Source organism: Lampris incognitus, chromosome 21, assembly GCF_029633865.1.
Source record: "Lampris incognitus isolate fLamInc1 chromosome 21, fLamInc1.hap2, whole genome shotgun sequence".
NCBI lineage: Eukaryota > Metazoa > Chordata > Actinopteri > Lampriformes > Lampridae > Lampris > Lampris incognitus.
The window spans coordinates 13,220,260-13,473,764 of record NC_079231.1 but is presented as its reverse complement, the minus strand read 5'-3'; the positions used below and the strand labels follow the sequence as shown (position 1 = coordinate 13,473,764).

The window sequence follows — 253,505 nt, the reverse complement described above, 5'->3', positions numbered from 1 at the left end:
TGTGAGACCAGCTATGTTATATGGTTTGGAGACAGTGGCACTGATGAGAAGACAGGAGGCGGAGCTGGAGGTGGCAGAGTTGTAGATGCTAAGATTTTCATTGGGAGTGACGAAGAAGGACAGGATGAGGAGCAAGTATATTAGAGGGACCGCTCAGGTTGGACGGTTTGGAGACAAAGCAAGAGAGGCAAGATTGAGATGGTTTGGACATGTGTGCAGGAGAGATGCTGGGTATATTGGGAGAAGGATGCTGAATATGGAGCTGCCAGGGAAAAGAGGAAGGCCAAAGAGGAGGTTCATGGGTGTGGTGAGGGAGGACATGAAGGTGGCTGGTGTGACAGAGGAAGATGCAGAGGACAGGAAGAGATGGAAACGGATGATCCACAGTGGCGACCCCTAAAGGGAGCAGCTGGAATTAGTAGTAGTTGTAGTAGTAGATTAGCATTTTTGTATTTTTGAAGGTTAGTTAATCAAAATATTCTTCTCTGAATTTATTCTTTTATTCACATCCTTTTTTTAAAAAATCTATCAAATGAACTGGCTCCCCAGCTAGAACTGTCTATTTTTCTTGCCCAGCAACTCTTCGGCTTATTTGCACTCATCTCTTTAACCTTTTTTTAAATCTAAATTATAAGTCACCCTTGTTGGAAAACATGAAGCTGTTAGTATCTTTTAATGCACGTTTCTTTGACTGACTTGCATATCAACATTATAGGACGGATCAGTTTGCGTTCCCTCTCCATTTCCAGGGTTGTTGGTGGAAGGACACTTGTGTATTTTCCCCCTTGAAAGCCTGCGGGTGTGCAAGGAAGTACCTGTTCTCCCAGTAAAAGCACACAAACCTCAGGGGATTTATCATTGGGAGGAAGTTGTAGATAGACTGACGATCAAAAGTCATACAACAACATTTCATACCATTTCATTTGGCAAAATACCTGATATTATGAATTTTCAAAACGATCTCATTCATATGCTTAGAAATGTACACACACAATTATAAGCCATGAATATATTGGGCTTGCTTTGGGCTGTGTAATAAGACTTAATGATATCATTTAATCCCCAACCGTGTTGAAACAGGATCTTCATTTCTTTTACAAGTTGGTAGGGAATCAAAAGTTCTCATAAACTCTGTATAGGTTTTTAAATAACTTACAACATCAGTCCAACTTAAAAATAGTTGCTAAGGGAAATACGTACCAGTGCTCTCAACCAATTAGCTTTTAGTTTACGATGATTTCATCTAATTTTTTTTTCTATTTTCATGTCAAAGCGTAACACAAGTAGCACAATTACAACAACAGCAACAACCACTTAGTTTTGTATAGCGCAATTACATGCAAGATAATCCTATATGCCTCTGTTTTCCAAATAAAAGTGACAAAGGCCCACGTACTTTGCAGGCTTTCATTGCAATCAATGTTTGATTTGTGCAGAATTATTTTTACTGTATTGCAATTCCAGCTGCTAACCGACAGGTGGCAGTATAGACTCGTCATTTCGAGACTTCTCACCTGCTGACATGTTGATTGTCGAAATGATTTTTTTTGTAAAACGATTGTTTTTTTCGTCATATTAATAAAACTGTTGACGAAAGAAAGTTTTCCTGTAGATAACCAACAAGAGAAACATTAGAGAGGAGGAAGGATGCCACTGTTAAATAAGGCTCTACTATAATTAAACAAAAAAGGATAAAATTAGATGAGATTATATTAGATTAGATTAGATTATTGCACTTTAGTGGAATCAGTGCACAGGAAATCAAGCATTCACAAAATAAGATGAAAATAGGAACATTTGTGGGGGAAAACAAGAGAGAAGGAAAGGAAAGTACAAATAAAAGTGGGAAGGAAGGCTCTGAGATGGATTGACAACCTGGATGGATTTCCCCCCAGTCTTCTGTATGTACTGCCCTTCCCGGCCTCAGCATCGCTGGAGGAAACACCGGCCCCAAAAACCAAGAGATGGGTTAGCAACTGTGCATACTGAATAAATAACAATAACATTAAAAATAATATTCAAATTTAATTTGCATTAAACATTAGCATTTTGCATTTTTGAGGGTTACTTAATGAAGACATTCTTAAAATCTCTGAATTTATTCTCTTACTTTTTCTTTCTTTTTTTTTAATCTATCAAATGGACTCGCTCCCCAGCTAGAACTGTCTGTTCTTGCACAGCAACTCTTGGGTTTATTTGCACCCAACCCTGCACTTTATCTAGTTGTATTTAAAGCCCAGTTTGCTGCATCTCAAAAAATGAAATATCCTATATAAATTAATAAACCATAGTTATCGTGCGGTCCGACTGCCCCACACAGGCGACACTTACAGGTGAATGTGTTGTGTTATATTTTTGCTGGAATGTGTGTGTTGTCTGTCTGTACTAGTCCATCTACAACAGGAAGGAGCATGGGAAAAGGAAGCCAGCTTCACACATTATAGAATTCAAATTCAGTACGTAAACAAAATGTATATATATTGCAAACATACTTGCATGGGATTCCAAAAAAGCCTCGGCCAACACTAAAAGGCAAATAATTGAATTTTATCAGATCAACTCTCTTTTCATTGATAACCAAACTCTAAGCACAGAAATGTAGAAATGCTTCTTAGCAGAATATGTCGATATATTGATGCACTATTTGATGCACTACAAATGAACATGGTATTCATATGCATCCCTCTGTAAAAAGCTATCTAATCATGCAGGTTTGGAAAGCACTGACTAATTTTATTCAAACTGTACCAAAAAGAACTTAATTTCTACTCAACAATATAGAATATTTATTGAAAAAAAAAGTTAAAAATGAATAATGTTAGACCTTTAAAAAAATATGATGCATTCTGATTGAAAATGTTGACAATGTTTGGTCCCATCGACAAACTCCAAGAAAACAGAGCAGAGATTAGAAACAGAAAGTGCACTTACACACAATAGCGGTTAGCGCCAAAGAGAACATGTCCGCTCTGCAAGGAGTTGTAGATAGGCTGATAATCAAAAGTCATCCAACAACATTTTATAGCATTTCAGTTGGCAAAATACCCAATATGATGATTTCTCAAAATGATCTCATTTATATACTTAGAAATGTACACACACAATTAGAAACCTTGTTTATATTGGGCTTGCTTTGGGCTATGTAATGAGGCTTTATGATATAATTTAATCCCAACTGTGTTGAATCAGGATAATTAATTATTAATCAAATCTTGATCTCTTTTACGAGTTGGTAGGGCATCAGAAGTTCTCAGAAACCCTGTATAGCTTTTTAAATGACTTACAATATAAGTAAAATTTAAAAGTCAAACACAAAGTCAAACACGTTTTCGGTGAGTGTCGGAGTCCACCAAGGTTGTCCCTTGTCTCCAATTCTGTTTGTGATATTCATGGACAGGATCTCAAGGTGCAGCCAAGATGAGGAGTGTGTCCGTTTTGGGAACCTCAGAATTGCACCTCTGCTCTTCGCAGATGATGTGGTTTTGTTGGCTTCATCAGAATGTGACCTCCAGCATGCACTGGGGCGGTTTACAGCTGAGTGTGAAATGGCTGGGATGAGAGTCAGCACCTCCAAGTCTGAGGCCATGGTTCTCTACCGGAAAATGGTGGTCGCTCCCTCTGGGTTGGGGATGAGTTGTTGCCCCAAGTGAATGAGTTCAAGTATCTCGGGGTCTTGGTCACGAGTGAGGGTAGGATGGAGCGGGAGATTGACAGATGGATTGGTGCACTATCAGCAGTAATGCGGACGTTGTACCAGACCGTTTAGCGAAGAAGGAGCTGAGCCGGGAGGCAAAGCTCTCAATTTACCAGTCAATCTTCATTCCAGTCCTCACCTATGGTCATCAGCTTTGGGTAGTGATTGAAAGGGTGAGATCACGGATCCAAGCGGCTGAAATGAGTTTCCTCCATAGGGTGTCTGGGCTCAGCCTTAGAGATAGGGTGAGGAGCTCAGACATCCGAAGGGAGCTTGGAGTAGAGCCGCTGCTCCTTCGCATCGAAAGGAGCCAGTCGAGATGGTTCGGGCATCTGATTAGGATGCCTCCTGGGTGCCTTCCTTTGGAGGTTTACTGGGCATGGCCAACTGGGAGGAGACCCCGGGGTAGACCCAGAACTTGCTGGAGGGACTACATGTCCAATCTGGCCTGGGAACGCCTTGGGATCCCCCAGGAGCTGGAGGGCATTGCTGGGGAGAGTAGCGTCTGGAGTGCCCTACTTAGCTTGCTGCCACCGCGACCTGACCCCTGAAAAGCGGCTGAAGATGAGATAAAACTTTTTAAAAAAAAACAGTTGCTAAATACGATGATTTCATAATTTTTATTTTTTTATTTTTATGTCAACACATAATACAAGTAGCACAGTTACATGCAAAAGAATCCTATATGCCAGCGGCCTGTCCAGGGTGCCTGGCGGCCTGTCCAGGGTGTCTCCCCGCCTGCCGCCCAATGACTGCTGGAACAGGCTCCAGCATCCCTGCGACCCTGAGAGCAGGATAAGCGGTTAAGATAACGGATAGATGGATGCCAGTATTTTCAACAAAAAAAACTGACAACCGCTAGATGGCAGTGTAGACAGTTGTCCTTTCGAGCCTGTTCTCGCCTACAGACACGTTGACCGGTTTCTCAGTATTTAAGCTTTTCGCTCAGTAGAGACGAGCAGAGCAAAGGAAAGACGAGAAGAGAAGAGAATAGAGAAGAAGAAGTAATGCAGTGGGGATATTAAAAGGGTGAAGCAGAGGATTGGACCCAAATGCAAAAGTGAAATATCTTCTTCCGCTTTCATTTTTTTTTTATGTACTGTCAGTGTCTGCACAACCAATAAGATTTGCTCTCATCGCGTTTCACTTGTCACTCCATAAGCTAATGTAAACTACTAATAAGACACGTTAGCCCCTGGCTAACGGGTCTGACCCTTTAGCCGAGCGGTTCGTGATGGCGGCTTGTGGTGCAGTACACCTTGTATCGAATCCCGCACGGGGCAAGAAAATAACCCGGTTACACTAATAACAGCAATCATAAAAGTTTTTTTTCATTTTAACCAAATTTATACACAATTTTCTTTTTTTTAAATGCTGACAAAAGAAAATACGAATCGTTGTGTGCGTTTCTATCGTCTCCAAAATAAACCGACTAAATCCGGATCTCTCTTTTTTGTTGTTGCCATCAGCGCAAATGAACAGGGTGTTCGTGTGCTGTTCTCTGCCATTACTACAAAATACTGTCAATACTATTTTTGCCTGTATAATGAGGTGTATAGGCTATAACAGCGTAGTCAAACCTGTATAATCAGGCTGGCGTATTGCTGCCAAAATGTTAGCGGCTATATCGAGTTATGCTAAGCTAACAATTGCTAGCGGGTTAATGATTCAAGACTGATCAACATCCAACTCAAACAATTAAGAAACGTATAAGATGGCAGTTGGCAAAAGGAATAGTCAATATTGGCGAAGTGTGTACTTCTTTTCATTTTTGCCTTGGGCTGAAAAAAGGTTTTGAACCAGGAATCCCTTGATTAGCAAGTTGTGACATCACTAAACTTTTGTGGTTGCTCAGCAACAGCTAGCGCTGTTGAAAGACACTTAAGAACACAATTAGTGGTGTCACTGTCCCATCTTCTAGCTGTCCCTGGTCCTCATTATCTAACGATATACAGTGGAAGACAGCATGGACAATCTGTGATAAATACTGTGTCAATAACGAGTTTAAGGGAGTGTCTTTCAAGATGTTGCGTAGCATTTATCCGATAAAGCGTGTGTTAGAAAGATCCAAACTTGATATTGATTATAAGTGTGATTTTTGTGGACTAGGAAAAAGAGAGTATTACCCATCTATTCTTCCAGTGTGTATACGTATATACAAGAATGTTCTGGATTGATGAAGCCAACTTTCTAAAAAAGAGACTTAAGATGAATATTGAAATAGATATGTTTGACGTGATGCTATATTTTAGTAAAGATAAGATTGGAAATAGCATGCTGTATGTCGTACAACTAGTTATTATTTTTGGAAAATTCCATATTCATAAGAAAAAATGGTCAGGAACCAAGCCATATTTCCTGCTCTATATTAATGAATTTAAACAATATTGCACCATTTTATTTAATCTTAAAAACAGTTTACTAAGGGTGTAGACATTTCTGTATTTTTGGGTAGATAGACTCTTGTGAATGTTATTTATTTATTTATTTATTTTTACTTTTATGGTGTGTTTTGGGGTGAACGCCCCACCAAGGCAAATTCCCACATTACATGCAAACATTAAACTCGAAGTTAAAACTGGACTATATAACCACCACAATGCCACCCAGCCCCCTATCTAGTAAGAATAACACCCAATAAATTTGACTTTTTTTAAAAATCCATATTATAACAGTCCTTCTTGTCCGAAAACATGAAGCTCTTGGTATCGTTTAAGGCAGGTTACTTTGACTGACTTGCATATCAACGTTATCGGAGAGCTCCGTTTGCGTTCCCTCTCCATTGCCACATTTATTAATGGAAGGACACTTTTGTATTTTTCTCCCCCGAAAGCCTGTGGGTGTGCCAGGAAGTGTATTTGCAGACAGTAAAGAGATAAGACTGTCTGTTCGCACAGCTACAAGCACACAAACCTCAGGGGATTTGTTCTTGGTAAACTACTTTTAGCCACGAAATGTGGCACCTGTTAAAATGTTATCATTATTTTTATCTGAAGAACGAATGTACGTTAATTTGGAGGCGGGGTAATTCTGTGAAGGGAAGAAGTGTAGATGCTGTAGCGTTCACCACTATCACACTTCAAGATCACACTTGCAGACTTTACAACCGAAGCAGTGCTAGTACGCTGCAAGATCACACTTGCAGAATTTACAATGGAACGACAACTTTATACTTGGCTGCTGCTGACCACAGCCACACCGTACAGGTCGCCATTAACTCAACAACCACAACGAAAAACAATAAGTAACCAGTGGGCCAGGTGGGCCAGCCCCCCCACCTCCCCAGATAGCATCTGGATGTGGGCCACTTCAGGCAATGATGCGGCACTGATGGCCTTCTTCTGGCCCTGACAAAATGGATGTGAGCCTGAAGTGGCCCACATGTATAATAGCACATATGGCCCAAATATGCCAAATCAAGTGTGGGCCTTTCTTGGCAAAGATGCGGTACTCTCGGCAACATGTAATCTAGATGTGACCCTGAAGCGGCCTGTGTGGTAAATGGTGAATATGGGCCAAATGTCCCAAATCAAATATGGGCCACTTTTGGCAAATATATGGCACATGTGGCATTGCTGTGGCTTGGTTCTGGCCCAGATCTGGCAAACAAGCGCGGACCACCCAGGTGCCATCATTCCATGTGGTATGTGGGCCGGATGAAAATGTCGGTGTGGGACGGGTCCGGGCCACAGCAATTTTGTTATCTGGGCCTCTACACCACCAACCACAGGCACGCACACTGACTGATATAACATGCACTCCCGCGGTTGGCAGAGAGCAGGGGGCCGATAGACTGACTCCGCCAATCAGCACTCCCAACAGTACGGGGTCGCTACAGTATTGTAGAGCAAACTCGTGGGTACGAGGAAGCCGTGATGCGTAGCAAGGCTGTAGGGTCAGTGAATAAACTGGGTACGTGATGAGAGGAAAAAAATGCGTCTTTAGAAAGCTGTGGGGTATCGGTTCTAACCAGACGAGACGCATTATAGGCACTAGATATGTTGATATCTTATCGATTTACCGTGCGCATGTAGAAAGAGGATCACTGTAATCGCTTATCAGATGTTGATCTCTTTTGTAACCGTCTTCAATTGCCTTCAGTGTTTGCGACCTACGTGCGTGAGTGGGTCCTATAAAGCAGCTTTAAGGCCCGTGTGTTTGCAGATTTGCAGACTAACCAGCACGGGTGTCAGTTCGTTTTGAGAAGTGCTGGGGACAAGGACGGTTTGACGTGTTCTCATCTTTTTCCCCCGGGCCTTAAACTGCCGATAGATGTAAACGGCAACCCTTTGAGGACCATCTTTAGAAGCTGCTTGTGGTATTTATGTGTTATGATGCTATAATGTTAACCTGCTTTGCACTGCATTTACTTTTTTTGCTGATAAAGTCTGCTGCTGCAAACTGCAACTTTTCTACAGGGATTTATGCATTTGATCTTATCTCATTTCTCATGGCAAACGCTCCGCCGGCTAATAACAGTAATTACAAGACTTTCAGTAATGGGGCATTATGTACTGAAATAAGGTGGTGTAGCATTCAGTTGGGTTGAAAAAGTGCTTGCCCTTGGGTCTCCATTAACATGTTTCGATCCAAATGAATTTAAGCAAAAAATTTTTGAAAAGTCAACAAAAGGAAATGCAAATCAATGTGGGTTTCAAACAGCTGGTGTTATGCGAATAAAAAGTCTCTTTGTGTGCGGGGTGCACCAAAACTACATCATCGAAACAGCAGCAACAATGGATGCTCAGCAAAATCAGCTAATAAGCTAGTTATCTCTGTAAGTTCATGTCAACTGTACTGTGCGTATTTCATGCTGTCCATCACAGACAAGCAAATGCAAGGGACAACGTTATAATGGCTGTTGACTTTACCCTCAATGTCAACATTTATTCAAATATTCCTTTTTTTCCATCGTTCTTTAGCACATCTCTTTATTGATGCTGACCTTTCCCCTCAAAAAAGCAGAAAAAACATTAACCCATGTATTTCTATTTATATATATACAGATATATATGAGAGCGACAGAGAGAAATACACACACACACACACACACACACACACACACACACACACACACACACACACACACACACACACACACACACACACACACACACCTTTCAACACATTAGCAGTGATGTAAGTGATGTAACCTGGGGTCATTGGATGTTTTGGGTCTTCCAACCCAACATCAGGCACCCTTGCCCAGGTGACCCGTCTGGGCGTGATTAGGCCCTGGCTTGTGTCTAAGTAGCTTGTGTGGTCCACAAATCACCCTACTGGATCAGCAGCCATCTTGATGCCTTCTCTGAGGCATCTGTGATTTTACTGATGGCTTTCCTGCTGTGCAGTCCTGCAATTCCCAGATGCTTGAGTGCCCTGTAGAGAGCCCATGAAGCCTCTGCAGCTGACCCTGATGGGGTTGCATTGGGTGCTCCATCCACTGCTTGGGCATTCACCTACCAGCCCCTTGTACTTGGCCCTCTTCCTCTCAGTGGCCTCCTCCATCCAGATGCCACTGTTCCCACCAGCACACTGAGCTGCAGCCATGAATCAGCCTGTTCGACTGCCTCCTGTGCCCTCCACTTCCTCCCAGTTCTCACTACAATGCCCACCAGGGAGACTGTGAAGTCATTGGAGCCTCTGTACAGCAGCACCTGTCTTGCCCAGGTAACCATAAACTCCTCCACCAGGCTACTGAAAGGGTGTTGCAGCTTGTTCTTGCGATGCTGCTTAGGCTTTTTGGTGGGCCCTACCACATGCACAGAAAGTGGCTTATCCTCCTTTCGAAACCCTCAATGGTGGTCAGCTGAACTTCATAGACCAGCAGCTGCCAGAAGAGTAGTGGCAAGATGGCCGTGTTGGTAGATCCAAGCTTTGAACATGTCTGGAAGCCCCGACTTGTCCACCACTGTAAGCCATGTTCCCAACTCGCTGCTGGTTGCCTGGAGTGACGGAGTGTCCCTTAGGGTGCAGTCAAAGACTTTACCCAGACACTCGACTGGCTTCCCTAAGAGAAATGGGTTCTGGACACCATTACTTTCTCCTTTTTCACAGTCATGGACTTGGCTGGCTTGAAGTCCATCCAGGCCCAGCTGATGAGTTGCTCAAGGCCTTGGAGGATCCATGTACAGCCCGCTACAGACCATCAGATCATCCATAAATGCTCTGATGGGGGGCTGTCGGACACCTGACTTGGTGAGGGGGCTTCTGCACTCCGACCTCTGCTGACTTGACCAGCATGTTCTTGGCCAAGGTGAGCAAGATCACTGAATAGTACAGTGCAAAGCCTTCGTCTACCCAAAAAAAAAGAAGTTTTCTTCACTTTGTGGTGAAAAAATGTCTTGCAGCTAAGGCCTTCCTGACCACCAGATGGCAGCATCACACCATAGCCGAATCGGTGTTTTTAAAACTGCCGAAAGAAAAGGCCATGGGGCTGTTTGCAGGTGGTCCCCAAATGAGGATATGGAGGTGAACCTGCATCCTGCAGTTATTTGATGTGAACAACATTGATAACTTCGTGTGGCTGAGAACTTAGTTAGGGCACCTTCATATTTCTATTCAGCGCAAGAAAGTTACAACACCGAAGACAATGTGTTACTGGATAGACAATATTAACAGTTCTTCTCCCAACACGAAACAGTTCTGTGATGCATCTTTGGTATACTTTAGCAGGATTATTATGTAACATGGAATATTAATGTCCATGTAGAGCATTAAACACAACGCCCCATGAGGAACATTGGTCCACAGGTGGTAAAGGATGAAAATAAAATTATCATCTACCCCAGTTTATACTTTAAAGTGATGTATTAATAAATTCTTGCAGGGCTCCTTTATCTCTTTCAAAGCAAAAAGGAAAGGAAAAAAAAGTTAAAAAAGATGAGTGTTGTGTAAAAGTGGTGAAATGGGAAATTAAAGCGAGCCCACTTGTGAAATCAGGAGATCCTGCCAACTTTCATCAAAATCAAAGTAAAAGTTTTGGCAGAGATGTCCGATTCCACCCTTGACCGGTGGGGGATATAGTGACAAAGACAAACCGGTTTGGGGTTGGCGTCCGACAGTTGTGGGAAGCACTCAGTCCTGTCTGTGTTCTTGAAACACCCTTTTTATAGCATCTTCCCATCACACGCACACCCGCTCTCCCTCCTTCTCTTTCCGTCTTATCTCCTTTGTTCCCCCCACTCTCTCTCTCTCACACACACACACACACACACACACAGATAACATAAGACAGTGTTATCAACCAAAATATGTGTGTGTGTGTGTGTGTGTGTGTGTGTGTGTGTGTGTGTGTGTGTGTGTTTGTGTGTGTGTGTGTGTGTGTGTGTGGCGCAGGCACATGGCAGTCTGTGAAATGTGACCTATCCATCGTGGCGCAGCTGTCATGTCCTAGCGGGGTGGGGGTATGGGGATGGGGACACGGAGGGAGGATGGGGGTTTGGAATCGGGGGCTTGTCACCCACACAGTACCGGGTAGGGGGGGGATCTGTCAGGGGCAAAGGCAGAACAGAGGAGCTAGAGAACAAGAAAAGGATGTTACATGCTGAGAAGAGAAAGAGTGTACACTAGAGGAGCTCCCCACTAGGTTTACGTATCTCTCGGACCTGTCGACAAACCCTTTATTCGCCCGCCGGGAGAAAGGAAATAACACACAGACAGACAAAAAACCGTGTTTTCCTGTTAGCACCAGAGTCGATGAGAAATATGAGGGGGAAAAGTTGTTAATATGTAGTGCTCAAGCTAAAATAATGTACCTAATAATGTTTTGCCTGTTTTGCACCAAGGAGGCTGCACATCCACAGCAGCCTGTGGATGTGCAGCCTCCTTGGTGGACCTTCGCTTGAACGTGACCAAGTCTGACATGAAATGATCAGGCTATCTTCATTTCAAAGCCCTCATTAAAAGTGTGTTAAAATGTGTTAAACCACAACTGATTTCACGATATAAAATGACTGAAGGTGAGTGGCTTCTCTGCTGATTGACTTTCATTCATAAAACAGCGGTGAGAAAACACAGCTCAGCCACGGGAGATGTTTTACTGTAGCTGCTGAGATGATTTCTAGCTGTGACAGTGATTAATCCTACTCTTGAAATTGTATTTTTGTAGCGGAGTTTTAAGACTGGAGACTGGCACTTCCGCCTGGCGGCGAGGTGAATTAGGCGAATTATTTTGGGTTCCTCCAGTGTTCCTCCAGTTCTCCTGTGCTGAGATCAGCAGTGGAGGATCCTGCAAAATATGTCGACTTCTTTACATTCAAGACTCATACCCAAATACTAAGCGACTTTGAGTATTAGAAAAGCGCTATATAAGTTTAATTCATTCATTCATTTTAGTTATAATGTTTTGGTTCTGACACTGTTGCCGCTACCCGATCTGAGTCAACTGTAGAAGTGAGTCGCGCATGCGCACGGTTGACTCAGATCGGGTAGCGGCGGAGAGCAGCGTTGGTCGGGCGAGCTAGAGAGCGAATGAGGGGAGGGAGCGGCGATAGTGAGTACAAGCATTTTCCGAGGGTTTATAATCACCACAACCACGAGAGGTTCTTCATCATACATTCACACCTGTGCAGAATTTTTTTTTTGGATGATACTCCTGTAGTTTGCGAGATTAGCCGCGGACACACACACACACACACACACACACACACACACACACACACACGCACACAATTTCCTCTAGGCCACCGCCTGGCGGAGATAAAAAATGGACAGAGGGCCTCAATGGTTTTGACGTTGGAGTGCCCAATGCAAGAAATTTGAGCCTGGATCTCTCTCTCTCTCTCCCTCTCTCCCTGCCTCTCTCTCTGCCTCTCTCTCGCTCTCCCTCTCCCTCTCTCTCTCCCATATCTGACCCCTTTTCAGTAGGGCGTAAGTCGAGCCCGGACCCCTTTTGAAAGGGGCTCTAGCGGTGGCTGCTAATTCTACATGATCCGGGGCGGACTTACACCTATAGCCCGAGCTCACCAGACAATCGACGGAGACGAAGGCTTTCATAATTGATTTGAGATGAAATATTTTGCTTTGCGGATCTCGTTACCTTAACTGGGACTTTGCGAGGATGTCAGAGGGGATCCCGTTTCAGATGTCAGGGCAAAGTGAAGTAAGTTGCATTTCTGTCTGTTCAAAAGCAAGTTCTATTTTGGGCAGCCCTTCACATAAGTGTTGTTGGTAAGCTGCCATGGTATCATTTTATGTGTAAAGCGCAGTTGAGACTGGTTTTCTTTTCTTTCTCTATATATCAGAATGACTTCCAAACTGCAATCAGGGAAAGAATACATGTCACCTAAGTAATTTTTTGTTGCATTATTTTTTGTTTGTTCCCAGTGTGAAATATTTCTGAGTTCTCTAAGGTTTACTGAAATTTAAAGGTACATTCCTAAAATTTAGCTTGCTAACACCTATGGCGATACTAGTAATTGCATTGCTATTTGACCACACTAAATCATAGAGCTCTATTTGCATTGAGAGAGAATTACAAGTGTTGATATGTCAACACCCTTACCTATGTTGCACAAAAAAAAAAAAACATGGTTGAATCTTGAGTTGCACTTATTGATGTTGTAGTGTTTATTGGTTTGAGCATGGCCTGCCACAGCTTTCTTTGCTGCGATTGCTTCCCTTCTTTCTCAAAGTCACCTCTTCCTGCCTAATTCCCCTGCCTTCGGCTGCTGGTGAACATGTTAGATGCTATGTGCTGTACAGTCTGTCCCTGGGAAGGTCCTACAAGACAGCATCCATTTATCTAAGCAACCGCATAAGCGTTTGTGATTTGTATAGTCATTTGCTTGTGTGTAAAAGTTGCCGACTAGGAAATGCTATTGACTCTCAAATAATGATAACGCCTACAGTAAAAATGGAGCGTGTCAAAACATGATATTGATTTCAATCTGATTATGCTAATCTGCTCCACACAGTCCCGAGATGTTTCAGACCAGACTAAAACGAAGTCCTCTGTGCTCCCTGTGAGCCCAGGAGTACCTAAACCGATGGAGGATTTCAGAAGAGACATCAAGTACCTGCAGTATACCCCGACAGGGCCCTTGTTTTGAGACATCCAGCGATCACTTGGCAAAAACCATGAGCACAGCCCAATCCTCAAACCTGAAAAAGATGGCAGAAGTTACAGGAACCCGCCCTAGTCCCGACATCCCCTCCAAGAGGGCCAAAGTCTGTCAGGACCAAGTGTCTCCAGGCACTGGGCTTTCATCAGAGGAACCGACGCCGCCAGTCTTCATTCGTAAACTCCGCAAGGCGGCGGTGGGCACAGGGTGTGATATTCGCCTCAGGGTGTCGTTGGCAGGTTATCCGAAGCCTTCGGTGAGCTGGTACCACAACGATGAGCTGATTCCTCCGTCAGAGGCCCAAGACTCGGGGGGCCTCTGGATCAGGGACTGCCATACCAGTGACGCCGGCCTGTATACCTGCATAGCCACCAATGAGATGGGGGAGGCCAGCAGCAGTGCTGTCTTGGCCATTATGGACCTTGGTGAAGGTAATTATGTTCAACAGAAACATACTCTTTCTTGAGCAGGAAGTCAAAAAAAATTAGGCAAAGGAACTGAACATGAATCTTTAGTTTGAAAATAATGCCTTTTTATAATGCAGCAGCAGGTTGCAGCAACAATAATTATCAATTCAAACAATCAAACAAGTTGGTGCTTAATCTCACTTGAGTGCTTAGAATGAGGGATTTCCGGCCTGGTGCTCGAGGACACCGCTCATACATTTGCACCTGGGGATGAGGCACTTTAGCTGGGGACACGTATATTATAGCGCGCTCATATCACATCATATACTGATAGCAAATACCATACTTTAAGCTCCCCTTCATGCATAATATAAAGTTTATTTTGCAATCACTATAATGGTATAAAAGTTTAGTTTAATATATCTCATAACCAAATTTCAAATCTACGAGCAATGCAGTGTGCTTTCAACAGAGTGCCATGAAATGGTCGGTTTATACACCCCCCCCCTTCCATCATTCATGCAGAAATCTGTAAATCAACCAATTCAACGACAATTTACCCAGACAAAGTTAACACTCATGTCCTCTCTGTGTTTGAAATTAGTAGTACTATTTTCCCATGCCCGCCAGAGGTAGGTTAAAATTAGTCAGTGGATGTAAATAGACCCACATTAGGGTTGGGGCTCGTGGGAGCACCGTCACCTGCTATTGCTTTCAATTAGTCCCGCAGCTGAACGGGTACCCGTTTCAGGCCGCTGGGTGATTGTTGTTGTGTTTGTTAAGCCAAGGAAGTGGTTAGTATTAAGCCATTATTGGTATTAAGTCGCTTTCAACATCAGTCCTAACAAGAGCCACTTCCAGCTAACGTACTTGGCAAGTCCAAGCGCCCTCTCTCAAACTGATGAGAGTTGATAGCCATCGGCTTCATATATATATACGTATATGTATATATATTTCTATGGACAAAGGTAATGCTAGGGAATAGGATATAGATCTGTGCTATAAAATTTGAAAGGAAGTTTGTTACACAGCTAATTTTTCCTCGATAGCTAGCTGGGTTTACTTTCGGGGGTGTGAATGATGACAATATGGCACCAAAAGGCCTGTTTTGGAAGGGTTTTAAATGGCGGAAAAATGGCGCCCATTTGTTTCAGAGAATGTACGATATATACATTCATCCTTTTCATATATAACTAAATCTAATAACTGCGATGGCCAATAACAGATCACATAAGTACTATTGGGCCACATGTAATACATAAATGTACACGTGGCGTCTGGATGGTAAAATTTGCGAAATTTGTTTGTTTGTTTGTTTGTTTATTTATTTATATTGCTGCTCTTTGTATGGGAAAGTACTCAATATGTATTGTGTATATGTTGTGCGGAGGACGAGGGCACAGCACTGCAAATCTCTGTTTCAGAGTTTGTTTTTGTTTTGTTCTTCAGTTTATCCCACAACCTTTGGCTTAACAAGCACGTGCGAGTGCGTTAACACGCCGACGACAACCGTTTAGATGTGGAAGAAGAGTGGGAATTTTTACGGGTAATAATCAGATGGCGCCCACATTTGAAGTCGGTTCAGCAGCTTACCGTCTGTGTCCTGTAACACGTCTAAGAATAGAAGGCTCCGGTGGGCTAGCTATGCTGAGGCTGATGGCTGTGTCGGGTGTGCGTTCACACAGCAGAGACGGGGGCCATGCTGGACGAGGACGTCAGCTAAATACCAAATGAAAGACGGCTGCAGGGGGAAGAAACGAGGCTTGGTGGTAGTCCGTCTGGCATTTTGGCCTTCCCCTGCGAACGGACCTGTCCCTCAACCCCATGAGTAGTTTGGCTTCATCCACACCTACTCTTTCACTTGTATGTTGAAGATGTGACAACTCCTCGTGAAATCTTTTGGTCTCTCACTTCGTATCCTCTTGTTTTGTGCCATGCACCACCCACAAGGGACATAAGGGGGTCTATGTTAGTGTCATCAAAAATCAAAACTTAAGATTTTGACATATATGTCGTATAGTCATGTCTCTGCCAGATGGAAGTAGGTCGATGTTGTCTTCATAATAGGCAGAATTTAACATATTTTACATCACTAATTTTGACACATCATTGGTTTAATTTGTTCTGTCCCGTTGATCCAGCTTTCTGCCTCTAGGCCTTGAGATGATGAAGAAAAAAAAATTCGTGAGATAATTAAAAGGCTCATTCGATCAGTAGTACAGAGATAACCTATAATATAGCATATTAATACCTGATGATGCAATCCAGTGGTCCATTGGCTAATGAGCAGACTTGAATTTGGAAGCCATTCCAACAACTGTCACATACTGAAACACTGAGTTACGACATTTATCAAGAAAAACATCACTTTGAGTAGTTAGGTGTTGTTTTTATTTCTGTTTGTGAAGTCTGTGCCCGGTGAGCATGCAGGTGCATGCCAGTAAGCGTTTACTCATTAAGTTGCTCACATTACCACCTTGCAGACGATACAGCTGCAGACTGCGACTGTTTGTGAGCTTGCAGCTCCCAACACCTGGTCGGTGTAATAACATGCACAGGTACATACATACATTACATTACATTACATTACATTACATTACATAACACGCATGCATGCATGCAAAATAACATATGGTGCATTCCCGGGAGGAGGCAGTTGACGGTTAAGCTGATATGTCACCAGCTCTCGCACCACAACCAGACAAGCTTCATCCAGCTGTCATATCACTCAGCACCTCTCTCTCTCTCTTTCTCTCTCCCTCTCCCTCCCTCTCTCTCTGTAGCTCTCTCTTGCTCTCTCTCTCTTGCACTCTCTCTCTCTCTTGCTCGCTCTCTCGCTCTCTCTGTAGCTCTCTCTCTTGTTCTCTTTCTCTCTCGCTCTCTCTCTTGCTCGCTCTCTGACTCTGTCTCTCTCTGTAGCTCTCTCTCCGTCTTGCTCTTCCTCTCTCTCGCTCACTCTGTCACTCTGTCTCTGTAGCTCTCTCTCCCTCTCACTCCCTCTCTCCTTCTCTCTCTCCCTCTCTCTCTCTCGCTCTCTCTCTCTTCTCTCTCTACCTCCCACTATCTCCTCTCTCGCTGCCAGTTTGTTCATAATACACTTGTCTATGCAATGAAGCACTGCAAGTCTCTATGCCTTTCTGTCTGTCCGTTCTGGAGGTTTTCCTGTTTTATTTGTTTTCTGCCCCGGGTCACCCTCTGAGGCCGTGTTACAAATGTCCACTTTGTTATGGAGGAGGTGCTGCCTCAGTGGCCGTTGGGGCTGGAAATAAAGACGGCTATGCGTTCCCATACTGACTCTTTATTGTCAGGGTTTATGGGAGTTTGCTAAGAGCTACTGCTAACTCTTACGCCAGTGCGTTCTCGTTTTTCATACTGGCTATAATTTCTTCTGGCAGTCGGACGCCTGGGTAGCATTAAACCACAATTTTCCTTCCTTGTGATTTGTCGGCCCACAAAAAGCGCAGTAAATGTCAAGAGTTCTCCTCTGAAGATGCGAACATTTCAACTTCAGATAGTGTTCGACTCTGCACTTTGCATAATAAGACGCTGGTTTGAGTGCAGTTTTTAAAGAGACTACTCGCCGTTGGCCTTTATGTGGAAATGTTGGCGGCGTTTTCTTCAGAAAAAAGGGGTAATGCCGCCGTAAACAAAACAACACTGTAAGCCTCTCTAACTCTGTCTTGCTCCCTTGACTGTGTTCCTTTTATGGCTCTTCTCTTCTTTCTTTTTCTCCATCCCCATTATTCCTCTGTTATCATCCCTTCTCAGTCTTTCTCTCCCTCATCCTCATCGCTCTTTGATCTCTGTCTCTCTTCTTCCTCTATTCTTTCCTCTCTCTCTCTCTCTCTCTCTCTCTCTCTCTCTTGCTCTCTCTCGCTCGCTCCCTTGACTGTGTCCCTTTAATGTCTATGCTGTTCTTTCTCTCTCTCTATCCCCATTATTCCTCTGTTATCATCCTTTCTCAGTCTTTCTCTCCCTCATCACTCTTTGATCTCTGGCTCTCTTCTAACGCCCTCTCTCTGTATTCGTCCCTCGCTCTATCTGTCCCTGTCGCCCTCGTTCTCTCTCGCTCTCCCTCTTATGTCTGTCTATCCCCCCTCCCCAGACCCCCAGAACTCCTCTCAATGACCTTTGTCTGCCTCTTATCTCCGTCTCTGTCTCTTTCTATCTCTGTCTCGCTCTCTCTCTCTCTCTCTGTCTCTCTATCTCTGTCTCTCGCTCTCTCTCTCTGGCGTTGGTCTCCCTCTTATGTCTGTCTACCCCCCCCCCCCAGACCCCCAGAACTCTTCTCAATGACCTTTGTCTGCCTCTTATCTCCGTCTCTGTCTCTCTCTCTTTCTATCTCTCTCTCTCCCTGTCCGTGTCTCGCTCTCCCAGTGGTTATTTATAGCGTGGTATGTGTAGACTGAGGGGGCTGGCACTCTGCTGATGTGTGGATGCCGGCAGCCCCCTTCTCCTGTTGCACCAGCCGACATCACAGATAATTATAGCATCACTGTGGTCAAGACACCACACTGTCGCACTCAATCATCATCATCATGATGAAAGAGAGGCGGGGGGGGGCACGTTGTGTGTGTGTGTGTGTGTGTGTGTGTGTGTGTGTGGCTGGCTGTTTGTGAGCATGTGTATGTTGCTGTTTGTGAGTGTGTGTCCGTTGCTGTTTGTGAGTGTGCGTCTGTGTCCATTTCATTGCCAGGGTCATCTGTGTCTGCAAATATTCCTGTGAATGACTGTGTGTCTATGGGCGTGTGTACGTTTTTCTTGTGTGTGTGTGTGTGTGTGTGTGTGTGTGCGTGTGCGTGTGCGTGTGCGTGGACCAAGGTGTGATGTCGTTTAAGAGACACCATCCTCAAGCGCAATGGGCTGTGACCAATTTATTCAGCTTTGATCAGTGAGTCAGACCCTCAAATGTGTGGGTGTGTGTGTGTCTCTTTAAGAGCTCAGCCTGAGCGACCGGACCAATCAGAGGCTGGAATGGAGCCGCGTCACAGTTTTAGGCCACGTTATTGACGTCACCCTCTGGCATTTAGCTTTCCATTAACGTAGTATCACACGCCAGCGCGCAGACTCAACAGTTTGACGAGCAGTTTGCCTCTCATTTCAAGATCGCAGATCATTTCTGTAGGATGACAGCAGTGCTATATTTGTACTTGTACACTTTTTGCAGAAGTGTGTGTTGCATGTGTCATTTTGAGACTCCCTTGGAGGCAACATCATTATTTAAAAGATGAAATATGTCAAAAATGTTGTATTCATGCCTGGGCTTATTTAATTATTTCCACCACCACCCTTTTTTTCTCCCCAATTGTATCCGGCCAATTACCCCACTCTTCCGAGCCATCCTAATCGCTGCTCCACCCCCCTCTGCCGATCCGGGGAGGGCTGCAGACTACCACACGCCTCCTATGATACACGGGGAATCGCCAGCTGCTTCTTTTCACCTGACAGTGAGGAGTTTCACCAGGGGGACGTAGCGCGTGGGAGGATCATGCTATTCCCCCCAGTCCCCCCCCCAAACAGGTGCCCCGACCGACCAGAGGAGGCGCTAGTGCAGTGACCGGGACACATACCTGTAGCGAATTCAGGGGCAGCCGGGAAGCAAACCCGGGTCGCCCGCACCACTGGCGACTGCGCTGACCAGTCAACTAAAGGGTCCGTTAGCCAAGGGCTAGCGAGTCTAGTCATTCGTGGTCGTTACACTACCCCCCCTCCTTCGGTCCACATCCGGCTTCCCACCCGCAGACACGGCCAATTGTGTCTGTGGGGACTCCCGACCAAGCCGGGGGTAACACGGGGATTCGAACCGGCGATCCCTGTGTTGGTAGGCAACGGAATAGACCGCTACGCTACCCGGCCACCAAAAAGTTTGTTTTTCTGAAGTAGCTGCAGAAGTCTGACGCGTGTATTATGTCTGTAAGAAACTAGCAAAATTGTATCCTTGGCTCCACTATCCATGCAGTCCGGATATTAACCAGTGCTGCACAAAGTGAAAATAATCAGAAGACTCCTGCACTGTCCTCCGTCATTACCTTTTCTAAATATAATGCAAATTGTACCGTGCTATATCCTGCCCAAGTTAGATAAGATGCTGCTTTGTTTTGGCTCTTGAATCCGGGGTCACATATTGACCCAGGGATGGTATCAAAGAGTAAGAATAGAGTTTTAGTGGGTTGTTGGCAATGATATGAGTTCATGATAAAAATAATCCGTGGTCGGTTTGGCAGAGTGATTTTTTGAGAGTAATGTTCCTGTATGAGATAAACAACCTTGGAGAATGTCGGTTGTCAGTACTTGTTGCCCATATGTTCAACACAGAGGATTTCAGCTGCAGCGGTCTATAGTATTCACAATTGTTTATAGTGGGGCATCCGGGTAGCGTAGTGGTCTATTCCGTTGCCTGTCAACATGGGGATCGCCTGTTTGAATCCCCGTGTTACCTCCGGTTTGGTCGGGCGTCCCTAACAGACACAATTGGCCGTGTCTGCACATGGGGAGCCGGATGTGGGTATGCATCCTGGCCGCTGTACTAGCGCCTCCTCTGGTCGGTCGGGGCGCCTGTTCAGGGGGGAGGGGGAACTGGGGGGAATAGCGTGATCCTCCCATGCGCTACGTCCCCCTGGTGAAACTCCTCACTGTCAGGTGAAAAGAAGCAGCTGGCGACTCCACATGTATCGGAGGAGGCATGTGGTAGTCTGCAGCCCTCCCCGGATCAGCAGAGGGGGTGGAGCAGCGACCGGGACTGCTCGGAATGGGGTAATTGGCCAAGTACAATTGGGGCAAAAAAAAAAGGGGGGGGATTGTTTATGGAGTAATCAGGGTTACAAACACTCGCTCAAAACACGGACCTCATGTATTTTGAACTTTCCTTTCAACTCCTCCCTCAGGGTTTGTGGCCTTCTGGCGGTCTGAAATAGTTCAGTAGTTCAGCAGTTTAATCACAGTTCCCCCCAAAATAACACGGTCCTGTCCTGTGTGTGTACTTATAATGCAACTTTTGATGCTCTTAACAAAAATAAAATGTCTTCCTTCCTTTGCAGTAGCCGATAGCCTCTCTGCCCAGACACACACACACACACACACACAGGACGGAGAAGGTCGTTCAGTTTGAGTGTGTGTGTGTGTGGGGGGGGGGAGTGCGTGTGTGAATATGTGGGTGTAATCTCCAGCTATAACCGGGGGGCCCGGTCCTCTGTAGGGGCTTACATGCAGGGAGGTACAGTACAACAGGAGGGGGCGTGCTGTGCCCCACTCGAAATAGACCGCCGAGCTTGGCAGTCAAAGTTGAGGGCAGATGGGAGAGAGGGAAGAAAGGGGGGGGGGCAGATAGAGGAGATGACAAGACACTGAAACATGGGCTGAGAAGGGCAGAAGGTAAGGCGAGGGAAGCGTAAGGTATAAGGAGCCATCGTAGACTGCACATCCTCAGCCACGTTCATGACAGGTGACGAGGGGGGTGGGGGTATATAAGTTATTTCATGGACCTCACCTCAGGGGTAAGATGAAACGGGGGGCAGTAGCAGCTGTGTTGGTGAAAGCAGACCTGGGATAAGAAGCCCCTTTTGAGGAAGTTGTGTTCTTCTTCTTCGAGAGCCTTCGAGGAGGGCGCGCAATCTGAGTGGCGAGTGGTTCGGGGGGGGGGTTTGAACATGAACCCCACAGAGAGCCGCCATCGGGGATCAGACGCCATCTAACGGGGCTTTGAAGGAGCATACGAGGGAGACGCGCCAAGCCAAGCCAAGCCAAGCCAAGCCAAGCCAAGCCAAGCCAAGCCAAGCCAAGCCAAGCCAAAGGCAGCAGCCATGATACGGAAGGAGCCGCTGGATGCACGGAGGGCTTTGAGGAGTGTGAGGGACGGCGCGAGTGGGCCGAGAAGAAAGAAGCAAAGAGGTGAGTGGGAGCTGCCGCTCCGAGCACAGCGTTTCGTGCAGTCCCACACCACGTTTGTAGTGATGGCTGGTTCTCGGTGCAGGTGGTGGACTGTGGGGGCTTGGTGCGAAGCAGCATTTTATGGCCGACATCCTGCTTGGTAAGAACATGACTAAGACGTGATTTTACACGGCTGTAGTCGGTCTACTGAACGGGCTGGGTCTTCTTTTTTCCTCAAAAAAGTGGACCTTTTTATTCCCAGTACAGGATACCTTATGCAATCTGGCCTTTGACCCTACTATGGCTACAAATACACTATACTTCCTTTTATACCTAAACTTGTAGTTTAGTGGGAAGGGTTGCCAAGTAAGGGATATTTCAGGCTCAACAATAACAAATAGTGGTGACTGCCTATGGTAACTGCTGCTTGGTTTGAATGCACTTTTTGGACATTTTGTTTTTTGGGGAAGGTCAAATGACCCATCCGACACCCCTCCCCCTCCGACCCACCCCGCCAACCCGCTGCTGCCCTTGACTAACCCCGTGATTTATAGCATATAATTTTTCAGAACTGATGAAATTTGTCAAAGAAGAGTGAGGAGGAGTGAAATATCTCCCATCTGCCCTCGCTGACCTGTGTGTGTCCCGACTATTTCTGCCCCGTGGCTTCAGTGTCACGGCGTAAAGGCACACTGATACATACACAACCATACCACGGGGATTTGTGCTGCTACAGCAGTGTATGAGAGATGAGGGTGCATCATTAATGTGGCAGATATTTATCCTGAAACTGCAGTCGGCTAAGCTGTGTGTGGCTCCAATGGCAGTCCAAACGCAGTAGCGCCCTTAAGGTGGCTAACTTCATCAGTTTGATCTTGTCTGTTTCTTCTTCTATAAACTGTCTATTAGCGGATAGTCTCCTTAAAGCAATGTGTGTGGCCTTGTTTCTGGGGGTTAAAGGTGCTATGTGTAATATTTTGGTTTTCCTGAAGGATGACATAACTATGACAAATACACTTCCATTATCATTATTATTATTATTATGACTTTTACATATTAGCAGGAGTCGCTAATTAGCACTGATTGTACACACACACACACACACACACACACACACACACACACACACACACACACACACACACACACACCACCAACAACAACAACAACAACACACCTGATTTCTGCACTCACAAATATGGGAGTTCTTGTTGTTGTTTGATGCCCTTGTTGGTATCATTCTACAATTCAACAATAATTATTCATTTTTTTTATTCAATTTTTATGTATTTGTTTTATTTTGCAAAATGATTTCAATCTCCTCCACTGAGGTATGAAATAAACTTGGAATACGAGATATCATTACAAGCTAGTTAGGAAAGCTAAATACCAAAACATGAATTTCCACAAGCAATTACAGGTAATTTAGTGTCGTTTCCAGTCCTGAAATTATATTTTTCTATGAACGCATGAAGCAAATCTATCTGGGCTGCAGTTTTGCTTGGTTTTGAATACAAATCCACCGGTTTGCATTTCATTATCCTGAGTCAGCTGACGTTAGCTTATTAGTAAAGTGCATTATGATTATGACTGAGGTCATGTTGCTTGTTTTTTAAAAAGAGAATCTCAAAACAAGTAAAATCACAAGAAACCGGTGAAACCGTCTCCTCCCATCTCAAGGGAAAGGAAACTCAGTGATAAGGAAAGCATTTGTAGTCATTACTAGATGACGTGTTAACATGGGACTTTTTTTCTTTTTGGTTGCTTTTTTGCAGTGCAGTTGCCCTTAAACATTTCAACCACCTTTTCCGGTTCTGCTGAGTTACAAACCGATCCCTTTATACTTCCTGGAGCATTTTGGAGGCGATGACGTAACCCCATCCTTTCACTGCGTTGAGTGGGGGCCGCTAGATGCAAACAGGTGCCCGGTCTAAAGAGCTATCCTGATGGCCCACTAACGAGCAAGCGATCCACACAGTATCCCTAAAGATGACCCATAAATAACTACACCGATCAGCCAAAACATTAAAACCACCTGCCTCATACTGTGTAGGACCCCCACGAGCCACCAAAACAGCTCTGACCCGTTGAGGCATGGACTCCACAAGACCTCTGAAGGTGTCCTCTGGTATTTGGCCCCAAGGTGTTGGCAGCAGATCCTTGAAGTCCTGTAAGTTGCGACGGGGGGGCTCCATGGATCGGACTTGTTTTTCCAGCACATCCCACAGATGCTTGATCGGATTGAGATCTGGGGAATTTGGAGGCCAAGGCAACACCCTGAACTCTTTGTCATGTTCCTCAAACCATTTCTGAACAATGTGGCAGGGTGCATTATCCTGCTGAAAGAGGCCTCTGCCATCAGGGGGTACCATTGCCATGAAGGGGTGTACTTGGTCTGTAACAATGCTTAAGTAGGTGGTACGTGCCATAGTAGCATCCACATGAAGGGCAGGACCCGAGGTTTCCCAGCAGAACATTACCCAGAGCATCCCGCTGCCTCTGATGGCTTGCCTTTTTCCCATAGTGCATCCTGGTGCCATCTCTTCCCCAAGTAAACCATGCACACACACCCGGCCGTCCACATGATGTAAAAGAAAACATGATTAAGCACACCAGGCCACCTTCTTCCCCTGCTCCTTGGTCCCGTTCTGACACTCACATGCCCATTGCAGGTGCTTTCAGCGGTGGACAGGGATCATCATGGACACTGACAGGTCTGTGGCTACGCAGTCCCATATGCAGCAGGCTGTGATGCCCTGTGTTCTGACACCTGTCTATCATAGCCAGTCCCTTTTTCAGCAATTTGAGCTACAGTAGCTCTTCTGTGGGATCGGACCAGACAGGCTAGCTTTCATTCCTCACACACATCAGTGAGCATTGGGCGCCCATGACCCTGTCGCCGGTTCACCGGTTGTCCTTCCTTGGACCACTTTTGGCAGGTACTGACCACTGCATAGCGGGAACATCCCACAAGACCTGCCATTTTGGAGATGTTCTGACTCAGTCGTCTAGCCATCACATATTTGGCCCTTATCAAAGTCGCTCAGATCCTTACGCTTGCCCATTTTTCTTGCTCCCAACACATCAACTCCAAGAACTGACGCTTCACTTGCTGCCTAATACATCCCACCCCTTGACAGGTGCCACTGTAACGAGATAATGTTATTCCCTTATCTGTCAGTGGTTTAAATGTTTTGGCTGATCGGTGTAAATTCACATGAAATAAAATCATACAGGAATAAACCAACGAAGTGTAACTTTTAGTCTCTATGTTGCTTCCATACTACATCACATTTGACCAAAAGCATCCGAATGAGGCAAAATTTGTTGTCATGGTCAAAATCCTACATTAAGGATGCCCATAGGACTCCATGTTTTTTTGGAACAGATGCCCCACATTTTGGCTTTTCCAAACCACAGGTGGTTTGCACATCGAGCCTGTCTGTCTTGCTTAGACGCTGTGATCACATGCCGGATGACTAATATAGTCCGTAGACACAGAACAGCATTCCTGTTCTCACCATTTCATATTGAGGCCGTCCTGTCAGGACCACGAGTGGCCTAAACCAGACACACGAGGGCAGAGATAAGCTCTCGCCGTCCAATAACTTCACATTGCAGGAATGTTCAGCTCGTCCCGGGCACAGAAAAACAATTAATGAAGGCCGTCTCATTCTGAAGCAGCGTTTTAGGGTGGGACCAACGCAGCGTCCTCGGTCAGTGTTTGGTCTGGCACGAGGAGTGTTAGTGTTCAATAATCTCACTGGCCCTCAATCACAGAGACCGGTTGGCATTTGCTCGGGATTAGGTGATAGTATCAGGTTGCAGATTGACCGTTGATGCTGCCCACCGCCTTACAGGATTTCCAAGCCAAACCCTCAAGCCCTCCATGTGAAGTGAGTCAACAAGTTGCTGCTCACATTTGTCTCCAAGCGGCCTCGTATAACACACGAAGGGGATTTCATTGAGACTGAACTGGTTAGTTTGCGTCGATGTGGGTGGTTGTTGGTACTCCATGGAGGAAAATCAGAATCAGATCAGAATACTTTATTCATCCCTGAGGGGAAATTGGGTATACAGGTTAGGATGGCGTGTCAATTTTGCGGTATTATTTGCAAGCCATTTCAAGCAACATTGCATTAAAAGTCCATCTCGAGTCATTTCTTTAAAGGGGTGAGGGGTAATTTCATTCGCTTTGAATGCCGTCCACGATAATGTCACTTGATGCCGGCAGCCAGACCAACATGTACCCTGGCTCTGCCAAATGGCAGAAGCTAAGCAGTATGGGCTCGGCTAGTACTTGGATAGGAGACCTTCCGGGGAAACCGAGTTGCTGCCGGAAGTGGTGTTGGTGGGCCAGTAGGGGGCAGTCTTCCCTCTGGTCCTAATAAAAACAACAAATATCAAATCCCAATGCCCCAGTGCAGGGACGGGGACACTGTGCTGTAGGAGATGCCGTCCTTCGGATGAGACTTTAAACCAAGGTCCTGACGCACTGTGGTCATTGAAGATCCCATGGCACTTATCACTTATCAATGAGAACATTCACAGACATTATCACAAAGAGTAGGGGTTTCCCCGGTGTGCTGGCAAAATTCCCCAACCCGGCTGTCTCCATCTAGCCAGCTAATCATCCCCCATGTAATTGGCTCGATGAGTCCTCCCTCTCCACCTCAAGGTGATGTGTGGTGAGCGTTCTGGAGCAAAATGGCTGCCGTGCATCACCCAGGTGGTGCTACACATTGGTGGTGGTTGAGGTGAGTCACCCTTCAATGTGAAGCACTTTGGATGTCTAGAAAAGGGCTATATAAATGTAATGATGATGACGATGACGATGATTATTATTATGAAAGTGATTGGAACAAGTTAATTTGCACCTGAATCAAACGAGGTACTCTGGTGCCGGTGGGGGGTAGTTCAGGTGTCTGGAGGGAATGTAGCGTATCGAAAACAAGTTTGCGTTCTTCATTTATTGTCCTGAGGAAGTACACTTGAGGTGCGTGGGTGCCACAGTGGACGTTAAGGAGATGATGAAAGAAACCCACACGCCGACTCCAAAAGGAACTCATCCAAAGCAGCCTTACCGATGCAAAAATAGAAAAAAAATATTTGTTGATGGTGCAACATGTCATAGGTCAAATACCTTATCTATCACAGAAGTGTGCTTATTGTTTGAGGATTGAAGATGGTGTGAACCGATTTTTTTTTCCTGCACTGTAGCACCTTTTTTGTCAAATATTAAAATTAGAAAAATTAAAGTTTCCTTTATTAATCCCCTCGGGGCGATTCAGTTACTGCAAATTAACCCATCCTAGCTGTGATCTGTGTAGCTCGGAGCAGTGGGCTGCTGCCTTCCCACTGCACCCGGGGACCAACCCCACTTCCTCTTTCCATTGCCTCAGTCAGGGGCACAGACAGGAGTATTAACCCTACCCTGTATGTCTTTTTAATGGTGGAGGGGGGGGGGGGCGGAGCACCCGGAGAAAACCCCACCACAGACACGGGGGGAACATGCAAACTCCACACAGAGGATGACCCCCAAGGTTGGGCTCGAACCCCAGCACCTTCTTGCTGTGAGGCGACAGCGCTACGAGGCCACCGTGCCGCCCAAATATATTTCTATTATTGCATCAGTAAACCTTTCTCGACTTGGTTCCTTTGAGTCAGCATGTCTGTTTCCTTCCGTCGTTTCTCACATTTGTTTAGAGGATTCGAGGACGCCGGACCAGACTCGACATCTATAGAGGAGGACACGCAGCTGGCCGGCCCTGAGGTGTCAAAGCGGGGCTTCCGCTATTAGCTGAGCCAGCCACTTTCCACACATGTAGCGAGCATTAAAATGCTTGTTTAGCTTCTCCAAACATTTGCAAATCAGCCCCCGAAAGGCGTCGCCCAAGTTATCTCGTCAGCCAGGCCCCGTTCCCAGAGGCGTCACATACATTTTTAACAACGTCGTTTATTTCCTGTGACACCCGGGGTGATTGCAATATACAAGCTGGAACAAATACCGAGTTGGAGCTCGCCAAGTCTCGGCCAAAACGAGCCAAATAAATAAATAAATAAACACGGCCGTCGTGTGATGAAGATACGCCAGCGCCGCCGTTTCTTTGCCACCTCGGCAAGATTATGCCGGGCGAGCTGCTGATGAAGCTGTGGGCGTGCGGCCATCCGTCAGGGCCGCTCCACAGAAATCTGACCCCCGTCACAAAATCAATGGCGTTCCGCGAGGCCTGCATGCTTTCTCGGTATTTTAAGCTAATTAGAAACGACGGAGCACTCCGAGCCGAACCGGCGCGGCTGCAACTGATTCTCGCTGCCGACCAGCGAACTAGGTCAGTTCGCTGCAGCTGGGCCTGGGGTGCAGCGGTGACTATTATTGCCTCTCATGGACAGTGGCGTTCAAAAGTGGAGCGTTGAGCACCGGGCGGCGTTCCTATTATGAAATGGACGTAACGAAAGTAATAAGGGACGGTAAGGAACCGCTCTCCTCATACGTTTTTAAACTGAGTGATGCTCCTGCTTTGCCCAGTTTGGGCTGGCCTTTACAGATGTCCCACAGAGGAGCCACAGGGCAGGTCTGCATGATGGAGGCTCACTTATAGGGAGGAATTGCAAGTTTGACTGAGGACACGAGCTCGCTGCTGCCGAGAGCGGTAGTGAGGTTAGAAATTACACAACGTAACGTTGTGAAATACGTCTGGTCCTCAGATACAGACACATGCAAGTGTAGATGAGGAGAGAAAACATCTGGGCAGTTCATCATTTGTGTGTGTGTGTGTGTGTGTGAGAGAGAGAGAGAGAGCGCGCGAGAGAGAGAGACCTTTGACCTTTAACCAAGCCTTTAATGGTCCAATTTTCCATTCACATTTAAAGAACATTAATATTAACACAGATACTCATACACATATAGAAACACAACAATCCCCGCACACAGCAAAGAGTCAATACCCAGGCCTTCCCTTTCTCAGACATGGAGGAGAAGAAGTAGTTGGTGTTCTACCGTGCACAGAACAACATCTCCATGTCCCCAAACAGAAGCAAATTCTCCCAAGTTTGAAATCATTTTGAAAAACGTGAACTCAATTTTCAGCCGAGCAGCCACAAGACCCTGAACAACTGTGGACCCCGTGCCTTTCATTTGTTTCTTCTGTGTGTGTGTGTGTGTGTGAGAGAGAGAGAGAGAGAGAGAGAGAGAGAGAGAGAGAGAGACGGAGAGAGAGAGAGAGAGAGTGTGTGAGGGGGTGTATATGAGAGAGAGGGGGGGTGTGTGGGTGTGTATGAGAGAGAGACAGAGAGAGAGATAGACTGTGTGTGAGGGGGTGTGTGGGTGTGTATGAGAGAGAGGGGGGGTGTGGGTGCGTATGAAAGAGAGAGAGAGAGAGAGAGAGAGAGTGTGTGAGGGGGTGTATATGAGAGAGAGGGGGGGGTGTGGGTGTGTATGAGAGAGAGACAGAGAGAGAGATAGACTGTGTGTGAGGGGGTGTGTGGGTGTGTATGAGAGAGAGGGGGGGTGTGGGTGCGTATGAAAGAGAGACAGAGAGAGAGCTAGAGAGACCGTGTGTGTGTGGGTGGGTGTGTATGAGAGAGAGTGAGAGAGAAAGGGAAGCGAGATTGACTGAGAGAGAGAGGGAGAGATAGAGAGACCGTGTGGGTGGGTGTGTATGAGAGAGAGTGAGAGAGAAAGGGAGAGAGATGGGCTGAGAGAGGGAGTGAGAGAGTGTGTGTGTGTGTGTGAGATCATTGTTGTTGCTGTTATTATAATCGTTGTATTGTGTTGTTGTTGCTGTTATTATAATTGTTGCATTGTTTTACATGCTTTGGCAATATGTACACAAACGTATGTCATGCCAATAAAGCACATATTGAATTGATTTGAATTGAGAGTGTGTGTGTGAGAGAGAGAGAAGGAGAAAGAGGGAGAGAGAGGGAGAGAGAGAGAAGGAGAAAGAGGGGGAGAGAGAGAGAGAGAGTGGGTTGACTCATGCTGAAAGCACCAAAGCCAGAGTAACAAACAGCACCTTCCTTCTTTTTAGGTAGGAACGATATGATGCATAAATAAATAAACAAATAAGCTCGGTATGGTAGAAGACATGTTCCTTGTGTGTCTTATTGTCACAGGTCTGGTAGGATTGTGTGTGTGTGGGTCAATACATGGGTGACGGATTTGTTGGATTCAGGGCCGCTTCCAGTGCCAGTGTGGTTCCCCTGCACCATCTGGCTCAAAAGGCCCCGAAAGTGCCCAAAGTGAGATGAATGGCTTGCCTTCTTCCTCGCTAAATCAAGTTACCCGCAGCCTAATCATTCTAGGTGTGCCACCGCGAGCTTGTCTGACTCTCAAGGAGGCATAAAACAGACCCATCACGCCGCAGTTGTTTCCCCAGATGCCTCGAGTGAAACTCTTAGTCATCTCAGCCGGCTCCTCGTTCCAAGAAGGCTTCTGTTATGATGGCTTTATTGATCCGGGTGGCTTGAGCTGTTACTTAGAGGGTGTATCCCATGTCACGTATAAAGCATCGGTATCGATCACTCGACCCTCTGCTAGACCGGATCCCATCTCGCTGGCGGTGGATGGCGAAAGGGAGCCGGGTGGGGGGAGGGTGTGGAGACGGAGGTGCAATACAGGGGATAAACCATACATACACTGAGGCTGTTGGTGTGATGTGTTTTTGAGGAAAAGACAAATGACCACCGTCATCATTTTCGCTCTTAAATTGGACAGAGGGCGCCATTTAAAGAGCAAACCATCAGATCCACGAACTGCACCCACTAGCTGTCACTGATCCACAGTCAGTAAAAACTTAGAGATATTGACGGAAGAAGACCTTCTTCAGGCATCCATCCACATTTTTCATGATGCCTGAAGGTCTATGTGGCCAAAACGTTGCATTAAATATTAAATATTTTTTGCCGTTCCTTGAATTTTACTATGCAGCACCTGAACCCTCACTGGGCCGGATATGCACACATATCCCATGTACTGATTATCTGTTTCCAAAGGCCACATATGGCGGTGTATCTCAGTAATGCTTGTTAAACATGAAAGCCAGCAGTGGGTGAGAGGCAGCAGTGTTGCTAGGCAGGGTCCTGGATGCTGAGCTCTAAGTTACTAGGCAAGGTCCTGGATGCTGAGCTCTAAGGTACTAGGCAGGGTCCTGTATGCTGAGCTCTAAATTACTAGGCAAGGTCCTGGATGCTGAGCTCTAAATTACTAGGCAGGGTCCTGGATGCTGAGCTCTAAGGTACTAGGCAGGGTCCTGTATGCTGAGCTCTAAGGTACTAGGCAGGGTCCTGGATGCTGAGCTCTAAGGTACTAGGCAGGGTCCTGGATGCTGAGCTCTAAATTACTAGGCAGGGTCCTGGATGCTGAGCTCTAAATTACTAGGCAGGGTCCTGGATGCTGAGCTCTAAGGTACTAGGCAGGGTCCTGTATGCTGAGCTCTAAGGTACTAGGCAGGGTCCTGTATGCTGAGCTCTAAGTTACTAGGCAGGTCCTGGATGCTGAGCTCTAAGGTACTAGGCAGGGTCCTGGATGCTGAGCTCTAAGGTACTAGGCAGGGTCCTGGATGCTGAGCTTTAACTTGGACCCGCTTCTGCTTGGGATTATTGTTAAATGCATCTGATAGATGAGGTGTGAGGGAGACAGATGTGTCTGAAAGAGCAATTCATTCTGTGTGTGTGTGTGTGCGTGTGTGTGTGAGAGAGAGAGAGAAAGAGAGAGAGTGAGTTTGTGTGTGTGTGTGTGAAGAGCGGGAGAGAGGGAGTGTTTTTGTGTGTATGTGTGAGAGAGAGAGTGTGTGTGTGTGTTTGTGTGAAGAGAGGGAGAGGGAGTGTTTTGTGTGTGTGTGAGAGAGAGAGGGAGTAAGTGTGTGTGTGTGTGTGTGTGTGTGTGTGTGTGTGTGTGTGTGAAGAGAGGGAGTGTTTTGTGTGTGTGTGCGTGTGTGTGTGCGTGTGTGTGTGAGAGAGAGAGAGATGGAGAGAGGGAGTGTGTGTGTGAGGGCGGCAGAGAGTGTGTGTGTCTGAGAGAGAGAGAGAGTGAGTGAACGTTTGTGTGTGTGTTTGTGTGAGAGAGAGAGAGTGTGAATGTGTGTGTTTGTGTGTGAGAGGGTGAGAGAGAGAGAGCGAGTGTGTGTGTGAGAGAGGGGGAGTGTGTGTGTGTGTGAGAGAGAGAGAGAGAGCAAGAGAGAGGGAGGGAGAGCCAGTGTGTGAGAGAGGGGGAGTGTGTGTGTGTGTGTGTGTGTGTGTGTGTGTGTGTGTGTGTGTGTGTGTGTGTGTGTGTGAGAGAGAGCGAGAGCAAGAGAGAGGGAGGGAGAGCCAGTGTGTGTGAGAGAGCGGGAGAAAGGGAGTGTGTGTGCGTGTGCGTGTGCGCCCCCCCCCGCGCGAGAGAGACAATTAGAGGGGAGATGTGTGACTTTAGGGGGGAGGTTACAGGGCGTCGGTGAATATTCTAGTCATGCTTCCCTTGATCTGGACAAATAAGACAGGCTAGCTGGGGGAATACGATCAGTATTTCGAAAGCATCCCTCTGTTTGACCCACGTATACACACACACACGCGCACACACACACACACACACACACACACACGAGAGAGAGATGAAAGTAAGTCAGTGTATCAGGTCTGGCTTGTGTGCATGAAAATAGTCCATACTGTTCCTGCAACTTGTGCTTGCTCCAGTAAAACTACCATCGAACTTTTAGCAGCTACAGCCTTCACAACAGCGTCTGGTGACAGTCGCCATAGTGACCAGTGTTTCAAAAATAAGTACTAGGGTCAGATTTTAGCGACTTAGTGCCTTAAAATGAGTTACTCGCTCACAAACTGACGTTCAAGAATCAGTTTGCTTAGCTTCAAAAAAACATGCATGACTCGAGGCCGGTGCAGTGGCATCTGTTTGTGCCATGCCAGTGACGAGCGTCCGGTCAGGATATGACGTAAATGATATTTGACGTTATAGACGTTCAACTGAAAACGTGCAGCCAGCACCAGATCTACTTCCAGCAGCGTCCCCCCTGCGGATGTGCTTCACTGTTTGTTCACCTGTACATTGTGACAGGCAGTAAGGTCGCCAGTGAGTTTGCCCCCCCCCACACACACACACGCATGCAATGTTATTTATAACCGTTTCAGTCAGCCCCGGGTCGTTTATAATCGTGGGAGCCGACCCCGACCCTACGCAGGAGCTGTGAGGGTGGCAGGCGTTGAATATGGATGCATAATTCTCGGCTTATGGGGGGAGCGGGCTCTTGCGGCTGCGTTGACATCCCCTCTGCCCGGCGGAAGCGAGGGAGTCGGAGGAGGACGCGGAGAGGAGAAGCAGGTGATGAGGAGGAAAGGAGGCGGAGAAGGAGGAGAGGAGTGGCTTGGGGGCTGAACAGACTTTACAGAATCACAGGAGGCAGTGTGGGGGCACTATATCCCATTTTGTGACGCAAAACAACACCAGAGAGATCCTTCATGCGCTCTCTCCAGCTCTCTCCAGCTCTCTGTCACCCTCTCACGTCTAGCCATCTCCCCCCCTCCCCTTCCCTCTCTGATCTGTGTTGTATACTCCACACGCCCTCCCTGCCCTCCATCTTTTCTCTTTGTCTCTCTGCCTCCTCTCTCTCTCTCGCTCTCTCTCTCTCTCTCTCCTGGTTCTGGGGAAAGGGATAATTCTCAGATGAACCATTTTCTACTCTTCTCCATGCCCATCACCACACACGCACACACCTCCATCAGCTTCGCCTCTCTCGCTGTGAGTAGGCTCTCAGCTGTGGTAGGGAGGAAGGGGAAGGAGAGCTAAGGAGTGGAGAGTTGCCTCTCCCCCGGGCAGCCCCTACGTCAGAGAGAGAGACACACACACTGTTCACCTCATCAGATACACACACACACTGTTCACCTCATCAGATACACACACACACTGTTCACATCAGCAGATACACAGACACAAAGACACCTGGTACTGGCTTATTTGCATCCTCGTAGGAGCTCTTGCGCTCTCCCTTCTCTCTCTCTCTCTCTCTCTCTCTCTCTCTCTCTCTCTCTCTCTCTCTCTCTCTCTCTCTCTCTCTCTCTCTCTCTCTCTCTCTCTCTCTCTCTCTCTCTCTCTCCTTCTCTCTTCGCCTCTCTCGCCGCGAAAGTAACGCCCCCGCACCAGATGAGATTCGGGTGCCGAATCTGGTTGTGAAAGAGAATTTGGACGCCACACCCTGGCTCGTGTGCGGACGGGTGGCAGGCGTGCCTCTGTGACGGCTCGCCGCACGGTTTCTCTTTGGATGCACGGGGAAAGCTGCTGCTTACTGAGATGAAGAAAATCTGGTCAAAGAAGAGATTTCAGGTAAGTTTCATTTTTTCCCCCTCCCAACCTCAGAATAAGAAAAAAAAAAATTCTGCAATAAAAATACAACTTTCAAGCTAGGTCAATATTGTAATTCCACCGATTCTACTTTTCCTCTGATAGCAGGCTTTGACGTAGCACGCCACACCCTTTGTATTCTGATGATAACAATAATGACTACTTTTTTTTAAATTACCTGACCAACCTCAAATTCCAGATCAGCCCCCCCCCCCCGAGATAAATCATCACTCCATCGCACTGCTTTTACCATGCGTTCCGCTCCCGGGGAGGAAGGCTTAACAGACGCGGGTAGGGTCGCTGTGTGTTTGTTGTGTAACACTCCGCCGCCGCACAGCGCAGGGAACGGTACCGTGGCGTGTCACCCCGAGGCACCTTGGCCGTGCGCAGACGCCCGGTGTCAAAAGGTGGCGGGGTGAAAGCGGCGGTAAAATCCTCACTTGGGGGGGGGGGCGTAAGCCTTCCGTTGAAATGCTGAACAGGCACGCTGCCCAGGGTTCGGCGGGACACTCGGGCGGACATCGCCAAACGCTCCAAATCTCTGTTGTGACCCCCCCTCCCCTCCCCTCCGCCCCCCGCGGCGTTACCACTATGTGCGCTCGCCAACGTCACGTACGTGAGCCTTTAGCAAGTTGTGAGTGTTTACCGCAGAGTAAAGTCGCCCGTGTTATGGTTTGTACAGACTTGAGGAGGGACGGGAAGGGTGTCGGTGGACTGCCGCCTGTCGAGCCGTGAGGAGCGGGTCCGTGAGCGTGGCGAGGACGGAGCTGCTAGCAAACGCGCACGCGTGGCTACCCGTCACTCGGCTGAGCCGCCTCGTATTGCGCCAAGCTGCGGGCCTCGTGGAGGAGCCGGATTCAAAACAAAAAAAAAAAATCCCCCACCAAAAAACAAAACAACAAACCCAGAATGCTGGTAGGATTTGGATTAAGGCTGCTGAATGTGTGTGAAACGTGTGCCAGGCTCTTTGGCTGCTCGAAGTGAGGCTGTTCGTGGCTGGTGCTCGCTGATATGATTGCCTTGGAGGCCATAACAATAGAGATCAGCGCGCGCATGGAAGCTTCCGGTGGGTGCTGTCACACGCCAACCAGCAGGCGACGCTTAAATCTGTCTGCCGGGCGAAAGACGTGAACCGCTCGGAGGGATGCGCTTGATGGCTGTGTGTGTTGGGGGGGGGGGTGTGACAATGAAATGAGTCATTTCTACTTTGATGTGTTTCTACTTTTGTTTGTCGTCCTATCCACTGCAAGGCAATGACTCATTGTTTTGGAGCCCCTCGGGCCCTCCACAGACAGCCGCGCTTCTCAGCCGTGTGCCATCCGGGGCCAAGGGTGCCCCGGGTGGCACACTTCAACCAAACACCACTCGGGCCAATTTGACTGATTACTCTGATAACCCCAGCCCCCGGACCCTGTGTGGGGGGGAGCACGTGTATCGACCGAATCCAAGGAAAACCTCCATTTCCGTGGCCGTCCGTGGCACACGGTTGACGGCAGTCGTTTTGGAGTTTCCAACACTTGGGCCTGCTGCAGGACATGCGACTGACAGAGCGACCCACTTGTTTGAAGTCATGGGAACTCCAAGTGCACATGCATGCCCCATAAGCACACCGTGAAGTTATTTCAGCCTGTACGAACGGTCCCTCCGTGAAAAAGTGGTTTTAACCTGCGCTTCAGTGCGTGACGTATTGCTAGTGGCTGGACCCTTCCCTCGAGTGTTATGTTCATCCATAATGATCATAATTATAATTAGGACTCATAGTATTCTTGCAACCTGCATCCAAGGCCTTAAAATGCTCCACATATCCCGGTGCACAATACCGCTCAGTATGCCTGCCAGCTGTGCAGGAGGGAAGCTACGATGCCTAAGTAGTGGTGATATCTGGTTCACATCCAGTCTTTCGTAAGTCTTAAGCTTGTCATCACTCATTCTGTCCATTGGCAGCAAAAAATAAGGTGAGCGCAGCTGATTTGCTTGGGGTGAATAGGAAGCCATGCTTTACCGCTGTACCCCCAACTCCTGTTTTGTTGTGAACCTGACAACAGGGCTGCGTACTCTTTTGAATAATACAATGTGTTTTGCATCTTGTTTCAGAGAACTGGGAATTCCACACGGACATTTGGCAGATTTACCCATGGTGTGTTGTCAGGATGAGCTTCCTGCATCTATTCTAACCTATTCTATTCTATGTATTCTATTCTATTCTATTCTATTCTATTCTATTCTATCAAAAGTCAGTGTTACGATAACTGGAACATATGCTTTGTCATTTTAATTTTATTTTTGTACTGGTATGTTTCTTAGGTTATCATCTTTGTTTCAGTTTTCATGTTAGCTTTAAACAGCATGCACAGCACTTTTGAGACCTTTTCCTAATTATTGCTCTATATATCTATTTCTAAAGCGAAGTTGGCGTTGCAGAGCATCCAATTCGCTGTAGTGTATTTCACTTCAATGCTTGATTGCTCGCCGGGAGAATCAATTTGTTTTTATTTCTGTCACAAACCCCACAAAGCAATACTTGCTGTGTTATGTTGCACCTCTGCATAACGTCTCTTGAGTGAGTAATGTTGTGCCTCTGTGGTTTATAGCATAATGTCTGGCGTCTTAGCCGAAGCTGCAGCTTACATAAGACTACAAATCATGTTTTCTGCAAGCCACAAACCCTAATTCAATACTGTATATACTGTAATTCTATGCTGTATATCCCTTCGAGACACTTTGAAATATACTCTCTCATAATTACATTGCTGAGTTGATTTCCCTTGCCTGTTGTGCAAGCTTTAGCTCTGTTTTGATTCAGGCAGGCCAGACACACACACACACACACACACACATTCTGCTAATGCTGAGATGATGTTGATTGCTGATGTTACACCGGCTCCCTTGTCATCAGGCAGGCTTTCTTCTGCAATTATCTTAAAAGAAGTCGAAATTGACGGGGAGGTGCAACGAGGCGCAACCCATTTTGTGGTTGTCGTCCTGCTCCTTCTTGAGACCTCTAACCAGTAAACATATCTGTCAGCCACCCGGCAGTTTGGCTGGTGACTTTAGACTCTAATGGGTACGAAGAAGATTGGTCGTGTGGGTGAGAGAGATGCTGGTTTCCATAGTAACGGTGCTCTCCCGTCTGCCCTCTCTTGCTGCCACTATGGAAGCGAAGTTTTCCGCTCCTGCCGAAAGCAAAGCTATGGTAAACATGCCTCGCCTCGCCTCGCCTCGCCTCGCCTCGTCTCACCTCACCTCACCTCACCTCGCCCCCCACCCCCCTCCATATCCACTCCCACCATCTTTTAACTTTGTTTGTCTGCTCCCTTATGTGTTCTGATCTTGGCTGTGGCCCCGAACCATTCACAGAAATCTGCTTTTCCGGACAATTTCATTTCGTTTGTGTCCTTGTGATCCGTTTCCCTCATCCTGTTATCTAATTTGATTTTGCGGGGACCGTTGACTTGAGTCTTCAAGGGGTCTGTTCTCCTTGAGGAATCAGCAAGGAAAGACCCAGCATTATGTTTATATGACACACGTGACATGTACACTGCACGCAGCTCATGAGCGCTGATCGTTTCCAGACCGGGGATGACGAAGAGTGAGTCCCCGTCCTTCCTTTTGTGCGCACAGATTTCATTTTCATGGCCGTGTTTTAGTTTTCACAGAAAACCATCTCTCGCTTCTATCACGTTGTGTCACCCTCTCTAAATAGTGCACATTCTCTGCTTCGCTTGCTTTACACGTGGCTTCTGTGCAACAGTCCCATTGTGAAAAGGTCACCCGTGAATCATCATTTTTCACGCTTACTGTCATCTTCAGTCGTCTTCTGTATGAAAAGGCCAGAGTGTCCCGCAGAACAAGCCGTGTTAGGGGCTGGCACAGCTGTCACATTATGAAATCTTTGAATCTCGGGGGCTTTGTTAAAACGTCTTGCTATTGGGGCGTCCGGGTGGCATGGCGGTCTATTCCGTTGCCTGCCAACATGGGGATCGCCGGTTCGAATCCCCTTGTTACCTTTGGCTTGGTCGGGCGTCCGTACGGGCATAATTGGCCGTGTCTGCGGGTGGGAAGCCAGATGTGGGTATGTGTCCTGGTCGCTCCTCCTCTGGTCGGTTGGGGTGCCTATTCAGGGAGGGGGGACTGGAGGGAATAGCGTGATCCTCCCAAGTGCTTCGTCCCCCTGGTGAAACTCCTCACTGTCAGGTGAAAAGAAGTGGCTGGCGACTCCACATGTATCGGAGGAGGCATGTGGTAGTACTGCAGCCCTCCCCAGATCGGCAGAGGGGGTGGAGCAGCGACCGGGACGGCTCAGAGAGCAGGGTGATTGGCCGGGTACAATTGAGGAGAAAAGGGGGGGGGGGGTCTTGCTATTTTCCAAGTGTTGTGTTGGCATTACTGAGAGAAAAGGTGTCTGGGGTGAGTGAGACGAAAGGTTTGAGAAGACACGGCATCTCAGACACTTGGGGTCAATTATTTTTCAGTGAGTAGGATTAATAATTTTTTTGGAGATGAAAGGAAAAGAAATCTGGGTCGCTGAAGGGACTAGAAGAAGTAGATTAGCATCGCTCAGCTTGAGCCCTCGTTCTCGCAAACACGAATAGCGTGTGTACGAGTGTCTAGAGAGCGAATTAGTTCAGGGAAAAAGGAAGAATTGAGGGGGAATTGTTTCTCGAACCCTCCTGTCACTTGTGTTATTTACACCGGTACGGACCCAAGGGAGCAGCCTCTGTAGATATAACTACTGTCTTTTTCTTTTTTTTCCTTTTTTAATAAGCCACAGCTCAGAGCTGACCTTGTGTCTTGGCTTTGCTTCAACTCATTTATTTTGTCTTGGTGGGGTTAAGGGTGGCTGGGTGGGTGCGGAGGAGCAGAGGGGGGGGCGGCTAGCCAAGGTCATATTAAAGGCCACGTCTGGATCTCCACCACTAAGTCGATGTGAAATGTTGTTTGGGTTTGCCATCTTCTCCTCCGATCTCAGCCGTCTCTCCTTTGTTGCAGACTCTGAGACCACAGAGGATGAGGCCACCGAACCTCAAGTACCGATGGAAGCCAAGGAGGGGCTCGGGAGGCACCAAGACAGAGTTGACCACAGAGGTCCTGCAGGTACTAACTCCGTTTATACTGTTTTTTTTTGTTGATTTTTTGCCCCCCCCCCCTCTTTTTCTCCCCAACAGTACTTGGCCAATTACCCCACTCTTCCGAGCCGTCCCGGTCGCTGCTCCACCCCCTCTGCTGATCCGGGGAGGGCTGCAGACTACCACATGCCTCCTCCCATACATGTGGAGTCGCCCCCCGCTTCTTTTCACCTGACGGTGGGGAGTTTTGCCAGGGGGACATAGCACGTGGGTGGATCACGCTATTCCCCCCAGTTGCCCCTCCCCCCTGAACAGGCGCCCCAACCGACCAGAGGAGGCGCTAGTGCAGCAACCAGGACACATACCCACATCTGGCTTCCCACCCGCAGACACGGCCAATTGTGTCTGTAGGGACGCCCGACCAAGCCGGGGGTAACACGGGGATTCAAACTGGCGATCCCCATGTTGGTAGACAACAGAATAGACCGCTACACTACCTTGACGCCCCTACCCTGTCTATTTGTGGCATGATCACTGCTTCCAAGAGATAGAAAACCTTATTTTTTAAAACTTTTTTGGGCTGAAAACATGTTTGTATGGACCTTGGCTAGTAGAACTGCACTCATGACAATTTCAACAAAAATCCGTGCTTTTGTGTGTGTGTGTGGGGGGGGGGGGGCACATTGAGCTCAACCACCTCTGAATCCCACGTGTCATATGGGGGCATCAAAGACGCTGAGATCCACGTGACGTAGGCGACACATTGTGGGGTCCAGTATGTTCGATCGATAAAATACGAGGCGAGTAGAAAGGAGACAGTGCTTGCGTTAGCCAGCTAACCTCCCTGGATCGACTTGAGAGGAGCTGGGGCCTTCAGCCTCCCCCACACCACCATCACCGTCTTCTTCATCTACACCTTTTTCTATCATTTTTCTAAATGCGAGTAGGCGGAGACAGCTTAAAAGTGGGTGCTTGTACTCTTTTACGGGAGATTTCACGCTTTGTGCCACATGCTCTTATATCAAACTCAGAATTGGATACGACTTGCCTGCTGGGGTGTCAGTTTGTCATCAGCCTTTAATTTCATCAGCAGTTTTTACTGATGATTGAAAGCGGATCAAATTATTACTCGGAAAGAAATGATGCAGAACCTAGAGAAATCAATAAATAAATGCTCTCTGCAGCTGTAAATGGTGACCCCGTTCGTTCGGTCCGTAATATTTTCGGTTGGAGGCCAAAACGCTTCGCTCCGTTACTTATTAGGCTCGGGTGAGCTTTGTTTACGAGCCGTCCTCCTCTGTGATTTACTCCAGCGCCGTCGGCACTGCCAAAAACACATCGCCGCAAAACTATGATTGAAAGCAGATTGATAGATTTTATGGATGGTTGCTATCAGGTTGGCCAGAGACGGGCACCGGATGAAATTTTATATGGCAGGGTGCTTTAATCCCTCACGGTGGTGATGAAACCGTGTGACACACTGACCTAGTTTCCATTGGGTACCTGTCTCACGCCTGTATCTGGCGATGTGGCTCCGCAGGGAACATGCAGCCTAAAAACCTGCAAGTGGTTCATCTGGAGAAAATGGGTTGATGGTGATGGGACAATTTACTTTGGATTACTGTGCACTTGCACTGTGACTGCTCTGCTGCTTGTGCGGAGAATAAATATGGCTTTTTAGCAATAATAGAGCATCTATATCCTGTTGAGCCGCCAGCAGAGAGCAAAAATGCACTCTGGTTTATGTATTCCTCATATATTTGTCCTGGAGGCCCTGTAAGGCAGGACAGATCGGAGACGATGACCCGCACGCTCAGAAGGTTTTGTTCTCAGTACATAATGTTGCTTTCAAGCCAGCGGATGGTAATTGCCGCAAGAGACCCTTCACAAATGGCGAAATTACAAAGTGGTTATTGATTCCTCACAAAATGTTCACTTGCTGCCTTGTCAAGTACCCTTGCATGTGGGTAATAATCGTCTGGCAGGCGGGCGTCCAGGTAGAGTAGCGGTCTATTCCGTTGCCTACCAACACGGGGATCGCCGGTTCGAATCCCCATGTTATTTCCAGCTTGGTAGGGCATCCCTACAGGCACAATTAGCCGTGTCTGCAGGTGGGAAGCCGGATGTAGGGGGAGGGGGGGGTAGTGTGACGACCATGAATGACTAGACTCACTAGCCCTTGGCTAACGGACCCTTTAGTTGACTGGTTAGCGCAGTCGCCGGTGGTGCGGGCGACCCGGGTTTGCTTCCCAGCTGCCCTTGAATTTGCTACAGGTATGTGTCCTGGTCACTGCACTAGCGCCTTCTCTGGTTGGTCAGGGTGCCTGTTTGGGGGGGAGAGGGAACTGGGGGGAAATAGCGTGATCCTCCCACACGCTACGTCCCCCCGGTGAAACTCCTCACTATCAGGTGAAAAGAAGCGGCTGGCGACTCCACACGTATCGGAGGAGGCATGTGGTAGTCTGCAGCCCTCCCCCCGGATTGGCAGAGGGGGTGGGTGGTGCAATGACCGGGACGGCTTGGAAGAGTTGGGGTAATTGGCTAGATACAATTGGGGAGAAAAGAGGGGGAAGCAACAACATAAATAAATAAATAATCATCTTGAAGGCTTGTTGTCAGAATTGTAAGGACAAAGAATACTGGAGCGTAGCGGCGTCCGTCCATTGTTGACACTAAACTTGATGATGAGCTTCACTAACCTTTGCAAAGTAGGTCAACAGGATATGTGACTCGACATGACGAATATTGGCACCCTTTTCTTTGGGCACAAATTAGCCGCGCTGCTCTGTGCTTATATAGACAGACTGCGCTTTCTGAGGTTTCGTGTTGACAAGGTTTGCATGGCGTCAACGCTTGCCCCCGAAGATGAGTGAACAAACAGAAAGATGCAGAAGAGAAAAGCGAGACAGAACGAGGCGGCGAATATATTCACTGTTTGACCTCTTCACTTTCAAAGTGGGCTCCAAGGAGTAAACCCGATGTGTCTGTCTCACCTGCAAACACAACATGGCAGCCATTATAAAAAAAAAAAAAAAAAATCACACGCCTGTTTTCACTTTGTTGGGCCATTTCTCAAGAGCATGTAGGTAGCCGGCACATCGATATTCTAACTTTTAATTGCTCTTGATAATGACATTTAAGTAATGCAATAAAAGATTAAAGACAAATTTACCTTATGTGAAAGGCAAAATCTAGGAAAATAAGATCCAGTGTGTGTGTGTGTGTGTGTGTGTGTGTGTGTGTATATGGATAGACTCCAGCAACCCTGAGAGCAGGATAAGCGGTTCAGATGATATATATATATATATATATATATATAGTAACACTTTACATTAAGTGCTTGTAACAAGTGTTAGTTAATAGGTAATAACGCCATTGTAAGTCCTTATAAAAATGCTTAGTAGCATTATTATGTCTTAATAGGCCTAATAAGCATTAGCTAATAGGTAATAGGTCCTTCCTTATAAGTCATAACTTTTGCATTTTGTGGACTATCAAAATATGTCCTTAGATGCTACGTGCAAAGCGCAAAGTTTTATGCACTTTGGACTTACAACCTGAGACAAGTGTGGAAAAGTAGGTTCTGCGTATTTTGCAAGTGTCACCTAGTGGCCGAAAACGTGTTTATGACGCTTTTATTAACACATATACACTACCGTTCAAAAGTTTGGGATCACATTGAAATGTCCATATTTTTGAAGGAAAAGCACTGTACTTTTCAATGAAGATAACTTTAAACTAGTCTTAACTTTAAAGAAATACACTCTATACATTGCTAATGTGGTAAATGACTATTCTAGCTGCAAATGTCTGGTTTTTGGTGCAATATCTACATAGGTGTATAGAGGCCCATTTCAAGCAACTATCACTCCAGTGTTCTAATGGTACAATGTGTTTGCTCATTGGCTCAGAAGGCTAATTGATGATTAGAAAACCCTTGTGCAATCATGTTCACACATCTGAAAACAGTTTAGCTCGTTACAGAAGCTACAAAACTGACCTTCCTTTGAGCAGATTGAGTTTCTGGAGCATCACATTTGTGGGGTCAATTAAACGCTCAAAATGGCCAGAAAAAGAGAACTTTCATCTGAAACTCGACAGTCTATTCTTGTTCTTAGAAATGAAGGCTATTCCATGCGAGAAATTGCTAAGAAATTGAAGATTTCCTACACCGGTGTGTACTACTCCCTTCAGAGGACAGCACAAACAGGCTCTAACCAGAGTAGAAAAAGAAGTGGGAGGCCGCGTTGCACAACTGAGCAAGAAGATAAGTACATTAGAGTCTCTAGTTTGAGAAACAGACGCCTCACAGGTCCCCAACTGGCATCTTCATTAAATAGTACCTGTTAGAGCCTGTTTGTGCTGTCCTCTGAAGGGAGTAGTACACACCGGTGTAGGAAATCTTCAATTTCTTAGCAATTTCTTGCATGGAATAGCCTTCATTTCTAAGAACAAGAATAGACTGTCGAGTTTCAGATGAAAGTTCTCTTTTTCTGGCCATTTTGAGCGTTTAATTGACCCCACAAATGTGATGCTCCAGAAACTCAATCTGCTCAAAGAAGTGCCCATCCAACCAATCCAACTTGTGGGAGCTGCTTCTGGAAGCGTGGGGTGCAATTTCTCCAGATTACCTCAACAAATTAACAGCTAGAATGCCAAAGGTCTGCAATGCTGTAATTGCTGCAAATGGAGGATTCTTTGACGAAAGCAAAGTTTGATGTAAAAAAAATCTTATTTCAAATACAAATCATTATTTCTAACCTTGTCAATGTCTTGACTCTATTTTCTATTCATTTCACAACATATGGTGGTGAATAAGTGTGACTTTTCATGGAAAACACGAAATTGTTTGGGTGATCCCAAACTTTTGAACGGTAGTGTATAGTCTTATAAACACACAGTAATGTTAATGAGCATTTTATAAGGTCTTATAAGGGCCTTATTACCTATTAATGAACACTTATTACATGCACTTGATGTAAGCGAGCGTACAAGTGCTTTATTCGATCCTGCTGGGACCATTAAAGACATGCTGATGTCAGACACAAGGCTGCTGGTGTGAATAATGTCCTCCATTTAGCTTGAAAGCAGGCGGGTGAAAAGCATTTTTCCTTGCCATATCTGCCCTAAACTGCAGTTTGCCCCTCAGTGAGATGGAAGCCTGCTGACAAAGGGAAAGTCTCTGGGCTATAAAAGGAGATGTTTAAAGCCCACTATGTCAGGATTTTAAAGTATGAAACGTCCTTCTCGGCGGCGTCGTGGACAAGATCTGTCATTTTATTTAGGGTCCTTTTGAATCTGGAGTGATGTGGTTAGTTTCCAGACGGTGGCGGGTGTCATGAGTCAGTAGCGTTTGTGTTTGCCAGTCTGTCATCTCACATCCCCTCCCTCCATTCCTGTTAGACGGTTTAGGTCGTCAATGCAAGATGCTGACTGTTCTTTCCTTTTGCTGCCAAAGCGTTCTTGTCTCCCTTACTCATCACAAAAATGTCAATCTTCACCTGATTTGCAACGGGGGAGGATCCGTTTTAGCCGGCGTGTGCGGTCTCTCTGACGCATCATCGCGTCACTTTTGGCTTCTTCTGTCAGTCATTCTCAACTTCAGATTTAGCCTGTTCATACTTGTTGGTACAGAACATTGGTTTGTCCACCCACTAAATGCCAGCGTCCACTTTTCTACTTTCCTCTGCTGTCCTCTTCTCTGTACGGTTCACCCGTTGAAGAGCCGTATCTTTTTTAATGTTTCTCGCTCTCTGTCTCTCTCTGTCTCCATCTGTCTGTCTGTCTCTCTCTGTGTCTCTGTCTCTCTTTTTCTCTCTCTCTGTCTGTCTTTCTCCATCTGTCTCTCTGTCTCTCTCTCCGTCTGTCTCTCGCTCTGTCTCTTTTTCTCTGTCTGTCTCTGTCTTGTCTTTTTTTCTCTCTCTTTTTCTGTCTCTTAATTGATATGTGAATTGGTTCTGTGATGGAGAGTTAAGTCTTTATTGGACAGGTTAATGTGAGGGAGTAATTTTTGTTTATATTTTTAAAAAGATGGAAAGTCTGTTTTTGTTAAAGAATTTTTGTTTAATAAAGACTTGTTTTAAAAGTCAAGGTCTGTCTCTCTCTCTCTCTCTCTCTCAAGGTGAAGGAAGACGGATGATGGACATTAACCCAGACGGCTCAGATCGCAGGGCCACCCTTCCCGGCGGTTACGACCCTGTGGTGGAGCGAGAGCTGAGAGCCCTGGGTTCACGCCCTCCGGGGTCCCACCCAGACCCCTCAAACCCCGCCAGGCAAGCTCTCGGCGGGGGGGCCACCGACGGGTGCCCCCCTGTCCGTCACCTTGGTGTGGAACCCCTGATCCGGGCGTCTCATGCTAACCTGAACCGCCCCGTTCAAGGATCAGAGGAAAGTGTGTCCGTAGGCAGCGACTACTATGGAAGCATGTTCAGCCTCTACCGAGGGAGAACATTTTCTATGCCACTATAGCTAATGCCGTCTTATTCTGAGGATTCAGCTGAAAAACACAAAGACTGGCCACACAAATCCCAATTTGCAAAGACAACTAACTCATTAGGATCAAACAACACAGCTCGCGTAGACCCAGCTTTCAGAAAATTGCATTACGCACAAAGTATTTAGATTTATGATTTTCTGTTCTAGGATTATATTATGCCATCTTTGCTTAATGTTACCATCCTTTTCGATTTCGACACTTTCCTTTGACTCCATGCTGTTAATGCGGCCGCCTTTGCTCCTTTGTTTATATTGCTCTGGGTGTGGTTTGAGTTTCACTTGATTCTGATAACCAGTAACACAACTGTTGTTTCCTACACACGTCATTTACACGTCTTTCCTGTAGCCATTAGAGCTCCGAGTTTGTTGTCGAAGTACTTTTTTGAATACTGTGATTGACGGTCCCGACCCGATGCATGATTTCTAAAGTAACCCATCACTTCTGGATTAACGCTATCTACAAATGTTTGCTCTGGCATGCATGGGTTGCTGGTTTCGTTCCAAGCTAATGTTTGCATGAATTTCCTCACAATGTTCCTCCCAACGAGTAGAGTGATTCTGTTTTTCTGGCTCTTTTCAGGCACGCATTTTTTTGTGTGTAGCCACAACCAGTCTTAAGTCTTTTAAGTCTCCTCATTTCTTTTGTAGGAATTTATGTCTGATCAGAGAAATGTAATTATTTCACCTTCCTTTGTCACGTTAACATGCCAGTGACCGACAATTCATGTAAACTGATGTGGAGTTAGGGCTACTACACTATTACTCTGCAAAAAAAAAAAATGTACATGGCCCAAATTCAGTTATCTCTTTTTTGATATCCATTTTGTTTCATGTTGTTGTGTTTCTCTCTGAAAAATGAGATACAGACAACACAGACAGAGATACAAAGGACAGAAACACAGCACTCACCTGTGAATATATAAAGAAAAGAAAAACTGCAGATGGAAGAACAGTGTGAAAGACTAACTCAGATGAACATTCACAGGCTTGGGTGTTTTAGTATTACTCCTCCGTAAGTGTCGTCATCCCTACCGCTCTGCAACTCAAACCTAACCCTCTATTTGCCCTCGATCCGCACCTCTTTAGGACTCAAACTGCTGACGAATCAAAGAGGCTCTCCTCCCACAGCTCCTCGCCATCTTTGCCTCCACAAACTGACCCTGCTCCCTCCGCGTCCCACCAGACATCTCCCGGTGCACACAAAAATGGTGTCGACGCACCCACACAAGACCGATCCCTTGGAGGTTTGGTGGCCGAACCCAAACTCACAGTTGCCCATCCCCAATCATCTAGGACAGACCAACCGTCCAACTCAAATGTTAACAGCGGCGTGATGACACCCAAACTGGCCCGCGCAGGGCCCAAGATCTTTGATAGGGTCCGTTCTTTCGAGGAGCGGAGGGGAAGCGTGGATTTACCGGGGCCAAGTGGGTTTGGACGGGCAGCTTCTTGTGATTCGGATGACAGCGGTCATCTAACGGCAGGAGGCCCCACCAAGGAGGAGGCACGGGTCCTGCAGGACGCCGCCCAGAGGCGTTCAGCATTCAAACAGCGGGCCTCCTCCTTGGAAGACAAGACCAGCTATGCTCAGAGGGTCCAGAGCTTCCAGAGCAAGTTTACCGAAGAGCTGCAGAGGATCAAGAAGTTGGTGGGGAAACCCAACCTGAAGAAGGCGTACTCCACAGAGCAGATTACCCAGAGAGACAGACCGTCCCTGGGAAAGATAGAGCCCATCCCTCTGCAGGTGGTTAAAAAGCTGGAGGCGAGGGAGCGGGCGCTGGAGGAAAAGATGGAAGCGAGGAGACGAGGTGATGGGTTGCTGCACACTAAAGATGAAGGCCCGGGAGATCACGTGGGTGAGTCTCAGAAGAGGAGGGTGATGCAGCCAGATTCGCTGGAGAAGCCAGCAGACAGCCCATCACCACAAAGCACTGGGAAAATCTCTGTTACCATGGAGACAGCACCAGTTCACCAGTTACCAGGGCGACCATTGCCAACAGTCGCAAGGAGAAGCCCAACCAGGTTAGAGAAGATTATCTATATCAGTGATTGTGTTTGTGTGGGGGGGTTTTTTAGGGGGAAAAAAAAGTGAATATATAATGCTTTTTTGAATGCATTGGTGGACTTGGACTCCACCAACACAACATGAATAATTGTTTCTTTCATTGCCATGTCATTTCAAATGCAAATTCTGCTCCGTACTCATCTGCATTACGTAGACATGGGCAGTATTTCAATTTGATCATTTATTGGCTTTCAACAGTATTATATCAAAATGACATTTGGATAATATCACATCATCATGCAGAATTTTATTGTTTGAATTACTTATAATGAGTGTTTTTTTGAAAACTACTTTTGGTTATGATGTTATACTTTACTGAACAGTTCAATGTGACGAAGGTCAGTTAGATTCTTAAGCATGGTATTTTTGCATATTTAAGCAGGTATTATGATATAACGTCGATACTGTGTAAAACTCTCTATGATTATTGGGATAATGTTTTCATATTGGTCAGTGCTAGCATTATCCAACAGTTGGATTTTCACACACAGGGAAACCCTCCAGGGTTCTCCAGCTGCAACACCCTCCCTCGTGGCAGACAAGGAGCCTCTTGTTGCTGTGGCCCCAAAGTCTTCGTCCTCTTTCAGTGACCAGAGGTGTCCCAATATTAAGCCAGATTCAAAGAGGGGCGTAGACAGCGTGGCAGAGCGCCAGTCACCTAGTCCAACTGGGACGAAAACATTCCCGGTCGCCGTCAGGGAAGCGGGCTCCCAGTACCCCTCCAAGCCCCCACGGCTCAGTTCATCCCCGACACCTCCTAACATCAGTCCTCTCCTGAAAAGGAGGAAGGCAGAGCTGGGGCGGTCCTCTCCCACTTCGAAGGTGACCATCCCTACAATCCTGTTGGAGGATGAACCCATGGAGGAGGAGGAGGAGGAGGAGGGTGCTGTTGGGATATATGAAGACGGGAACACCAGCAAGGCTGCGAGGAGGGGGATGTCGAGTCACAAGACAAAGAGAAGCATCTCCGGTCGACCCGTGTCTGCAGGGAAAGGTAAACACTTCTACAAGTGGGAGAACTGAATGATATGAATTCAAGTTCAAGGGGGCGTCCAGGTAGCGTAGTGTTCTATTCCGTTACCTACCAACAGGGGGATCGCCAGTTCAAATCCCTATGTTACCTCCGGCTTGGTCGGGTGTCCCTACAGACACAGTTGGCCTTGTCTGCGGGTTGGAAGCCGGTTGTGGGTATGTGTCCTAGTCGCTGCACTAACGCCTCCTTTTGTCGGTCGGGGCGCCTGTTCGGGGGGGGGGGGGACTGGGAGGGAATAGCGTGATCCTCCCACGCGCTATGTCCCCCTGATGAAACTCCTCACTGTCAGGTGAAAAGAAGCGGCTGGTCTGCAGCCCTCCTCGGATTGGAGCAGCGACCGGGATGGCTCGGAAGAGTGTAGTAATTGGACGGGTACAATTGGGGAGAAAAAATCCCCCCAAAAATAAATAAATAAAAGGAATTCAAGTTCCTTCCAAGTGAAGGCATTAGCGCTTGGTTTGAAATAGGGCTGAACAATAAATATGTTGTTTCAGAATCAACGTCACAGTATTGCAAGAGCCACATTGCAATGCATGGCAAATTGGGCCCATCAGTCATCAGGCTTAACGTCTTATTGCTCGATAGAAAAAAATAAATCTAGCAAGCTTCACTTTTTTATGAGCGCTCTTGAAAAATATTCCAGCGCATATGACAAATAGTATAATTTAGTCTAATGGAATGACGTCTTGGACAACCGCCTTATTTTCCCCTCTAAAATCACCCTAATCATTAGCTGGGTGATAAAGCCTTTGCAAAAGGAGCTTTGAACGTTAAAAGCTGCATTTATCTGGTGATATTATGAAACTCCTGATTTTTTTTTTAATATTGCAACACATTTTGAAAATGATAAATTGCATTGCGGTGTCGTTCAGGTCTAGTCTGAAATCCACTGTAAACAAGACCAATGGGGGCTGTTGTTGAAAGCATGTGAGGTAAAAATCCAATTGTATTTCCCTGTGGTTGCCTACATGCTATGAGGAAACATGCTTAACGTAGCAGTGATGCATGGATTCGCAAACCTTGAACACAGGACCCAGATTCAGTACATATACTCTGATGTGGCATCTGGATTTACTGATGCATGGCAGAACTGACATTATGTGAGGCTGTGCAGAGGTCTGTGACATTATGGAACATTATGGGAAGGGGAAATAGCATGTGACTCAATATGGGGCCCTGACATCTTAAGAAACCAGGAAGCACCGATATGTGATGTATGATCTTGACCATTTAATTTCAGAGGGTTTATCCATTGACTCCTGTATGTCTGCAGATGAAGGGCAAGCCGAGGCCCCGCGTTTTGAGAAGCCCCTGGTGGACATCATGACACAGGCCGGTTTTGAGGTCACTCTCAAGTGCGTCATCAACGGCAGACCCTCCCCAACAGGTACTGTTAAAACCACAGGCTGAGGCGTCTGGGTAGCATAGTGGTCTATTCCGTTGCCTACCAGTACGGGACTCGCCGGTTCAGATCTCCGCGTTACCTCCGGTTTGGTCGGGTGTCCGTCCCTACAGACACAATTGGCCGTGTCTGCGGGTGGGAAGCCAGATGTGGGTCTGTGTCCTGGTCGCCGCACTAGCGCCTCCTGTGGCCAGTCGGGGCGCCTGTTCAGGGGGGAGGGGGAACTGGGAGGAATAACGTGATCTTCCCACACGCTACGTCCCCCTGGCGAAACTCCGAACTGTCAGGTGAAAAGAAGCGGCTGGCGACTCCACATGTGTCAGAGGAGGCATGTGGTAGTCTGCAGCCCTCCCTGGATCGGCAGAGGGGCTGACCGGGATGGCTCGGGAGAGTGGGGTAATTGGATGGGTACAATTGACAATTGGGGAAAAAAAGGGGGGGGGGGGAATCAAAAAAACAAAAACAAACCACAGGCTGGAAATAAAGAGTATTTTGATACAGACATTGTATATTAGTTTTAGTTAAAATGCATTGAATTTTAGTGAGTCTGTGTGACTTACATGTGTGTCTGTGTGAAAGCTTATGTGTTTTTTTGTGCCATCCATTCTCCTTTCTTATCAGTGGTGTGGAGGAAGAGTGACTTGACAATCAGGAGTGATGCGTCCTACGTGGTGAAGGCCGAGGGGCAGAGGCACAGCCTGGTGATAAAGCGGATGAGGTCGAACGATGCAGGGACGTACAGCATCACCGCCATAAACGCCGCTGGCCGGGTGTCCTGCAGCGCCACGCTCTACATCCAATCAGGTGAGGTGTGGTCGTTGTGGCAGAGATCTCACATGCTGTCAGGAGAGATTAATGAGCATGTGGGGGTTGGAGGGAGGACCTGGCATGGCACCATGGAGCGTGTATCGCACGCAACGCTTGATTTAGATTAAGATGGAGATTGCAAGATTGAACGGAGGCGTGCAAGTGTTATGCTCTACTTGAAAAACATAAACACAGTGACACACACACCTACGCGCACACACACACACACACACACACACACACACACACACACACACACACAAACAGTCATAAATTTGCTTTAATCCACTGCCACCCCTCCTCTATTTAACATTCGGTCTTAATTACCACAGAGGACCGTTGCCACACAGCATCCCAGGGCTCTTCATAGTGATGGTCGCCATGGTAACCCATCAATTCTTAAAGGCACTCCACTTCCCCCGGTGGAAATTCAAAATGCAGCCTCGCCCCATCACACAAAAGCCCCCCCCCCCCTGAATCCCAAAGGTGCACCTGGTATTCAAAACCAGGAATAAAAAAAAAAAACAAACAGAATTTTCTGCTGTTAAACAACCTGCAAGTGCTGTACGCTGTGGTTATTCATGATTATATAATCTATGCTATTGTGTCATGCATCTCTAGTGCGTTGTGTGTGGGCGTGTTTGATTTTTCAGTGTCTGCTTTTTGAGTGTCATTTCTCCATATGTTTATTTATTTATGTGTGGTGTGTATTATGCACATGCACACAGGCGAACACGCATGGAAGATCATGACATGTGTTTTGCAGATTGTTGATTTAGACCCATGGTGAGTGCAACCTGCACTTTGCCAGTGCTGTCAACATTGTGTGTGCGCGCTGTGGTAGCTCACTGCTAGCAACAAGCCTGCCTTGCCATATTAGGCCGGTGGAGTCTAACTTAACAGGGGTATTTTTAGCCGCCCCCTTGTTCTCTCTAGTAATTGCAGTCTGCTTTATTTCGCAGTCTGAGATTAGTGTCACCATCGAGGGACTTTTTTTTTTTTAAATCTCAGTAGATTTCATGCTGCAGGGCTCGGAGTCAGGAACTGTCAAAATGTTGTGGGAGATTATGTGAGTCATTTTAGCCGCTTGGAAGCAGAGCAGATTTTTGGCTCTGTAATCCAAAGTATGGGGAGAGGAAGGTGTAAATTCCTGCAAGGACATTTCAGACATTGTTATGGTAAAGAAGCTCAACACCTCATGCAAATATTCTGGAAATGTTCTCAACTAGCCATCAAAATGAATGGGAATTCCTGACTGATTCCACCCCCCCCCCCACCCCCACAGTATTCATATATTTCCATCCTCGTTTGAGCTTTTTTGACCTTGGGTTGGTGGAATCACAAGTTGATCTCGAGTGGGCGAATCAAATAATCGCCACAATTTTCACGAAGCAGCACCTCAAGGCATTGTAATGGAACCTTTCCATATTTCAGGATGAGCACAATAAAAGGAGTGGGGGGGTTGGGGTGGGGTGGAAATCACAATGACTTGCAAAGTGAAAGGGAACCAAAAAAAAAAAAAGTGAGACGGCATGAGCATGATGGAAGAGGAAGATTAGCCGGCTAGCTCAGCACAGCGGTTGTGTAAGAGCTGGCAGGTTCATGTAAATACTCCCAGGAGTAAAAGCCCCTTGGTACACACACACAGACACTGCACAGAGATGTGACTCTAGGTAGGTCTTTTATTTCGTATCATTCTTTCGATTTTAAAGCCAATCTGTTGGACGAATCAAGAGACTAATCCCGCATGAGCGTACTTTTTTTTTCTTTTAGCTGTAAAGTTACGATTTTAACCACAGCAAGTTGCTTCTCGGACATACTGCACAGTATTCACGTGTCAGCAGGGGGATTTATTTTTAATTCTTCTGTATTTTGGTTGCAGCGTTCAGCAGTTGAGTGTAACTCCTTTTTATTTATTTATTTATTTATTACTGTTGTGTTAGTCCAAGGGTAATGCTACGATGTCTGTTTTCATAGTATGGCTTGAAAGCTGGGGGGGAAAAACGAGATAGGTTTTGGCGTCTAACGTTTATCTTGTCTTACCAAACAAGAGGGAATCTGCTCATTGTGCTCCATTTACACATTTTAGTGGTTCGGCCGACTCTAGTGGTGTTATCTGCCAATGGGAGTTGGGATTTTTGAGTATTTACTTGGAGAAAAAGCTGGAGAGAGACATATATAAAAGGTGACTGAGAGAGACATAGAGGGAGAGACGGACAAAGATGGAGAGCGATGTAGAGAAATAGAATCAGAGGGAGAGAGAGGGAGACTTAGACGGGAGGCGAGGGAGACATATAGTCTTGGAAAGGGGCAGGGTGGAGGTGTTTTAAAGTCCTCTCTCCGGCGGTAAATTAATTTGAACTCAAACAGCTCCAGACATGCTGTCTGCTCCGGTACTCCATGGGAATAAGCGAATGATTGGGTCAGGGATTAAGGGATTAATTCATTATCTGTTCAGTTACGGTCACTTCAGAGGCATCCCTGAGCTCTCTGCGTGTGTGTACTTATGTGTGTGTTCATATATGTGTGTGTGTGTCTGTGCGCATATTCCACTCATTCTCAAACTCATAGCTCTCGTAAGTCCCGTCTTTGCCAAAGGCTCATCTTGGCAAAGACGCTCATCAACGGAGACAAATGTACATAAACAGCAGAGCGCCAACAGATTGTTTCCACGACTTTAATAAGCCCCCGTAATGCTGCGCAAACCGTATTTTGTCTAAATTCCATCTTGACGAGACAAAATTAATAACGTGACGCAAATTTCAAATGACTCAATGAAAACAGTTTTTTTGGGGAATTCTTGTAAAAATGAATCGGGGGGGCGGGTGAGGGGGGAAAGCTGTTGTACAATTGTAATGCAGGTTATGCATCAAACCCTCACCACATCCATCATCCTCTCTACTAGAGCCAGCCCACGTGCATTGTGGGAAACAGACCTTGCCCCTGGAGGCCAGCAGCCCCGTGCAGACGGACGAAGAGTGCCTCGGCCCCCAGGAGGAGGCCATGGAGCTCGGACACTCATCTATTCTGAGTAAAGAAGTCCACTTCAGAGAGCCTCCCTTCTTTCAGGTGGAACACACTTACATGGTCCCCTAAATCAGAAAACAGAATAATCTTAATATTTGTGCTTTGTACACTTATATTATGTTGTGATTCATGTAAAGGTGGCACTCGGTGATCAAGTGGTGATCGAAGGCCAAGAGGTCGTCCTGGCAATGAAAGCAAAGGGGCAACCCAAACCCATGGTTTACTGGTAAGGGGCTGGAAAACGGTGACCTCCTTCCTACTGCTAGGCGTACATCTAATGCAATGTAAAACAAGAAACCCAGGTCCCAGTGTCAATAACCGTGTGTGCCGAGCTGCCCCAGCCTCAGCCGTCTGGACATAAATGATTGTCACTGCCGCTTTATATCGATCCAGGTTCAAGGACAGAGTCGCAGTGAAGACCTCCGGGAACATCACCCTGTGCGAGACAGAAGACGGCAACAGCCAAATGAGAATCTCCTCAGCCCAGAGGTCCAACGCGGGGCTTTACGTCTGCAAGATTATTAATGAGCACGGATCAGAGCAGTGTGACTGCAGACTGGAGGTCAAAGGTAGGATGAAGATGAAATATAATGTGTGTAAAATAACTGTCCTACAGGAGGATGACCTACTGTCGTCATACAATGTGGGTACGGTATGCTGCTTTGTGACCTTTCCTAGTTAAAAAAAATAGTTTCAGACTAGAAACACGGCCAAGATGTGACGTACAAACAGATAAACTAAAGGCTTTTCAACCTTTTTCCACTAACGTCATATTGGATGTTTTTATTCGGGTTACTATCATCGGATGTGGGATACTGTTTAGAAAAATTGGATGATAGTTAATGAAATGATGTAGGGGTGATGCAAGCCAGATTACTGGTTACCCTTGATCACAGTTTTTTTAAGCTCTACACCAAGAAAGGAAACTGTTATTTTTTTTATTGTTTCGATTTTTTTCCAGTGTCTTCTGTACAGACATCTCTGACCATCACTAAAGAGGTGCAGAACGTGGCAGTGCGGGCTGGTGAATCAGCCCTGTTTGAATGTCGTATGATGGGGCCTGTGGATGTGGACGTGGACTGGCTGTCCAACGGGAAGCTGATCCAGCCGGCGTTGCTCAACTGCAAGATGCACTTCGATGGGAAAAGGTCGATTTGCAGAAAGCCCGTTATCCTCTCACACCCTCACATTCTTATCTGCATTACAGACCGATGGCGACATTGGTGCAAAACAGTCGTGCGGATTTATCAGCCTTAGTTCATTATACAAATTTGTAAATTATCTGTCTGCACTGCCAGGTTAAGGGACTAGTCTCAGCAAATGGTACTCTTTTCAGAAAAAAGTAAATTGTATCAAGGTTTGGGCATCCGGGTAGCATAGCGGTCCAGGTAGCATAGCGGTCTGAGTAGCGGTAGCGTACCATTGCCTACCAACACAGGGATTGCCACTTCGAATCCCTGTGTTACCTCCGGCTCGATCGAGCGTCCCTGCAGACACAATTGGCCGTGTCTGGGAAGCCGGATGTGGGTATAGCGCCTCCTCTGGTCCGTCGGGGCGCCTGTTCAGGGGGGAGGGGGGACCGGGGGGAATAGCGTGATCCTCACGTGCTACGTCTCCCTGGCAAAACTCCTCACGGTCAGGTGAAAAGAAGCGGCTGGCGACTCCACATGTATTGGAGGAGGCGTGTGGTAGTTTGCGGTAATTGGCCGGACACAACTGGGGAGAAAAACGGGTGAAAAAAAAAAATCCAAAAAAAAAATATTATATCAGGGTTGATTTTTATTGTTTCGTGGTTGTGGTCAAAAGCCGCTTTTTGACACGAACCAAATTGATCAACATCAGCAAAGTCGGCTCTCTGTGTGGAAATATCACCGAGGATATGACAGTAATTTTGGTAGAGTAAATCTCGGGGTCTTTTTTCCAAGCAAGGGTTTTGACTGTAATACCCACTGTCATTTTGTGGCGTTTCGAAATGGCGGCTGTCGAAGACTGACTTCAGAAAGCATCGCAGCCCAAGTTATTGGCTTTGATGGGGTAAAAAGCATTTCTGTTTTATCTTCTAGGTGCCGACTCTTATTAAATTCGGTGCATGAGGACGACAGCGGCACATACACCTGCAAGCTTAGCACTGCCAAAGGTGAGCGAGACTTCCCTCCTTTATAATACTATTACTTTTATGCCTCCGAGAAAAGAAATTAATTGACAGACGAATGCAATTGTTCCGTTTGTGGAAATGGGTGTTGGACGTTCCTGTATCGCTATCCCTCTCAGGGGGGAAGAAAAGCAATATTTGATTTTCACTTGCCTCGATAAGGTTTAATAGTAGAGCTCATTATTCTGTTTCCGTTATTTTACTTTGTGCTTTTCATAATCCCATTCTGAACTGCATGGTCCATGCCAGGTGGCTAAAACTGATGCGGTCCCTTAGAAAAATCCACCTGTAAAGACGTTTATAACTGCCCCTTACAGAGGAGGTGATCTCCAGCGCCAGCCTCAAGGTCGCCCCCTCCAAGGAGCCTCTGTTCACACGCAGACTGGACATCCTGGAGGTCATTGAAGGTCGCACTGCCCGATTTGACTGTAAGGTCAGCGGGTCGCCTGCCCCCCGCGTCACCTGGATGCACTTTGGTAAGAATACTTTAAGTTAAAGGCCAGTCATTACTCTGAAACAACTAAATAATATGCAATTAAAATATACTGAGTTATATATGAATAAAAGAGGGGCTTTTGGGGTGTCCGGGTAGCGGAATGATCTATTCCGTTGCCTACCAACAAGGGGATCGCCAGTTTGAATCTCCGTGTTACCTCCAGCTTGGTTGGGTGTGCCTACACACACAATTGGCCATGTCTGCGGGTGGGAAGCAAGATGTGGGTATGTGTCCTGGTCGCCATACTAGCGCCTCCTCTGGCCGATCGGGGCACCTGTTCAGGGGGGAGGGGGGAACTGGGGGGAATAGCGTGATCCTTCCACGCGCTACGTCCCCCTGGCGAAACTTCTCACTGTCAGGTGAAAAGAAGCAGCTGGCGACTCCACATGTATCGGAGGAGGCATGTGGTAGTCTGCAGCCCTCCCCGGACCGGCAGAGGGGGTGGAGCAGCAACCGGAACAGCTCGGAAGAGCGGGGTAATTGGCCATATACAATTGGGAAGAAAAGGGGGGGGATTAATCTACGTCAAACACTGTATGGGATGAGTCAGACCCTTTAGTAGACTGGTTAATGTAGCCGCCCGTGGTGCGGGGGACACGGCTTCGCGTCCCGGCTGTGGCGGTTCCCGGGCTGCCCCCCAAATTCACTACAGTATCACTAAAAAAAACACTGTATGGGATAAATTCACAAATCACATCGTGCCAAACACAAATTATTTGAATCCGTGAATGTCCTGCTGAGTAACTTCATCATAGTCAAGATAGCACGACATTCGATTATATTTAACAGCTCATTATAGTGACAGGGGAGCAAACTACGGTAGAGAAATAGAAAAGCTTGTAGGAGGTGTTCTCCTACAGCACTGCCATCCTCAGTCTGAACCACACCCCCCCCTTTTCTTAAATCCTTTTAATCTATGTGAGTAGACGGAGACGGGCTAAATGTGAGTGCTGACTTGCTCTTTAACTCGCTTTCAGAGACGCCGGTGGAGGAGAATGACAACATGCGCATCCTTCAGGAGGGCGGACGGCACTCGCTGGTCATCGCCCACGTCAGCAGTAGCACGGAAGGCTTCTACACGGCCGTCGCGCAGAACATCCACGGGAAGTCCGAATGCACGGCAGAGCTCTACATGCAAGAACCTCGAGCTGCCATCTCTTCTCATATGTGAGAAAGTCACAGAGATCTCTGAGAACCAGAATGGGCTTCATTAGCCATGTTTTACACATACCGGGAATTGGACTAGCGGGTTTCTCTCATGGTACACACAGGACACAACATGGCTTTATAAAACTGGTATAAGTAGTTCACACAGACTTTTCCCTCTTACGCACTTTAAGGGTTATGCAAAGACTGATGTAAGGGAATTACATTGCACATAGTCAACAATGGTTTTCAGAGGGGCAATTTGTGGTTGTCCTCAACTGTTTAAAGGAGTGTGTATTGAAAAAAAATGGAAACAGTTAAAGGTGAAAGAAACAAAAGTTTATTTTTTATTTTATCTTTTTTGGATTTATCCCCCTCTTTCTCCCCAATTGTATCTGGTGAATTACCCCACTCTTCCGAGCTGTCCCGGTCTCTGCTCCAGCCCCTCTGCCAGTCCGGGTAGGGCTGCAGACTACCACATGCCTCCTCCGATACATGTGGAGTCGCCAGCCGCTTCGTTTCACCTGACAGTGAGGAGTTTCACCAGGGAGATGTAGCGCGTGGGAGGATCACACTATTCCCCCTCCCCCCTGAACAGACGCCATGACCGACCAGAGGAGGTGCTAGCGCGGCGACCAGGACACATACCCACATCTGGCTTCCCACCTGCAGACACGGCCAATTGTGTCTGTAGGGACACCCGACCAAGCCGGAGGTAACACAGGGATTCGAACTGGCGATCCCCATGTTCGTAGGCAAGGGAGTAGACTGCTACGCTACCCGGACGCCCAGGAACAAAAGTTTCTTTCACTTTTAACTAAAAGACAAAAGGACTCTGACACCAAACACACACACACACACAAACACACACACACGCACACAAACACACACACACACACACATGCTCGCACATATAAATCAACCTCACTGGGTTCCATTCATCACAGTCAGAATGACTATTTATCAGTAGTTTCTGAAAATTTGACAACCAAACTTCCATGAGATGCTCTTACTCTCTATCCTTTCACTCTTTGGCTGGCTCACGTGTGTTCTCTCCATTTTTAAATGTCGCACTGTTTCTCTCGCCATTCTTCCTCCAGGGCGAAGCTGGAGAAGATGCCATCCATCCCCGAGGAGCCTGAGGTCCTGGAGAGCGAGACGGAGAGGAGGACTATGCCAGACTTTGTCCAGCCTCTGGCCGATGTGGAAGTGATCGAGGGGAAAGAGGCTGTGCTGAAATGCAAGGTGGCGGGGCTGCCCTACCCAACCATCGCCTGGTACCATAACAGCAAGCAGATTGTCAGCAGTGAGGAGCGAAAGATGATCCAGTGTAAGCAAGCACCCCAAAACCACACAACAATAAACCAATAAAGCTACGGTGTTCTTTCAGTTACAATACACAGAGGCCATGGATATGGTTAGTGTTGCCTTTTTTGCACAGATTTGGGTTTGCAAATGAAATGTATAATAAGTATGTAGCAGTATGTGCTGCAGAGAATGCAAACACAGTGAAAAATGGCTGCACGATCTTTTAGTAAGCAAATCCCATCTAACTCCGTGTCTCTGTTCTCCAGACAGGGATGTCCACAGTCTGGTGATTCGGAGCGCGTGTCACGCCCACGGGGGCGTCTACAAGAGTGTCATCTCTAACAAAGCAGGAAAAGCGGCCTGCTATGCACACTTTTATGTCACAGGTAGGGACCTTAGTCCTAACGTCTAATACCCAATTATAGATTGATATGAAGTCAGCAGTCGCTTTTTTTTGTTGCGTTTATTCAACTTTTTTTTGTTGATTTGTGTTTGAACAGATATTATTCCCGACCCGCCTGATGGCCCACCGGTGGTAGAGGCCATAACAGGAAAAACTATAACCCTTAGCTGGAGGAGACCAAAGAGGCTTGATCCGTCTTTAGGTATTAGCAAGAGATGCCCGCTTCTTTAATTCCTTGCTTATCTACTTCTTAAATCATCCCCCAAATTATAAATTAATGTCCATCAGTTCCTGCTCTTTCTTCGTCATATCAGAGTGGATCAGTTGATGGGGAAAATAAATTATAGCATCTTGTTCATTTGCTTCATTTGTTTTTTAGGGTGAGATGTTTTCACATATACACCCACTAGGACTCATTATCCTATTTGCACAGAAAATGTATCATGTTCAAACACTTTAGCCCCATGTTCGTCTCTCCTCAAACAAACAAACTGAATGTGGTTTGCAGACTCCAGCTCTTTGCTGTATGCCATCCAGCAGCAACCTCTGGGCTCTATTCAGTGGTCCATAATTGCCTCGAATCTGAAGGAGACCAGCTACACCGTCACCTCCCTGTCTAAGGGGGTCCGCTATGCCTTCAGGGTCCTCACAACCACTGGCAAGACATTCAGCAAACCTTCACCCTCCACTGACCTGGTCCAGCTCATAGACAGAGGTATCAAGGCCTTCAAGTCAGTTGGAGGGAATGTTGTCTGTTGAGAAAATACTACTAACTATGTTTACAGTCTAAATAATGATACTACTGCTACTGCTACTTCTGTTGCTGCTACTCCGTACCACTGGTAAAACAGCAAGCACTACCACTATAACTACTTCTACTACAACTGCTCCTAACAACACAACAATAATAGCAATAATATTGAGAGTGATAACGATCTTTGTACTTGCGCTACAAAAGTAAAGTTCTTCAAGTTTGAAATAACAAAATGAATATGTGAAGTAATGATCACTTATGATAATGAGTGGACTTGCATTGCTGGGTTCATTAAGGCCCATTGCTGGTTAATGCCAGGGAAAATAATGCTTTGTTGATGGCTCTGTGCTGCAATAACCAGACAGAAAACATACAAATATAGGTTATAATGATCTGAGTCTTTCTGGGGATATTGGAGGTCATTTATTAAATTTCTTACTGCTAAAGGTCCTTACTTGAGAAAAGTGCCAATCATCATGGACAAACCTGATATTGTGTACATGGTGGAGAACCAGCCTGTGAGCATCACCATCACACTCAACCATGTGCATGCAGTGGTCACCTGGAAAAGGTTGGTTCCTCTCAGTGAAACAATATAGACTGATGTTTAAATGTCCCTTGAATAACTTTAAAAAAAATAAAATAAACCAGATGCTTTTTTTTTTATTATGTACATGTTCCACATTCCTGTCCTCACTATGAGTCACATTTTTTGAACTGGGACAAACTGTTAGGCTTCAATTCATTACTCTGTCGCTTGTTTCCCCAGGAGAGGGGTAGCGTTGGCCAGTAAACCAGGGATGTATGAGATGAGCATGCCAGATGACGACCAGCACACCCTCAAACTACAACGGGTCAAGACAACGGACGTCGGACAGTTGGTGGTGATGGCCAACAACCAGTTCGGGAGTGACCTCTGCACCCTTCAGCTGGCCATGGCAGGTCAGCTCACAGTCAACAGCTAAAGTATCAGGATACGATACCCGACTCTGATTCAACTTCCCTTTCCTCTACTCACACCGAAAAGCTTCACTATCTCTTTCCTTATATCTCTCTCTTTTACTGCCTCTCCAGGCAGGTCTCTCCCCTACTTGGTCTTTCAATGGTTGTGGGAAAGTTGTCCTCTTTCAGTTTCAGTAATCGATTGCTCACATTGATGTCCAGTTGTGATGTTTAATTCATGATCATGAAATACTTTAAGCATGGCAGGTGTTTGCAGGTATACAGGCCCAATGGCTGCTCATTTTTTTTATGTTCCTTTTTCCTTGGTAGTGGCACCTAAGTTTGAATCCATCATGGAGGATTTAGATGTGGATGTTGGAGAAACGCCACATTTGGCTGTGGTAGTTGAGGGCAAACCAGACCCAGATATCCTGTGGTATAAGGTACTGTTTCAGAGAATTTATTTTAAGGAAAACAACTTTTCGAGACAAAGAAACTCAATGCACATCCTTGCGATCGATTTACAAATATAATTCCTTTTATTAATGAAATATTTTGCACTTAGGCTGAATATTAACAGCTGATTGCTCAATTTCAGGATGATGCCCTTCTGTCGGAGAGCAGCCATTTTACATTTGTCTACGATGACCCAGAATATTCCCTTGTGGTCCTGAATGCCCGTCCAGAAGACTCGGGCATTTACACGTGCACAGCGAAGAACCTGGCTGGGGCCGTCTCCTGCAAGGCTGAGCTCACTGTTCACACAGGTCAGCAATCCAACATGAGACGAACGACACTGTCTACCCGTACCACCATTCAATGGAGAGTACGGTCATCTCAAAATATACAGACAACTCTGCCCTGTTGAAAAATTGAATACGGGCAGCATCAGGGAGACAAGGATGGGTTGTCAGTTGTGTGATGCGTCATTCTCCACGACAAAATACTGAAATTGAAATACGCAAAGATGCGTGAAGCATGGTCTCCATCATGCTTCGGTCTTATGTTGGAAGAAAAGAAATACAGCACCTCCACAGAGATGCTCTAAACAACACACAGATTTAGCAGAAGTCATCGGTGACAGATGATATTATGCCAATAGGCTTTAGATTAGATCAGTTTGCTCGCATAATGTTTAATATTTTAAGCTGGCTGTAGCTGAAAATTACACCTCCAAATGTGCTACATATGGACGGGACCACAAGGTGTTCCAAAACCATCTGTCACTCTCTCTCTCTTTGTCTCTCTCGCTCTCTCGCTCTCTCACACAGACACACACACAGAATGGTTTTTATTATTATTAAATTGCTCATGTTCACGGTCTCTACAGAGCAAAAGAAAGTGGCGGAGCCAATGGAGGACGAGGGGACCATTCTGAGAAAGATGAGACGTTTGACAGATTATTACGACGTGCACAAAGAGATAGGGAGGTGAGTGTGTGTGTGTGTGTATGTGTGCACGCGTGCGTGCGTGCGTGTGTGCATGTGTGTTTACATCAGTTTGTTTATACACATGGGGAAAGATGCCTGTCTGGCCAAATGCATAATGCAAGACAGCTCCTACTCACATAGACAAGCAATTTATGTTAATGGCTGTGTGAGCGCCCCGGGTGCCTGGTGTTAGGTAGTAAGGAGGAGAGGCTCACCTTGACAGTAACTGCTTGACAAAAGTAGACAGAAAAATAGGGGTTGAGTCATCAGCTTGAGTGAAGCAAATACATTAGTGATGAGATGATGATTTATTTTTGTCTGACCTGTTGCAAACAATTACTTTCCTGAAAAGCACAAGCAGTGGCGGAAGTTAGCCTGGGAAGACAAGCGAAAGGCAAATCCGTTTTTTAAACGAGGAAGTGTCGCTTATGTTGGTTAGCGAGATTTGCCTACATATAGATATTAGATGACACTTTGATAAAACATGAGCACTTGTTGAATGTGGATTTGTCGCTTCTGTTTGGGACTGCTATTTAGAAGAAAGGTTCAAGGGGCATCCGGGTGGCATGGTGGTCTATTCCATTGCCTACCAACACCGGGATCGCCAGTTCGAATCCCCGTGTTACCTCCGGCTTGGTCGGGCGTCCCTACAGACACAATTGGCCGTGTCTGCGGGTGGGAAGCCGGATGTGTGTACGTGTCCTGGTCGCTGCACTAGCGCCTCCTCTAGTCGGTTAGGGTGCCTGTTTGGGGGGGAGGGGCAACTGGGGGGGGTAGCGTGATCCTCCCACGCGCTACGTCCCCCCGGTGAAACTCCTCACTGTCAGGTGAAAAGAAGCGGCTGGCGACTCCACATGTATCGGAGGAGGCATCTGGTAGTCTGCAGCCCTCCCCGGATCGGCAGAGGGGGCGGAGCAGCAACCGGGACGGCTCGGGAGAGTGGGGTAATTGGCCAGATACAATTGGGGAGAAAAGGGGTTGGGGCGATTCTAAACGATCCCTGATAAAAAAGCTAATTATTAACAAACAGGCTGTCCTTGTGCTAAACCCCTCATGGTGTCTTCGTCGTGTTGATCCAGGGGAGCGTTTTGCTATGTGAAGAGGGTGACTCAGAAGAAAGGGAAGGATGAGTTTGCCGCCAAGTTCATTTCGGCACGAGGCAAAAGGAAAACCTTGGCTCTCAGAGAGATGGGTTTGCTGTCGGACCTGGACCACGAGAAAATCCTCTACTTCCATGATGCTTTTGAGAAGAAAAATGTGGTCGTGCTCATCACAGAACTGTATCCTTTTCAACACCAGTGCAAATCGCCCATTTTGGATGTGCAGTTTTATTCTTAATGGTCCTTTCTCATCATTTATAACATGGATATTCTATCATACATGTAACAGTAATTCATATTTTGAAAACCGGCATACATACGGTACGGGAATTATCACAAGTGCCTCACGCTATTGTTAAATAAACAAAGCAAGGTCATTCCTCCCCCTAGTTGGGAACACATAAGTCATGAAGCCACATTTTCAGACTTAAAGCTGCACAAGTTGAAGCCAAAAATGCATATCTCTCCCTCCGAAAGACACAGAAGACTCGCACCATAAATCCTAATGTCTTCTGCAGTATACCCCCGGAGGCATGAATGAACTGAAACCCCGGCTTTTTCTCTCTGACTCATCGCAGATCAGTGGAATAAGCAAGAGACTGGGTGTGTGGGAGTGTCGCTCATTTATAATTCATCTCTCATTCGCCTACGACTTGGACTGAGCACTTGGGTGAGAGCGAGCTTTCCCTTTCTCCTGTCTCTCCCTTAACTTTTGTGTGAAGATGTCACGAAGAATTGCTGGAAAGAATGGCAAAGAAAACAACAGTCATGGAAGCTGAGGTTTGTTTACTGCATTGCGCTAGGCATTACATAATATTACTTACGTTTCACTTTATTTTGTGCCCCCTGGCCCGTGTACTTTGTCTTCTGGAAGAATTCTTTTGCCTTGCAGATTCGGTCCAGTGTTCAGCAGGTTTTGGAAGGCCTCTGTTATCTTCACCACAAAGCTATTGTTCACCTCGATGTTAAGGTACATCTGTCCAACCCAACAACAGTAACATACAGCACCTCGTGCATTAATTTGGCATTGTGAAGACAGTTGCACTGATCAACAAGATATGATGATAACATCTAATTAGTGAAATTTTATTTTTTTTGTAATAGGTGGACCTATACTGGATGATGAATGTTGAAAGGATGACTTGATGCTAATCGTATAAATGAAATATCCAGTTTCCTCCTGTTTAAGGATGATAATATTTATTTATATACAACTCCCTAAAGTAAAGTGTGCTGTGTGATTTACAGGAAAATAATCTGTGAAATGTATATAAAGGAGATCTCTTCTCATGCGTGCATCCCTTCCTAGCCGGAAAACATTTTACTGGCACATCCCGGCAGTGACAAGATCCGCATCTGTGACTTTGGCAATGCCATGAAACTGCAGACGTCTGAGGAGTACTACTGCAAGCATGGCACCCCAGAATACGTCGCGCCGGAGATTGTTAACCAAACTCCCATCTCCACGGCAACGGACATCTGGTGAGCCGCCTGTTCCCTGAGGGGAAGTTGCAGGCTGTTGCCGCTGTTGTTTCACATGCAACAACATGGAAATCTCGTCCCTTTATGTGCTTTAACAGCCGTCTCTCGTGTCTCTTCCTTTCTCCTGCTCCATGACAGGCCTGTTGCTGTTATCACTTACCTCTGGTATGGATATCTTTCATATACTTTTAGACCTACACTACCGTTCAAAAGTTTGGGATCACCCAAACAATTTCGTGTTTTCCATGAAAAGTCACACTTATTCACCACCATATGTTGTGAAATGAATAGAAAATAGAGTCAAGACATTGACAAGGTTAGAAATAATGATTTTTATTTGAAATAAGATTTTTTTTACATCAAACTTTGCTTTCGTTAAAGAATCCTCCATTTGCAGCAATTACAGCATTGCAGACCTTTGGCATTCTAGCTGTTAATTTGTTGAGGTAATCTGGAGAAATTGCACCCCACGCTTCCAGAAGCAGCTCCCACAAGTTGGATTGGTTGGATGGGCACTTCTTTGAGCAGATTGAGTTTCTGGAGCATCACATTTGTGGGGTCAATTAAACGCTCAAAATGGCCAGAAAAAGAGAACTTTCATCTGAAACTCGACAGTCTATTCTTGTTCTTAGAAATGAAGGCTATTCCATGCGAGAAATTGCTAAGAAATTGAAGATTTCCTACACCGGTGTGTACTACTCCCTTCAGAGGACAGCACAAACAGGCTCTAACAGGTACTATTTAATGAAGATGCCAGTTGGGGACCTGTGAGGCGTCTGTTTCTCAAACTAGAGACTCTAATGTACTTATCTTCTTGCTCAGTTGTGCAACGCGGCCTCCCACTTCTTTTTCTACTCTGGTTAGAGCCTGTTTGTGCTGTCCTCTGAAGGGAGTAGTACACACCGGTGTAGGAAATCTTCAATTTCTTAGCAATTTCTCGCATGGAATAGCCTTCATTTCTAAGAACAAGAATAGACTGTCGAGTTTCAGATGAAAGTTCTCTTTTTCTGGCCATTTTGAGCGTTTAATTGACCCCACAAATGTGATGCTCCAGAAACTCAATCTGCTCAAAGAAGTGCCCATCCAACCAATCCAACTTGTGGGAGCTGCTTCTGGAAGCGTGGGGTGCAATTTCTCCAGATTACCTCAACAAATTAACAGCTAGAATGCCAAAGGTCTGCAATGCTGTAATTGCTGCAAATGGAGGATTCTTTGACGAAAGCAAAGTTTGATGTAAAAAAAATCTTATTTCAAATACAAATCATTATTTCTAACCTTGTCAATGTCTTGACTCTATTTTCTATTCATTTCACAACATATGGTGGTGAATAAGTGTGACTTTTCATGGAAAACACAAAATTGTTTGGGTGATCCCAAACTTTTGAACGGTAGTGTATCTGCCATGCATTAGTTATGAGTTGAGGAATTTACGTTTAAAAATACATAATCAGGGGCGTGCGGGTGGCTTGGCGGTCTATTGTGTAGCCTACCAACACGGGGATCGCCAGTTCGAATCCCCGTGTTACCTCCAGCTTGGTAGAGTGTCCCTGCAGACACAATTGGCCGTGTTTGCGGGTGGGAAGCTGGATGTGGGTATGTGTCCTGGTCGCCACACTAGCCCCTCCTCTGGTTGGTCTGGGGCCCTGTTCGGGGGGGAGGGGGAACTGGGGGGAATAGCATGATCCTTCCATGTGCTACGTCTCCCTGGCAAAACTCCTCACTGTCAGGTTAAAAGAAGCGTCTGGCAACTCCACATGTATTGGCGGAGTCATGTGGCAGTCTGCAGCCCTCCTCGGCTCGGCAAAGGGGGTGGAGCAGCGACCGGGACAGCTCGGAAGAGTGGGGTAGTTGGGCAAAAAATTCGATTGAGGAGGGGGGGGGGGAGAGAAACACACAATCATTCTCTTTAGATTTTTTTTATAGTATTTTTACATTTCTGGCCTCAGCATCTAAGGTCAAAGGAAACTATGGCTTTGGACAACAGCTTGACTAAAGTAAAAGTCAACAAATATGTTTCTAATGACGATTTTTTTTGCTTTTCAGCTTAACTGGTGTTTCTCCTTTTGCTGGTGAAAATGACAGAGCCACTGCCTTAAATATTAGAAACTACAACGTGGCTTTTGAGGAGAGCATGTTCTCTGACCTTTGTAAAGAAGCCAAGGGGTTTGTCATCAAGCTTTTAGTGGTGGACCATCTGTGAGTATCCTGCTTCTGAGATCTAAATGTGTCCTTTACCACCGTACTTCCCTTTTATTTGCTCATCTCACAGCCCAATGCTTATATATTATTTCAGTAAAAAATTAATGAACAAACAAACATTTCATATGCATGTTGTTTCCTGCTCCTAGGAGGCCCAGTGCAGTTGAGTGCCTTCGTCATCCTTGGTTTAAGGTAAACTATAACTCAAAGGAGACACTAGACTGTATTGGACCACCCATCACTGAATAAGAACTTGTATGACAAAGAGTACCAGGGAAATTTGGACCTCTCCCTTGTTTTGTGTTGCAGTCATCATCCAGCAAAAGCATCAACACGGCATTACTGAAGCAAGTTTTGTCGAGAAGGCGATGGCAGGTATGGCACTCTGGAACACAATCATCTATAATGTGGTCAGTATTATGGACAATAATAGTAATCATCACATTATAATGATAGTAATGATTATCATGTTCACATAGTAAAGAAGAGAATCTGACACTCTTAGATTGCTAATCTTCCCAGTAGATACTGTCTCAATCATAATTCTTTAGACATTGTATGTTATACATGCAATAACAAATAGAGCTACTAGATGTGGTATAGTACACATACCAGAAATACCTGATGTGTACTATGTTTACAACTCACACTCTCCATCCACCCTCTTGTCTGTTCACTTTCTTGACCGCAGCGTTCCTTGATCAGCTACAAATCTAAAATGGTGATGCGGACCATCCCAGAGCTCCTTAACGACTCTTCCAGTCACATCTCAATTGCTGTGGCCCGCCATCTGAAAGAAGGCTCCCCACCGCCCTCCTCATCCTCTGACTCAGATGAAGATGTGGATGAACTACCTTTCATTCCCATGCCACTGTCCATGGTCTTCTCTGGTTCCCGGGTTTCCCTTAATGAGATCCCCGGGGATGAAGATGGTGTCGGACGGCTCAATGGGACCACTAGAAAGGACAAAGAAATGGCAGGTGGAAGGGGAGGGACCAATAAGAGAGTAACAGATGAAGATGAGTCCCTAGATGATGAGAAAGGAGTGACAACAAAACGAGTCCCCCTTAAAAAGGGATCCAGTGTGGAGATGGAGGATTCACAGATAAAAGCCAAGCGGGCTACGATGAGGAGGGGCAGTTCTGCTGACTCAGCCCTGCTGCTGCACATCGATCCAGAGGAAGGAGACAGCAGCGGTGACTCAGAGGCGAACAAAAAGAGTCTTAAAAAGGCTGTTTCTATGGAATTACCCAATCGCAGCCCGAACCCCGGGGTGACAAAATTAAACCAGGAGGATTATGCCCTAAAACTGGAACTGATGAGACAACGGCTGCTTAGGGGAGGAAGTGTTGACAAGAAGATGAGTGGGTTGCGAGGCCCTCTCTTTGAAACCCTGGGTATAGATGATGAAAGGCGAACAGGGTCACTTGATCGAAACTTGAGGAGATCACGTGTGGCACCGCCAACACTAGCAAGAGCTGCGTCTTCGGAGAGTGCTGGAGAAGATACACCAAAGACCAAAGTTTTCCGGAAAAGCGCCTCCTTCACTCAGGGGGATTCTGAACCCATGCCCCTTCACAGAAGGTTTGGAGCCCCCTTAGAGATCCCATCACAGAGCCATGGAAGCATACAGGGAAAGAAACTCCAAGAGGCAACGTCAATGTCTGCATTAACTGAGCAAACAATGCTCGAGTTTGCTCCTTCCTCTCCCACGGAAGCCACTTCCTTTACACTACCTACCCCAAAAAGAATGGACCAAGAGGAAAAGTATGAAAATATTAAAGAACTGGAAGAGAAGCAAAACGTAGATGGGAAGAATATGAAGGGAGATGAGATAACAGAGAGATGGACCAAAGACCACTCAGCGAAGGTAGATAACTTGGAATCAATAAGTTTGCATTCACAAGGAGCATCACCCTCTGTGCTAGCTCCTATAATTGTCATAGAGGCAGATGATAAAGAAGAAAAACCAAAAGAAATCCAGGAGTTCAATGCAAACAGAGAGGAGGCAAAAACAGTCACGGATTCTCCTGCACTTACACCTAAAAATGGAAAACCATCATCTGCATATGCAAGTGTTATGCAAACCATTGTGGTAAATTCTGTAACATCTGATAGTAATGGAGAGAAAAAATCCACAGATGCCCCCACATTACCAGAACATCCAGCAGTATTTGCCAAAGTGGCAACCACACACCGTCAAGCTGATGCCATCCCTGATCGTCCCACCACTCCTCGCCAGCTGGTTCTCAGAACAGATATCAAGGACATTGACTCAGAGGAAGTCTTTGAAGCCAGGTTTAAGAAGCGGGAGTCGTCATTGACCCGCGGCCTTCGGAAGCTTACCAGGAACAAATCTGAGGAGAAATCCCCTGTGCTGGGCCGGAGAGCGGTAGAGGGGGGTGAAGAGGTTTACAGACCAGGGCCGAGGGGGGCTCCTCTTGAAATGGTATCCAAGGGACTGCAGGAGAAATCCAAATCCGTTCAAGATTTGAGAGAAGTGGAAAAGGGGTCAGGTCTGGGTCTTATCGGGAGATTCTCCATGCGGACCAAAAGGTCATCATCTGTTGATAAGCAATATGAGAAACCAAAAGAAGAGCGAATAAAGGAGGAAAAGCCTCAGGAGACATCGGAAGTATCTGCTAGCAAACGGAGAGTGACTTGGGCCATTGGGCGCAGCAGATCCCTTGATACAAAAGTGCTGGACAGCACAGGGGCGCAGAAGAATTTAAACGAGAAGGAAAAAAGAAATGTTGAAGAATCGTCAGTTTTTGCTATGCGACGCATGTTTGAATCCAAAGTTGCTGGAATTTCTGCCAAAATAAGGACAAAGTCGGAGGAGAGGAAGGAGAAAGACGCCAAAACGCGTGCTGAGGAGGTGATTCGGAAAGATCTGGAGCAAAAGGATCCCAAGAAAGTGGCAGATTCTCCTGTCCTGGCGATGCGACAGAAGTTTGAAAACAAGGTGGCAGGAATATCCACGAAAATCCGCAGTCAGTCTGAGGAGAGGAGAGGTGAAACAGCGTCAGAAGGAAAGCAAACCCCCCTGTTTAGCCGGCATCGTCATTCCCAGTCGGAGGGACGAGGACTCAAAGAAATGGGTATCCCTGAAAACCAGCTAGCAAAGCAGACGGGCATCGGCGCATCAAAGGACTCTGTTGAATCCAATTCTAGCATTCCTTCGGAGAAAGTCTCCCACACGGTGGAGAGTGACAGGCGGTCACGCTGGGATAGGTGGGGTTTAACGAGAAGCAAAAGAGACAAGACACCATCCAAATCTGACCTCCCTTCATCAGGACCCAAAGAGGAGGATCCTTCAAACCGGCAACAGCTAGCATGCACCGTTTCCGATTTCCCTCCTGTGTTCCACATCAAGCTGAAAGATCAAGTCTTATTGGTGGGAGACCCTGTCACTCTCAGTTGCCTTCCAGCTGGTAGTCCACATCCGAAGATCACATGGATGAAAGGTGGGTTGTAAAATCAGTTTTTCAAAAGCCTTGTTTGTATCCCTACACTTGGTGTAATCCTTGCATAGATTGTCCAGAGCCTCCCTCTTTTATATTGTAGATCAGAGAAGGGGTCCTGGGGGTTTAACCTTGGAGCTGCTACTGACTCATCTTTTTTGCAAAGATGTTTTGATTGGGATTGCACAGTGTGTAATAAGATTTGCAGGTTCATAGTGCACTGGTAATATTTGTGTATTTCTTTTGCTTTTTAACAACAAACATTAAAAAGAAAAGCAAAAAGAGCCCTGCCCCCACCCTTCTCACCCCTCTCCCTCGTATAGTACGGATATTTACATCACTCACATTTATGTCAGAGCCTTTGGAAAAAAGTCTAGGAAAATTAGTGCAAAATACATTGAAATCAATCGTTAGGATTTTTTAAAGCGTAACATGTCAAAGAAACTGACAGTCTTTGACCAGATTAGTACCAAGGTTAAAGGTTTGTTCCAGACATTATACAGAAATTCCTCAGGCCTACAATAAGATGCAAGTCTGTTTATTCAGCTCCTCTGTGACAGATTTTTCAGGTTTCAAATTTGTTAAAGTCTGGGGCGTCCGGGTAGCATAACGGTCCATTCTGTTGCCAACTAACACGGGGATCGCCGGTTCGAATCCCTGTGTTACCTCCGGCTTGGTCGGGCGTCCCTACAGACACAATTGGCCGTGTCTGCGGGTGGGAAGGCGGATGTGGGTATGTGTCCTGGTCGCTGCACTAGCACCTCCTCTGGTCGGTCGGGGCACCTGTTCGGGGGGGGGGGAACTGGGGGGGAATAGCGCGATCCTCCCACGCGCTACGTCCCCCTGGCGAAACTCCTAACTGTCACGTGAAAAGAAGCGGCTGGCAACTCCACATGTATCTGCAGCCCTCCCCAGATCGGCAGAGGAAGTGGAGCAACGACCGGGATGGCTCGGAAGAGTGGGGTAATTGACTGGATACAGTTGGGAAGAAAAAGGAGGGGGGGGGGTGTTTGTTAAAGTCTCTTTTACTGACTTACCTTGATGTGTGCATTCCAGACAGGAAACAACTGGAGGTGGATGACAGAATCAACCTGATCGCCCACCCAGATGGCAGACAGCTCGTTACGATCATGAAGACCTGCCATAGGGATGCTGGACTCTATGAATGTGTGGCTACCAACCCCCTAGCCACTATCACCAGCTCCTGCACATTGTCTCTAGCTTGTAAGTAGCTCGTCACTGTGTTCATTTAAGATTATTTCATTAAAATACCTTTTTTTTTGCAACTACCCATCGATCACAAATGTGTCGTTTGATATTCGATATATTTTTTATGAAGAGGTCGTAAGGTTAGCACTTTGCATTTGTATTTAGTTGAGGCAAGTCATTCTTCCAGATAAAATGAATGGGTGAGGCTACATGGAGTGAGCCATCCTAAGAGGGGAACCACCTCTTTTTCTGCACAAAAATATTTAATATTCATAATGTGATGTATCACTGAGGATTTTACATAATTGAATTCAAATTAGAGAGTGGTTAGAGTGAATATTAATGCCAAGGATATGAATATTAATCTGACTTCACAGACGATTAACTTAATGGCTTTTTGCCTGCTCCCATATTCATCACTAATGTAAATGAATGGTGCTCACTGCAATTAGCGAGATGGTTGGCTCTTGTAATTGACTGTGGCAGGTCATACTCCACGACCCATCCACGGCCTTGTTCAAACAACGACGCACCATAAATAACGACGGCGCTGAACGATTGCCAAGACTACTCGTAAAAGTGACAGGGACGAGGTGAATTTCAGGGCTCCGGTGGCAAATGTGTTTCTCAGATGTCGAGTACAATAACACAGCGTTTTAACTTTGTCCGGCATTGCTTTGGACATGGGGAATTGCTCAGCTCAGCCAAGATGCAATTTGTCTCCCCCTGATTATCTCTCAGCGGTGTGAAAAATCCCTCTGACGGCTCATCGTGTCTGAGTCGCTAGCCCAATCGTCCACACCGGTGGGCCGGCATCACGGAGAGCACATCGTGAAATGAGGGGATAATGCTATTAGTGTCAGATTTGCTTTGGTTGAACCTCAGATACCGAGGTAATACCTGCTGCTGTTTTTTTTTACCTTGGGCCCTCAAAAATGAAAATTTCTACAAGCACATGGATCAGAGTTTTGGTGTTATATAGAGGGCATTATATGTGTGGTGACAGCTTGAGATGGCAGTAGCATGTTCTGCTGTTTAAATAAAATCAGAAGGAGGTGAAGATACCACCAACATGTGTTCAGTTTGAACTCAGTGATTTGCTTCTCTCCATCCCACCTCCTACTTATCCATCTTTCTGTCTATAACTTCCTCCTTCTCCAAATTCCGGTATACCCAAACACCTCTCCTCAAGGTATCCCCAAGCGGCCAGGGACCCCTGAGATCCCCCAAGTTTATAACAATACAGCCCTGGTTCTCTGGAGACCAGCGGACATCAAGTCCCCCTGTACCTACACCCTGGAGCGGAAGACAGAAGGTGAGCGACCATTGACCTGAAACCCAGGGAGGTTTCCATGAACTGTATTTTTCCATGAAAATCCATACAACTGTTCAACACCCCCATCCATTTCTTCTTTTTTTTTTTTTACCCCAAATTAGGTCTTGTTTTCTGCCTTTGAAATTGGCAGCATGATGGCCCAGTGGTTAGCACTGTTGCCTCACAGCAAGAAGGTCCTGGGTTTGAACCCCAGAGCTGTCCAACCAGGTCGTCCTGTGTGGAGTTTGCATGTTCTCCCCCGTGTCTGCGGTGGGTTTTCTCCAGGTGCTCCGGTTTCCTCCCACCATCAAAAAGACAACCATCCTCCCACCATCAAAATGTTAGGGTTACTACTCCTGCCAGTGCCCCTGACCAAGGCAATGGGAAAAGAACTGGAGTTGGTCCCCGGGTGCTGCACGGCGGCTGCCCACTGCTCCTGGCTACACAACTAGCATGGATTAAATGCAGAGAGGAATTTCCCCACGGGGATTAATATAGTATATCAAAATTTTAAAAAAATTGATAGAAAATAATCCAAAACCGATGTTCAGGGGCTTGTGAAAGGTTTGCAGTGTTGCAGGTCATTTTCAGGTGGCTCGCAGGGACAGCAAACCAATTTTAGATGCAAGAAAGGCCACCAGATGTTCGAAAATGTCCTTTAACCAGAGAGACAAGGTGCCCTTGATCAACACAGTAAATTACTATCAGCCAAAGGGGCACTTCACATTAGCTCTGGATTTAACCAGCGGGTTGATCACGATGTCAAGTGATTTGCTACTATAAATAAAATCCTGTACTATTGCGCTCGTACCATTTTTAGCGAGCTGTCATATCAGGCATGGCTGTGCCGGGTCAGTGCACTCCTACTCAGGGGTTCGGATTCAAAGAAAAGAGCAATTTTAAAAAAGACCGAAAGGTCTTTACACCTCACTTTACTGTGGGACTGTGTGTTTGTGTGTGCCTAACAGCAAGGGGCAGCACGATGGCGCGGTGGTTAGCGCAGTCGCCTCACAGCAAGAAGGTCCTGGGTTCGAACCCTTGGGTTGTCCATGTAGGTCAGGTGAATCGGCCATACTAAATCGTCCCTAGGTGTGAATGTGTCGGCCCCGTGACGGGACTGGCGGCCTGTCCAGGATGTCTCCTCGCCTGCCGCCCAGTGACTGCTGGGATAGGCTCCAGCATCCCGCGACCCTAATTAGGAAAAGCGGTTTGGATAATGGATGGATGGATGGATGAAAGATCTTTAATGAGTTGTAGGTTTGGATGAGTAGATGGAAACTGCTTTGGGAGCAGAGCGACTCGGTGCACAAGTGCATGGTCACTATGTTAACACTGCTACTCGCAAAGCCTTTGTGGGCATCAACAGTGAGTCATCACACAGTCATCTCATAATATTTTAAATGAAAATAAGGTGACTCACATTTAGACTGAAAGATTTTTGGCAGATGTTATATTTGCATTTATTTGGTGTTTTGGCCTAATGGATTTGTAAAGCAATGTGTTCTTTTAATCTACCTCCAGCCCTTTTTTTAAAACGATTTTTATGATCCGCCGGTTTGCGTCCCCATTAAGAGGAGAATGTGCCAATATCTAATTTACATTTGAACGCACTTTTTTTCTCTTTTCATCATGCCTGCACCGGGACTAAAACCTAATCATTTTGCTGAATGGTTTCTCAGCAGACCGTCTGAGTCGTAAACTGTTTGTGTATGCCTAAATATTTTGCAGTGAGGATTAACAAGATTTTGTGTTGGGTCACATCAGTGATGAACTCCTTTTCCAGCTTCACCATTCCCCCCACAACAGTAGTGTTAAGTGTGTCAACATGAAGCAATTATTCGCATCGCACACTGAAAACACTGGTAATGTGAAGTGACTGCTGCTGTCACTCACAGTAAGCTGGCTTTCTTTTTTTTCTTCTTTTTTTTTATTCTTCAGCTCTTTTTCTTTAGATTGCATCTTTTAGGACTAAATTACCTTCTGAGACTCAGATCTCGTACTCTTGCAAATCTAAAATGTGATATTGTGAATGGTTTCATCCAAACTGCCTTGCGCCGACCGTGCCGAACAACATTTTATTTTCTTAAACCAGAGGTGTTTTGCACATGGCTGAATACATGGATAATGAAATCAGCTGGTGTTTGGTTGGAAAGAAAACCCGCCTACGCCCACAGCATATGGTTGAATACCACTTGGCTCTACAATAACATCACATATCAATTTTAGTGCGGTCGGCCCTGGTGGAAATTAAACCGGCACTCTTGCAGTTGCCATGCCAAGCTCCACCAGCTAAAGCCCTGAAACCAAATTAAATCCAACTCCTCCTCTTGTTTGCTGTTCCTCCCCTCCTCCTTGCAGGAGATACTAACTGGCTGATCGTAGCCAGTGGAGTGGTAGACTGCTACTACAATGTCACAGACCTGCCAGCAGGGGGCGTCTTTAGGTTTCGGGTGGCCTGCGTCAACAAGGCCGGACAGGGGCCTCACAGCAACTGGTCTGCTAAGGTCAGCCTGGACTCCTCAGGTAACGCCAGCATCACCTTCATAACACGTGACCATGGTGTGTTTTTCTGAGTTGCTCTGCAGTGTAGGGCAAAACACCACTGTATTTGTTTTGGCTTTAGCTTAAATTAGCAACGCACTGCATTCATATTGTGTAAAGCTTGAAATAGAAAACAAAGCATGCATGTGATGAGGGTGTAATTCAGAGTTATTCCATAGGATGTGGAACAAAGAACTGGACCAGGTGGTCTTCAGTTTCATTTCTAATGTGGAAGACTAAGCGTTACAAACCCCATAGAGTCTGAAAGTGGTGACTGATATCTAGCGTAGTTTGGCGGCTTACTATATTTAATAATCCCATGTGTACAACATACTTTTGGTACCAGCCAGCTTGCTGTGAACTGAAGAAATCACAAAGCTGAAGTTCACCTATATTCCATGTAAACTGGCCTGTTTGCTTTCATAGGGGGTGGGACATCTCCTGCCGTGGCCATAGTAAAGACAGTCCCAGCTCCTCCGGCACCCACGGGGACCTCCTCTATGATCTCCCCTTCACTCAAACCGGTCCACACCAGCTCTCCCAGTAAACCCGTCCCCTCAGCCGCCTCCCATGAAGAGGCGGGCGCCCCTGCTCCCCTCCCTCCTCCAGGCACCTCCAGCCCAACAACGCTCGCATCGCCTGCCAGCCCCGTCACGCAGGAGCCTCACGGCACAAACTTAAATCTGCCCTCTACGCCCGCAGTCAAGCCTCCCCCACCCTTTGTCCTCCCGAAACCCCAGAGTCCCATCAACGTGGTGCCGCCCATGACCCAGACCCCGTCTGTATCCCCACCGCCCCAGCACCACTCCCCTCTTTCCACCCCAACCAAACCCGTCATGGCTGCAGTGCCCACCTACGTCCCGGCTGCCACTGCCCGCGTCGTCCCCACACCCATACCGGCTCCCTCGTTCTCCCCCCAAGTGCTCCAGGTGTCCAGCCTGAGCCCCATCGGTGAGAGCGATAGCGCCTCCGCCAGAGTGACCCCGACAGGACATGGCGGGCCCTCCACTGCCCTGCGACAGGGGGTTCCCCAAAAACCCTACACCTTCCTTGAAGAGAAAGGCAGGTGAGAAAAGCTGTGGTATCCAGTGAGTCTGGGAACTTGGAGGGTTTTTTTTGCACAGGTTTTTGGCAATAATAAGCAGTGAATATGTACTGACATAGGCTGTTACTATTGTGCCCATACTTACTTAGATACCATTACTATTGGTGGCTATTGAGCCCTTTTCTACTTGCACTTGACAGCATGATTGGCCTGTTTTCCTTACTTCTACTTTGTACTGAAATTCCCCTATTCCCCACTTCTTGATGCTCTAAGGCGCACTTGCACGAGATTATATGATAACTGTATAGCACTCGATAGTGCCTGTTCTCTTGTGAGTCCCTCTGGATAAAAGCGTTTTCGTAATAAGTAAATGTTAATGTAATGTAAAATGGATCATCTCACACTACTATTATTTAGTGAAGGTGTCGGTCTTCCTATTACCAGGGGTCGATTCGGAGTCATTCGGGAATGCCGTGAAAACTCGACTGGCAAAGTCTACATGGCAAAGATCATTCCTTACAACCAGGAAAACAAGCCAGCGGTGTTGAAGGAGTACGAGATCCTCAAATCCCTGCACAACGATAGGATCATGGCGCTGCACGAAGCCTATGTCACGCCGCGTTACCTGGTGCTGGTGGTAGAGTACTGCACGGGCAAAGAGCTGCTCTACAGTCTCGTAGACAGGTAGGACCCGTCTCTCTGCATCTGGACTACCTGTCTCCTTTCTCTCACAAACACACATTTGCACACAGACCCAGACACTTAGACACAGGTACAATTCAAGTGGTGAGGATTTTCACCTGCCAGCCAGACAGCAATTTCTTTTCTTACCCGAACAGAGTAAAATTCTTCATTGATTTGAGCTGTTTGACAACAAAAGGCTGTGGTTGTGTATGCTCAGTCAAATTCCCTTTGATGGATGGATGGATGGATGGATGGATGGATGGATGGATGGATGGATGGATGGATGGATGGATGGATATGTACACGCATAAACTTACTAGCCCAATATAATTACTTATTTGCATACATAGTGAATGTATGCACGTACAAATAAAGATACATAGAGTTTTTATGTAAATGTACATCTCCCTGTATAGTATTTGTTCTTATATTGCCACTAAAACAATTCAAAGCAATAGCATAAACATAACATTTCACAACATAACATGACAAGATGACAGACACGTTCAAGTTTTAATCCCATCCACCCTGCGCTAGGTTTCGCTACTCGGAGGACGACGTGGTGGGCTACCTGGTGCAGACCCTGCAGGGCATGGAGTACCTCCACAACCGCCGCGTCCTCCACCTGGACCTCAAGCCGGACAACATCATGGTGACCAACCTGAACGTCATCAAGATCGTTGACTTCGGGAGTGCCCAGAGCTTCAACCCCCTCAGTTTCAAACAGCAGGACTCAGACGCCGGGACGCTGGAGTACATGGGTGAGGACTAGCACTTGAAGGGGTGGTGGCGGCGGGGTGTTTGGGGGTTATTGGTAAAGGTAGTACATGGTAGATGGCGTGGCTGCAAGATTGCTCGGACCAGCTAACTTGAATGATTTACTGGAATTTCCTTTTCATACATTTTCTCTGACGAATTCTTATTCATTTTTTTTGTATTTACTGTAAACGAAGGATTAAATTAAATGTTGATGATGTAAACATGTCCTGTCTGCATAAATAGTGTGGCTTGATATTGCTGACTATTAACATTTTTTGCAAATGCCCCCCCCCCACATGAACCTTTACCCACATGCGACCCAAGCTCCTGAGATGGTGAAAGGAGAGGCGCTGGGTCCTCCTGCTGATGTGTGGAGTTTGGGGGTTGTCACCTACATTATGTGAGTGTGTATTATCTTTGTACCTCCCACCATGTCCCGAAATGTTTATTTTCATTCCAAAATAATATGTACGTATGTATGCATTTTTATGGGGATAGGGTTTGCTGAAACTCATTAATTAATATTTTCATCAGATTAATGATACAAACTTATCAATTAGCTACTTGTTGGTATAAATGGCTCAACGTAGCTAAAAACTTAATTCGTACCCAGTAGTGAGTTGCATTTTCACGTCAGCAACCATTTGACCACCGCAGGTGCCATGTTTTTTCAAATCCTGACTATTTTTAAATAAAGGTCTTGGTGGACACTGTTTGTCTTGGACACTCATCAGTCACCTGTCTGTGTGTCGTCTGTGTGACCAGGCTTAGCGGGAGGCTGCCTTTCCAACATGAAGACCCTCAACAGACAGAATCCAAAATCCAGATGGCGAAGTTTGACCCGACAAAACTGTACCCCAACGTGTCCCAAAGTGCCTCTGCCTTTCTGAAGAAGATGCTGAGCAGTTACCCTTGGTGAGTGCTGCTCCACACACACACACACACGCACGCGCACGCACGCACACACACATACACACACACACACACACAGCTCGTCCCCCACAATTAAGTACACTGTGAGTTAAATTTTAATTTCAAGTGCATGAAACTAACCAATGTGCATGTAAAGCAGGAATAAATTCACACAATGATCTTATTGTATGCCTTCTTTCATTAATCTTCAGTAAAACTTGACAAAGCTGCACTCTCAGGGAAAAGAAGTTTTAAACCCCTTTTGATACACCATTCCAATGTGTATTAAGAATGAGCAGTATACATGTGCATTTACAAAGAAAATGCACATGTATCTGATCACGTTTTGTAAGCATGAACTATGCACATAAAAAAATAAATAGGATAAAAGGCTTCTGATGTGAGAAATCATTTTTTCCAAAATTGCAAAATGTTCAGTGCATTTCAGAGTAACATCTCAAGTCAAGCTAGTGTATTCAGTGAGGCACTGTTTTCCATGGCACGCTTTAGACCCAAACACCTGTAACCACTGAGCAAAGATGTCAAGTTAGGCCAAGTGAGTTTCAGTTTCATGCTCCTCAGTTTTAGATACACAAGGTCGTTGTCCTCAGTTGTTTTAAGCAAGCCCTGTGCTTGATTTACCATTTGAATATGATCTGACAGGGCTCGTCCAACTACCAAGGACTGCTTCACCCATGCCTGGCTGCAGGACTCCTACCTGATGAAACTGAGGAGGCAGACTCTCACGTTCACTACCAGCCGGCTCAAAGAGTTCCTGGTGGAACAACAAGGCCGTCGAACAGAGGCTGCCACCAAGCACAAGGTCCTCCTGCGCACCTACCAGAGCGCATCCCAATCCCCAACCTCTGGGACCACCCCACACGTCCCTAGCTCAAAGTGAGATATCTGGGTGGGAAACGTCTTTTGTTATTCGGAGATACTGCACAGGACAGTGTGCTGAGTTGGACATGCCCAAAATAGACTACGAGAACATCCTTTTTGTTTTTTGCATCTTATATTCTGTTATAGCCCCCTAACTCCCCCGTAGACCACTGGCGAGCTGCAAAAATGTCAGCCTCGTCCATGAATACCAAGGCGATAAGCCAACAGCTGGGTAGCCAAAGGCTCCTCAGGGGAGAGTGTAGTCCACTAATTATTTCAACAGAATTTATTACAACACTAATATGATTCTGCAAATAAACAACAAAAAAAAAACCCCAAAAAGAAACATACCCTAAGAGCATGAAAGTAGACTGCCCTCTAATTTAAGTATCAGATTTAATGAGTTTTGCTAGGGAAACAATTATCCGCTGAAAGGACACAGGATGTTTTTGGGGTTTTCTTTGATTGGTAGCACGGTATAATCAAAACGTTTTCAGGCAAAGTGTGTTTTACTTTTTTTTGAATTCTGCCATGTTGTCGAATTCTGAAATTGCATATTGCTGTTTGGTTTAGTTAACGCATCGGTCTCCACTCTGCACGATGAGCCTGCAATATGTTTTATCTGTTTTTAGAGCACAGTTTAGTTTATATCACCAAATTTAACAGAATACTGCTCATGTGAATGTACAATGATTTAAGCTGCTAATTTATTTTGCATTTACTCATAACTGTAAAACCCAAAGCCAAAAATATTTTTATTTGAAATCGTTTACTTTTTCATGTTAATTTATTTGCATGTGTTGTGTGCAAGCGTTTTTGTTTCATTCTCCAAAATATGTGAACAAAACAAGGTTTAAAAACAGAGTGTCTTTGTGATTGATGTTTATAGGATTCTCACAAGTACAAATGACTATCTTAGAGTAACCTTGCAATTTGTGGTACAACTTATTGTTCTGTGGTTAAACTTGAAGTTATCTGTAACACAGCTGTGTACAAAACAGTCGATGTAGATAACATTTTACTTGGAAGTCATACACACTGTTAGATTGCTGTGGTTTCTCAGTATTACCTAATGGCTGATCGGCTTGCTCCAGGCATGATCGCCCAGTTAGTGCCTAAATTGGATCAATATCCAAAATATTTATCTTGTACATCTGTTGTCATTGCTTCTAATTCACAGTAGATAAGTAACTTCTTTGATTTAAGTGAAGCAGATTTTTTTGACTATTAGACCAATTTCATGACGACAGACAAACATATGGGTTTGTGTGTACGTATGTACATACGTAGTTGAATAAGGACATAAATACATGCAGAAATGCATATATGCATACACACACAATAAATGCAAGTCCTTGTAATAATAGAAAGTCTTGTGTATTGCTCTATCACAGTGTTCCTTTTTGTATGAATTTGAACGGTTGGAGATTTGTAAATGTACCAATTTGCGGTGTTTATATGTGGGAAATGTTTAAAATGTTTTTAAGAGATTGTACGTAATAAAGTATTCATAAAATTTAAATTCGCCTGTCTTTTGGCTGCCCGCAACAGCGGAACGTCGTACCTTGTGCGACACTCCCTTGTTCGAGGCGGTTTCAAGGGAGCCCGCACTGGGCGTTCCTCCGCGGCAATTCCTGCAAAGTTTTGTTTTTCCGACTAAACGCCTTCCGGGCACATTTGAACGTCCGGCCGTCGCTAAGGTGCATGCGGTACACACCTACAGATTAGTTATCTCACACTGGGAGCCCACATGAGAATATGGCGTTACGTTTGGAAACTCGAGTCGAGACATAATGAAAAGGGCGGAATATGTGCAAATCGTGTCAACGGAGTACGGGACTAACCCCCCCCCCCTGTCCATTTTGTGGGGTTAATCTTGAAAACGGGATTAAAGTGAATAACAACAACGTGAAACTAGCGACAGATATCTGTTGCGATACTTGGGAGGGCAATTTGTGGTTCCGGCGTAACTTGGGCACTTTAAGGGACCGTCGTCAAGTTCGTCGACGGATCGCTTTGCAGGCTGTTCCGCCGGGGAGCGTCGGCTTAAGTCGCTGCGCTTTAAATGAAACGGGGGAGCCTTGAAACCCCCCCCCCCATGTTTGTATCTCGAAAGTGGGAGCGGAGCGCCGAACTCCATATTGAATCAGAGTCGCCAACTCCTTTGCCAAATGTTTTCACTACTTTCAAACTTGGTTTTCGGAGAGGGAGCTTAGCGAAACCCCGCCGACGCCATCCGATGGACGCCGTGTACGCGTCGTGCGGTTTCCCGGGGATCTCCGCTCTGCGCCGGGGGTGCGCGCCGCTGGCCCGCTGAAGGCGTCCGGACGGGCAGTTTTGCGGGGAAAGAGAAAGAGAGAAGAAGAAGAAGAAGAGAAGGACTTTGAAGTGTGCGTCAAACTTCAGGATCAAACGCCGATGTGATGGACAATCCGTCCTCAGTCATCACGCAAGTCAGTCGCGACGAAGACGCAAACAAAGCAACAAGAGAGAGGGGTGAGTTCGGAACAACAAAAAAATCCAGCAAAACAAACAAACAAACAAACAAACAGAGACAACTTGGAGCGCCGTCACGTGACGGCGTGGGTCCGTCCTGCACACTTGTCAAAACTTCGCATGTCGCTCACAGCGGCGCTGTGCTTGGTGGTCCTCGGATCAAACTTGGGACTGTTGCTCAAATAAAAGGCGTTTAAACAAGTCTGCTTTGTTAAAATGCTGTTCTGGCTCCTTAAACGTTAACTTAAAAAAAAAAGTAGTGTTTTGAAACGTAGCGGAAAGGCGAGCGCGGTAGCTTAGCTTAGCACCGAGGAGTTGAGGAGCCGAACCAGAACGTGTGGAGCGCGCAAGGCGAGGCGCTTTGCCTTTAGTTGGGAAACTCATGGGAAGAAGGGAACACACGGGAGATATAATAAATGGAAATAACACGTTAAACTTTTAATAGAGTGGGGGAGATATAAAATAATAAAATATCCTATGAATCGGATGAGAGGATACAGAAACCGCTATCGATCACTTTTCATTACTATTTTGGGCCGTTCTGATGATTTATCCCACCTTGTCCTAACGTCCCGTAGCGCCAATTTATAACGACCCCCGAGCCGCGCATGCGCAGTAACACTGTCGTGCCGCTGCAGGACCTACATAGCTAGAATGAAATGTTAGACCACCCGTCCTCGTCTGTGGTTAAAACCACTCGTTAATTGGCGATATTGAATTTTCAACAAGCTGTTGTCTTTGACACACTCGATATTTTTTCTTGCTAGTCTGTTTTTGTGCAGTTCACGCTGAGAATGACACAAGAATGTTATTCCATGTCTTGATCTTGCTTGCATTTTCTGTGGAAGACTACAAATCAGTCTTGGATGCAGCTCTGCAGGCATTATCCAACAAATAGTTGGTCCACGTGATTTCACCCTCCGAAGTTTTAGCGTGTTACATATTAACTTAAGTAATAGTAAAACGATTAATATCGAATTTTCAACAAGCTCTTGTCGTGGACCCCGTCATTATTTTTTTCCATCGTCTTTCTATTTTGTGCCATTCACATAGAGAATGGCCCAAGTGTGTAACGTGTTATTCCATGTCTTAATCTTGTTTGCATTTTCTATGGAAGACTACAAATCAGTCTTGGCTGCAGCTCTGCAGGCATTATCATAGTAGACTTGTTGGTTCATGTGATTTCCACCTCCCTAAGTTTTAACATATCGCATATGCAGCCTCAATTTAAGTAATGGCATTTACAATGATTTGCGTGAAGTGCCACTTTCCCCAACATATTGTAAGTGCATAACAAAGGTATGACAATACCACATGGTTAAAAAAAAAACCCCACTGCGACAAGACAGTGTAAATACAGTTTTACAATGCAATGCTGCATGACTGCAAAAGGTGGTTAGTATAACAGCATTCCTTATCAGGCAGGTCTATTGTCAGTCATCCGTAAAATAACAAGTGCTTTATATTCTGTTTGTAATCAGCGTACTATCATAGGTGTAGTCCTGTTGTCACTTCAGACTACTTACACAGTATTACTTGCATTAAGCTGTAGCATGCCCCTTTTTGTATTAGAAGAAAAAACACCATTAAACTCTTGAGCTTTAATAAAGTGGATGCAACTAACACGAATAATTGAATCGTGGGCATAATTAGCATTTAATAATTAGACGAGTGCCGCAAAACGTTTAGCTAATTTCGACACAAATCCTTGTCTAGACATGATGAAATCCAACGAGGAAGAAAGGAAACGCTTTGGGTTGAGGTATTTATCCAAGCAGAACACTCAAAACTTTGTGTAAGCTTGGACATTTAAGATAAGACATAATTCGAGGATTGGAGGTGCTTTGAAATGTGACGTGGTGGCGTTCTTGTGAGCATGCAGTGGCCTTATCAGTTGCATAACTTGTCTGCACAAGTTTGCTCTTGTTTACCTACTGAAAACACACAGTTACTGTCCCCCCACTGACAAACATCGATTTTTTTCCCCTTTCCCACCAACGAACAGATATTTCTCAGATTGTGAAAGGCAACTTAAAAAAATATCCTTGTGAGCATCATTAGTATCTATATGTTTTAATGTATTGCTGATCTCCTTTCACTCTTGCCTTATTTTTAGAGGAGTTTTTGCTACTAGTAGTCCAATGTCCTTAATTCACCGTCGCAAATGTGGGTTTATCTGTTAAATTTCTGTGTTAAGATGCAACACAGCCGGATTTCAGCGTCCGAACAAGTTGCTTATGTGTCTCTGGATGGTGTGAATCTCCACTAATGTCACCTTTATGTACAGCAGCTTCGTTGAGAATGGTGTGGAGAACGTGGGCCAAATGACCGCTGCCGTAGGCAAGAAAATGCAGTCCGGGTGGCGTGGTGGTCTATTCCATTGCCTACCAACATGGGGATCGCCGGTTTGAATCCCCATGTTACTTCTGGCTTGGTCGGCGTCCCTACAGACACAATTGGCTGTGTCTGCGGATGGGAGGCCTGATGTGGGTATGTGTCCTGGTCGCTGCACTAGCGCCTCCTCTGATCAGTCGGGGCGCCTGTTCGGGGGTAAATAGCGTGGTCCTTCCATGCGCTACGTCTCCCTGGTGAAACTCCTCACTGTCAGGTGAAAGGAAGCGGCTGGCGACTCCACGTGTATAGGAGGAGGCATGTGGTAGTCTGCAGCCCTCCCCGGATTGGCAGAGGGAGTGGCGCAGCGACCAGGACGGCTTGGAAGAGTGGGGTAATTGGCTGGATACAACTGGGGAGAAAAAGAGGGCAAAAAAACTGATGGAGTCCCACGTAGCATGTTGCTCATCCTGAATGGAGCAGCTCCAAAATGTCCACTAGTTTTCACTTTACAAGAGGGGTAATCACGCTTTTACATCAGTCGCCACCCACTTTTGCTATTTTACCAGTCGGTTTTATCACAAACACGGAAACTCTAAACTGGTGCTGGTTACCTTCGGTCATGGTTAGTAGAGTAGACAAAATGATACCCTTTTCACACCAAACTTTTTTTTTTCAGTATCCCGGTGCTCATATACTAGATAGACATGTTTTGTTGCACACATCAAGTGAAACATGCATCATGTGCAAATGCGTCTCCGTTGCATATTGCATGCATGTGCAAAGATGGCTTTATATTCTAACGGCAAAATGTTTGCTTGGCTGCAATGTGGAGCTGATGTAATATCAGCGCGGCAGAAAGCAACTGTATGTTGTAAAAGTACCGGCGTTATATGAAAAATAGTAACACTGTGGAATAATCTAATCCACCTGCCCCCCCCCCCCAAGATCTATGTTAACAAAATACAGGTTTTTGCTGGCTGTATATGAAAGGGGGCTTTCCAGGAAAAAAGACGTCATCGACTTGGCGTGAGAAAGAGGGGCTGATCAACAATTCCAGGGTTTGTAACCCAGTAGAAGAAAAAAAAAGATTTTGGTGTGAAAGAGGCTTTGCTTTGCTTACCATAGAGAAAGTCATTTAAATCGCGGTCAAAATGTACCAGTACAAGGGGCTGGTGATATTTTTCCTCCCCTTGTTGAGCTGTAAATAAGTTATTTTTCCATGTGATTTTCTGATATCATGCACCACCAATTACAGTGGTGTGGTTGAGAAACGGACTAAAAGCGAGGTAGCCTCAAGTGGAGGGAGATGCGGTCACTGGGCTTATACCCCTCCTCCGAAGAGGAAGTACGCTCGCCGGTCGCCTTATCTTTGGGATAGCACCGGCCGCAGAGAATAGCCAGATTACCATCTGACCGAGAATCCAGCCGTCAGGTCGGCACAGATTGTTTAAGGAGATTTTTTGCACAAATGCCCCGGGCCCCTGCAGAAATGATTTTCCTTCATATTAGACGCCGGCCTCCTCTCCCGCGAGCTCCACGGTAGATGGAGAAAGAGGAGACGAGGCTGCTGGTCTTAGAAGTGGATACCGGGCTCGGGGGGGGGGCCAACCAGGCCAGCTTCATGATCCGGGGTATGTGGAGAGTTTAATAACTACAAACAGCGGTCAAATGCAAATTGAAGGGCAGTACTTATTCTACGGAGTCACCTGTGGTGTGAAATGGTACAGGAAGTAACTTGATGAAGATGAGAAGGGGGGAAAGACAAAAAGTTCTTTAATATGCAGGGGATGTGAGATAGGTCAGCGTTTAGGTAACGGGCTTTGCTGTGTGAGGAGAGAATGGCATTTTGCTAAAGGGGAAACAATCCCAATTTTCAACATTACCTCTATGAATGTTGTTTGGGGTAACACCCCATTAGCAGCCATAATGCTGAGCAGTTGCGTGTCTCTGCAACGCCACGGAAATTGTGCAGAGAAGTGTGCACCAGTGATGTCAGTGGAGGATGATCCATGAATGTTAAAAACTCTTTACTTCCTGGTTTTGCTGCAACCTACGGCGGGCTCCTTTGTATAAGAAAATGTGCAAAACAACGCTGCATGCAGCTCTTGTGGCTGAATATGGCGTAAAGACGGCAATTCACGGATCCGGTGGTCACCTCTCTGTATAATTCTGGTGACATTTCAGAGAAAACTGCACTGTTATGGCTGTTAATGGAGTGTTTCACATACGACATGTGCAAGGGCATTTCGACCGGAGCACATTCCTCATGTGGTCATTGAACCCAGGACCGTCCAGTAACGGGGCCCGTCTGCCTAACCACAAGGCGAGCCCGCTGCCCATCAGATCCGTGGTCGCCCATTATTTGACTTCATAGGGTTTCATTATTTCTGTTTGTGTCGTGTCAGTGACAGCAAACGTGAAACTGAATAGGAGGGGGGGGGATTTACATTAGCCTTTATATTGCACTCCCATTTCCTTCTGTTTTCTCACACTTGTTATTTTCCAGCTTTATTGTAGGTGTAAAATTGTTCATAAACAGACTCGTAGTTCTTGGGGTGTAGAGCTTAAGGTGGATTTGAGTGCAGATTCGACTTGTTTACATGCTTTTTAAATCCAGAAACGGTTAACCTACTGCACATTTCACTCGGGTAAACTGAGCCTGTCCATGGCTGGGCATCACGGAGTTTCATTGATACCAACAATGGTCCCCGTACTTTGGTGCCAATACTACTTCTATCGTAGTATTTTTTTACTGCCTCCAATGAAAGCAAGTTTAACCGTGCCATGTAAAAATGTATTTGTTCATGCAATCCAATCTCTTGAGAAAATCAGCTTGTGGTCAGTTGGTTTCATTTCAATGAAATTGCTGCCAGGCCTTTAGAAGCCCAGTTGCAGTGCACTGTAGGACCCTAACATTCTGAAGCTTTTTAAACCCCATTTTGATGACTCAAAAGTTTGTGGTACTGATAAAAAAAAAACCTTTTCTGTATATATCGTCTAGTCGGCCAAAGTCGGGAGTCTTTGGGGGCCCGTTATTCAAATGTATGCCGGCGTCGAGTCGGTTGAAGCAGCCCCGAGTCCGCCCGCATTCTCGGTGAAAGGGTTTAATTCTGATTTTTCTCAGAAAAGGACATCCAGTCTCAGTCTCAGGGTTTTTTTCTTCTCTCTCACACAACTGCGTAGTGTTAGTGCTTGCAGACACTCGGGTGGCGTGCAGTGACGGCCACCCTGATACTATCCCTGGCCCCCCCGCTGGCCCCCCCAGCCACGAGTCGTATATGCAGAATATGCTTCTGATTATGCATAATATGCTTCTATCTGATATTTTATATTAGGTGCTGTTCATTTAAAATCAATAATGTAGGGTCCGCGGTGGCGTAGCGGTCTAAGCGTCGGCTTGGTGTCGATGCAGTTGCCCACTGGGGACCGGGGTTCGCGCCCCGGTCTCGTCAGATCCGACTATGGCCGGACTCGATGAAGCAGCAATCATTGGCAACGCTGTCTTCGGGAGGGGGGCGGAGTCGGCTTGTGTTCATCATGTGAATGCGTCTCTGTGTGTGTCGGAAAAACAGTGGTTCGGCTTGGATTCGCCTTGTCACGAAAGTGGGGAGGCGCTTTCCTTCGAGACTGCCGGCCGGAGAGATGCAGTTGGCGAACGCATGCAATACGAGGGTGGGTGTTTGAATTAAAATAGGGATCAATTGGCCACTAAATTGGGAGAAAAAAGGGGAAAATCAGAAATAAATTTAAAAAAAATAAAATAAAATCAATAATGTATATTTTTCTTAACTCTCATATTGACAGTTTTCAACTAGCCTATACAGTACACTACAACAGCATCATAGAATTCCCGAAATTCAGTCACGGCTTTTGGTTTTGGTGTGCCACCCCAAGATTTTAGTGGCCCCATTTGGCCCCCCCTACGAAAAATTTCTGGGGGCGCCACTGGTGGCGTGGCGGACTGATTTCCCCTGCATCCCAGTAGCGCTGAGGTTCACGGTGCGGGGTCCTGCAGCGCCACTGGGCCCCGCTGCAGGACGCTCGCTCCTTTTGTCAGTGGCCTTGTAGAAAACCGCCTGCTAGTCTTGGGCGCGTTACATCCTGCAAACTTGCAAGTTTTTTGGTTGTTTCCCCTGATAACTGCAAAAGATGAGGTAATGTATCCCGTCTTGTGTTGGTTTTAACACCAAGCTGGCCCTCTCTTATCAGATTTGCACATTGCATTATTAAGGGCAGAGGAGGTGCGATAAGGACACAATTGTCTGTCTTTTAGATTGGAAATCACCCTATTGGTACCTTAATGTCGCTGAAATTGAAAAGAGCTGGGCTCTTGCGCACTCCCATTTTAACAATGAAATGAGAGACTCGGCACGGGGGCAAACTTGGTGTTAAGGAAAACTCATTACGACAAAAGAAACGGCGTGCGGGTCCAGCACTCCTGCAAACCAGCGCTACTCCGTGTGACGCCAAGGCGCGATGGCAGCCCGCTTCCTCCTCTGATACCCTTCTGTTTCCTCTTCCTGTTTTGGTCCGACCGCGGCAGAATCTAGCCTCCAGGGTCACGTGGGGTTCAACTCCACAAATGGAGCGGGGGAGGATTGCGTGGGAGGTGGACGGACAACAGAGATTTGTGTGTTGGTAACACAGTCACGTCCAGCTCTGTGAGAAGAGAGAGAGAGGGAACAAGAGAAAGAAAGGGGGGGGGGACAAAGAGGCAGGAACAAAGTGTGTAATCTAAGATGAAAAAGTGAGAAAGATGTTAATTAGGGCTTTATTGAAGACGAAACCATCCATCGCAAACGAGGCCAAACGGGAGTTAAATCGTTTTTATTCCTTATTGGGGGGTGGGGGGGGCTCATTGAAAATCCCAGTCGTATATTTCAAACGGCTCGCCACCTGACAGGAGGAAAGCACCGAGCGGTGTCATATGAGCGTACATATATAGCATGGATGGCCAAAATAGCAGCTTAACACCTAATCCTGGCAGTGTTGGTGCCATGCTTTACCTCTTGAGCTATGCAGAACCACAACCCCTACTTGGCACGTATCACGTGAAAGTGATATGACAAGGTGACCACGTCCACCGGCCGGGTTTGACTCCCACACCAGCCGCTAACGATTGACAAGGCTACACTGACTTGTGTGCATTTCCTTTTATTTCTTTACTTTTTCCCTCGTGACCTTGTCAGATGTGCGTTCGTTGTTTCATTTCCAGCCATGACTTAAATGGACCCTAGAGGACGAGCCTGATGCCTGTGTGTTGGCTAATGGTCCAGACCAGTGTAGGAACCGCAGCTGGATTCTTAAACGGGGTATTTGCATATTTAAGCATACATCAAGTAAAATAAGATGATCTTGATAATATTTTCCATATCGCCGAGCACTACTTGCAGCATTTCCAGTCAGTATGTTAGGCATCAGATAACTCCTGCACAGGGGTGTCCAGGTGGCATGGCGGTTTATTCCGTTGCCTACCAACACGAGGATCGGTGGTTCGAATCCCTGTGTTACTTCCGTCTTGGTTGGGTGTCCCTTCATACACAATTGGCCGTGTCTGCGGGTGGGTAGCCGGATGTGGGTATGTGTCCTAGTCGCTGCACTAGCGCCTCCTCTGGTCGGTCGGGGCGCCTGTTTGGGGGGGAGGGGGAACTGGGGGGGAATAGCGTGATCCTCCCACGTGCTACATCCCCCCTGGCGAAACTCCTCGCTGTCAGGTGAAAAGAAGCGGCTGGCGACTCCACATGTATCGGAGGAGACGTGGTAGTCTGCAGCCCTCCCTGGTTCGGCAGAGGGGGTGGAGCAGTGACGGGATGGCTCAGAAGAGTGGGGTAATTGGCCAAGTACAATTGGGGAGAAAAACGGGAGGGGGGGGGGCATAACTCCTGCAAACGCACATTCATCTCTGCATTGATTCATTAAAAACCCAACACTTTGGCTGCAAGACTTTGAACGTGGACTTAACGTTCAGGGTTTGATTCTCTGCACAGAATCCACACAGCATCGTGCAAGTTATTTGCCCCCCCTCAGCACATCCATTAACAGCCATGTGCTCTGCCATAGTCCCCTTGAGCGGGTGTCAAGTTGCTCCGGATTAAAGCATCAGCCAGACGGCTGAAAATCTAAACATAAAAGTGTGAGCCGGTGCACCAGAAAGGTCCACCATCCCGAGTCTGATGCTGTGATATTTACCCGCGGTCAGCTTTACTACCCCCCTTCATACAACTTAAGGAGGACTCTTGCATATCGTTCCCTGCCGTTTTTAAACTGCCTGCTCATATCTGTCAGCCTCAGGGCCAATTCCTTTCCCATACACTCACCGGTGATAGTGTCTGTTATTTGCAGATAGTCCAGGGGCGCCTTGCCCAAAACATCTGTGCACTCGGATGGCATGGACTGCCAGCTCGTCCCGTCTTCTCTGATTTTATGCAACGTTCATTGGAGGGTTCGCCTCTCCACTTAGTCGAGTAAAGCGTGTCGGGACTTGATCTGCACACGACGGCACCGAACCTGCGGTCAAACCGTTGAGTGTTCCCATCTTCAGCTCGACAGTATGGCCAGCAAAAACAACAATTTTTAATCCGCAGTCAAATTTGTCACCTTTATGTATATATGTTATAACGGTTAGTGTTACTCGAAATGGTCGTAAATGATGAACTCTACTGTAATTTGGTTGTGTTGGTTGCAGCTGTTTCCACTCATCTGTAGGAAATGGCGCGGTAGTTAAGTTGTGTCACATTGGCAGAGGTATTTATGTCTATGCAGCCTTGCTTTTGGTGCACAAGTCAGCGTGAGCCGGCGTTACACCTTATAACCACAAAGACTGCAAACCACGCGAGTGCAACACCTCACGTCAATCCACACACACCACAAGTCTGTTTTGACCGTGTTGCAAGATCGCACACACCTATACAGCCGCGGTGTGGACTGTTTTAAAAGCATGACCCGGATCGGATCGTGTCTCCTGTGTCCTAAACGCATGCAGACCTGCCGGCGAAGGGCTTACGCCGCTCTGTGCAAGCTTTATGTGAAAAAGTTTGAAGTGTTGTGGGACGTTCGTCGGCAAGGCAAGCCCCTCGGTGGAATGTTTACCACTAACATCAGACTTCTGGTTACGCAAGAGCTCCTGCGAGGCACGTGTGTCTCCGGTCCGCTTTTCCATGCACACAGAGTATATATGGCATGTTGCTATGTGTACCGACTACCCTCTTCTCTTAAGTAACCTGCTAGAGTCATTACTTATGCAGGTACGAAACACTTCAACCTGTTTTTTGAGCTGTAAACTAAATGATATGACTGGACGGTGATGAAACACGTCAGTGCTGGTGTTGATATTGCTGTTTCTTGCCAAATTTATAAAATTCAAATTTCATGGGTTGAAAATGGCTCAACATCAGCTACGGTTTTAAATCAACCCCGAACCTTGCAGGCCAATGCTGACATAGAGGAGACCAGTTGGGACTTAACTACGTCATGAAAAAAAAAATCTACCCCCTCTAATCAGAGGTGGGCAGTCCACCTCCCCCTTCCATCTGTGGCGCATCAGCGTCAGGGCGTCTTCGTGGAGTGGTGAATGACTCCGTGCTGGAAGGCGGGCTGGTGGAGTGGTCGACAGGGGTGTGTGGCAGCGACTCTGGATGCATGCCAGGTCCTTCTTGCGGCTCTCCCCAGCTACTCCTGCCCCCCCCCCCCCCCCCCCATCAGCCCCTTGCCCACTTTTTAGGATTTTATTGTGCACTGGGTAGACTTAGGCTCAGACCTGGGGGAGAAGTTGCACGTTAAGTGACTTTGTTAAGGCACTGGGCTTACACTGATGAGCCTAAACATTAGGACCACCTGCCTAATATGCTGCCGGTCTGCCGTGTGCCGCCAACCCGCCAAGGCATGGACTCCACAAAACCCCCGAAGTGTTCTATGGTATCACGCACTAAACCATGAGCAACAACTCCTTCAAGTCCTATAAGTTGTGAGGTGGGGCCGCCATCGATTGGACTTGTTTGTCCAGCACATCCTACAGATGGTCAATCAGATTGAGATCTGGAGAATTTGGAGGTCAGGGCAACACCTTTAACACTGCATCATGTTCCTCAAACCATTCCCAAACAGTATGTGCAGTGTCACAGGGCGCATTATCCTGCTGAAAGAGGCCACCGCCATCAGGGAACACCATTGCCATGAGGAAGTGCACCCGGTCTGGAATGATGTTTAGGAAGGTGGAACGTGTCAAATTGACGCCCACATGAATGGCCGGACCCAGGGTTTCCCAGCAGAACCATTTCCCTGAGCATCACACTCCCTCAACCAGCTTGTCATCTTCCCACAGTGCATCCTGGTTGTCATCACTTCCCCAGGTAAATGGTGCATATGTACATGGCCATCAACATGATCTAAAAGAAAACGAAACTCATCAGACCAGGTGACCTTCTTCCACTGCGTCAAAGTCCAGTTCCAAAACTCATGTGCCCACTGTAGGCGTTTTCGATGATGGACAGGGGTCATCATGGGCACTCTGCGGCTACGCAGCCCATACAAAGCAACTGTGTGCTGTTACACAGTCCTCCCATAACCATCATTAAAATGTTCTGTTACTTGTGTCGAACCTTCTGTCGGTTTGGGCCAGACGTTGCCCTTGTGCATTGATGAGCCTTGGGCACCCAACAACCTGTCGCCGGTTTGTGGTTTGCCCCTCCTGGGACCACTGTCAGTAGGTACATACTACTGCTGACCAGAAGCACCCCACAAGCCTTGCTGTTTCAGAAATGCTCTGACCCAGTCTCCTAGCCATAACAACCTGGCCCTTGTCAAAGTCTTTCTTACTCCTGCCCATTTCTCCTGCATCCAACACATTGACCACGAGAACTGATTGTTCAATACCATCTAATCTACCCAGATCTTGACATGTGCCCTTGTTTGGAGATGATCGTTATTCAGTTCACCTGTGAGTGGTCATAATATTTTGGCTCATCAAGGTATTAACTGCCCTAGGGGGTGGAATTATAAAAGTTATGAAAGGAGTAAACTTTTTTTTTTTAGGCAAATATGAAAAGATTTGTGTGTTTCCAAATGGAAGTCTCAGTGATTTTTGTCTTTGGAGAAGTGTGTGTGTATAGAAGATTGTCTTGTCTTTATTTAAAAATGTGGTCAGTCCATATTTATTATTTGTTCATCAAGATGTCTTGATGCATTAAGATGTCTTCTTTGACTGTTCATCAAGAGTTTCCAGAATGAGAGCGAGATATATAAAATGGTTGATGAAATTATCTCACTAGTAAATTGTCTCCTGTTTTTAGATATATTTATGATTTGATGGATTTTTTTTTGCTGATAGACGGGCAGCAGTTTACAACAGAATGTTTTGCATGGGACTGTGGGCTTGTGGGGCTCCTTGCAAATAACCATGCATCGTGCGTCAGACCGCACTCGTCTGACAGGCGTCCGTCCTCCTGTCTCCAGGTTCACTGGCTTCCCCGTCCTCCAAGAAACCCAGAAGTCGCGGCTTTCTCTCCAGCCTGCTCTGCTGCCTTCGCCGGGACCAGGCCGAGCCCCCGCCGGTCAACAATAACGCCCCTCTGCTGGTGGAGGAAAATGGCACATTACCCAAGGTGTGTTTGTCTGTCTCTCATTGGATTTACTAAGCGTCTTTATTTTTTCCCTTTCAGTTTTGAAAACAATGGTCTGCGTTACCTAAGTGACTAAAGAAGGCTAAGTAGGGTAGGTTCACCCTGTGTGTGTGTGTGTGTGTGTGTGTGTGTGTGTGTGTGTGTGTGTGTGTGTGTGTGTGTGTCTGTCTGTCTGTCGCTCTCTCTTTCTCTCTCTCCCTCTTTCTCTCTCTCTCTCTCTCGCTCTCTCTCGCTTTTTCATCTGCCAAATGTTAGTCTTGTGAGTTTTCCAAGTTACCAGTGTTTGGTGTGTAATGTCGAGTCATTCAGTTTTTATGATCACATACGAGGGATTAGACGTTGCTCTCAGTTACACATTACACAGCCGGGGTAAGAAAAGTGTCGTTTAAAGGAAAACAATCCCGATTTCCAACACTATGTTGTAGGAATAACACTCCCGTAAACACCCATAATACCACGCGGTCTTCTGTATCTCTTGAACGCCACCAAAATTGTTTGCAAAAACCTACTTCCTGGTTTGCCCATAGGCTGTAAATGCAGGTATGAGTGATGTTAGAGGCGTAAGAGGATAGGTGTATGCCGTAAGTATGATAGGATAAGACCGGTTACCGGGGAACATGAAGAATGTAGTATTGCATCTAGTCACCTGTTGTTTTGGGACGGGTCCAGTAAACGTCATTTGGCTTCATCTAGATTCAGGCCAAGCCACTGCTGCCCCCAGCAAAGTCGAAAGACTCTGGAAAGATCTGCGTGGTCATAGATCTGGACGAGACCTTGGTTCACAGCTCTTTCAAGGTAAGAGAAGAGGAGAATGCTGAGTAAATAGAGCCATGATGCAGCTTCCACAAAGTGGCCACGTTGGACAGGATGGTCCTGAGTATGTGTACCGGCTGAAATGTTTACCTTTTTATTTATTGATGTCACTTGGGGGCATACACACACAAACACAAGCGTTTGCCGAAAGCTGTCTTTTTATGGAAATAACTGTTGTCCCTTGTGTGAGCACACTTACATCATCAGATAGTTATGGGTAATTGTAAGAAGCACTCTAAGGTCTAGATTTTCTTCTTCTGGTTGTTGTTGGCTCTGACGGGGACATTTCTGTCATTGCTGGCAGATGCCAAACCTCGACTAGCTGGTTTCTGAACCCAGACAGACACACACACACACACACACTCCAGTGCATCTGTCTCGTATTATTCCTGCAGACAGTTCTCTTCTGTTTTCCTTGTGCGGTCGAGCCAAATTAGTTTATTGTAAAGACTCGCCTAGGCAACTTGTTAAAAGATGGTTAGTTACATTTTGCGACAGCCGAAAGAAACACAACAGTTTTACATCCAACAATTGATCCGAATGGAGCCAAAATGTTGCTGTCGTTTAGCGATTGTGCATTTAACCGTGGAGCTTATCCGTTTTGTTGTGTTATTTGTCTGTCTTTTGTGATCCAAACAGCCAGTGAACAACGCAGACTTCATCATTCCAGTGGAAATTGATGGAACGGTACACCAGGTACGATCGTCTTTACTGATTACGTACCCGTTTTCTCACAAGAAACCAACCGAAAAAGCACGACAAATGAAAAAATATCGCATATTTTCTGCAGTCCGACACGATAAATCAAGGTGTACATTTTCTCGATTTGTCTAGCGGACCACACCTTACATTCAATGTTGTATGTTGCCATCCGGTGTCTTATAATGACACGTCACCCATAATGACACGTCACCCTCTTCCTGGTTGTGAGAGTACCGTGTTCTTTACTAAATGTCAAGTTTTTTGGGATGTGAAGATGGACGTCCGAAGACTAACGACCCCTGGGATGAGTTGAGTGGACGAGTCCAGGTACGGGCCCGATTCAAGTAATCCAGGATAGGTTTGTTCAGACAAGCACAGCCTATTCTGGATGACTTGGTTCAGGAACGCTGCCCTCAGTCAGCCGCCGTATCATGCAGAGACGGAACAGGAAAGAGCCAAATGTTTGTCATTGATCCAGGTCAACATTTCTTTACTGATTTTGTTTTTTGTTTTTGTTTTTCGGTTTGGAGAAACACGTCCGTACATATAAGCCATTGTCATCTGGAAAATAATCTTAAAATATTGTCATGTAGGGCATCCGGGTAGTGTGGCGGTCTATTCCGTTGCCTACCAACACGGGGATCGGTGGTTCGAATCCCCGTGTTACCTCCAGCTTGGTTGGGTGTCCCTACAGATACAATTGGCTGTGTCTGCAGGCAGGAAGCCGGATATGGGTATGTGTCCTAGTCGCTGCGCTAGCGCCTCCTCTGGTCAGTCGGGGTGCCTGTTGGGGGGAGGTGAGGGGGAACTGGGGGGGAATAGCGTGATCCTCCCACGCGCTGTGTCCCCCTGGTGAAACTTCACTGTCAGGCGAAAAGAAGTGGCTGGTGACTCCATATGTATTGGAGGAGGCATGTGGTAGTCTGCAGCCCTCCCCAGATCGGCAGAGGGGGTGGAGCAGCGACCAGGAAGGCTCAGAAGGGTGGGGTAATTGGCCAAGTACAGTTGGGGGGGGGGGGGTCCAAAAAAGAAAGAAAAATATTGTCATGTATCCAAGTAGACATCAGTATTAACATGCATCTACCCAACAGTCCAGCATCATAGAGAATGAATTTGTTGAATTTGTGTGTTGTACGGATATGCTGTAGATATCACAGCCCTGCCCAGTATACACTTAACATTGGTTCTTCTCCACCTATATAACCCCTGTGTCGTCCCGAATGGGTTGTGGATTATTTTAGGTGTATGTGCTAAAGAGGCCGCATGTAGACGAGTTCCTGAAGAGGATGGGGGAGCTGTTTGAATGTGTCCTGTTCACTGCCAGCTTAGCCAAGGTGAGAGAATCCTACAGTGTGCCACAACCTGCCTGGAGACTAAAAATAACTGTACCATTGGCATAGTGGTTAACAGTAACACATAAATCAGCACGGAGGGCACAACTACAAGAAGACAGTAACTTTGCACGACTCACAGCTGATGCACCAAATCTTATTGTATCATATTCAACAGTTCTGAAAACTGTTGAATATGATACAACTTAGAGTCGTAATTATGTCAGATGGAATAGTGGTACTTAAAATGATAAATGTTTGACTGTGTCACATAACTCAGCTTGGACTCGAGCACTTTTACGTCGTTAAGGGAAAAAAGACAAATAGAAGTAGTTAAATGGACAATAAGAGCACCATATTGTTCTTAGCCATATGTAGTTGTGCTGTTATTTTCTGTGCCGCTCTCTATTCTTCTCCTATTCTGCTCTGGGTTACTCTTTTCTCTTCTGTGTCCCCCCCGTTGCCAGTATGCAGACCCTGTATCTGATCTGCTGGACAAGTGGGGTGCCTTCAGATGCCGCCTGTTTCGAGAGTCGTGTGTCTTCCACCGAGGGAACTACGTCAAGGACCTGAGTCGTCTGGGGCGCGACCTCAACAAAGTCATCATCGTCGACAACTCCCCCGCCTCCTACATCTTCCACCCGGATAACGCAGTAAGTGGGGGGGGGGGTGTCTGTAACCTTGGTGCGCGGTATCTGCCACGGCGTACAGCTGCTGGTGTTGATATACATCTTGATTGACGCGTTGAAAGGCGGGGAATTCCTGCGGCTTGGCCAGTGAGAACATGTAGCTCTAGGCTCAGAGCCAACCACAGCACCCTTGGCTTGGGTCCAGTTAGTACACCTGTGTTACTTGTCCTCGCCTTTTTCTGACTCTTCCACTGTCCCGTTAAAGCGAACACACAAAAAACTGCCACAAAAAAACTGAAAAATCCGCCCAAAAGGTGTCAGAAAGTTGAATCCTTGTATGAAGAGCTCTAAAGTTCACTCGTCACTGTGATTGTGTTATTTTTCCTGAGATAACAATTTGATATGTTTCTGACTATGCACAAGAATATCACAGAGAATACATATTGAAATATAATGTGTTTAAGGAAAATCAACACACGGTAAAATAGGAAGATTATGATATAAACTAACAATTCATGCAAGTGACTGAAAATGTACAACTCAATACAACAAGAAAAAAAATATGTCCATCTCTGAAATTCAGTTTTCATCAATGACAGTTTCTTGGATGCTGCCATTGAAACTGTTAATTATTTGGAGAAATCCTTCAGATCACTTGGGAAACGCTCGGACATCACGTTGGCTCAGCACACAGCGAGTATGACTTGAAGCATTGGGAATGCAGGTCATCATATCAACTGCAACTATTTTGTGTGCCATTTTGTTGCATTGCGGGTCATGGTTAGCTTTATCTGTGTTCGCTGCCTTCTGAGTCATTTTCTGCCATTTTGTTTGCAGAAATTGATTTCAGCCTCCGCAATTTATCTCTTCTGTATTGAACATTGACACCAGTGGAGTTTCTCAGCACTGACGGCAAACAGCATTTGCGCCACCTAGTGGCGGTAGAACAGCGTTACAAAAACAACTTAGTCATCGTTCAAACATGGCTGAATCTTTTCTTATAGGCTGTCAGTATTACAGGCTACCGACCGATGCATGTGTTAACGTTACGTTTTTGAGTCGCTTTAAATAAAAACTCTTGTGCTTGTGTCTAGGTGCCTGTGGCCTCGTGGTTTGATGATATGTCCGACACGGAGCTGCTTGATCTCATCCCCTTCTTTGAGAGGCTGAGTAAAGTAGATAACATCTACACGGTCCTCAAGCACCAGGAGACCGCAAGCTAGCAGTGTCACTGTGCATCTCGGTGCGGAACAAAAATGATTACAGGTATCAGTACGTCAGTTCGGCATCAGCCCGGCCAGCATACGCCATCCATCAAACCCAAACCGACAGCTCAAACGCTGACAAGGCCATTCCCCTCAGCACCGTTACTGCCCCCCACCTCCCTCATGGTAAAACGGACAACTGCCCGACATTTGTGTCATAACTTCCCCTTTCCAGCAATCTCTCCCTATTGTGAATGGACAGATATGAATGAGTAGATGGATGGATGGATGTGATGGATAAGGAGTTCATATTCAGCACCTTTTGATGACATCTCATTGAACTTGTGGTAAAAGTACAATATTGCAGCAGCCTCTGCACAGAAGCTGGGTACTGGAAACTGAATTGTATTATCGAGGATGCAATACGATCCAATCTAAAGAAAGAAAAACAAGCAGAAATGGTAAGCTCATTTACAATGGAAGCTATTTTGGACAGTTTTTTTTTTGTGTGTGTGTGTGCAAACAAGCTGAATCTTGCTAATGAAAAAGCCAATTGGACATTTAGATCAAACATTTGTAACGGCATTATTTTTGACACACATCCTTATCTGTAGTGGGGTTTTTTTTACACTACTTTTTATTTTTTACCTCTTTTTCTCAAGTATGGAGACCCATTTGATGATCTCCCTTGTCTACAACAGAACACATGTGATCTGCCGGTGTCATATACCATCATTTTAGCATCTTCAGGATCTGAGATGCGATCGCTTCTCTGGATTTGATCAGGAGAGAGTTTGTTTTGTTTTTTTTTTGAAAAATAATTTTCATCTCTAATCAAAACCCAAGTGGAGTTGTTTTCTAATGATCATTTAACACAACCATAACAAAAATTAATCCAAGACTGTACTGCACTTTACATGGTGACCTGCAGGATTGGCTTCGTTGCCAACCGGGTTTAGACGTTGATTTCTGTAGAGCAGCAGTTGTGTTTGAAACCAGTTTTGATGCCAAAAGTAAAGAACAGGATCAGCCAACTGCGTTTGGCAAAGGGACGGCCTTTTCTGAGAATGTCTATCCGCTCCATTTGACGCATTAAACATGCACCTAAACCTGACACTAATCTGCATATTGAACAAGTTGCAAATGGGCGTTAAAAGTGCAGCTATGATGCTTACAGGACGTGCAGCTCCGGGGGACTTTGCAAGAGACCGCTTCATGACGCACAGCGGTAGACCAGTATCTGTAAGAGGACCAGGATGTACTTGATGGATGTGTGCAAAAAAAAAAAGAAGAAGAAAGTATTTCTGCAATCCTGCAAACACTGCCTGATCGGCCTTCGTTGCCTCGATGTCTGATGTTTGGTTTCGGGGCTCGGTCTCTTTTTGTAACCATCGACAAAACTTGAACTCTCGGTAAGAATTTAAGGAATGCAGCTGAACTCCGAATAAAAAAAAGCTTCAGTACAAAGTCGGTACATATTGGCGGGGGGGGGGGGACGGGGACGCTTTTGTTGTTTTGTAGCGTAACTTCTGAGGAGGGAAGGTGCCAAGAACAAGGGCACACAAGAGGCGTTGTGTGCGGCGGTGGCAGGCGCGCCTCCCCGAGTCCCCTCAGCAAACCCTTCGATCCGGTCTCGACGTGAAGCCCCTTCACCAGGCCGGCGATAACTGGAGCTCCACGCCAGATTCACGTGCCGCACACTTCCAGCTTCCGTCTCACCGACTTTGACTTTTCCACTTTTCTCCACAGCATGTCGATCACGGACGTTTAGAGGACACTACTCTGGCTTAGTATGGACAGACGCGATGGTGGACTTGACTAAGAGCCTTGGCTAGCTGGCTCGTGAGACTTGGAGAGGTGACGTTGGAAAAAAATAAATAAATTGGGCGAGGTCGGCACGGAAAATCCTCTCAAGAAATATTACACTATTTTTCTATGTTTAACAAATTACTGTCAATCAAATTTAGAATTTTTTTTTTAATGATAACAGATTTTATTCCAGATTTCTTTTAGTGGAAGAGTCGTCTTCTTCCGGCGCTCTTTTTTTTTTTTCCAAAGGGGAAACGTTGTTCGTGTAATTGTAATGCAGGACATGGTTACCTCACATGTCAATAGGAAATGTATGGATAAGAGGAAAAACCAGCAAGTGTGTAAAAAAATAAAATAAATAGTATCTACCGTTGTAGGCACATAACAGGGTAATTATTTTTGAAACGTGTCTTTCGTGTAAGCCATCGTTGTGTATGTCAATTTAGATGCAATTCTGTGTTTTTTGTAAATCAGGATTTGGAAGAGAGGCTCGTTGATGGGAATTATGACGTCCGACGCTTGTTTTTTAAACTAAGTGCTCAATCACTACAGGGCCCATTTCCCTGTTACTGTACTTCTTACACATTCAATAGGTATGTATATTTTGTTTTGCACAGTAATAAAGCAAACAAATGACCTTAATATATGGAATATTCATGTTACTGTACTCAAGATTGAATAGATGTAACCTAGTTTATGGCCCGTCTTTTTATCATACCAAATTGTATTGAACTGTATGTAATAATGACCTTTTTATTTCCATAAATGCTAAATGAAAAATGACCCAAGTGTACTTTTGTTGATTATGCCTTCTTTTTTCCCCCACCCCCAAAACCAAACTTGCAATATTGAGTTCCTGCACTCAAAAAAAAGAAAGGAAGTGTTTTTGCCACCTGGCAAAGTCGAGAAAGAAGGAAGAAACGGGGGAGAAAATAGCTTCTCTTCCTTCCCGTCAGGGATGCATTAAGATCTCATTCGTCTCAGCCGTAATGAGCACGTCCGGTTGTCGTCCGAGAGCGTTGGTGCAGAAAATTCAGACCGATAATCAAAATTATAGATGGTAAAGGTTTTGTCCGTCCATCCATTATCCGAACCGCTTATCCTGCTGTCAGGGTCGCGGGGATGCTGGAGCCTATCCCAGCAGTCATTGGGCGGCAGGCGGGGAGACACCCTGGACAGGCTGTCAGGCCATCACACAGGGCGCACACACACACACACACACTCTCTCATTCACACCTAGGGGCAATTTAGTATGGCCGATTCACCTGACCTACATGTCTTTGGACTGTGGGAGGAAACCGGGTCCCCCGCAGGAAACCCACGCAGACACGGGGAGAACATGCAAACTCCACACAGAGGATGACCTGGAACGACCCCCAAGGTAGGACTACCCCGGGGCTCGAACCCAGAACCTTCTTGCTGTGAGGCGACCACGCTATGACAATATCGCTTTGATAGCTGCCACGGTCAGGAGTGTCTTACTGTGCGTCCCTTATGCCTGCTGTGTGAAATGTCCCAATGAGATAAAACCCTTTCTTTAACAAACTATGTCATAAGAACAGCAATACAACTACCATCGTTGGATGCGTCTTATTTCCATGATAACACGTTCAGATTTCATGGCAATTGGATATAGTGTAAAAATCACTAAAATTGATTTTATTTGTATAATGTGTAGGAACCCTGATCATTGCAAATATATATATATATATATATCTTTTGGTCATTGTCTATGTCACTGGCCTCTATATAAATTACTTCCACTGTACTCACTGTGTGTTCAGACAGTATGAAGGTCTGAATACGCAACCTGTTTCACGACCAACACAGAGTGTATGTAAAACTTCACCACATTATTAGATAAAACCTCACACATTAAATGTCTCATGTAGTCTACTACTACTGCTACTGCTACTACTACTACTACTGCTACTGCTACTTGCGGCTGCTGCCGTTAGGGGTCGCCACAGCGGATCATCCGCTTCCATTTCTTCCTGTCTCATGTAGTCTACCTATGGTGTAAACACAGCCGCCTTAGAGCCCTGCACAAAAGCCTAAACACTACTTTGACATTTTTCTTTGGATTTCATCTTTTCTGAATAAGTTCAGACTACTCAAAAAACGGGGTCCTTCAAACGCCACCGAAACAACCAAAACACATAAAACTCGTGCATTTCACAGAATAACCTACTGTTGCTTTATTTGAATAGGGACATGGTTATCAATCAGTATCCTCGTTAATGTCGACCAGGAATCTATTGGGGGGGGGCAACTTTCACTGTAGAAAAGGGAATAACCGACATATTTTGACTTACTAAAGCTCCGGGTGTCTAACCTCGCCAACCCTCAGTGTGAATTCAGCCGAGCGTGGACAAACCAAGTACACTGTAATGCAGTGACCGCCTGTAGAAAAGGGGTAAGGGATCACACACTGCGACAACTCTTCAAAATTTTCCATTTTCAAAGTCACTTCCTGTTACTCTCAGAGTCACGTTTCTTCACATCCGTCTACTTTCCCATCACGCACAGGGCGGCGCTGCTCTTGGCCTTTCCCATGGTGAACTTGACCGTGCCGCTCATGTCCACGTTGGTGTTTTTCAAGGTGAGTTTGTGGACCGTCCCGTGGTTCTCCAGGCGAACCGAGGGGTCGGCCCGAAGGGTCTCCCCGTTCAGAGTCCACACGGGCGGCTTGCTGATGTCCACGGACACCTCGCACTGGAAACACGCCTGCTCGGGCTCCGTCACCGCCACGTCCTCCAACTCCTTCACCATTACAAGGGCCTGGGCTAAGGAGGGAGACAACCGGTACAGGGTTAGATTAGGCATGTGGTCCTCAATCAGGTCCTCAGTATCACCTGCACTACTGTTCTTCTATTCTGCCAGGTAGTTCATTACATTCACCTGCCGTGTCTGGTATCCAAGCCCACAGTCAAGCAGGTTTAGCCCTGGAGCAACGGGTCACTCACTACAGGTAAATCACTATGTAAATTATTCTGCACTACATGTTTAAATTAGAGCTGGGAAACGCGACCATGCCTTTAAATATGACAAACGTTAATGGAGTAATGTTGCCACCTAGCGGTAATTGGTGAGATGACATGAATATAAGAGCGAATGGTTTATAGCGACAAGCCAAATAATTAAATCAAGTGGACGCACAGCGGAAGTTGGACGAGATTGTGTGTGAATTTGAGTATTTTAGTATATTTGGTAGGAATAACAGATTTATGAAATGACAGGGTGTTTTCGTGAATGTGCACGAGTTTTTTTTAGGGTGAAATTCACAACCAAACGCCGAGTAATGGATAGCTTACCTTGGAGACATCAAACCGTAAGTCATTCAAATGACCTTAATGTTAAAAGAGGGTGTCTATTGCTAGCTAAAGCCACCCCCCCCTTTTGTCATTACCTTCTTTTCATCTGTGCTCTTTCCCGTGATTTAAAGCGAACTGCGTCGCATGTTAACGGCACGTGCTGTAAAGTTTGGTTTATTTGATTGACAGACGTGATGACGACCACATCTCGGCAAGCTTCAGGCCTTTCGGTTGTTGTGCGCATGTTGTGGCGCGCAGCATCGTAACAACACGAATAAGAAAATAAATTTCAGCGTAGTTTAGCCTTATTTCTCCAGCAGCTATGTTTCTTCATTCCAATGCAAGTTATCTTTGCAGCCTTGAAAAAAATTCATAACTTTAATGAGAGACAGCATACGTAGCAGTCCACTGGTACGGGTGGTACGGGGTCTTGGTGGAAAAGGGGGGTACATATATAAGTCTTCATGCCACCGAGACACTTAACCCCAAACGCTTCAGATACTGGACCTGGAAAGACTTTTATCTCTAGTAACAATCAGGAACACTTTGTCATGCGTTTGCGTACATGACATGAAATGAAATGCCGTTTCCCACAGCAGTACAACGCAAAGACAAAAACACGTCCAAAAACTACACGAACACACATATCCAAACTAACACGTATATTTAAAAAATAACATAAAAAAATAACTGTCCAAGGGAACGAACGCCAGCCAGGATGTCTGTCAGAACCGCCGGTCTGCATGGGCTAGCAGTTAGCTTAGCCCGCCCCGCTTCCGCGTCGTGTCAGACTGCCCTCGGCGTTTCCTCCTCGGGCACAGCTCCAGGCAGGGGCCGTGGTCCCCGGGCCCACCAGACGAAGCAGACCGAGCTCTCCGAGCCGATCCAGCGCCAGCTCTCCCAGACAGACACCCTCGACACGCCTCCCCGTGCTCCACACGACGACATCAAAACACCACAGTCAACGCCAGGCGAGGCCGTCGCCAGACCTCCCTCGGTTATGTCGGAACTGCCGGTCTGCATGGGCTAGCAGTTAGCTTAGCCCGCCCCGCTCGCCCAGCGCAGCCATCTTCCCACACCGGAAGCGGATCAACAAATGTATATCAACAGACCAATGTAGCCCTGTGTATGCGATCCATTTAACCTTTATTTTACTAGGCACGGATCCCTTTTGGCTGATCGACGAAGGAAAAGTCAGGGCAGTAAAACAGGCAGTCAGTAAAAATGACAAACAAAACAAAAAGACATACCACAATCACAGTAAAACAAGTGTAACCGGTTATTTTGTTGCCCGGTGCGGGATTCGAACGGGATGTACTGCACCACAAGGCGACATGGGCTACTGTGTCTTATTAGTAGTTTACACAAGATTTTAGCTGGTGGCGGCTTCCTCCTTCGTGCTTAAAAGCATGACTTACTGTAAAGGACATTTGCAAATGTGTATTGACCTGAGATTTGTGATCGTGTACTGATGTTTTCAAACGTGTCCACGTTTGCAAATTCGTTCTAAAACTTGCAGATGCGTGCTGATATTTCTGAATGGGTATTCAGATTTGCTCGTGTGCCAGTAGTTGCGTACGTGTGAGGCAACTCCGTTTCCATGTTCCTTACATGTTCTCCCATCAGCCTCCAGCTAGTGGGGAACTTGGGCCATCCTTCATGCAAAACCCCGTCTTCCCAACCTACCTTCCACTAACAGCTTGGCGCTGGACGTGTGCTCCCCGACCTGGATGCTGTAGGTGCCCTCATCCGTCACAGCCACCTCCCGGATCACCAGTTTATGGGAGCAGCCGTCGGCCAGCATCTCCAGCCGATCGGAGGGGACCAGCTCCTCCGTGCCCCGGTACCAGGAGGCGTCGCAGCGCGGCGTGGACACGGTGCACTCCAGGATCACGCGGTGTTTCTCCAGGGCCGTTCGGTCACGCAGAGGCTTCACGATGGAGACCGGGAGCTCTGAGGTACATGAAAAATAAAGTTAAAAAAAGATGGGAGATCAACAAGTTAACAGGTTAGGAAATACACTCTAGAGATCTCTTCAGGTCAAACCAGGGCTGGGCAGTGATTCAGTATTACCTTTTGTCTTCTTTCATCAGCTATTATATTGGAATGAAATTTAAATGGCGTTTTATTATTAATATATTATTGCCTAAAATTTGTTTTTTTTACAGTAGTTTTTGAAAACTAGTTTTGGTTTGATAGTACCAGACAGCTTAATGTGATGAACCTCAGTTGGATTCATAAACATGGTATTTTTGCACATGTCAGCAAATATTGTGTAAAATTCCCTATGACTATTGTGATGTTTTCCATATCGCCAACCACTAGGTCAATCTGAAATTAAAAGAGGATGCCTTTTTTCGTTTCTTTTTTTTTGTATAGGCAAGCAATAGTATTTTAGTAACGAGTAAAGATGTTATTCAGACAGGATTTGCTGCAATATTTGCAAGATTTGATTCTGAAGCAAAAACGAAACATTGCCAGGTAATTTTATTTTTTCCATTGGCATGATGGCACAAGTAGACAAGTTGCACCGTGTGTGTGTGTGTGTGTGTGTGTGTGTGTGTGTGTGTGTGTGTGTGTGTGTGTGTGTGTGTGTGTGTGTGTGCGTGCGTGCGTGCGTGCGTGCGTGCGTGCGTGCGTGCGTGCGTGCGTGCGTGTGCGTGTGTTAAAGACGCATTAAGCTAAGACTATGCACTTTGTTGGACATTGTTTCATCTCAGTCATCAAATCCTGTGAAAGTGACACCACATTGCAGTGAATAGATACATAACTCCTGCCTTTTTAGGGGCATCATTTCTTCTTTGGTTACACAGGTATCGTGATGTATCGTAGATGATTGTCTTGCAGTGTGTTGAGTATCGCAGAATCGGTGTATTGCGATACCGTCGTTATCATGGGCAATGTATTGTGATAGTATCATGAGTTACTCTGTAATTCCCACACCTAGTATGTATACATTTCAAACTGGTACTTTCGTCAAATCCACCAGTAATTATCTATTATATTGGAAGAGTGGTTGTCACAGTAATAGAAATAATCGTGGCTATCGTCTCATTTTGTAACATTACTCTAATAGTAGTGGTGATAATAGTGGTCTCCTCTGGTTGAAGGAAAATATCTTTAACACCAGCCGGTAAATGTTCTGCTTAATTACATCCAGAGAAATGGATGAATGAAGTATTCGGCAGGAAAACAAACTCACCTTCGACCTCGAGGTAGGCCGTGGACTCGACGTCTTTAGCAGCGAAGCGGATCTCCCCGGCGTCCTCCGCTTTGACATTACACATCAGCAGAAAGTGCTTGGTCCCTGGAAGAGAGATTAAAGTTATGATTTAAATACAGAGAAAACAATACTATATCACTTGCATGCTGCTTTATATTTGTTTTTATTAGGAAAAATAGCATCTGTATAACGCGTAAGGGACTGTTTATTGGTAGTGGTCTGGTTTGACATTTGAAATCCACTTTTCGCAACAAATGTGGGAAGTACTTTAACCATTAAAAGAAGTGTATTCTCCAAAAATTAAAACAGGTAAAACAACAGAATAGTCTCAGAAGATTATAATGGGTAAAAATAAAACAGGATAGGAGACGTTGCACAAAAGTGAGCCTGTTAAAATTAAGTTTTTAATGATGATTTAAGCTGCAGAGGAAGTAGTTGACCGCTCATGTCCATCGTTTAGCTTCTCCTGACCTTCCGTGCGGATCTTGATGGTGCTGGTGGGCCGTATCTTATGGCCATCCTTGTACCAGTCGCCCGCCACATCCGCCAGGGACACCTCACACATGAAAACAGCGTTCTGGTCCTCCTGGACGTAGAGGTCCTCCAGGTCCTGCACCACCTTCAACTCATGCTCTGCAAAGTTGTTAGAGAGGTTTGGGTCAGGGATAATGGATGCCACTCACAGTGAATCAGAGCTATACTGATTATTTAAAGTAGTATGGATCTACAGTAATGCCTCCCAAGATGCCAGGAGCACTGTTCCGAGATGCCGTTTCTCAAAGATAAATGTCTCTTGGAGGGGGGGGGGGGATCCAATGACTCTTCTGAATAATTATATCATTAACCTTTTAAATAGTCATTTGTTCTAGCCAGTCAAGTCTCCATCTTTCCAGAGTCATTTACACGTTTGATGGTTTGAAGGCACCACTTCCTCCTTACAGCCTCTTGGTGATGCTGTGACATCATCTAACATGTCAGTAGTTCACACATTAAAATTACTGTCATCTGATTTTCCTAGACTCTTTCTAAATCCGTTGAAATATCAGTAATTAGCTTCAGTGTCACAAACATTATGCATAAAATTTAGAATTATTTATTGAAATGTAGATGATTTAACAGCATAGTTAAACAACATAGTTTCTTTAAGGTCCTTAAAAAACAGGTGGTAGAGCTGGGCAATATATCGGTATTATACTGATATCGTGATATAAGACTAGGTATCATCTGGGATTTCTGATATTGTAATATCGTGATATGAGACTACAGTAAAGACATGCAATTTTCTGAACTTATTAGACTGGACATCATATCCACATTATTAATGAGTGTTAATCAAAAATGTCATCATGTTAATATTTTGTGAGAGCACCAATAGTCATCTCTACAATATTGTCAAACTATCGATATCGAAATATTCAGTCAAAAATATCGTGATATTTGCTTTTGTCCATATCGCCCAGCCCTAACTGTTGGGCTTCTTCTCCAATGCACCTCTGCTACCCGATTCTTAAAGTTGAGCATAGTTTTAACCATGAAACCCACCATAAATTTCCACTGAACAGGAAGTGCGTAGTTCTCCGGTGTCACATGTGTAGGTGCCGGAGTCGGCCATCGTGCACTGCAGGATCTGGCAGAAGCGTTTCCTTCCCATGGAGTAGATCCGGTGATTTTTCCCCGGCTTCAGCTCGACCCCGTTCTAGTTTGGACAAGAAACAAGACTGAAACATACAATTTCAGACATCTGAACGTTTGCCCTATTTCTGCAGCATAACCAATCGACAAAGGGTGCAGTTAGCCCATTTGTTTTATACGTTTTTGATTAATCAATCAATCAATCAATCTTGATTTCTATTGCAAATTTTGTACATTGAAATGCAATGCACTTTGCATTAAATGAAAGTGCACTTGTAAAAAGATGGTTGTGTGCACAAGTTCATTGTGATCAGTGACCAACAGCTCCAGTGAGGCGTCGGCTCACTCGGCCATAAGGCTCGGTTTGATTTAGCTTGTGTTAGTCTAATTGCTCTACCTTCAGCCACTTGACTTCCACATTTTGCCTGGAGAATTCACACTCCAGGGTGGCGGGAAAGTCCTCCTCAACTCGAACATCCGACAGGTTTTTCAGGATGGACACTGGCGTTTCTGTCAATCGGTCAACAGTCTGTCAGTCAGCACATCAACACAGTCTGTCTGTCTACAGATGTACTGAGAACGTCAACAGCCCACCAGCATGTTTCCCCTAATTTCCACAGGGGGCTGAAACCCTCCCAAAGGTGAAATCTGTGAGTGCATTACATCAAGCCATTTGGGGGGGCCTCATTTTGTCATGAGAAATCGTCCCCAATACAGTCGTGAAAAGCTTGGAACACCAATATATTCAATTTGGTGTTCGATTTTTAGAGATTCAATTTAATGTTGTTACCTTTGACAGTGAGCCTCGCGGTTGTGCGCACCCCCTCGGCAGAGAAGATGATGGTGCCTGTGTCCTCCAGGGTGAGGTTGGACAGGGTGAGGCCATGGACCAGCCCATTGGTGCTTACCCGCCACTGGTTGTTGGGTTTGACCCGGATGCCGTCCTTCTGCCACACCCCCTCCACGTCCGCGTGGGAGACCTCCACCTCGAAAGAGGCGGTCTCCCGTTCAAAGGTCTCCTGGTCGCTGAGACCCTTACGGATGGAGATTTTGCGAGCTGCAGGAAGGGAGATGCCGAGGGGTTATTGGAAAATAGGGCTGCAGACTACCACATGCCTCCTCCAATACATGTGGGAGTCGCCAGCTGCTTCTTTTCACCTGACAGTGAGGAGTTTTGCCAGGGGGACGCAGTGCGTGGGAGGATCACGCTCTTCCCCCCAGTTCCCCCTCCCCCCTGAACAGGCGCCCCGACCGACCAGAGGAGGTGCTAGTGCAACGACTAGGACACATACCCACATCGGGGCTTCCCACCCGCAGACACAGCCAGTTGTGTCTGTAGGGATGCCCGACCAAGCTGGAGGTAACACGGGGATTCAAACCGGCGATCCCTGTGTTGGTAGGCAACGGAATAGACCACTACGCTTCACGGACACCCACTGGCTTTCTAACTGGTTCTCAGGTACCGGCAGTACTGCTGGTTCCTGGAAAAATCTGTCAATTTGATAATATAATTTCCAGGTCCCAGGAAAGTGATGGAAAAATTTTGACTCTGGATTTTTTTCAGAGTTGTCGTCAGATTTAAACAGTATTTATCATAATGCGTCCTGAGTGAATGCAGAAATTAAACTGTAGTTAAACCAGATTATAAAAGGCACTGTCTAAATCCAAGGTGGTCCTCTGTACATTAAAACTTTTCTTGGGAGGTGACTTAGTGACGTTGCCAACATGCCAGTCGACGCACTTCTTCACAGCGTACTTCTGTTACTGTAGATTGAGGCAGCAGTGTGGCTATCGACTCAGTTACAAGGGTAACCAGAGGACATTCAAGTATAGTCAAGGCACAGCTGAGGTTAACATGTGACAAGGAAAAAACACCACACCTTGGTCCTGGATCCATTTTAGTCACAGGATCACTCAATACGCTATTGTGTGACTGCATTGCAGCACTTTGCAAGCCTTCGGGTCCCACCGGGGACCCTGGACTTTGGTAGCTATTCTTAGTATCTGGTGGCAAGGGGCTAAACTGCAATTGTATGAGCTGGTCAGGATAGTAAGTCGGTGATTAAAGCTGCTAGGAGGAGTTTGTCGACTTCATGCTGTCCTGTTGACTAAAGCGATAGTGTTTCATGGAAGAACTACCTAATTTTGCACTTTACATAAGCATTGCCGCTAGTTAGAAAGATCTCCATTCACCCTTTACCACCTTGTGCATTTGTTGTGAAGTGATGAGAGGAGAGTATAGTCTTTCTTTGTTATTTGAGAGAAAGATGTAGTGATGCCAGGGGATGGATTTCTCGAATTGTGGCTGTGTATCACACATCTGTGTGCCGTAAATCGTTTTCATCAGATTTCCCGGGAAGTCCAACCTGGAGGCAAACATCCATCTATCACTTCATTATCCAAGCTGCTTATCCCAACCGGGGTCAGGGGATGCTGGAGCCTATCCCAGCAGTCATTGGGCGGCAGGCAGGGAGACACCCTGGACAGGCCGCCAGTCCATCACAGGGCCGACACACCGACATTCACACCTAGGGACAATTTAGTACGGCCCATTCACCTGACTTACGTGTCTTTGGACTGTGGGAGGAAACCAGAGCACCCAGAGGAAACCCACGCAGACATGGGGAGAACATGCAAACTCCACACAGAGGATGACCCGGGATGACCCCCAAGGTTGGACTACCCCGGGGCTCGAACCCAGGACCTTCTTGCTGTGAGGCGACTGCACTAACCACTCCGCCACCGTGCCACCCAGAGACAAACATTTGGAATCATAATATCGCAATACCTGATCTTCTCGCTGATGGTCCCATTTGGTTATGTCGGTCATAGAGAGGCATTACAATCAACTAGAGATGGGTAATCAGTGAAAAAGTCCTCATTGCAGCTTTAAAGTGCCATAACCATAGTCCACCCTCTAACTTCATGCTAAACAATTCAAACAAGATAAGGTTGAGGATCAAAACCAAAGTAGTGCAATTGATTTTCAAATGATTCAAAACTTGAAACTTGACCCTCACAGGACGTCTGAAGAGAGGCCTTAAACATGTAATTGTCCCCCACATAAACCCCGTACTTACGCTCTACGTTAAGCTTGACCTGCGTTCGGTCATGCAGGGTCTCGCAGCGGTAGGTCCCGCGGTCAGACAGGGTCAGGTCACGGATGATCAGCTTGCGTCTGCAGCCGTCCTGCGCCAGCGTGTGCCGTGGCCCCGGCTGGATGACCACCCCCTGCCTCATCCACTGGACCTCGCCCGTCTCCAGACTGACCTCCGTCTCCAAGGTGGCGTCGCCGAACTCCTCCGCCATGACAGCCTCCATCCTCTTGGTGAACATGATCTGTGCCTCTGACCACAAACAGAGAGGGGTGCAGACAGGTGGGGGTGACATTTCTCTCCACAGAGAAACTACCAAGACTCACGGTGAAGTCATAAAGTTTTGTGTAGATGGTCTTAAACTGTAGAATAGCCTCCCATTGAAAATGTGAAGATACTTCAACTGCTTTTATGATTTCACCATAAGGTGACATATTCTATTTGTACATATTGGCTCTTAATCTGCCATTGGTGGATGGGTTTTATCTTCTTGAATTTAATTATTTTCATTCATTCATTCATTCATTCATTCATCTTCAGCCGCTTCTCCAGGGTCAGGTCGCGGTGGCAGCAAGCTAAGTAGGGCACTCCAGATGTCCCTCTCCCCAAGTAAGACCCTCCAGCTCCTCCTGGGGGATCCCAAGGTGTTCCCAGGCCAGATTGGACATGTAGTCCCTCCAGTGTGTTCTGGGTCTACCCCGGGGTCTCCTCCCAGTTGGCCTTGCCCAGAAAACCTCCAAAGGAAGACGCCTAGGAGGCATCCTAATCAGATGCCCGAACCATCTCAACCAGCTCCTTTCGACGCGAAGGAGCAGCAGCTCTACTCCGAGCTCCCTCCGGATGTCTGAGCTCCTCATCCTATCTCTAAGGCTGAGCCCAGACACCCTACAGGGGAAACTCATTTCAGCTGCTTGTATCCATGATCTCACCCTTTCGGTCACTACCCAAAGCTCATGACCATAGGTGAGGGTTGGAAGGAAGATTGACTGGTAAATTGAGAGCTTTGCCTCCCAGCTCAGCTCCCTCTTCACCACAACGGTCCGGTACAACGTCCACATTACTGCTGATGCTGCACCAATCCGCCTGTCAATCTCCTGAGCCATCCTACCCTTACTCGTGAACAAGACCCCGAGATATTTGAACTCCTTCACTTGAGGCAACAACTCATCCCCAATCTGGAGGGAGCAATCCACCATTTTCCAGTAGAGAAACATGGCCTCAGACTTGGAGGTGCTGACTCTCATCCCAGCCATCTCGCACTCAGCTGCAAACCACCCCAGTGCGTGCCGGAGGTTGCATTCTGATGAAGCCAACAGACTTACTTTTGGTTAATTAATTTCAGTTTGATTCATATTCTATTTTATGACTCGTTTATTTTTTCATCAGTCTATTATCATGCACCTTCACTTAATGTAAAGCTCATTGCATTGCTTGTTTTTTCTTTTTTTGGACCCCCCCCCCCCTTTTTCCCCTCCATCGTACCCTGCCAATTACGCCACTCTTCCGAGCCATCCTGATCTCTACTCCACCCCCTCTGACGATCTGAGGAGGGCTGCAGACTACCACATGCCTCCTCCGATAGTGGCCAGCTGCTTCTTTTCACTTGGCACTGAGGAGTTTCGCCAGGGGGACGTAGAGGAGGCACTAGTGCAGCAACCAGGACACATACCCACATCCGGCTTCCCCCCCGCAGACACGGCCAATTTTTTCTGTAGGTACACCCGACCAAGCCAGAGGGAATACCGGGATTCGAACTGGCGATCCCCCTGTTGGTAGGCAATGGAATAGACCACCACGCCACCTGGATGGCCCTCGAACTGCATTTTAATCTCCAAAATGTGCTACGTATACAGATAAAGATTGATAAAGCAATCGATCGATTGATTGATTGATTGATTGACTGACATGAAACAATCAGATGAAAGATGCCGATGGTTTAATAATCCCTGTAGGAAAACATAACAGCACCCATACTTTCACTCAGGGCACTGGGGCAAAAAGGCAAAATTATTGTTAGTCTAGGAAATTCACTTTCAAGAATAGCAGATATTATAAATAACAACACACTGAAAATTTCAATATTCTACTCCAGTGTTGTTTGCTTTACTGATCCCAGAGCTCTTTTAGCTTGTCAATATCGCCCAACGCTGACTCACCCTGTACTTTAAGGCAGGCTTTGCTGATCTTCCCCTCCACCTCGGCGGTGATCTTGGAGCTGTCCAACATCTGGCACTTGCTGATCATCAGCGTGTGGCACAGGCCGTTGTGCGTCGCCTGAAAACGGCCGCCAATGGCAATGGCTTCGTTGTCCATGAGCCAGACCAACTGGACATCCTCGGGTGAGACCACACACTTGAAGGTGGCATTTTCGCCTTCCAGCACGGTGGTGTTGTGGAGCTCAGTGAGGAACTCCACCACGCGCGGCACTGAGGCGACAAAAGAGAGAGATGGGAAGAACGGGTAGAGGAGGAGAGAAAGAAGTGAGAGAGGACATGAGGAGGAAAGGAAAGAGAGCAGTGTTTGTGAAATGAAGAGAGCGTGTGGTTCCCACATGGTTGTGGCTTAGTGTTTATCTTGGCACACAAACTTTAAAAAAAAAGTTTCTTCCTTTTTTTCCCCAATTGTACCCAGCCAATTACCCCACTCTTCCAAGCCGTCCCGGTCGCCGCCGCCGCCGCCGATCCAGGTAGGGCTGCAGACTACCACATGCGTCCTCCGATACATGTGGAGTCGCCAGCCGCTTCTTTTCACCTGACAGGAGTTTCACCAGGGGGACGTAGTGCATGGGAGGATCACGCTATTCCCCCCAGTTCCCCCTCCCCCCTGAACAGGTGCCCCGACCGACCAGAGGAGGCGCTAGTGCAGCGACCAGGACACATACCCACATCCAGCTTCCCACCCGCAGACACGGCCAATTGTGTCTGTAGGGACACCCGACCAAGCCGGAGGTAACACAGGGATTCGAACCGGCGATCCCCGTGTTGGTAGACAACAGAATAGATGACTACGCTACCCGGACGCCCCCTTGGTACACAAACTTAAACTTCTCAACTTCTCTTAGTCTATATCTCTGACATGCAAAAGGTAAAATGTTGACCGTCATCATAAATCCAAACAGATGCACTTAAAGAGCGACTCCACACTTTTTATTTTCTTCTCTCTGTTCTATATTTTGTTGTAGTGCTGTTCACTTGGAAAATACATTGATGCTGTCCATATTGTCAGCAGTTAAACACAAATATGCCGGTTCTGCTATTTTCTCACAAACTCTGAAATGAGCAGGAGGTGTTCACTTGGAGATGCTCACGTGTACAACAGCAGTTGTACAAAGATCTACATCATTGTTTGCCACAGAATAAAGGATTATTCATGCGTTACACTTTACAGAGTCTGCTGACTCACACGGGACAGATACAGATCGCACTCTGACTTACTCTCGACTGTCAGCGTTGCCGCCGTTCTGTCGTCTTTAGACTCGCAGGTGTATCCCCCAGCGTCCTCCTTGGTTAACCGGTGGATGGTCAAGCTCCGCTCCACTCCATCGGCCCGGATGGAAAACCGCCGGCTGGGAACCACCTCAATCCCATTCCTCAGCCACTGGACGTCCGCTTTGGGCTTGGACACCTCGCAGCGAAGGGTCACCATGCCGTCGGCGTGGGCCACCGTATCTCGAAGCGGCACCGTGAACTTGATCCTCATTTCTACGGCGTAAAATCATCGACGTTAACTTGGTGTTTGTATCCAAAGGCATTATTAGTAAATATGGTCTTTTGCTGGCAGGCTAGCATGGTGGCTAATGATGCAAAGTAGATGGTAGGCTAGGCCAGTGGTTTTCAAGCTATGGGTCGTTACCCACAAATGGGTCGCAGCAGGGGGCCAGGCGGGCCACGGGGTGTCACAATAAACACATTTTGTTTGGGGACAGAGAGGAAAAAACACAACTGCACTGCCACAAAAATACTTTCAAGTCAATAAAAACAATACAATGATTCAAGTGTATTCCAAAATCTCACTTAAATAAGGTTTAATGTTGACATGCTGTGTCTGTTTCATTCGATCATTAGTAGGCCTTAAATGAAGACTGAAAAGGGTAATACTGCATTTTTTTTTACACGTAATGAGAATTTATTGCTTATTTTAATGCATTAAATATTTGCAGGGTCCCGGGCCAAAAAGCATCTCCACAGGTGGGTCACGGCTTTAAAAAGTTAAGGAACCCCTAGGCTCTCCAAAAATGGTCCGCTGCAGAAGGTGGTTACCCATTATATGTACTGTTTAGGGACAGCAAGGTTGTTATAAGTAGTGTAATTGCGCTTAAAATCTACATTTCAGATATTTCAAACTGTTGCAACATGGGGGAAAAAAACAATAGAGGTGTTCACTTGACCTCCCCAAAATCTCTACCTTCCCCAAAGACAGCCAACAGTCTGGCTAGTCCTGAATCCTTACCCAGCTAAAACACAGAGACACTCTGCAGGAAGTAAGTACTGGGAAAAATGGGGGAAAATACTCCATTGCAAAGCGTATTAGCAAAACCTCAACTGGCCCAAAATAAATAAATAAAATAGGATGGATTTGACCTTTGACCAACAGGCTGAAATGGATCTGATCGGTATTGACGTCACAGGTGTACTCTCCGGCATCGGAGCGCCGCAGCGGGTCGATGGTGAGGGTGCGCGAGTGGCCGTCCATGCGGGTTTTGAAGCGTTCGCCATCCACGGGTGTCCAGTCTCTCAGCCAGCGCACGAGAGCGCTCTCCTTGGACACCACGCCTGTCAGGGTCACGCTCTCCGCCTCGTAACCCATCACCACCATGTGCTCCTCCTTGTTGATGAAAGTGACCGGCAGCTCTTTGGAGAAAAGGGAAAGAGGTGTCTCAACATCTACATTCTTTATGGCGACTCTTGATTTTATCAAGGACTCGTGTTGCTGTTTAAAAAGTCGACATGATCAAAACCTGAAATGTACCACTCATCTGTTGTGTCTCTTTAACATGTCATATCAAGGGCTGGGCAATAATTCAGTATTATATTTATCATCTTTCAGTGGAATTGCATATGGATGAAATTTGGATGTTATAGTGATGCACAGTTTTGTCTAAATTAATAATGATGAGAATCTGTTCCCTAAATTTTCTCCAAAAATGAAGTCTGTAAATGTTAGTAGTATCATTATACTTTTTTTTTTGGATTTTTTTTCTTCTTCTTTTTCTCCCCAATTGTATGCAGCCAATTACCCCACTCTTCCGAGCCGTCCCGGTTGCTGCTCCACCCCCTCTGCCAATCCGGGGAGGGCTGCAGACCACCACATGCCTCCTCCGATACATATGGAGTCGCCAGCCGCTTCTTTTCACCTGACAGTGAGGAGTTTCACCAGGAGGACGTAGCACGTGGGAGGATCACACTATTCCCCCTCAGCTCCCCCGAACAGGCGCCCCGATCGACCAGAGGAGGCGCTAGTGCAGCGACCAGGACACATACCCGCAATCCGGCTTCCCACCTGCAGACACGGCCAATTGTGCCTGTAAGGACGCCCGACCAAGTTGGAGGCAACATAGGGATTTGAACCAGCGATCCCTGTGTTGGTAGGCAACAGAGTAAACCGCCATGCTACCTGTATGCCTATTGAGTAGTATCCTTATACTTTACATTACCAAACAGCCGAATGTGTGATGAACCTCAGTCGGCTTCTTAAACATGATATGTAAGCAGACGTGGTGATGTATATCGATATCATTTGAAATTCCCTTTGATAACTGTGATGATGATATTTCCTACCTCGCCCAGTGCTAATCATATCTAATACCTTGAATCCTGACCATGCTGACCATCTTGTCGTCCACAGCATCGCACACATATTTCCCGGAGTCGGAGGGCTGGATGTTTGAGATGATGATCTTCCTCAGGGTGCCGTAGCTCTCGATGTAGGTGCGGGAGTCGCTGGTGAGGGGCCGGTCGTTGCAGTACCACTGGACGGGCGCGTTGGCGCGAGAAACCTCACAGGCCAAGATCAGTTCATCTCCCGCCACCATCTCCTGGTAGTCTGGGTCATTTGAGTTACCAACGATGGTCACCGGGGGCTCTGATATTAGAAAAAAAAGCGAGAGAGAGAGAGAGAGAGAGGTTATTTTCTCAACATTTATTTGTAAACCAAATGATGCACACTGTAAAGTTTTTAGTGACATTTTCAAATCAAGATAGAAAATATACAATATAACCCTGCATATTCATCCACTTTTTAAATGTATTCAGCAGGTGAAGGTGAAACACTGACTAAGACAACTCCGTTTTACCTTGAACAGTGACCTGGAAGGTAATTTTGTCATCTCCAGCATCCAAGAAGTACTCTCCTGAATCTCCGAGCTCGGCGTTGAGGATGACCAGGGACCGGAAGGCCCCTTCTTCCTCCTCACAGAACCTCTCGTCGTCCTCGATGCGGCGGCCATCTTTGTACCATTTGGTGAGAGCGTTGGCCCTCGAGAGCTCACACTCCAGCACGATATCGTCAGAAAGCAGAGACTTCAGGTCCGTCTTAGTCTCTGACTTCCTTAGGATCTTCACCGGAGCCTCTGAGAATACAAGATTGCATCATGTGAGTCACAGGTATGGTGATATGATGGTGCTTTGGTAAAATGCGCTGATCTTTTTAAGGGCTGATAAACTGTCTAACCATAATTTTTAACTTTAACATCCAATGCTACGAATAAGCTTCCTGTTTGCACTGGATGTGGGAGTGTATACTAACTATGCATAAAATAGTGATGGTGTCGGTTTACAGGCATCCTGGAAAACCTGGAAATGTATAGACTAGTTTTCCAGCTATGTAAAACACATAGAAAATGATAAAATTTGATTGAATGTCCTGGAAATATTGAATTTATAGAAAATTGCTAACAAAGGTTGAAGTTTTGGGGGCGTTGTTGTTCAGTGACCAGCTAAATGTTACACAGTCCATTTAGAGACTATTCAGTCTTAAGATGACCATCTGTCGGCAACAACTGTCTTACATTGTACATCTAAGCAAAACTCCTGGAAAATGTCCTGGAAAAGTACTGGAAAAATATTTCTTAAATAGAGTGGGAACCCTGTGAACCAAAAGATTTCAAACACTGCTGATGTGTAGTTCATCCAGAGGTTATTTGTCTTACCTGAAACTTTGACCTGGAAGTCAATGTTATCCTCAAGTGCATTACAAGTGTATTTCCCAGAATCCACTTGTCCTGGAGAGTGGATGGTCAAACGACGGACAAGTCCATCCTTGGTGATGCTGATGTTGCTGCTCTCCTGTAGCTCTCTTCCATCCATCAACCATTTCACCTCCGCGTTGGTGCGGGATACCGCCACCTCCAGTACGATTGGCTCCCCAGCAAAGCTCTCCACTTTTCCAGATGTCTTTTTGGGACAAGTGAGCTTCACTGGGGGTTCTGCGTGAAGCAAGATGGAGTTGTCATGTACTTGTTGAGAATGTTTGATAATGAGAATCATCAGAGATAAATGACTGAATCCTTATCAATCTTTAACATGCAGCTTACTTCATGAAAAGTCCTGATTTATCTCAAAAAGCAATACAGCTACTACAACTACCTCCAATACCACTCACCTAACTTCAAAACATGTCCGTGAACAAATGTGAACATGCAGCATTTGCTTATCACATTTCCTCAGGAAGCTTGTTCTAGTTTGCAAATACCAATATCTATCCATCCATCCATTGTCTTAACTGCTTATCCTGCTCTCAGGGTCGCGGGGATGCTGGAGCCTATTCCAGCAGTCACTGGGCGGCAGGCGAGGAGACACCCTGGACAGGCCGCCAGGCCATCACAGGGCCGACACACACACACACCCATTCATTCCTAGGGACAATTTAGTACGGCCAATTCACCTGACCTACATGTCTTTGAACTGTGGGAGGAAACCGGAGCCCCCGGAGGAAACCCACGCAGACACGGGGAGAACATGCAAACTCCACACAGAGGACGACCCGGGATGAACCACCAAGGTTGGACTACCCCGGGGCTCGAACCCAGGACCTTCTTGCTGTGAGGCGACCACGCTAACCACTGCGCCACCGTGCCACCCAAATACCAACATCTTTATTGTAACTGATTTTGAAAGTCATAACTTTATCTTACATAAGTGATCCATTAGTTATATCATGGCTTCACAAAATGTAAAACAGTTATCCTCGTGTACATCAATTGAAATACATGTTGCATACATTCATACCATCTTCACAGTACAACCTCACCTGTGATGGTCACCAGAAAGGTCACAGAGTTATTTTCAGTGTCACACACATACTCCGCCGTGTCCTCCATGCCAGTCGTGGGGACGACCAGCCTGCGTTTGGCACCGTCGACCTCCAGGATCAGGTTGGGACCCTCCTCCACCTTCAGACCGTCTCTGTACCACCTGACGGGGGCGTCCGACTGAGACAGCTCACATTCGAGCTCCAGCCTCTCCGAAGACAAGTGAGTCAACTCCAGCTGTGATTCACGAGGGGAGATGATCCGGACTGGAGGCTCTGATGCCGAGTTAGAAAGTTAAAGTGGAGTAGTTTATTTTTTAGATAGGTCATAAAATATCTAATATATCTATAACTTTTGTGACTGTTTATGTGTTGATTCATGTCACTAAATTTATATATTTTGTGTCTAAACTCATGTTCTGCAGAGTTATCTGCAGCATATTAGCAAATATAAGTAAATGTAGATATCTGCAGAAACTTATATTTACTATAGTGTTTTGTTTTTCGATTAGTAACATAAAATATACAGCACGATGGACTTTTGTAATGGTTTTAGTGATTAGTTTCTTTCACAGTAATGTTTTTATGTTTCTAATGACTACAGTGGATGCGTTTCATGGTGCATGTGGAGGGGGCTGCAGGCGATCACAGACTCCAACTCTAAACCCGGTGTGCCTATCAACACCTCTGCCTCTCTCCCGGGTGAGCTTAACAACTTTTCTGCCCGCTTGGAAGCACACAACTTGGACCCAGTGACAGCAGCACAGTGCCAACCTGATGAAATCAGTCTACAGGTGACAGAGGCTGATGTGAGTAAAACTTTTTTATAGGGTTAAGGCTCGTAAAGCTGCTGGCACAGACAGCATCCCTTCCCGTGTCCTCAAGGCATGTTACACTCAGCTATCTCAGGTTATTACTGACATTTTTAACCTGTCCCTGTCATTGTGTGTGGTTCCGCTGTATTAAGAAAACCACCATTTTCCCATACCTAAGAAAACACCTGTCTCTTGCCTTAATGATTACAGACCTGTTGCTATGACCTCTGTTATTATGAAGTGCCTGGAAAAATTGGTACTATCATATATAAAATATAACATTCCTGCTACCCTTGACCCATTAAAGTTTGCCTACTGTTCCAACAGATCTGTAGATGATGCTATCTCACTTGCTCTGCATACTGCTTTAGTACACCTTGAAAAGAAAAATACCTATGTCAGAATGTTCTTTATTGATTACAGCTCTGCTTTTGATACAATTATACCATCCAAACTGGTGTTGAAACTCAGAGGTCTTGGTCTGGTCAACTCTATCTGTAATTGGCTATTTGATTTCCTGACAGGCAGGCCCCAGAATGTGAGAATGGGTAAAACATACTCATCCACATTAGTTCTTACGACCGGCGCACCTCAGGGCTGCTGTCTCAGTCCCCTATTGTTCAGTCTTTTTACACTAGACTGTGTTGCCAAATATGAAAAACAACAGCATCATTAAATTTGCGATGACACCAGTGATTGGACTAATAGGCGACAGTGATGAGAGGGCCTATGGGAGGGAGGTGGAAGATTGAGAGAGCCAGAGCATAAGATTTGCATTGTATTCAAATACACATGACAATAAAGTTGAACTTATTTTGTATTCTAATACACTGTAGGTCATCTCATTGAACAGTGCCTCTTTTCGCTATATCTATTAATCTGGTTTGATCAGCTGTGTATAAACAAAATGGATCTTAGTCTTACCTGTGATGGTAAGCTGGAAGAAGACTGAATCTCCATCCGTTTCGCAGACGTACTCTCCGGAGTCTGCCGCTGTGCCGCAGAGGATGGTTAGCCTCCTGTAGGGCCCCTCTGAGGTCAGACGTATGTTTTCACTACCGTCCTCCACCTCTAGCCCATCCTTGTACCAGCGGACCTGGCCGCTGGAACGCGACAGCTCACACTGCAAATGGATCTCCTCCGACACATAGCGGTCCATGACAACGTCCTCCTTGGGGTCCGCGATCATCACTGGAGGCTCTGCGTTTGTGTTATGAAGAAGTGACGTGAAGAAAGGGTAAATTCATGCGATATCCTCGTTGCGTCCATCAGTAAGTTGTTAATTTTTTATTTTTAAAATGTTTTGTTTTTGGAGAGATTTTTCCCCATTTTTCTCCCCTATTGTACTTGACCAATTACCCCACTCTTCCGAGCCCTCTCTGCCGATCTGGGTAGAGCTGCAGACTACAACATGCCTCCTCCGATACATGTGGAGTCGCCAGCCGCTTCTGTTCACTTGACAGTGAGGAGTTTCACCAGGGGGACGTAGCGTGTGGGATGATCACACTAGATCCCCCCAGTTCCCCCTCCCCCCCGAACAGGTGCCCCGACCGACCAGAGGAGGCACTAGTGTAGCGACCAGGACACATACCCACATCCAGCTTCCCACCCGCAGACACGGCCAATTGTGTCTGTAGGGACGCCCGACTAAGCCCGAGGTAACACGGGGATTCAAACTGGTGATCCCCGTGTTGGTAGGCAACGGAATGGACCGCTACGCTACCTGGATGCCCAGTTGTTAATTATTTAGAAATGTTCATAACTGTGTTCTACTGGATCTGCTACTGTGTGCTACATTTATTCCTGGCATAGTTGATGAAGGAAAAGATGTATTCAAAGTTTGAATCTCCTCTATTATCTTTCAGATCTTCATAGAGGAGTTCCTTTACGGATTCAGTAGATCTGAACTATAGCTAGGTGTTTCTAATTTGTGTACCTCTCACACTGACAGTAAACGTAACGCTGTTGTTTCCTGCCTGGCAGGTATAGTTGCCAGCATCTGCGGTCTCTGCAGACCGGATGATCAGCCTCCTCATGGTGCCTTCTGACTGCAAGGTGATGTTATCGCCGGCCTGGATCTCACAGCCATCCTTGTACCTGCGAAACGGTAAAACCAGATAATCATAACACTTCTGATGAACACCCAGTCTCATTAAGTGTCTGTTTAGTAATGGGTCTCTGAAATCTTTATGACTGAATTCCTGGTGACAAGATTATAGTGTTGGCAGTGAAAACACTTACAGAACCATTAAAACATGTCTTAGTCAAATAGGACAACTTGTAAGCTTTAAGTAAATCATTGTAAGTGTTTATTTTAAAATGGGAAACTGTATCCAGTATAAAGTATGGTATCGAAACACAAATCAGTGTGTACTGGGGCTTCTTGGCAGGTTTAGAGGTACACATGAAATAAAAGCTGGTCTCTATTAATAGCCTATTTTCTATTAAGTGTAAATTGATAGTGGTTGTTGGAATAAATAGCACATGTCCCATTGGACGTTAGGGATCAACCTTATAAATAATAAAGGACACGAATCCTTTAAACAATGGCTTTTTAGATCCCATGCACGGTTTGATATAAATATGATTTTTTGGTATATTATATTAATCCCCATGGGGAAATTCCTCTCTGCATTTAACCCATCCTGGCTGTGTAGCTAGGAGTAGTGGGCAGCCACCGTGCAGCACCCGGGGACCAACTCCAGTTCGTCTTGCCATGCCTCGGTCAGGGGCACAGACAGGAGTATTAACCTTAACATGCATGTCTTTTTGATGGCGGGAGGAAACCGGAGCACCCGGAGAAAACCCTCTGCAGACACGGGGAGAACATGCAAACTCCACACAGAGGACGACGACCCAAGGTTGGACAACCCCAGGGTTCAAACCCAGGACCTTCTTGCTGTGAGGCGACAGCGCTAACCACTGCGCCACCATGCCACCAAGATTACAGGGATTACTGACTGTACACATGACATGTAGTCACAACTCACACTGGAGTCAATGGCAGGTAATGCTGGTGTATATGACGATGTCCTAAAATATCACCAAGCCTAAAGAAGTTCATATATTTAACCCAAATATGCTAAAACCCTACATTCAAGTGTAGGTTGTATATTCAGGGGGGTAAATAATATGTATCTGGTTTGACCACAGCTGGATTTAGGGTACAAAAGTGGTATAATTCCGTACTTTGGATTCTGGCAGTGGATTCATCAGAAATAGATGCTGAAAGTTAAGTGCAAGAAGGCAATTATATCTGTTTTATGTGGAATTTGAAGGCATTACCCATGATAAATACTACTACTAGTAATAATGTTTATTGTCTGACCAGCTACGAGTAAAACATTGTGTCTGTTCCCATACCATACAACGATGGCATCCTCTTTGGAGACCTGACAATGGAGCACCACGGGGTCCAGCTCCATGCTGCTCTTATGGAGGTCTTCCGCTGGGATGGGAGTGAACTCCACAGGAGGACCTGGGCAGAAAGAGAGGAGAATGAGGGAGTAGCGGAAGAAGTTGCAGAGAGAGGAAGGAGGGCTGGGTAAGTGAGCCTTTAGGAAGACTTCAGAGTGATTTGTAATATGTTGTCATCATCCCATGTTGAAAGAGTAGCTGCTAATTGAGTGTTGTTTTAACCTGCGTGTTGCACCTAAAAGATTACAGTACAAAACATTTCTGAATTTAGGTCACAGACAAAATAGACTAAGTTCAACTTTCAAACACTGTTCTGTGATCCTCCAACTATTTGGTCTTGAACAGAGGCTGCATTTCATAAATGGACATAGGCTCAATTCTAATCTCACCTAGTTCTGTACTGTTCATAGAGTCACACTGAAGTTATTTTTAAAGTTTCACCTAATGTGTAATGTGGTTTTTCCTTTTTGAATACTGATAACCTACTTTTTATACTGAGGTGTATATATATATATAACTTAGAATTTGTATATGCGTGAATGAGAGTGAGGACAGTGGAATGATGAGGATGCAAGGAGTAGAGGTGACGAAGGTGGATGAGTTTAGATACTTGGGGTCAACTGTTCAAAGTAACAGAGAGTGCAGAAGAGCGATGAAGACGAGTGTGCAGGCAAGGTGGAGTGGATGGAGAAGAGTGTCAGGAATGATTTGCGACAGAAGGGTACCAGCAAGAGTTAAAGGAAAGGTTTACAAGATGGTTGTGAGACCAGCTATCTTGTATGGTTTGGAGACAGTGGTACTGACGAAAAGACAGGAGGCGGAGCTGGAGATGGCAGAGTTGAAGATGCTAAGATTTTCATTGGGAGTGACAAAGGACAGGATTAGGAACGAGTATATTAGAGGGACAGCTCAGGTTGGACGGTTTGGAGACAAAGCAAGAGAGGCAAGATTGAGATGGTTTGGATATGTGCGGAGGAGAGATGCTGGGTGTATTGGGAGAAGGATGCTGAATATGGAGCTGCCAGGGAAGAGGAAAAGCAGAAGGCCAAAGAGGAGGTTTACGGATGTGGGAGGACATGCAGGTGGCTTCCGTGACTGAGGAAGATGTAGAAGACAGGAAGAGATGGAAACAGATGATCCGCTGTGGCGACCCCTAATGGGAGAAGCTGAAAATAGTAGTATTAGTACTGTTAGCATTCAGTGGAAGCGGCCACATAATGTGCAACAAGGTTTCTTGGGGACTTGGTTAACTCAGAAACTTGTGGCAAACTGGCAGAAGCATGATTGAATTCTAAGTCATCATGACTTAATTGCCTGCTCACAACAATCATTCCCAAACATAATCCTGTGAGTCACACCAGAACTGTTTTAACAGTTCTGAAGAATTGATAATTATCAATTCAAAAAATACACCGACAGGCTGTTTTTGTTTTGGACAGAGAGTCAAGGTCAAACATTTGAAACAACAGCTATTCACAGAGGAGACAAATAAAACACTAAATCATGGTGTTCGAGGTTTGAACATGGATTAGCCCAAAAATCAACAGACGTTTGACACAATCAACACCGACAACAAAATTGTTGACAGAAAAACATCAATCTACTCTTATTAGAACGTAGATCAGCGGTCAATACTGGTCACCTTTCACCTCCACCTGAAACGCAGCCACGTCATCTGCCACTTGGCAAGAGTACAAGCCTGAGTGAGAGAAATCGGCGGATTGGATAATCAGCGTCCTCCTATACCCATCCTCCGCCAGGTCTATCCCAGGCAGGTTGAAGATCTGCTCGCCATCTTTGTACCAGTAGACCTGGGCGTAAGGGTCTGAGACGTCACACTCTATGACTACTGGTTGACCCGCCTCTGGGCACTTGGTCCTCTCTTCTTCAGGAATCTTGTAGAACTTGACAGGAGTTGCTGAGTGTTGAGTTGATTAGTATTGGAAATTAAAGGAAAACTCTGGTATTTTTCAACCTAATCCCGTTTTTTTCCCCAATTGTTAGGAGTCAAACCGGACAATGGGTAATAGAATCTTTTAAATTGATTCAGTGTTGAGTAAGGTCACGTCAGCTGACTGCTGTGCACCAAGCTGCAATGTATTTCTTAAGGGGCAATAGCACTAACCAAATAACGTCTGCTAAAAAAGCAATTTTTTAGCACTAACAGGCCCAGAATGCCATGAGAAGACTCCAAAGAGCCTTAGACTCAATATCAGTAATACAATGTGCTATAGATATAGATATCAATTCACTTCTAACCTGTGGCAGAAGTCTTTCTTTGTAATCCCATGAGGAGTGAATTGTTTCAAGAGGACACCCGTGGAAGTGTTAGTTAGAAAATGCCAAAAAGGTTACTGTCTGACTGTATAGGAATTGTCTTTTCATAATGGAAGGTGTTGTCAGACACTTTTTAAAACATCGACAGGCGAATTCACAAGAGGATTGCCTGACTTTTTCAGCTACTAAACCTGCACAGATAAGAAAAAAAGAAACCGTGTGATTCTCAAAGCACCCGCAAAGGGTTAAATGTACCCCTAACTGCACTGCCAAGCAAACAGCTTCTCGGTGCTATTTGCAGATGTTTAAATGGGTAATGTGCACACATTTGATGCAAAATTGGCCCCTTTCTATGCAAATGAGCCTCATTGCGAAAAAAGTCTAATTCACAAACACCAGCAGTAAGAGTGAAAATTATTAGTGTCTTCAGAGAGTTGGTGGTTACTGAAGCACATTTATAAGGGGTGTCATGCCCAGAATTTCCAGTGGTAATGGCAGCAGTGATTGTAGCCAGGCGAAGGCATCGTCATGCCAGGCGTGCTCGTGAGTGAATATTTCGAAGGAGAATGTACAGGTTGCAGATACAGGTTGCCAGGTCAAACAATTCTTACTATACTTGATGACATCAAGGATGACATTGAGCCTGCCTACTGGGTTCTTGGTGCAAAGCCACCATTTATGCTTTGCCACATGGATAATTGCAATCGGACGCAAAACAAGGGCAAATTGTGTTCAGCTCCAAAACGTTATGGGTGTGTTTGTGCTGTAATATCATTCGCACAATATCTTTAGTGACTCAGACCTTGAGACGGGGCAGATAGTGGTTGCAAGTGATGTACAATTCATGGTGTTATCAGTGGCCGCAATCCATTCTTTGTGAATTTGCCCATGAGTCTGTTAATGCAACAAAAAAAAAGAGCTGTTTAAGTAGATATTATCTGGTGAGCGCTATTGCTCTGAAGGATTACATTGCAGCTTGGTGCACAGCATTCAACTGATGCTAGCTTGAGTCAACTGATGCTAGCTAGAGTCAGCTGATGCTAGCTTGAGTCAACTGATGCTAGCTAGAGTCCGCTGATGCTAGCTTGAGTCAACTGATGCTAGCTTGCTCAATAATGAATCAATTCAAAAGATTCTGCCCCCCCACCGATTGGTTTGACTCCTGACAACAGGAAAATAGGGCTTAGGTTACAAAATACAGAAGTTTTCATTTAAATTAATGGTTTCATTCCAAAGTGAGATATCACAAATATTAACAATTGTTGGCCTAAAAATACAGTTCATTAAGAAATGGCACTAGATGGTCGATCATTGAAGACCTCTGTTTGTGAATAGTACTGTCTAAATGGTGTGTGTACTAAGTAAAAATGTTCAGTGATTTTCAGTTATTTTTCAAAATGGATTCCATTTTGGAATGAAATTACCTCAAGTGAGCTTTTAGTGTTTTGTCAATATGGATACTTCAATGAATTAGCATGATACTACTTTGCATGGGCTGGATGGAACTGGGATGGCATGAAAGCACCAATTAAATGGAAGACTATGAAAATAGATGGGAAGACAATGCAAAAGCCAAAAAAACTCTCTGGTCTTTATAGCAATGTTGATTTTGCTGTAAAGTATATGTTGTAGATCTAAGTTAAATACCTAACTTGAATTAACCCTACACACAACCCACACCCACCTGCAACCTCAACATGGAACTGAATGACTTCCCCTGAAGTTTCACAGGTATATACTCCAGAGTCAGACGCCTCTGCTGACTGGATCACAATCCTCCTCATATTCCCCTCAGACTGAATGCTGAGGCCATCAGCTGTCTTGAGCGCTACCCCATCTTTGAACCAGTGTACTTCTGCGAAGGAGTGGCTGACTTCGCAGTAGAGGACAACAGGATCACCGGTTTCTACCCTCTTATTGCTGTCTGGTTCTGACACAGGGTTGAACTTCACCACCGCAGCTGTAAGATAATGAGGAGAGTTAAACTCTTAAATACCTGTCACCACATAACGTATCAGTGAAAGAAATCAGACAAATGGACTTAACACCTACGTTTAACCTTGAGAACTGCCGAATCTCGGACTCCGTTGGCAATGAAAGTGATCTCAGCTGAATCGTCTGTCGCCTGCGTCTCACAGATGACCAGTGAATGCTGTGTTTGGGAATGACATATCGTAAATCGTCCTCCGCTCTGCAGCTGAGTGCTATTCAAAAACCAGGTTCCAGTCATTGCAGCAGACAGTTCAATGGAGAACTTTGCTTCTTCTCCCTCCATGACTTCAGTACTTTGGAGCTGGCTGCGAATCTTGGGCCCTGGGACTAGGAAAAAAATAGTGAACAAAATCTAAACTATATTACTGTTGAACCTATAAAACGTACACGTAAACCTCATACCTTGGCTTTTGGTGATTTTTACATTATTTAAATTAGAGGTTTGCATGATCCTTTTGTGGACTGAGCAAGTTTTACAATCCAGTTCAAAGTATGTGAAGGCCACATTTACATCAAGCCCAAAGGGCTCAGTATTATGAGTTTCAAATGGTTTTTTTTTTAAGAATCGAGATTTTTGGCAAAAAGCAGCAGTGAATCCAATCTGATTTGACAGAGGATTGATAAGTAGATCTAACAGCTGGGATTCATCTGAGATTTCAGCTCACTATAACATGGCTAGATCAGTTTCCAACTACTAACAACAACAACAAAATGCTCTCATAGTAATAGCACTTTAAAATTAACCACCCACCCAGATGGACAACTTTGGGAAACTCCACATGACCGCTTCGCCCGTATTTGTTGATGCAACAGACACGGAAGCGGTAGTTTCCCTCACATGGCACGCTGTCACCCGAGACCTCCACTGAGGCAGCACTTTCTGAGGTGAAACACTTCTGCCACTCCTGCGAGCCTTCCTCCTGCATCTCCACAACAAATATGGACCTGGTGGTGGTTTTGGTGGTGGCGGCAGGCACCCAGGTGAGGAGGGCACTGTTGGGTCTCTCTACATCCATCTTGACTCCCACGGGGCAGATGGGTGGACTGTGTCTAGCGGCTTGATAACACACAGAAAACGGTGGAAACCAACAAATAATGTGACCAATCAGAACAATGGTGGTAGGATGGTGCTGTGGTTAGATAGACTATCAGTTGATGAAATGTAACAGTGTTAATCCCAGAAACGGTAAAAGTGTGTCTGAGCCATTTAGTTGTTTGACTGATGTGACAACGACCTCCTACCAGCTGGCTAAGAGCATCAGGTGACTGGCTAGAGAATAAAATCCAATGTGTCTAAACTTTAGTAGAATTCATGTTAATATGTCGCCTGGATTTAAATCTTTAAAATCATAGAAATGAAGAGGATTCAGCTGAGACTGTGCTTTAACTCCGAATTTATGTGCCGACCAACCAGAGGAGGCGCTAGTGCAGTGACCAGGACACATACTCACATCCGGCTTCCCACCTGCAGACACGGCCAATTGTGTCCGTAGGGACACCCGACCAAGCCGGAGGTTACACAGGGATTCGAACCGGAGATCCCCGTGGTGGTAGGCAACGGAATAGACCGCTACGCCACCCGGACACCCTGGTTATATGATTCTAACTGGTATCTTGGTCGGAGACTTTCTCCATATACCACTGTTGAATTTTGAACCAGGTAGGATGAACACTGGTGCAACGGCAAACCAGTTGTTACTCAGACAGCAAAAAGGATTGAAACGTAATGATTATGTGGTAATGATTCTGTTGGACAGCTAATCTAACAATTCTATAATCAATATTACATTACAGCATGTTCCCATAGTGTTCGATATAGTTTGTAATATTGTCTGTGTTAGCATTGGTCCGGGGATGCCATGTTTACAAGGGTGGGAACTGTTTTACTGCTGAGCTGACGGCACATGAACCACAGTAGCTGCTACACCTTGTTTGTAGTTCTCACTACCAGAGGGAGGGAAAGATCAGAGAAATCACAGATTTCAGCTCCAAAAATGTTTTCTGGATGCGCTCTATCAATGCTTTCTAATCTTACCTTTCACCTTTAGGCGTGATGAAGTCCTGGATCTCCCAGTGACGAAGGTCACTGCCCCCGTGTCTTGATAGGCTACGTTGACAAACACCAGGATGTGGGTTTTCCCAAAAGACTTCAGAATCGTCTGGTGAGTCTCATGTAGCTTCAGGCCATCTTTGTACCAGTGGACCTCCATGTCGTCCTCTTCCACCTCCACACAGAACGCAGCGTTTTCACCCTCCAACACTTCCAGCTTGCGAGGAAGCTTACGCACAATAGTGCCTGTGGGGAGGAAAAACAGCCATAGAAATGTTGCACCACTTTACTGTGCGAGTTTTCATTCATCTTCTTCTTCTTCTTTTTGCTTATTCCCTGTTTCTCAGGGGTCACCACATCGGATTTTACAGTTTCCATCGGTACCCTGTGAGGGCAGAGCACCAATGGCGGCTGTTGGTAACCCGGGCCTTGATCGAGCCGGCCTCGACCGATCCAGTATGGTCTTGTATGCAATCCGCACTCTGATTTGGCAAAGGTTTTACATCGGCTGCCCAACCTGACGCAACCACTAACCCTATGGACGGGGGTACAGGTAAAGCTGCTGAGTGCATGTGAGAGTTTTCATTATTTTTTTTAAATTTATCATGTTGTTATTGTAATCCTAGCCTAATATATCCTGATACATTATTTAAATAAAAATACATAATCAAAAACTCATTATATCACTTTGGGTAACTTTCCACCAAATCAGTCCCAATGCAGTTATTCCATAGTAAAAACGTGTTAATGCTTGCCGTGTAATGGAAGTAATATTCTGATATGATGATAATGTAAATATTTCATGGCCAATATATTGGCTATACAATAAATAGGCTTATGTAATCACGAAATGAGGCTGCATATGAACCATAATTCATCTTAAAGAAATACCGTTTTGGAAGAGTATACCTTTCACCGCAAGCTCTGCAATGCTCTTCCCCCCACTGGGCATCTCACAGAGATAGACTCCATCGTCGTCTGCACCCACGTCATGGATTGTGAGTCTTCGTTTGGTTCCTTTCTGTTCAATCCAATATTTACTACTGGGCATCAGCCTCTGGTCCTCCAGGTACCACGTGGTTGGGGTGGACTCCTCAGGGACCTCGCACTCCAGCACCGCTACGTCCCTCTCCCTCACCTCTATGTCTTTTAATGCACGTTTGAACCGCACCGGCGGACCTGGGAACAGATTTAAGTTTAGGGGGTGTTCTGTAATGTGTTCGGCCATAGAGCGTAGTGTATACAAAATGTAGACTGATACTGACCTCGCCCCGGTTAAATTCATGAACTTCAGCACTCTGTTTTTCAGGGTTAGTTATTATTCAACAATATTAACATTAAAAAAATATTTCCGGTTTAACCTACGAACCTCCTGTCCAGCACTGGACTCAGTCAACAGGCCTCAATAAAGTATTTTCTGCTGCGTATGAAGGGCTAGCATGCAAACACGAGACGAAATTTACTCGGCTGACATTTCCAGCTGGCAAAGTGCAAGCCTGTGAATGAGAACTATGTGACCCGAGCATTATTCACCCATTATGTGTGGATCAGGACAAAACAATTACCAATTAGAAAGTGAACACGGTGTTGATCCTGCAGAGCCATTAGCCACAGTAAGTACAACATATGACTTCATACGGGTCATCTACAATACGTATTGCTTACAAAAAACCCGATTCTTCCCCAAAATACCTTTTAAAATTGACGTTAGTAAAAAGAAAAAAAAGTGGCAATAACAGTAAATTATTTCAAGTTTTTTTTTTTAATTACCTAAAATTTCTCTCAGGCAATCTAAAAGGCCTTCATGGATGCATTAAACTGCTATATACAATTAAAAAAAATAACTTTCATATTATTATTCTTTGTTTTGTTCATTCATTCATTTATTTTAATACCAAATAATACTTATTTATTGAGAGTTTAGTGGCATTTTTCTCTTGACCAATTCACCTTTTTTACCACCGCATAACTTATTTAATACATTGTTATATTGAACTAAATTATATGAATAGCTCCACGACGTTTGGTAAAAGTAATAAGTGACATCTCCGCCCACCAACTTCGGTAGTTCTCGTCTACAGCAAGTCAAGTCATACCACTTTACATCAGATACATCTCCAACCCAGATTCAGCATTTTAAAAAGATCCTCCCAGTTATGTGGCGTGCTGTGCGTGTATTCCCATGAAGAAGGAAGCATAGCTTACCTTTGACAGACAGGTGAACGGCGCTCAGGGTGTGTCCCAAAGCGTTTGATGCCGCACACACGTAAAGCCCGGTATCCTTCACCTTACAGTACAGAACCTTTAAAGTGTAGTAACCCTCTCTATCCTCAAAAATCAGATGACGCCTCCCGGGCTCCAAGGGCACGCCATCCTTCTTCCAGATGATCTCAGGCTTCGGCTTCCCCGTCACGAAGCAGCGAAACTTGGCGTGTTTCCCCTCCGCCACTGCAAATTTTTTTACTTTAGCCACGTTGACGGGCGGTTCCTCTGCATATCTCGACAAACTGTGTCTCCCACCCCTCGCCTCCTTCCGCGACAGCTGGCTGTTGGTGTGGCCGACTGAGGACATCTTACTGTCCTCTCGCTCCGGGACTGGCTCAACAAGAAGGACGGCACCCACCAGGGCCTGACCATGGCAGTTGACGGCCTTGCAAGTGTACACGCCTTTGTCGGGCATGCGCGTGCTGTAGATCCTGAGCTGGAACCAGCCGCCATCTTGACTGCTCATGCTGAAGTGGGCACTCTCAAAGATGTCACCCAGCTTCTTGCCATCTTTCTCCCAGATGACCTCGGGCAGAGGCGTGCCCCAGAGCTTGCAGGAGAAGGATGCATCCTCGCCCCGGTCCACACGCAAGGAGAGGGGCTTGATGAGGAAACGGGGTTTGTTATCTGACATCAATTCCACATCGTCCTCACCTCTCCACTTGTCCAGTTCCCCGTTCAACGGCCCTCCATTTTGAGAAAGAGACACATTCGGCTGCTCCTTGGAGTATCCATTGAGGTGTCTTACTATTTCTCCATTTTCTTGCGATGATTGTGTCGCACCGTGGACCTCTGTGTGCCTTTGTTGCCCCACCGTCTTTGGGGCTTCTCCCTCCACTTTCAGGGAGGCTGCCGCATAGGTTTCGCCAATGCTATTCTTTGCCTTGCAGGTGTACTGGCCAACATCCTCCGGGGTGACTCCAGTGATGGTGAGCAAGTACGCTTTTCCGTCCTCTGAGAGCATGTATCGTCCCTCAGACAAGATCTGGACGTTCTTACGCTCCCATACCACATCAGGACGGGGGTCCCCACCGATCTGGCACTTGAGTGTGGCATCGGTTCCCCACTGGGCCACCACGGGACGAGGGTAACCCAGCACACGAGGGGCACCTCCAAAGATGTCCATACTGACCTCTTTTGTGTCTGACTCTTTTATGTTGAAGACTGGGGGGTGGAATGCTAGATGTCCTCTCAAGGTCCTGCTGCTCTCTTCAGTCTGCTACTGCAAAGAGAAAAATACACAAATTTAAGTTGACACGTTTTAAATGCAGTTTGATATACAAATCCCTTTTTGTTTTCTGTGAGATTGAAAAAAAAACAATGTTGGCTTTTATGAAGTTTTCTGTCTCTCCTGACTGACATAGCCCATCTGATAGCCCGTCGTCTGGGACGTGGAAAGAAAGGCAGGGATGTCTTCCAAAATGGACTATGCTGCCACCAGATCGGCTGAGCTCATTCAACTCAAGGGGCAGACAAAAGGAGGCCGTTTTAAATGGTTTCTTTGTGGCTAAGCACACTAGTTAAGAGTTTTGAACAAACTTAAACCCCTGTCAGTTCACAAGTCTCACAGCTGGTGCTGTTACTCATTGAAGTGTGTATTTATAAAGTAGTCTGTCCAAAAAAAGACACACCAGAGCCCATGTGCCAAAGAGCGCAGAGGCTTATGAGGCTGACACACCTGAAGTCATTAAGACACATGTGGCGCCACATTAATATCAACCGTGTCCTTCCCCATCGATATCGCTCGATCCTAAATACCAATATGGCAAATCCAGAAATGTTGCAACACGTTGTTTTCATGTTGTCTTCAGCTCTGCGATTCATCATCGGCCCAATTAGTAAAGTATATCACCTCAACTACCTATTTCATGTTTAATTATTTAGTCCTCTTTTAATCGATCTGGTAGCAGTCGGTGGGCGAGATCCCACACCCATGTGGCTATGGGGAGTTGTGACTATTCCCTCTATTAAACCCTTAATAACTATTCTCTCTTTAAGGTCCAGACTATCACAGTTGATGCATATTGTCTTAGGAGATAAGGACTTTATCTCGACAAGAAGTGACGCAATACATTTCAGACTGACTGTCAGGCATGTAAACTGACTCGGCAGCAAGCTCATGCAGAAAAAAAGTTATGTTTCTCCATGAGGGCAAAGGCTTGTGATAGGATAATTTCTTGGAAAAAATATCTTTAAAACAAAATGAACACACTCCAGCTTGTAAATGTTCCAAAAAATTAACCTTTAACTAATATGGCCTATCTAAATAATTCAGCTCATTATCTCCTTTGGCTGAACTTACCGGTGGATGTGGTGTATCCGTCCTTTTACAGCATTCTGATGCTATAATTGTCCTGTTTGCTTAAGAGGGTATCTTCAAACAGTTCAAGCAGATATTGACCCTTGTCTCCTCCGCAGAGATTCGGTTAGAATGACCTATGACCCCTTTCCAGAATAATTCCCGCGGCCCCTGAAAATGGCCAACTTCTGCTTGTGCGGTGCAGCCGTACAGTGATCTCGCTCCTGGGGACAATTCAGTTCCTGTTGTACCTGATGACTTTTAGTCCGCCCGTTTAATTTCGCCCTCTGGAAAGCTTCACCTCAAGGATTCTGAATACTGGTCATTCCAATTCAAAGCGTTTGGGGGGGCGATAAAACTTAAAACACTCCCCCTTATAAATAACCAGATGACTCCTTGCGTGGTTTGCCGTGGTCGGTCTCTGTTGCTTTGGCGTCAGGTAGCAGGTTGTAATGAGGCTCGGGGAAAAATGACCACACTTGTTGACACTAAGTGCTTGGTCTATGCGTCATCCGGTCCAGTGGTGCCCTGATACTGTCATTGTCAGAGAGGGAAAGAGAGAGAGAGTTGAGGGTTGGGGGGGTGGGGGGTGAGATGAGGCGGGCATTAAATGCTTTCGCAGCTGCTTCCAATGCAAGCCACCCCCTAAAAATACCAACGGCTTCGATGACAGTGGGGCAGATAAAGTTAGGCACTCCATTCACAGACGGTGGCTGACTAAAGATAGAGGGCAGGACAAACTCTGGGATGGATCAGCCAGCTTAACAGGCACCCTGCATTACAAACAAGGACACCCCATCTGCCCGAGCTCTGGATCCTCCAGCATGATGAATGTTACCGTGGGTTTTGTTAAGTGTGCCGTAGCTGAAAACAGCAATAGATCACCCATTACATGTTGGTATCTCACAAATACCTGCTTGGTGGTTGCAGCACCTAGAAGCACCTAGATGACTGTAAAAAAGCTCAGACATTGATGTATTCTCTAGGCAGGATCTAAGGGTTACTTTACTCCATTGCTATTTCAATCAAATCTTACTTTATTCAGACACATAGGTCCATATTTTAAAAAAAAAACAAAACAACAAAAATACAACACAGGACAACAACACAAAATATAGTTAATCGCAGTTCACAATTCCACAATGATTAAAACCTATACAGACATTTGTTCCAATGTTTCCAGAAACAAGAGGAGTACCTTATGTCACTTTGTGTAGGCTCAGTTAAGAACATTATAATTACACTCTTGGAATCAATTAATCGACACATAAATTCGAACATAACATTTTTACATTTATTTTTAAAGTAGGCAAAAGAGCATGGTCTGAATTTAGAGAAGTAAAAGGTTTCTAAAGGACTCAAAAATAAATGTGATGAAATCTGATTTTGAATGCTGTACAATAGTAGTACAAAGTGCATCTGAATTGTTGAAACTAGTATTATGATTAACTTTATCTCACAAATATGCAAAATCATTTACTATTCTTATGAGTTGACAACCAATGAAGATGTTGGAGTTTGACCCTCCAGTCCCCCAAAAGACTTCACTGAATGACAGAGTAGGGATTCATACAGAATCACACAAAGCCCCTTTTAAGAATGCTGCGTTTAAGTCTGTCTGTTATGTTATATGTAACATGCAATGGCCATGCAAGAGAAATCCTCTCTGATAACAATAAACTATCTATCTGTGATAAAGCCAACCACATGGACCACTCTTGGAATGTATGGGACATTGATAATGGAAAGTAAAATTCAGGTAATTGCTATAATTGTATTCATATAAGCTAATTTTGAGGGTGTTAAAAACATAGCTGTTGAATATTTTGAGGGTGGTAAAAACATAGCTGTGGAATATTTTGAGGGTGGTAAAAACATAGCTTTGGATTATTTTGAGGGTTGTAAAAACATAGCTGTTAAATAGTTTGAGGGTGGTAAAAACATAGCTATTGAATATTTTGAGGGTTGTAAAAACAGCTGTTAAATAGTTTGAGGGTGGTAAAAACATAGCTGTTGAATATTTCAAGGGTTGTAAAAACATAGCTGTTGAATAGTTTGAGGGTGGTAAAAACATAGCTGTTGAACTGACCTGACTCCAAACCAGTAAAACCAAAAGAAACTTGTGCTTATGGTGGGCAACGGCCTCCTGTTTTCCCTGTCATGTAGGTTTGAATCTGGCGTTGACACACACATTCCTCACATTCTCAGATGATAAGAAGTTAAGCTATCGCTGCAAGTAGAGTGCATGAGACAACCAAAGTCACTGATACACATACACGCTGCAAACTGTTGTCATAGATATTTGACCTTTAGCGGAGGTCACATAGCTCCGATCACTGTATTGTCATGAGGGTGACGGTATTTGACGTGCATTTCCAAAACAAACCTGCATCTTATCGACGCCGCATTATGATCCACCAAGTTTCTCTTGTCTTCGTCATAGGGAATATTTTGCCGTCTTTCCTTTTGGCTCTTTCCTACATTCACTTTAAACATTGTTAAGGGTTCTGCTCCAAACCACTGAAGGGCCATAGAATAGAATAACCTTGTCTGGATGAAGACGCGGATATGAATAGTTTTAAGGTCAACAGCAGAAAATGACCTCAGCTAAGAAACATGCATCGGCATAAGAGTTTGCTTGATGAATTAAGGTGTTATTGGGAGTAGTCACAAACAACACAGGGGCCAGTCCAAGTAAGGCAGCTGGTACCTCTGACATTCTCCCGGAGCCAGTCATCCCTCAGCAGCTGTTCGGTATGACCACCGCGTCAAGAATCAAGAGCGTTAGCGTCACTTTGCTGCAAGGTTATACATTGGTACCAAACGCCAGTATGATGATTACATCATTGCAACACAATATTTCACCTAGTTTTTCAGGCTGATTTTATGTTGTGCATTTGTAAGCTAGAGACATTTTTACACTTTGGCCGGACAATAAAGTTCTATTCTATTCTGTAGACCCATCACCAACAGAGGGAAGGACTTTCATCCTTGCGTCAAACTCTCTGGACTTTCTTTTCCTCACTGGAACATAATTAAAGCCCAGCAATTTATGTACCTTGAATTAATTGTGCCCCGTGGCTGCAGACTATAAGAGTTTACCGATGAGTCAAGGACGTCTGGTCATGGCAGGGGACTGGCGGCTGCGTTTGCATACCATTTCCGGCGTCGGTCTGGAAACACTGAGGAATTTACCTCTGTTGAGTTGCTGATGCTCAAAATCGGTTTGACTGACCCTGTTTTTTTTATTCTAATCTACTCCCCTCCTGGTTGTAAAGGCCCACTTTAGTCAATCACTGCTCTAAGACAGTAAAACATCTTTTCCCAGGTCTAAGGATCCTTTATGTGATGGTTTTAAATCAACATTGCATATTTACTGTTTTGGACAACTGTTCCTCATCACATGCAACAACTTACAACTAACTCGATGCCATGGGGTGTGTACTTTTACTTTGAAGGTGTGTGTGTGTGTGTGTGTGTGTGTGTGTGTGTGTGTGTGTGTGTGTGTGTGTGTGTGTGTGTGTGTGTGTGTGTGTGTGTGTGTGTGTGTGTGTTCGTGAAATATTATTCCAGCAGCTGACTTTGGGCAGGAGTGTGACGCGTCTACACCTCATCTGACACAGAGACACTGAAGAGTCCCACCACCCTATCCTAAACCAACAGCCGGGCTGGAGGGGTTCAGTGACCATGGAGGTGAAGGTGGGTCAGTGTGTCAGAGGAGACCCTGTAGAAGGACAGAGTTCCAGCAGACCAGTCCAGATACACTCCTACCCTGTCAGAGCCAGCTAGGTGGTAAGTGTCTCTGTTTCTCTTTTATTATGACAAGCAGTGTAACGATCACAGCGCAGGACTTTTCATTACACTCACCTCCTCCTCCTCCTCTTCTCCCGATTCCTCTGTAAGTCATTCCTATAAAAACCCATCCCTTCCACCCTTACCTCGATGTATCAGCGCTCAGTCAGACCCTGTCTACATAGAACCCGGAATAGGGAGTCAGGTCTCTGTGGATGACGAGGGTACGACTGATTCTTTCTGGCTCCTGTCACCTTCCTGTTGTCCTCAGACAGAGAGGTTTCTGTTTGCTGTGTTTGGGTTGAGTGGCAGTTAACTGGCATCTGATGGAACAAGACACAATACTGCAGCGGTTGTTGATCTAACATTCCTCCTCATCATTCTTTGTGGATTGATTGATTCATGGATGGACGGACGGTTAATTTCTTGCCAGGACCAACCATTCCCAGGAGGATTTGAATGATTGGATGTCACACACTGCTGTGTAGATAGACTTTCAATCTAAATAGCGGAATATGAGCTGTTTTGTTTTCACGAATATACTATACAGACACTTGCACTTCTTCAGGCCTGGTTTCAACCTCTGCGCTCCACCATGGTCTAGTCTGGGAGTGGAGGATAAACGCAGTCAGACCAGCATACTCTCCATTTAATAAACTTCAATTGGAAGGATTTTCCATCCAGTATTGGTCATATCCACTTAAAAATGAATTAATATTATGCACCATCAGAGTAGGAGTGAAGAAAAAAAATACTTGTAAAGGACATTAGTGGTGAGTGTCAGCAAGCTCCATACCTGAGTGTTCAGTCTCCACTATGGATCCTGAAGTCCAGCAGAGAGCAGCTTCTCTCCTGAATCTCCTGGGCTGTTGTAGCTCAGGTCCAGCTCTTTCAGATAGACTTCAGAGCTGAGACCAGAGAGGCACAACCTTCTTCTAAGGTTGGGTTAGGGTTCAGGAGTCCGAATCATCCATCCATTATCCAAACCGCTTATCCTGGTCGCGGGGATGCTGGAGCCTATCCCAGCAGACATTGGGCGGCAGGCGGAGAGACACCCTGGACAGGCTGCCAGGCCATCACACAAGGCCGACATATACACACACACACACACACACACACACACACACACACACACACACACACACTCATACCTAGGGGCAATTTAGTATGGCTGTTTCACCTGACCTACATGTGTTTGGACTGTAGGAGGAAACCGGAGCCCCCGGAGGAATCAGAAATACTTTATTCATCCCCCAGGGGAAATCCCCCGAGGGGAACATAGACACGCTCCCTCACAATGCGATCAGCAGTACAAGTACTCATTCCACATTACAGGGAGTCATTTGATTCATTGTTAATATCAAAAATATCACTTATTGTTGCTTTAAATGTTTGAACAAATTTGTGATATTACTGCAGTAGGGAATTTCCTATCAAAATTGACAAATGTAATCAATAAAAACATGCAGAAGACTCTCCTGCCCTGTCCCTGACCATGACATGGATATCCTTCTGGAACTGGTCCCCATGCACCAAAGGAAAGGGCTGCCCACTGCTCCTGCCTGCCCCTGGAGGGAGCACAGCAAGGATGGGAAATGCAGAAGGGGCCACCACTCCCTGCATGTGTGTTGAGTGTGTGCTGTAAAACAAATAGACTCTCTCTCTCTCTCTCTCTCTCTCTCTCTCTCTCTCTCTCTCTCTCTCTCTCTCTCTCTCTCTCTCTCTCTCTTTCTCTCTCTCTCTTTCTCATTTGGGTTTTCACTGGAAATCTGCATGAGTAAAAGTAAAGGGAGTTTGAAAGTGCTTTAATTTCCATATTTCTTGAATAAGACACAGGTTTGGGTTCTGTTCTATCCTGATACTACTTTTTGTCCATCTCAGCAGTGTCCCCTTCTGGCCAAAGTCCATCATCACTTGTTGGAACTTGTGAGTAGACAAGAGGAGGCTGTAAAAACCTCAGGTAGGAAGAGTTGCTAGTTAAATAAAATGTTTGACATGGAAATGATATGTCACGTTGAGCTCTACAATGTGTTTAACAAAAGTTTGTGGCAGATTTTGTTGCTAGTTGGATTCATCTGTGTGTGTGTGTGTGTGTGTGTGTGTGTGTGTGTGTGTGTGTGTGTGTGTGTGTGTGTGTGTGTGTGTGTGTGTGTGTGTGTGTGTGTGTGTGTGTGTGTGTGTGTGTGTGTGTGTGTGTGTGTGTGTGTGTGTCCGTCCCCAGGAAGTTAAATCAGTTCATCTGGACATAACGTTTAGTGGGAGAAACGTTTCATCACTTATCTAAGTGACCTCTTCAGGCTCAACTGGCTGCAGGTGTCCCCGCCCTTATAAATATACCCCCTCGGTTCAGGGATGCTCGTTCCCTCTTCACATACATAGATGGCCTCTTTTGACTCCCCGTTCAAACCAGCGTTCCCCCCTAACGGTACATCTGTCACCAACTTACAATGCTGTGACAGCAACCGGGTAAATGCATTGGGTCTATTTGTCATTTCCTCATTGGCATTTTCCAGAGGGTCTGTCTTTAAATTCGTTATTTTGGCCATAGACGGGATTCATACAGAAGAAGAATGTGCATGAACTTTAAGAAAAACGGCAGTTGGGTTTATGATTGACTTTTATTTCACTGTCAACCTTTTCGTATTACATTACTGCACCTGACACGTGTTTTCATCACAGACATGGGTTTTTGTTTTTTTGTTTTGTTCAGTCTCGCTTCATTTCCAAACAGGCTTAATTAATTTTCTCTACGTGGAGGAAATGGTGGAAAACAAACGATAGCTGATGAACTGACTCACCTTTCTGGGTTTTCCTACCTGGATCATTGAGCATGCATCAAGACATCCAGAGGAAATATTGAAATGTGCCAAGGTATACAACAAGTAGGAAGAGTTAGTGGTTCAGCTTTTTTTTGGTCTTGTCTAGCTGTGTTTTAATATTTGATTTCCTTGATTTAGTGTGGGGTCGGTGTGTTGGAGGTATTTAAAGTGCTCTGACTACCTCACTATTATTTGTCTTATTGGTTTAAAGATGTATGTGGTGTTCATTCATCCATCCATTCATTCATTCATTCATTCATTAATTCATTCATCTTCAGACGCTTCTCCAGGGTCGGGTCGCGGTGGCAGCAAGCTAAGTAGGGCGCTCCAGACGTCCCTCTCCCCAGCAACGCCCTCCAGCGCCTCCTCGGGTCCCAAGGTGTTCCCAGGTCAGATTGGACATGTAGTCCCTCCAGCGAGTTCTGGGTCTACCCCGGGGTCTCCTCCCAGTTGGACTTGCCTAGAAAACCCCCAAAGGAAGGCGCCCAGGAGGCATCCTAATCAGATGCCCGAACCACCTCATCTGGCACCTTTCGATGCGAAGGAGCAGCGGCTCTACTCCGCGCTCCCTCCGGATGGCCGATGTGTTGTATTTTGCTTATTTTCTCCACGTCCTATATTATTGGGTTATGTATAAATTGGTGTAAATATGTAGATATAAAAGAAGTGTGGATTTGAAGATATGTATTTTTGATAATAAAAGGAAAAAACGGCTCCGCTGCAATATTGACTAGGTTATGGATTCTAGACCCGCGTCTGTCATTCTGGTGGCGTTTTGAAAGCTCATCTGTGTCATGGAATATTCATAAGCTCCCAGAGGACGTGCTGCTCCCGCAGTCAGGCCTCTACCACAGTGCTGACAAGGTCACGTGTTCTTGACCAGCATCAGAAGTTCTACTTTACTTTTCAAAGCCAAATATTCATAAGCTTTCAGACAACATTTGTCCGCCACGTGAAGGTCCTGACGGCTCCGAGGCTAGTCCTTAACAAGGTTGTTGTGTTAGGTACTTATGGGCACCTGTAGGGGGAGCTGTGGGGTACATAACCGAGACTGGGCGGGGAAATAAAGGATCTTTCTGTTTCCGGGCGTCACGCCTGACGCGTCTCCTTTACGCTCCGTGAACCTGACGTAACATGGTGTCAGAAGTGGTCACCGTAAGCCGCTTGCATGTACTGGGATGAAGATATCTCGGCGTTTGTGCTAGAAGGAAAAAAAAGGAGCTAGCAACGGGGTTAATAACCGGAGCCTCGGTGGTGTGTGCACGGTAGCTAGCGAGCTTCGAAGCTAACTAGCGTTGGGACGCTGGTCACAGCGCGAGCTAGCGTCCACACGAGGGGAGACGATGGACCGTTTTCAAGTTCCTCTACCGGCGCAATTCAATGTCAGCAAGCCAGGGGAGGGGCCGGGATGGATTCAGAGCTTCGAGAGGTTCCGTATAGCTTCAGGCTTGGAGCGGCAGTCCGAAGAGAACCAGGTCAACGCCCTTATATACACTATGGGAGTAGAGGCAGAGGAGGCGCTGACTTCACTCCGCCTCACGCCAGATGAAGCGGACGCGGACGGCGCGGTGAAGGCCAGGTTCGATGCGCCCTTTGTAGTACGGGTGGTGAATGTGATATTTGAACGGGCTGAGTTTAATCAGAGACGACCAAGAAGTAGGTGAGACAGCTGATGGTTTTATTACAGCACTTCATTGCCTAGCAGAGCATGCGGTTATGGTGAAGTACACAGTGAGATGATTGGTGATAGGCTAGTAGCGGGGCTACGAGATGAAAAGCTATCCGAGCAGCTGTACATGGACCCGGAGGTGACGCCAGATAGAGCGGTCGTTAGGGTGCGCCAGAGCGAGCAGGTCTAAAAGCAGCAAGACGTGCTGAGAAGCAACTTCAGAGCAGCAGAGGCAAGCACAGAAGTGGATGCTGTTAGTGCGAGTTGGGGAAACGGCGGGCGAGAGAGAAGCAGAGAGGGGCAAGGGCGCCAGTCCAGACAGAGTACGTCATACCGTGCACAATGCAAAAGATGTGGGAAGGATGCGCATAGCAAGCAACTGTGTCCGGCTCGCGATGCAGTCTGTAACTTCTGCGAGAAAAGGGGGCGTTATGCACAAGTCTGCCGAGCAAACACTGCAGGAGAAGAGGACATGGCCGCCGACAGTGACAGCGAAGAGGACGTTGCATTCTTAGGCTCCGTTAATGCAGGAGATTCTGAAGCTCCGGGGCTGATAAAGCTGAACTTAGCTGACATAGAGACAGCATTCAAGATCGACGCAGGAGCTGATGTGACTGTGATCCCAGCAAGTCTGTGCAGTACAGGGCAGTTCAGTTCAGTGAGCTGGAGAAGACAGCCGGTGAGTTGTGGTTGGGCCAGGCCTTGTTCAGGTTCGGGCAGAAGCGGAAGCAAACTTCTCTGAATACCCTGACATGCTCATGTTGAGCTCGACCTCAGCTCTGATCCTAACGGTATGTCTGACATTCCGACTGCATGATGGACAACCCAGGGACACGTGTCATGATATATGTGGGTAAATAGTTCCTCGTTATTAAAATGGCATGGACACAGCAAATGCATGTTGTGCCAGATAGAGACAAATAATTGATGATGAAAATTAACTGAGCAAGCCAGGAGCGCCAGGCTCCTATTGTTTGCCTTCTTTCATTTTGTGCTCAAAATACAAAGCAAAAGTTGAAACTCATTCTTAAAACTCGTTATGTGTGAAAATGTAAATGTCTGAACACTAGAGTTGGTAATTCTCAACCCGAACCATGTCAGGCTCGAACCCGATCACGTCGACTCAGGCTCAGATTATTTAATTATTCCAGTGGGTTTGAGAAGGTCGGTGGATAAATGAACTTGAACTTGAATGTACAAATGGGTAAGGGCTCTTCCACAATTGTGGGTCAGATGTGTGTCAGAAATTACAAACAAGTTAAAAAAAAAACTAAACCCAGAAGAGGCTTCGGGAAACAAGCATCAGACAGACAGCCTGTGTTTTTATTCACTATACAGCTGCTTTATGGTTACCTGCAGTTCAGTTTGCATTTAGTCCATCACCTCTGACAGTTCTGCACTTGGAAGAATCACGCAAGATATTTTTTCTATTGGCTATTATTTCTATTGCTTACGCAGAGGATGTCAGTTGAGTAGGCAGTCCTTCAATGTGGCCCAGGACACATTTGCGTACACACTGCTAAAAGATTGTGGCCATATTTGACCCAGACCATCTCCGAATGTGGTCTGAGCGATCCGTTCTCAATGCGTCCTTGGTGCATTCACACCTGTACTAAGAGCTGTCCACTTGTGATCAGATAACCCAAGGTCCATTTTAATGCCAGGTGTGAACAGGGCCTTTATGTCTCTGCCTCTTTCACTCTTGAATGCTCACTTGCAGTTATGATGTTATATTTAATGGACTTGGGAAAAGCCTCCCTTGCTATTGTTTTGCCTTTTCTCTCTGAGTGCACATTCATTGATAATTCTGCAACCAGCCTATTTATGTCCTGAAACTATCCTTTTGTTTCTCATTCTCTTTATCACCCTTCTTTCTCCAAGCAGAGCCCCCAGGCCAGTGCTCCTGGTTCCATAGCTCCCCCTGTCTGCACAGAGTACCCAACAGACTGGAGCCTGAAGACTCGCCTCCTGTTCACCTCCCCGCTCCCCTTCTCATGGGCAGAGCACCCCAAAGCACAGGAGGAGGCACTGTGGTTCGGGCAGACAGACCGGTAGCACAGTGATTCGGGCACACAGGTTCGGGCAGAAGCGGAAGCAAACTTCTCTGAATACCCTGACATGCACATGTTGAGTTCGACCTCAGCTCTGATCCTAACGGTATGTCTGACATTCCAACTGCATGATGGACAACCCAGGGACCTGTGTCATGATGGACAACCCAGGGACACGTGTCATGATGTCTCTGTCCTGCCAGGCAGTTCGTTTCATCTGTTCCATATAGTCCAACCATTTGACCAGTTTACTGTAGACCAGGTCCATGTATTAAACCACCTGGCACAACACAACGCCAGCAGAACACTAGTAGTGCCACTGCAGCACCTGAGCTGCCCGCCGACCTACCTGATGATCTGCAGATTACAGCTGCAGATGGTGCCCCCCCCCAGACCCCACACCTGTCTCCAGTGAGACCTCACCCCAACCACAGACTGGGTCTGCCTGAAGGTACCCTGTGAGGTAACGTTGTCCTCCACTCCACCTGACAGACTTTGTAACTTAAACAGGTGCTGTGGGACACACTGAGTGGTTAAAGGGGCAGAATAATCCCCTCACTCAGTTGAGGGCTGGGGCAGTCTAACCCCCCCCCCCTTAGAAAAAAAAATGTAAATTTCTGTTGAATTATGTTGTTAAAAAAAAAGTTCTGTATCTTCTGTAAAAAGATAAATTACATTGTATTCTTGTAAGGAAAAGAAAAGGAAACATTCTCTTGGATGAAAAGAAAAGTGATTTTATTCGATGTTATTGTCGGAGTTTCAGTCTTACAGATATTGATATGTTGATTTCTTGTCAGTTGTATTAATAGTAAAAACTGAATTTTTCATCTCAGAAAGGGGGATGTTGTGTTAGGTACTTATGGGCACCCGTAGGGGGAGCTGTGTGATGTGTAGCCGAGACTGGATGGGGCAATAAATTATTTTTCTAGTTCCGGACATCATGCCTGACGCGTCTCCTTTATGCTCCGTGAACCTGATATAAGGTTATGGGTTCTACACCAGCTTATAAATTTCTACTTTCCTTTCCAAAGTTCACATCTGAAGGGAATACTCATAAGCTTTCAGAGAACATCTTCAAGTGTGCAGAGGACTTGGTGGTTCAGTGGTTAGTAGTCTCCTGTGATGTTGACAAGGTTGTGGGTTCTAGACCAGCAACAATCATTAAACTTTACTTTTCAAAGCCTACATCCAATAATGATCACAAGGAATAATCACAAGCATGAAATAAAATATAGGGCACAATGGTTAGTGGTCCTTTGAGAGATTGCAGATGTACAGGTTCGTTCGTAAACTCTCAAGACAGCATGTTGCAGAGTGCAGAGGACTTGGTGGTTCAGTGGTTGGTACTCTTGCTGTAATGTTGACAAGGTTATGGGTTGATGTCCGGTGTCTTGTCATTGTGGTGTACTTTTGAGCGATCACAGCCAAGTCGAATATTCTTAACCTGTCAGAGAACCCCCTCAAGTGTGCAGAAGCCGTGGCGCAGTGGTATGTCTCTGGTGCATACCTGAAAGTGTGCTGCTGTGTGGTCGCTGGTTCAAATCTTGCATCGTTTTTGGGCCTACTGGTCTTTTGGCAGCCCAAAATTTCTCCCCGCCCGGCCAGCTTTTTTTTTCCCCGCTCCTCACGGGATTTGAACCGGCCAGCCACCACACACAGCAACAGACTTCCAGGTATGTACGGCAGACATACCACTACGCCACAGCCTCTGCACACTTACAATAGTTCTCCGGGCGCTTATGAATGTCCAAATCCTCTAGCTTAAATCTTACTTTATTCAGACACACAGGTAAGCCCATATTAAAAAAAAAAACTAATAAATACAACACAGGACAACTCAAAAATACAGCTAAAACAGCAGTCCACAATTATTAAAACCTATACAGACATTTGAGCCAATGTTTCCAGAAACAAGAGTACCTCCTTGTGTCACTTTGTGCAGGCTCAGTTAATTGCATTATAATTACATTCTTAGAATAAATTAATCAGCAGATAAATTTGTACATAAAATTCCTCAACACCAGCATGAAAAGTGGGAAGGTTAAAAGCCACAAACTTGCACTTGTCCATCTTGAGCAAGATTCTGAATGCATCATTACGTGCTACCTGCATATAATGTGAGCTTTCAAAAGCCCAACACAATGACAGACACCGGACAACAACCCATAACCTTGTCAATATTACAGCAGAGTACCAACCACTGAACCACCAAGATGTTGTCTGAGAGATTATGAATGAACCTGTACACCTGCAATATCTCAAAGGAGCACTACCCATTGTGCCAGTATTTCATTTGGATGAACCCAATGAGTCTTAGCACTGGCACACACTACGAGATAGTTCAGCCAAGTTTGGGCCCAATGCCCCCTTCCGACTAGTCCTGACTTTTTCATTGTTCTAACGATCATCTTACCAGATCCTCCTGTTGTGGGAGGTATTCCAAGAGTCTGCTCGGAAGCCGCACATGGCCGCACCAATTTCAAATCCCAATTATCACACGTTCAGTATTCACGGACTGATCTGATCCGATAACCTGTAGTTTTGGGGGGAGGGGGGACCCAGAGGATGCAGTCTGTGGCTTGTCATGTATGAATGACTGATAACCAATCACAGAGGTAATTGCCAACACAACAGCCACAGCGGCATCTGCGAAAGGCACATCTGATCCAGGTTTTATCACAAGAGATTGGCGAGATTTCCGAGTTCGAGTCGGGAGTGTCGTTATCGACTATGAATGGAATGTGCGTGGTGTGCTGTTTTGGCTCAATCGTTAAGTGTGTGTGCTCTCCACACAGCAGAGCACCAAAAACTGAATTTTATCATTACGTGTCATTATGTGCTGGCCTCAAAATCTGTTATGACTTGAAAAATCTCGTAGTGGCACCCAGGCTTTACTCGTCCTTAGTTCCCTGAACAACATTTGTAATGACTGACAAGTCCATTAGGAGTTGAACCCATAACCACTGGGTCATCATGTAGTCATTTAGCCCATTAACACACCTACCATCTAGGGGAACTTTTCAAACTTTTCCTCTTGTATGTTGTTAAAACGGAGCTAGTAGAGGTTAAAACCTCACTGAGTTTGGTTTTGTTTTCTTTTTCTTTTTTAACAGGGGAAACAAAAGGGTTGACGGGTATGAAATGTGGTTATCAGGAACACACATGACGAGAACATGACAGTGACATGGTACAGGTATGGTGACATGGTACAGTCGTGGAACGCTCTGACAACCAACAGACTCAACAGCCAAAGTTAAATACACAGAAACTTGGTTGAATAATCAACAGCAGCTTTGGAACAAATGGGTAACAGAGGAAAACTGGATAGGAGAAAGGACTGGGATGGTGTTGTCAGAGCAGGACAAGACACCTGACGTAGAAACCAGGGCTGGAGTGACCGGAACCGGGAGCAGCCATGACAGTAGCCCCTCTCTCACTGACCCCACCTGGTGTCCTAGCTGGTCGCGGGGGGGGGGGGGGGGGTCAGATCGGCAACTGTGGCATGGATCAAGGCAAGGTGAACAGCTGTGAGCAGGGCTAGACAAGACAAGAAACCTAAAAAAACAGGACTGGAGTAGCCAGAACCGGGGGCAGCCATGATGTTGCCCTCCTCCCGCGGATGCCACCTGGTGTCCTAGCTGGTCGTGGGGGTTCTGGAGCATAGTTTCGCTGCGGGGGGATCAGAACAGGAACGGCAGCTTCAGCCACGAGAAAACACTCAGAGGCGGCACTCAGCTGCAGGGGAATCAGGAACGGCAGCTTCGGCTACACGGAACCTCAGGACAGCCATAACGCTGGCTTCAGCTGCGGGGAGCACAGGGATGACCCGGACAGACAGCAGCTTCACTGCAGGGGAATCGGAATGGCAGCATCAGCCGAAGGAAGACACGGACGCGGCCCTCAGCTACATGGGAATCAGGAATGGTGGTTTTGGCCGTGTGGGATTCGGGAACAGCCACGCTGGACCACAGGGCAGACGAACAAAACCGCAGGTCTCAGGACAAACAGACACTGGATTTCAGGGACGACAGCCTCAGCTGCTGGAAAACTCAGGGGTGGCCCTCGGCTGTGGGGGAAACCCAGGAAGGGGAGGGGTGGCGTCTGCTGGGTCCAAGAATGGTCAGAGCGTTCTGTCATGGAGAGAACAGGAATTGAGGACCCGAGCGCTAATGTGATGACAGGTTAAACAAAAAGTTTACTGGTAGGAAACATGCAGGTATCAGGAACACACATGACGATGACATGGTACTACAGACATGGTGACATGGTCCAGACGTAGAATGCTCTGACCCTCAGTTGTGTTTTTACCCCACTGGGCTGATGTTGACATCAGCTTTACAGCCTGTTTGTCTGACTGGTTTTCTCTCTCTTGGACACATGCTATAAAACAAGCAGACAGGTTTGCTGATGATATAAACGATCTCCTGTTGTAATAGTTAACGAATAAAATTATCTTTATACAATGTTTAGCATCATATCTGTATCCAAGACAGCTCTACTAATATTTATTAGTCATATTATTTATATTTCTATCTATTAAGGGTGTTTTTGCTGTTATTCTACATGCACTGTTGATGTGTCTGCACCTGTTTGCTGCTGCACAAAACAACTGAATGAATAAAGTTGATCTTATATGAAAGCATTGGTGATGTATTAAGTGCTCTTTTCCTCCACTAACCCCCCCCCTTTTTCTCCCTAATTGCATCCGGCCAATTACCCCACTATTCTGAGCCATCCCAGTCGCTGCTCCACCCCCTCTGCCGAGCCGAGGAGGGCTGCAGACTACCACATGCCTCCTCCGATACATGTGGAGTCACCAGCCGCTTCTTTCACCTGACAGTGAGGAGTTTCCCCAGGGGGATGTAGCGCGTGGGACGCTATTCCCCCCAGTTCCCCCTCCCCCCGAACAGGTGCCCCGACCAACCAGAGGAGGCGCTAGTGCAGCGACCAGGACACATGCAGACACGGCCAATTGTGTCTCTAGGGACGCCTGACCAAGCCGGAGGTAACACGGGAGATTCAAACCAGTGATCCCCGTGTTGGTAGGCCACGGAATTCCTCCACTAATTCGTTTGCTGTCAAGCAAAGCACACTATTGTTACTCTCCTGCTTATTATTTTTCAGCAAGCATTTTCTCCAGAAGATGTGACCTTTTTTACTTCTGTTATAAAGTTAATAAACTGACCTGAAAAACGTTACCACAGAGTTAAGCTCGTCTATTTTCTAGTAAAATAATTCACAAAAAATTACACATTTTAGAGCAAATATCACTCAATATGAAACGGGACACAGACTATGAGACCTGGCCTTGGTCATGTAAACTTAATGTTGTCGTGTATTGCTCATAATCAACACTAAACACAGAAACTAACACAGGATGAAAAGTCAAGACACTTCACTTGCAGATTTGGATAAAAGAAGCTGAACAACAGTAAAACTAAATATGGAGGAAAACAGCGTAACGAGATGCAGAAAAGACAAGTCGGAGAATTATGATAAAATACGTACGAATAGATTTTGCTTCAGCCTGTTTGGAAATGGAGACTGAAAAAAACCCAAAACAAAACCAACTTGTCTGTGATGGAAACACGTTCCAGGTGCAGTGATGCTGGGTGGCTTTTCATTATGACGCCAATGACCAATTCTGCGTTTTGTGACTCAAACGGGATTGAATCAGGTCACAGCAAACCCAAAGTATTTGTTTGACTCACTTTCAGAGTAAAAAAGGATTTACTTGTAGTTCTTATCATTTTGATGCACAAAAAATAAGCACAGGGGTAATATCCTTCTGCATGAATTTGGCAAAGCCCCTGTTCAGACTTGTTGGCTCTGGAGCGGAGCACCTGTCTATGGTCTGGCCTAAATCCTGCATTCCATGGGAGAAGAAGAGAAGAGAAGCAGAGAAGAAATCATCTAAGACTGACAGATCCCCCATCAAACACACAAACACACACACACACACACACACACACACACACACACACACACACACACACACACACACGACTCTGACTCCCAACACAATCTGCCACAAAATGTTGCTAAACACATGACTGAAATTTTGAAGTACTGAATCCAACATTGTCATTTCCTGTTATTGATTTGAATACTGAACTGATAAGCGTCAGGTGGACCGTGCATGCCGGCTCTTGATTTCAATTTACATGATTGTCACATTTTTCCACATTAAGCCGTAATCATGTGAAATCCTGCAAACCTGTGACTCTAAATCTGGTACAGTGTCGGCCCCGTAGCAATTTGGGAAATAAGTTTTCAAGGTCAAAATAAACGATATCAAACGAAGCTTGTAGAGCAGTGCAGTAGTACTTGAGTCCAGGACTCGGACTCGAGTCCGACTCGAGCCCTGATTTTCAGGACTTGTGATTCAACTTGGACTTGAGCACTGATAACTCAGACTTGGACTCAAGCATCGACTGCATTCGGACTCAGACGTTGGAGGTGAGGACTCGGACTTGTTAATTGATAATGACTGGGTTTTTTTTTGTTTCCGTTAGTTTTTTTGTAATAGGCCGTAATAATTTGGCATAAGATATTGATAGCTATTGATGACTCGGACTTGGACTTGGGGAATGGGGACACGGACTCTTCTTTGGGGAATCGGACTCGAACACTGGGGACTTGAGACTCGACCTCGGGGTTTAGTGACTCGACTACAACCCTGGAGCAGGGGTGGCAAACCATAAGCCGTGGAGAGCCATGTGCATGCAGGTTTTCATTCCAGCCGGACTCCACAACAGGTGATTTCACTGACTAGCAACACTCCAACCAAAGAGGAAGAATGTATCAAGGAAATCACATGCTTCCTCTTTGGTTGAAGGGTTGCTAGCTAGTGAAATCACCTGTTGTGGAGTCAGGCTGGCATGAAAACCTGCATACACATGGCTCCCCAAGTCTCCGTGGCACATGGTTAGCCACCCTGTTGTAGAGTGTCTGTTGCAAAATACTTTGCACTATTCAGTTTGGGCAAAAAAATAATACCTTTAACAATGTTAGTTGAGGAGTTCAAGTTCAGGTATCTGTTGAAAAATAATGTAAAAAGTTTTTCGAAAAAAGAACTGCCAAATAAAAAAAAAAAGTAATCGAAAAGTAATCCAATGTGTTACTATCATGTTTTAAGAGTCTTTCATGCTTACGTGGTGCACGTGGTTTCTTTTTAATCCGTTACATCTACGCTCCACCGCTAATCTGCTGGAGTGGTTTGCAACCACATGCCTGGGTCGGATGACAGGGGTCGTACTGCATCATGCCTGGAAGGGTGCCATGGTCCAGTTGGTCTGTTTAAATTAATTACTATCAATTTAAACTCCGTAAACAAACTGCAGTTTGTTCAGCGATGGATGAGCAGTTCTGGGGTCACGTGACCAAAGCTGAATCCCATCAGGATGGGTGTCGCCCCAACACTGGCTCCTTCTCAGCTTTCCTCCTGTCTAAATAGAAATTAAATTTTTTTAAAAACAACAAAAATAAAAAGTTATGAGCACTGTTATGACAGCACGGTACTGTTGTGTTGCATAAATAACTGCACACTCGAGACTTTAGAGAACTGCACACTCAGCTGTATCCAAAATATCCGAGTTGAGACAGTCGCACATTCTCGTTTATCCACTGGTGATGATTAAATCATTGCAAACCACAATTTCTTCATACAATTCAGCATACATACACACACACACACACACACACACACACACACACACACACACACACACACACACACACGCTTGCTGGTTGTCCATCGTATCCAATGATGACCATCTTCTCCTATTTGTGAGTCCTTTGGTGGCTGAACTGAATAGTCCGATCCTGGATGCACAGTTGTGGTTGCAGACCGGTCATGTTAAAGTGGTGCTGGGGGGGAGCTCTGCGAGCATGCCTCTTCGCACGCTTTGCTACACAGCGTTGTTTGTGCTTGTTTTCCATATACTTCACTCCCTGTGAGATGTGAGAGTGCCAGATGGCGCGGCAGAAAGCAAGTTCCTCCAAAGAAGAGGGGTTGACCTGGCATCTTTTCAGTGTGGTCTTCATTTGGTCTTTGAACCACTTCTTCTGCCAACCAGCAGTATGTTGACCAAGGTGTAGCTGGCTGCGGAGGACTTTACGCGGGAGTCGCTGGCTGGGTGTGTGAGTGACATGGCCAAGCCACCTGAGTTGATGGTGGTTTAGAGTAGACTCCACGCTGCAGCTGCCTGCCCGCTCCAACATCTCTGTGTGTGGCACTCTGTCCTCCCAAGTAATGCCGAGGATCCTCTGGAGACATTTCACATGGAAGGCCTCCAGGCTTCCGAGATGGTGGCTGTAGATGGTCCATGCCTCACATCCATACAGTAGTGTGGAGATGCACACTGCTCTGTAAACAAGCACTCTGGTGTGGAGACTGAGGTTCCTGTTCTGGAAAATCTTTCTCCTTAGACAACCAAAAGATGTTGAAGCTTGTTTGAGGCGCGCACGCACGCACGCACGCACGCACGCACGCACGCACGCACGCACACACGCACACACACACACACACACATCTTGTGTGGTTCCTTCAAGTGGAGATGAAACAGCGAAATTGATGTGTATTTAAAGTGGATTATTTAGCTGCATTATAGCAAAAAAACAAAAAACAAAATAAAAAACACATTTGATAAAATGGATGCTGTGCTTTCGCACAAATTGATTTAGATAATGTAAGTAAGCAAGCAAGCAAGTAAAGTTTATCCACACAGCACTTTTCACAGACAGTCACAAAGTGCTTCACAATGAAAGAAAAGGGAAAAAAATAATAATATCAATAAATAAAAGATATAAAGATAAAGAGAAAATGCATAAGTCAAACAATAACAGTCAATGCACAAATTGAACAAAGGCTAAACCGAAGCCGGACTAAACAGGTGAGTTTTAAGCTGCTTTTCAAAGCTGTCCACAGACCTGCAAAGCAAGCAGACGCCTTGTACAGGTTCAAGGTAGAGACAGTGGTGTATAATAATGAGATACAACAGGCGTAGCAGTGTTGCCCAAATGATGACAGCAGGAATGGGTCGGCATCTTGACATGGGAATTAAAGTTATGATCAAACATAACACCGAGGTTTCTAAAACTGAGACAGATCCGGCTGAAAAAAATAATAATCACTCAGCCACAGTCCACACCAAAAATTCAGTTTCATTTGTATGTCAAGGGAACGACTACGCCTGAACCGAGGGAGCGGGGCCTAAGAGTACATCTGTCGGCATCTTACAACTATCCCCCAGTCCGCTGTGAATAGTACACATGGCCATCGAAACTCACGGTAATTTGCATATGAAACCCATTGTTGGTTTCGGTGGTTATGCCGCTGTATTGTTTATAAGGGTGGGGGTATCTGCAGTCAGCTGAGACTGAAGACATCACTCAGATGAGTGATGAAACGTTTCTCAGTAAAGGTCGTGTCCAGATGAACGGATTCAGCTTTCTGTATTTTCCTCACCTGGATTATTGAGCATGTGTAGCAGCTGAAAGATGGTCGCTCGCAGACTGAAGAACACCAGTCACACCACAAATCAGGATCTGCACATTAGTTCTACAAAATAAATACAAAATTTAAAAAAGCGTGGGACACAGTGGCAGGCTGTCTCTCGTTCCCCATTACAAGAGCTGCTCAACTTTTGCCACCTGCCTCTCTTGTGTGTCCCTGAATGAAGTCCCCCTTGCTGCAACAGGTAAACCGGAACTGTATATTCATTCATTAAACGTAAGGCTGGTGACGTACAGACTATAACAGAAAATATTACACATGGGTTTTGTGAATGTTCACCAAGAAGAAAAAGATACAAAATAAAGAGAACATGAACAACATATTGACTCAGCTACACATGCATCAAGACATTCGTAGCTCCGCATTTCATCCGAGTTATCAGAAAATTCTTTTCTTTTGGTATATGGATACACTAACTTTCATCTGCACTCCAAAACCACATCGAGGCAAGGCATAATGCCCCACGTACTAAAAACGGTGGCCGTCAGAAGGCTTTAACATAGAAATCCAGTTAACAAGAATGCAGTTACCTTAACGTGCCACAGGGGGAAGCCATGCTTTAATGCACAGGCATTATTGAACCAAAGAGGTAAAATGCAGGGCAAGTTTTCCCTGCATGTTAGCGTTGAGATCTAACAAATGTCATCCTAACAAATAAAATAACGATAACAAAAAATGGCCAGGAATGAGGCGTTGCGGTGTTGTATGACGAAGCCGTGTTAAACAGAGCAACGGTCTGCAGCTATTAAAGTGAAATACCAGCATTTAAAATAATTTTGTATTGGCAATCGAAGAAAACAATTCATTCAACTTATTTCAGTGATCACTGTTATAAAACGTGTGAGACACATGCTCCATGTGGAAGACAGGCCATGAAGGCAGAGGCTGCTTGTTCTTTGCTGTGACTGAAATCTCGACTGTCGTAATCCCCACAAGATCTTCATCTTCACCGGTATCCATGGATAAAGCGGATCTGTAACTTCATCACCTTTCTGCTCTCCCATTGGGTAAACCTCGGTGATTACGATTTTGGGCCCGGCTGAGTCCATAAAGCAGGTGGCTGCGCTCACTAGCCAGCCAGGTGACGGTTTTTTATTTTGAGATAAATTATTGATCCCCGTGGGGAAATTCCTCTCTGCATTTAACCCATCCTAGCTGTGTAGCTAGGAGCAGTGGGAAGCCGCTGTGCAGCACCCGGGGACCAACTCCAGCTCTTCTTGCCATGCCTGGGTCAGGAGCACTGGCAGGAGTGTTAACCCTAACATGCATGTCTTTTTGATGGTGGGGGAAACTGGAGCACCCGGAGAAAACCCACCGCAGACATGGGGAGAAACTCCACACAGAGGACGACCTGGGTTGACCCCCAAGGTTGGACAACCCCGGGGTTCAAACCCAGGACCTTTTTGCTGTGAGACTTTCTTCATGCTGTATTGGCATAATTGTGTGTATGTGATTGTGCATGTGACAAACATTTCCAACACTGTTTTTCATCCATCTATATGATATGTAGACTGGTCAGTCGCAATCACATCACAACCCAGCGAGGTTATGCTTCCTTCAAAGGTCAGAAGGTCACTATTGGGACCAGGGGTCCCTGAATTTTGGGTCTCCGTGACAAATATGCTTGTCACTGTAAAGTATCCAGAATGTAAACCTGCAACCCTTAGAAAAGGATCAAAGTTCCGTTTTAATGGAAAAAAAAGTTACAAAGTTTGGTTATTTTCCATATGATCCCGTTCCAGTTGACTCACTGCTGCTTTCCCCCATCAACATTAGCTGTCCTCTGCTGGAAAGTCTCATTCCAGCCCAAATGTACTGGTCTCCTCCACAGCAGTCAGTTTCTTCTCATACAGCATAGAGAACGACGGGTATGGGTGCAGATCCAGCCGGGTGGAGCAGGAACCTCGGCAGGGAGGTGACTCTGCCCCAACTCCTCCACACACAATCTGCAGGGCCTGACGCCTCCACTGCGTGATGCAATCCTCTCATTGGGAATACTGGATGTCCCAGTCAACAAATCTTATCACAGATCTATCATAGGTTATGTACGGTTGCTCGTTTCTGTACATTGAAGATCCAGTAAATAATTTCACGTTTCATTTTGACTACTAAACTTGAAATTTCAACTTTGTGAAGAGGTTTAGGTAAACTGGACTTGTGTGAGGTCAGTTCAACCTCTGGGCTGGTCTCCAAAAACCTGTACAATTAGGCAGGTATGGGAAATACTACAACAATCCATAGGAATGACGAGGAAAATTAGAGCCAGAAAAAACTGTTATTGTGCTTTTAAATTTCACCAGGAAATGGACTCCACAGTAACAGCTGTCTTCTTTTTTTTTTTTTTATAAATTTATTTCTGATTTTTCCCTTTTTTCTCCCAATTTAGTGGCCAATCGATCCCTATTTTAATTCAAACACCCACCCTCGCACTGTATGCGTTCGCCAACTGCATCTCTCCGGCCGGCAGTCTCGAAGGAGACCGCCTCGCCACTTTCGTGACAAGGCGACTCCAGGCCGAACCACTGTTTTTCCGACACACACAGAGACGCATTCACATGACGAACACAAGCCGACTCCGCCCCCCTCCCGAAGACAGCGTTGCCAATGATCGCTGCTTCGTCGAGTCCGGCCATAGTCGGATCTGACGAGACCGGGGCGCGAATCCCAGTCCCCAGTGGGCAACTGCATCGACACAGAGCCGTAACAGCTGTCTTCTATTGAGGATAAAAGCTTCACTGGTGAATCCAGGGACTAATCAGCAGCCCATCACAGTCAGCTATGTCCAAGCGTCCATCTTTCCCATACAAGTCTTCTCACCTCTGACAACAAAAATGCTGCAGATTTGGTGCCATTTATTCCATCTGCAACTCACACATGCATTTTTACAAAATGCTTATTCAGTTGATTGCAATAATTCAAATTGCAATTGTACTACTGATTTTGAATTTCATTCATGACCTTAATTTTGCATCGTCAAGCAAGAAAGCATTGCAACTCTTTCTTTGCATCTGATTTTTCAAATTTGAAAGGAACTTTTAAATACCGTCAACCTCAGCAAATGTGCATTATAGAGAAGAAAATTCAAATGCAATTTGGTTTACTTCAATTGAATTAACATTTTGTTTCAAATAATGCATGTTTAAGTTGAAAATGAAAATGCATTTTTCTTTCAATATAGTCCAGTCTAAACCTTTCATATCATGAGAAACCCATTCCTCCTTCTCCCCCACCCGCCTTTTCCACCCAATTGTACCACTCTAATTATGCGACTCTTCCGAGCTGTCCCAGTCGCTTCTCCACCCCCTCTGCTGATCCGGAGAGGGCTGTAGACTACCACGTCTCCTCTGATACATGTGGAGTCACCAGCTGCTTCTTTTCACCTGACAGTGAGGAGTTTCGCCAGGGGTACATAGCACCCCAAATAGCAAAAGTGCTGTGGCCTGGACCCGTCCCACACCTGACACTTCATCCGGCCCACATACTGTGTGGAATGATGGCACTTGGGCGGTCCGCTCCTGTTTGCCAGATCTGGGCCAGAACCAATCCAGAGCAATGCCGCATATGCCATATATTTACCAAAGGTGGCCCATATTTGTTTTGTAATATTTGGGCCATATCCACCATTTACCACACGGGCCACTTCAGGGTCACATCCAGATTACATGTTGCCGAGAGCGCCGCATCTTTGCCAAAAAAGGTCCACATTTGATTTGGCATATTTGAGCCATATGTGGGCCACTTCAGGCTCACATCCATTTTGTCAGGGCCAGAAGAAGGCCATCAGCGCCGCATCATTGCCTGAAGTGGCCCACAGCCGGATGCTGTCTGGGACGTGGGACAATCACGCTATTCCCCCCAGTTCCCCCTCCCTGAAACAGGTGCCCCGACCGATCAGAGGAGGCGCTAGTGCAGCAACTAGGACACATACCCACATCCAGCTTCCCACCCGCAGACCCAGCCAACTGTATCTGTAGGGACGCCCGACCAAGCCGGAGGTAACACGGGGATTTGAACCGGCGAGCCCCGTGTTTGTAGGCAACGGAATAGACCACTACACTACCCAGACACCCTCGGGAAACCCGTGCCTTCTTTGTTAAATCTCAGCCGCTTGTATCAAAAAGATGAACGTGTAAACACAACAGCTTAGAAATATCTGACTGTGACGCGCTGCTGCATGTATACCATCAGTCCCTCACGTCATCTTGCATAACATTTACATGCAGAGATTTTCAACTATATGAATGAACTCTACCCGGCTGAAGATTGCAGATGAACTGTTTGCATGTGACGATCAAAGTATTCGTTTATACGTGCCATATGTGTAGTCCAAACACGACTTCAGTGCATGTGAGGGACGGCATTCAGCGTCGAGTTACCATAACGAGTCCTGTCAACACAGCAGTAGACACGCCGACATTAAATGGGAATAAAAACCGTGAGACTAGACTCGGACTTGTATTTGAAGACTTGTGAACGAACATCTGTGTCTCATGCATTTAAACAACCCCACTTTTGTAAAGATTACACAAACAAATGCGCTACTCACTAAAGAAGGTCATGCTACATTTAGGAAAAAGACGCGTACTTGCAGAACTTTCTGCAGAGAGGAGAGTTCAGCCATAACAGTCATGGAGGCCCAAAACTGCTCAGCACCCTTATTTTATATTCAATTATCTTTACAGCCTTTGCTGCACATTGTTTAGGTTACCCTTATTTGAAATTCTACGCAATATTTCAGCGTTATGTGTCCTCTCCTGGCGAACACTGCTCATCATTACTCTGATAATTTCATTTTTCTTTAGATAACATCAGAATAAATGTGCAGTTTTTGCACTTGTTCTAGAAATGCATTGGTGCAAAACAGTGGTGGCTGACTGGAGAGGAGTGTTTCAGACTAGCTATGCAAATATTGGAAAGAAAAATGTGGATTTTTTTTTTTGCTTTTTCCTCAGCAGCTACTATCAAGCTGCCCCCGAGCAAAGCATTTCACTCCCAATGGTTCCAGAGTGCGATTACATGCAAACGTTAGTGTAAAGCATGGTGCTGTGAAAAAATAACACATGCATTCATATTCCCATGGAACAAACAGCTACACAGCAACACGCAGTACACCTCAAATTCGGGGTCATGGGGGGCGTCCGGGTGGCGTGGCGGTCTATTCCGTTGCCTACAAACACGGGGATCGCTGGATCGAATCCCCATGTTACCTCCAGCTTGGTTGGGCATCCCTACAGATATAATTGGCCGTGTCTGCGGGTGGGAAACTGGTTGTGGGTATGTGTCCTGGTTGTTGCACTAGCACCTCCTCTGGTTGGTCGAGGCACCTGTTCAGGGGGGGAAGGGGAACTGGGGGGAATAACGTGATCCTCCCATGCGCTACGTCCCCCTGGTGAAACTTCTCACTGTCAGGTGAAAAGAAGTGGCTGGCGACTCCACATGTATCGGAGGAGGCATGTGGTAGTCTGCAGCCCTCCCCCGGATCGGCAGAGGAGGTGGAGCAGCGACCAGGATGGCTAGGAAGAGTAGGGTAATTGGCCAAGTACAATGGGGGATAAAAAAAATTCGGGGTCATGGACTCTCAAGAGACATAAAGTCAAGGTACATTTTTAATTTGGTCTCTTACCCGGCGTCCCTTCGTGGCCTCCAGCAGTCCTCCAAAGGTGATGACAGGCAGCGTGCAGGTGCAGTAGAGGAAGAGGAAGGAGGCCAGACGCTGCAGGCTGCATCATGATGGCATCCGTGTCGTTGGAAAGTGATGGGATGCCTTGTGCTTTACGTATGACAAACCCACCAAAGAACCTGCAGAGACATGTAATAAAATAGCTTCAAATCAGCTTTATTACATCAAGCTAAACGTGCATCTCACTAGTCATTAATCTCACTAGCCGTTAATTTCACTAGCCAATAATCTCACTAGCTGTTAATATCACCAGTCAATAATCTCACTAGCCGTTAATCTCACTAGCCATTGATGCAACGAATAGTGAAGTTTAGAATAAGTGATTGTGTTGCTGTAGTCCAGGTAGATCATGCAGTGTGACCAGTGCTGAGGGAGAAGGTGGTGGATGTAATGTAAGGGTGGTGTTGGGGTGCCGTCATGAGGTGCCAAAGCTTACTACGAAGCCCGTGCAACTTGACTTGGTATATATCCGTGAAGACGTTTCGCCTCTCATCCAAGAGGCTTCCTCAGTTCGTGCCTTTCTGACTAGACCAAGCTAGTCTGACTGGCTGGTGATGAGACTCAGAATTTATCCTCTTTGGAGTCGTTGTCAGAGCTATAGATGTCCATGGCTCTTTGTGTTCCGATGTTTACCAATGCCCATCGCAACAGAGCCATAGATATGAGTGGCTCTTTTGTGTACCGATGTTTGGCCGCGCCCGTCGTTATCGGAACTATTGATATGCTTTGCTCTCCTGTGCTCTGATGTCCAGCCACGCCCGTCGCCATCGGAGCTATTGATTTGCATTTGTTTAGCAGCGACGGTCGTTGGGGGTGTTAGTTTCGACTTCATTATTCAGTGGTCATGAGAGTTGTTGGAGCCGTTAGTGACCGACTGTTGTTTTTGGAGGCTAGGCTTCTTGAGTCTCCTGTGTAGAGATGAAAGGACGGCATTGTAAGTGGGAGATAGGTGGTGTCACAGACCTTCTCCTCTGTTGAGGGATGGTTTTTCCAGTTTCACATAGATGGCTTCCTTCACCCCTCTTTCAAACCCTCTATCTTCTCTGTCCAAAATGTGTACGTTGCTGTCCTCGAAGGAGTGCGTCTTCTCCTTTAGGTGTAGTTAGACTGCTGAGTCTTGTCCTGAGGAGTTTGGCCTTCTGTGTTGGGCCATCCGTTTGTGTAGTGGTTGTTTGGTTTCTCCTATGTATAGGTCAGTGCAATCCTCATTGCATTGTACAGCATACACCAGATTGCTTTTTTGGGTGTGTGGAACATGGTCTTTGGGATGAACCAGTCTTTGTCGGAGTGTGTTGCTGGGTTTGAAGTATACTGGGATGCGGTGTTTGTTGAAAATTCTCCTGAGTTTCCCGGAGACCCCAGAAACATACAGGATGACTGTGTTATTCCTACTGTTCCTTTTCTCCTCGTCGCTCACCTGGTTGGTCTTTCTGGAACGTGTTGCAGTTTTCACAAAGGTCCAACTGGGGTAGCCGCAGGTTTTTAAAGCTCCCCTCAGGTGTTGGTGTTTTTCTCGTTGTGCCTGAGTGCTGCTGGGCACATTGTCAGCTCTGTGTTGTAGAGTTCTGATGACACTCAGTTTGTGTTCCAGAGGGTGGTGTGAGTCGAAAAGTAGATATTGGTCTGTGTGTGTAGGCTTCCTGTAAACTCCAATGTGGAGGCTCCTGTCTTCCCCAATGTGGACGTCACAGTCTAAGAAGGGCAAACTGTTGTTCTTTACGTCTTCCCTTGTGAACTTAATGTTCTTGTCCACGGAGTTGATGTGTTTGGTAAACGCTTGCACCTCTTGTGTTTGGATTTTGACCCATGTGTCGTCCACATACCTGAACCAGTGGCTCGGAGGTGTTCCTCTGAAGGAGTTCAGGGCCCTGTGTACTACCTCTTCCATATATATAAGTTGGCCACAATGGGCGATACTGGTGAGCCCATTGCACAGCCGTGTTTAAGTCTGTAAAACTGGCCCCTGAATTGGAAATATGTACTGTTCAGGCAACGGGCCAGTAGTTGGCAAATCTGGTCTGGCCTGAAGTTGGTCCTATTGTGGAGGGTGTCGTCCCATAGCAAACATTGCCTCACAGTTTCCAAAGACTCCATAGTTGGGATGCAGGTGAATAACGACGTCACGTCGTAGGATACCATGGTTTCATCCGGTTCCAGTTTTACGCCTTGGACCTTGTCCACGAAGTCAATGGAGTTTTGGATATGGTGAAGTGTTTCGCCCACTAAAGGGGTCAAGATGTTGGCTATATGTTTGGCAATGTTGTACGTGACCGAGTTTATGCTGCTGACGATGGGCCTGATGAGGGTTCCATCTTTATGGATCTTAGGGAGTCCATATATGCATGGAATTTTATCTTGTGGATAAAGACGGTGGTATTGTATATCGGTCGGTCACGTACAACATTGCCAAACATATAGCCAACATCTTGACCCCTTTAGTGGGTGAAACACCTCACCATATCCAAAACTCCATTGACTTCGTGGACAAGGTCCAAGGCGTAAAACTGGAACCGGAGGAAACCATGGTATCCTACGACGTGATGTCGTTATTCACCTGCATTCCAACCATGGAGGCTTTGGAAACTGTGAGGCAACGTTTGCTATGGGACGACACCCTCCACAATAGGACCAACCTCAGCCCAGACCAGATTTGCCAACTACTGGCCCGTCGCCTGAACACTACATATTTCCAATTCAGGGGCCAGTTTTACAGACGGAAACACGGCTCTGCAATGGGCTCACCAGTATCGCCCATTGTGGCCAACTTATATATATGGAAGAGGTAGTACACAGGGCCCTGAACTCCTTCAGAGGAACACCTCCGAGCCACTGGTTCAGGTATGTGGACGACACATGGGTCAAAATCCAAACACAAGAGGTGCAAGCGTTTACCAAACACATCAACTCCGTGGACAAGAACATTAAGTTAACAAGGGAAGATGTAAAGAACAACAGTTTGCCCTTCTTAGACTGTGACGTCCACATTGGGGAAGACAGGAGCCTCCACATTGGGGTTTACAGGAAACCTACACAAACAGACCAATATTTACTTTTCGACTCACACCACCCTCTGGAACACAAACTGAGCGTCATCAGAACTCTGCAACACAGAGCTAACAATGTGCCCAGCAGCACTCAGGCGCAACGAGAAAAACACCAACACCTGAGGGGAGCTTTAAAAATCTGCGGCTACCCCAGTTGGACCTTTGTGAAAACTGCAACACGTTCCAGAAAGACCAACCAGGTGAGCGACGAGGAGAAAAGGAACAGAAGGAATAGCACAGTCATCCCGTATGTTTCTGGGGTCTCCGGGAAACTCAGGAGAATCTTCAACAAACACTGCATCCCAGTATACTTCAAACCCAGCAACACACTCCGACAAAGACTGGTTCATCCCAAAGACCGTGTACCACACACCCGGAAAAGCAATCTGGTGTATGCTGTACAATGCAATGAGGATTGTACTGACCTATACATAGGAGAAACCAAACAACCACTACACAAACGGATGGCCCAACACAGAAGGCCAAACTCCTCAGGACAAGACTCAGCAGTCTATCTACACCTAAAGGTGAAGACACACTCCTTCGAGGACAGCAACGTACACATTTTGGACAGAGAAGATAGATGGTTTGAAAGAGGGGTGAAGGAAGCCATCTATGTGAAACTGGAAAAACCATCCCTCAACAGAGGAGAAGGTCTGTGACACCACCTATCTCCCACTTACAATGCCGTCCTTTCATCTCTACACAGGAGACTCAAGAAGCCTAGCCTCCAAAAACAACAGTCGGTCACTAACGGCTCCAACAACTCTCATGACCACTGAATAATGAAGTCGAAACTAACACCCCCAACGACCGTCGCTGCTAAACAAATGCAAATCAATAGCTCCGATGGCGACGGGCGCGGCTGGACATCAGAGCACAGGAGAGCCACGCATATCAATAGCTGCGATAACGACGGGCGCGGCCAAACATCGGTACACAAAAGAGCCACTCATATCTATGGCTCTGTTAGCGACGGGCGTTAGTAAACATCGGAACACAAAGAGCCATGGACATCTATAGCTCTGACGACTCCAAAGAGGATAAATTCTGAGTCTCATCACCAGCCAGTCAGACTAGCTTGGTCTAGTCAGAAAGGCACGAACTGAGGAAGCCTCTTGTATGAGAGGCGAAACGTCTTCACGGATATATACCAAGTCCAGTTGCACTTGATTCAACTCCTTTGGATAACCATGACCTGGATGAATGAGAACATTCACAGACACTTACTACGAAGCCTGCTGGAAGTGTTGTACGCACCAACAACACAATGCTAACTCATACCTTCTCTCACCCAGACCTCTCCTTCATCCAGACTCGGCTTTCACACAGTCACTCCTCCCGAACAGCGTAAAGGGTTAATATACGAGCTGCAATAGAAGCGAGAGACCAGACTATTTGTCTAAACACAGAGGATTCACAGACAAAGTTCTTCACAATATTACACAATTTGTGTGTGCAAAGTGTAGATACCAGAGTACAAGCCGATCAGGACAGCACAGTCTCTGTTGTAGGGCAGTAGTCTGTTCTTCTCCTCCTTATCTCGTCTTCCAGCTCACATCCCACCAAGGCCGTTTCTCCAATTAGTGTATCCAGACTTTGCTGCTCTCAGAGAGTTTCTCACACATTCGTCTATCAGCCAACAGTTAATGATAGGCCTTGATTTGTCCACATGGAGAAGACACTTTCTAACACTAACTTTGTTGTGTTACTCGTGGGCCTATAGCATCTATCTAAGCAATATAGACTGAAGTTACAACATGGTGTAGCTCACACATGGTAAGAGACTAAAAGTAAGCAAACATCATAAATGATCATATGACAGACAAGCTGCCTTCACACACACACACACACACACACACACACACACACACACACACACACACAAGTATTCGAGGCTGACCTGCGACACACAGGTATTCAAGGTTGACTTGCACACACACACACACACACACACACACACACACACACACACACACACACACACACACACACACACACAGACCTACTTCCTAGTGTGCTGCAGCTCAGGGTCCTCGCCAAGCTCTGTCATGCCATTGGGTACAGGCATCCCCCTTCCACCTTTCCTGTATGGTTCAGACAACTGTCAATCAATCACCTGTCGCATGCTGGTCATCTGAGTGACAATAGCTGTTCTACATTACATCTAATGTCCGACTGATTTCAATAATTATTGCCAGTATGTCATCTAAATTCTGGCCCACATTTAATACTGTATGGCAGAATACTGACAAGCTTTTTAGTGTGACCTTCTCAGTAAGTACAACATAAGTCCCTTTGTTTCAGGCTATATTACACTACAGAACTAACAAGCAGTATAACACAACACAACATCCTGTCCTTAGACAGGATGTTGTGTTGCTGTTTAGCCCACTGAGGCAAATTTGTAATTTGTGATATTGGGCTATACAAATACAATTGATTTGATTTGATTCGATTTATAAAAAGCAGTATAATAAATCACAGATAAAAATCATCTCAAGTAGGATTCTACGTTCATATAGCCACGGGGACGTAATTTGGTCTCAAACATCATCAGGACTGTTTTGTCAGCCGTGTCAGATAACAGCACTAGTCTCTCCAAACAAACAGATGGGGGACTGTCCTTTCACTGAAGACTCCTCATAGCCCCGAATACCTGATGAAAAAACAACAAATGGTTTAGGACAGGACTGAGAACAGACCCCCGGGGGGCTCCGACAAAGCCCAAAGTACAAAAAGGTTTAGATTTGAGGGGTACGCAGATGTTTGAAAATGACTCAGCAAGGAAAAAGTATTGCAGTAGGAAGGACTGAGATGCATACTATGAAAAAATAAAAACAACAGAAGGAAACAGTCCATTTCTTAAAAAGGTCAGGTATGTGGTGGAGCCTTCTGATTAAAAGTGGCGAAACCCTTGATAATAATGCAACACTAATAATATTAGCTGATGACTCAATGATGGCTGAAGGTACAGGAGTGTGTGTGTGTGTGTGTGCGTGCATTCACGGGCATAGGCTGATGTTTCTTTATCAGCTTAGAATCAGAAACACTTGTCATTTCATTTCATGCACTTGCGCACATGAAATCAAACCAAACATGGTTTCCCCCAGCCCACAGCAGTGCAACACAAAAATAAAAACACACATCCAAAAACTACAACAACTACAAGAACACATACACATATTCAAACTAACATATCTAAACTAAAAAAATAAAAGAAGAAGATCCCTGTCCAGGAAAACGAACGCCAGCCAGGATGACTGTCGGAACTGCCGGTCTGCATGGGTTAGCAATTAGCGTAGCCTGCCCCGCTTCTGCATCCCATCAGACCACCTGCGGTGTTTCCTCTTCGGGCACAGCTCCAGGCAGGGCCGTGGTCCCTGGGCCCACAGGACGCAGCAGACCAAGCTCTCCCAGCCATCAAACGAAGACAAACTTAGACGCAGATGTGGACAAAGACACTGCATGGACGGCACTGGGTGAGGCCGCCGCAAACGTGAATTCGCATTGCCATCTTCCCACACCGGTACTACTAGGTGAGGCCGCTGCAAATATGAATTTGCGCTGCCATCTTCCCACGCCGGAAGCGGAAGAAGGACCCGATGAGTTTCAATAAGTGCAACAGTACAGTTGTAGACCACCACCACTCTAAGTAACCAAATTCATGGGCTGTGGGTAAAACTTCAGTCACCAAAATAACAGATACAGAAAATAGTCCATTGTGCTTGCAATATATTTTGCATTGGAAATGGCTTCCTAAAAGAAGTAAGGGACATGGAGGGGGAAGAAGAAAAAAAAGATTTTTTTTGCTCTTTTTTATTTGTATGAAGTGGGAGGTGGTACCTGAGAAGGGACATTTTCAGGCGGATCTATCCGGATGGGGGAGTCCTGATCCCCAGGGGGGCAGAGCAGTGGCCTAGTCCAGAAACTCATCAATACCATGCCACCAGGTATTTCCTGCCCTAAGACTGGCATGCCACATCATGGAAAACCTGTGGAAGAAGCGAAGTGGTCCATCAGATGAGATGAGATGAAACTCAAGCGATCACCTTTTGAGGTCACTGCAACAGCAAAGAAAAGTATTGACACAGTAATGCAGTAAAAATAAGACATTTAAAAGGCACATATCTGCCTAATACTGCCAAATCCTATGATACTATGAGAAAAATTTGTCCTTTATTCAAGTAAATTGTCATGTACATATCATACTTGAGATGTATGACTAGCTTGTGATTTTGGGCTATACAAATAAACTTGACTTAACTTGTTATCAGCTGTGAATGTCTCTGCACTGCCTCAAACCTGGGACGAGGAAAAAAAAGAATCTCTCACACACACACACACACACACACACACACACACACACACACACACACACACACACACACACACACACACACACACACACACACACATTCCAGTGACTTGCTTATGGAGCTTCACACAAATTCCCACAAACCAACATGCAGATGCACACGTACATCGAATTGAGGGCATTAACACTCGCATTCTTGGCACAGGCATGTCCGGCGTCTCTTTCTGATAAGTATCATTTGCTTCTGCCCAGTTGAAGATTGCACCGACAGGGGACTCCATCCTAAAGGTGAAGTCGCGCCTTAGCGATGGTACCAAAAAGTTCAAAGGGTCAATACCAGCAACAGCTCTGTGTCAATCAGCCCTGTCAATCTGAATTAGAGGCCACAAATATAGCACAAAAAAACACAAACCCCCCCCCCCCAAAAAACAAAATATTCCCCTCTGGCATCTTCCTCTTGATTTTTCCCCCCACATATTCTTTGGCTCTTTGGTATATTCACAGGTAGGTCCTCAGCTCTGTGTGTTCCCAGAAACAGGATGTCATATAATTGATGTAACTACTCCTATTAAACTCGGGTGAGCTGCTACCTTGGCATGTGGAAGTCAAAGGAAAAAAGGATGGGAGCGGGATACAAGCCACAAAAGGAAAGAAAATGGGGCTTTTGCAGATTTCAGCACTAGTTGACACTTTTGGATTCGCTCAGTTTGTTCAAGAGTCGACTCATTGCAGTGGTAACACCCTTGATTTGGTTTTAGCTAAAAGGATAGCTGTTTCTGATGTCTCCCCAACGACATCTGCTGTTTCAGATCATTTTCTTATCAAATTTGAAACATTATTGGCCTGTCCTTTTAATGTCAGCACATATGTAATTGCCACTCGCCTCATTGGTCTTGGCTCCTTCCACTGTAGTGACTGACTGTAGAAAATCTCACTTCTGACTTAAATGTGGCCCTCTCTAGTCTCCTTGATTCAGTTGCATCTCTCACTGCCAGAGATAGGTGACTAAAGAGGCCTACACCCTGGTTTAATGAGACACATGCTCTTAAGCGGGCTTGCAGGAAACTGGAACATAAATGGTGAAAATCAAAATTAGAAGTTTTTTTTTTTACAAATCTTGGCATGAAATACAAGCACGGTTTATCTGCTGCGAATGCAGCGTATCTCCCTTGCTTAATCAATATTAATAAACATAATCCTGGGCGTCCGGGTAGCGTAGCAGTCTATTCCATTGCCTACCAACACAGGGATCACTGGTTCAAATCCCTGTGTTACCTCCGGCTTGGTCGGGCATCCCTACAGACACAATTGGCTGTGTCTGCAGGTGGGAAGCCAGGTATGGGCATGCGTCCTGGTCGCTGAAGTAGCGCCTCCTCTGGTCGGTCGGGGCGCTTGTTTGGGGGGGAGGGGGAACTGGGGGGAATAGCATGATCCTCCCATGCGTTATGTCCCCCTGGCAAAACTCCTCAGTATCGGGTGAAAGAAGCAGCTGGCGATTCCACATGTATTTGAGGAGGTACGTGGTAGCCTGCAGCCCTCCTCAGATCAGTAGAGGTGGTGGAGCAGCAACTGGCATGGGTCGGAAGAGTGGGGTAATTGGCCAATACAACTGGGGAGAATAAAAGGGGGGGGGATTAAAAAAAAAGAAAAAAAAGAAAAAGAAATTCTCTGATGTGGCGTATCTCAGGGCTCGGTTCTTGACCCTCTACTTTTTTCCCTTTATATTTCACCTCTTGGCCAAATTATATGCAGTCATGGAGTAAATTCCCATTGCTATGCAGTGGATACTCAGCTGTATGTGCCTAAAGGGCTGATGATCATACTGAAATTACTAATTTAGAGGCCTGCTTGGCTGCTGTGATAAACTGGATGTCACTAAATTTCCTGCTTTTAAATTCAGATAAAATTGACATGCCAGTCGTTGGCCCTGCTAAACACACACACCAATTTGATCAAATAACAATAATGCTGAACAACTCTGTGATTTCAAAAAGTGTGGCAGCCAAAAATCTTGGCGTTGCATTTGATCCCAGCATTTCCTTTGATAAACACAAAGAAATCATGGTCTTTTCTGTCCATGGATGACGCAGAGACTCTCATACATGCATTTGTTTCATCCAGACTTGATTACTGTAATGTTCCGTATTTAGGTCTGTCACGTTAGTACCAAAAGTCTTCAGATGGTTCAGAATGCTGCAGCTAGAATCCTAACTATCCATCCATCAATTATCCGAACAATCCTAACTAAAACTAGAAAACATGACCATATTACATCAATTCTTGGCTCCCTTCATTAGCTTCCTATCCATGTTAGATCAGACTTCAAGGTGCTTCTGTTGACTTATAAAATCCTAAATGGGCTTGCCCCATCTTACCTGTCTGGTTGCCTTAAACTGTACAGTCCATCTCGAGCTCCATCCATTCATCCATTATCCAAGCTGCTTATCCTGCTCTCAGAGTCGCGGGAATGCTGGACACGATCCCTGCAGTCATTGGGTGGCAGGTGGGGAGACACCCTGGACAGGTCACCAGTCCATCACAGGGCCAATCTCGAGCTCTTCACTCTCAAAATACAGGGCTCCTGTGTGTACCCAAAGTTAACAAGAAATCAGTTGGCAGCAGGGCTTTTTCCTATCGGTCCCCGTTCTTGTGGAATAACCTGCCTACTGCCATCAGACAATCAGAGTGTGATGAGTCCTTTAAATCTAAACTTAAAACTCATCTTTTTGCATTAACCTACCTAGCCGCCTTTAAGTTGAGTGCTTCACAACCTGTACTGCATGGTGGGTCGGTTTCTGTCTCAGTGAATTTAACAAGCACTGTTCTGCCAACAAGATTATAGAGTATAGATTATTGACTATTGCAACTGTTCTCTTTTCTCTCACAGGTTTTTTCTCTCTCTCTCTCTCTCTCTCCGATTGTCTTTTCCTCTCTCTTCTTCTGTGTATGTGAATCAGAATCAGAAATACACATAAAAAATACAGCCCCGAGGGATGAATAAATGATGACAGGGATGAAGGATGTGATGTGAGTCTCCCTTGTGTTAACATGTAGTCTGTCCTTGTCCCAGGTCTCCACGGTGATGGTGGTCACCACCTGGACACTGCTTGGCATCCTCCTCATCTCATTCTTTATATATCTTATAAATCCATATAATTTTGTTTCTTGTTTCAATGTCATATCCTTCTCTCTCCGATGTGTGACTAACGTCTTTTCTTGTCTCTTCTCCCGTGAATTCAAATGGTATGATGCAAGTCTCCCCTGTGTGCATGTGTTGTCTGCCCTCCTGTCAGGTCTCCATGGTGATGAAGGTCACATGGCTCAGGTTCTGGGCTGTTCCGGTGGCATCTGGACACTGCTTGGCACCCCCCTCATCATATTCTTCATTATCTTGTAATTCCATTATAATTCTGTTATCTTCTTTCAATGTTGAATTCTGTAAATTGTGTTTTATTCTGTTAACACAACATCCATTGCATGTCTGTCCATCTTGGGAGAGAGATCCCTTCTCTGTTGCACTTCGTGAGGTTTCTTCCTAGTTCTTCTCCCTGTTAAAGGAGTTTTTTTTAGGGAGTTGTTCCTTATCCAATGCGAGGGTCTAAGGACAGGATGTTGTATTGCTGTGGAGCCCCCTGAGGCAAATCTGTGGGGCTATACAAATAAAATTGACTTGACTTGAACCTCTGAAGTACAGCCAGCTCACCATGGTAAGTGTCAATCAAAATGTTTTCCACACACAGGTAATCTTCGGTGTAGGATAAACCCAGTTGGTGGCACTATTGACAGTTGTTTGTGTCTGTGTTGAGATCATAGTCAGGCTGACAAATAAGTGGTACCCTTCCAGATTGCTCTTCCTGAGCTTTGACAGCGAGTGGTGAGAAAGAAGGATGGGTAGTATTTCGATGCAGGACGGCCGATGGCCAAATTGCAGAGAAGCGTGGTGAAATCACCGCGGGAAGTGAACTCATCTTGCATGTGCGGGCAGGACTGACATGGAAATTGAGGACCTGTGATTCAGACAGCACAGATTCTTGTGTGAGTGCTGAGCTACCAAAGGGAGAAATGTGTCAAAGGGATTCTTCCATTCAGTCGAAGGGTTCATCTTTTCTTTTAAGAGAAGGCATGTTCTGACAAACGGCACTGACATATGCTTCCCTTGTTCTGCTATTAGAAAAAAAACAATAAAAGGTTTTTCACTGGATATCTGCATGAGTAAAAGTCAAGGCGGGTGTTCAGAGTACCCTGATTTCCATATCCCGTGAATAAATCACAGTTTGGGTTCTATTCTATCCTTCTATTGCATTCTGTTCTATCCTGATACTACTTCGTGTCCATCTCTGCAGTGCCCCCTTCTGGCGAAAGTCCACTTTCACTTGTTGAACTTGTGAGTTGACCAAGGAGGCCGCGAAAACCTCAGGTAGAAAGAGTCGTTATTTTAATTAAATATTTTATACGGGAATGGACATGTCACGTTGATCTCAACATCGTGTTTAGCAAAGGATTGGAGCAGATTTTGTTGGGAGTTGGAGTCGTCTGTGTGTGTGTGTGTGTGTGTGTGTGTGTGTGTGTGTGTGATGGGGGATCTGTCAGTCTTAGAGGATTTCTTCTCTTCAAGGAATGCAGGATTTAGGCCAGACCATAGACAGGTGCTCCACTCCAGAGCCAACAAGTCTGAACAGGGGCATTGCCAAATTCATGCAGTAGGATATTACCCCTCTGCTTATTTTTTGGATTTTTTTTTTGTGCATCAAATTTATAAGAACTACAAGCTTTTCTTTCTTTTTTTAACTCTGAATTTAAGTAAAACAAAATGCTTCGGGTTTGCTGTGACCTACATATGTACGGCACGTGACGCAATCCCCTTTGACGCACGAACCGCACAATTGGTAACTGGTTAAAGGTGACGTCTGAAAAAGTCCGCACAACCGACACTGTAATGATTATTTCTGGCAGCTGCCACGCCATCGTTTGGTTAATTGGCTTCGGTAAATCGACTGTGCGCAGCTCTTTGGGACCCAGGGGAGCCGCCTGTCAGAGGGAACTGAGGGTTGGGGGGGGTTTTGCGCTGCGCTCCGTTTCCAAATTCCAGGAGCGCAAACGAAAAGCCGCGCGCAGCAGAGGCAGGTGGAGGAAGCCGAACTCCCTGAAGTTTAACACACCAACCAAAAACCGAGACGGAGATGTGCAGAGCTCCACTGGTCATACAGGATTCTTGACAATAGCTGCAGGTTTTAACGCCGTTTCGAGGATGCGCCTACGGGACAGGTGGTCGGCAGCGGGATCGCCGACCGGCATCATCTTCATCATCTTCGTCATCTCCTCAGATGTCGCACGGGTCGAATCACAGCAACCGGGTAAAAGCATTGGGTCTATTTGTCATTTTCTCGCCGGCACTTCCCATAAATTCTTTATTTTGTTCATAGACGGGATTCATGCAGAAGAAGAAGAAGGTGCATGTCACTGGAAGAAAAACGGCAATTGAATTTCTTAATGAATTAAATTTATTTCACCGTCAGCCGTTTTGTCACCGTTGTTTTTATAAATTAAGTGCAACTGCAGAAACACACATCTGGAAATGTTGATTAAAAGTGGGACAGTACATTTGGCCGTCACATCTGTTTATATGGACGGTGATGGATTATGAATCGGCTTTATGGTGACGGATGATCTCAGCGCTGCGTTTCTGTGCATGGAATGAGGTTGTGGTTATTGTGAATGTCTGGACTTGTCTCTCTGGAAATCATGAACCCCTACCATCTCCAGCAGCTTAAGGTTTACTTAAGTTTTGCCCGTTCATGTTCACAGCGGTGAACGTACGAAAAAAGTGGAATTTCTTTTTTCTTATTGAGCCAGACACTAAATGTGACCTATTCATCCACCACCGTTCACACAGTTGGACTTAAAGGGCCCAAAATTAAGTCATCGAACCTTTTGTGAGGCCCGAATGACCTCGTATCCGTACACTGCCTCGGGTAGTTTACGTCTCTTCTATCTTGGAAGAGGTTTCTATCCATTGATTGGGATTAATCGGTTTTCACAGAATACAAAAAGAACATTGCAATGTAAGCAGTCCGCCACGGACACGAGCACCACTGTGTGTGCGCGCGCACATGCACGTGTCGTGTCTATGTGTAGGCTAGCCATTGATTATGTGTGCGCGCGCACACGTGCACGTGTTGCATCTACGTGTAAGCTAGCCACTGTGCGTGTGTGTGCACATGTCCTGTCTACATGTGTAAGCTAGCCATTGATTGTGTGTCTGTGTGTGTGTACACGAGCTAATATGTCGTGTCTACATGTGTAAGCTAGCCATTGATTATATGTGTCTGAGTCTGTGTGTGCGCATGCATGTGTTGCGTCTACATGTGCAAGCTAGCCCTTGATTATGCGCGTGTCTAAGACTGTGTATGTCTGCATATCTACAATTGTGTGCTGGTGAGTGTGCGTTGGTGTCTGTCTGTATGTGTGAGAGTGGGTGAGTATGAGTTCATTTGCTGTAGCCTGCAGGCCAGTGATTAGTGGTTTTCTCAGATTCTCCCTCCTGCCAGGCCTTTCAACTCCTCCCGGGGCCCGGGGAAACAGACAACACTTCAACTCCTCGCCTGTTCTCATCTGCTGGTGACCATTGCCTCACCCATCACCGGCTCCATTGTCTCCTCCCTTTTAGCCTGGCTGCCCCCCTCGTGCACACACGTGCATGTACACATACACACACACACACGTGCGCACAGAGACAAAAATGCACAGGCTGATGCACAAAGATTTACAGACACACACACATGAACATAGATGTGTGAACACTCACCTATACACCCAAACATGTATGGGTGTGTACACGTGTTAACACTGACAGCCACGCACCTTCCTGCAGACACATGTAGATGCAGATACGCACACATTCACACTGACACACACCTGTATATACAGATGCATGCACACATGCTTTTCACACACATAAACCTGCAGAAACTCACAGACAGTGACCACACACAAGGAATCACACAAATGTACACAGCATGTTCTATGAGACATAATTACCCAAATTATGTCTCTTCTATCAGACCTGATCTAAAAGGATTCATCATAGCCAGATTTCATTTTGCAGGGATACTGTTGATATGCTAGTAGTGACAAGACAGGGGAAAAACATGTTGATATAAGACTGGCTGAAAGAGCCTCTTGTTCAGTCTTGACTTCAAATAATTCACTCTATTTCCTCTGTCTCTATTACTTCTTTTGTGATACACACAACACCCAGTTAGTTAATCAATTTCACATTGCTTATCAGATCTGTTAATGCTCTACTTCTACACTGGACAGACACTTTTGGAAAGTTTGCTCAGTTTGCAAAAAGTGCTGCAGGGGCCGAAACCAAAACCGCGGCCCCTGCAGCACTTTCTGCATCATCTATGATGCTTTCTTTTTGGAGATCAGGGCTTAATTAAACTTGTGTACAAGGGGTGTCCGGGTAGTGTAGTGGTCTATTCCGTTGCCTACCAACACGGGGATCCCAGTTCGAATCCCCGTGTTATCTCCGGCTTGGTCAGGCGTCCCTACAGACACAATTGGCCGTGTGTGCGGGTGGGAAGTCGGCTGTGGGTATGTGTCCTAGTCGCTGCACTAGCGCCTCCTCTGGTCGGCCGGGGCGCCTGATCCTCCCATGCAATACGTCCCCCTGGCAAAACTCCTCACTGTTAGGTGAAAAGAAGCGGCTGGCAAGTCCTCATGCATCGGAGGAGGCATGTGGTAGTCTGCAGCCCTCCCCATATCAGCAGAGGGGGCGGAGCAGCGAACAGGACGGCTCAGAAGAGTGAGGTAATTGGCAGATACAATTGGGGAGAAAAAAAAAGGGGGGGGGGACAACTTGTTCACGAAGCAATACACAACCTAACAATCAGTGACCTTACATACTGAATGGGGAGGGAATATGCAGAATAGAGAGGAAATGGAAGACACAGACTCGTGGAATAATTGCACCGGGGGGGGGGGGTTTGAGTGTATTTATTTCTACCTGGATATGTGACGGAGTTTCGTTTTTAATTTTGGGCTACAAAGCTGTCTCAACCTGTGCTGTCAGCGTTGCCTGCATTGCATTTTATTGATGTTTCCAAGTGTTGATGTAGGGGACCCGTTTAGCGGAAACAGACGCTGGCTTGGAAAATGTACCTGTCTGCAATTAACCACAATTACAACCGCAGACGCGGTTAAATACAGCTTACAATTAGATGTTGTCTAAATAGCTTCTTAGCTATTTATAACGACCACATACAAATTTCACAGGAGGGAAAGAGGGTTCAAAAGGCGGGGCCAGGAGCAAACAGCTTCCCCTGGAGTATGTGAGGGCTCAGTGCCTTACCAAAAAAATTAATAACAATGACTGTGATGAATATCACTGAAAATGGTCTGAAACAAATATATGATTAATCTAGTGCAGTTTACTGCTTACCACTTCATTATATTCAGGATGAACCCCTAATATGAAGACATTTCAAAAAGGCATGTCTTTATTTCCCAGGTTTACTTTTAAACCAACCGGGATGTTTTAGTGTCCATGCAATGGTTGTTCAGACTCTTAACTCTTTAGAAATAAAGAATAGTTTGCGTTTACTCATTTCACAAAAAAAAGACCAATCTGTGATTTTTAGTGGGGAGCTTGTTTTTCTCAAGAGAGAAATGATAAGGTGGGGTCTACCCTCCAACAAGCTGATTTCCTAAAACAATGCTGCAGCTGGCTTTATCTAATCTGTATTTGGCTGTATTTAATCTGTGGTTACTGATTTTATCCTTCGTTCCTAGAATTTTCAACACTTCACAATATTCATCATAACTGACAGACTCAAAACATCTCAGATCCTGTCTCCAGTTCTGGCAACGTGTAGATAATAGGTGTGGACTTGGTTATGGATGTGAAGGGACTACTGAAATTCCCCTACCATTAATTTAGCGATCTCGGATGACTTTTGTTGTTTTTAACTCCACTACTGCCGCCATCCATCAGTATTAGGTCTATGCAGAGATGCGGGTTCGCTGGTTTCCGTCGATTTGTCTTTTTGAGAGAGAGAGACAGAGAAAGAGAGAGAGATAGAGAGACCGATCCTGGGTCCACATGTGGCATTGTCACGAATAGCTAGAGACAGAATTAGAAGTGCATGGTACTTGTCATAGTTTAAACGATTCACATTTGTCAATTAATTAGAGTCGAGTGTTTTCTAACTTGTACTCATCGCTCGAACATGTCATGATTTTCACATTGTCACTTAACATTTTATTGTCCCTAAGATTATGAGTTAGAGTCTGCACCCTTGCTTAATTGCTCCTGGTTAAATATATTCTGTCGACTTTGCAACCACACGTTTGTCAAGTCAGTAGGTTAACAATGCAAAGGCTGCAAGTACAAATCAAGTCGCCATTGTCAAAGAAATTACGTTTAAAGCGGCTGTAGAAAACCTTTCACCCCCCCCCCGTGTTTTCAAGCGACATTATTATTTGCGCCGCTGTCGCAAAGACAATCGGATCGCTTTCCGTTTATTAGCAGCTTGGCTGCTGCCCAAGGCAAGGAACAACTGTAAAAATCCCAATTTGAACTAGATTTCAGTGCTATGATAAAGGCAAAGTAAAACATCCGGTAGTATTAATAAGAAGGCAGGTTGTGTTACTTACTGTTCCGGTTGAAAGAATGCCAACTGAATGTCGGTTTGGAACCCTCTTTAGTCCCGGGTGTGTTGTATCGAACCGTTTACTCGTCGGGATGCTTCCATCTAGCCAGAGTTCGACAAAACAGGACGCTTGATTAACCTAACCTCAACCTAACGCCTACCTTTAACCTAACCTCAACCTAATGCTATCCTTACCTAACCTCAACCTAACCCCAAGCTTAATCGGAACCGATAGCTAACCTGTTTCCATGCGAACTATTTCGTCTAGCTGGGGGGGGGGGGGGAGATCTCAATAGGGAAACAGTTCTCTACAACACCGGAACTCGCTCCATCGAGCGAATATGCCCGTCCGAGGTTCACTCGTTTACCTTTGTTTCGGTCACTCTCCCTCTTCCCCCTTCTTTGCCTCCTCCGTCAACGGGGTTTCCTTTTCTCTTGTCGGGTAGAGTTTCCACTGTCACTTTGTTTGTTCCATTGTCCGCCATTTCCGCTACCGGCCGTGTTTTCCGGCGGCATTATTATTTGCGCCGCTGTCGCAAAGACAGTCGGATCGCTTTCCGTTTATTAGCAGCTTGGCTACTGTCCAAAGCAAGAAACAACTGTAAGAATCCCGATTTGAACTAGATGTCAGTGTTATGATAAAGGCAGAGTAAAACACCCGGTAGTATTAATAAGAAGGCAGATTGTGTTACTTACGGATCCGGTTGAAAGAATGCCAACTGAATGTCGGTTTGGAACCCTCTCAAGTCCCGGGTGTGTTGTATCGAACGGTTTCCTCGTCGAAATGCTTCCCTCTAGCCAGAGTTCGACACAACAGGACACTTGATTAACTTTACCTTAACCCACCGTCACTTCGTTTGTTCCACCGCCCGCCATTTCCGCTGCCGGGGATCGCTACTTCCTCTGTGGCGTAAATCGAGCCTTCATTTCCCCGCGAGATCGCACCAGGTGACAGGCAGAATTGCATCGTGGAAGTGAGGCGTTGAGATTCAGTTCAATTCAATTCAAAACTTTATTGCAGACCAGACTCGGGGTCCATAACAGACAAAGACAAATAGGTAAAAGACAAACCCCAGACAATACAAAGAGTGAACACAATGAAATAACATACAGGGAACAAATCAGTGTCTTATAAGAAGGCAGCTATACCAGTGGTCCCGCTGCCGGGATTGGTAGCGTGTGGCACTGAATCGTATATTAGTTAACCCGTTGATGATTACATTATCAGAGTCATTGAGCCAGCAAATACATTTATACATGAGATTTCCTGCAGCCACAAATAGCACAATATGCTCTGAACAGAGGCATCTTCACACTGACTGAACACATACCAAACTTGTGTGACAGTGTTTGCTTGTGCATACGCCATGCGGTATTGCCTATAAATATCATCACCGTCTGTCATTTGTTCAGTAATATAGTGCCCAAGATATTTCACCTTATGACATACCACAAGATTATTATCAGACAATTTAAAATCTGGAAATTTTAGATGATTGACCTCTTTGGTTCTGCAGATCATGACGACACTTCTACTAGCATTGTATTTGATATCATGCTCCACACCATACACAGAACATGTATCAAGGAGCTGCTGGAGACCAGCGCTACAGGGACTAAGCGTGACAAGGTCATCTGCATACATAATATGGTTCACCAAGGTATTACCCATCATGCACCCGGTGTTACAGGCTTTCAACTGCTTGGACAAACATCAATATATAAATTGTAGCGAACCGGAGACAGAATTCCCCCTTGTCTGACACCATTGCTAACCCCAAATGGGGCTGAAACACTATTACCCCATTTCACTTGCATAGTCTGGTGGGCATACCAATAAGCCAGAATTCTCACAATGTATTTAGACAACCCTGTTTGACTCAATTTAACAAACAACTTTCGATGATTAACACAATCAAAAGCTTTAGAAGCATCAATAAAACAACAAGAACCGATGAGTTTTGGCCTCTGTATTTGTTAATAATTTCCTTTAAGGCATATATACATAAGTCAGTGCCATGTTTAGCTTTAAAACCAAACTGGTTATCCGTGGAGTTGATAAATTCATGCACTCTATCCAGCAGGATTCTTTCTAGGACTTCTGACAGTATGCTGGCTAGAGCTGTAGGCCTGTAGTTGTCTAGGCGGCAGACTTTACCCGCTTTGTCCTTAATGACTGGCACTAACAGTACAGACAACATTAAGTCTGGTAACAAGCCATGGACCATAAAGCCAGTAAAACAAACAGCAAGGAGAGGAGCTATCCTCGGACTGGCATATTTAAGGTGTTAAGCAGTAACATGATCTAAGCCACTTGCCTCGTTAACAGACAGCTTGTTTATAGCTTGGTACACCTCATGTGACATGATCACCATTGAATCATCACTCTCAGTATTGCCCACCTTATACAGATCACTGTGGACACAGCTGAATAAGGGACAATAATGCTGTCGCCATAACTCATCAATATTGTCTGTACTGGAGATACCATCAACAGTGCACGGTAGAGATGTTTTATAGTTGTTGAGCTCTCACTTCTTTCTAAAAATTAGCAGGGTTATTTCCTAGCAGCTTCTTATCCATGGAAGCTGCCCTTGTGGCTTGCTCATTTTTACAGATGAAGCGAATGGCTTACTGGTATCTTGCATTGTGTTCAAGCTATAGTATAGAGAACCAATCTAAATGCATATGTGTTGTAGCAGACTCTATGGGCACAATTCACCATAACTGGTAGACACGGGCCCTTTAAGAAAGGGTTTCTGGGTTGAGAGGGCAGAGCGAGGAGTAGGGGTTGGGGCAGCAACCCCTACACGCATTCGTGCAGTCAAGAGAGAAATTGTCCGTCTCTACTTTCCTGCAGGTTCCAGTGTCATTATTCTATTGTCATTACACTGTTTAATCAACATTTACTTCATAATGATAAGTTAAAACAACCACTGCACACGGTGGCGCAGTGGTTAGCGCAGTCGACTCACAACAAGAAGGTCCTAGGTTTGAGCCCCGGAGTAGTTCAACCTTGGGGGTCGTCCCGGGTGGTCCTCTGTGTGGAGTTCGCATGTTCTCCCCATGTCTGTGCGGGTTTCCTCCCACAGTCCAAAGACATGCAAGTCAGGTGAATCGGCCGTACTAAACTCTGTGTGTGTGTGTGTGTGTGTGTGTGTGTGTGTGTGTGTGTGTGTGTGTGTGTGTGTGTGTGTGTGTGTGTGTGTGTGTGGGCCCTGTGATGGCCTGGCGGCCTGTCCAGGGTGTCTCGCCACCCGCCGGCCAATGACTGCTGGGATAGGCTCCAGCATCCCCGCGACCCTGAGAGCAGGATAAGCGGTTTGGATAATGGATGGATGATAAAGGCTCTCACATGTACGTGACCTCCTAAAATGATCAGATCGGCCGTGTACGTTTCATTTGGAACAACTAACAGGAACAAGCTGGACACATCGCCATGCAAACACAAACAGAAACCAAGTTGGATGCAAGACCAGCTTTTACTTCTTGCATAGCTTGTCCATGAAAGGAAAGGAATAATTAAATGTGGACTTGGGACTTAGCCACTTATAGAACTGTTATGATTTGGCTTTAGTGACTTGGGAGTCCTCTTGACTAATCCTCAGGTTTACCAGATTTAGGAGCTATTTTGAGAGCTAAAATGCTTCATTAAGCATTCCCTTGCTAAAAAAAAAAACAACTTCGGAGTCTTGAAGTTCAGGGCGACGTGTCCATTATTTTTAGGAATTATTCCGAAATCGGCCAGTTAGGCGCTACGTAGATGTTTCATTCATAACTATGGCCCCAGTTCTTTGATACAACTAAAATATTACATGTGAATTTTTATTTTTTATATTTTTTACTGATACAGGTCTTTTTAACATAAAAAACGATCCAGTTGTTGAAAACCCTGAAGGATGTTTTTTTTCACCCCGAGTCTTGTTTTCGTCATTTTTGCCATCATGCATATTAGTTGTGATATCACTTTACTCAGCAGATTGGTTGAGGAGATTTTGGACATGGGACCACCGCTGGACTCAGCTTTACAACTGTGTCTTGCTCGGCAACTGAATGTCAGCCTTAAATCTGTCATTTCAACAACAACAACAAACAAACATACTTCAGTGCCTCGGTTAAACTTTGTACATAATTTCAGATTATGAGTTTTTATTGCACTAGCTGGGTAAGTAGTCAATCACTACCTATGGTAACTATAGGCTGGCCATTTCTGCAAGCTGAACCAGGAACTAGCTGAGCAATGCAACTGACCATTAATAATATTGGTCATTTCCAGTAATAACTTTCATTTTCACTTCTAAATATGTGGTTCAGAGAACGGCGTTAAACTGGATTTTCTGAAACACGCCTGACACTTGTGTCCAGTTGCCCCATAAAACACAGGATGGCAAAAACTCCAAAAACAAGAGCCAGGTTGTAAAGAATGGAATGATCCTTTAACCCCGTAACTGCCGCCTATTACTCACAGGGCTGCAATCAGCCACAGGAAATGAAGAGTTGCAGCTATGATCTCATGTTCAGAGGTGAGAGGATGTTTTGGTCTATTTTTCCATTATTCTGGGCACTATATCAGCTCTGCCATCGACACCGGCCATTGACTACCGTTCTCTGATGGTGGGGAATGTGGTGTTTTCCCAGCTGCAGGCTACGCTGGTAGCTTTGAGGTGGTGACTGGCAGGACACCGATAATGAAAAGGTGTTTTGGCTATGGCTTGCACATCCCGGCCGCCTATCTCCTCCGAACAATAGCAGTGAATTAGCAGTTATTATGTACATGTGTCGTGTCAGGCTTGACTAACTGCCGTGATGCCTTGGGGTCACTAAAAAAAAAAAAAAAAAAGTGGTGGAGACCTGAGGTGTCAGGTGCAGGAATGAAGGATGTGTTATGTCCCCGTTTTATCATATCTGATATTGGTCGTGTAGCAGCTGGCCTAATGTATAAAAGCAGTGGTTGTCCAAGTCGGTTTCGGAGTCCCCCAGGAATCCCAAGAAGAATACATGTTATTATTTGATATTTATTTTAATGTAGATAAATTCAAAGATGATCTCAGAAATGAGCTCAGTAAAGTAATAATTGAAGGTGATCTATTCTATTTGGCACTCCCATTCCCGTGAGTATTAAAAGGGCGGACAGTTAGAAGATTTGATACAAAAACTGGCAACTGCAAAAAGAAAAAGAAAATCATCCCACGTTAGTGTCCCTAGGACAGTCTTTTTACATGAGGCTTCCTATTAGCCCATTCCCAAAACATTCAACCATGTGATAGAGCTAGCCATAGCAGATGTCTCTCTGTCTCTCGCTCTCTCCCTCTCTCGCTCCTCTTTCTCTCCCCTCTCTCTCTCCTCTCTCTCTGTCCTCTCTCTCTCTTTCTCCCCCTCTCTCCGTCCTCTCTTTCTCGCCCGTCTCTCTCTCCCTGTCCTCTCCTCTCTCTTTCTCCCCCCTCTCTCTCTTTTCTCTCTCTCTCTCCCTTCTCCCGCTCTCTCTCCTCCTATGTAGCCACAGAACAGGGCAGTAATTCTTATTACTGTTTATCATCTTTCAGCAGTACTGTATCAGGGATCAACCTCAGATATTGCCAGATCGTGACACATTTTTATCTCGTCTAAGTCAAGGATGAGGAGAATCTATTGCATAAAATTTTGCACAAAACGAGGTCTGAGATATTTGAGGGAGCGATTTGAAAACTAGTTTGGGTTTGACATTATGCTTTACATTACACAACGGTTCGATGTGATGGATCTCTCATTGGACATACAAAAAGAAAAACATGCTTTTCTTTGAAAGCAGATATTGTAAAATATATCGATGTGTAAAATTCCTTATGATTTTCTCAGTAATACTATTTTCCATATCACTCAGCAGGCCAGCATTAACGTATAGCTATACGACTGACAGACTCGCTCATTTCTACCCCGCTGTCATGTAAAGCACACTGCATTATAATCTGATTTTTTTTCTTCTGATTTTGATATATATATATATCAATCCCTGTGGGGAAGTTCCTCCCTGCTTTTAACCCATCCTAGCTGTGCAGCTAGGAGTAGCGGGCAGCTGCAGCACCCGGGGACCAACTCCAGGTCTTTCTTCCCATTGCCTCGGTCAGGGGCACGGACAGGAGTATTAACCCTAACATGCATGTTTCTTATTGACGGTGGGGGGAAACCGGTGCACCTGGAGAAAACCCACCTCAGACACGGGGAGAACACGCAAACTCCACACAGAGGACGACCTGAGATGACCCCGGGGTTCGAACCCAGGACCTTCTTGTTGTGAGGCGACAGGGCTAACCAAGTAGAAAATGTCTATATAAATGAAAACTGAATGAATGATATAAAAAAGAATCGGGGGGGGGGCTGCTACCCCAGATTTGACTGCCTCAAAAGCCAGTATGCACTTAAATATCCATTTGTACTGCCAGCACGTGGGCACATAGCTACTCGCTGCCTTACTGGGAATCACATGCATAGGTTAAGAGAGGCGAATGTTGGCAGAAGGGGATGAAAACATCACTACCGTGGTTGAACTGCAGTAAATCGTGCACAAAAAGGTTTATCTTCCATGCACTTGACTGCACAAGCACAGGCTATAGTGACTCGCGCTGTGCCGTCGCCAACACTGGGCTTTCTGTCCCATCAGCACACAGACTACTTTTATTTGCTGGGTCGCTGATTTGTGAAACTACTTCACAAAGATGTCTCGTTGTGTTTTTCACATTGCACAACACAAGATTTTTTCTTATTTTGGCTGAGCTCTGCTGAACCCAACACAGAGGTGGCTCTCATAGGGATGCTGCCTTATTTTTGTTTCCCAATTGGAGACAGAACGTTTGTGCGGCACCAAACACCAGGCCGAAGAGAGGGGCATGGGAAGGATACGCTCTTGAGTCCCCCCCCCCCCAAAAAAACCTGGCCATCTGCCAACACAGGGCCCCTAACCCTCTGTAAGTGCTTGATAGTTACATTACTGTTAACCAGCTAAGGAGCAGCACAGATAAAGAAGGGCCAAGGGCGCTGGTCTGCACACTGCACTTGACCAGAGTGTTTTAAATGCACCAGCAGCTTTTCTATCAGGCGATTAACCATCAAGTCCCCTTCTGTGATTGAAGAGGTCGCTATTGTGGCTGCTGGCATTGGCCTCCAAGTTGGCGCCAAGATAGATGTTGGAAAGCGATGTCCAAATGTGGGAGAGGACATACAAGGAGTTGCTGATGGAAAGTGTTGCAAAGATGGCAAAAGTAGGGCATCCAGGTGGCGTGGCGCTCTACTCCATTGCCTACCAACACGGGGATCGCCGGTTCGAATCCTCGTGTTACCTCGGGCTTGGTCGGGTGCCCCCTACAGACACAATTGGCCGTGTCTGCGGGTGGGAAGCCGGATGTGGGTATGAGTCTCGGCCGCTGCACTAGCGCCTCCTCTGGATGCTGTGTACGCTGACCGCCTTCAGAGGAAAGCCAGCAACATCAGCAAAGACATAACACACCCAGGTCACTGTCTGAGGAACAGCTTCTTCCCCAGAGTTGTAGCCTCCATCACCCCCCCATCCCCCACCCCCACACTCTGGATATCTTGAGCCCTTGGTTGTCTTTCTATTATTCATCAATGAGCAAAACTACGCGTTTTGGGCCGGGTGTCAGTAGTGTGCGCTCCACCTTTTGACCTGTCACTAATGCAACGGGCCCTGACTCATTGTGAGCATGTCAAAGTGATGCATTCTGCAGCACATCCAGTATCTGGGCTGCAGGACAACAGCTCCTCTGTGCTGGAATGTAACCTTCACGTTGTGCCCGGAGGTTTAAAGCCTCGTCTACTTAACTTGAATGTCACATCGCCAGAAGCTCACAAAGAAAGAATTTGTCTCCGTCCGACAGGTGAGGCGGGCAGAAGACTAGCAGAAGAAAAGCAACGGTGTAGCTTCCCAGGTGATTTAGCGTTTTTATGGCACATGAGAGTTGTGATGCAACGGGATGTTATGGGTCACACCGGTGTTTTTCAAAGTGTGGGTCGGGACCCACAGATGGGTCTTGGGGACATTTCAAACGGGTCAGCAAATTATTTTCTCCGAGTGTCATTTGCAGCCAAAGCCTTCTCAGGTCCACTGAAAATCAGACATGATGAATGAAACACTGAAGGGTACTAGTTTAACATGATAAAAAGTGTGATCAATTTGGGCCGATTAACGAGTGGTGGAATGTAACTAAGTACATTAACTCAAGTACTGTACTTAAGTACAATTTTGAGGTACTTGTACTTTACTTGAGTGTTTCCATTTTATGCTACTTTATACTTCTACTCCACTACATTTCAGGGGGAAATATTGTTTTTTTTTTTTTTTACTACACTACATTTATTTGACAGCTTTAGTTACTTTGCAGATTTAAATCAACTAATAAATTGTGATATAGTTTTATAGGCTAAGCTACCCAGCAGTATATAAAGTAATTAAAATTAGCTCCGCTTTTACCAGCTGCAACATTAAAGTCATGAACACATTACTGCATCAATAATTATAGTCCAATAACATGATATGTATGATTCTGAAACAGGCCATTCTGCATAATGAGTACTTTTACTTTTGCCATTTTTTGTACTTTTACTCAGGTAAGATTTTGAATGCAGGACTTTTACTTGTAACAAAGTATTTTCACGACGTACAGCTGAGATCAGCCATCGGCACGCTGAAGAAAAGGGCGTGTGTGTCTCCACAAACTTGACTTTGAGAAAAAAAAAACATTCAAAGACAACAGGAAATTGTTGAGACGTCCTAAATAAAAAGTCAGACCTCTCACCGTGCATATCAGACATACCAGATCGGACAAGTCTCCTGAGATGCCAGGTTAAACCACTTTCTAAAAAGACAGATAGTTCAGTCACAGACACTAGACAAAACTATTGTGTCCCGTTGAAATGATTTCCCCTTTGCTGAAGACCTACTCGTTCCATCATCACAAGTCACCAGATGGCAAGTGCAGCCCAAATGTCGATTTATGTTTGCAAAACACATTCAGGAATACAGTAATGTGAGAGATAATTGTCCGTTGTAATCACACGATCACAATAATAATATGCAATTATGATGCAAAATGTGCGCAAGCTGAGAGACATGAGCCCGTTAGTGTGCTTTCATCCATCTTAATGAAAAGGTTGACAACGACATGAGCAATAACCGCCAACTAGGACGCTTAACATTACAAACCAGTGACGACACGGTGTAAACCCACTGACAGAGGGCGGGTGGGACATGCAGACATGCTGGTTCTAAACCAGTACAGCGGTCTCTTACAGAGACTGGCTCAGGGTTTTCTCCGGTGCTACCAGCAGGTGGCAGCATTTCACATAGTTTGATCCTTCCTGACTCGTGCTCAGGGAAAAAGAGGTCGCTCAGTTTGAATGTGGAAAAGACAAAGCGCATGAAATGAGTCGATGGACAAGATGCAGAAGACCCAGAGAGCTCCAAATACTGGGGTTCAGTTGAGAAACATGGCGGTGATTGTACAGATGACATGAAAATCATAATTACCCGAGCAAAGAAAAGAAGGATGGAGATGGTACAATTATGGGGAGATGGGGGAATAAGAAAAGAAGTGAAAGTCAGTCTACTTGAAGCACTCGTCTAGCCAGTGTTGTCATACGGAGCTGAAAGTTGGACACGGAAGAAAGCGACGGTAAACAGGGCTGAGGCTGCAGAGATGTGGCCTTATCGTAGGACGCTTCGAATAAGCTGGACAGAGAAACGAACGAATGCGAGCATCCTTAATGAATTAGGAACAAAAAGAGGACTAATGCCACATATAATGTAAAGAAAGCTATCGTTCTTTGGGCATGCCTGTCATCCAGGTGGACGTAAATTAACCAAAGACTGCGATTTTGGGAACTACACCAGCAAAGCGCAAGAGAGGCCGACCAAAAAGGCAGGATCATGATGACGTCAGAGAACGGCTTAGTCTGAAGATATCGGAGGCAACAAGATCCGCCCAGGACAGAGAGAACCGGAGGAGACTTGTCTGGCAAGCCTGTCATTCTGACGGTGCTGGCAACCCTCGCTAACGAGGAGGCCTTGAAGAGGAAGACTCGTGCTTTGCAGTCAAGTCAATTTTATTTTATAGCCCGACATCACAAATTACAAATTTGCCTCAAGGCCCATTACTTTTAACTGTGCACCTCTGGTACAACAGCGCCGCCTGGGGGTTTGGCCTGCAGCACAGCAGGAATACACTTTCGGCTAAAAGAGCATTACCTCTACAGCTTGTCTCATTTACAGTGGTCTGGTAGCGTTGTCTTGCTCAGTGTTGGAAGTTGTGCCCAGGTTTGACAGGGTTCATTAGCAAGGAGCCAAAAAAATTCAAAATATTTTTGATCATGAGTTAAGGGGTTTAAAAGCTCTAAGCACTGTTTTTTTTTTTTTTTTTTTGCAGACCAACAGAAAAATTAACCTTGCAACCTCTACCTTCTGCATGTGTCTGTGCGGCGATGCAGTCATTGTGGTTATATGTTTAATTGTCAGCAAATTATTCCTTGCATGCATCCAGGAGCTATGGAGGAGAGATGGGTGAAGGTGGTCAGTGAAAAGTGATTATTACATTATGTAGATGTGTGTGTCGGAGCATGAATGCAAACGTATTTGTGGTAGAGAGAGAAGGAAAAGAATCAGTGAGAGAGACAGAAACAGGCAGGGAGAGAGAGAGCGAGAGAGAGAGAGAGAGAGAGTGTGTTAGTGTGTCTGTTTGTGTGTTAGTGTGTGGGAGTGTGTGTTCATGCAGCTGTGCTTCATTACCAGTGGAGGGTCTCACTCTAAATCTCACCAACCTGAACTAATTGGCCGGGCAAGTAGAGCCGTCCAAGCTGCACAGATGCCGGGGGAAAGCTGTGTGTGTGTGTGGGGGGGGGGGGCGTGAGAGTGCAGGTGTACGCCCAGTATATGTGTGCGTTAAGACCGTGATTAGGTGTCTGTGTGCAGTTTTGTGTGCAGTTGGATATTCTGCAGGCCAACTCAAATTCACGCTCCATTTCCTCTCTGGGTCTATGCGGTGGTTTTCTCTGAAAAGTGTGTTAGAATGAACTTCATTTGTTTCCTACGTCTCCCCAGGTTGTGTGTTTCTCAGGGCGGTGCAGTGGGTGGTGGTGGTGGGGGCAGCAGACACACAGAGTTGCCACCTGTCGGCAGCAGACAGTTACACAGTGACTGGTAGACAGCGCTTCTTTACAGCCTCTGTGTGCAAGACAGTTACTGCGTAGACCACCCACTTGAGAACAAGACACACCAAGAGGCACTGTGTCCTGTTCCTTCCTTGGCTCACTTGAGCTACGTTTACCCCCCCTCCCTCTCTCTCTCTCCCTCTCTCTCCCCCCTCCCCATTTAAATGTGTACATACATAACAGCTTGACTTTTGCTGGCCAGTGTCTCACGGATATAAAACTTAAGAGTGTGTGTGTGAGTGTGTGTGTGTGTAAGTGTGAGTGTGAATGTGTGTGTAAGTGTGAGTGTGTGAGCAGGTGTGACTATGAGTGTGTGTAAGTGTGAGTGTGTGTGCGCGAGTGTGAGTATGAGTGTGTAAGTGTGAGTGTATGCGAGTGTGAGTGTGTGCAAGCGTAAGTGCGTGCAAGTGTGTGTGTGTGTGTGCGCGCGAGTTTGAGTGTGTGTGCAGGTATGAGTATGATTGTGTGTAAGTGTGAGTGTGAGTGTGTGTGTGAAAGGTAGAGTATGTGAGTGTGTGCGAGTGTGAGTCTGTGCAAGCATAAGTGTATGCAAGTGTGTGTGTGTGTGCGCGCGCGCGAGAGAGTTCGAGTGTGTGTGCAGGTGTGAGTATGAGTGTGTGTGCGAGTGTGAGTGTGTGTGTAAGTGTAAGTGTGAGAGTGTGAGTGTGTATGTGTGTTAAGTGTGAGAGTGAGAGTGTGAGTGTGTGTGTGTCTAAGTGTGAGACTGTGTGAGTGAGAGTGTGAGTGTGTATGTGTCTAAGTGTGAGAGTGTGTGGGTGAGAGTGTGAGTGTAAGTGTGAGAGTGTGTGAGTGTGTATGTGTGTAAGTGTGAGAGTGTGTGGGTGTGAGTGAGTGTGTATGTGTGCAAGTGTGAGAGTGTGTGAGTGTGTATGTGTGTAAGTGTGAGAGTGTGTGAGTGTGTATGTGTGTAAGTGTGAGATTGTGTGAGTGAGAGTGTGAGTGTGTATGTGTGTAAGTGTGAGACTGTGTGAGTGAGAGTGTGTATGTGTGTAAGTGTGAGAGAGTGTGTGGGTGTGAGTGTGTATGTGTGTAAGTGTGAGAGTGTGTGGGTGTGGGTGTGAGTGTGTATGTGTGTAAGTGTGAGAGTGTGTGGGTGTATGTGTGTAAGTGTGAGAGTGTGTGGGTGTGAGTGTGTATGTGTGTAAGTGTGTGGGTGTGAGTGAGAGTGTGAGTGTGTATGTGTGTAAGCGTGAGAGTGTGAGTGTGTATGTGTGTAAGTGTGAGAGTGTGTGGGTGTGAGTGTGCGCTATCCTCCTAACTGTTCCCGGTCAGGACCCCTGAGGCCCAGTGGACAAAACACACTGAGGGTCTCCGTCTAACTGAGGCATCATTCTTCCCTCCCTGTGCTCACACTCCCTCGGGCCTGTCGCACAATTCACACCGTCTGACACACACTCATTACTCATAAAAATACTTTCTCTTCTAGTCTCTCTCTCTCACACACACACACACACACACACACACACTCACACACACACACACACACAGTGCGAGTCTGTTTTCATACATGTGCACATACAAGTGGATGCAAGCTGTGGCTGGAATGTACAACGGTAGGTGTGTGTGTGTGTGTTTGTGTGTGTGTGTGTGTCCTTCTATGTGTTTGTGTGCGTTGTCACACACTAACATTTTAACAATAAGCACCAGGTGGATCTAAAAGTCAGGTTCCCTCAGTCGCTGAACCACAATCCTTTGGTTTGTTGACTTACCCCTCTTGCGCCCTGGTGCAGGTCGGTGGGGGCGACAGCTTGAGTCGATGAAGTGTGCTGGAGGAGTCAGCGAGGGGCTCAGGGAGGGAGGGCCATCTGGAATAGACAAGGAAAAGGTCAAAGTGCGCTCATATCGACCTGTCCACTGATTACAGTGATAACATACTTTACACTTCCAGAAAAAAATCATTTAAACAAAGTTCATCAGTAAATATATTAAAGACAACACACATTCAGAATAAACAAGTTCATCAGTAAATATATTAAAGACAACACACATTCAGAATAAACACGTTTATCAGTAAATATATTAAAGACAACACACATTCAGAATAAACAAGTTCATCAGTAAATATATTAAAGACAACACACATTCAGAATAAACACGTTTATCAGTAAATATATTAAAGACAACACACATTCAGAATAAACACGTTTATCAGTAAATATATTAAAGACAACACACATTCAGAATAAACAAGTTCATCAGTAAATATATTAAAGACAACACACATTCAGAATAAACACGTTTATCAGTAAATATATTAAAGACAACACACATTCAGAATAAACACGTTTATCAGTAAATATATTAAAGACAACACACATTCAGAATAAACAAGTTCATCAGTAAATATATTAAAGACAACACACATTCAGAATAAACAAGTTCATCAGTAAATATATTAAAGACAACACACATTCAGAATAAACACGTTTATCAGTAAATATATTAAAGACAACACACATTCAGAATAAACAAGTTCATCAGTAAATATATTAAAGACAACACACATTCAGAATAAACACGTTTATCAGTAAATATATTAAAGACAACACACATTCAGAATAAACAAGTTCATCAGTAAATATATTAAAGACAACACACATTCAGAATAAACAAGTTCATCAGTAAATATATTAAAGACAACACACATTCAGAATAAACAAGTTCATCAGTAAATATATTAAAGACAACACACATTCAGAATAAACACGTTTATCAGTAAATATATTAAAGACAACACACATTCAGAATAAACACGTTTATCAGTAAATATATTAAAGACAACACACATTCAGAATAAACACGTTTATCAGTAAATATATTAAAGACAACACACATTCAGAATAAACACGTTTATCAGTAAATATATTAAAGACAACACACATTCAGAATAAACAAGTTCATCAGTAAATACATTAAAGACAACACACATTAAGAATAAACAAGTTCATCAGTAAATATATTAAACACAACACACATTCAGAATAAACAAGTTCATCAGTAAATATATTAAAGACAACACACATTCAGAATAAATAGGTGAAAGTGTTAGCATTTTGTCCTGCGTGGGTTTAAGTGGGTGGTTTTTCCTACTAGGTGTTAAAAAGGTACATGTGGCGTAGCGCCCCCTCACGCAAACCCTCAAGTTTGTCTGTTTCCTGACCGAACTGCCCACTTTCATCACATGAGCCTTAACACACTGCCTGTGTGTGTGTGTGTGTCTGTGCATGTTCGTGTGTGTGTGTGAGTGTGTTTGTGCATGTTTGTGTGTGTCTTTTTGTGTGTGCGTGCATGCGTGCATGAGTGTGTGTGTTTGTGCATGTGTGTGTTTGTTTATGTGTGTGTGTGTAGCTGTCTGTGCAGCTGTCTGTGTATCCTTGTGTGTGTATGTATGTGTGTGTGAGTGTGTGCATGTCTGAGTGTGTGTGTTTGTGCATGTTCATGTGTGTGTGCCTGTATGCATGTGTGTGTGTGTGTGTTTGTGCATGCGTCTGCCTGTGTGTGTGTGTGCATGTGTGTGTTTGTGCGTGCACCTGTGTGTGTGCGTGTTTGTGCATGTTTGTGTGCCTGTGTGTGCATGCGTGTGTGTGTGAGACAGTGCGTGTGTTTGTTTATGCGTATGCGTGTGTGTTTGTGTTTGTGCAGGTACCTGTGTGTGTGTGTGTGTGTGTGTGTGTGTAGCTGTCTGTGTAGCTGTAATGTTTATGTGTGTGTGTGTGTGTAGCTGTGTATCTGTGTGTGTGTGGCTGTCTGTGTATGTCTGCGTGTGTGTTTGTATGTGTGTGGGGGGTAATCAAGTCCTCTCAGCACAGCACCATATTCACCTTAATCATACACAGATGCTGGCAGTGAGCTCCTAAACAAGTGGCAAATCATACACACATACACAAAGGGATGTGTGTATAAGCATGGATGGTGTGCGTCAGCTAAGAGCCAGCTCAGATAGTGGGACTTGAAAACAGGCTTTGATATTCGTCTGGTTTTCTGCAGCCAAGCGGGAAATATGTCATATGAAATTGTGTGTTTTGACATAAATCTAGAGCGGAAGGCAAGTTGTACTCTAAACACAGTCTGGGCCTGGTTGCCATTTCTAGCTACCACAACCTTGATGCTGTTCATGTTATTTGTATAGCTCATCATCCTCCGTAAATCACTGTCAACGAAGCCCTCGGGGGAACCGGGCTTGAATCTGGTTGATGGACCTTGTTTGTTCTTTGTAAAGCCGTCTGGAGGAAGTGTCTTGGAGCGATATTTACTGAAGTGTGATGAAATATGTTTGGCTTTACAATCAAAGCTTCGGGGTAAAAAGCCTTTCATGTTCAATGCAAACAGTTTATTAACGACTCCACTGTTAAACAATCATCAGCCTGGCCGCCATTACAGTCCGTAAATAGCGAAACAAAAGAACCGTGCTGCAAAACTTTGAAGTCAGGTCTTAGGTGACAGCCTGGATTTTTATATTTATATAGACACATAATTGCATTTGGCGTGTATGTGTGTGTGTGTGTGTGTGTGTGTGTGTGTGTGGCTTTTCACCTAAGTCCAAGCACCAGAGAAGAGGAGATACGCCTGGCACTGTACTGGGTCCACTCTTTTAGTTTCATTTGTGCAATCGACAGCAGATTTTGCAAACTCCCCTTAGAGGATTACCCTATTTTTCCAAAAGAAAAAGACATTTCATTCTGATGCACTTTTGACTCAAAACTACTCATAGTCCAGCACAACACAAGAGACAATTAATCCACCCATCCATCCATTATCCAAACCGCTTATCCTGCTCTCAAGGTCGCAATTAAGACAATTAAGAGACAATTAAGAGTTTCAACATTATCTCAATATACATGTTGTAGGGATAACACTCCATTAGCATAATGGACAACAACCCATAACACTGAATAGTCTTCTGTGTGTCTCTAAAACATCGCTGACATTGTTGAAATTGTGCAAAACGGTATCCGTCAGTCATGGACCATCCATGAACTCAGCAAGCCTTACTTCCTGGTTCCCCGCTACCTTTAGCGGGCTGCATCAATACAAACTACACTCTATAAGAAAACACAGATAACAACACTACTGAATGTCCCTGAACATCATATAAAGATTACAATTCATACTGTCTGCCAGTGTCGTCGCCATGGGACACTTGTCTTCACAATTCTGTCAGCGTTTCAGAGACATAAAGAAGACTGATCAGTGTCGTGGCTTCTTAATGGAACACGTATAGAGACATAATGTTGCAAATCGTGATCGTTTCCCTTTAGACTGACGGTGATATCGACTCAGTTAACGTGCTGCTTATCGAAATATGGCAGCTTTCAAACCTCCGAATGTCATCAACCAGCGTGGGCGTGGGAGGTCTGCACGCTGGAATGTCCAACAGCTGGACGTCCTAGCATGGCAGATGAGGCGCTTACGCAAACGAGGAGGGTGGCAGAATGATGAGGACACTCAAGGCCGTGTGGAGGAGGGGGGAAAAAATGAGGCAACCCCCCCCCCCCCATCTGTGGGAACCTGGGGTTGGTGCAATTACCAGGGTTTTTCTCCGATTAGGCAATGGGCTCCATCTCCGGGGAGAGGAGCTTAAGTCATCTATCCAATCGGATACGCACCCCGCCTCCCTCACCCCCGCCTCCTCACTTTCTCAGCTGCTGTCTCTCATTCATTATCTCCCGCTCTCTCCTTCACATATCTTCATGCTGTTGTTCCCTCCTGCCTTCTCTTATTTCATCAGTTTTTCCTTTTTATCTCACTCTCTTCATCACCCCCCCCCTCCCTCCATCTCCTCTCTGCCATGTGTCTCATATCTGGCCTGCCACCACACTCTTAATTACACTCTTTCACTCTTTTTCACAGGACAGGACAACTCATCAAATTGAGAAACGATGGCCTGCCGTGTGGCTTGACTCCTCCTTTTTCCGAGACAGTCTCTTCAATTTGAGCTGGTTTTGAAACAAGACCATTTCGGTCCCACTCGAGGAAATCACTTGTTGCCGATCTCCATATCGGCAGCCTCACATAGCCACACAGTTGTCATCCTCAGCTGCCAGCTGTTGCCGAGCCTCGCCCGCGGTTCAGATGGTGGCATTAGGCCTCGTGGGTGGGCCTCTACCTTCCATCTATCCCGGCTCGCATCCGCTTCAGTTTCCACATCAATCATACTAAGGTCGCCATTTGGCATCTGTTCAACTTCCTGTTTCAATGTTTGCCAAGTGTAGGCCGTTTTCTCCCATAAACCACTGAAGGTAAAGCCAGCGGTGTCAGATCAAATCTCTCTGTCAACCAGCTTATCTGCTTTTAGGAGTATTTAGGAAATCACCCAACTGCCATTACCGGTGTCCACGTGCCCTGTTTCTTCTACTGCAAAATCTCTATTCTTTAAAGCTTTCACCCTGGAAGCCCTTGAAGGACATTTCGGATTTTAGGACTTCGCTGAGGTGCCTACCTGAGGCGGATGGCAAAGCGTGAGCACAGACAGTCAGTAGACATCTCCATCAGAGCCACTGACAAACTTGTTCCTTCAAGAAAGGCCTAAGACTTGCCTCTTTAAGGCCTACCTTAGCCCTTGAATGGTCACTGGTGGCACTTTGCAGCAAGTATAAATCAGTGCTGGCTGTTATGATTGCACCCACACTGACCTAAACACCTATCAATCATACACTGATGAGCCCTCCTTTACTTGCACATTCAATTTTTATGCTGTTATAGCATTATTTGCCTTTTTTTATTGTTTTGTTAATTTTACTCTATTTTGTATTTTGATTTTCTTTTTCTCCACGCTCCAAGGTGCAGCTACACTGAACCACTCTCGACTTGACATGTACTCTTGGCTATGCTATGACTACTACGTAGTACTCTGTGATGCCAGATGACACCGGTTGAATCTATCTGCTAATTGCGGAGCCTCTTGTAGGTCAGCTTGGATAAAAGTGCATGCCAAATGAGCAATGAGAATGAGTAATGAGACAAGTTTAGTATCTTGCTGACAGACACTCAGCTGCAGGACGGTCGCGTGGGCATTGTGCAGAATGGCATTTTTACATTAAGTCTGCAGGATGCTCTCTCCCTCACCCACCCTGCAGAGACAAACGGGGTTTTCGACTGCCTATTTTGAAAACATTTTTAAAACTTCATATTTTACTCAGGATATTTGCGTTGACAATGGGCGCGTCACTGTGGTGACCTTTTTGCCTGCACACATGTTCTCCATGCTGAGGAGCGTCTTAGGGGACCCACTCATCAACTCCTGCTGGGGAGGAGCTGCAGCGTGTGAGGAAAAGACTCCCATCAGCCAATGAGTTCTGTCTCCAGCAATGCCAAGCCTGCCCCCTAAACCCGGGTCTCCCCCTCTGTGTGTTTGTGTGTGTGTGTGCATGTGTGTGTGTTTTCTATGCAGTGGGGCTTTGCAGCAGCCACAGTGAATGAAGTGAGAGCATGAGCAGTTCTTCTAGAGGGGAGGGTCTCTTTGTGTATATGTGTGTGTCTGTTAGGTTTTTCTGTGAGTCTGCACTCGGTCAACCGTTACTCAATGGCCCAAGGACAGCTTGGATATAACTGTTGACTGGCTGGCTAACAGGGGGGAGTCCAGGGGAAATAGTTAGGGTATCGTTGGAGTACTACTGGTCTCAGTGTAGTCTGAGCAAGCAGGATGTCAGGGATCCATCTGCAGGTCTTTCTTCTGGTTCTGTGCACCGGGAGCTTGGAGGCATGGTTCTCATTTTGGCGCAGTGAACCAAAAACCACCAGTGCCCCAACTGAGGCAGCAACTTTCACAGGGACGGCCATACCTGAGGCAAAGCATGTGCCTGGCGGCAGCAAGGAGGAAAAGGGCAACTTGGCCGGGGTCGGGGCAGAAATCATCAGCGTGGCCGACGGAATCCGTAAGTTTGTCGAGACGTGGGACGAGACACCGACCACTTGGACTAACGAAGGACTAAGAGCGAATGCGGAGAGCCCCGGTGTTAACATGACGGGTAATACAGACAGGTCCAGAGGGGAGAGGGGGGAGGATGGGTCGGGGAGCGGGGCAGATAATGGGTCAGGAGGAGGGGCAGAGGATGGCTCTGGAGTAAAGGTAAGGGATGGATCTGGGTTTGGGTCGGGATCAGGGTCCACGGCTAATTCTGAGTCAGGTATTGAGTCTGTTGGGAGTTCTGCATTGGAGAGCACAGAATGGTCAAACACCAGCGTAGTAATAGCCCTCGAAAGCAGTGTGGTGTTGCCCACCAACTTGTCTGGGATTGCGGTTGAGAGTTCTAACACAAGCACAACTGCTGAGGGGCTCTTGGATTCCACGCCAACCCCGCCTCGAGCTACCATCAATGGTTCTGAGCCACTTTGTCTGCCCGTGCCCTCCGATTGGCCCATTTGCACCGGCAAGGGGTCGAAGTATTTCGCGCTGCCCAACTTTTTCAACCACACCTCTGTGGAGGAGGTGAGTGCCGTACTACAGGAGTGGGCGTGGCTGGTAAAGGCGGGCTGCCACCACGGCGCAGAGTGGTTCCTCTGCCTTCTACTGGTGCCCGGGTGTACCAGACATAACGGAGAGCTCGCCCCGCCGCTCTCCCCCTTCCTGCCTTGCCGCAGCTTCTGCCATGTCCTGCGAGACAGCTGCTGGGCGTCCCTGGAGGACGGGCAGTTCCCGGTGGGATGTCCCTCCCTGCCAGAGAGAGCACAGGAGCCCGGGCATCCACTATGTGTGTCAGTTAGTAACCGGAAAGGTAACGCCGGCGGGTTAGAATGTATCCAACTTGGTGATACATTTTGAATCCGATGTCATGCCTGTGTGTCGCTGATGTTAGTCTACCTGTTATTCATGCAGGCTGCATTTCACAGTGTCATGTCCCAGTAACACAAGCTTGCAAAGCTTTAAGCATTGCCACGCATCATCTGTGTGTGGCTGTCTTGGCCGGTCACGCGATTCATTTCAATGCTCGGCAGCCACTCTTTTTCCACCGTTGCTGTGAATGTGTCGATTGCTACTAGCATTGTGGTGTCACTCGTTCTCCTCTGCACATGTCTAGAGACTTCCGAGGCATAAGTGTATAAGCATGGCCCACACCTTCGGTCACCTCACTGTTGCAGGTTGCATGCCACATCTAATGTACAGTGCGCCAATGTCTTTTTAACTGCACAGCGAACCACTGCATCCTCAACTCAGATGTGTCATAACATGATGGTCAACAATAGTGATATTACCAACACCTTAAAAATAATACTTGGTAAACTGACAACCAAACACTGCAGGAAACAATAAGTTCTGAGTGATTTGGGTTCATTTTTTACTTTGAATAGAATTTAGATTTTTTTTTCTTGTGCAAGCTACTGTAAAAAATTGTAGCTTGCATTCAAAGTCCTAAAAATCTCAAAGGTAATATAACAGAAAGGATTTGATCACTGATGCAACCATGCAAGCCTGCCAGCGTGCTTTTATTTACAGCACAGAATAAAAAAAAAAACATAATGTTCAGAATCCATACCTTAAGTGAGTCAGGAAATGTTCCAGATAGCCTAATTCAACATAGCTTGTTTTTAGCAGATCTATAATATGTGGGCGGTGGTATGAACTCTAATGCATATAACAAACCATGCCTTGTTTATCATGTCATCGGTTTTCCCATAGGATTTTCTTAAGAAAGTAGTCTGGATTCAAACCAGCGGATCATTTTGTCATCCTCCGTGAAGTGCCACTTTTACCAAGTAGGGCTTTTGTTTGGATAACCTTTCACCTCAAACATAAACCATACGCTCGGTGTCTAAATATGGGGAGCCCATTCTGATAAAACATACTGTTATGTGCACGGTGTGGGACCATTTTGCACGGCGGCGAACTGCAGTACATCGTACTCGGAGCTTAAATCCTGACGAACTGTCAATATTTGGGGTACTTTTCCCCAACACGGTGTTGCAAAACCCTGTGAAATGGCCCCGCCAGAATGCACACGTTTGATTTACACGGTGCCGCTGCATTAGCCGAGGCAGGATATGAAATATCATTACCCTTGTCAGTACGCTGTTTTCATTGGGTGCGAGTTCCCACACACCTGCATAGGCCTCCTCACCCTTTCTCAAAAGGAGGGGGGGGGAAGACAGATGGGGGTAGAGAGAGAGAGGGAGAGAGATTTGATTGATTTTCAAAAGCACACTTATTTAGTTTACATTCCAGTCCAACAGCTGATATTCAGACTTATTCATCTTACTGCAATCCAGCTCAGGAAACAAAAGTTTCAGAAAGTCTCACTTAGTGGCTCAAACAAAGTATTTTGTAACAACAAACAGGTCTTCAATTTTTCCTCACTGTAAAACAATGAAAAGTTGTTTCTATTGCCCTGCAGACAGGACAAACATTGGGGGGGGGGGGGGGGGGGGAAGATAGACTGGGAGAGAGAGAGAGAGAGAGAGAGAGAGAGAGAGAGAGAGAGAGAGAGAGAGAGAGAGAGAGACCGAGACAGACGGGGGGGGGGACTGGAGAGAGAGAATTGAATTGCGAGAGAGACAGAATGACAGACGGGGGAGACGGGAGGGGGGGAAAGAGAGAGAGATGGGGAGAGAGAGAGAGGGAGAGAGACGGGGAGAGAGGGTGATGGGAGTGAAAGTAAGCAACAAGTTAGGAGTAGGGGGGGGGGTTGATTTTTGAAGGCTTGTCCAAGCACCGATGCTGTATTTGGTAGCTCACCAGAAAATGAGCTGCTATGATCTGTTTCTTATTTACAATGTTGTACAACCTCAATACAACGTTCAGGCTTATATATTGCACTATGCCAGCATGGAGAATGAATAGATGCGGTTTTTTTTTTCTTGAGAGAGACGACGCAGATTGCTCTGCAGTGGGATTGAGTTCACCACGGCGTTGGGTAGACTGGCCAGCACTCATTCTCCAGCTATCCTACCATCACATCCCACCATCACATGCCAGTCTCCCCATGGTCAAAATCCCACCACACACACACACATCCATACTGTATCACGGTCCGTGATACGCCCCACTGGAATTTAACGTACGTCTGGGCAGGAGAGACGACTGCTGTTTAGGCATCCAAACGACACAGCGAGACCAACAATAGGGCCGTCTGATCCGAGTTGTGTGGTCGCTTTAGTCGACATTTATGATCGCGCCTGTGGGTGGGAAAATTGTCCAGTCCCGGCAAGGCGACTCTGTCCTCGCTTTGGGAAAAAAGGATGAGGGTGCCCTGAGTGATAACAATGGACCCTTGTGACTAATCCGAGACAGGGCTGCTCAATGTCTTTGCCGGGGGTCAGAGGTCACGCCCAGTTGCCCACCCTCTCTCATGCTCATAACCGCCACCACTAGCGGCCAGCAACAGTTAATAGGCAGTATTGAAATACTCGGGTGAGCGTCAGAAGATGAGCCAAGACAGACAGTGGGACAAATTGTCATCATGTGAGGGAGACTTTTATGTCCGTGGGGAATCACCCATTTTCTCAGCCTATTCATTGCATAAGTCACTGGTTTTGTCAGTGGAGGACAAGTGCGGCACAGTGTCCCTGACTTCATATATAACATCCATCTGGTCATATAATGTCAGCTACTTTATTTACAAGAGATACAACGGCCTGGCGGCCTGTCCAGGGTGTCTCCCCGCCTGCCGCCCAATGACTGCTGGGATAGGCTCCAGCATCCCATGACCCCGAGTAGGATAAGTGGTTTGGATAATGGATGGATGGATGGATGGACAACCACTTACAAGATTAGTTGTGTGACTTATCATTAGTCTGTAGCAAATGTAGCACTCACAACCCTATCAAATCCTCACCAGGGCTGTGTAATGGCAAGAATTTGGCGATAAGTTTCCTACGTATTGACACAATTCAATATATTGTAGCGACCACGGATGACTAGACTCGCTAGCCCTTGGCTAACGGGTCAGACCCTGTAGTCGACTGGTTAACGTAGTCGCCCGTGGTGCTGGCGACCCGGGTTCACGTCCCGGTTGCGGCGGTTCGCGGCTGCCCCCTGAATTCGCTACACTGGTGTCAGTGGTGGGATGGTGAGACCGTGAGGCCATCAGAAGCACCAGCGCCCAGAGGCGTGAGGGAGCTGATATGACGAAGCGCAGGGACGCACTTCCATAAGGAGGGGGTAGTGTAACGACCACGGATGACTAGACTCGCTAGCCCTCGGCTAACGGGTTGGACCCTTCAGTCGACTGGGTTCGCGTCCCGGCTGCCACCTGAATTCGCGACAATATTGTCAGATATTTCGATACAACAGACACTGCGATATATGGTCCTATTTTGTCAAAACGCATGCTGTTGTTGTGGGTCTGCACAGCCCCGTTAACGATACCGCGCCTGCCACCTAGTGGTTAGAGATGTGATCTACACACAAAGATGTAGTGCCGCTGTCTCACGTGTGCAATCTTTAAGAATCGAGGCAGTGTTTCTGAAAACTGACACAACGTTGTTGCGGATAGCATCGCAACGCTCGCGTGAATCGATATGTTCTCAACACTCAAATCGTTAACTGACAAAAGTGTATCGCGCGTCTTCACACACCAAACAAACAGCACACTGGGGAAAGGAGTGACGCAAACTATTCTGCATCCGACAAAGTCAGACATGTAATAAAAAGAGCTCAACTAACCGATCTCATCTGAACTGGGAGCATCGCTTTTACTCCCTGATCCCGCCATCAGTCAACTTTAATTGGCCGTGATCGCCCACTAGCCAAACATGGATTAAGGGGCTGACAGCGGGGAACAGAGTGTGTGTGGGGGTGGGGGAGGGGGGGAGATGTCACAGCTGCGTTTGAAGTGTTAACTGATTGGCTGAGGTTCTGGCTGTTTTTTTGTTTTTTTTCAGTAGCACGCGGTCCAGTTGGTTCGCTCCCGCGAGAGTTGAACTGCAGCTGGGTGTGTTAATGATTGACTGAATCCCTCGGTTTTGGTTTTGGTTTTTTGGCATGGCGGCTCCCTTGTTGGACGAGTGAATGGAAGTGGTTGGGTGTTAGGTCTGCCGAATACTGAATTCCTCGTGTTCCCTCAAGAGTTGTCCGGGAACTAATGGTATTTAAAAGCATCCTTTCTCAGTTCAGTTCCATTTCAAGGCCTAGCACTGGAACCAGATACAGGGGAACCAGTTTGGTTTGGCTTTTTGTTTTTGGTTTTTCAATCTGGTTCACATTTGGCACAGAGAGGTAGCAGTCTGTTAACCTATTGTAACAAACAAGCCTCAACCTTCACTGACTGACCTCATTTCTGGAGTATATTACTGTGTTGTTGCTGACACCATCTCACAATAACTATTATAATTTGTCAGAAGGGAATATTGTAGAGCGATGTTTTCCATGACAATTTGCATGTAACACACTACAATGGTTGGGATTAATTGCATCCAATGAAGCTCTGACATGCTTTTATCTAAATGTGGCTCACCGAATTGAAAGGTTTCCACACATGGGAGCATTTTAGGCTTTCGCGTTTTAAAAGTTCCTGATTCCCTTCCCTCTTTCACACTGCTTCACGTTTTATGAGAACAAGGACTTTTTAATTGGTTTGTATGTTTCCCTCCTCACCTCTCCTCTCTATCCTCCCTCCCCGTGTCCTCCTGAGGAGACGGGCCTCACACTCCCTGCACTCTCAGACCACTGGAGTCTGTCATACCACTGGTCCCATCGAGTCTGTTCAGTATATTTTAACTGGCATGTGGAGTTAACGTGGTGGGGGCTTTTGGGACTGGTACTTACCGTGTCCCACAGCCTATTGGAGTCCCTCATGGTCCACTTTCCCATGCACATCTGACATGCATTTCCTTTCTCTGTCCATCTGTCTGGCTAGCAATCCATTCTTCTGTCTGTCTGTATTTCTCTTGCCATGTGTGTGTATGTCTCTCTCTCTCTCGCTCACACACACACACACACACACACACACACACACACACACACACACACACACACACACACACACACACAGCCTCATGACCCACCAAAATGATTCACTCTGACATTAGGCCAAATGATAAACTTTCTCAAATACCATATTTTCCGGTCTACAAGTCACACCGGAGTATAAGTCGCACTCAGCAAAAAACATGTTGTTGTGAGGGGAAAAAAAAACATATAATATATATAAATAAGTCAATTCGGTGTATAAGTCACATTTATACGGTGGTACCATAGAAATTGAATGACAGTAGAACGGAGATTCATTCATTCATTCATCGTCAGGCGCTTCTCTGGGGTCAGGTCGCGGTGGCAGCAAGCTAAGTAGGGCACTCCAGACGTCCCTCTCCCCAGTGATGCCCTCCAGCTCCTTCTGGGGGATCCCAAGGCGTTCCCAGGCAAGACTGGACATGTAGTCCCTCCAGCGAATTCTGGGTCTACCCCGGGGTCTCCTCCCAGTAAATCTGGTAACCTGCCCGGTAAACCTCCAAAGGAAGGCGCCTAGGAGGCATCCTAATCAGATGCCTGAACCACCTCAACTGGCTCCTTTCGATGCAAAGGAGCAGCGGCTCTACTCAAAGCTCCCTCCGGATGTCCGAGTTCCTCACCCTAACTCTAAGGCTGAGCCCAGACACCCTACGGAGGAAACTCATTTCAGCCGCTTGTATCCGCGATCTCACCCTTTCGGTCACTACCCAAAGCTCATGACCATAGGTGAGGGTTGGAACAAAGATTGACTGGTAAATTGAGAGCTTTGCCTTCTGGCTCAGCTCCCTCTTCACCACAAAGGCCTGGTACAACGTCCGCATTACTGTTGATGCTGCACCAATCCGCCTGTCAATCTCCCGCTCCATCCTACCCTTACTCGTGAACAAGATCCCAAGATACTTGAACTCCTTCACTTGAGGCAACAACTCATCCCCAATCCGGAGGGAGCAATCCACCATTTTCTGGTAGAGAACCATGGCCTCAGACTTGGAGGTGCTGACACTCATCCCAGCCATTTCACACTCAGCTGCAAACCCCCCCAGTGGACATTGGGGGTCGCGTCCTGATGAAGCCAACAAAACCACATCATCTGCGAACAGCAGAGATAGAATGCCGAGGTTACCAAAACAGACACACTCCTCACTTTGGCTACGCCTAGAGATCCTTTCAATGAATATCACAAACAGAATCAGAGACAAGGGACAACCTTGGCGGATGGGAATGAACCTGGAGATGTTGTTGAGCGGTGGAAAAAACACTCTGAGGCGCTTCTGAACCCGGCTAACACTTCCTCAGTGGAGGGGGTAGAGTCTGAAGACTTGGGGGAAGCCCCACCCATACCCTTGGCAGAGGTATCTGAGGTAGTTAAAAAGCCCCTCGGTGGCAAGGCGCTGGGTGTGGATGAGATTCGCCCTGAGATGCTGAAGGCTCTGGACATTGTTGGGCTGTCTTGGCTAACATGTCTCTTCAGTGTCGCGTGACGGTCGGAGACAGTACCTGGGGAGTGGCAGACTGGGGTGGTGGTTCCCATATTTAAAAAGGGGGACCGGAGGGTGTGCCCCAATTATCGGGGCATCACATTGCTCAGCCTCCCTGGTAAAGTCTACTCTAGGGTGTTGGAAAGGAGGCTCCGACCGATTGTCGAACCTCAGATCCAGGAGGAATAATGCGCATTCTGTCCTAGCCGTGGAACAACGGACCAACTCTTTACCCTTGCGGAAGTGCTGAGGGGGGCATGGAAGTTTGACCAGCCAGTCTACATGTGTTTTGTGGACTTGGAGATGGCATACGACCATGTACCCCGGGGAACTCTGTGGAGGGTACTGCGGGAGTATGGGGTACCGGGGCAGTTGCTACAAACCATCTGGTCCTTTTATAACCAAAGTGAGAGTTGTGTCCGCATTCTCGGCACAAAGTCAAACACGTTTTCGGTGGGTGTTGGACTCCGCCAAGGTTGTCAGGTCGTGTTGGGCAAACTTTAGTAAAAACTTCTGTATAAACCTACTTGCAGCAAGTCTCTGACTTTTTTTTTTTAAGTCGTGGACTTATAATTTGTGGTATTGGACTATACAAATAAAATTGACTTGACTCACTGAAGCGAGGTTTTGCAGTAACGACCAAATGAGCAGTGGCATAGTATACATTTACAACCCCACTGACATGCGTTGTTGCCATAACAACTAGCAACAATTGCCAATTTCTTGTGAACTACTCAAATGACCACGGCAAACACTTCAATGTCCGTTCTACTCACATTCAATTTCTATGGGTGGTACAGTATTTTCAATTGAGTCACAATATTAAACAGTGCCACCTAGTGGCCTTAGTTGGAATGTAGCGTATTCGTCCGACAAAATGACATTGTATAAATCGCTTTGTCGCAGGACCAGCTAGACGAGTAAAAAAAAAAAAAACCTGTGTGGGTATTGTGAGGGAGAAATGTACTCCAAGCCAAAACGTTTGAGGCCCACCTGACCTGTTGAGTGATAAACAGTAGGCGACGAGTTGTACTGGGCAGGTTTCAAACATAAATGTTTGTAGCTGTGTGAGTGCTAAGGAGGGTACGGCCGAAACAGACCGTCAGTATTCAAAATCTGTATTACAAGTCGAGTAAGTGTATACAGACGATGCATGCTAAGTCCGTTATTTTAAGTAATGCATCCCTTATTTTAAGTAAAATAAACACACCTCTCTTAGTGTGGAGCAACTTTGTGCACTGATTCTGAGGCTAAATTGATTTTACATTCAGCTTCCTTATCCATTCGTAATCTGTTCTGTTCACGCTGCGTCGCTGTTTGGACCACAGCTGTATCCTTCCTGTCAGTGTGTGATGGTAACCGGTAACAGATGCTTTCAGTGGGAGGCTTTTACCCGTACGTCCCGTTGCCTCTGTCTCAAATCTCAGAGGATCTGTGTCGTCGCTGATGTGCAGGTCAAGATAAAGTAGCTGCCTTATGGGACTCTCTGCAAGGCATCTCGGAGTGCTTTGTGTGTGAAAACATGTGTTAAGGATTAGCCCCTGCTAATGCTGGCTTGACCAGTGCAGATGCATTAGAAGTTGCTGTGTGCAGAGAGTCAGATGTGAAGTGGTTATCACACAAATACGCCACCGCTAGCGCCAAAGGTCGGATAACGTGACCCACCTGTCATCCCTTTATTTACAGGCAAAAAGATTAAAGGTGGTGTGCAAAATTCTCCGTTCAACATGAAGCACAAAAACTTTGGCTCATGAAAGGTGCGTGTTTTTCATGACACAGATTGTTCAAACTTGACTTTTTGGACACCCACCGTACCAAAACCAGCCAGTGAACCAACAAAATGTCTGTTCAAAGGGAATGCATGGGTATTGCATTCCCTGAAAAGCCAACTTTTTATAGGTCGTTCTGCAAAAACAATCTTTATGCTGAGCAGTCGCGCCCTCTTTTATTGAATATTTTAAATGTACATAGTGTTTAACTTGAAAAAATACCTCCTAGCTGCAAATTGGGTGTACTAATTTAGCGTTTCAGAGGCAAAAATTAGAGTTTCTAGTTTAACCAAGTAGTACTTCATGTAAATGTGAGATACCACCAGCCACAAGACACATGCTGGGGGAAATTAGCTGTGGCTGTAGTAAATCCAAGTAAAGTCAAACTACTACCAAATGACAAAATTGGTGGAGGTCTACTTTGCCAACTGTTTTTAGAGATAACTGGAATTGATATTAAAGTTCTTAAGTGGTGGGCTCTCTGTCCAGAAGGCACCTCCTGCTGCTGGTCAGTTAGCCTTCATCTGGGGGATATATGGCCTCCTCGGTTAAACACTTCCGTTTACAAAAAAAACCATCTTGAAATGAATTGTAAAAAAAGTTGTATACATTGAATCATGTTTAGGAAAGCTTGGGAAATCTTCCTCATCCCTGACCTGTGAGACCCTCTAATGTGCAGATAGGCCTTTTTGGAAAGCTTGTCTCAGGGAAAAAAAGCCCCAGTCATGAATCTCTGGTGACAGTCCGTCCTCAGGAGAACGCTGTGCAGAAGCGTCTGCCAGTCGAGAAGGTTCCTTCCCTCCCTTGTGATGCTGATTCATGTGAATTTAATAGTTGCTGTCATTTCTGTCTAGGCTATTTCAATCTATGGGAAGTATATCATCAACAGTTTTGCCATGTAAAAACACACAATCTGGAGGTATGAATGGTAACTACGTCTCTGGAACTAGTTCTTTCTTTTTTTGTAAACTTGCATACCGCTTTACCAGCCGCTGAAGCCTAATTAAAGTTGAATTATTCTGGATTGCTTTTTTTTTATGTTTTGTGTTCCTTCCTTAACCCGCCGAGTTTCGCAGGGCCACCAGGAGAACATAACGCATGAATGCACCTCAGTCAAGTCATGATGTCGTTGCATTAAAGCTCTGTAGCATCTGCAATGGGACCATTTTACAAGAGGCAGGAAAAAAATGTATCCACATTTGCTCGTGTCTTACGAAACTTGCTCCAAATTGACCTTGGATTTAAAGCTTGGGATTCATGCAAAAGCTTCCGCTTCGTGTCAACAGACGACAACTCATCAACCAGGGACCAAGTAATTGTTTGACTACTAGGGGTTAATGTGTGGTCAGACGTACATTGGTGTCCCACGGCCTATTTATTCAAGCGTTGCTCCTCTACAACAGTATACCCAGGAGACCACGCTCATGACTCATCGAGGGGTCTCTAACCTACTTTCATCCAACAAACAAATCAAAACTATTTCTGAAATTAATAGGAAAAGTTTGCAAATGTGACTCAGTGTAAATTAGCAACAGTATCATTTTATGCAAACACATTAACCATCTTCAGTCGCCATAATTCATACTGACAGTAACGCAGACCTCTAAAGTATTGCTGACCTCTTGTCACCCAATTTGCATTAAAGGGGATCAATCATAGTTTGCAACATTACATCTCTCTATATGTATATATACACTCCATGCGCAACCATGATACTGAGAAGCACTCTTGTGTCTCTCTGAAAAGTCTCCAGCAGTGATGCTGCCATGCAAAAATCAATATTTAGAGAGAAAATGTTGACATTTACGATCGTTTCCCTTCAATGCAGCGGTAATCACAGTTTATAGGCTGAGATTGCTGCATTTAATACAATTTAGGAAAAAAAGCATGCAGAATTATTTAAAAAAAATGCAAATTGAAAATGATCGTTTCCAAAGGACTGGAAATGATCATTTTTGGGACATTGTGTCTGTCTGTGCTTCAAACTCACTGCTTTGAAAGTGTGTCTTTTGGTCTTAACAAAAAAGAGCTTCAACTTCTTATCTGTGAGTTTTGATCTCTTGTCTCTCCACCCCGCCTGCAGAAGAGAGTGGTGTCTCTTTGCTTCAGCTTATTGGAGACCCGCCGCCAGATGAAATAACGAGGACTCACGGGCCGGGTGGGACCACAGCCTACAAGATGACCTCGGCAGTGGCAGCAGGCCAGCCAGCATTGGCCCACGTCCCCAACCCCTTCTACCGCCATTTCTCCCTGCTCTTCCATGTCAAGCCCTCCTCCTCGGCAGCCTCCGTCCTCTTCTCCATCACCGATGGCGCCCAGAAGTTCATGTACATAGGCGTCAAGCTGAGCGCGGTCAAGGCCGGGCGCCAGAGGCTGCAGTTCTTCTACACCGAACCCGACTCGGAGGCCTCCTACGAGGCGGCCAGCTTCGACATGCCGAGCATAGTGGAGAGCTGGGCCCGCTTCGCACTGTCGGTCTTTGAGGACCAGGTGACCTTCTACCAGGGCTGTGAATCCGAACCGCGGGTGGTGAAGTTTGAGCGCTCGCCGGACAACATGGAGCTCGATACGGGTGCGGGGATCTTCGTGGGTCAAGCAGGAGGAGCTGACCCTGATAAATTTCAGGTGATATATGAAATATACGTTTTAATTTGGATCTGCCAGCAGTACACAGCTTAATATCAGTTTTTCACTTTACTTTTTCCAGCTTCTACGTGCAAATTTCTACCTGAACGACGCCCTCTATCGTTTAGCGATGTGAATAACAACTACAAATCAAAACACACAAGACAAGCAAATTCAATGAGACAGCCAGCTTCCCCATCATGCTTTCTGGCATCCGCTTCATATTAATCCCTTATGAAAGGCATTAGCTAATACGCTGCCGCTACAAAATAATGGTCCGCACAAAATTGCGACACGCTGCTGCGCTATTCAAATACAGTTTAAATTAGTGCTGCACGATTCGGTGAAAAGGTCATATCGCGATTATTGTGGACAATATCGCGACTTCCCAGATAGCATCCGGATGTGGGCCACTTCAGGCAATGATGCGGCACTGATGGCCTTCTTCTGGCCCTGACAAAATGGATGTGAGCCTGAAGTGGCCCACATGTATAATAGCAAATATGGCCCAAATATGCCAAATCAAACGTGGGCCTTTTTTGGCAAAGATGCGGTGCTCTCGGCAACATGCAAACTGGGTGTGACCCTGAAGTGGCCCGTGTGGTAAATGGTGAATATGGCCCAGATATCCCAAAACAAATATGGGCCACCTTTGTTAAATATGTGGCACATGCGACATTGCTATGGCTTGGTTCTGGCCCAGATCTGGCAAACAGGAGCGGACCGCCCAAGTGCCATCATTCCGCGCTGTATGTGGGCCGGATGGAAGTGTCGGCGTGGGACGGGTCCGGCCCACAGCCATTTTGCTATCTGGGTTGCGACTGGGAGATAATTAACGAATTTATACATACACAAATAATACAAATGTGTCGTGTTGCCGAGACACGTAGCGACTTTCATTTTGCATGCTGTACACAGTACCTCTTTCCGTTCGGTATCGCCGAGGTTGAATCCAAAGTATCGCCATGTAACAGAGGTCGCGTTTTGTTTTTGTTGTTGTTGTTTTTTGCCACCAGCTCATCAGCGTTAACCTCCCCGTTGTCACCGGCATCCATTGTCCTTCTTTCTGGTCTGCGCACCTGGATAGTCATGTGACCGTAGATGTACGCGCGTCACCGCATAAACAGATACTGATTGGTCAGCTCTTAATTATGGGCGTGGATATGCAGACTGCGCGCAAACAGACGCGAACATTTTATTATTTAATTAAGTCGCAGCCCTTCGCGGTCATATAATGGCACAGGCTGACATGGCGGTCGCGATGAGATTAATCGTGCAGCACTAGTTTAAATGGTCAGTTTTAACCTCTGGTATTTTATTATGACTTAGCTCGGTCACAGATAGAATAAAGCTCAACCTTAAAGCGATCCCTATGTGAATATTTCACACGGGACAAGATAAAGTGTGGAAAAATAAAGTCAGTTGTGTGTGTGTGTGGGCACACGCACACGTACTTGTACGTCTGCGTCTGTGTGGACTCGCCCACTGCAGCCCAAACTAACTTCGGTTGAATTCCTATTTAATATTTCCCCGCGGCATCTCACCACAGGTATGTGTCCGGGTCACTGGAACCTCAGAGGGCCGACTTAGCCCTCCCCGTCCCTGTAAATCTATTGCTTGACCTCTCCCACCTTTGCCCTCTGACCCGAGGCTGACGCCCAATCAGTGACCCCGTTGACCACATGTGAGGGTCACATGGGTCTTAAAATGGAGACGTTGAATGGGGGGGGGGGGGGTCACATGAGTAGCAAATGCATATCCTCCCAAATGCTTTAAACATTTTTTAGTAGGCTTGAGGTCGCTACTTCTAGGGCCGATCCAATTGCCAGCATCAACCATCATTTTATTAACCGGGAGGGGTCTCTGAGTATTTTATCTCAAATTTTTCCAAATCTCTTCTATTCTAGTTCTCATCTGGTCTGAGATATTCTAGTCTAGTCTGATTGTATGAATCATTATGGAAATTTTCTCAGGTAACAGTATAAAAACACATCTTTGTTTTTCTTCCATAACCAAGAGCAGAGAACGGCCTGTATGGCAGCACTTTACCGCTCTACAAGCATCGTAAAGTCCACCTGGACCCCAAACTGCCTATATCATATTTAACAGCAGAGCCAATTTACACACCAAGTAGCACTATGGACCGTGTAGATGAAAAGTCCCAAGAGAGAGAGAGGGGGCCAGAGGCAGCTGCCACAATACGCTGGCCTACATGAGTCATGCATGTCTGCTGTTCTCACATTTTCCATCTCTTCGGGGGTTTATGGGGATTCATATTTCATAACCGATGGCAACCAGTGGAATCACAGACAACAGTTTTCTCACAGGAGAACTTTCATTCATTATTTCTGTGCGTGTGTGTGCATGTGTGTGTGTGCGTGCGTGCGTGCGTGCGTGCGTGCGTGCGTGTTCAGGGTGCGATCGCCGAGCTGAAAGTGGTGGGGAACCCCCGTGCAGCCGAGCGACTGTGTGACGATGAGGACGATTCTGATGCTGTGAGTGTTTGTTTTATGATGTTCATTCAAAATTGAACGACCTCGACAGTCAAGGTACGGCCAAAGTATGGAGACACGTCCATCTATCTGCCTCTCTATCTGTCCATCTGTGTCCGTTTCAGGCCTCTGGTGACTTTGGGAGTGGAGATGGGGACAGGAGACAGACAAGTCAGACAGTAGGGATCTGTGTCTTCATCATCATGAATGCAGTTTTTTCCCCTCTTTACCGCAGACAACACAATTACTGCCAGCCCAATTAGCAACCTTCAGTTCTTCACACTGTGACACATTAGGATGTAACCCACACTATAGAGGAGCGTTTGCGATGCTACATTATATCGCCAGTGTTTTTGTATTGCATCACACTGCATCCTGTTCTTTTACCTGGCAGACCACCCCTGCATCTCTGCAACCGGTGCCAGAGCCGCCGCTGACCTCATCACAGGGGTCCAAGCTCACAGACTCAAGTAAGGGGATCTCATCAGTGGTCTCGAAATTCCTTATTCACTTATGTATAGAGTTACATTTTGATTTTTTTTTTTTTGGCTGACTGGTTTTCTCGTTTCAGTCTTTAATCTGGACGTGTTCATTGCAAATATATACTATGAATCACCTTAACGAGCATGGTTGCCAAGACACCTTCTACCATCAAAATAATAACACAGCAAAATACAACATGTTAAACTGTAATGGAAGTTTGTAATCATCCATCAGTCTCCGTGCCAAAAGCCAATAGCTCTTGTCCTGACTTGACAAGTGCTGTGAGGTCTGCCGTAAGATTTCAGTACTCCTTAAGGAAATGAAGCTCTTTGGCTCCCTCTAGTGGACAGTAAGGGAATAACGCCTTTCACCTTAATGTGTTTGACAGTATAGTTGGGATTAGTGTTTTGTTTTGTTTTCCTCAACCAAAAGTCAAAATCTATTGATAAAGTCTAAAGAATTGAACTGACTCTTGTTTTACCCAATACGAAACCCCAATTCTCCCCCCAGAAACAAGAACATTTTCATCTCGTGTCACGTTTATGAACAAGATATTAACAAGACATGGCAAGCAGTGCTGTGCAAGCCTGCACTTGCAGCCCGCTAAAAAAAAAAAAAGCAAGTTAAAGTAGTGCTCATGTTGCAATTGTGTTGACTTAAGATGACAGGTATCGTCAGCCCTCGGTGGACTACAGGCCTGGGTCACCAGGTTCACAAGGTCGGTTGATTGGGGGTTGGGGGGAGAGGGTTCACTCCCTGCTTGCTTTGCAGAGGCATAGATGTGATTAGGTGGATGTCCTAATCAGGGTATGGCCGTCTTATCGCATCATAGAGTCAGCTTTGGGTTTTCTCTTGCTGATTGTATGGTGCTGCGGTCATGTCAAGAGGAGTGTGTTTGCTTGGCATGGAGCTCAGACGTCTGGGCAAGTTGGTGGAGGTTGGTTGGTATCTTTCTGGGCATTTTCTCAATGCTGAGTTCTCTAAGTACAAACTCACATTCTTGTTGCATAGTACGGGTTTGGCATGTTAAAATGGGAGTACAAACTCGCAAGATACCAGTGATGACCAATAAGAGGGACTTACCGGTATTGCACAATGACCTGAGTTAGCACGGACTCCTATAGATCAGAAAAGGTCAGAGCAAATTTTCAAATTGGTATTATTTTCCAAAAAGGGGAAATATTTGAAATCCATTCTGTTAGTTTCTTGCCACAAACTTGCTCAGACGTTGAGCTGGTGATGAGACAGCAGTTGCAGCACAAAAATTATAATAATTTAAAGTTAGTTATATAACTTATGGTGGGCTTTGCTTTTCTGCCACTGCAGTTAAAGAGTAGCTAAACCCCAGACTGTAGACAATAACATTAATAATGGGTCTGTTTGATTTACATGTACCGGCATGTCTATCAGCATTGATAGACTAACCATTGTCAGTAGTACTGTCAGTGCTTTTTATTTATCACACCTACATCCATCAGAGCCATTATTAATGTTATCATCGGCAGCTGTGTTTATCCTGCTATGTTTACATCACAGAGTACCAAGGCCAGCCTTGGTACTCTGTGATGTTTTTAACCTTTACCTGGTTTTTAACCTGGACGTGTCAGCAAACTCACTAAAATGGTCTAGGGTTTAATTACTCTTTAGTGTGGAAATGAATGCCAGGCTATTCGTGTAACTCAAATCTGTACGGTAACCAACCAGTGCATCCTCAGTACACTTGTTGAGAAACATCCGCTTTCCCAGTACTCATAATAATTCAGTGTTTGCTATAGAAAAAACAACTGCGACTGTAACCATGGCATACTATGCGCCATCATACTCTTAATTTTCTTCTTCTTTTTGGCCTTCTGGCCTTTGTTGAATATGATGATGGAGAGAGAGAGAGAGAGAGAGAGAGAGAATCAGGTGGAGAGAAAGGGGAGCCATGTAAGAAAGGCCCCAAGCCAGATTAAAACCCAGCTGAGCATCCAGGACACCCAAACTTTAATGTATTTTGATCCCATCTTTTTTTCTTCTTTATTTTAGCAAAGTGTTGTCAGAGAAGCTGGTTAAACAAGCAAACATTTTAACATGAGGAGACTCTTGTTCAAGGAGACCATCCACAAGCAAGCATAATTGGATTTAGGGTATCTTTCTCAAGCATCCCTTAAATAAATGGAAGTGAATGAGAGATCGTCCAGGCACAGGGCAGGCTTTCTACCAATTAGCCAATGGTTTTCTTTTGTTTTTTTGTTTTGTTTTCCCTTGCGTTTTTTCTGTGAGGCACTTAAAAGCGGTCTGCCACTTGGAATATTTCCAAAGTAATAGTTATCCCAGTAAATTATAGTCACACGAACAGTGTGACTCGCTTCCATTTAAAATATATTATAGAAATTAAAAGGCCGTGGAGGCACAATAATGACAGTTAGTGGAGTGCCCTTCAAAGACACGGGGGGAGAAATGGGAGGCAGTAAGCAATAGCGCCATCTACCGAACATAGTGGACTACTAGTTGCCTGTCTCCAGACCTTTGAATCCGCCCACTCAGCACTCAACCGAGATGACTGATTCTTCTGATCTGGCATCATGACACGAAACAGCAGTTTCTCGGTTGAAAAAGCGAGTATCCAATCAGCTCCGTGGGCGGGACTAACGCCGTTGTCACGTGTTAGACGGCATGTCTTCTCAATATTGCCTGACATCGTAGTTGGTTTCAGCTTCGCGCTACTCTTAAAACTCAAAAACCAGTATGTTGGCAGGGTTAAGCATCAGTGTCGACTTAACGAGACGTTAGATTCCGGCGGTACGCTGGTCTCTCGTGATTGGTTCGGGAAAATCGAACCCCCTCCCTGACGGAAATCGGTTAGAGTGGAGCCAAGATTGCTAGGTGACACAGATTACAAATATTACTGCCCCCAGTCTCAGTGCAATGCCTGTCAACTAAAAGTCAGCTTCGGGGGGAAAAAGACAAAACAAATCAAAACAAAAACAGACTAATCATATTTGATCTCAGTGGTTTCATACGCAAGATCGGTTTTTGGATTTTACATGTTCTTTTTTGTTTGTTCCTTTGTCTTCTTGTTTCAATCTATTTCAATATTTCATTTTCAGGGTTCATATAGAGGCTTAGATAATGCTTTCTAATTTTTGAAAATATGAAATGGCGTCTGCTTCTCTTCATTTTCATTGATTGGGATTTGGCCTGCGGTGCCTTCGTGGCTTTAACGCCAGTTCCTTATCACAGTGGCTCCTCATCAAACTTCCTATGGATTAAACAAGTGATGTTAAACTTAGTGCTGGGTTATTGCAATGGCATAGGTGTATTAATCAGACTCATGCACCAATGCAGTCAGACTGGTACGTATTATTCTGATTTTGCTCCGTTGTGTTTCGATTTTTACTGGCGGTGACGAACATTTCAAAATACGCAAAAAATAACAAATCTCCAATTTTACGAGTCCTTCGAGCCTTGAAAATTAATATTGATTTTAATAAGTGGCTGCTCCTCAGGTCGTACAGGGTCGAAAGGTGAGAAAGGTGACAGAGGAGAGAAAGGAAGTCCAGGGGACAGAGGCCCTGCGGGGCCAAAGGGAGACTCTGGTTCCATCTCTGGCCCCGGCTTCTCTTCACAGGGTGGAGCACGAGGAGAGAAGGTAGAGTGTCCCTGCAGTTATGACTTCCATTTATTTATCTATTCATTTATTTATTGTGTGTGTTGATGTGCATTTATTCTGTTATTACTGTTACATTACAGTATGCAAATAACCAAAATCAAAGAGCCATAATGATTTGTGTCTTCGTTTCATATTTCAGGGGGACAAAGGTGCAAAGGTATGGTGATAGTAAATTTTTAAAAAAAAATAACGGGTTAGATTAGCTCATATTAGATTAGATTAGAGTAGATTAGATTAGATCATATTAGAGCATATTAGATATGATTAGCTCATATTAGATTAGATTAGATCATATTAGAGCATATTAGATTAGATCATATCAGATTAGATTAGCTCATATTAGACTAGATTAGATCATATTAGATTAGATCAGATTCGATTAGATCATATTAGAGCATATTAGATTAGATTATATTAGATCAAATTAGATTATTTTAGCTCATATTAGATTAGATTAGATCATATTAGATTGGATCATATCAGATTAGATTAGCTCATATTAGACTAGATTATATCATATTAGAGCATATTAGATTAGATCAGATCAGATTAGATTAGATTAGATCATATTAGAGCATATTAGATTAGATTAGATCAGATTAGATTATTTTAGCTCATGTTAGATTAGATTAGATCAGATTAGATTAGATTATTTTAGCTCATATTAGATTAGACTAGAGCATATTAGAGCATATTAGATTAGATTAGATCATATCAGATTAGATTAGCTCATATTAGATTAGATTAGATAGATCAGATCAAATTTTACTAATCCTACTGGGGAGATAGATCATTGCAACAGCAGATAACAGGACATAGGCAAAAGAACGTAAGAAATAAAAGAGATGTAAAACATAATTCAACCAAAAAACAACAACACTTGGTTGATGTTAAGGAAAAAAGATTATAGAAATAGAAACAACAATTGTGAGTCAACAGAGAAAGGAGTTGGGGCTGCTCCAACATTAATGAATTAATTCATTTATTTGTTGTTACTTCATTCCTCCTTCTCCACAGGGAAATTCAGGGTTTAGTTATCCTGGCAACAAAGGGGACCATGGGCCCCCTGGACCCCCTGGACCTCCTGGGCCCCCAGGACCCGCCGCTCAGGTGGTCCGGCTCGGGGACGGCTCTGTTGTGCAGCAGGTGACCGGGCCCTCGGGGCCAGTAGGCCCACCAGGACTACCAGGGCCTTCCGGGCCCCCTGGATCAGAGGGTGAACCTGTGAGTAAGCAGAGAGAACTGAGATCGAATCCTGTATTCCCTGTTGTGTCTGTTCCCATCATGTCATGTTACTCACTGATCTACTGTCGTCCCTCAGGGTGATCCAGGAGAGGACGGGAAAGCTGTAAGTCTTCTTTTGTTATTTGAAAAGAAAAACAATTGTTGGTTGTCTCTTCTAGATAATTCTGGAAATCAAACATGTTGTCATTGATGTACGCAGGGTCCCGCAGGGCCTCCAGGTTTCCCAGGAACTCCAGGAAGTGCAGGAACCAAGGGCCAGAAGGTACTGAACAGAGTCCAATACTGACTGACTGACTGACTGACAGATGGATGCAGTCAAAAGGATGAATTGATAAATCCAATAAATAAAAGCTGTGTAATGGCATTGCGATTTTATTAAATTTAATGTGACTTAACCGTATGTATAGACATTCGTATTCAATGTCACATCAGTGATGTAGGCCGTAGAAATTATGGATGCAAAACAACTTTTAAAGAATAAAACCTCAGCAACGAGGCTGAAAAACTGGAAATGTAGTTTTCACCCACACATCCTTCTGCTTCTGAGACATCAGTGAGCGACATTTGCATCTTATCATAATAATTTGTGTAGGATGACAATGTGTGACCTCTGAATCCTTCCAGGGAGAACATGGGGAGGGTCATCCAGGACCCCGGGGCCCACCAGGTCCGCCTGGACCTCCTGGACCTTCTGGACTAGGCACTGGGGACCACCCGGTACGGCACCTAAAAACAAACTGCCATTTTTTGCTGCAAGGATTAAATCTAATCATGTAATGCGAGTTATTTTTCCTTTTTTAATTGTTTTTGTAGACATTTATTGACATGGAGGGCTCTGGATTTCCAAATTTGGACCAAATACGGGTATGTTTATCTAGAAACAAATAGAAGTTTGTCATAGGTACAAAATATGAAGAGAATAAAAATCTAAGATAAACTCAAATTTGTTAACTATGATAAATTTTGTGAATGTGTGTGCGCATATGTGTGTTTGTGTGTGTATCCAGGGCCCCCGTGGTCCGCCGGGCCCCCCTGGCCCTCCTGGTCCCCCTGGGACGTCGGTGTCACTGGGATCCAGCGGATCAGTAGCCTTCGGACCTCCAGGTCCACCCGGACACGACGGAGCCCCTGGCCTACCTGTGAGTCCGCTCTCTTTGACGGTGACATTAAGGCCCTGTCCCATTACTTTCCCTTCAGCGCTACACTTCATTTCGGAGCGCCCCAAAATTGGGTGGTGGCCCTTCAGAACGAATCTACAATGGGTCGGGGGGAAACGGTTTAGCTACGAAATGGGACACCGCCATTTACGTCATCAGTAGTTGAGTAACCAAACAAATGTTGCTAGAATAACATGTGATCCCCAGTTACTGGCTTCTAACTGAACCACTGTAGCTGGTTAGCACCGCTAGCTACCCAGCGAACAAAAAACGTCCCCAGCACGTCCCCTAAAGGTCCTCTCCGAACCTCTGGTAAATGTCATTGTGTAGGGTTTTCATTGCGTCACGGGGACATTATTGCGGGACATTCATAAAATACAGGAATGTTAGGGGGAAAGTCTTCTAGACGTCCCAAGGACATTACAGGGACGTTAGGGGAAAGTCTTCTAAACATCCCGGGACGTCACGGGGACGCTATTCTCGGACATTCAAAGAACGTCCCGAGAACGTTACAGGGACGTTAGGGGGAAACTCTTCTAGACGTCTCCGGGATGTCACGGGGACATTATTGTCAGACGTTCAAAGAACACCCCGAGGACGTTACAGGGATATTAGGGGAAAGTCTTCTAGACGTCTCCGGGACGTCATGGGGATGTTATTGTCGGACGTCCCAAGAACATCCCGAGGACGTTACAGGGACGCTAGGGGGAAGTCTTCTAGACGTCCCTGGGATGTCGCCATGACGTCTCAGTCAAACTCCCGGAAGGTCTGGAGAAATTCAAGCACAGAAGTTGGTTAGAGAAGATCTGAGACCATCTGGGTAGCGTAGCGGTCCACTCCGTTGCCTGCCAACACTGGGATCGGTGGTTCGAATCCCCGTGTTGCCTCCGGCTTGGTCGGGCGTCCCTACAGACACAATTGGCTGTGTCTGCGGGTGGGAAGCTGGATGTGGGTATGTGTCCTGGTCGCTGCACTAGCGCCTCCTCTGGTTGGTCGGGGTGCCTGTTCAGAGGGGAGGGGGAACTGGGGGGAATAGCGTGATCCTCCCACGTGCTACATCCCCCTGGGGAAACTTCTCACTGTCAGGTGAAAAGAAGCGGCTGGCAACTCCACATATATCGGAGGAAGCATGTGGTAGTCTGCAGCCCTCCCCGGATCGGCAGAGGGGGTGGAGCAGCAACCGGGATGGCTCAGAAGAGTGGGGTAATTGGCAAAGTACAATTGGGGCGAAAAGGGGGGGGGTAAAGAGTATGTTACAGTTTATCACAACTACTTTCTGATTGTCTGACTGTATATCTATCATCTTGTTTCAGGGACCTCCAGGTCCACCTGGCTCAGCAGGTCAACCTGGAACCAGAGGAGAGAAGGTGACACAGCATGTGTGGTGTAGTGTGTGCATGTCACTTTTGCACACAGATAGCAATGCATTAAAGTGTTATTATGGTGTGCATGTCTATCAATGGCTCTGGAGTGCAAGCATCGCTGCAGAGCCACACTCACTCCAGCACAAACAAAGGCAGCTGATGTTCCCATCCAGTGCTTAAAACCAGCATTTTACCAGCCAGTCTTGCTCCCGAGTCCCCTTCGGTAAAGTAGAAAGCATTTTATTTTCCTCCCTTTATTTCTCCAGGGGGATTGTGGTGAGCTTGGTCTTCCAGGACCCATCGGGGAGAAGGTGTGTGTTTCCCTTATCTCTCACTGATTCCTCACTTCAAACTAGGGACTGAAGCTAGTCTATTACACGAGAGTGATACAAATCTAGGCTTATTCTCTTGAATTTGAATGAAAAATGAAATTCAAAGCTTGTAATGGGAAAAAAAACTAGATGGACTTTCTCCTCAATGTTTGCCTTTCTCTAGCAAGACTCGTATGGCTCCAACTTTTTCGCTGGTGTGCTGTCTTACTTTACGCCTTCCACTCCGGTTTGCAATGGGTCACAGGTACTGGGTCTCTGCTTCACAGTTTCCACCCGTTAACTTCACAGTAGTTTCAGTTTCCCTTCTTAACCCAGTTTGTTCTATCAAGCCTGACTGTAGATCCTATTTCAAGCATCTTCTTTCAAGCAGATCTCAGTTATCTTCTTAGGTAGGTCACTGTGTTCAAAGAGAAACAGTCGGAGACAAATCACTGCTCGTTTCCTGTAAAGTCGTGCAGGCATGGACTGTTTCGTCAAATCCTTGACTACTTGTTGCAACTGGCTCACCTTTATCTGTTTGTTTTGCACATCTCTTCAGAGCAATGTCTTATCTCGCTTTTAACTCAACACTTGCTTAACCCCCTGCCATGTTATTTTCCTTTTCAGACCAAAGGCCGTCAATACACCTAGTCTGAATTTTGTCTGATTTTTTTTTTGTTGTCATTGGGTTCCACTAACTCTTAAAAATCACTGAGCTTATTGACAATGCAAAAGAAGAAGAAAAACTCGGTGATCATCAAATCTGTGCCAAGAACATTTTATAGTGGACAACGACATTTTTGGACTTGATGTATGAACTTCAAGGACAAAACATGATGTCGAATTTATTCTTTAGCAAAAAATTCGAACTTGGTGTGCAAAGGGCTTAATCTTTACCCACTCAAGGTATGCATGCTTTCCTAACCCCGTAAGTTGCTTGCTTTATGAACACTCTTGAGAAGGATGCGTTGCTCTTGACACATGGGCATATCCTCATTTGAACAACGCGAAATGGAATTTTAGCTTCGACACGATATTTGATGACAGCACCACAACGTTCAAGTCCTTCTCAAGAGTACAGTGCAGAAGCGTAAAACAAACCTTTCAAAGCCATCATGCTTTCTGTCCCTGCGAACACAGGGCACCCAGGGCAATTCGGGATTACCCGGCCAGCCTGGAGAGAGTGGCCTTGCTGGGCTCCCTGGTCCAATGGGACCTGTGGGACCACCAGGCCCCCCAGGCCCGCCAGGACCATCCTACCGCGTTGGCTATGTGAGTATAGGTCACACGTAGAGGTTGCTTTGCACAGAGTTGTAAGACAGCTGGGTGGATGGCTAGTCAATCGTAGATAGACAGACAGGAAGATGGTTTATTTCTGCTGTGTTTAGATGCAAGTGTTGCACAAACGCGTCAACCAGTCAACTACTCTGCAACAAGATGATGCGAAAATGACAAAGCCGTTGACTAGTATTTGACTAAATATGGTGGCATAAGGAACAGCAGGGGAGTTGTCTGGCAGATTTTACAAAGAAAACTTGTAGTACACAACTGTATGAAATTACTGTAGGAATCTAGAGAACAATTACATTACAACTATTACAGGTCTTTGCAACATAAGAAAGGACTGGTCGACTAGTCATCAATGGGTTTAAAACATGACACAAGTGCTAGCAGTCAAAGCACTCATCAGTCTTATGCTAAATTGATCAACCTCATCTGTTTACGTCACAACTCGTCCTGTAGGGGGACCAAGAAGGATCTGGAGGTGTACCAGGATTAAGGGGCCCACCAGGACCACAGGTAGACATGCTCACTGCTATCACAGATAAATGACATTGATGGTTCTGTTATGCCAGTAGTTACACTTGACTTATGCTGTCTAATGTTCTTTCTTCTAGGGCCCACCTGGCATTGCAGGCCTGCAAGTAAGTATTCCCCGCCCGCTCTTAGAGGATTAGCATGTCCACGATGGCGCCCGAGATGCCAGCATCGGCAGGCTGCGCTTCTGTTTTATCAGTGCTATCTTTCATCTTGTGCTTCATTCAATGTGTTGTGTTATTTTTGAGACAGCAGTGTGCCAAACCAAATTCCTTGTATGTCTGAACATACTTGGAAGATATAGGATTCTGACACTGAGCCAGGGATTTTCCACAGAGAGATCATGTGGTTTGTTTTTATAATGGTGTTGTCTCTATCTCTCTTCCTTCTTTTTCTTGTTGCTCTTTTCAGCATGGTGGCATAGTGGTCAGGACTGTTTCCTCTGTGTTCAATCCAAGCCCTTCTGCAGGGGGGTTGCGTGTTCTCATGGCGTTTGTTTCGCTTTCCACCAGGTGCTCCGATCAAAATACATGAATGCTAGGTGGAGTGAAGATTATAAATTGCCTATGTGTACGAGCAGGAATGTGAGAGACTGTGTTTTGGAGGCCGTCGTGTGGGACTGGCAAGCTGCTGAGGGCAGTGATGTGCAGTCAGGGTAGGCAGTGCCTCACCAAAGCTACAAAGAAAGAGAGTTTAAATGATGTATTTATTGATCATTTTTTCATGTTCATAATTCATAATTTTATGAACTGTATTTATTCTAAATTTTCATTATTCGTAATTTGTCTCAGGATTACACGTCCTCCAGTAAAACTAGTCAGAATAGTTTTTTTAAAAGTATAGTATGCTCCGAAGCTTGCTCCTAAAAACTACCATTCCTGAATGCAGGAAGTTTAAGGTCACGGTGCTGAGGCAGAGGCTACCTGTGCCTGTCTGCAGGTTTGGTGCAAAGGCCAACGTTTTCATAGATTTGCGCATGCTTAGTTGGCTCTCACACTGTGTCGAATGAGCAACAATGAGACGAAGACCGACCCTGCCTCAGCTCTTCCATGCCATGTGACATCCACTTCTTCTCGCTCCATGCCCGTCCCCTAGCACCGGATAGCTTAATGGCGGCGGTCCGCATGGATATTTCTTACTCAAAAAGATTTCCAACATTGTCTTATGAATAAAAAAGAGCTGTGGTCGCTAATCTGAGTGAATAAGCTTTCTCTTTTCAGTGCGCTGACACCAATCTCTCTCCCCCTCTCGCTCTCATATTTATTGTGTTGTGTAAATCTACAATGTGTGAACACATTGTAAGCTAGATGTGCCCGTTGACTAGGTTAGATTGTGCATTAGCTCCACATCTGACTGACTTTGCAGTAGGAATATTTGTTGATTTATAGCCTAACTAATGTAGACTATACCTACCTATATCTATGTCTATCCATGCGTAATATGAGCTTGGGCTGCTGCGTTAGCTGAATGTAGACATATGCCACATTGATAGTTCACTGCCTACCCAGGCAAAGAATTCACCGCATGTTACTGCCTGAGGATGTCTGCCATCTGCTTCCCCTCTACAAGATGCTTGCAGGGTTAGATTCCAGTCCTTCTGTCCCCCTGAGTTGGATTAAGCGTCAACAGAAAACAAGTTTTTTTTTCCATATTTTCTATTGTTTTCAAGGGAAGACCTGGATTTCCTGGCATCCCCGGAGAGAAAGGAGCTGAAGGTACAATAGGACAAAGTGGTATAGGAGGGAAAGACGGATTCCCTGGACAGCCGGTAGGAGAAAGAGCTAATCTGAGTTCTTTGCAGCTTGTTCAACAATATTCATCTTTATCATATCATGTTTATGTCTTTCCTTCTCTGTCCCTTTATTCAGGGTGAAAAGGGAGATCGCGGAGAAAGAGGAGAAAGTGTAAGTGAACATCAGTCATAACGAATATCAGTTTGTGGTGAATGGCAACGCTTCGACACTCCCTAGATTAACCACGTGTTCCTCAAATTATCCAGCGTCAAAACTCAGATTGGGGGCATCTGGGTAGCGTAGCGGTCTATTCCGTTGCCTGCCAACACGGGGATCGCCGGTTCAAATCCCCGTGTTACCTCCAACTTGGTCGGGTGTCCCTACAGACACAATTGGCCATGTCTGCGGATGGAAAGACGGACGTGGGTATGTGCCCTGGTCGCTGCACTAGCGCCTCCTGTGGTCAGTCAGGGCGCCTGTTCGGGGGAGAGGGGGAAACTGGGGGGAATGGCGTGATCCTCCCACGCACTACGTCCCCCTGGCGAAACTCCTCACTGTCAGGTAAAAAGAAGTGGCTGGCGACTCCACACGTATCGGACAGAGGAGGCATGTGGTAGTCTGCAGCCCTCCCCAGTTTGGCAGAGGGGGTGGGGCAGTGACCGGGACGGCTCGGAAGAGTGGGGTAATTGGCCAAGTACAATTTGGAAGAAAAAATACAAACAGAAAAAACCCCCTAATTAACATTCTAATTGCTCCTGTCCTAATTTTTGGAATAGGGTTTACCCGGGCGGGACGGAGGAGCACCTGGACCACCAGGGCCACCTGGGCCACCAGGACAGATCATCTACCAGCCAACAAGCGATGTGAGTTGATGGCTAATGTTTCAAACACACAGATGTGCACATACTAGTGCACATTCATATAAAGAGGAACTCTTATGCTAACTTGCTACCGTTAACTCACTCACTCCCTCACACACAACCTCACTGTCACCTTTTCTTTCAGTCATGCTCACATCTGCTAACAATCGCTCACAAGACTCGCATGATTACTCATTCACTTCTTTGCTAACTGACCTGAATTTGTTTCGCTGTAGTTTAACGACATTTTTTGGAACGAGGAGGTGCAGGTGAGTGAACGAACCCTTTGTGTCCCCTAACCTTTCTCACCACAAACTTCACGCCGCCAAGTTATGTCAGCGAATGTACAGAGCCGTCGTTTTTCTCATACATCACTGTCTTCTCTTTTGTAGGGTGGTGCCGGCATCCCAGGTCGAGCAGGATTCCCAGTATGTATCAGCAGAAATGCTAATCAGAAAAAAATCAGCCAAACAGATATATTTGGGAACGAGATGAACATGTGCATATTTCAATACAGGGCCCCATGGGACCAAAGGGAGAGCAAGGGCAACCAGGACCCCCGGGGTACACATCCAAGGTAGTTTAACCCTCTTTTTCAATAACTTATTGAGAATTTCATGTGGAAAAAAATAAACGAAAAATGAACCCAAACAACAAATACTTTGTGCAGGGTGTATACTTTAAATCCATTTCTTACTTGCTATATGTATATATCATATATTGTGTATATTGTGTTTATTTTCATGTGTGCTCATAGTTTTGTCTTAGCCATTTTTCATTTCACTCTTCACTTTTTTTTATCTTAGAATATTCTTCGACTGTTATATGTTTTTCATCTATATTTAACTTGTGATCTTGTGTTGCTTTTGTTGGCTGTACCATTTAGTGTTTATTACCCTCCCTAATCTCTTTTTCCTATCTGGCATCAGAAATCTTTATTTTCTCTATTTTCTTTACTGTATCTGATAATTTGGCAGTGCAAGGGTCAAGTGTTATCCAAATTTATTTATTGCAAAATAAATGCACTCATTGTGGTCTAATCAGGAATCAAGAACACTTTGTCATTTCATGTACTTTTATAAATGAAATTAATAATAATGTGTGCATTGCTTTTTCCCCTTTTGTTCGTAACAGTGTCTGTACTTAAAGAGTGCATTTCAAAACTCAATTGTCAATTTATTTAAAAAAACAAAAAAGGGGGGATCACCATATTTCTCATCAGTCAATTTTTTGTTAATTAAAATTATCCAGTCTATAAAGAAGTTACCACTGTCAACAAATTCTTTAACAAGTGCCCTTATTGGTTTTTCTTGTTATGCTGTCAATCATTTTGCAAGAATAAGTCTCTTTTTTTCCAAATGTGAAATACTTAATTTTACAATGAAACTATTTATCCATCATGACTTGTTCAGGGAGAGAAGGGGGAGCCCGGTATCATCACGGGCCCAGATGGAAGACCTCTGTACCTGGGCGGGCTGTCGGGAAAGCAGGTTACACTTCTCATTTCATTTTACTCTGTAACAGAAACTCTACATATGGCTTCCTTCTACCCCCCCCCCCACTATACTAATTCTAAATTACTTATGAAAAAAAAATCCCTCTCCTTGGCATTTAAAGGGAATCAATCATATTTTAGCACCATCTTAGGGCTAACGCTCCGTTAGCATTAGCATGCTAACAAATAAGCATTAGCATGCTAACGGAGTGTTGGTGGAGTAATGGAGTGCAGCCATAATACTGACACTTCTGTGTAACGGCACTGAAATTTTGCACAAAAGTGACTGCCAGTGACGCCACTGGTGGCCATTACATGAATTGCCGTCTTCAGTTGACATTTGCTACAATAGGGTTATTATTCACATTTTCTTATACAATATAGACTATTTTGATATTTCCACACAATTTCGACGGCATTTCAGAGACACGAAGAAGACTGTTCAGTATCACGACTGCTAACAGAGTGCTAATGGATTTTATAAAAGCGTTCTTATTCTGAAATTTACACAACCTACTTTAGTAGCACTTATCCCTGATTCCGTATAATGTAAGTGACGTAGGAATACGTTTTATTTTTATGTTGTGCTTACTGTGAGTCACTGGATAAGGGTCACAACAAATGTGAAGACCTAAAATGTAAATGTCAACGTGACAATATTCATGTGTTTCTGTGCTTCTGTCCAACTACCACCAGGGAGAGAGAGGACCGCCTGGCCCTATGGGACCACCGGTAAGTGTCATGTAGTCTCATGCATTGTTATATACATAATTAACATCCAGCGGTATAACATCATACCTCTGTGAACCTTTTTTTAGGGTCAAATGAGTCCCCCTGGCCCGAAAGGAGAGATTGGTCTTCCAGGGAGACCTGTGAGTAGACCTCACGCTGTTGACTTGCCTATGTGCACTCCATAATGTGGCAGCACAAACACAATTTCTATTCATTTCAGGGGAGGGGATTATTTAGTGAACTGATTAGATCTGGCTTTTTTCACTCAATAAACAGACACATATTTACCAATGCAGATACTCTTAGGCATGCAGATGCTCTCTTGCTACCGTTATAACTTGAAATTGGCGGTCTTTTTTCTGCTATATAATGTGGTATGTTTATTTGCTTGCTGTTCTCTCTGTCTCGCATCCCATCAAGTCACATTCCTCATATGTTAAAACTGACTTGTTCTTACATGTAGATAGGCGTGATTTCAAATGTGATGTGTGTGTTATTGTAGGGTCGACCCGGACTGAACGGAGGCAAAGGAGAAAAGGGTGATTCAGGAACTGGAACAGGATATGGATACGCAGTGAGCATCTCTGACATTGGCTAAAAAGAAAAAAAATCTTTTTTTTAATTTGTGAAATGGCATCGCTGCTTGGAAATTAGTCAAAGCCATCCTTTTGTCATAACCAGCTTTAAAATGTTCCTGAACTCATTTAATTTTTCTAATATGCACAATGTCAAAACACAGAATAATCAAGATCCGTTCCTCTTCTTACAGGGTCCGCCGGGACCACCCGGACCCCCAGGACCTCCTGGACCCCCTGTTCCAGTCAACAGGTTCAGTGTAAGTCAAGACACGTCATATTTCATACGAGTCATTTTTATCTTCATAGCTACTTGATGGCCATCGGCAGAAGTTTGTTTCATACCAAAAACGGTCAAATTACACTTTTTCTGAAGAAATCACCCTCATCTCCTTCCCAACTTTGATTTCAGGGATATGACCACTACTCAAGACATGACCCCAGTGAGTGAACGTTATATTTTGACTGTGCAATGTGAATAAGACTGGAAGTAAAGCTCTTTATAACATGCAGCAGGTTTCACGTTGTTAATGCTGCACCTGCTCCTTTCCCTCACAGCATCTAAAGGAGAGAAGGGTGATAGGGGAGCTCCAGGAATACCTGGCATACCAGGTTAGTGCAATGCTTTCTCTGTCAGTCTTGCACACACAAAAAAAAGAAAAAGAAATCTGAAACAGGCCATTTAAACTAACAGCTTCTTCTCTGTTTTAGGTCTCACCTCAAACTTTGACATCTACGCTTTCAAGGTAAATCTTGACTTTAGAATCAAAGGTCTTTACTGGAGCGATAACATTGTTACTTGAACCACAAAGGTGGAGACATTAGGACTAGCTAGATGTTGAAAAGCTACAGGTTACAGTTCTGGATCCACTATCCTTGAGCTTTGACACTGCCAAGTTCATAGATGTGTGTCCATCAGTGTTTCCTCCTTGGTATTGTGTGGCGCAGATGAAGAGAGGCCATTTTGGGTCCATTTCTAAATTCAACACTGTTCGCACATTGGGTTTCAATTCTGCGTAGACTGCAGGACCGAAAGCGTAATCCTGCCAGAAGGACAACTTCTGAACATTGGCCACACATTTGGCTGCGATTTTTATGGAAGCAGGACCAAATGTGTTACCTTTCGGTGACACATTTTCTCGAACAGCAATGTAGGGCTCTCGTCGCTGCATAATACAGAGTTAAGAAATCATAACTCAGGGCGTCTGGGTAGCATGGCAGTCTATTCCATTGCCTACCAACACGTGGATCACCAGTTCGAATCCCCGTGTTACCTCCGGCTTGGTCAGGCGTCCCTACAGACACAATTGGCTGTGTCTGCGGGCGGGAAGCCGGTTGTGGGTATGTGTCTGGTCGCTGCACTGGCGCCTCTTCTGGTCAGTCGGGGCATCTGTTGGGGGGAGGAACTGGGGGTTATAGCGTTATTCTCCCATGTGCTACATCCCCCTGGTGAAACTCCTCAGTGTCAGGTGAAAAGAAACGGCTGGCGACTCCACATGTATCGGAGGAGGCATGTGGTCGTCTACAGCCCTCCTTGTTGCGTCAAGTGTTTGGGTTTCACACTTGATATTTCAACACAGTTCTGTGGATTTGACTTAAGTCAGATTGCTATGTGTCCACACTTGGACTGATAATGACCTCAACGTTATGTCTTGTGGCTGTACTGATTTGAATCTATCTTTTTACATGTATGGTCACTGTGACTGACTTGTGTCCAAACCATGTAGACTTCTGATCCCGAGCCTGACCAATTCTTCATGTGGTTTTGAGGATAGTACTTTGGGCCACTTTCATGTGCCCAAACCTGTCAGTTATTGCATTTTGATCAAATAATGTTGAAGTGATGAGTGTAATCCGAGCCTCGGTCTTCCAGAATGAGATGAAAGGGGACCGAGGGAGCCCAGGCCTGAAAGGAGAGAAGGGGGAATCAGGTGGAGGATATTATGACCCCCGCTATGGGGTTGGAGCCGCAGGAATACCAGGACCCCCGGTAAGGACCTCCAATATCAAAAACAAGAAAACTAACCCTCATCACCATCAACACGCGGCAATAAAGCAAGATGTCCTCCTATCGTGTCTAATCAAGATATGGTAACTGGTGTTAAGATTACTTCACACCTCTATTCCCACCAAAGGTCACAATCCAAAGCCGGATAGAACATTTGGGTGGGTTTCAATCCAAAGTGCTGCCACAAACCTATTTGAACCTAGCAGCCAAAATTTCTAAAGCAAAGATGGCAACACATCGTGAAATCCTTTCATGCATTGTGAGAGCAAAACCATGACGCTGATTCAAAAGTCTTAATATATGCCTCTGAACTTCAGCAGTAACCGACAAGGCATTTTACTTGCAAGCATTTACCAAAGTAGCCATCAGCTTTATTTTGGTTTGTTTGTTCAAACGGTGGCTGTCTTATGTTGGAATGCAACTATGGAAATGACACGACTGAAACCACGGTCAGATTATCAAGTACCACAATCATGCATCACTGTGTGTCACTGCGTGATGTTTCCATTACATAACACATTTTAAAACGTGTGGATTTACATCTGGCCCGTGATAGAGAATCTGCACTTGTCCCACCAGGGCCCTAGAGGTGACGCCATCATCGGCCCTCCAGGGCCCCAGGGTCCACCTGGTCCCCCAGGAAGAGGTTATGATGGTCAGCCAGGGAATCCCGGACCACCTGGACCTCCAGGACCTCCCAGTCCAGGCCTGCCAGGGGCTTACAGGGGCACTCAATGTAAGTTATGTTTAAACACACAGTAAAAAGGAGGGGAAAATAAACTTGGGGTATAATTTGTTCAGTACAATTTGATCTCAGCTAACACATGACCTTGTGTTTTTCCAGCTGTCAGTATTCCTGGACCCCCAGGTCCACCTGGAGCACCTGGACTACCTGGATACACGTCAGGGGTGAGTTCATGTTCACATTCTCACATTTGCAAGAGTTACATGTCCCTGTATGAGTCACACTGTCTGATCTTCATCTGGGCGTATGGGTGTGAATGATCCAAAAAGTAGCTATTCGATAACTGTGTGTATACTTAAAGCTTACTCTAAATGTCAGAATTTCTCTTTTAGGGGCGTCCGGGTAGCGTGGCGGTCTATTCCGTTGCCTACCAACACGGGGATCGCCAGTTTGAATCCCCGTGTTACCTCCGGTTTGGTCGGGTGTCCCTACAGACACAATTGGCCGTGTCTGCAGGTGGGAAGCCAGATGTGGGTACGTGTCCTGGTCGCTGCACTAGCGCCTCCTCTGGTCGGTTTGGGTACCTGTTTGGGGGGGGACGGGGACTGGAGGGAATAGCGTGATCCTCCCATGTGCTACACCCCCCCGGTGAAACGCCTCACTGTCAGGTGAAAAGAAGCGGCTGGCGACTCCACATGTATTGGGGGAGGCATGTGGTAGTCTGCAGCCCTCCCCGGATCAGCAGAAGGGGTGGGGCAGCGACCGGGAAGGCTCGGAAGAGTGGGGTAATTGGCCGGATACAAAAATCATTTTTCTTTTAAACAATGTGTAGCCAACAAGGTCTTAATAATAAAGGCCTTGATTTTTGGGGGGTAAATGGGATGACGCAGTCTGCTGACTGCTTCCCTTCAAAGTCAGCAAACTTGACAAACTAAAACTGTGTGTGTGTGTTTGTGCATATGTAGGTGGCGGTATTGAGGTCCTATGATACCATGACAGCCACAGCTAGAAGACAAGCAGAGGGGACGCTGGTGTACATTATTGACCAAACAGACCTCTACTTACGAGTCCGAGACGGGGTCCGCCAAGTCCAGGTGCAACCTTTGTCTTTGCTAACAATTAAAATGAGCACTACTGATAACACCTGACTTGACATATTTGTTTATTTGATATCCAATTTGTTCTTAATTTACCTATTTGATTTAATCCTTTTTTATTCCAGCTCGGGAACTACATTGCCTTGCCCAGTGAAGATGTAAGTTTTTGCTGCAGAATATTTGCGGGAATTTTACCGACATAATTGCCAGTTTGATTTCTTTTCTTTCACTCTTCCAGAGATTACCATCTTTATTCCGTACTAGCTACTGAATGACGTGCATGTTTTTCATACGGACTTGTAGTTATCGTTAAAGTCATCACAATGTGAGGATTTATCTTCTGCAGGCAAATGAGGTTGCAGCCGTGGAGCCTCCACCGGTTGTCCATTATTCACCAGACCAGCATTCCAACACACAGACAGCCACAGAGAACCCTCAAAGATCCCCAGAGCGACCACATCCAGCCCTGCCAGACTCTGGATATCCCTCACAACCCGAGTCTCTTTATCCAACACAGCCGCACCCTCGATACCCTTCACAACCGGACCCTCGATACCCTTCACATCCAGACCCTCGATACCCATCACAACCAGACCCTCGATACCCATCCCATCTGGACCCTCGATACCCATCACAACCGGACCCTCGATACCCATCACAACCAGACCCTCGATACCCATCACATCTGGACCCTAGATACCCATCCCACCCTGTACCACAATACCCCTCACCCACAGATCCACGCTATCCCAGTTACACCGAGCGCTTGAACCAACCAGACGGTAGGTATCCAATCCAGCCGGCCCAGGAGCGTCCGGTTTACCCAGACGGTCGATACCCAGTCACCCCTCAGCAAAGGCCGAGTCCCCCCGTGCCGCAGTCTCCAGTCCACCGTCACACCGCAGGCCCAGGGGTAAGACGACATACAGTCATTCTAAACAACTGAAGCAACAGTGCTATAGTAAATCTTAGTTAGAATAATCACAGACGTCGCCTGTTTGAATCCCTGTGTTACCTCCAGCTTGGTCAGCCGTCCCTACAGACACAACTGGCCGTGTCTGCAGGTGGGAAGCCGGATGTGGGTATGTGTCCTGGTCGCTGCACTAGTGCCTCCTCTGGTCGGTCAGGGCACCTATTCAGGAGGTAGGGGGAACTGGGGGGAATAGCATGATCCTCCCACGCGCTACATCCCCCTGGTGAAACTCCTCACTGTCAGGCGAAAAGAAGCGGCTGGCAACGCCACATGTATCAGAGGCAGCATGTGGTAGTCTGCAGCCCTCCCTGGATTGCCAGAGGGGGTGGAGCAGCAACCAAGACGGCTCGGAGAGCAGGGTGATTGGCCAGGTAGAATTGGCGGAAAAAAATCCTCAAAAAAACAAAAACAAAAAGAAGAATCACAGACTCACATCAATTCACACCCATAAATGGGCAATGGAAAGGGATTTGTCAAGTACAAAATTAAATGCAAATAAATTTTAATCACACACAATCGCTGTTTCTTATTTCTAAATGGTTCATCTTTCTCTTGAGTGTGGAAGTATGGATGTACGACACGTAAAACTACTTTCACTTAAACAGAACTAATGGAAACGCACATAATTTGCATCTTAGTTTTTTGCGACTTTGGAAATGCTCGCTTTAACATTTTGTTTTAATTTATGCCCTTATGTTTCTGCATATGGCGGCAAGGAGTTTGTGAGGCTATATTTTAAAAGTTCTACTATTCTGTTGGTCAACTGAATGTAAATAACACCCAGTTTTTGTTATTTTAAGAGTCATTTGGCCTGTGGTAAACATGTGGGGAACGGAGTAAGATTTAGGCTTACTAACTGAATGTTGTGTGTTATTAAGTTTACCTGTAGTCAAGAACAAGTTCATACCCATTGCTTATTAATGCAATGTTGGTTTATTCACACACCCCAGCTCCACCTGATAGCCCTCAACAGTGCCCAGAGAGGCGCTATGCGGGGCATCCGCGGGGCAGATTACCTGTGCTTCACCCAGGCCCGAGCCATTGGGATGAAGGGAACCTTCCGGGCCTTCCTCTCATCCAAGCTCCAAGATCTCCACAGCATCGTCCGCAAGACTGACCGGGACCACATACCCATAATGAACCTGAAGGTAGCCAACAAAGCATCTTATCAACTGCTCAGTCTGATAAAAAGCCCATACAATTCTTATGAAGAGATAAATTGACTTTATTTTTTTAACATACCCTAGCAACCAATATAATTTATATTGTTGGATAACTGTAGACTATGAAAATCTTGGAAAATATGCAGGTACCTGTTATAAAATTTAGCCATGAAAATTTAGCTCACTCCAGCCAACGTCTCTTTCGCCCTTCAGGATGAAATTCTGTTTGATAGCTGGGATGCCATTTTCAATGACGGCAAAATGAAGGAGAATGTGTCCATCTACTCTTTCGATGGGAGGGACATTCTAAGCGACAGCGCATGGTGAGTGCACGGCCCCTTTAAGGACCTTAAAGACAAACTCGTTTTGTTTTATTCCCTGTATTACACTGGAGTTACCCCATTACATTCAACTGCTGCGTCCAGTGGCCCTGCCCAGAGCCGCGCCCAAGAAGGAAACACCAAGGACAGTCTGACAGGATGCGGAAGCAGGCTAAGCTAACTGCTAGCCCATGCAGACCGGCAGTTCTGACAGTCATCCTGGCTAGCATTAATTCTCCTGGACAGTGATTTTTTTTTTTTAGTTTGGCTATATGTGTTCTTGTAGTTTTTTTGATGTGTGTTTCTGTCTTTGTGTCGCACTGCTGTGGACTGGGGGAAACGATGTTTCGTTTCATTTGTATTGCAGAATGCAGTGCAATACATTTCACATGAGAGCAAGTTAAAAGTGACAAAGAGAAAAGATATTTCCCTGTAAGAGGATCTTTTGTTTATTTCAAGTCTTTTGTTCTACTCTCGGTTTTTCTCCAGGCCAGAGAAGATGGCGTGGCACGGCTCGACCAGCGAAGGGCACCGGCAGGTGGACAGCTTCTGCGAGGCGTGGCGCGTTGGCGACGGCGCGGTGACGGGTGTGGCCTCCTCCCTGCAGAGCGGCGGCCTCCTCCAACAGAACTCAAAAAGCTGCTCCAGCTCTTATGCCGTGCTGTGTATCGAGAACAGCTACATCGGCCAGTCTAAGAGATAAAAGTTCTCATGCGTCCACAAAATGACACATACACTGACCAACAAGCTGGACTAGGGCGTAGCCCCTCAAATGCTCATCCCAGTTTCAAACAGTCATATGCATTCGTGGCCTTATGGCTGCACACGTACACACACATCAAGGTACATCCGTCTGTATGTGGTACTTTGTAAATAAAAAAATGTTTTTTAAATTAGTGACTAGTTTATGTTTGATAGTCACACATATACGGTGCTATACGTTGAGATAACCACCAGAGGATTTCAAGCCGTCTTCTGTGCTCATGCCTGGCGGAACTGCATCCTTCTGGACCTGCCTGTGTCATTGCTACTCATTTAGCTTCCCATCCAAGTTGCAGCTAGCTGTGATAGGCTACAAGTAACCAAGCCGCTGTGAGCTGAGCTGGCAGGATTTAGCTGAGGAAGGTCCATCGCTGTGTTCAGCTGTACAAATATGTCTGCATAAACACCCGGACCCCCACTAAGAGCCGTGAAACGCGATTCAAGGGAACAAGAGCGAAGGGTTACCTAAAATATTTCCAAGTCCTCCTGCCCTGAGCAACGACTTCTTCTTCTTCACCTCCTTTTTTCTTCTTCTTTCGGCTTGTTCCCTGTTTCTCAGGGGTCACCACAGCGGATTTTATAGTTTCCACTGTTCTTAACCAAACAAGTGTCATGTACATACTGACATGGGAAGAGACATCGCAACCAATCTAGGTTTCTGCAATATGTCTGTCCAATAAGTGTACAAACAACATTGTCACTGGTGCGTAAAACAATGACGTCATATCCTTCCAAGACTTTATCCACCTTATTTAAAACCTTGTTTGCTGTAGATTGGGAAATTGGAAGTTGGAAACTATGATTGGTCATAAAACTTTAGTTGGAACTTTTACATCACCTAAAACCTAATGCAACACAGTGAGACCAAAGTGTTAAAATGCCGATAAGTGGTCCTAAAGATGCTTTATAATCGTAGAAGTACAAAATTCGACTCCAGCGGCTGAGCAAAAAATTTGCATTACTGTATGTGAAATGTACGGTTTATTCTGTTGATTATTTTGCGTTATACACTGTTATAATAATATGTAAGCCATAAGACCTGTACCCCCAGCCTTTACTTTTTCTATTGTCCTGCAAAAGGAAACATGTGCAAGTCATATTTCCAGCAACAACAAAAAGGATATTTATTTATGGTTACTTTTGATTTAAAAATCAACCTTGCTGTGAGTATCAATACTTTTCACACAAAAAATAAACGTGGCTGTGTTGTACCAAATATATTCTGTAAACACGTAAACCCTACACATGGGTACGTCTTTGCATATTGAAGTCCTGTAAAAAGGCTAATATTTAACATAATATGCAAATATATTGAACATGTGTACAGACATTAAATAGGGTAAAACATTTTTCTTTCTTTCTTTTTCTTTTTTTTTTGGTCCATGCACTGTTGATGATGCATTGCTTTATTACAAGTTTTTTGTTTTATGCATTTCAAGACGGGACTTGTGTGTATCAAGACTTTAAATGCACTGTAGGGAGGCAGCAAGGAACACAAAGGACATGGACGCTAATGTCAAAAGGGAGTCATCTTATGTCAAAAGTCAGGGGGCGGTCTTACAGTATTCCTATATATTTGTAGAGCCATACTAATTGACTTGTATTAACTGTCACAGATAATACCCGTTTTTTTCCTGATCACATGGCAAATGCTCTGAAATGCTGCATTTCTTTGAAATAAACACATGGAAATCTCAAGAAACTTCCTTAGGTGACTCTCTGGTAATATCTAGTGGTGACTGGACACGTTGTATGCCATTTTTAACCCCTCAAAATGTGCCTCGGTTTCTGAGCCCAAGGCCAAATATGAGACCAATTACTAAAACTAAATATAAAACCAAATATTTTGTATTTTGTGACAGTTTCGGCTTGGCACTACTGGGGTCGCTGTCTTTGTTTACTTTATTTCATCTGATTGTAGGGGATTTACTACTTTCACAATCTTTTCTCGTCAACTAATATCGCTGGAAAAGAGGCAAGACGTCCGAGTTTGCAGAGACAGCAAACCAATCCCATCCATCCTTACACCGGCACGCCCTTTATGAATTACGTCGCACTCTCGTGCCTTTGACGAAATTAAAGAGCAGCACCCTTAATGTGGGAACCCCTCAATCAGCCTGGAATATGCGTGTAATGATCAAATAATTGACTTTAATGAACAAATTAATATACACCTCCACCCGTCCATTATCCCAGCCGCTTATCCCAATCGGGGTCACGGGATGCTGGAGCCTCTCCCAGCAGTCATTGGGCGGCAGGCGGGGAGACACCCTGGACAGGTCGCCAGGCCATCATAGGCCCAACACATGGTCCTTCCCATGTGCCAGTTCCGCATAATAAGGAAACAAGCACCTAGGCAGGCAAGGACATCCGTCCTCAGACTATTGTTTTAACCAGCTTGTAGTGGTTATGGGGCTACATAATTCCCCTTATTGAGCTAGTAGGAACATTAGATTACAGCTGCTGTTTCCTCGGTTCGGGTTTACAGTGACACACTTCGGCTGCGCGGGTTTTTGTTGTTGTTGTAATGGTGGAAGGAATAAATGGTGCACGTTGTGTAGCCGAAAGAGAAAGTTGTCACGACTCCTGCTTGAGCTCCTCTACAAGCTAACCGTTCCCCCCCCCCCCCCCCAAAAAAGCACTGTTGTAAAATCAGCTAGCTAACTAACGTTACCTTGGCTGTCTGTAACTGAGTATTTGGTTGATTATCTAGCTAATGTTAGCCAACAATGCTAGGTTATTTAGCTCTCAAGTTATCAAGTTGGTAACATTAACGCATCTAATAGGATAGTTAACAATGGTAGCTAGTGTAACCGGTTATTTTCTTGCCCGGTGCGGGATCCGATACGAGTTATACTGCACCACAAGGCGACATCACTAACCGCTCGGCTAAATGGTCAGACCCGTTAGCTAGGGGGTAACGTATGTTATTAGTAGTTTACACTAGCTTGCTAAGAATCCTTGTTTCCTCCAATTTGATGTCTTACCTCGGGTTTTCCGACTAGCTGGTATTTCTCAGTTGACGCCTTCTCTGTGGTTTCGAGGCTGGCATTTGCCACTGTGGCAACTTCATTTTGATTTCCCCCACAGCAGCTCACAGACAGATGGTCTGGGCTGGCGTTGTAGCGTCCGAAATCAACCATGCGCATGCGTGACTCTCATCTACAGCTGACTCAAATCGGGCAGCGCCAGACAGCAGCATTGGTCGAGCGAGCTAGAGAGTGAATGGAGAGAGGGAGCGGTGGACGGTACAGAGAACAAACGTCTTTCAAAGATTTTAAATTACTGCAACCACGAGAGGTTCTTGATCATACAGTCATGACTGTGCAAAAAAAAAAATTATTAGGCTAATAGGCCCGGTAGGATGCGAGATTAGCTGCGGACAGATACACGTGTAAACATGTGACCAAACGAAATATCCCCTCGCCTGGTGGAGAGAACATACTGCGACCTCATACCCAAGATGAAATATATATATATATATATATATATATATATATATATATATATATATATATATCCATCCATCCATCCATTATCCAAACCACTTATCCTGCTCTCAGGGATGCTGGAGCCTATACCAGCAGTCATTGGGTGGCAGGCAGGCAGGGACACACACACACACACACACACACACACACACACACACACACACACACACACACACACACACACACACACACACACACACACACACACACACACACACACACAATTTATTATGGCCAATTCACCTGACCTACATTGTCTTTGGACTGTGGGAGGAAACAGGAGCACCCGGAGGAAACCCACGCAGACACGGGGAGACATGCAAACTCCACACAGAGGACGACCCGGGATGACCCCCAAGGTTGGACTACCCCAGGGCTCGAACCCAGGACCTTCTTGCTGTGAGGTGACCGGGCTAACCACTGCACCAACATGCCGCTCAATGCACTGTATATTAATGGAAAAAGTCATCATAATTCCTTAGGCATATGATTAAGAAAATTAAGTGTTTTGCAGCCTTGGACCAATGTAACATATACCATTACAAATGAGAAATATAGAAAATGCCATAAATGGACATTTCGAATAAAAAGTGCAGCTAGAATGTAAAACAGTGTAATATGGAGATCATTTAACATCGTAATCAAACTGATCAATAAGCCTCTTTTCTCCTCAGATTACCCACAGGCTCAGTATAATTATAATACAAGCACAGTATAATAACAGCAGGCTGGGCTTCATAGATATGAAAAGGAGTGTAAAAACTTAAAACCCACTAGTTATACTCTCTAATATGTTCTCAAACTTTAAATATTAGACAGCTGTGTTTCGCTTACATCCAAAGTTAAGGTCTGAACGCACCCCTGGAAACCGAAACTACAATGAACTGCCTTAACGCTCTGCACGTGCACAGCAAATTCAATTCAATTCAATTCAATTTTACTGTCATTAAAAACAATGTGCAGGCACATCTTAAAAATGAAATGAGGGCTGTGGCTTCACCAAACAGTGCAAGACAGACACAGACAAACACAGCAAACACAGTATAAGATATACACACATGAAGACCAAAAGCTAAAAATAAGTTAAAAGAGAGCTGGAGTACAAAATATTTAAAAATATCTACATTCAGTGGGTAGCCAGGTTCAGGTGGGCAACAGCTTGTGGAAAGAAGCTGTTTTTGAGCCTGGTAGTGCGGGCTCTGAGGCTCCTGTAGCGCCTCCCAGAGCGCAGGGGGGAGAACGGTCCATGGTTGGGGTGGGTGGGATCTCTGCTGATGCTCAGACCTCCTTCAAAGGCAGCGTTTGTGATAAATGTCTTTTATGGCTGGGAGCTGGGTACCGGTAATATGCTGGGCCGCCTTGACGATCCGCTGCAGAGCTTTCTGGTCTACTGAGGTGCAGTTGCCGTACCACACTGAGATGCAGCTGGTCAGGATGCTCTCTATGGTGCAGTGGTAGAAGTTGGTGAGACGTTTGGGGGGTAGACGGGCACTCCTCAGCCTCCTCAGGAAATGCAGGCGTTGTTGGGCCTTTTTCACAAGGGCCTGGGTGTTTAATGTCCACGAAAGGTCCTCGCTGATGTGGACTCCAAGCAAATTAAAGCTGGAAACACGCTCCACTTCCACCCCATTGATGTGTATGGGGGAGTGGCTGCAGCTTCTAGACCTCCTGAAGTCCACAATCAGCTCCTTTGTCTTCTGCACATTAAGGACAAGATTGTTGGTAGTACACCATGATGTGAGGTGCTCAATCTCGTCTCTGTAGGCCATCTCGTCATTATTGGTGATACGGACAATGACTGTGGTGTCATCTGCAAACTTAACTATAACATTTGAGGGGTGAGTTGGCAGGCAGTCGTGGGTGAAGAGGGAGAAAAGGAGGGGGCTCAGAACACAGCCTTGAGGGGCACCTGTGCTGAGGGTCAGGGTGGAGGAGGAGTGGTCACCTAACCTAACAGACTGAGCTCTGCTGGTCAGGAAGTCCAGGATCCAGTTACAGAGGGAGGGGTTGAGGCCAAGGGAGAGGAGTTTGGTGGTTAGTTTAGCAGGGATGATAGTGTTGTGTGCAACAAGCTTTAGCAACAAATGTGCAAGCTTTAGCAAAACACTAAAATGTGGCTTGAGAAATGTGGCTTGGGGCAAGAAGAAATAAATGATTACTTTTCCACAAAGTTGGTTTATTTGCGAATAAAAAATTACATTTTGATCAGCGTTAAGTGTCTCTTACAGCATTCAATATAGCCTCACAGTTTCTCATTTCTCAGCAAATATGGCAATCGATGTAAATACAATTTTAAAAAAAATCCTTAGTTTAGATCCTATCAGGTACAGAAAAACACTGAATTATCAAGTGACATTCTGAAAATTGTGTTCAGTCAACTAGAAGACATAAGTTCTTTTGCATAATTTTATGAAGATATTTAGACCCATCAACTGAGGGTTACAATTCTTATTTACAAAACGCATAAACGGTTCTTAAGACCAACTCGGTCTCTGCAGTGGATTCAGCTGTAGTCAATCAACAATTCCTCTCAACACTAGCAGCCCAAGTTCAGGTGTGCAGTGCAGTTGAAGGAATATAAAAAAGACAACAACAAAAAAACAACACACCATTCTTTGACTCGGGCCACAAACTGTGCGATTTCATCTGAAAACATGGCAAAACAAGTCTTGACACCGTTTCACTTCTCTACATTTCATATTCAAGCTGTAATCAAAAGTCAATTTGTTGTAATTTTGGCAATCCACAAAGAATGCACGGGGGGGGGGGGCACTGATCACATAATGTGCATTTCCAAAGAAAATCCACTAAACAGACATTTGCTAGAGGGGACTAAAGCCTGCATCCTTCACAAAGCATACCCTGAATCAAGAGAAGATGCTGCACAAAGTCTCAACAGTAGCAGAAGCATGACTCCAAGATGTCTTTTTAGATTGTGGAAGAGAACGCCCTTCAGCGGATTGCATGCAGCAATGACTGGTGTACTTAATATCGGGTCAACATGTGGACCTCACAAAAACATGACGACAAACCACAATGGCTGGCAAATCCCAAGTTACTGAGCAAGTCAAAGCTACTGGCTACTTCCGGCCCACTGGGTTTTCAGAATGCAGCAGCACATTTACATGATGGCTGCTAAGGTCGACACATGCATAAGCCACAAGCAGCAATTTAGCCCCATATAGTAACCATCAGCTGGTCTATCAGCTGGGAAAGGCCTCATCCAAATAGGTAAAAGCCCTTATGAAACTAAATGGGGTGAAAAAAATGACACTTTACACGTCTTTTTATAATTTTCAGGCACATATATAAGATAATATAAGATGCATAATGGCAAGTCAATACATTACTGGGATGTATATGCCTTTGAAAAGGGATCTATACCTTGTCCCTGCCAAATGCTTTCTCCTCAGTAGAAAAAGTCCCATATTAATTCAATGGGCAATAACGGTCCTTTCAGCTTATTCTTTTTTTTTTTTTGCATTTTTTTCTCCCAAATTGTACTTGGCCAATTACCCCATTCCTCCGAGCCATCCCAGTTGCTGCTCCACCCCCTTTGTCGATCCGGGGAGGGCTGCAGACTACCACATGCCTCCTCCGATACATGTGGAGTCACCAGCCGCTTCTTTTCACCCGACAGTGAGGAGTTTCGCCGGGGGGACGTAGCACGTGGGAGGATCACGCTATTCCCCCCCAGTTCCCCCTCCCCCCTGAACAGGTACCCCGACCAACCAGAGGAGGCACTACTGCAGCAACCTGGACACATACCCACATCCGACTTCCCACCTGCAGACACAGCCAATTGTATCTGTTGAGACACCCGACCAAGCCGGAGGTAACACGGGGATTCGAACTGGTGATCCCCGTGTTGGCAGGCAACGGAACTGACCGCCACGCCACCCGGACACCCCTTTCAGGTTATTCTAAAGATCCTATTTTTTAACATTACATCTGCTATGCATGAAGCAACTCAGTAGGGTTTCACTGACAATAAAATAATCTTGTTGATTAAACTCCATTATGTATAACCTGCAACAAAAAAACGAGGTACCGTACTATTTACCGTACTTACAATATAACAGTTGCATTGTGTAGCTTACGGTGTCAAACTCTGCACTGATTAAAACGGGTTTAAATGCTCATGTTCTGTGTTTCGTCACTCCAGGTAACTGCGTCAAAGGATAACGAATACAAAATATAAATCCTATGTAAAGTCACAAAGACGAATTTAAGCTGATGATAGAAGCAAACAAGATGCCAACACCGATCATTTCAGGGCTCTTCATACAACAGCAGATTTCTATAACGCGATTAAAAGTAAAATGCTCAAGATGATAGGAGTGTTCCTAAGAAAGGTGCTTATTCGAGAGCAATCTTGTGGTGATCGCACAGCAATCATAAACTATGGCCGTGAGGAAATCCACTGTCCCATAAGGACGACAGCTGCATTACCAATCAAGGTCTAAAAGCTGTGGGCACACTGACAAAGCATGACCATTTCCCAGTTCCCCGTAATCACAAGACATGCCTGTTTTCCTATATCTATAGGTGACGATAAAAAAAAATAACACATCAGGGAAACAAAGCAACCATCCGACCATTGCAAAACAACGGTCCCCGTCTTTGTTTAGAGATGATTTGTCACGATACGGCAGTGTCAGAGTGCTCTGTTTTTTTTTAAACAAGTAAAACATTAGTAGTACCTGCTAAACCTATCTAAAAACTCCAACATATCACTGGTCACAAGATATTTGTCTACCATTAAGAGCTTCAACTTTTCATTGATCAGTCAGACATTTCTGCAGCTGGTCCCCCTTCCAACAGGAAGTCAGTCAGTCTCAGGTATCAGATGAGGCACTTGAATGACTTGAGCTCAGTTGTAAACACTGAAAAAAAAAATACTAATCCTCAGAAGGTTCAACCGTGAATATATTTTACCCATAAAGTCTTACATCTCACTTGTGGAAAGCCCAGTCTAGCTAGAGAACACTCATGCCTGAGGAGTTAGGCGATGCTCTTGTTTGTCTTGGTGCTGTGTCCATTAGACAGAGCCTCTGTCTCAGAGTTCGCTGCCGTGGGGTTGAGATCTGTGGGTGTGGTCTGCTCGCTGGCCACCTCTTCTTCTCTGGCTTGGCTTCTGTAATGACGGATGAGGACAACGGCAGCGCAGACTAGATAGACGACAGTAAGCAGCGTGAAATAAAGGAAGTAGACCAGGAACTGTCAAGGGAAAAACAACAACAACAGAGATTGAGACAAAGGAAAATCTGCAGTATTGCTAGAAAAAGTCCAGATTTATTTTATTTAAATTTTTTTGGGGGGGGGGTTAACTAGGGTTGCATGGCAACTCAAAATTTTGAAACCTTACTTAATGGACTTAATCAACCAATACTAAGTCAGCTAATGTGACAGTATGAAGCTGCATTTCTGAAAAATAAAATGGTGCTGTAAATACATTCAGTATCCTTCACTTCTATCTTCATGGTCAATGAAGAGAAATGTCGAAAAAATTAAGAAATATTTTGTTTTCCAACATATAGAAAAGTTAGGTAACCTAGTATGCCGATCCGGGGAGGGTTGCAGACTACCACGTGCCTCCTCCGATACATGTGGAGTTTCACCAGGGGGACGTAGCGCGTGGGAGGATCACGCTATTCCCCCGAGTTCCCCCTCCCCCCGAACAGGCACCCCGACCGACCAGAGGCGCTAGTGCAGCGACCAGGACACGTACCCACATCCGGCTTCCCACCCGCACACACTACCAACTGTGTCTGTAGGGATGCCCAACCAAGCTGGAGGTAACATGGGGATGCGATCCAGCGAGCCCAGTGTTGGTAGGCAACGGAATAGACCACCATGCCACCCGGACGCCCCCGTGACCTAGTATTAATACTGTAGGAGTACTAATACTTATCAGATTTGTCTCAGTGAGGACATCCTCCTGAGTTTATGACAAACACATGCATAATACTCAAAAGCCCACAGCATTGGAAAGAGATGCTCTCTTAAAAACACTTGCATCTAGGTTTGAGTAAGTCAGCATGATGACATTTCATCAAATTGAGTGCAAATGGCAGTTTTGTTTTTTCTTCAAGTGTAGTTTTCACTATAACTCTTACAGGGCCGGTGGAGAATGTGACTCCCCTTCAAACACGCATGACGACTGAATGACAATGTGCTTCTCTTCCGATATATTTTAGCTCAGCAAAAATGTCTAATAAATTTTGAGCTACTAAATAGCTCTGACAACGACTCCAAGAGGATAAATTCTGAGTCTCATCACCAGCCAGTCAGACTAGCTTGGTCTAGTCAGAAGGGCACGAACTGAGGAAGCCTCTTGGATGAGAGGCGAAACGTCTTGACGGATATATACCAAGTCCAGTTGCACTTGATTCAACTCCTTTGGATAACCATGACCTGGATGAATGAGAACATTCCCAGACATCGAGCTACTAAACCTTTTAAAAAAAAAAAAAGCAACTAGATTAACCGATAGCTAAGTTTGTCTTCAAAATACTTACAAAGCAAAACATTTGTGAAAAAAAAAAGGTTCACTAAGTTTGGTGACACTCCCAGAGCCTTTTGGCTCAGTATCACTCAACATTGTTCACAATTAATGTGTGTGTGTGTGTGTGTGTGTGTCTCAGCATGCTGTGGTCTCCTGTCTTTGCTAACAGAATACAGAGTAGGTGGCAACACCACCTAAGCTCTATAAATCTAGAGCTGCGTGTGTTAAGACTCCCGTGTCAACTTTCAGTTTTACATGCCACTGTAATCCCACCTTAAATCAAGCAATAAAGCCTCACCTGAGAGTGAACAGGCAGTGCCAGGCCCCTCTTGTCAGCAACTATAAGGGTAATGATGGTCTTTAAGATGGTCCCCAGGAAGGTATTGATTCCAAACATCAGGGCACAAAGCTCCTTGGTGAGCAAGGCAGCTATCTGGAAACTATGGAGAAATGACAACAAAAGATTGTTTGAGCACATAATCAAAATGAATGTTTTCCATCATCAGCATCTCACAGTTTAAAGGGTGATGTAATACACAGTTTCAGCTCATCTCCACCCAGTATATACTTTTGTGTAGGGTGGAGAGCAAGTTGGGACAGGGGATATGCCTCTCAAACCGGGAGGGTTAAAGAAATGCTCTAAAATCGAAGCAAGCAACGGACAGGTTTGGTTTTGTTTTCATCCTCGCTCCCTAAATGGTTCCCTACTCTTGCCAGCGGTGAGAAGATGGGAGGTGATAAGGGCTCACTGTGTAGGACCGCAGCGCAGTACCGGAGGTTTCACACGTTGATCTGCAAGGTGCTGCATTACACAGACCGTGACCGAATTGTGAAGGCAGCCAGAGGCTCTCGGGTCGAGGTCAATGGCACCGCTCATTTTCCCAAGCGATGGAGTCGGCAAGGAAACTCAGGTTCAATCCATTCCTGATCTACCCGGCTAGACTGAAGCTGTCCCACGGATCAGAAATGCATCTCTTCGAGTCTCAAACAGAGGCTGAGGACTTCCTCAACCCTCAGACCCGGTGGACTGACCAAGAAATCTGACAACTGGAGATCTGTTTTGCAAAAGACCTCAGAATATGTATGAATGTTTGGACCTCGACAGTTCTGATTATTGTACATCTGCCGGAATATAATAACTTGCCCAGTCTTGTATGTAATTATGACTATGCCACAAGTGGCTAACTGGAATATAAATGAGCTAAATGGCCCCATTAAACACTCAATGTGCCTGGACTGGCATAAAAGGCACAACATAGACATGGCTGTCATTCAAGAGTTGCACCTTAAACATTCTGAGAAACACTGACTGGCTAACCGACACTACTATACTGCAGCCACGTTCAATTGCAAAAGCCATAGTGCCTTAGTGTTGTTGAGACGCAGTCTATCCTTGACCACAATTGAAAGCTATGGAAGTGAAGATGGCCAAATTGCCCACATTAAAACAAATATTTATGGACAGAAAATTGCATTTCTTTGTATATATGCCCCAAACCAATACAGTTCAGATTTCTTTGAAACAGTCAGTAAGACTGACTTTTGTAACCTGCAGGATTTCTCAAGTCATTATTGGTGCCGACATGAATGCCATCCTTGACCCCTTAATTGATAGATCTAGTGTACCCCCCTCAGTATACGTATCCCTCTACAGTAGCATTCCAAGGTCTGATGAGTGGTTTCAGTCTCAGATTTATTTACAGCCATAAAACCTTCTTCAAGGACAGATTATTTATTGGCTTCTGTGACTTTATTTTCTCAAATTCCCCCCGCTATGATGTTTCCCAACCCTTTATCTGACCATTGTGTTATTACTTCTCGGTTTACACTAGCTGATACTTCTACCAGGGCCAAAAGGTGGCGCTTTAGCACGGTTACTTAAAAAAAAATTTTGTGACCATTTCAGAAATACCTTTAAATAAAGTTTTTATCTCAAGAATGTCGACTCGGTGGAGGATTCGCGAGTCCGAAGGGGTGCAACTAAAGGATTTGTTAGAAACACAACAATTTCCTTTGCTTCTCAACTTAATCACACAAAACTGGGTAAAATCAATACAGTTGGGAATGATTTACTAGAACATAACCAGCAAGGGGTTGGGTTTCACCGATGACAGGAAAAAGGAAATCGATTCAGTCAGTGGACTTGTGTAATCTCTTAAGAACAAGAGCTTAATTCCAAATCCATAGGACCAGAAGAAATTATTGTTTTAATAATTCAAAACAACGTTGTCCTCTTGCTTTGAGTTTGCAGAAGTGTGAAAAATTTGCTAACTTCATGCCTGTTAGCTCAAAGCAGAAGTTACTTTCTGCTCCTAAAGAAATAAACACAGAATTCTGTTCATTTTATTCTGGACTGTGCAGGTCTAAAATAACACTAGACAGCTAAATGCAAATCTTCTTTTCTTTTTTTACAAGATTTAAAGCTTCCCTCTCTCACTCAAGAGGATGCTGAGTGCCTTGGAGAACCAATCACTCTCTGACTTCACTGAAAAATTCTACAGCTGGCATGAAAAAAGGCACATCATCAGGAAGGGATGGGATTCCTCCAAAGTTTTAGCTCACCGCTAATGCAGCAACCAGGACACATAACCTACATCCGGCCTCCCACCTGCAGATACGGCCAAATGTGTCTATATGGACACCCGGCCAAGTCGGAGATAACACGGGGACTCGATCCGGTGATTCCCGTGTTGGTAGGCAACGCAATAGACCACCACAGCACCCAGTTGCCCGGGACAATACTTTTTAACCATGATTCATCGATTTATTAAAGGTGGGCGCCTTTTTCAATGATATGAATTCTGCTTTAACTGCTGTACGGCCCAAACCCAACACAGACCGTATCTATACTTAATGCCAAAATAAACCTTCATGCCTGGATCTTGGCCTCTATTTTAGAAAATCATATAGCATAATTAATTTATTGCAATCAGATGGGTTTTATGAAAACACAGCTTGCATCTAATAACGTTCGGCGACTTCGTCATATAATTCATACTACCAAAGATCTAGCTTCCCCATGTGCTGCGTTGAACCTTCACACAGAAAAGGCCTTCGACAGGCTAGAATGGGAATACTTATGGGAGATCTTGCAACGCTTTCAACTGGGTTCTAATTTCATTAAACTAATTCAATTATTATATAATAACCCATCTAACCCAGCCACTGAGGATGCACAAAGCCAGTGCATTCTTAGTGCTGGTCCCAAGGCCGTATAAATGGGGAGGGTTGCGTCAGGAAGGGCATCCGGTGTATGTAGATCATAAATCAGATTTCCATACTGGATTGGTCAATGCCCGGGTTACCAACGACCCCCACCGGTACTGTTGGCCAGCAGGGTGCCGGTGGAAGCTATGCTACTGTTGGGCGAAGGAGAAGGAGAGGGAAAAGGCATGTCCAGAGGCAGTGGGAGAGGAGGAAGGGTAGGAGTGTGGAGGGGAGAGTCGGAACTTCGAATGGTGGCATTATGACTGGTATAGGGAGAGAGCTGGCTGATATGATGGAAAGAAGAAAGGTAGGTACACTGTGTGTGTAAGAGACCAGGTAGAAGGGGAGTAAGGCCAGGAGCATCTAAAGTGGGTTTCAAACTCTTCTACCATGGTGCAAATGGGAGGAGAAATGGGGTAGAGGTCATTCTGAAGGAAGATATGTTAAGAATGTGTTGTGCAAAATTTTGAAACCTTACTTGACTTAACCAATACTAAGTCAGCTAATGTAACAGTAAGAAGTTGCATTTCAGAAAAACAAAATGGACCTGCAAATCTCTTAACATTATCCTTCACTTCTATCTTCATGGTCAACAATGCAGAGAAACGTGGAAAAAATTAAGAAATATTTTGTTTTCCAACACAGACTATCATTGTCTTCCCAACGGCAAAGTTTGGTGACCTAGTATTTTTTTTCTCCGTTTTTCTCCCCAGTTTGTACCCGGCCAATTACCCCACTCTTCCAAGCCATCCCGGTTGCTGCTCCACCCCCTCTGCCGATCCGGGGAGGGGCTGCAGACGACCACATGCCTCCTCCAATACATGTGGAGTCGCCAGCCGCTTCTTTTTACCTGACAGTGAGGAGTTTCACCAGGGTGATGTAGCACGTGGGAGAATCACGCTATGCCCCTCAGTTCCCCCTACCCTGAACAGGTGCCCCGACCGACCAGAGGAGGCGCTAGTGCAGCGACCAGGACACATACCCACATCCGGCTTCCCACCCGCAGACACAGCCAATTGTCTGTAGGGACGCCCGACCAAGCTGTAGGTAACAGGGGGTTCGAACCAGCGATCCCTGTGTTGGTAAGCAACAGAACAGACCGTCATGCTACCCTGAACCCCCCCCCCCCAACATTTATATTTGGTGCAAAATTTTGGATCCTTTTGTCCTGCAAATAACATATGGAGATCCATGGATATGGGATGGGATGGGGTGGGGTGGGGTGGGTGTGCCACTAGATTCTGTTTTGCTTTGTTTTGTGTAGTATTGTTACTGTTACTTGCACCGTTTTGTTTGTATCTGAAATAAAAGAACAATAAAAAAGTTGATCACAAAAAAAAGGGGGGGCTTAGGAAACAACTCTGAGAAGCCAATCTTTTTTTAAATTTCTCGCCGCTGATGTCAGATAACCCTGAAATCTTCGGTAACACATCACCAGTCACAATGCAGCTGGCAGTGCAGCAGGGGTGAAAATCAAGCGGCCAGTACTGGAATTTAAGGCCAAATTGTGCAATGAGCATACCCCAGGGATCTTATCTAGGCCCGCTGTAGAGTGAAGTTTTACTCTGGGTAATCCCATGGCTCAATCAAACAAGACAGCAACAACATTAAAACGCTGCCTGCCATTACTGAACAGATCTGCAGTCGTTTCTGCAGCTTTGTAGTCATCCGAGCGTTTTGTTTATTACAACAGTGCTGCACTTACATTTCCACACAGTGGTGTTCAGTTACTTGCTGTGATGCAGGTGGAGAGCGACAAACAACATCTGTTCCTGTTTCACAATCTCAGTCTCATTTGAAAGGTACAGGCAACATCACAGCCCACCGGCTAGCGAAAAGGAGATTTGATCTTTCATCTCCGAATGAACCCGCTGTGCCTTAACGGGAAAGCCTGCCACCCGGGGACCAGGCTAGGAACATGTTTTAAACGTCAGTCTCCAGCTTGAACCTACATATATTTTTATAGATGGATTTATGTAACACTTATCAAGTGGACTGCAATCATTTAAAGTAACTGACCTGTCTTTTATGCCTACTGCCAATAAGTTACAAATTGATCCCAATTTGATATTTCATGAGTCTTGCAATTTTGTCTAATATATACATAAAATATATAGCCAATATAAATATATAAACATAATATATGCTATAAAATAATTAAAATATATAAATATAATAATAATAATAACAATAAAAAATATGAATGCTATATCAATGTACTGATTATTATTATTGTAATAATTATCATCGACTATCAAACCAGTGTACAGACTGTCAATCAATTTGGTGCATATACAAGTTCATGAGGATTCCCATGATTGGTTCTGTTAAAAACAGTGGTTAAAGCAGCCAACATCAGTACAATATGCCAAAAATGCAGACTCAGTGACTTCTTTTAAGTCCCTTCTTGAAACCTATTTCATAGACTTGCTTTTATGTGATGTTGCCTTTTTATTGCATTTATTCTTTCAATTGTATTTATTTATATTTAGTTTTTATTGTTTTTTTACTGCCTTTTTTTATCATTTACTGTCTTTATATCCACATCCTTGTTTCTGTGTTTTTGCGTCTTTTGCCTTCTTGTTTTAACTTTGTCTTGACTTTTCCTTTATTCTAACTTAATTTTGTTTGGCCTTTCTGTTGTTACATTGCTTTCTGAGTATTCTGCTTTTGCTATTTGTCAAAGCAATTTGTAAACAGCTTTTAAAGGTGCTATATAAATAGTTTATAATAATAATAATAATGTGGGTACATTAAGTGAAAACCCTATACTGGCCCATGATCTCACACTAGGATCTGCACCAAATAAAATTCTGAAGAACTACTTTGACATTATTTTCTATATTCGGCACCAGGCGAGATCACACTTGACCTCAAGACCCTTCCAACAATGAGGCCTCAGACACAACAGTTGCATTTTCTAGTATGAATCATGAGGCTTACCCCTCACACAGAAACAACCGCTTATACCCTTGTTGCAGACTTACATGGCAATAGGCACCAAGAACTGGTAGAAGCCTCTGAAGAGGATGTAGGAGATATAGCAGACCCATATGTTGTCTGTGATGCCCATGAGGAGCAACAGGCCTGCCTGCAGTGCTGTGATGACACCAATAACCAGCTCAGACCAGATGTTCCACCGGATTTTCACGTAGCCCGCTATGAAGGAGGTCATTGCACCTGGCAAGACACACAACACACAAATAAAGACGTGAAAGTTTAATAGTTTCCAAGTTGCTGGAGTTCTCATGTGACAAGTGGATGACTTTTTTCCCACTAAAAGCTATAAATCCATTCTAGAGGAGGAAGAAATAGTGAATACTCAGTATCACTACAATTCAGAGAGTCCAGTCAGTAAACGTTATGGTTTCTGACATCGAAGAGCTTTATTTCCCTACTTCCAAAAGAACCAAATTTCCTTTCAATTTTCAGCCGTCAATCAATCCCACGAGTTTTTTCAACTTCATGCTGAAAATAAAAAAAATTGACCTTTAGTTTTGTTGGATTTTTCTCCCAATTGCACTTGGCCAATTACCCCACTCTTCCGAGCCATCCCAGTTGCTGCTCCAACCCCTCTGTCGATCCTGGGAGGGCTGTAGACTGCCACATGCCTCCTCCGATACATGTGGAGTCGCCAGCCGCTTCTTTTCACCTGACAGTGAGGAGTTTCACCAGGGGGACGTAGCACATGGGAGGATCACACTATCCCCCCCCCCCCCAAACAGGTGCCCCAACCGACCAGAGGAGACACTAGTGCAGCAACCAGGATACATACCAACATCCGGCTTCCCACCCACAGACACGGCCACCTGTGTCTGTAGGGACACCCGACCAAGCTGGGGGTGATATGGGGATTCAAACCGGCGATCCCCATGTTGGTAGGCAACGGAATAGACTGCTATGCTACCCAGACGCCGGACCTTTCGTTTTTCAATACAATTCCTCAGTTCGTTGTGGTGTTCAGTGCTTAAAACACTTCCAGATCTTACGATAATTCCCTAAAGAGTCTGCCAGCTCTGAAAAACGAAAGGGAATAACTCAGCTTCTTAAGTGATACTCCTGAAATTAAATCCTCTGTACTTATCATTAACAGTCTTACTTATCATTAAGGTGCTAATGGCTTATGTGTCGCAATGTCAATGTCTGCAATGTTTGCAAGCAGGTTCAACGTTCCGTGGTGTTTTACCGCCGCTGTATAAAGTGCGAACACTGACATAATCTAAAACATGTAATAATTTCCCATCAACGGGCCTGATTACAGGAATGCTGGAGCTCTTTACCAACAGTAAAAAGCTGTACACCCAATGTACCCATGGAAGGGTCACCACACATTTTTCCTCAATTAAAATTAGATGGGCCTACTTCTTTACAGAAGTAAAAAAACATTTTTTTTGAGTGGGTACCAAGATTTCAATGTGTTTAACACATATACACCAATAAACCAATAAAGACAGTTATATGCCTGTTAAACCAGATTACTTCACTCTATAGTTGGAAGATTTGTTTTTAGACAGCAAATGTACCATATGAAATGAGTCAATTAATTCAGATGTGCAAATGTGTGTAAGAAGACTGAGCAAGCTTTCTTTATATACTTTTCCAGACGTTTTAAGTTGCTAGTTCTTTCAAGTTCTGGAGATCACAGTTTTATTTTTCCACACTTTTGTAGACCTGAACTCTGGATTAACTTGTGGCTGAAGCCAATTAAACCTTTGGAACTTTGTAATTCAGGGTATCAAAGCTTGAAAAAGTGAAGCTTCTTGGCTACTGAGCACCGTCTCACCCAGTAGAGTGGAAGCAGCCTCCACTCCCCCATTGTAGACGTTCTTGTTCTCGGTGGCTGGGTAGACCTTGTTCCACAGGATGTGAACATAAAAAAGCACCAGATAGTAACCTGTGGAGTTGAACACCCACCACAGGCACCAGAGCCTCAGATTGGGCTGCTTCACCTGGTTCCTCACCTCCATCAGCATCTGCACAAAGATGGAGTCCTTCCAGGTGGTCTTGGGCTGCTGAGGAGTGGGTGAGGGTGACGCGCCCTCGTCAGTGTTCATTTGGACCAATTCTGCCTTGTTGGCTTTTGATGACGACAGTTGCCTTTGCTGCTGCTGAAGACGTGCCTGGTTGAAAAACATGGAGCGCTTGGGCCAGGGCAGACATATCGAGAGGAACAACCCGAAACTGACAAAACCCAAAGACACGGCACTCAGGGTGCTGTAGCTTATGTTGCCCAGAGACATAAACAGCTGGCCCAGGACCGAGCTGGTGAACACCCCCATGAGGACAGATGAGCGCGAGTAGCTGGCCACACGCTGGTAGAGACTCGGGGAGACCAGGGAGAAAATGTAGGAGGAGTAGGCCACCCTGCAGGCCATGGTGATACCGTAGAAAAACTCCATGAACTGCATCTGCAGCAGAGTGGTGCCGAACAGAAGGGTGAGCCAGATGGCCACCTGGCTAATGCCCTGGATGATGAGCACAGGCTTGTAGCGCAGAAAGTCTGTCAACAGGAAGGCTGGCACCAGCACAGCCATGTACGAGTACAACATCACAGGAGTGATCTCACTGGTCACCTAGAGAGGACACCCAAAAGGATTAGAAAATCAACTTCAGCTCACATCTAGATGTAAATTAAAATGTATTTTTCAACCATTACATGACAAAATATATTTAGCGTGTGTATGACACCCTTGGTGATATATTCCTTCTAAGTATGTAATTATGAGGTGTGATACACACAAATATCAAGTAGCAAATATCACTGATTAGGTGAGTAAGTTCCTTTGAGTCCACCAAGTGAAATGTCCTTAGA

At 45.6% G+C, this 253,505-nt stretch overlaps 6 protein-coding genes across 8 annotated transcripts in view; 4 read left to right on the top strand and 2 right to left on the bottom strand.

Annotated features, from left to right (window-relative positions):
* The first annotated feature begins 13,807 nt into the window (after positions 1–13,807).
* On the top strand, positions 13,808–80,649 carry spega (striated muscle enriched protein kinase a). Its single transcript, XM_056301070.1, has 42 exons — positions 13,808–14,189; positions 39,355–39,459; positions 45,553–45,889; positions 47,013–47,948; positions 48,483–48,985; positions 50,265–50,411; positions 51,048–51,230; positions 54,139–54,302; positions 54,398–54,486; positions 54,654–54,829; positions 55,222–55,408; positions 56,324–56,397; positions 56,730–56,888; positions 57,886–58,075; positions 59,155–59,384; positions 59,629–59,748; positions 59,863–59,967; positions 60,274–60,480; positions 60,967–61,090; positions 61,289–61,461; positions 61,792–61,904; positions 62,060–62,228; positions 62,792–62,891; positions 63,971–64,171; positions 64,714–64,771; positions 64,884–64,961; positions 65,301–65,473; positions 65,612–65,638; positions 67,517–67,669; positions 67,822–67,864; positions 67,982–68,047; positions 68,364–71,139; positions 72,193–72,360; positions 73,538–73,660; positions 76,019–76,183; positions 76,628–77,267; positions 77,691–77,930; positions 78,468–78,691; positions 79,014–79,089; positions 79,455–79,604; positions 80,265–80,498; positions 80,631–80,649. The coding sequence occupies exons 1-42, from the start codon at positions 13,808–13,810 to the stop codon at positions 80,647–80,649; spliced, it is 10,587 nt and encodes a 3,528-aa protein (XP_056157045.1).
* A 1,810-nt stretch (positions 80,650–82,459) lies between these two features.
* Positions 82,460–102,202, top strand: LOC130131360 (carboxy-terminal domain RNA polymerase II polypeptide A small phosphatase 1-like). Its single transcript, XM_056301025.1, has 7 exons — positions 82,460–82,979; positions 94,764–94,912; positions 95,624–95,725; positions 96,383–96,439; positions 97,687–97,779; positions 98,244–98,429; positions 99,500–102,202. Exons 1-7 carry the CDS (start codon positions 82,907–82,909, stop codon positions 99,626–99,628), a joined length of 789 nt encoding a protein of 262 aa, XP_056157000.1. The 5' UTR covers positions 82,460–82,906; the 3' UTR covers positions 99,629–102,202.
* Positions 102,203–103,605: 1,403 nt separating this feature from the next.
* Positions 103,606–134,872, bottom strand: obsl1a (obscurin like cytoskeletal adaptor 1a). Its single transcript, XM_056301024.1, has 22 exons — positions 133,687–134,872; positions 132,391–132,660; positions 131,467–131,727; positions 130,183–130,488; positions 129,492–129,758; positions 129,124–129,399; positions 125,109–125,223; positions 123,682–123,842; positions 122,670–122,945; positions 120,931–121,206; positions 119,831–120,106; positions 118,976–119,251; positions 118,489–118,764; positions 114,840–115,109; positions 112,669–112,935; positions 110,379–110,645; positions 109,986–110,098; positions 109,499–109,652; positions 108,428–108,589; positions 107,936–108,040; positions 106,420–106,686; positions 103,606–104,205 (listed from the first exon to the last, which is right to left on the bottom strand). Exons 1-22 carry the CDS (start codon positions 134,870–134,872, stop codon positions 103,928–103,930), a joined length of 6,105 nt encoding a protein of 2,034 aa, XP_056156999.1. The 3' UTR covers positions 103,606–103,927.
* Positions 134,873–139,477: 4,605 nt separating this feature from the next.
* LOC130131390 (uncharacterized) lies at positions 139,478–150,551 on the top strand. The gene is made up of 5 exons (XM_056301068.1): positions 139,478–139,482; positions 139,680–139,837; positions 142,935–143,282; positions 146,210–146,376; positions 150,015–150,551. Exons 1-5 carry the CDS (start codon positions 139,478–139,480, stop codon positions 150,549–150,551), a joined length of 1,215 nt encoding a protein of 404 aa, XP_056157043.1.
* A 46,766-nt stretch (positions 150,552–197,317) lies between these two features.
* On the top strand, positions 197,318–236,189 carry LOC130131498 (collagen alpha-1(XVIII) chain-like). Its single transcript, XM_056301196.1, has 41 exons — positions 197,318–197,679; positions 209,018–209,559; positions 211,974–212,054; positions 212,177–212,230; positions 212,446–212,521; positions 216,026–216,168; positions 216,329–216,346; positions 217,207–217,413; positions 217,511–217,537; positions 217,634–217,696; positions 218,059–218,151; positions 218,248–218,298; positions 218,442–218,573; positions 219,905–219,958; positions 220,222–220,266; positions 220,451–220,531; positions 221,407–221,538; positions 222,010–222,066; positions 222,165–222,191; positions 223,754–223,852; positions 223,953–223,988; positions 224,594–224,680; positions 225,070–225,105; positions 225,195–225,254; positions 226,090–226,167; positions 226,869–226,904; positions 226,991–227,044; positions 227,407–227,478; positions 227,674–227,739; positions 227,892–227,922; positions 228,038–228,091; positions 228,191–228,225; positions 229,353–229,469; positions 230,067–230,223; positions 230,332–230,396; positions 231,138–231,266; positions 231,395–231,427; positions 231,616–232,182; positions 233,193–233,390; positions 233,619–233,728; positions 234,215–236,189. Exons 1-41 carry the CDS (start codon positions 197,448–197,450, stop codon positions 234,426–234,428), a joined length of 4,449 nt encoding a protein of 1,482 aa, XP_056157171.1. The 5' UTR covers positions 197,318–197,447; the 3' UTR covers positions 234,429–236,189.
* A 5,629-nt stretch (positions 236,190–241,818) lies between these two features.
* Positions 241,819–253,505, bottom strand: part of slc19a1 (solute carrier family 19 member 1) — a 14,861-nt gene continuing 3,174 nt past the window's right edge. For all 3 annotated transcript variants that reach the window (XM_056301321.1, XM_056301320.1, XM_056301322.1), the window contains exons 4-7: positions 252,477–253,266; positions 250,681–250,873; positions 244,785–244,926; positions 241,819–243,198 (exon numbers count right to left, since the gene is read on the bottom strand). In XM_056301321.1, coding sequence (XP_056157296.1) covers positions 242,983–243,198; positions 244,785–244,926; positions 250,681–250,873; positions 252,477–253,266 — 1,341 coding nt within the window. In that variant the 3' untranslated portion in view covers positions 241,819–242,982. The remainder of the gene's footprint in view (positions 243,199–244,784; positions 244,927–250,680; positions 250,874–252,476; positions 253,267–253,505) is intronic.

Excerpts from the sequence above, each read along its gene's own strand:
- LOC130131498 (XM_056301196.1), top strand. The coding sequence starts at position 197,448 with ATGTCAGGGATCCATCTGCAGGTCTTTCTTCTGGTTCTGTGCACCGGG. Across the intron at positions 212,522-216,025 it reads GTCCAAGCTCACAGACTCAA|GTCGTACAGGGTCGAAAGGT; the intron begins GTAAGGGGATCT and ends GCTGCTCCTCAG. Across the intron at positions 217,414-217,510 it reads CTGGATCAGAGGGTGAACCT|GGTGATCCAGGAGAGGACGG; the intron begins GTGAGTAAGCAG and ends GTCGTCCCTCAG.
- LOC130131390 (XM_056301068.1), top strand. Across the intron at positions 143,283-146,209 it reads TCCACGTCCTATATTATTGG|AGCCCCCAGGCCAGTGCTCC; the intron begins GTTATGTATAAA and ends TTCTCCAAGCAG. Across the intron at positions 146,377-150,014 it reads TGGTTCGGGCAGACAGACCG|CTGGTCGTGGGGGTTCTGGA; the intron begins GTAGCACAGTGA and ends CTGGTGTCCTAG.
- obsl1a (XM_056301024.1), bottom strand. The coding sequence starts at position 134,872 with ATGGACATCTTTGGAGGTGCCCCTCGTGTGCTGGGTTACCCTCGTCCC. Across the intron at positions 121,207-122,669 it reads CTTCCAGCTTACCATCACAG|AGCCTCCAGTCCGGATCATC; the intron begins GTAAGACTAAGA and ends ACTCGGCATCAG. Across the intron at positions 109,653-109,985 it reads TGGAAGTCAAGTGGCTGAAG|AACGGGGTCGAGCTGAAGCC; the intron begins GTAGAGCAATTA and ends TGTCCAAACTAG.
- LOC130131360 (XM_056301025.1), top strand. The coding sequence starts at position 82,907 with ATGGACAATCCGTCCTCAGTCATCACGCAAGTCAGTCGCGACGAAGAC. Across the intron at positions 94,913-95,623 it reads AAAATGGCACATTACCCAAG|ATTCAGGCCAAGCCACTGCT; the intron begins GTGTGTTTGTCT and ends GGCTTCATCTAG. Across the intron at positions 98,430-99,499 it reads TCTTCCACCCGGATAACGCA|GTGCCTGTGGCCTCGTGGTT; the intron begins GTAAGTGGGGGG and ends GCTTGTGTCTAG.
- spega (XM_056301070.1), top strand. The coding sequence starts at position 13,808 with ATGGCAGAAGTTACAGGAACCCGCCCTAGTCCCGACATCCCCTCCAAG. Across the intron at positions 51,231-54,138 it reads CACGCTCTACATCCAATCAG|AGCCAGCCCACGTGCATTGT; the intron begins GTGAGGTGTGGT and ends CCTCTCTACTAG. Across the intron at positions 64,172-64,713 it reads GTCGTGCTCATCACAGAACT|ATGTCACGAAGAATTGCTGG; the intron begins GTATCCTTTTCA and ends TTTTGTGTGAAG.